The sequence below is a fragment of the Cnephaeus nilssonii genome, assembly GCF_951640355.1.
Source record: "Cnephaeus nilssonii genome assembly, chromosome: 12".
NCBI classification, from domain to species: domain Eukaryota; kingdom Metazoa; phylum Chordata; class Mammalia; order Chiroptera; family Vespertilionidae; genus Cnephaeus; species Cnephaeus nilssonii.
The window spans coordinates 76,029,127-76,317,484 of NC_137083.1; the positions used below are offsets into that span (position 1 = coordinate 76,029,127).

Genomic DNA, 288,358 nt, shown 5'->3' on the forward strand with positions numbered 1-288,358 from the left:
AAATGCACATTCAGGCCTCTTACTGTTTCACCTTAAACATGTTTGGGGTCATATGTTTAGTCCTGAGATTGCCCATTCCCCTCACAGAGCTCACACCAGGGGTAAAGTATGCACATATTCTTATCATAGGCATTTTCTTCATCTCTTCTCCCATACTTACCCAAAAGAGTCCCAAACACAATTTCATTCATTCATTTATTAAATAGGTTTAACTACCTGTAATGTATCAGGCCAAATCCAAAGAACTGGTGACACCACACAGACACAGTAGTGCTTCCAGATTCACCAGAATGTCAGAATAGAGGAAAGAACATTGGAAGGGCCTAGGCTGGATTTGGAATAATACTGTGAGAGGGTCTGGAGACTTTGGTTTTGTCTTTTCAAGGACGTCAAATTCAAAGGGCAGACAGGAGATACTAACAATTATGGTAGTGAGAAAGCTTTAGATATTAAATTTTCCCAGGTAATTCTATGTTAGTGACCAAAGCTGTAGATACTAAGTTTACCCAGGAGATTCAGCAGCCAGGGGAGACTTTGGAAAACCATGAGAACTAGAAAATTTGCTCACTGACAAGGGAAACACTTAGGGTAGTTGGCCTGGGAAACAAACAAGAAGAGAACTGGGGTTTTGATTTTGGAAATTGGAGAAGAACCCTATGTCCCAGGTGATCTGAAGCCTCTGACTGTGCTCTTGGGAAGTCAACTTACTGTCCTGACTCAATGCATCTAAATATGTTCAGTGTCCTGGAGAGACTGGGACACTCTCTTCCAACTCCTGATATCCTGCCCCCAAGCTGAGGCTTCTCCAAGTAAAGTGGCTCCAGCCAGCCACCATTTAACACAATCGAACATTCTATTCTCACCAAGTCCCTGTGCACAGTGCAGTCTGTCCTCAGTCTGCCTCTCCAGCCTCAGGACAAGGAAGCCCCTCACTCACATGATCCCCACAGAGCAGATGTCAGGCCTTTCCCAGCTGCCTTGTGTTCTCAGGCCTGTGACTGTTCCAGCCTCCCCCACACTCTGCCTGAGTCCTGTCTGTGCTTCACCTTCCATTTCTATTTCCACCTCTTCACGTTGTCCACTTGGTTACCACAGGTGACTCTTCTCTCCAGTTGGCACCGCACAAGGAGAAACGAAGAGAGAGGAAGGATGAATACCTTGTCTCTGGCCAAAGGACTTAGATGATGGGCTGGCCTGGTCCTCAATCCAAAGGTGTTCATATTTCTGCAGGAACTCCCCCTACCCCAAAGCACTCATAATGTTCACCCCCATGGAAATCAATACACTCCCATGACTGGCACCAGAGCGGAAATGGAGAAAGAGCCACAGATGCAAAGGCCGGGAATTTTGCTAATGCAATGAATTCTGGCCAAAGGTGGAGATGAGAAGGTTTAGGGAACTACAGTACTGTGGGTAACATGGGATTTAGAATGGGACATGGGACAGGTCCAGAGAGCTGAAATCTGGGGTTACAAATACATACTGTCATAGAGGAATAGAAACCATGTGGAATTTTATATGTTAAACCTCCAAGGAACTGAGTCTATTCACCTAGTCCAGGGCTTCCTGAAACTCCTTTCTCTGGGAATTATCTAGGGAATTCTGTCAAATGTGTATTTCTCAGAGATTTTGCTTCACATACCTGTACTTTCACAATATAAGCACCCCCACACCCTGGCCAACGATTGTGATGCACTCAGTGCCTGTTCTCAGTGTCTGGATCAGATTGCCTAGTCCAACCCCTCATCATGCAGAGGAGGGGAGGGAGTTCAGAGGGCACAGCCACCCACACAGTCCTGGGCAGTGTTGGGGAGCAGGTGTTTAAGGGCAAGTATTTGAAGACCATGGTCATGACCTTTGCAGTCTCCAGCAAGTTGTTTTCTGGACACTTGGAGGAGAGTGGAGTGTTTTAGATAGTTCAGCCCAGATACACAGAGGATTTTCACTTTAACCTGTTCTGAGTTTAGACTCACTTATATGTCCTCAGAAATCTCTTTGCCTTGCTGGATATGCACATGGGGAGTCTTTGCTGCCTTCTAAAGCGTGATTTAATCCCTGCGGGACAGTGAGCAGACCCCTTCCTTCCTTGTTAGGGGAGTAGGTTAGGAGAGGGCTTAGCCCAAGCAAGAGCCTGTGCATCTAGGCTGGAGGAGATGCTTGCCACTGCTCCTGAAGCTGCTGTGTGTGAAACTCAGGCATCCTTACGCACCCGGGAGTGTGGAGTTACTCTTTCTAGATCCTACTCCCCTTCCTCGCACCTATTAGAACAGGAGGTGCTCACTCAGTGAACTTCTTGCAGGCACTGCATTCTTCCAGGTCCGCACAGCTCCTACTTCGTGGCTGGCTTCCCTCCGCTGCTGGTGTTCACCTTTTCTGCAAATTCAGTGACAGGCTCTGAGGCTGGCCCAGAAGGCCCTGACCTATTGCTCTCCTCCGGTTGTGAATGCAGCAGGCTCTTCCTCCCAGCACATGGGGAAGTGTCCTGCCTCTCAGACCACAAAGGCAGGAAGTTCAGGGAAGGGATGCCTAGGGGTGGCATCTTAAAGAGACAGGAACATTCATCACTGAGGCAGTGGGATGGGCAGTTTCCACTGGCAAACACAGCTTTGGACTTCAGTGATGTTCTCAGAAGTTCCCTGTGACACCAGCACTTGTCCCCTCAGGGGCTATAACCTCAGGATAGAAGAGCATATTAGGTTTACAAGGCCTGTTTTCACTTCTAGCCTTGATCACGAATCTTAACTCCTTTTGCCTTTTAGGGCTTTTCCTATAAAATGGCCTCTTGAGAGCCTCCTTCCCTGGGACAGTGCCACCAATGTGGTCCTGGTGCCAGGAATCACCTGCAAATCCTCCTAGTTCTCAAAGGAAAGAAAGGCCTTTCCACTATTAAAAATGGGAGAGTAGGGAGAGGATGAAAACTGTCCTTCAGGGCTTACTCTAGCCATCTCTGTAGGTCTCTCCCGACAGAGGGTCATGAAAAAGGTGAGGAAAATAGCCAGTTACTGAGTGGAGGGAGGGAGAGAGGCTATAATAGGATTATGCTGATAGGAAGCCTGACCTGGTTAGTTCATTAACAAGGATGTGACCATGCCTACTCACTCACACTCTCTGAGTTGACTTTTCCTTAATGTGACGCTGATGGGCTAGGGTCTGATTTTCACCCATTCTTGCCAGCTCCTTATCTCTAGTGAAGAATCCACCTCCCACTAACTCCACCTAGCTTTTCCCCAGCTTTATTGAGATATAATTGTCATGTAACATTTTGTAAGTTTAAAGTATGTGACGTGTTGATTTGACACGTTTATATACTGGAAAAAGAATCACCATCTTAGCATTTGCTAACACCTGCATCAGGTCCCATATTTACTATATCTTTTCTGTAGTGAGAACATTTAAGATCTATTCTCTTAGCAACTTTCAAGTACATAATACAGGATTATTAAGTACTAGAGGTCCCATGCACAAAATTCGTGCAAGAGTAGGCCTTCCTTCCCCCAGCTGCCAGCACTGGGTTCCCTCTGGCACCCGGGACCCAGGCTTCTCTCCAACCACTTGCAAGCTCCCGGACCTGGGCTTCCCTCCAACCCTGGCTTCTTTGGGAAGGACGTCTGGAATGATGTCTAGTCTAATTAGCATATAATGCTTTTATTATTATAGATTATCATAGATAATCACTATGCTGTGTATTTGATCTCCAGAACATATGCATCTCTAACTGGAATTTTGTACTGTTTAACATCTCCCCATTTCCCCCATCGACTAGCCCCTGGTAACCAGGGTGTAATTCCCGGTCAGGGTACATGTCTGAATTGTATGGTTGATCTCCAGTAGTGGGAGTGCAGGAGGCAGCCAATGATGATTCTCTCTCATCCTCACCAACACTTTTTATATCTTGTCTTTTTTATAATAGCCATTCTAACAGATGTGAGGTGATATCTCATTGAAGTTTTGATTTGCATTTTCCTGATGATTTGTGATATTCGGCACCTTTTCTTGTTGCCATTAATATGTCTTCTTAGTAAAAATGTCTATTCAGTTCTTCTGTCCATTTTTTAAAATTGGATTGATTGGGGTTGATACAGATTTATACAGTTTTCCTATATATTTTGGATATGAACCCTTTATCAGATATATGGCTGGCTCCCATTCTATAGAGTGCCGTTTCATTTTGTTGATAGTTTCTCTGCTGTGTAAAATCTTTTTAATTTGATGTAGTTCCACTTATGTACTTTTGCTTTTGGTTCCTTGCTTTTGGTGTTAAATCCACAAAAATCATTGCCATGATCAATGTCAAGGAGCTCACCCCCTTTGTTTTCTTCTAGGAAATTTATGGGTTCAGGTCATATGTTCAAGTCTTAACCATTTAGAGTCGGTTTTTGTGTATGGTGTCAGATTGGAGTCCGATTTCATTCTTTTGCATGTGGCTATCCAGTTTTCAGTACCACTTATTGAAGAGACTACCCTTTTCCTATTGTATATTCTTGACTCATTTGTTGTAAATTAATTGACCATTTATTTCTTGGTTCTCAGTTTTCTTCCACTGATTATTATGTTAGTTTTTATGCCAATACCACACTGTTTTGATTAGTATGGCTTTGTAATATAGTTTGAAATCAGAATATGTGATGCCTCCAGCTTTGTTATTCTGTCTTAAGACTACTTTGGCTATTCAGGAACTTTTTGTGTTTCGGTAAAAATTTTAGAATTGTTTTTTTTCTATTTCGGCGGAAAATGCCATTGGAATTTTGATAGAAAGTACATAGAATCTGTAGATCACTTCAAGCACTATGGACATTTGAAAATTCTTTCAATCCATAAGCACAAAATACACTTCCATGTATTTGTATCTTCTTTAATTTCTTTCATCAGTGTCTTTTAGTTACCAAGGTCTTTCAACTCTTGCATAAAATTTACCCCTAGGTATTTTATTATTTATGATTTTATAGTAAATGGGATTGTTTTCTTAATTTGTCTTTTGATAAATCATTATTAGCATACAAAAATTAAACTGATTTTTTAATATTTTATATAGTGATTTTGTATCCTGCAAATTTACTGAATTTGATTATTATTTCTCATGACTTTGTGCTGTTTTTGTGAAGTCTTTAGGATTTTCTGTATATAAGATCATGTCATTTGCAAATAGAGACAAATTTACTGTTTCATTTCTGATTTGGATGCCTTTTTTTCATGCATAATTCCTCTGGTTACAACTTCTGGTACTATCCTATATAATTAAAAGCTAATATGCAAATTGACCAAATAGTGGAATGACTGGTCGCTATGACACGTAATGACCACTAGGGGGCAGGTGCTTAATGCAGAAGCTGCCCCCTTGTAGTCAGTGTGCTCCCACAGAGGGAGCACAGCTCAGCCAGAAGCCCTGAGCTGGGCTCTCAGCTGGTGAGCGCAGTGGCGGTGGTGGGAGCCTCTCCTGTATCCATGTCAGCACTAAGGATGTCCAACTGCCAGATTGCGAGAGGGCGCAGGCTAGACTGAGGGAACTCCCACCCGAGTGCACAAATTTTGTTCACTGGGCCTCTATTATTGAATAAAAATGTCAAGAGTGGGCATACTTGCATTTTTTCTGATCTTAAAGGAAAAGCTCTCAGCTTTTTACTTTGGGTATGATCTTAGCTGTGAGCTTGTCAAATATGTCCTTTATTGTATTGAGGTACATTTCTTTTGTACCCTAGGTTTTTTATCATGAAAAGATTTTGCATCTTGTTAAATGCTTTTTCTTTATTTATTGAGATAATAAAATAATTTTTATCTTTTATATTGTTAATATGTTGTATCACTTGGATTGACTTATGGATGTTGACCCATTCTTTATTTTAATGATATGGTTTGTTACACTAATTGATTTCTGAAAGTTAAACCAATATTGCATTTCTGGGATGAATTCCACTGGGTCATGGTGTATACTCATTTTTATATATTGCTGGATTGTTTTGCCAATATTTTGTTGAGGATTTTTGCATCCATATTTGTAGGAGATATTGATCTGAAGTCTCCCTTTATTGTGTTATCTTTTTCTATTCTGGTATCAGGACAATACTGGCATTATAGAATAAGTTAGAATGTGCTTTTCCTCATCTATTTTTTGAAGAGTTTGTGAAGAATTCTTATTAATACTTCTAAAATGTTTGATAGAATCTGGGATTGAGGTTTTCTTTGTAGGTAATGTTTTATATCAGTAATTTAATACCTTTATATATTACTAGAGGTCTGGTGCATGACATTCATGCACAGGGGTGGCACTCGGCCTGGCCAGCACCTTCTCCAATCCGGGACTCTTCAGGGGATGTCCAACTGTGGATAAGGCCCGATCCCACAGGCAGTCAGACATTCCTCTCTCAATCCAGGACCACTGGCTCCTAACCACTCACCTGCCTGCCTGTCAGATCGCCCCTAATCACCTCTGCCTGCCTGCCTGATCGCCCCTAACTGCTCTCCCCTGCCAACCTGATTGCCCCTAACTGCTCTCCCCTGACAGCCAGATCACCCCTAACTGTTCTCCCCTGACAGCCAGATCTCCCCTAATTGTTCTCCCCTGCTGACCTGATCACCCCTAACCGCCTCTGCCTCAGCCCCCGCCACCATGGCTTTGTCTGGAAGGACATCCAGAAGGATGTCTGGAAAACATCTGGTCTATCCAGTCTAATTAGCATATTATCCTTATATTAGTATAGATAGGTCTATTTAGATGTCCATTTCTTCCTTGAGTTAGTTTGGTAGTTTATGAATTTTTCCATTTTATCTATGCTATCTAATTTGGAGAGCAAAAAATTGCTTATAATATATACTTATAAATTTTTATTTCCATAAGCTTAGTAATAATGCCCCATTTTCATTCCTGATTTTACTAATTCTCTATATGCTTTTGGTCAAACTAGCTAAATATTTGTCAATTTGTTGATATTTTCAAAGAAACAAGCATTGGTTTGGTTGGTTTTCTGTATTGTTTTTCTATTTTCTAGTTCATTAATTTCCACTTGGACTCTTTATTGTATTCTTCATGTAATTGCTTTAGGTTTTGCTTGCTGCCTTAATCACTGCCTTAATGTGGGATATTAGGATATTGGTTTGAGATCTTTCTTCTTGGTTTAATATTGATAGCTATGTGTATATGTCCAGATATAAAATTTCCTCTAAGTATTGCTTTGGCTATACCCCATGAGTTTTGCTACATTGTTTTTTTCATTTCTATTCATCTCAAAGTATTTATAATTTCCCTTTTTATATCATCTTTCATTCATTGGTAATTTAGAATTGTGTTGTTTAATATTGATTTTTCCCTGGCTGGAGTGTTCAGCAATTAGAGCATAGCCTGAGCACTGGAGGATCATGGGTTTGATTCGCAGTCATTGACATGTCACTGGGTTGCAGGTCCAACACATCGACCACGGTCAGAATGGGTGTAGGATGCAACCAATCAATGTGTCTCTTTTACCTCCTCTCTCTCTCTCTCTCTCTCTCTCTCTCTCTCTCTCTCTCTCTCTCTCTCCCTCTCCCTCTCCTTCCCTCCTTCCTTCCTTCCCCTCCACTCTCTAAAAATCAATGTGAAAAATATCCTCAACTGAGGATTAAAAAAACACACATAGTTCTTTTCCTCACATTTTTTTCTGTTACTGATTGCTAATTTTCCTTCATTATGGCTGGAAATCATACTCTGGAATCATAATCATCCTCTTAAATTTATTAAGGCTTATTTTATGGCCTTACACATGGTCTGTTTAGGAGAATGTTCCTTGTGCATTGCGGAGAATGTGTATTCTGGTGTTTTTGGGATGGAGTCTTCTAGTGTTATACCCATTTGGTCATCACATATAATCTTTGTTGACCTTCTGATTAGTCCTTCTATGCAAAGTGGGATGTTGAAATATGCAACTATTATTGAATTGTCTATTTCCACTTGACTTCTGTTATTTTTACACCAATCATGTTTCTTTCTTTTGCTGGTTCAAATCTACCATTGAGTCTCTCTAGTAAAATTTAAATTTCAGCTATAATTTCAACTCCAGAATTTCTATTTTGTTCTTAAAAAATAATCTCTATCTTTATTGACAGTATCTATTTGATGAGGTATTTTCATCATTGCTTCCTTTCTTTTTTTAGCATTATTTCCATCAGTTCTTTAAACATATTTCAAACTACTGCTTCAAAGCACTGTTTTCAAATCCAGTATGTTGGCCTTCTGACAGAGAGTTTCTGTTGCCTGAATTTTTTTCACTACATAGGTAAAAATTTCCTGTTTCTTAGTATGTCTTGCACTTTTGTTAAAAATTGGGTGTTTTAAGTAATGTAGTTCAGTGCTCTGGATAGTGATTTACATTCTGCATTTCTAGGGCTCAAGTTGCTGTTTTTTGCATGTTTGTTTAGTGACATGCTGAACTCTTCTGGGGAAGTCTATTCCCCTTGCAGTGTGAAAGCTCTGATGATGCTCCTCAGAAGGTGCAGCCTTGGGATGTCACCTGGGATGACGATAGTTTTAACCTTTCTCTCCTAGTCCATCTCTCTCCTTAATCTCTCTGTTATTGGTGTTATACCCAGCTGTTAGGCCTACTAATTGTTAGCTGACTGCACTCTTGTTCTTGAAAATGTCTTTGGGCAAAAACTGCTCCATGATCTGATAAAATTAAATTTGGTTTTCTTTTCAGGGGTGGATTTTGTGGTCAGTCTTTCAGGTTTTCTCTGACTCTAGAAGGACCCTTCATCTCTTTTCCTGGTTCTATTGGGTAAACTTGATGGAGTATGGTATCCTCTAAATTACATACCATTAAAATCTTCACAGTTTTCAAGAGAACCCTTTGAACTTCCAACACTCTGCTTCAAATAAAGTTATTACCTTTGAGGAAAGCTTTGGAGTTCTCTGCAATTATCAACTTCTTTTCCTCCTGCACAAAATCTCTGAGCCACAGCTCTGGACCCTAAGCAGGGGATGGTTTTCTCAACCTACTTCTCCCATCATTGACCCCCCATAATATAAGGGAGCTAGAGTGTGGGCAGCTGGATTCTTAGCCTTTTGTGACTGGGATAGAGTTTCCACACTATAAATAGAGAAGCAGTAGGAAGCTGAGTGCTGTGCTCACCAGTTTAGTCCTTCAACTCAGAGTTACAGGGCATGAGAATCGCTGCCAGCCTGCCCCTCTTGGTAAGGTAGCATGCACTGGATGGGTAATGAGGGGAGAAGAAACTCCATCTTTTTTTTACCATACCTGCCCAGAATAGAGTTCCCTTCAATCTGAGCTGAAGAGTGACAGGAGGAAGGAATTCATACATCAAGGACAATACAGACTCTTACACTTCTTCTTAAGGATTAGTATATTTAAAAACAAATGAACATTTCTTCATTTTCTCTATGACCTTAGAGCAGCTTTTGAGACACTAGTTTAAAAAAAATCACCATATATGGTTGATCCACCAGGAATATATCAGCAGGGCTCCTCATGGTGCTGTCCACAAGTATATAAACACTGTCAGTTTTAGATTAAATGCTGGCTACCATGCTAGCTCCCCTCATCTTCATTCCTACTGGGAGCATGCATTTTGTATAGTTTAGAGTTCCCATTTTGTTGTTCTTTAGTGGAGTTGAATGAAATATTGCTAAATGGGGCCTAGGTGACAGGTGCCATTGCCTTCCAGGTTGCTATGTTTATCTGGAGTTCTTTGCTTTCCACTCAATGCAGAAGTGTTATAATTGCAGAGGATAGGAGAAATGCTGGTATGTCCTTATATTTCCAAACAGAAATGTATAGTCCTCATGGCTCAGGAAAGAATCTGTTAATTCTATTTTTTCAGTGATATTTCTTCATGAAATATTCAGACTCAATGAGGCTGCTCAGCTGTTAACTCACCAGTTAAGCTTTGAGAACTTCATTGTTAGAAATTGAAATGTGGCAACATCCATGAGTACCGGTTCCAATTTAGAGCAGAGTTTTTTGGCTCATGTCAGAGTCAAAGTGCTCTGTGTTGTGCTTACCCTGGAGGAGGAACTGGTGAGGTTTTGGAGACTCACAGGAAAACTCCTGCACTTCATCCTCCGCCAGCACCAGTCTAGGAGGGTTCCAAATTGGAACCTGAGCATGTTTAGAATGAACTCCATGTGAGACTCTTCTTGGCACAGCCTTCTTCTTTTACCACTCTGAAACCTTCAGCAGGTACAAATAAGGGGACATGGGCCCAGTAACCTAGTCTTTCTAGCCTGTGTTGTGACTACAACTTTAAGGGATGAGTGAAACAGAATTAAGAGGAAATGAGGCAGGGACAGGCTATGGCAGAGCGAGGTTCCATGCTTCCTGTGCACAAGTGAATTTACAATAAATCATCCTGTATCTCATTTCTTGGAAATAGAGGAGATTATGAGAAATAATTTTATTGTGCTGTGATATGCTGTGATATACATTAAAATTGCCCCTTTGTCTGCCCAGCTACAGAGCTGCATGATTGAGCATCGATCGACCTATGAACAAGAGGTCACGGTTTGATTCCCAGTCAGGGCAGACTTGATCCCTATTGTAGGGTGTGTAGGAGACAACTGAAGGATGATTCTCTCTCATCATTGATATTTCTATCTCTATCTCCCTCTCCCTTCCTCTATTAAATCAATAAAAATATATTTTAAAAATTTCCCCTTTGTCCCTTGTTAAAGATGTATTTACAGCATTCATCAGTAGCACTAAAGCACTTAAGAACATATCTTTATGGGAGGATTGGAGTGCAACAACAAAAATAAGTCAAACTCAAACGGAAAGGAAAAAATACAGATAAAGAAAGTTAGTGATTGAATGCTACCAGATGGATCCAGTAGCCTTTGAATTCTTCCCCTGGCCCCGTTCTAAGCAGCCTCTTCTTCTGCCACTACGGTCAGGGAAGGACTAAGAATGCAGGGATGTCCAAGAAAACCTGTGGGTGTTGGAGGCAGAGGACCAAAAATCTTGTCATATGGGTAAGGAAGGGAATGGAGGGAATGCTGAGAGTTGCAGGGAACTGTGGGAGAAACACACCTGTTTCCCTGCTTCCTGCCTTCTTGGCTGTTGGTGCCATGTGGTAAGTGGAGCCATCTGTCACTATACATGATTATGATAACCCAAGGCACTCAAATCATGGGAGCAGAGGCCTGCAATGAAATTGCTCCTTCACACAGACCCCTCAAGTCAAGAGTCTCAGGACTGGTCCCTCTAAGTGGTCTTCCATGAGGACCGCTGTTTGCTGCCACAGGTTTATCACCACAGTCAAAGGACATCTGAGACGTGGGCTTTCCTAGCAGACTCCCTGGGAGTGATTGACTACTTTTAAGAAAAAGGCAGTTATAAACTCAGGAGTTCAACATATTTAATATATTTTGATTCATTGGAATTAATATGGATGCTCAAATTGTCCCATTGTTGTCCAGTTGGATTCTCTTAAGGTTTATTCTTAAGTCCTTTTGATAAAATCCTAGAGATTTTTGAGAGCTAACTGGTTGAAAATAGTTGAAAAGAGACCGTTTTTTATGTTGTTATTTTTTCACTTGAAGATATATCTTGGGAATCTCTCTAGACTGGTATAGGGAGACACATCTCATTTCTTTTCACAGTTGGATGAAACTGTGACTATCAGTCCCTCACTCTGTGACTTAGTTTATTCAACCAGAACCGACTAATGGCCATTTGATAGGTTTTTGGTCTTTTGCTGTTACAAAAAAAAAAAAAATTGCAATAAATAGTTATCCACTTGGGATGTTCTGTTTAAGAACAACATGTGCTTTTCATAAGGCAGATTTATTTACTTGCAGCAAGATAATGGGGCAGGGGTTCATAGTCAAAGCTCTGTGTCTTGGGAGTGATGCTTAGCCATTGCTTGCATACATCATTGACTCAATAACACATCGATTTTTTCTTTGCAGTTGCCTACACTTATCCCATTGAGTTCTTGCCAAGCTCAGTCTGTTTACAGCTGGTCTGCACAATACCATGCTACATTTTAATATTTAGCAAGAATAGTATTTAGTAAGAATGGTGCAGACCTTGAGACACTTGCCTATCTAAGAACATCTGTGTGATCTCTAGTTCTCTGACATCTGATTGGCTTTTGCCAATGGGAAGTCCAACCAAAAGTTTACTTTGAGGTAGAAAAGCAAGGTAGGGGTACTTGACTCCCGCCTATCTTCCTGCAAGTCATCTCTGAGTAGCTGCAACCCTAAGCCAAATGTCTCGCTTGTGCTACCCAATTCTCCTTCTTGGTTCCACTTCTCATTCACCCAATTAGGGAGTCGCTACTGTCACTTGAATATTTGTTAATGGTTTTAATAACATTTCACCAAAGATTAGTCAAGTTGAGCATGTATTTATGTGCTTATTAGTCATTTTTATGCCTTCTTTACATTAATATATTTTGCCCATTTTATTTGGTTGTTTGTGTCTTTAATTACTATTATTTTACTAGAGGCCCAGTGCACAAAATTTGTGCAGGGGGGATGGGGCCTCCCCTCAGCCCAGCCCCTGCACCCTCTTACAATCCAGGACCCCTGACTCCTAACCACTCTCCTGCTTGCCTGCCTTATCACCCCTAACCACTCTGCCTGCCTGCCTTATCGCCCCTCACCACTCTGCCTGCCTGAATGATGACTCCTAACCACTCTGCATGCCTGCCTGATGCCCCTAACTGCTCTCCTGCCTGCCTGATCTCCCTTCGCTGCCCTCCCCTGCTGGCCTGATTGCCCCTAGCTTCCCTCCCCTGCCGTCCTGATTGCCCTTAACTGCTCTCTCCTGCAGGCCTGGTCAGGCCTTACTGCCTCTGCCTCAGCCCCCACCACTGTGGCTTTGTCTGGAACAACATCCAGAAGACATCCAGTCTAATTAGCATATTACTGTTTTATTATTACAGATTGTTTTGCATGAATTCTTTCTTGTAGGTACATGTTTATACCAGATATGTTTTGCAAATAATTTTTTCCCAGACTATGGCTTGCTTTTTCTTTTCTTAAGTATCTCTTTGAAGGCAAAGGTTTTAATTTTGATGTCTGTGCTTGCAGCTTTTTCATTTGTGCATTTTTATTTTTTGTCCTAATTAAGGAATTTTTGTTCAACACAATATCACCAAGATTTTTTTTTAATATATACTTTTGTGGAAGTGGAATTGTATTAGTTCTTACATTTAGGTGTAAGGCCATTTTGATTTAGTTTTTTTGTGTGTAATGTGAGTTAAGGATTCAGGTTTATTACTTTTCATACAGATATCTTGCTATTTCTTAAAAGAATTGTCTTTTCTCAGTCACATTACTTTGGTACCTTTATTGAAAATCAATTGATAATTTAAATATGAATGTGTTTCTGGATCCTCTATTCTTTTCCATTGGTCTCAGTGTTATTCTTATACCCATATAACATTATCTAAATTAATATACCTTTATAGTAATTATTTTTTAAATATATTTTTATTGATTTCAGAGAGGAAGAGAGAGGGAGAGAGAGAGAGAAACATAAATGATGAGAGAGAATCATTGATCAGCTGCCCCCTGCATGCCTCCTACTGGGGATCAAGCCTGCAACCAGGGCATGTACCCTTGACCAGAATTCGACCCTTTAGTTTGCAGGCTGATGCTCTATCCACTGACCCAAACTGGATAAGGCTGTAGTAATTCTTGACATCAGGGATAGTAAGTCCTCCATGTATGTGTGTATATATATATATTAATTGTTTATTCTATGACTTCTTTCTTCCATGTAAATTATAAAATCAACTTACTAATTTATTTCAAAAATTCTATTAGAATTTTGATTGGGATTCTTTTGAATTCATAGATCAATTAAGGGAAAATTTCCACCTTAACAAAATTGGATCTTGCATTAACTTAGCTATTGATTTCCTTTCACAATTTTTAGTGTTTCAGTCATGCACATCTTTTATTAAATTTACTTTTAAATATTTAGTTTAAACTATATTATCTTTAAAATGTAATTTTCCACTGTTCATTGCTAGAAAATATACAGTTGAACGTTGACTATTGACCTTGTATCCTTCAATTGTGTAAATTCACTTGTTCATTCAACTAACTTTTTATAGTCCTTAATATTTTCTACATAGATAATTAGGTCATTTGCAAATAAAGAACTTTGTTCTTTCTAATCTTATTTCCTTTCCTTTTCTTTTCTTTTTTTTTTGGTCCTATTGCAATGGCTGTTGTCTCCAGAAGACTGCTGTAGAGAAGTGTGAGAACTGACATCCTTGCCTGATGCCTAATATTAAATCTAAAACACTGAGACTGTCACTGTAAAGTATGATGCTAGAAATAGTGTGTTTCTCCCTAAATGTCCATAATCAGGTTAAGGAAGTTCCTTTTTATTCTTAGTTTACTGAGAGGTTTTAATCCTGAATAATTCTTATATTTTATCAAATGCTTTTTCTGGAATGACTGAAATAGTTTACCTTTTCTGTAATCTATTGATGGTCAGTAATATTTATTAGCAAATGTAAAACCAACTGTGCATAGCTAAGATTAACCTCATTCAGTAATAATGTATTATTTTTATCTATATTGTTGGGTTTCATTTGCTAATATTTTAAAAGAGTTTTTGCATCTATTTTCATTAGAATGTTTGTCTGTAGTGCTATTTCCTTGTGATGTCTGCATCTGGTTATGGTCTCATGGTATGTTTGGCCTCATAAAATAAAACGAGATGTGTTCCCTTCTCTTCTATTTTCAGGGTTTGTGTTAGATTGATACCATATATTTTGTCTGTGAGAGATACACTTTATTTTTAAGTTCCAAGTCACTTTTCAACATGGCTCTTTTATTCAATGCTATATGAGTAGCTTTTAAGTTAAAGATAAATACTTATGTTTTTAATTCATTTTTAAACAATACTCTTTTCAGATTGTTTGAGTCCCAAGAATTAATTCTAAATATTTTTTTAAAATTATTTTATAGTAGTTTCAGGTGTACATCATTGTGTAGATAGACAATTATATAATTTACAAAGTGATAACTCCCCAAAAATCAAGTTAACCCATTCATTGTTTAGCAGCATATTATTTAGGCTCCATGTATTTAAGTGCTTTTCTGTTGTTATTTATTTTTCTTGTAATTGATTTATAGTTTTATTCCATTGTGGTCAGAGTAGATCCTTGATGTGATTTCAATCTTTTTAAATGTATTGAGACTTACTTTCTGTGCTAATATGTTGGCTATTAGAAAATATGACTTTGATTATTACCTGGAATCTCTTCAGGCCTGAGAAGTTTCTATTGAGAAAATGCTGGCAGTCTTATGGGAACTCCCTTTCAGATAACCGCCTCTTGTTACCTTTAAGATTCTTTCTGTGGCATCCCTTTAAGTTACTTATTAGATACTTTCCTTCACTCAAAACTGCCACTCCTCTTTCCAAGGCCCTTAGCACTTCCTGTTTGTCTACTGACATTGAGTGGTAATGTCCTTCCCATCACATGTAATCACTCAGCCTATGTAAACTCTGTGCTTGTCTTAAAGCAGATGTGTCACATGGGGTTTAGTTTGCTAGCTTTCTTATGGCTTCTAGAAATGTAATCTAAGAAACATTTCATGTTTGTTTGTATCTTTCCCTGCTTAAATTTTGTTTTAGATCACTTCAAAGGATTTAGTACTGTGTCTTAATGTGCAATGTAAAATGTTAAGTATTTCAGTGAAACTACTTTCATATAAGTTTTCTATAGCAAAGAAACCTTTTTTTCATGTATTTATAAGTACAGGGATTTATATGCATCTAATGAGTGATATAAAGCATTACATGTAAGTTTAATAAAATATTTTCATTAAAAAAAAGATTCTCTCATTGTTTCTGGCTTTGCCATTTAAATGACAAGGTGTGTTGGTGTGAGCCTATTTAGCTTTATATTGTTTGGAAGTCTCTGTGCTTTCTGGACTGGTTTATCTATTTATTTCACAAGCTTAGGAGAGTTTTCAGTCATTAAATTTTTGTTGTTGTTAATCCTCACCCGAGGATATTTTTTTCATTGATTTTTTTAGAGAAAGGTTTGTTGGAGAGATAGTGATAGAGATAGAAATAGAGATAGATAAAGAGAGAGAGATAAAGAGGGAGAGGGAGAGAGAGAAACATTTATGTAAAACAGACACATCAATAGGTTGCCTCTCAAACATGGCCCCCACAGGGGCTGGATATTGAACCTACAACCCTTCTATGCATGGGCCAACACTCTAACCACTGAGGAAAACCAGCCAGTGGTCCTAACTTTTAAAGATACCTTTTTCTTTTTGCTGCTCTAATTGGGTGTTTTCTGTTTGCTGCTCTGAAAGGTGGGCAGGTCTTACACTAGCATGTTATACAGCTCCTCCCCTTCCTTTCTCTTTCCTCCTTCCCCTCAATCTCCTCGCTCAGCATTGCCTTCAAAGTAAGAGAAGGGAGCAGGACCCAGATTTTCCAGGTAAAGGAATATTGGCGTTTGGTGTGCGTGTTGCGGGGAGAGGCAGGGAAATGTGGGATTTGGTGCAGAGGAGACCTCTCCCCTGGATTTATTTCTGAAACCTCCGGCAAACTGTCTCTCATCATAGATTACTCATTGCTTCCTGTTTCTTGTCTCTGCTGATTTTAGGCTATAATCCGTTTTAAAGGCTGAGCCCCACAAATTAGTACCTTCTTTAGGGATTGCTTCTCAGAAGATGTTTGTAAAATAATTCATTTCACCATTTATAGAATTTATAAATAAACTAGAAACTTTCAGGAATAGAGTTGGGTGAGCAGACAGAATTAGCTCTGAGGGCAGAATTAGCTCTTAGGGCAGGTAGGTGAAGATCACTGGGAAGTATAAGAAGCATAGCTCAGCATGCTAGCCCTCTGAGTACTCATCACCAACATTAACTTTGTGGCCAAAGCTTATTTGTAAACATTCTGTGATGTCTCTTCGCAACTTATAAGAGGCTGTTTTCTATTCCTTATCTTTAAGGGATAAATACATAACTCTTCTTTCAAAAGGAGCGTCTGTCTTTCTAACAGTTTCAAGTTTATACTTGCTGGCTTCCTGTGAGATGAGCCTCTCAGCCTGTTCCAGTCAAAGTCCACGCTGATATGACTTCTATATACAGCTTTCTCTATTGGCAAACATTTATAGGTAACAAGGAGACAAAATATTTAAAATGCAATACGATGTTTCTATTATACTAAGCATTGTTGAATAAGAAAAGAATAATCTTTTTCACAGATGTAGACTGAACAAACATGATCAGAGAGGAAGCAAGAATCAGAGGAATTTTTTTATCAGATAAATTTGTAAAATATTTATGGAAAACTACTCTTCGTTAATTATTGTGCTTGTCCCCAGGTAATAAGGGGAATACAAGACACAGGTGGTCCTACCATCATCACAAAGCTTACACCAAAAGGGGCAACGTAAAAAGAGCAAACAAGATCCTATAGTGATATGTGTTCTGCAGGGAATGTGATTGTAGCAAATAGCAAGTGGACCCCAGCACAGCTATATTGTTGGCAGGTGATGCTGTTGCGGGGAAAGGTATTGGAGGAAAAAAAAAGATATTTTAGTTTAAAAAGGCATCTGGTCATAGAAGGAAAAAGGATTGATGATGAGATAATAGGTTAGGAGCCCATTACATGGCAAACAAATGATGAAGATGAAGGTGGGGAGAAAGAATAATTTTGCATGTTCTGCAGGTAGAATCTATGGGACTTGGTGGTGTACTGATGAGCAACTGAGGAACTGTAACTACCCCAAGATCCCCCTGAAGCCACTCGTTGACTGGTGATGAAATCTACTGAAATGGGGGCAGAATAATTTACATGTTCTAGAGACAGGATAGGTTGGGGATTGGGGAAGTCAAGGGTTACATTTTGGCCAAGTTCTGTGTGAGATGTCTGTCAACTTGGCCAGTGGAGAAGTTAAATGGGATATAAAAGTTCAGAACTCAGAGGAGGGTCTAATCTACAGAGTATGTACAAACAGAATTCAAAGTAATAATTACTGGGTAGCAGGGGAAGAAGGTCCAGAACCAGAGCTGAGGAAGCACTTGAAACATGTTTGTGTAGAGAAAAAGCAACAAGTGAACATGAAACTGACAATGGGGAGTTGAGGAGAAGTGTTGGGAACCAGGAAAGGTGAAATCAAGTAGCAAGCTTATGGAAAAGAAGAAACTATTGGTTGCATGTGGTTTGGGTTTGCAGTTACTCCCCATTTCCCTAAAATGAGTTATGTTTCTTATCTACAGGAATTCTAATTATGATGGCAGCTCAATTGCACAGTATGCTTTTCAACTTCAGTGAACCCAGAACCAGCCATGGTGAGAGGGTGCTCGGGCTCCCCCGGCATGTGGGATGGAGGGAACCTGGCAGTGGGTTCTCCTGTGCTCTCTGCCAGTCCCCATCTGACCAAGAACAATGTATTTCCAACCCCATTTCTTATTTCTTTTTATTTACTCTGCTCTTTCTTTTCTCTAGCCCCTCTGCACTGTCACCTCATGATACAGCATAACCTCTAGAGCAGTGGTTCTCAACCTTCCTAATGCCGTGACCCTTTAATACAGTTCCTCGTGTTGTGGTGACCCCCGACCATAAAATTACTTTCATTTCTACTTCATAACTGTAATTTTGCTACTGTTATTAATAGTAATGTAAATATCTGATATGCAGGATGTCTTAGGTGACCCCTGTGAAAGGGTCATTCGACCCCCAAAGGGGTCGTGATCCACAGGTTGAGAACTGCTGCTCTAGAGGAAGAGAGGTTAAAGTGTCCTGATTGATCCCAAGCTGATAAGGTTTCTTACTTACTATATCCTACAATGTGAACACACCAGAAGGGCCCATTGTAGGCCCCCTGGTTGTTTCTCTTCCCTTCTATTCAGCCTGAGAGAGGACTGGGACGAAGAATATGAGAGGAATTGATTCTTCATTCAGTTCTCTAAATTCCCTGCTCCTAGTGGCCTCAATGTAACTCACAAATTAACCAGACTGGCTCACTTAGTTTCTCACTTAACCCTGCTTTATCTATAGAAATTGACTATATCAGTTGAACTATATCAGTTTTTCAAACCACACCACAATTTAGCAGCCTAAAACATCACCCATTCCTATGGCTTTCAACTTTATAGTTTTATATTTCACTGGCCAGTTCTTGGTTCTGGGTCAACTGGATTTACTTCAGATAGACTTGTTCATGTACCGGTGGTAAGCTGGTGGTTCAGTACACAACTGGATAGCCTCTTTTTCTTTTTTCAATTAAATTTATTGGGGTAACATTGGTTAATATTATATGTTTCAAGTATGTAGTTCTAGGATATGTCATATGATTATCGCATTGTACACTCACTATCCTTCCTGCACCACATATTTGACACCCTTTATCATCTACACAAAGCTTCCCCCACCCCTCTTTCCCTCTGGTAACAACAATACTATTGCCTATGCCTATGCATTTGTTTGTTTTATTAGTTTGCTTTTGGTTTGCTATGTTATGTCCCATATATGAATGAAATCATGTGAATCTTATCTTTTTTTTCATCTGGCTTATTTCACTTAACATGATATTCTCAAGATCCTGAAACTGGATAATTTTGCATTGGATATCCCCATGGTCATTTCTGGTAGTTAGCAGGCTTTGGGGGAGGGCAGGGTGATGAATAACTGGACTGTGTGTCCCACATCATCAAGCAGGCTAGTCTAGGCTCCCTCATAAAGCAGTTGCAGGGTTTTGAAGACCAAAGGAGACAGCAAGCCACAGCGCATCAGCACTTTTTGAGTTTACTTGCATCATGCTTCCCCTGCCTTATTGTCCAGAGCAAGTCACATCCCCATCCCCCATGCAAGGGGTGGTGAAACAGATTCAGCAACTTGTGTTAGGGACTTCAGATCAACATCCCAAAAAGGCATGTGTACAGAGATGGGAATAATTCATGGCCATATCTACAATGCATCACACTGATTGTCATATGCTCTTGGTGCCTTTTGGTTTCACCTCCTATGATTTTCCTACTTCTCTATGATGACCAACTAATGGCCTCAGGATATCCTTAGGTTGGAGTCTTTCACTGTGGTGCTAACTAAATAATAATCTGAACTCCCATCCACATTTTCCATTAATCTTAGCCATCCTGTAACCAGTGTTCTAATGTTCTGGAAATTTACTTCTCTCATTCCAGAATTCTGGTTATCAAATGTGGGAAACTGTCTTAGGGATAGTTTTGATAATTTCTGACTTAGCAACAGCTTCATCATAAAGTGTGTGGGAGATGGGGAATAACTACTGATTTTGTGGAAGCCAGAGTGGGGAGTTCTGCAAACTCTCTCCTCTGTTTGGTTGATATTTAAAAAATCATTCCAATTTATAGACTAGACAGAAGAGGGCACAATGGAAATATAGAGACCAGTTAAGGGTCTGCTGAGTCATGCGTGGTGATGGTAGCTTGGGCTAGTATGATACTCTTCAAAATGGAGAGAAGCAGTCAGATTTGTGGATGGAGCCTTGAGATCTTCCAATTGCTTGGAAATGGAAAATAAGGGGAAGAGAGGAATCAACAGGTATTCCTAGATTTTTGGTTTGAGGTACTTGGTGAATGGTGATGATATCTCTGAAAACTAAAATAGAGTTTATAATCATGTCTGCAATATTGGCAGGAATGGATGTAATACAGGATTCCTTCTGCAGGAATCGGTTTTTTTCCAAGGGCTGTACTGACAGGGATTTCCTTCAGGGAGAAAAAGGATCTCAGATGTGGTTGTCAGTTGTTTTCCATGGTCCCAGTCTGTGCTCAACAAATCCTGAGGACTTCAACTTTACAGACACATTAAAGAGATGAGCAGAGAATATCTGAATAGAAGTAAGGAAAGAGCTATGTAGATGATTTGGTGTTTAAATTAAGACATAGTTATTTTGAAAACAACTTTCATTTGATAAACTATGTATACTGTTCTTTTATCAATTTTAAGTGTCCTAAGAAGTATATATGTGTAACCAAGTGACACTAGAAAATATAATTCTTCTAATGCTACTCTGTATGAGTTATTATTATTTTATTACTTATGTATCAAGGGCTTTATAGTAACTTTAGAGCACTGTCAAAACTTTCTGGCTATAAGTCTTCAACACATTAATTAAAAATAGAAAAACTTTACTAGATTTCTACACTAAGGTGGTAACTTTGCAAGTAAGGTTTTTGTTCTCCTATGGTTCAGAATCCCTGAGGAGATGGCTGCATATGTGAAATATGAAGGAACACATTGCCTTTCTGCCCATGTGCCCTTTTTTCTCTTTCAAGAATGGGATGGCTTGAATCAGCCATCTATCTGGCTTCTTAATGGGAAGACGCAAAGTTCCATTTTAGATATAAATTGGGGGGAGAGGATCCTCCACTGTAATGTTCCAAAATCAGATTTTATGTTACTTCTTAATTAGCTTATGAGGGACAGCTACCAGCAGCAGCTCAGAGTTCTCACTTGAACCACTGTGTGTGCCTTCATCCATGGGCACTTAGCTTCCCAATGTCAGAGTGAGCAGCCCAAGGGACTCCTGAGAAGTGACCAGCATTCCTCTAGTTCTGTAAGAGAGGTGAGGCCCAAGGGTTCTACATACCTTCTGTGAGTTCTCAAAGGACTGGACTGTAGCAGTCAATAGAGAAGAGCACAAATTGGCAAGGTCCTCCAGTGGAAAATGTTGGAGCTAAGTCCTAACACTGTGCCTTTTGTTTCCGGATTTTCCAGGGCTTGGAAACCAAGACCCCAGAGATTCACAACTGAGACTAGTCTTAGTGGGTAAGACTGGAGCAGGCAAAAGTGCCACAGGAAACAGCATCCTTGGAAAGAAAGCATTTCATTCCAGCATTGCAGCAAAATCAATCACCAAGGTCTGTGAGAAAGGGAGCAGCATGTGGAATGGGAGAGAAATTGTTGTCGTGGACACGCCTGGTATTTTCGACACACAGGTACAGGAGGCTGACACACAAAGGGAGATTGCTAATTGCATTCTCCTGACCTCTCCTGGGCCTCACGCTATGCTCCTGGTGGTCCCGCTGGGCAGGTACACAAAGGAGGAACAAAAGGCCATGGAGAAGATGCTGTCAATGTTTGGACCCAAAGCTAGGAGATACATGATTCTCTTATTCACCCGGAAAGATGACTTGGATGGCATGGAGTTCCATGATTACTTAAAGGAAGCTCCACAAGGCATTCAAGATCTGATGGAGCAGTTCAAGGATCGTCACTGTGAGTTCAACAATAAGGCAACAGGCGCTGAGCAGGAGGCTCAGAGGACACAGCTGCTGGACCTGGTCCAGTGCATAGTGAGGGAGAACCAGGGAGGATTCTACACTAATAAGATATACCAAAAGGCTGAAGTGGAGATTCAGAAACAGATTCAAATTATACAAGAACAATGCAGAGCTGAGCTGGAGAGAGAAAAAAGGCAGTTAAGAGAGGAGTATGAAGAGAAAATCAGAAAGCTAGAGGATAAACAGGAGCAGGAAAAGACAAAGGCAGAAATGGAGAGGGAATTGGCAAAAAGGGAGAGCTACTCTGTTTTAAGGCAACAAAATGCCAGAGAAGAAGTTAAGAATCAGAAAGGGATACTTGACTTAATCTTGAGAAGATTGAGAGGAATTTGGAGAGATATCTCATCTCTGTTCGAGGAAGATTAGGCTTATGAAAATGTGTCTATTATTCCCAAGTATTTTGGGATGCCCCTCCACCATATAACTCATTCCCCCAAGTCAGAGCTCTGTTTCTGTCTCCCCAGGCTCTCAGAACTAGTGAGTGTAATACTAGTAAGTTCATTGTTGGCAATTGTTAGACTTTTGCTTGATTTAACAGGGGAGAGACACATTCTCAATTTCTAAAACTCCAAAGCAGAAAGTATGAATACTCCCTGTCTTCTGAACCTTTTCCCAGACACTCAGAGAAAAGGAGTGCAGGAAACCAATAGATGATGACCCCAAGCTTTTTCTATATATTTCTAGTAACAATTTCTCCTCTAGATTATTTCCAGATTAACACATAATCTCTGCCTGGTTTTTACTCCATATTTTCCCTTTAGGATGACAATGGTTATTTTATCCATGTGGTTAGGGAAATCAATTACTTGCATCACATAATATATAGCTAGAGATGCTTAAAGAATTCTTTATATATGAACACACATTTGTTGAATTATGTTTTTATGAAATTGTTCTTTATCATCTGCCCCTGAAGAACAAAGAGTTGTCTGGAAAACAGATCTCTCAGAATGCAACTAATTAAAATACCAGAAAGAGCAAAGGATAGAGATTCAACAGTTTGAGAGAACAATTATTGGACTATTCAGATGTTTCTGTAAAAACTCTTTGACAAACCTCAATGTAAGCTCTTTGGTGAATAACTAATTCGCTACTTTTCTTTGAAACTAACTGTTGTCACCAAACCTTGATTACTTACTGCTAGGTGGGTCATCGGCATACTGCTATCTTTACCCACATGAATCATTTGCTTATTGTTACTACAATAAAACTTTTCAATTCTCTCGTATTTGTGCAAAAGTGGACTCTGTTTTAACTTAGGGAACACCACTAATACATCTTATAAGAGCACATGGATGAATTTCACATTTAATAAAAGTTCATCACTATTTTGGAGCTTGGCTATGTGTTCTTCCTCTAAGATCTCTCTCCTTTCCCCTGTAAGTTTCAACCATGCTCGTAACCCCTATGCCCAGCAAATACCACATTGTTCTGGGATTCATTCATTAAATGCTGATAGAAATTATGTGTAACCAACATTTGTGAGACATTTGTGGTTTCCTGGAAGGGGAACTCCTAAAGGATGTGGATAACAATCATTGAAGTCTATCCTTTTTCTACTGGGCATTCCTACCCTAATAAGTTATAGGATTTCCCAAAAACACATTTCCATGTTCTACCAGGATGTCTTGGTGTTCACATGCCACTCGCCTGCCTCCACCATCTTGAAATTGATATCTCCATGCCCTACACCATTTTGCCTGCAACAGGACATATACCTCTCCCTTACTTCCCCCAAACAAAATGAGTTTAGCCTAAATTTTAATAAAAGTTAGAAAAACCTGAAGAATAAGAGAAGAGGGAAGAAGCTAATGAATCTTTCATAAATAGGTGCTCATATATACAGGTTTGGACACTTTTGGTAATCTGTTTTTCCCTAGGAAATTATCCACTTCCTCCAGATTTCCAAATTTATTTGAAAAAAATTTTTTTTAATTTCATTTATTTCAATGGTTATTTCCTCTTCTCATTTTGAATCTTTTATTTTTGCCTTTTCTCTTTTTGCTTAAATAAGCTAATTAGTAGTTTGTTTAATTTTTTTTTCAAAATAAGCTGCAGAATAAAGTTTTTTTCCAAAAAACTGCAGAATATGGTACACACTGTTTATTGTTTCATCATTGGAGTTTTAGAGAAAATTCTGAAGTTGGAATTTAATATCCTATTGTATCTCAAGCTTCTAGAAGCACATCTTTAACCAAAGAGCCACATATACCTTGCAAGAAAAAGTAAATACAGGTTTAATATGAAAACAGACTTTAACTGCTCTGTGATTACTTTCTGTGTAAATGCACTCAATTATTCTTACCCTTGCATTCAGGTTAATGCTGTAGATGAGGCAAAGTAAAAGGTTCTGCTCTTGAGAAGCTGTGAGGAGATGAGAAGCCCATGCACAAAACCCTGAGAGCAGTGTTGCCCATTTGTCTCCTGGGGCAGAAGGTAGATAGAAGGTCTTGATAAATACCAGGCATTGTGATTAATACAATAGAAGAGTGAGGCACCTTCCCTTCCCTGAGGAGTGTTGGGAGTTTATACTATTCCTCCATTCATTAACAGTCAGTGATTGTTTGAACTTGATGCAAGATTTTATACCAGGCACTAAGAATCTAGAGAAAGTAAAGCAACATCCCTTTTGAGACTGGCTTCCTTCACTTAGCATAATGATTTTGAGAATCATTCAAGTTGCTTATGTGAATAGCTCTTCTCTTTTACCGAGTAGTATTCTACCTTAAGAATATACCACAGTTTCTTTATAACTTCTACTTTATTTATTCTTATGCCCTCAATTTATTGCTTTAATCTAATTGTATTGGCTGAAACCTCTATTATAATGTTTAATAGTAGTAAATGGGCATACTTGCTTTGTCCCTGGTTATACCTTTGGTGTTTTCAGTTAAGTAAGTGAGAGACTGGACAATAGGAGTATATGGTATATATTTGTGTGTATGTGTTGTGTAATCATACTAAGCAAGTATTTCACAATCCAATCACTATTTTCTTGAGAGTTTTTATCATGAACAACAATTAATTTTGTCACAAGCTTTAAAAAATCATCTATGTGAATAATCTTATTATTTCTCCTTAACTCTATTAATAAGTGAATGATATTCATTGATTTCCAAATACTGAAGCAGTTTTCCTTTTTTGTCAAAGTTTCCTTTTTTGATCAAGTTTCACTTGATCATGATGTATGACATTCTTCATGTAGTTTTGAGGTCTACTTGCTAATATTTTATTTAGTACTTTTTTATTGATATTCATGAAAAATATTGGTCTATATATTATTTTTTCCTACTGTCACTGTCCAGGTTAGATTATTAACATTATGATTGCTTTGAAAAGTTCATAAGAAAATTTATCTTCATTTTCCATGCTGTGAAACAATTTAAAGAGCATTAAGCTACCTGGACATTGAAGGTTCCAAAGCATTTCCATGCAAAACAGTATGCCCCTGGTGCTTACTTTACAGTGTGGCTCATTAAGAGCTTTCTCTATTTCCTCCATAATAATTGTTTTATTTAAACATTATCCCTCTAATGGACACTTTTGGTAATCTGTATTTCCCTAGGAAATTATCCACTTCCTCCAGATTTCCAAATTTATTTGAAAAGATTTTTTTTAATTTCTTCTATTTCAATGGTTATTTCCTCTTCTCATTTCGAATCTTTCATTTTTGCCTTTTCTCTTTTTGCTTAAATAAGCTAATTAGTAGTTTGCTTTTTTTTTTTTTAATAAATTAGGACTGATTTAGAATTAGGACTAAAGTTTTTTAATGTCTACTGCATTATTTTTTGTTTTCCATGCTTTTGATTTCTTTGGTTCACTTTTTTGTACTTTTTCTAATTTTTTTTTTAATTTGGAGTTTAATTTCTTTTTATTATTTTATTTTATTAAAAAAAGTGTTTGATGCAAAGCATTTTCCTATGATAACTTATTTAAAGCAATACTATAGCTTCCGATATTAAGTGTTTTCATTATTGTGATCTTTAAGAAAGTCTAAAGTCTTAATTTCTATTTTTCTTGTCAAGAAAAGTTATTTAATAGAAGATTTTATAATTTCCAGATGGGAGAACTTTTTTCTAATGTAGTTTTTGGCATTATTACATTGTGATTAATTTGTAGTATTTTCACATTATGGAACTCACTGGTGTTTGCTAATATTTATTTACTTTTATTTAAATTATTTATTGACAGAGAGAGAGAGAGAGATTTGTTATCCCACACACTGATGCACGCTTTGGTTGCTTTTTGTTTGTGCTCAGGTTGGGAATCAAACCAGCAACCTTGGTGTATTGGGATAATGCTTTAATCAACTGGGCTACCTGGCCAAGGCCTAATATTTATTATGATGATCAATTTTTGTGGATGTTGCATGTGTATCTGCAAAACAGTATGAATTCTGTTTATTATTGGAAGGAGAATGTATTTTGTATATATCCATGAAAGATACTGTCTTCATTTTGTTGCTTAATACTTCTGTGTATTTACACATCTCTTGTCTACACAATTTGTCTTGTCTTAAGAATAGCGTATTAAGGTCTCCTATTATTAGGGTACTTTCATTAGTCTCTACTTGCATTTCCTATATTTTATGCTATTTGAGCACACTTGCCGTGTTATATAGCTCATATACTAGAGGCCCAGTGCACGAAAATTGTGCATGGGGGTGTGTGTCCCTCAGCCCAGCCTGCACCCTCTCAAATCTGGGACCACTTGAGGAACATCCCTCTCACAGTCCAGGACTGCTGGCTCCCAACCACTTGCCTGCCTGCCTGCCTGCCTGATTGCCCCTAACTGCTTCTGCCTGCCAGCCTGATCACCTCCTAACCACTCCCCTGCCAGCTGATTGACACCAAACTGCTACCCTGCTGGCCTGATTGCCCTTAACTGCCCTCCCCTACAGGCCTGGTCACCCCCAACTGCCCTCCCCTGCCAACCTGGTTGCCCCTAACTGTCTTCCCCTGCAGGCCTGGTAGCCACCAAATGCCCTCCCCTTTTGGCCCAGTCATCCCTAACTTCACTCCCTTGTCAGACTGGATGCTCCTAACTGCCCTCCCTTGCCAGCCCAATTGCCCCTAACTGCCCTCCCAGTCTGGCCTGGTCACCCCCAACTGCCCTCCCCTGCCAGCCTGGTTGCCCCTAATTGTCCTCCCCTGCAGGCCTGGTCACCTCCAACTGCCCTTCCCTGCAGGCCTGGTCACCTGTAACTGCCCTCTCCTGCTGGCCTGGTTGCCCCCAACTCCCCTCCCCTGCAAGCCTGCTCGCCTCCTATAGCCCTCCCTTACAGGCCTGGTCCCTCCCAACTGCCCTCCTCTGCTTGCCTGATCGCCCACAACTGCCCACCCCTGCCAGCCCGATTGCCACCAACTGCCTTCCCCTGCCAGACTGGTCGCTCCCAACTGCCCTTCACTGCAGGCCTGTTCCCCCCCAACTACCTTCCCCTGCAGGCCTGGTCCCCTCCCCCTTGAAGGCCCAGTCACCCCTAACTTCCCTACCTTGCCAGGTGGTCTCCCTTAAATGCCCTCCCCTGATGGTCAATTGCCCCTAACTGCCCTCCCCTTCTGACTTGATCACCCCTAACTGCCCTCCCCTGCCAGACTGGTCACCCTTAACTGTCCTCCCCTTCAGGCCTGGTCCCTCCAAATGCCCTCCCCTGTTGGCCCGATCACCCACAACTGCCCTCCCCTGCCAGACTGGTCACCCCTAACAGTCCTCCCCTACAGACCTGGTTGCCCCCAACTTCCCTCCCCTGCAGGCCTGGTTCCCCCAACTACCCTCCCCTGCAGGCCTGGTCCCCCCCAACTGCCCTCCCCTGTAGGCCTGGTCACCCCTAACTTCCCTACCTTGCCAGGTGGTCTCCCCTAAATGCCCTCCCCTGCTGGTCAATTGCCCCTAACTGCCCTCCCCTTCTGACTTGGTCACCCCTAATTGCCCTCCCCTACCAGACTGGTCGCCCTTAACTGTCTGCCCCTGCAGGCCTGGTCGCCCCCAACTGTCTTTCCCTGGAGGCTTGGTCACCCCCAACTGTCCTCCCCTTCAGGCCTGGACCCTCCAAATGCCCTCCCCTGTTGGCCCGATCACCCACAACTGCCCTCCCCTGCCAGACTGGTCACCCCTAACAGTCCTCCCCTACAGACCTGGTTGCCCCAAACTGCCCTCCCCTGCAGACCTGGTTGCCCCCAATTGCCCTCCCCTGCAGGCCTGGTTCTCCCAACTAACCTCCCCTGCAGGCCTGGTCCCCTCCAACTGCCCTCCCCTGTAGGCCTGGTCACCCCTAACTTCCCTACCTTGCCATCCTGGTCTCCCCTAAATGCCCTCCCCTGCTGGTCAATTGTCCCTAACTGCCCTCCCCTTCTGACTTGGTCACCCCTAACTGCCCTCCCCTGCCAGACTGGTTGCCCCTAACTGTCCTCCCCTACAGGCCTGGTTGCCCCAATTGTCCTTCCCTGCAGGCCTGGTAGCCCCTAAATGTCCTCTCCTTCAAGCCTGGTCCCCTCCAAGTGCCCTCCCCTGCAGGCCTGGTCACCCTAACTATCCTCCCCTTCAGGCCTGGTCACCCCAAACTGCCCTCCCCTGCAGGCCTGGTCACCCCTAACTGACATCCCCTGCCAGCCTGGTCACCCCTAACTGCCCCCCCTGCAGGCCTGATTGCCCCCAACAGCCCTCCCTTGCAGGCCAGGTACCTCCCAACTGCCCTCTCCTGCTGTCCTGATCACCCACAACTGCCCTCCCCTGCCAGTCCAATTGCCCCTAACTGCCCTTTCATTCCAGCCTGGTCACTCCTAACTGCCCTCCCCTGTCATACTGGTCACCCCTAACTGTCTTCCCCTGCAGACCTGGTCGCTGCCATCTGCCCTCCCCTGCTGGCCATCTCGTGGCAGCCATCTTGTGTTCACTTGGGAGTGGCCATCTTTGACCACATGGGGATGGCGATCTTGTGTGTTGGAGTGATGGTCAATCTGCATATTACTCTTTTATTAGATAGGAGAGAGCAGTGGTCGGCAAACTGCGGCTCATGAGCCACATGCGGCTCTTTGGCCCCTGGACTTTGAGGCTCGCGAGCTGCGGTTTGCCAACCACTGCTTTAGGACAATGATTTGGGTGATAACTTAGAGCAGTGGTCGGCAAACTGTGGCTTGCAAGCCACAAACTCAAGGGGCCAAAGAGCCACATGTGGTTCGTGAACCGCAGTTTGCCAACCACTGGGATAGAGGCCTGGTGCATGGGTGGGGGCCAGCTGGTTTGCCCTGAAGGGTGTCTCAGATCAGGGTGGGGGTTCCCTTGGAGCATGGGGCAGCCTGGGCGAGGGGCCTGTGGTGGTTCAGGCCAGCCACACCACCCGGTGACCCAAGCAGAGGCCCTGGTATCTGGGATTTATTTATCTTCTATAATTGAAACTTTGTAGCCTGAAGTGAAGGCCTGGGCTGGCCAGCGTGTGCAGAAAGCTTGGCTTCCTCCATCGCTGGGGAAACCCAAGCCTCCCTCTTGCTCACTCTGTGGCTGCAGCCATCTTGGTTGGGTTAATTTGCATACTCGTTCCTCACTGGCTGGTGGGTGTGGCTTTGTGGGTGTAATAGAGTGATGGTTAATTTGCATATTACTCTTTTATTATATAGGATTCTTAACATAAATCTCTGATATAGAATTGTGAGAGAGGATAATGTGATAGGGAAGTTTTAATTCTATTTTTAATTCTCCTTGATGTAAAAGTTAATTTTGTAGGCCAAATCATTTAAACAACTCTTAAGAATGGGTCCCCTAAACCATTAAGTAAATTATTTCTGATGGAAGAATTTGGAACTCACTGGAAACAACAGGTATGGCAAACTTAAATTTAGGCTATATTTAGAATATAAAGAAAATGTAAATTTCTAATTTTTAAAATCTTGTTTAGCCCTTGCTAATGTGATTCATTTGGTTGGAGTGTCATCCCATACAATGAAAATTTGTGGGTTTGATTCCCAGTCAGATTCCCAGGGCATGTACAGAGGCAACCTATCAATGTTTCTCTTTCACACCCATCTCTCTCACACACACATGCTGTCTCTGTGCACTCTCTCTCTCTCTTCTATCTCCCTTCCCTTCTCTCTATAATCAATACATATATTCTCAGGTGAGGATTAAAGGAGAAAGAAAGAAAAAAAAAAAGAAAACCTCTCCTAGCTCCCATCAATTACTTAAAAGGGGGAAAATACAACTAAAGGTTTAATCATATTCAAACCTGTCCAATGTGATCTGTTAAGGAGTTTCTTTGCATAGTGTTCAGTCTCTCTAATTAGGTGATGTAGAGAGCCATCCCCTCAATCATCATGTTTCTCTCCCTTGGGACTTGTTAAAAACATAGTTTATGATTTAGGAGGAGTGGGATAGAGCCTGAGACATAGCATTTCTTGGGAGAGAAACACGACACATATCTTATATGACATTGTAGTTTGGGGAGAAAGATGGAATTCTCAGACCTCAGCCTCTCTCTCTGCTTGTTGGTTGATTCTCCTTGCCTGTCAGGTCTCTGAAGTCCTCCTGATCCCTGATAAGGAAGACCACAAGCTGTGTGACCCAGAGTGAATTTATCAGGCAGGCAGTGCCCTCTGGGATGCTCTTTGGCTGACTTCACCACATATTGGCTCCTGCTGGTCTGAAATGCTCTGTGGCTGGTCTGACGGTGACTTTCCTTCTGTCCTGGAATGTGACCTTGAGAGTCAGGCTGCATGTAAGAGTCTTCACTGAAGCGGCTTAACACAAAAAGATTCAATTTTCATACAACAAGTTTACAGTGGTAAGTTCAGAGCTAAGGTAATTATCCAAAGAACTTGGTTTTCTCTCCCTATCTGCTCCACTATTCTTGGCATGTACTTTTCTCATCTATGTGACAAGATGCCTGCTTCACCTTCAGACTCATGTCTGAATTAATGATAGAAAGAATATGGAAATAATGAGACAGAATGACACTTAGGGTTATATTCTCAGGTGAGGATTAAAGGAGAAAGAAAGAAAAAAGTAGACCTACGTTAGGGTCTACTGATGAGAGGCACGCCCATGAGATTAAGAACATGGATGAAGAGTAGTATTATCGTCGGGCAGTTATTGCAAACAGACAACAGTTGTGCTTCACTATCTGATTTTTAACACCTACATTAACTTCAGTATTTCTAATCAAATATTCTGTGTAAGTAGAGGGAGATGAAATGTTTCTAGAAACAATGAAGACAAAATTGAAATAGCATCCTGAAGTGGAGAAAACATGGTCCAAGGATGAATTCTGGGGCAGAAAGTCAAAGTGAGACTGGAGTCTTAAGCAGAATTTTCCATTATGAGAGATTTGTGCCACATATCTATTAAAATTATTATCTGGTATATTCAAAATATTTTAAAATATCTATACCATCAATATGAACCCCCCCCACACACACACACACGAGTTTATAACATTTCTTCTTAGTTTTGGGAAATTTTGTTTGTTTGTTAATCCTCACTTGAGGATATTTTTTTCCCCATTGCTTTCCAGAGAGAGTGGAAGGAAGGTAGAGGGGAGGGAGGGAAGGAGAGAGAGAGAGTGGAAGGAAGGTAGAGGGGATGGAGGGAGGGAGGGAGAGAGAGAGAGAGAGAGAGAGAGAGAGAGAGAGAGAGAGGAGAGAGAGAGAGATGAGAGAGACACATCAAATGGTTGCCTCCCAAAGATGCCTAAACATTGGGGGAAGAGAACCCTCAACTTGACCAGGAATTAAGCCCGGGAGTTTTCTGTGCAGGGACCAATACTCTAACCACTGAGAAACACCATCCATGGTGATTTGGGAATTAAGACATATAATATTATTTGGGCAGTGTCTTATATGACATTTCTCAATATCTGTAAATAACTATTGCAATTTTTCAAATTTTAAATCAATTACTCTTTGATATTATTTTTTAAATATAATTTTATTGTAGTTAGTATTATAGATATCTCCCATCCCCCACCTCTTTACTTCTTTCCTCCTAGCCCTTGCTCCACACCCCCCAGGTCTTCACTATGCTATTGCCTGTGTCCATGGGCTATGCATATAAGTATATTACTTCTTTGGTTTATCTCTTCTTGTCCTCCCAACCCCACATCGAATGAGATATATCAGTCTGTTCCATGTTTCCCTGATTTCGTTCTTATTTTGTTGGTCAATACATTTTGTTCATTAGATTACATAAATAAGTGAGATCATGTGATATGTGTCTTTCTCAGTTTGGCTTATCTCACTTAGCATAATATTTTTCAGGTCCATCTATGTTGTTCCAAAGGGTATGAGATTCCTCTTTTTTATAGCTGCATAGTATTCCATATTGTAAATTACTACAGGTTTTTAATCCATTCATCTATTGGGCTATTTTGAAATCTTAGCTATTGTAAATAACACTAGTATGAATAGAGGAGTGAATATATTCTTTCTGATTGATTTTTTTTTAGGATATGTACTCCCAGAAGTGGGATCCCTGGTTCAAATGGAAGTTCAATTTTTTAATTTTTTGAGGAAACTATATTGTTTTCCACAGTGTTAGCACCAGTTTGCAGTCCCACCAGCAGTGAACTAGTGTTCCCTTTTTTCCACAACCTCTCCAGCACTTGTTTGTTGATTTTTTCTTTTATGATAGCCAATCTGACAGGTGTGAGGTGATATCTCATTGTGGTTTTTATTTGCATTTCTCTGATGATGAGTGACTTTGAACATTTTTTCATGTGTCTCTTGGCCATTTGTATGTCCTCTTTAAAGAAATGTTTATTCAGGTCTTCTGCCCATTTTTTAAATTAGATTGTTTTCCTTTTGTTGACTTATGTGAGTAATTTATATATGTTACATATTAACCCTTTATCAGATATATCACTGGCAAATATGTTTTACCATTCAGTGAGTTCCCTTTTAAATTTTCTGATAGTTCTTTTGATGTTCAGAAGCTTTTTATTTTTATATAGTCCCATTTGTTTATTTTCTCCTTAGTTTCCTTTGCTCTAAGAGATGTATCCATAAACATATTGCTATATAAGATGTCTGATATTTGACTGCTTATGTTTGCCTCTAAGATTTTTATGGATTCATGCCTTAAATTTAAGTCTTTTATCCGCCTTTAGTTTATTCTTGTGTATGGTGTAAGTTGGTGGTCTAGTTTCATCTTTTTGCATTTGTCTGTCCAGTTTTCTCAGCACCATTTGTTGAAGAGACTGTCTTTACTCCATTGTATGTTCTTGTCTCCTACATGAGGTATTAACTCTTAGTAAAGTGGGAATGGAGGGATTATACCTCAACATAATAAAAGGCCATATATGAAAAATCTACAACCAATGTAATACTCAATGGGCAAAAACTAAAAGCTTTCCCTTAAGAACAGGAACAATACAATGATGTCCACTCTCACCACTCTTATTCAACATAGTACTGGAAGTCCTAGTCACAGCAATCAGACAAGGAGGAAATAAAACTGTCACTATTCACAGATGACATGATATTATACATAATATATCCTAAAAACTCCATGAGGAAACTATTAGACTTAATAAATGAATTTGGCCAGGATGCAGGATACAAAATCAATATCCACCAATCAATGGCATTTTTATACACCAATAATGATCTTTTAGAAAGAGAAACTAAAAAAGCAATTCCATTTGCCATTGCAACAACAACAAAAATAAGATATCTAAGAATAAACTTAACCAAGGAGGTAAAAGGCCTGTACTTGGAAAACTATAGGACATTGAAAGAAGAAGTAGAGGAAGATACAAACAAATAGAAGTGTATACCATGTTCATCGATTGTAAGAATTAAATCCTTAAAATGTCTATACTATCCAAATCAATCTACAGATTCAACTCTGTCTCTATTAAAATACTAATTGCATACTTTACAGAGCTAGAACAAATACTCCAAAAATTTATATGGAACCATAAAAGACCCCAAATAGCTGCATCAATCTTGAGAAAGAAGAACAAAGTTGGAGGGATCACAATACCAGATGTCAAACTATACTACAAAGACACTGTTCTGTACTCACAACATACTAGTACTGGCACAAGAACAGGCATATAGACCAATGGATCAGAACAGAGACCCCAGAAATTGACCCACACCTTTATGGTCAATTAATCTTTGACATTATTAAAAGGTCTTGACTTCTATGAGAAATTGTTTGGTGCCCTCATGGGAGGTTTTTATGGTATTTAAAATTAAAAAAAAAATTTTAGTCTTCCCTAAAAGTTTTCCAACAAAATTTTCCATGGCCAAAGTAACAATTTCTTTTACCATCTGTCCATCTAAACGTGTTTTCCTTTCTTATTTTTGGTGCAATTTTATCAAAGCCGTTTGGCAGATGCTCCAAGTTACAAGCTCAGATCCTGTTAAAAATTGTTTACAATGTTATTGTTGAACATTTATTCTTGCTCTAGTGACTAGTTTTGTTGATTCTATGTTTGATTGTGTCTAGGAGGTGTTTTATCAAATTCCCAAGATCTCTAGCAGTTGTGGTTTTTTTTTTTGTCTTTTCTGTACTGTAGTAAATTATAACCTCTGTTTGTCATGAATTTTATTATCCATCTTCTTCCAGTCTTAATGCCTTTTTTTAAAGTTAGTTTGTTCATACTTATTTTTTAATCTAAAATTAATTTAATTATATTGTAAATAATATAATCATCAGAATTTAAATTGAATCACCAACACCAATGTAGGTAGCTGTCACTGTAACTCATGCTGTCTCCAGAAAGTATTAAAATCTACCTAATAAAAGAATAACATGCTAATGGACCGTAACTTCGCGATGCCCACCAGCCAATCAGGAATGAGTATGCAAATTAACCCAACAAAGATTCTGAGTGGTTGAGAGCGGGGCAGGATGCTTGCATCATTGCCATGGCGACGACACAGGCATTCCACACCACCCCAGCCACTCCAGGCCTCTAGGCAGCATGGGAAGGAGGAAAGGCAGCTCTGGGCTGGAGCAGAAAGGTGGCTCTGGCCAGCGCGAAGGTGATGCCGGCAGCCAGGGGAAGGAAGGCCCATTCTTGCATGAATCTTTGTGCATCGGGCCTCAAGTAAAAGTATAAAAGATGATCAGTCTGTTGCTGTTGCTTGCATCAATGATGTGTTTATGTTAAAATTTAAAACAATGCAATGCAATTCAAAAATAACATCTGAGAAAACACTTAGAGTCAAATGTATTTTTACCAAAACAACAAAGCTTTGTTTCATGGTGAAATACTTTATACTTCTTCAGTTTTAAAATTTAAGTTAAAACTAGTTCTACTTAGATAAAGTTCAAAATTCAGTTTCTCAGGTACAACAGCTTCATTTCAAGTGCTCAATAGCCATATGTAGCTAATGGCTACCATACTGGGGTTACTGCAATTTCCAAAAAATATTTAAATGTTTAAAAATTAAGGACATACTTCTAAGTAATCCATGAGTGAAAAAAAAAAAAACAACACAACACATTACAGAGATTATAGAAAATACTAGAGGCCTGGTACACAAAATTCATGCACGGGGGTGTGTGTCTCTCAGCCCAGCATGCACTCTCTCCAATCTGGGACCACTCGCGCAGCCATTTTTTGTTGGGATTTATTTATCTTCTATAATTGAAACTTTGTAGCCTTGAGTGGAGGCCTGGGCCTGCCAGGGCAGGTGGAAAGTTTGGCTTCCTCCATCACCGGGGGCAACCCTAGCCTTCTGCTCTCTCTGTGGCCTCAACCGTCTTTGTTTGGTTAATTTGCATACTTGCCCATGATTGGCTGGTAGGCGTGACTTGTGGATGTAGCAGAGATGCAGTTAATTTGCATATTACTCTTTTATTAGATAGGATTTTAAACTGAATGGTAGTGAAAGCTAAACATACACAAATTTGTGATCTGTAGATAAGCTTGCATTTGATAGCTTTCTAGCATATGTTAAAACAAAATTAACATTTTACAGGAAATATGTTGGTAGAGACTGAGGAAATTATTATCTTCTCCTAGAGACTATTGAATGTGTTTGTCATTTAAGCAGGCACTAAAATTATGGGGACACCAGCTTGACCTTGCGAAGGCTGGTTTTAGATGTCATTAGCCAGGGATTACTCCAATTTTGCTGTTTCTTTAGGGGAATTCTTTAAACCTGATGTTCTTTTTACTCCTAAAGTATCACTCTTTGGAGATTACAGTGGAACACTTGGTGGACTGGGACCTAAAATTCAGCATTTTCTGCTGGGGGCACCTGCTGACATCTCTGATCTGCCCTTCCTGCCTTCCAGGACAAATTTCCCTGGACCCTTTGGAGGTTAAAATTCCCTGGTCAGCCAAATATTTGAAGGGTGTTTACATGCATAATTTCTAACACCTTGCTCCTACCAGATAAATGTGTTTATTCAGGTTCCCCATCAGTTTCTACCTGCTCTGTCTGCCTCCAGACTCCATTGGCCTTCTCTCCAGTCACTGTGAATTTCTGCTTGAGTGTAATCCCTGTGTCAGCAGGACAGGAAGGGCTCTCAGGGAAACCACAGGAATATGGCAGTAGTGTGATTCCTTAATCTTGATCACAGTGTATTGACTAAGGTTTCAGTGCCCGAGAATGTATGTTTATATTTGGTCACTTCACAGTGCATTCAAACAGATGTTTTATAATTATTATTCTGTGTTTCCTGCATAGTTCATCAATGTTGTTTTTGGAGAAATGGGAGCTGGAATCCTTCCCTAAGACTTTTAGCAGCTGGTTTGATCCACCAAAGAGGAAACAAGTGTGTACTCAGCAGACAATTTAAAGTGAACAAATCCCTGTTTTTCCTGCTTTACTTCAGTGTTGAAATGTGGTTTTTTTTTAATTAACAAATTCTAGAGTTCACTATTTTCACAGCCTGTGCCAAGACAACCCTCTTTTACCATTCTGCCCTGCCCACACCATGTCTTTCTTACTGATACACAAGACTGTGGAGTGTCCAGACATGCCCACACCTCCCTGCTCAACTCTCCAAGCCCCTGGAGTAACAGCAGTAAAGCAGCATCTGTCCCACCTACTGAAATGTTGTGGGCAGCATCTCTGGTTTTTAGTAATAAAGGAAAGAAAACACCATGTTTGTTAGAATTAAAAACAACTGCTTTAGAATTTTTAATGAATGATATGTTTTGAGTGACTTGCCTTTAGAATAATTGATTGTCATTTGGTAAAATGCTTATATTTTCTGTTATGACATGAATTAAGCTAACAATGAAAATATCAACACTTAAATAAATTCATCTTGCTATCCTAATGGAAATGCAATGGTTTTGACTTTTACTCAGTAGCTCTGAAGTTGCCAATCTGCTCACTTAGAAACAAGATGACCTTGGCTCACATATCCTGCAGTATTTACCAATTTTCCCAAACATAATACAGAGATGTTACACAATTTCAACTCAACTGCCATTAAGGTTCTTTATGAAAATTTAACAAGTGGTTTTAAATTTTCACATCTGTATATATAAAAGCTTAATATGCAAATTGTCCCCTCTGGAGTTCGAACAGGAGACCTGGAGTTCGATTGCTCGCTATGATGTATGCTGACCCCCAGCGGGCAGCATGGAACAAAGGAAGGCCCAGGTTGGTGTCCAGCAGCCAGGGAAGGAAGGGTTTAAAGTGGCAGTTGGACATTCCCCGAGGGGCCCCGTATTGTGAGAGGGTACAGGCCTGATTGAGTAGCCCCCCCTACACAAATTTTGTGCACCAGGCCTCTAGTAGACCAATAAATGCCTGAGAATAACAAAGGAAATAGATAAATGAGGAAATGAAAGCCACTGTCATTGAATCAATATTTTATTCATAAAGAGTAGAAAAGTAAAGATGGGAACGAACTGGAAATCCTGCCATGCATCTTGGGGAGTATGAAGACTTAATAGTGGTAATGGCTGTGTTTTGGTCCATAGGAAGTGAATTGCTGATATAATGAATAGTTCTGGCATGAAGGCTGTCTTAAGTATAAACCAAAATAAATCTCTGTTCTGCCTTGATATACTTTCCTGAATCTTTCTGGCAATTTTAGTCATGTCCTGTGTCTTGGGAAGGTTGGTGCCATGACCTCCTTACTCAGAGATTAGGATCCTGATTGGGCTTCTGACAGTAGAGGGTCTCTAACCAGCAGGTGAGCATTCAGACAGATCTGAGTCTGCATCTCTGATTCTGAATGTCCCCCAGCACTGTCACCCCCACCTCCACTTACCACCCCTCCCTGACGAAGGGAGATGGAGACCTTCTGCCATATGGCTTATAGAAAGGAAAATAAAGGTCTCCAGGGAGACATTACCCCATTCACTCCTATCCTGTTTCCAACAGACTCCCCAGAGAAGTTAAGGTGAATCTGAGCTGTGGCAGTACTTTGTGAGGCTAGATGGCACTTCCTTTTCAGAGGCGAGGCCTGGACCAATATCTGCTATCTTCTATGTTTTCTGGTCCTAGTCCACATGGCTTCCCTTGGCCCTATCGCAGGAGTAGCCCTACAAAAGACCCACATGATACAGACTCCTCCCCATTACCAGGCAGTCTGCGTGCTAAAATGTTCATATCACTCATCTGCCACCTTTGCAGATTCTCTTTATTCTCTGCCTTCTCCCATCCCACACACACCTTATGGGGGAGCCCCACTATACACCCAGACACTGACTTCATGAATGGTTTCTTCCTAATGTCAAGGGAGAATGGAAGGGGGAGCAGGTAAGGCTGAAACAGGGTTGAAAATCACCTTTGTTTTCCAACACCAGAAGACAGATATATGAGAGGGGACCCTAATTAGAAGATACATAATCTAAGTCAACTTTAGGGAAGTGCTTCTCTGCCCAAGCCCCCTTGGTACCTCATGGGGCTTCCATGTCCTTAGCCTGGTCTAAGGGCCACATCCTGACCAAGCCTGGCTCCTGGGATAACCCACCCCCACTTTGCTGAACATTAACACCAGGAAGTTCTCACATAGCTCCTTTGTTGTAATTCAATGTCCTCCTAGAGGGGTGAATAAAAGGGATACTTCTCCTGCCCCCTTTCCTCTTCTATTTGTCCACAGCCCCAAAGTTGTCCCTCTCCACATTGCAGAGTCATTGCTATGCCCTGACCATACACACATCAGGCAACTTAGAGTCACAATGCCTGTCCCCTTTACAGGAAAAGACAGAGCAGAAGAGGTGTGAAGTCACCTGGACAAGATCCCACATTGATTTGCTATCATAGTTTAAGGAGTGACTCCAGTGACCAGGACCCTGGGGGGAGGGGATACATAGAAGGATGAGGCTTGACCTGCCCTCAGGAAGTTTTGTTTCTATCAGAGAAAAGCTGAAAACTTCAAGAAATTCAATTCTAATGCAATGTGAGGTTCCATATAAGAAAGCACACTGGGGGTGGGGGTGTAGAGAGAAGGGAGGGTCCAGGTGCACTGAAAGACGTGATTTAGGACCTGAATGGGAGCTGAGAACTCAGGAACCCACACCGTCTTATTACAGAATACATGCACCTGGCGAATGGCATGGCCAGTGACCCATGGGATGGAGAGGACAAGTGGCTGGCTGAAAGCTGAACAGAGGGCTGAGGGGGGAAATAGCTGAACCTCACTGGAGTCCAGCATATGTTCAAATGGGTGCTCACTTCAGGAGACCTTTGTGCATTTCCTCAGATGCCTTCTGGATTCAGCTCAGTCCCTCCAGCCAGGACTCCCCACTGGGCCCTTCCTCAGAGCTTCACCCTTGGATTATCTGTCTTCCATGCACTTCTGTGAGCAGAAGGAGTATTGTTGCTGTAATGATGGCCTTTGTTTTCCCATAGGACCCCCTCAATTTTGTCCATGAGCTCCTTCATCTGGGCCTCCTGTACTGCCCCCTCTGCCCTGTTGTTGTAGCCACAGAAAGGTCTTGGTCACTGGTCTAGAACTGAGCTTAGACTGGCACTCTTCCTGGCCAAGGATGCTGTTTCCTGTTGCACTTCCATTTTTCCTCAACAGGATGAGCCTTAGCCTATTTGGGGTCTGTTCCTTATCCCTCAAATCTAGAAGCATCAAGAGAATTCAGAGGGATTGAGGTTAGAGCCTCACCCCTGGGTCTGCTCCATGACCCAGGGCAGACTGTCCTCTGAGGAAGGACAGATTAACATCTGCACCTGAGACTTTCCCTGGGCTCACATTTTGTTCTTTTTAATTTTTTTTATTGTGGTAAAATATACATAACCTAAAATGACCATTTTTATTATTTTTAGGTGTATAATTCAGTAGCATTGAGTACCTTCACACTGTTGCCCAAACATCACTCTTAAGCATATCAATAATTTTTTATCACCCCAAACAGAAACTCTGTCCCCATGAAACAATAACCTCTCATTCCTCCCTCCCCCAAAATCCTGCTAACCACCATTTTACTTTCTGTCTCAATAAATTTCACTATTCTAGGGACCTAGGATAAGTGTGTTTCTGCAAATTTGATCTTTTGTATCTGGCTTCTTTCACTTGGCATAGTGTTTTAAAGGTTCACTCATACTATAGCATGTGTCAGAATTTCCTTCTTTTTCAAGGCTGAAAAATATCTCATTATATGATGGACAACATTTTGTTTATTCTTCTTATATATGAATATGAGTTGTTTCCACTATCTGCTATTGTGAATAACGCAGCTATGAGTGTTAGTGTACACATGGCTGTTTGAGTCTCTGTTTTGACTTCTTCGGTGGCATATATCCAGAAATGAAAATGCTGGATCATATGGTAGAATACCACATTTTATGTTCATTTTTGAAACTTCTTCTCAGGTCACCTGTTCTCACCCAGATGGAAACCAGTCCTTCATGAATATGAGACCATGAGCTTTCCTAGGTATAACTGGGTGATGAGAATAGAAGTGCGTGGCCTCTGTGTCTACATCTTGTCCCTGAGGGGACTGACCACATCACCTCCTTCTGCTCTTCCAACAAGGAATATTAGGAATATGGGATCTTTCAACCAGATCCCAGGCTTGATAGCACAGAAATACGCTGAGGTCACATTCTTAGTCTATATCCTTGAAAGTTGGGCCAAATATTCCCACCCAGCTGAATATAGGAACTACTGTATGAGAGAAGACTATGGAACTACTGGATGGAGGAGGTGGAAGACTATGGAACTACTGGATGGAAGAGGTGGGTTGAGGGAGCAGTTGGGGGTGATCAGGCCACAGTGGAGTAGTTAGGCGTCAATCAGGCTGGCAGGGGAGCAGTTAGGAGGTGATCAGAGTGGCAGGAAGAAGCGGTTAGGGACAATCAGGCAGAAAGGCAAGCAGTTAGGAGCCAATGGTCCCGGATTGTGAGGGGGATGTCCAACTGTCGATTTAGGCCCGATCCCGGCAGTCAGACATCCCCTGACGGGTCCCAGATTGGAGAGGGTGTAGGCCATGTTGAGGGACACAAACCCCCACTCCCCAGTGCATGGATTTCATGCACCAGGCCTCTAGTACTTTAATAATGATAACTAAATACAGAAGAGATATTTCACACTTAAAGCTTTATGGTCCCAGAACTTTTTATCAATATTCATATATATTTTTGTGGCAGAAATGTAAGCTAGGGTGGTCAAGATTTTCCAGCATAAAAATCCATGATACAATTCTGTGGGGGATGTATATGGGCAATTCAGGGGGGAAAAGGAATAGTGTAAAATTTCTATTAGAAAAGAGCGTGTTTGAGAGAAACCAAGATGGCGGCATAGGTAAACACCTATACTGCTGCCTTGCACAATTTCAAAACTGCAACTAGAAGACAGAGGGGACATCGTTCAGAACCACCAGAAAGCTGGCTGAGGGGACATTCTACAACTAGAATCAAAATTAAAAGGACACTGAGACTCAGAGGAGCTGCAGAGGACAGAGGTACGGAGACTCGCACGCGGAAAGGGCGGGCGGTTGAATACTCAGTTGGCTTACTCAAACGGCAGGGAGACAAAGGCTCCCCTCTGCACTGAACTCCAGTTCCAGGTGAGATTCAGGGAACCCAGACTCATATGGGGTGAAACTGGACTGTCAGGAAAAAGCACACTGATACTCAGGGGAGCTCTGGAAGGCAGAGGTGCGGAGGCACGGCATGCAGAGAGGGCAGGCAGCAAGTGCATGGCTAGCTTTCTCGTTTGGGAGGGAAACAAAACCTCCTGACTACACTTAACTTCAGTTCTGGGTGAGTCTTTGGGTACCCACACTCATTTGGGGAGAAACTGGACTGTCTGGCAATGGGCAAAACTCGAGGGCAGCCTTCTCTCAGAGGGGTATGCAGCCATTTCCGTGGTACACTGAGACACAGGGGCCTCTTAGGGTGGGGCTGATGGGAAACCAAGGCTGTCTGCTCCACCCTGAGACTCTGTCCCATCCAAGGTGAGCACAGAAGCTCTCCTAGCATAGACACAGCTGATCCTCACAGTCAATTAGCCTGGAGGTCAACTCCCCCCAGTGATACTAACAACAATCTGGGCTTAACTACAACAAGGCTGAATGCACAGAACTTAAAGGGACACACCAAGAATGTACACCTCAGGTGACTGGGGAGGCTGAGCTACTGGGCCCTATAGGACACCTAGCACACAAAGCCACTCCATCAACTCAGGGAAGCAGCTAAAATATGGAGACAAAGAGGCAGGTCACAAATGAAGGAAATGGAGGAAAGCAAACAACTGGATATAGAGTTCAAAACCACGGTTATAAGGTTTTTCAAGAATTTCCTAGAAAATGCCAATAAATTAAACAAGAACCTTGAGGACATGAAAAGGGATCAACTAGAAATAAAGCATACACTGACTGAAATAAAAAATATTATACAGAGACATAGCAGACTAGAGGATCGCAAGTATCAAGTCAAAGATTTGGAATACAAAGAAGCAAAAAACACTCCTCCAGAAAAGCAAAAAAAAAAAAAAAAAAAAGAAGATAGTGTAAGAATCCTCTGGGACAACTTCAAGAATACCAACATCAGAATTATGGGGGTGCCAGAAGAAGTGAGAGAGCAAGATACTAAAAACCTATTTGAAGAAATAGTGACAGAAAACTTCCCCCACCTGGTGAAAGAAATAGACTTACAAGTCCAGGAAGCACACAGAACCACAAACAAAAGGAATCCAAAGAGGACCACACCAAGACATATGATAATTAAAATTCAAGAGAAAAATACAAAGAGAGAATATTAAAAGCAGCAAGAGAAAAACAGTTAGTTACCTACAAGAGAGCACCCATACAATTGTCAGCTGATTTCTCAACAGAAACTATGCAGGCCAGACGGGAATGGCAAGAAATATTCAAAGTGATGAATAGCAAGAAACTACAACCAAGAGTACTCTACCCAGCAAAGTTATCATTCAGAATTGAAGGTCAGATAAAGAGCTTCACAGATAAGAAAAAGCTAAAGGAGTTCATCACCACCAAACCAGAATTATATGAAATGCTGAAAGGTATTCTTTAAGAAGAAGAAGAAGCAAAAGATAAAGATAAAAATTATGAACAACAAATAGGTATCTATCAACAAGTGAATCTAAAAACCAAGGGAATAAAAAATCTGATGAATAGTATTAACTGGTGAATATAATAGAATTGGGCATAGAAAGGGAGTGGACTGACAATTCTCAGAGGAAAAGGGGTATGGGGGTGTGGGAAGAGACTGGCCAAAAATCATACTCCTATGGATGAGGACAGTGGGGTGGCAGGGAGGTAAGGGCAGAGGGTGAGGTGGGAACCCGTTGGAGGGGATCTAAGGGGGGGGAAAAGAGGAAAAATTGTAATAATCTGAACAATAAAGACTCATTTAAAAAAAGAAAGAAAAGAGCGTGTTTGTATATTTTTACAATTACTTATGGTGGGTATCCAATTTCTATGTCATTTATATATATTTTTAATTACTTTATTGATTAAGGTATCAGATATTTGTCCTCAACTCCCCCCCCCCTATTTCCATCCCAAACCCCTCCACACGCATGCCCCCACTCCCCTGTTGTCCATGATCACTGGTTAGGCTCATATGCAAGCGCACAAGTCCTTTGGTTGATCTATCTCCCTTATCCCCACCCTCCCCTACCTTCCCTCTGAGGTCTGACAGTCTGATCGATGCTGTTCTTGTTCTTCAGTCTATGTTGTTCATCTTTTCCCCTAGATGAGTGAGCTCATGTGATACTAGGAATACACTTATAGGAACCAAAAATGAGACAAGCAATAACGGTTATGCCGAGAGGCAAATGAATCAGTCTATGGTGAGTTTCTTTCTGGGCCAACAGTTCTTTTGAGTCCCAATTTCTATGTCCAACAGTTCTTTATGTGTACATAACAGCAATGATATCTCAGTTCTGGATGGTGGACAAATGGTGGTAATGCAGGTCCGACCCTCTCTGGTTTGGTCCTGGGAAATCTGCAGTTACGCACATCTGCTGACTGCTAGTATGGCAAGGCATCGTCAGCGTCTTCCATCTCTGGACTGTTTCTCTTCTGTCTTCATGGCTGGAGCACTCCTGTCAATTCCTCTCTGTTGCAGGAATCCACATGGTCTCGGAGTTGTTTTCTGAAAATATACAAACATATTCTCGACAAAAAGTTAATAAAGGAATCTTTTCTATAAATTTGACTTGCGATCCTTTTTCATTTTTTTTCCCCAAACGATTTTCCTTTGGCTTGTTTTGACACCATGTATGTTTTACCTGGGTGTCTTGCTGTTAGCATTACAAATGAAAGTTAATTTTCTAAAGTAAAAATTTTCTAGATGTAATTTATTTACAGGATATTTTTACTTACATGATATTCTTCTACTATCCCCCCTTTTTTGGTTTAAATATTAGGAGGCTTTTGGAAATTTTATGCTGTAATCTTGATAGCTTTTAAATTTTACATTTTTGCACTAAAATGTGACTGCTTTAGGTTCATTATATGTTATGCAATTTTACCATGAGATGAACTACCAATAAAAATTTTAGTTAACACTTTAGAAACAGCTTTTTTTGTAGCAATTATATTTTTAAATGTCAATGTCTATAATGTGAAATTTCATTCTTTGCGAACATTCATGATGAAAAAATATTTAGACGTTAAGTATAAAATTTTCAAGAAAGCACCTAGATTTTAAAAAATATTTTAGTGAATACACAAGCAAAAATATTTGGAAGACCACTGCCTTAGAGAAACTCTTACATGAGAGTACATCAGGATATTTTCATAAGAAAGGTCATATGAGTAAAAAGTTAGAAACATCTCAAATACCCATGAACAGTAGATTAGATAAATTGTAGAATCCTATCTAATAAAAGAGTAATATTCAAATTAACCATCACTCTGCTACACCCACAAGCCATGCCCACCATCCAATTAGGAGCAAGTATGCAAATTAACCCAACCACGATGGCTGCGGCTATGGAGCAGGAGGCTTGGGTTTCCCTGGCAATGGAAGAAGCCAAGCTTTCCGCACACCATTGTCAGCCCAGGCCTCCACTCAAGGCTACAAAGTTTCACTTATAGAAGATAGATAAATCCCAACAAAAATGGCAGCAGCCACGGAGCTGGAGAGAGCAAGAGGCTTGAGTTTCCCCGGCGATGGAGGAAGCCAAGCTTTATGCACACCCTGGCTGGCCCAGGCCTCAGCTCAAGGCTACAAAGTTTCAATTATAGAAGATAAATAAATCCCTACAAAAATGGCTGCAGCTTCTGAGCAAGCAAGAGGCTTGGCACCGCGCAAGGCTACAAAATTTCAATTGTAGAAGATAAATCCCAGATGCCAGGGCCTCCACTTGGGTTGCCGGGGGGGCGTGGCTGGCCTGCAAACCACCACAGGCCCCTCGGCCAGGCCACACCATGCCCCAAGGGAACCCCCACCCTGATCCGGGACACCCTTCAAAGCAAACCAGCTGGCCCTTTCGGATACAGACACTTACCTGTGCCTGAGGTGTGGGAGAAGGTATGGACTTATGGAATCTGGGGAGAGTAGACAGTGGTCCAAGAGAGGTGATAGCAAGTCTGGTGCTGAATCATATCTAAGCCCAGTCACCATTTACTCCTGAGAGATAGCCCCTCCCTACAGTATCCAGGCAACCAATATAGCCACACCCAGATACCACCCTGAATAATTCAAAGGAATTTGAATACTCCCTGAGGTTATAGGAACTGGCCTAAAGAGAAATCTTTAGCCCCAGCAACCAAAAACTGAGAAAGAGTACAGTACAGACTACTGGAATCATAAGCCAGCCAAAGGAACAATACTCCACTTTTTTCACTTTTATTTTTATTTATTTTTATTTTATTTTTTATTATCCCTTTTTCCTTTTTTTCCTTCTTTTCTTCTTTGTTTTCCTGTTTTTGTTTGTTGCTTTATTTTCTATTTCTTTTCTCATTATTTTTCTATCACTATTTTTATTTGCTATTTTTGATTTTTATACCATTTTTGTAATCAATTTTTTTGTAAATTTATTATTTTTTCTTCTCATTCTCTTTCTTCTCATCCACTTATTCCCTTTATACTTCCTCAATACTAAATTGAGGTCCTCCCCATATTCATCCAATTCTCAATCTTATTTTCACTATATAAACTCAGCCTCTACAGATTCTGCCCCAATCCTCTTTGCTGGGTGTGTGGAGTTTGTATTTTTTTTTTGTTTATTTATTGGTTCTGTGGTGTCTCACACACACACATATATATATTCTCCTTTTTATTTCTTTGTCTTTTATCCCTTATCTTTTTCTCTCTCTTCCATAGCATTTGTGCTCTCTTTTCTCTGCCCTATCTCTCTTTTCTCAGGTAGTCACTTATATTGGGGTTATTGGTGTTGTGAGTACATTTGTGCTTAGTTCCCTCTGTGTTGTGTCTTGTTGAGGTGAATTTCATCCTGTCTGGCCAAGGGGCTTGAGAGCAAGCCACATAACCAGACACCTGGAGAGGAAACTCTATCCACGAATGGGTCAATAACACCCAAGACCCAACTATAGAGTCAGGAAGAATGCGGCAGTGAGGGAAAGAGCATGAGTGAGTGAAGGAGTAAAAGAGGAGCGTGTGGTCAGGTGGTGTGTGTGTGTGTGTGTGTGTGTGTGTGTGTGTGTGTGAGGCACAGTTAGATCCCACAGGACCTTCAGGGGCAGGCTAATCAGGCTCGCCTAACTAGGAAACTTCTGCTACCATTACAAACAGTACTGGGAGGCCAGCTTGTCCTTAGAGGCCTAGCCTTTTTAAAGGCGAGAGCTGCTGTAACTGGGTTCCCAGCCTCAACTCCACCCAGAGTGCCCTCAGATAACACCTGGGACTCTACAGCCACCCCTGCCAGGGACATGCTACCTAGGCTATGATGCCACAGTCAACAAGGTTCCAGCCAGCCTGGGTGCAGGCCCCTGTGTGTTCGGAAGCAGGCTCCCCTTTGACAGGCCCAATGTTTAGCCCAGGGCACTGCAACCACATGAACAGCAGACACGTGAGGAGCCAGCTCCTGTCCAAGGAGCAGTAGCCCCGCGAGCAACCCGCCACAGCCCTAAGAGCAGCAGCTTCACAGGCCTGCCCCTGTCCAAGGAGCAGCAGCTGTGTGAGCAGCCAGTTCCACCGTCTGAGGAGCAGGAACCACACGAGCAGCTCGCCCCATCCAAGGAACAGCAGCCGCTTGAGCAGCCCACCTACTACTGAGGAGCAGCAGCTGCACGCAGCCCAGACCCTGCACCTGCAGCCAGCCACCTTCCAAGGAGCAGCAGTTGTGCAAGCAGCCCGCTCCCTTCAGAGAAGCAGCAGCTGTGTGAGTAGACTGTCCCTTTCTGAGGAGCAGCAGCTGCACAAACCACCTGCCCTTATCCAAGGTGCAGCAGTAGTGTGAACCGCATGCCCCATCCGAGGAGTAGCACCTGTGTGAGCAGCTCACCCCCTTCTGAGGAGCAACAGAAGCATGAGTCGCCTGCCCACATCCAAGGAGCAGCAGCTGTGTGAGCAGCCCACCCCCTTCTGAGGAGCAGCAGGCACATGAGCAGCCTCCACCCATCTGAGGAACAGCAGCCACATAAGAAGACCACCCACATCCAAGGAGCAGCAGCCCTGTGAAGTCTGCACTGGTCTGAGGAGCAGCACCCACATGGAGCCTGCACTTGTCCAATGAGAAGGAGCCGGATGAGCGGCCTGTCTCTGTCCGAGGAGCATCAAGAGCACTAGCAGCTCACTCCCATGCGAGGAGCAGCAGCCGCATGAGCAGACTGCCCCCTGTAGAAGAAGAAGCACAAGCAACCCGCACCCGTACAAGGAGCAGCAGTCCTGAAAGCAACCTTCCCCTGTCCAAGGAGCGGCAGCATCACGAGTAGCTCATCCCATATGAGGAACAACAGCAGCACGCAGCCAGCCCTCATCTAAAGAACAGCAGCCATGCAAGCAGTCTGCCTCTGTCCGAGGAACAGCAGACACATGAACAGCTGACCCCCGTCCAAGGAGCAGCTGACACGAGCAACCCATCCCCATCCGAGAAGCAGCAACCTCATAATCAGCCTACCCTGATCCAAGGAACAGCAGCTATATGAGAAGCCTCCCCCACCAGCCAGAGAAGGCACCATTGTTGTGAACAGCACCCACCAGAGGAGCCGCTGCCAACTGAGAAGCAACTCCTACCATAAATGCCTGAGGAGCAACTGCAGCCAGAGAAGCCACTGCCACCCAAAGAGCAGCCCCTGCATAGCTCGACATCTAGATCAGCCAGTGAGGTCAAAAATGGGTAGACAAAGATACCCCCAAAGGAAAGAAAAGGAAGAATCGCCAGAAAAGCAGATAAGTGAAACAGAGGCATGAAATATGTCAGAAAAAGAAATCAGACTAAGTGACATAGAGTTCATAAACTGGATGGAAGAAAAAAATCAAAGCCTTATGTAATACTACCAAAGCAATCTATAGATTCAATGCACTCCCCATTAAAATACCAATGGCATATTTCACAGACCTTGAAAGAACTCTCCAAAAATTCATCTGGAGTAAAAAAAGACCCCGAATAGCCACAGCAATCCTGAGAAAGAAGAATAAAGTAGGGGGGATCTCAATACCAGATTTCAAGCTATATTACAAAGTCACTATTCTCAAAACAGCCTGGTACTGGCACAAGAACAGACATATAGACCAATGGAATAGAATAGAGAACCCAGATATTGACCCAAACCACTATGCTAAATTAATATTTGACGAAGGAGGCATGAACATACAATGGAATAAAGACAGTCACTTCAATAAATGGTGTTGGGAAAATTGGACAGATACATGCAAAAAAATGAAGCTAGATCACCAACTTACGCCATACACAAAAATAAACTCAAAATGGATACAGGACTTAAACATAAGATGGGAAACCATAAAAATACTAGAGGAATCCACAGGCAGCAAAATCTCAGACATATGCCAAAAGAACTTCTTCACCAATACTGCCCCTAGGGCAATGGAAGCTAAAGAGAAAATAAACAAATGGAACTACATCAAAATAAAAAGCTTTTTTACAGCAAAAGAAACTATCAACAAAACAACAAGAAAGCCCACTGCATGGGAGAACATATTTGCAAATGGCATCACTGATAAAGGTTTAATCTCCAACATCTACAGGCAGCTTATACAACTTAATAAAAGGAAGATAAATGATCCAATAAAAAAATGGGCAACGGACCTAAATAGAATCGTTTCAAAAGAAGACAGAAGTAAGGCCAAGAGACACATGAAAACATGCTCAACGTCACTAATTATCCGAGAGATGCAAATCAAAACAACAATGCGGTACCATCTCACACCTGTCAGAATGGCTATCATCAAGAAATCAACAAACGACAAGTGCTGGCGAGGATGCGGAGAAAAAGGAACCCTTGTGCACTGCTGGTGGGAATGCAGACTGGTGCAGCCACTGTGGAGAACAGTATGGAGTTTCTTCAAAAAACTGAAAATGGAACTCCCATTTGACCCAGTAATCCCACTCCTAGGAATATCCTATCTAATAAAACAGTAATATGCAAATTGACCGCACCTTCGCCACACCCATAAGCCACGCCCACCAGCCACGCCCACCAGCCACGCCCACCAGCCAACCAGGAGCAAATATACACGTTAAACCAGCAAAGATGGCGGGGGAAAGGACAGCACCCATGCCAGTGAGATCCAAGCCATGATGGTGGACTGGGGCAGGCGGTTAGCGCCGGCAGCCGGCTGACCAGGTCCGCCATCACCGATCATGGACCAGGGCAGTTGGCATGGGTTAACGCCCGCAGCCGGCTGCCCAGGTCCGCCATCACCGATCTCGGAGCAGGGCAGGCGGTGTGGGTTAACGCCCGCAGCCGGCTGCCCAGGTCCGCCATCACCGATCTCGGAGCAGGGCAGGCGGTTTGGGTTAACGCCCGCAGCCGGCTGCCCAGGTCCACGATCACAGATCACGGACCAGGACAGCTGCCTGCCCAGGTCCATCACTGATCTCAGAGCTGGGCAGGCTGCGTGGGTTAACGCCCGCAGCCGGCTGCCCAGGTCCGCCATCACCGATCGCGGAGCTGGGCAGGCGGCGTGGGTTAAGGCCCGCAGCGGGCTGCCCAGGTCCGCAATCACCGATCGCGGAGCTGGGCAGGCGGCGTGGGTTAACGCCCGCAGCCGGCTGCCCAGGTCCACGATCACAGATCACGGACCAGGACAGCTGCCTGCCCAGGTCCATCACTGATCTCAGAGCTGGGCAGGCGGCGTGGGTTAACGCCCGCAGCGGGCTGCCCAGGTCCGCCATCACCGATCGCGGAGCTGGGCAGGCGGCGTGGATTAAGGCCCGCAGCCCGCTGCCCAGGTCCGCCATCACCGATCGCGGAGCTGGGCAGGCGGCGTGGGTTAAGGCCCGCAGCCGGCTGCCCAGGTCCACGATCACAGATCACGGACCAGGACAGCTGCCTGCCCAAGTCCATCACTGATCTCAGAGCTGGGCAGGCGGCGTGGGTTAAGGCCCGCAGCCAGCTGCCCTGGTCCACCATCACCGATCATGGACCAGGGCAGGCGGTGTGGGTTAAGGCCTGCAGCCGCCTGCCCAGGTCCACGATCAGGGATCACGGACCAGGGAAGGCGGCGTGGGTTAGCGCCCGTAGCTGCCTGCCCAGGTCCGCCATCACCGATCTCGGACGAGGGCAGGCAGCGTGGGTTAGCGCCCACAGCCGCCTGACCAGGTCCTGGATAAGGGCTTCGAGTCAGCCATCGCCAGTGGCAGCTGACTCAAAGCCCCTATCAGGGATCATGGACCAGGTCAGGCAGCGTGGGTTAAAGCCCACAGCCAGCTGCCCAGGTCCGTGATAACCGATCTCAGAGCAGGGCAGGCGGCGTGGGTTAATGCCTGCAGCAGGCTGCCCAGGTCCACGATCATGGATCACGGACCATGGCAGGCGGCATGGGTTAGCACCCGCAGACGCCTGCCCAGGTCCCGGATCACGGATCCAGGTGGCGTGGGTTAGCACCCACAGCCGCCTGACCAAGTCCCCGATAGGGACTTGGAGTCTAGCATAACGAAAAGAATAGTCAGCAAAAGCAGGAGACAAGGTTTCATAAGTTCTCCCCCAGGTCACCACTGTTCTCTTATACATTTTAATTATCCTAGACTTTGCATGATGGGATTTGATTTGAATTATGCCTGATAGAGATTACATGACATGAATTGTAGGCTCATTCTTTCTTTTTGTGGTTGCCTGACTGAGAAAGGCCTTGGAATGAGAGAAGGCACTTTTATTTTCCTTTTTCATTCTTTAGAGGCTGAGGAATTACAGTTATATGAAGAACTTAGTGAGAGAATGAAAGTCTCATGCTGTATTATTCTGTAAGTTTTATCATGTGGACTATCAAAAACTTGGTGGGATCCTTTTAAAGAGGTGTTACAAAAATTATGTTGAAATTAACATTCAAGAGTAAAAGGAGAGAAGTGAGTGGTGGGTAAAGGAAAGAACTTTGTCCTAGAAACCAAATAGAAGCCACATAAACCTTCAGATTCTTACTCATTGTGCTTTGGAGGTATCCTATCTAATAAAAGAGTAATATACAGATTGATCATCACTGCAACACACAATATAGCTGCCCCCATGTGGTCAAAGATCCTGCCCCCATGTGGACACAAGATGGCCACCACAAGATGGCCAGCAGGAGAGGGCAGTTAGGGGTGACCAGGCCGGCAGAGGAGGGAAGTTGGGGGCAAACAGGCTGGCAGCAGAGTGGTTAGGGGCAATCAGGAAGGCAGGCAGGCAAGCAGTTGGGAGCCAGCAGTCCTGGATTGTGAGAGGGATGTTTGACTGTCCGTTTAGGCCTGATCTCATCGGGCCTAAACGGGCAGTCGGACATCCCTTGAGGGGTCCTATATTGGAGAGGGTACAGGCTGGGCTGAGGGACAACCCCCCTCCGTGCATGAATTTCGTGCACCGGGCCTCTAGTATCCTAAGAAACTGGGAACACCAATAAGAAAGGATATATGCACCCCTATGTTCATAGCAGCACAATTTACAATAGCTAAGATTTGGAAACAGCCTAGGTGACTGGATCAGAAAACTATGGTACTTCTACACAATGGAATACTATGCTGCCATAAAAAAGAAGGAATTCATACCATTTGCAGCAACCTGGATGGAATTGGAGAACATTATGTTGAGTGAAATAAGCCAGTCAATGAAAGAAAAATACCACATGATCTCACTCATTTATGGATAATAAAGAACATTATAAACTTGAACAAAAAGATAGATACAGAGGCAGTAAAGCATCAAAGAGTCTGTCAAATTACAGCAGGAAGGTTAGGGAGAGGTGGGGAAGATAAGAGATCAATCAAAGGACTTGTATGCATGCATATAAACATAACCAATGGACGCAAAACTCTGGGGGGTGAGGGCATGTATGGGAGTGGGGTGGGGGGGCAATGGTAAGATATGTACACATATAATAACTTAATAAAAAAATTGAAAAAAAAAACACCTTATGTAAGAATCAAGAAGAAATGGATGAAAAAATCAACAAATTGTGTAAGAATCAAGAAGAAATGAAGAGTGATATAGCTGCAATAAAAAACACCATGGAAAGATTCAACAGTAGACTAGGAGAAGCAGAAGAGCGAATTAGCAAACAGAAGACAGGGAAGGAAAACACAGCCAAACTGAATTGCAACTGGATAAAATATTAAAAGACAGGAGGAGAGCATAAGGGAGCTATGGGACAACATGAAACGAAGCAACATATGAATAATAGGGGTGCCAGAACAACAGGAAGAGGAACAAGGGTTAGAAGAACTATTTGAAGAAATAATGTCAGAAGACTTCCCTGATGTGGCAAAGAAAAATGTCACAGAAGCACAGAGAGACAAACAGAATGAAGCCGAAAAGACCCACCCCAAGACACATCATAATTATGATGGCAACTATTCAGGACAAAGAGAGAATCTTAAAGGCTGCAAGAGAGAGACAGAAAGTTTCATACAAGGGAGCTCCCATTAGATTATCAAATGATTTCTCAACAGAAACACATCAGGCCAGAAAAAAATGGGAGGAAATTTACAAAGTGATGCAAACCAAGGGGCTGAATCCAAGAATACTCTATCCAGCAAGGTTATCATTCAAAATTGAAGGGGAAATAAGGAGATTCACAGACACACACAAAAAAAAAAATGCTAAGGGAGTTTATCACTACCAAGCCAGCAATGCAAGAAATACTAAAGGGACTGGTGTAAAAGAAGAAATAAAAAGGTAAGAAGAAACTCAGACACAGAAAATAAAAATGGCTACACATAAGTACCTTTCAATAACTTTAAATGTAAATGGGCTAAATGGTCCAATCAAAAGACATGAAATGGCTGAATGGATAAAAAAACACGACCCATATATATGCTGTCTACAAGAGACCCACCTCAGAAAAAGGGACTCATACAGACTGAAAGTGAAGGGATGGAAAAACATCTTTCAGGCAAATGGAAATGAAATAAAAGCTGGGGTAGCAGTGCTTATTTCTGACAAAATAGACCTCAAAGTAAAGGCCATAACAAGAGATAAGGAAGGCCACTCCATAATAACAACGGGATCAATACAATAAAAGGATATAACCCTGATAAACATATATGAACCCAATGCAGGAGCATCCAAATACATAAAAAAACTCCTGAAAGGTATCAAGGGAGAGATTGACAACAACAGAATCATAGTAGAGGACTTTAATACACCACTGATATCACTGGATAAATCCTCTAGACAAAAGATCAGCAAAGAAACAGCAATTCTAAATGACTCACTTGATCAGATGGACCAAATTGACATCTTCAGAGCATTTCACCTCAAGGCCACAGAATTTACGTTCTTCTCAAGTGCACATGGGACATTTTCAAAGGTAGACCATATATTGGGTCACAGGGGAAATCTCTCCAAAAACAAGAATATTGAAATCATCTCAAACATATTCTCAGACGACAATGGCATAATATTAGAAATAAACTATAATAAAAACATTCCAAAAAATTCAAACACTTGGAAGTTGAATAGCATGCTATTAAACAATAATTCGGTTATCAATGAGATCAAAGAAGAAATTAAAAACATCTTGGAGACTAATGACAATAAAAACACAACAATGCAAATACTATGGGACACAATAAAAGCAGTCTTGAGAGGGAAGTTTATAGTTCTACAGGCCTACTTCAAAAAACAAGAAAAAATGGTAATAAATCATCTAACTCAACAACTCAAAGAATTAGAAAGAGAGCAACAATAAAATCCCACAGTGAGCAGAGGGAAGGAAATAATAAAGATCAGAGCATAAATGAAAGACATAGAGACCCAAAAAAAAAAAAAAAGAATAAATAAAAGATCAATGAAACCAAGAGCTGGTTCATTGAAAGGATAAACAAGATTGATGAACCTCTAGCCAGGCTCAACAAGAAGCAAAGAGAGAAGACCAAAATAAACAAAATCAGAAATGAAAGAGGAGAAATAACAACAACCCCCCCCCCCCGCCCGGAAAATCAAAGGATTGTTAAAAATTATTATGAACAACTCTATTCTAACAAACTAGACAACCTGGGGGAATGGACACATTCCTAGAAAAATACAACCTTCCAAAACTTAGGAAGATTCTAAAAATCTCAATAGGCTGATAACTATGGAAGAAATTGAAGCAATAATCAAATAGGTTCCAGTAAACAAAAGCCCAGGGCCAGATGGCTTCAAAGGGGAGTTTTACCAAACATTCAAAGAAGAACTAAAACCTATCCTCCTCAGACTACTCGAGAAAATTCAAGAGGAAGGAACACTTCCAAGCCCCTACTATGAAGCCTGCATCACTCTAATACCAAAACCAGATAAAGATAACACAATGAAAAAGACTTACAGACCAATATCCCTCATGAACATAGATGCCAAAATCCTCAGCAACCTTTAGCAAGTCGGATCCAGCATTACATTAGCAAGATCATACACCATGACCAAGTAGGATTTGTCCCAGGAATGCAAGGATGGTACAATATTCGCAAATCGATAAATGTGATACATCACATAAATAAACTGAGAGATAAAAATCACATAGTCATATCAATTGATGCAGAAAAAGCATTTGACAAAATCCAACACCCTTTCTTGATAAAAACTCTCAGCAAGGTGGGAATAGAAGGATCATATCTCAACATAATAAAAGCCACATCTGACAAACCCACAGCCAACATCATACTCAATGGGCAAAAACTAAAACCACTTCCACTAAGCACAGGAACAAGACAGGGATGCCCACTCTCACCACTCCTGTTCAACATAGTGCTAGAACTACTAGCCATTGCAATCAGACAAGAAGAAGAAATAAAAGGTATCCAAATTGGAAAAGAAGAAGTAAAACTGTCCTTACTTGCAGATGACATGATACTGTACATATTAAACCTGAAAGACTCCATCAAAAATTATTAGACTTAATAAATGAATTTGGCAATGTAGCAGGATACAAAATAAATGCTAAGAAACATATGGCATTTCTATACACCAATAGTGAACTTATAGAAAGAGAGACTAAAAAAGCAATCCCATTTACCATCAGACCAAAAAAATTAAGATACCTAGGAATAAACTTAACTAAGTAGGTAAAACACCTATACACGGAAAACTACACAACAGTGAAAAAAGAGATAGAGGAAGACATATACAGATGGAAGAACATACCATGTTCATGGATTGGTAGAATCAACATCATCAAAATGACCATACTATCCAAAGGAATCTATAAATTCAATGCACTTCCTATTAAAATACCAATGACATATTTCACAGACCTAGAATGAACTTTCCCAAAAATTCATCTGGAATAAAAAAAAAAGACCCCTAATATTTACAGCAATCCTGAGAAAGAGGAACAAAGTAGGTGGGATCTCCATACCAGATTTCAAGCTGTATTACAAAGCCACTGTTCTCAAAACTGCCTGGTATTGGCACAAGAACAGACATATAGGTCAATGGAATAGAATATATAACCTAGAAATCCGCCCAAACCACTATGCTCAATTAATATTTGACAAAGGAGGCATGAACATACAATGGAGTCAAGACAGTCTCTTCAATAAATGGTGTTGGGAAAATTGGACAGATACAAGCAAAAAAAATGAAACTAGACCACCAACTTACACCATACACAAAAGTAAACTCAAAATGGATCATGAACTTAAACATATGACGGGAAACCATAAAAATACTAGAGGAATCCATAGCAGAAAAATCTCTGACATATGCCAAAGTAATTTCCTCACCGATACTGCTCCTATGGCAATGGAAAATGATGAGAAGATAAACAAATGAAACTACATCAAAATAAAAAGCTTTGCACAACAAAGGAAACCATGAATAAAACAAGAAAGCCCACTGCAAGGGAGAACATATTTGCCAATGATATCAACGATAAGATTTTAATCTCCAACATTTACAGGGAACTCATGCAGCTTAAAAAAAAAAAAAGATAAACAACCCAATCAAAAAATGGGCAAATCATCTAAATAGACACTTTTCAAAAGAAGACAGAAGGAAGGCCAAGAGACATATGAAAACATGCTCAAAGTCTCACTAATCATCAGAGAGATGCAAATCAAAACAACAATGCGGTACCATCTCACACCTGTCAGAATGGCTATTATCAACAAGTCAACAAATGACAAGTGCTGGCGAGGATGCGGAGAAAAAGGAACCCTCGTGCACTGCTGGTGGGATTGCTGACTGGTGCAGCCATTGTGGAGAACAGAATGGAGTTAACTCAAAAAACTAAAAATGGAACTCCTATTTGACCCAGTGATCCCACTTCTAGGAATATATTCCAAGAAACTTGAAACACGAATCAGAAAGAATATATGCACCCCTATGTTCATAGCAGCACAATTCACCATAGCTAAGATTTGGAAAACAGCCTAAGTGCCCATCAGCAGATGACTGGATTAAAAAACTGTGGTACATCTACACAACGGAATACTATTCTGCAGTAAAAAAGAGGGAGTTCTTACCATTTGCAACAACATGGATGGAGATGGAGAGCATTATGCTAAGTGAAATAAGCCATGCAGAGAAAGATAAATATCACATGATCTCACTCATTTGTGGAATATAATGAACAACATAAACTGATGATCAAAAATAGATCCAGAGAAAGAGAAACATCAATCAGAACATCAAACCTCAGGGAAGGTAGGGGACAGTGGGAGTAAGGGGAAGAGATCAACCAAAGGAATTATATGCATGCATATAAGCCTAATCAATGGACACAGACAACAGGGGTGTGGGGGCATGAATGGGAGGTGTGGGGTAATGGAATAAGAACACAAATGTAATACATTAATCAATAAAGAAATTAAAAAAAAATAAAAACAAGAAGTAAAAACTACAGGCAGACATTATATGCCAAGCTAGAGGAGAAAATGTTACTAAGGAATAATAGAGAAAGCTTAGGGTCATCATCCTTTAGTCCCCTGCATTCCTTTTCTCTGCATGTCTGAAGAAAGAGAGCATCCATACTTTCTGCTTTGGAGTTTTACAAAGTGAGAATGTGTCCCTCCCCTGTTAAATCAGTCAAAAGTCTAATAATTGCCAACAATGAACTTTACTATACCCCCTAGTCCTGAGAGCCTGAGGACAGAAAGCTCTTACTTTGGGGAAAGTTACATGGGGAAGGGGCATCTGAAAATACACAGGAAATGTAGACAGATTTTCAATAATCTTCATCTTCCTGGAACAGAAATGAGAAAACAAAGGAAGCAATATCGAATACTCTGAAGATTAAGATAAGTATCCCTTCCTGACTCTCAACTTCACTTCTAGCATTTTGTTGCCTAAAGGAATAGTAATTCTCCTTTTCTTCAAATTTCGTCTTCATTTCTGCCTGTCTCTTTTCCTGCTCCAGTTTATCCTCGAGCTTTCTGATTTTCTCTTCATAGTCCTTTGTTAACTTCCTTTTTTCTCTCTCCCACTCAGCTCTGCATTGTTCTTGTATCACTTGGATCTGTTTCTCTCCACCTCAGCCCTTTGGTATATCTTATTAGTGTAGAATCCTCCCTGGTTCTCCATCACTATGAGCTGCACCAGGTCCAGCAGCTGTGTCCTCTGAGCCTCCTTCTCAGCACCTGTTGCCTTATTGTTGAACTCACAGTGACAATCCTTGAGCTGCTCAATCAAATCTTGAATACCTTCTGAAGCTTCCTTTAAGTAATCATGGAACTCCATGCCATCCAAGTCATCTTTCTGGGTGAATAAGAGAATCATGTATCTCCTAGCTTTGGGTCCAAACATTGACAGCATCTTCTCCATGGCCTTTTGTTCTTCTTTTGTGTACTGGCCCAGCGGGACCACCAGGAGCACAGAGTGAGGACCAGGGAAGGTTAGGAGGATGCAATTAGCAATCTCCCTTTGCGTGTCAGCATCCCATACCTCAGTGTCGAAAATGCCAGGCATGTCCACGACAACAATTTCTCTCCCATTCCACGTGCTGCTCCCTTTCTGACAGACCTTGATGACAGATTTTGCTCCAATGGTGGAATTAAACACTCTCTTTCCAAGGATGCTGTTCCTTGTGGCACTTTTTCCTACTCCAGTCTTACCCCTAAGACAAGTCTCAATTGTGAATCTCTAGGGTATTCATTTCGAAGCCTGGAACATCAAAAATAAAAAGCCACAGTGGTAGGACTTACCTTCAAAATTTACCCCTCCAAGTCCCCCACCCATAGATGCACTTCACTATTGCCCACTAGTGTCCTGTCCATGAGTGGGATACTACACAATGGAGGTCTATCAAACCCCTGGGTTTGACCTCTCTCCTGCAGGACTTGAGGAATGCTGGACACTTCTCAGGAGTCCCTTGGGTTGCTCACTCTGATCTTTGGAGGCTAAGTGCCATGGAAGGAGGGTGTAAAATGGTTAAATGAGAACTCTGAGCTACTGCTGGTAGCTGTTCTTCATAAGCTAATGGGGGAAGTAACACAACATTTGACTTTGGGATATCACATTAAACATGTAGAAGAAAACATAGCACAAAACTTGTACCCTTGGTCTTAGAGATGATTTTATAAATTTGACCCGCAAAGCAAGGGAAATAAATTATTGAGATTATAGCAAACTCAAAGAGCTTCTGCAATAGCCAAAAAGCCCATCACAAAACAGAAAGACAAACAAATAACTGAGATATCTGCAACAATACCTCTAATAATGAGATAATATCCAAAATATGTAAAGAACATATACAACCAACAACAAAAACAAGCAATCCAATTTCTAAAATGGACCAAGGCCAGAACAGACACTTCTCCCAAGAAGACATTCAAATAGCCAGCAGAGCCCTAACTGGTCTGGCTCAATGGATAGAGCATCGGCCTGCGGACTGAAAGGTCCCAGGTTCGATTCCGGTAAAGGGCATGTACCTTGGTTGTGGGCACATCTCCAGTAGGAGGTGTGCAAGAGGCAGCTGATTGATGTTTCTCTCCCATCAATGTTTCTAACTCTATTCCTCTCCCTTCCTCTCTGTAAAAAATCAATAAAATTGATTTTAAAAAAAACACACAAAAAAAATAGCCAGCAGATATTTGAAAATATTTTCAACTTCACTAGCTATGAGGGAAATGCAAATCAAAACCTCAATAAGATACTACCTCACAACTAATAGAATAACCATTATCAACAAGAAAAGTAATAACAAGTACTGGAGATTGTGGAGAAAAGAAAAGGGAACCCTAATCCACAGTAGGTGGGAATTTAAATTGGCACAGCCACTATGGAAAACAGTATGGAGGTTCCTCAAAAATTAAGAATAAAACTACCAGGAGACCCAGCAATTCCTTTTCTGGGTATCTACCCTCAAAATTTGAAAACATATATGTTCATTGCAGCATTATTCATGGTAGCCAAGATATGTAAGGAACCTAAGTGCTCTCTGATGGGTGATTGATAAAGATGTAGTACATATATACAATGGAATACTACTCAACAATAAAAAAGGTGAAATATTTCCATTGGCTACAAAATGGATGGATCTTGAGAGTTTCATGCTAAGTGAAATAAGTCAGATAGAAAAGGACAACAGCTATATAATTTCACATGTATCTAACCTAATAATAGACAAACATGCAAATTGACTGCACCTCCACTACACCCACAGCCAATCAGAGCGAACAATATGGCGGTTAATTTGCATATGCAGGCGCTGAGCGGCCTGGGTCCCGTAAACATCCTCCAGACCCAGGCCGCTCAGAGCCTGTAGGCCCGCGCTTAGGTCCTGAGCAGCAGGGGCCCCAGAACGCCCCCTGGCTACTGGGAGCCTTGGCAGGGCGGGAACATTCCTGCATTGCCATAGCGACGTGGGAATGTTCTCACCCCCAAACACTTGCAGAGGTCTGGGGTCTGGGACCTGGAAAATATCCTCAGGACCTAAGCCGCTCAGAGCCTGTAGGCCTGCGCTTAGGTCCTGAGCGGCAGGGGCCCAGAACGTGGCCTGGGTCCCATAAACATCCTCCGGACCCAGGCCGCTCAGAGCCTGTAGGCCCGTGCTTAGGTCCTGAGCAGCAGGGTCACAGAATGCCCCCTGGCCACTTGGAGCCTAAGGGTGCAGGCGCCAAGGGGCTGGGTCCTGCAAACGTCCTCAGGACCCAGGCCAGTCCGAGCCTGTAGGCCCCTTGCTTAGGTCCTGAGTGGCAGGGGTCCCAGAACGCCCCCTGGCCACTTTGAGCCTATAGGTGCAGGCGCCAAGGGGCTGGGGGCGGGGCGGGGCGGGGCGGGAACATCCCGTGTCACCATAGTGCCTCCAGCCACTTGGGAATGCTCCAGCACCAAGAGGCAGTTTGGGTCCACGCCCCCAGCCTGGCACACACGATGGGGGGCTGGCTGCTGGCCTCTGGGGTGTGTGGAGACCCCCGGCAGCCACCGCTGCGTGTGGCCCAGGGGTCCCTGCATGCCCCCCAGCCTGGTGCCCATGGTCAGGGCTCATACAGGAGGCAACCAATCAAAGTGTCCCTCTCACATTGTTGTTTCTCTCTGTCTCTCCCTCTCTCTTCCACACTCTCTAAAAATCAATGGGAACATACCCTCAGGTGAGGATTTAAAAAAAAAAGCATATCCTATGAAAGACACATCTTGAAAATGCCTAAAGAAAGTTGTCATTTTTTCTTGGTGAAGGGACTGGAGTGAAGGTGTTGATGAAAACACCTTGATGGCTGTGGTGACTGGCAGTGGCTGCAGCAGCAGGGTGATGGGGCTGGTGCCTTCCCCTGATCAGCCTGGTTGCCTCCCACAAAGGAGCGTGGGGAGTGGGCCTAAGCCATCAATAGGACATCCCCTGAGGGCACCCAGTATGTGAGAGGGGGCAGGTTGGGCTGAGGGACCCCCAACCCCAGTGCACGAATTTCGTGCACTGGGCCCCTAGTTTAGGATATAAAACAGAATGCAACAAAAGAAAAAACAAGAAACACACAAAAAAACCTCATACACACAGACAGCAGTATGGTGGTTAACAGAGAGGAAGTGGACTGGGAAGACATGGTAAAGGGTAAAGGGGTTCAAATATATGGTGATGACAGAAGACTTGACTTTGGCTGGTGAACATACAACATAATATTCAGATCATGTATTATAGAATTGTACAGTTAAAACCTTTGTCCTTTTATTAACCAATTAGAGGCACAGTGCATGAAAAGTCATGCACTGGGGGCTCCCTCTGCCCAGCCTGCCCTCTCTGAGAGCCCTCAGGGGATGTCCTACTGACAGCTGGGAGCAGGCCTAAACAGCAGTCTGGCCTCCCTCTGCTGGAGGCAACCGGGCCTCACAGCCGCTGAGGCTTTGTCTGGAAGGTGTCCAGTCTATCTGGTCTAATTAGCATATTACCCTTTTATTAGTATAGATGTTACCCCAATAAATGTATTAAAATAAAAATAAAGTAAATAAAATTACTATCTTGTAAAAAACTATATATATTAGAAAAATGAAATATAATTTGCAAAATGTATCTTGAGCTATAAGGGAAAAAATAGAAGAAATACTTACAAATCACACATCTGATAAAGAACCTGTAAAAATCCTATACTAGAGGCCTGGTGAACGAAATTTGTTCAAGAGGCTCAGCCCTCGCAGCACTTTGCAGCCTCTGCCGGCCCTCACAGCCCTGGCTTCATCTGGAAGGTAGTTCTGTTGTTTGGTCTAATTAGCATATTAGCTCTTTATTATATAGGATAATAAAAGCCTAATATGCAAATTGACTCACCAGAGGAATGACTGATTGCTATGAAGCATACTGAACACAAGGGGACTGTCACTCAATGCAGGACACTGCTCAACCAGAAGCCGGACTCATGGCTGCAAAGCAGAGTAGAGATGGCAGGAGCCTCTCCTGCCTCCGAGGCAGCACTAAGGAGCAGTGAGGCAAGCTTTAAGGACCAGTGAGCAGGCGGGCAGTAAGGAGCAAGCAGTTTCAGACTGAGAGAGGGCACAGAACAGGCCGAGGAACCCTCCCCCCAGGCAAGAATTTTGTGCACTGGGCCTCTTGTATTTGATAAAAACCTGCCAAAGAACAGAATGTATAAAGAAATCTTGCACTCCATTAATGAAAGACAAATAGCCCAATTTAAAATGGAAAAAAAAGATTTGAATAAGTGTTTTGGACATATCAGTATACTGCATATATTGTACCAGTGAAACCATCACCACAATCAAAGTGATGACTCTGTCCATTTTCAAATGCCCTGTAGCCCTCCCATCCCACTTACCTTGCCACCAAAGCCCCAACAACCACTTGTGTGCTGTGGGCAGATATACACCAAAATCGTTCCTTGATGTGAACATGTATGTGAATGGCTCAGACCTAGACTTCGAGCTGAGACCTCAGACCTCTATGGAGGAGGAGATGATGATGATTTTCTCCAACATGGAAATTTGTTAATCCCTAATCCCAATTTAGGAAAAATTTTAGAAACACAAGATGCTTTTTAATAGGAAGAAAGATCTTGAGAAGCATTGCCTTAGATATTCCATTTTTTAATATTTATCTAAAAACATAGCAACTAAGATTGTTGGTAGAGTATTAAATTTGACAGTAAAATAGGAATCAAGTTTTCAGAATAATTTAAATAGGTTAATTGAAATAAGTGTATATTCAAGAAAATTTAATTGTACTGGACAAAAAGCTGTTCCTAAAGTAGTAACTAAAATTTCTATTGGTAGTTCATCTCATGGTAAAATTCCTGAACATGCAATGAACCTAAAGCAGTCATATTTTTGTGCAAAAAAATAAAATTTAAAGTTATCAAGATTGCATTATAAAATTTACAAAAGCCTCCATTAATCAAAAAAGGGGGAGAGTAGGGTAATATCATGTAAGGAAAAATATCCTAAAAGTAAATTACATCTATAAAATTTTTACTTTACAAAATTAATTTTCATTGGTGATGCTAACAACAAGACACCCATAAAAAACACACATGGTGTCTAAATAAGACAAAGGAAAATCATGTGGGCAAAATAAAAAGGATCCCAAATCAATTATATAGAAAAGATTCCTTTATTAACTTTTCATCGAGAATATGTTTGTATATTTTCAGAAAACAACTCCAAGACCATGTGGATTCCTGCAACAGAGAGGACTTGACAGGCCTGCTCCAACCACGAACACAAGAGGAGAAACAGTCCAGAGATGGAAGATACTGATGACGCCTTGCCATGCTAGCAGTCAGGAGCTGTGTATCGCTGCGAGTTGCCTAGAACCAAACCAGAGAGGGTTGGACCTACATTGCCACCATGTGCCCACCATCCAGATATCATTGCTGACATGTACACATAAGGAACTGTTTGACATTGAAACAGGGACTCAGAACTGTTGGACATTGAAATTGGGACTCAAACATTTTTTGTTATTATATGTTTACTAGAGGCCTGGTGCACGAAATTCGTGCACGGGGGTGTGTGTCCCTCAGTCCAACCTGCACCCTCTCCAAACTGGGACCCCTCAGGGGATGTTTGACTGCAGGGCCTAAACAGGCAGTCAGACATCCCTCTCACAATCCTAGACTGCTGGCTCCCAACTGCTCGCCTGCCTGCCTGATTGCCCCTAACCACTTCTGCCTGCCAGCATGATCACCCCCTAACCACTCCCTTGCCAGCCTGATCAACGCCTAACTGCTCTCCTGCCGGCCTGATCATCCCCAACTGCCCTCCCCTGACAGACCAGTCACCCCCAAATGCCCTCCCCTGCATATTCCGTCTTTATTAGATAGGGTTTTTTCTTTAACATACTGGACAGCCCTAACTGGTTTGGTTCAGTGGATGGAGCAACATCCTGTAGACTCAAGGGACCCAGGTTCGATTCCAGTCAAGGCCATGTACCTTGATTGGGGGCATATACCCAGTGGGGACTGTGCAGAAGGCAGCTGATCGATATTTCTCTCTCATAGATATTTCTAGCTCTCTATCCCTTTCCCTTCCTCTCTGTAAAACATCAATAAAATATATATAAAAAAATAAACATTTAAGATTCCTCCATATTTGCCTGGCTGGTGTGACTCAGTGGCTGAGACCCCAGGCTGGGGCCCAATCACTGTGTGGGTGCCCGCCGTCGCCGCCAGCCGAAGACCCCAGGCTGAGGGCGGGGCCCGATCGCCACCTGGGTGCGCACTCCGCTGCCAGCCCAAGACCCCAGGCTAAGGGCAGGGCCTGATCGCCTGGTGGGTGCACGCTCCGCCGCCAGCCCGAGATGCCAGGCTGGGGGCAGGGCCTGATCGCCTGGTGGGTGCGCGCTCTGCTGCCAGCCTGAGACTCCAGGCTGGGGGCGGGGCCCGATCGCAGCCTGGGTGCGTGCTCCGCTGCCAGCCCGAGACCCCAGGCTGGGGGCAGGGCCTGATTGCCTCGTGGGTGGCATGCCACTGCCAGCCTGAGACCCCAGGCTGGGGGCGTGGACCCAAACCGCTGCTTGTTGCTAGAGCATTCCCAAGTGGCTGCAGGCAGGACGTTCCCGCCCCGCCCCCAACCGCTTGGCGCCTGCACTCATAGGATCCAAGTGGCCCGGGGGCGTTCTGGGACCCCTGCCACTCAGGGCCTATAGGCCTACAGGGTAGGAGCAGCCTGGATCCAGAGGATGTTCCCAGGACCCAGGCCAATCAGCGGTTGTGTATGCAAATTAACCGCCATCTTTGTTGGGTTAATTTGCATACTCGCTGATTGGCTGTGGGCATAGCGAAGGTACGGTCAATTAGCATTTTTCTCCTTTATTAGTGTAGATTTCTAGTCTGCAGAGGCAAGATGTTTTAAAGGAAAGAAATGGGGAAAAAATAGATACAGAGGCAAAGAAGCATTGAACAGACTGTCAAACTACAGCGGGAAGGCACGGGAGTTTAGGGGGAGGGCTGTAAGAGATCAACCGAAGGATTTGTACACATGCATATAAGCATAACCAATGGATACAAGACACTGGTGGGGGGGCAGGTGAGGGCATGTACTGGGGGTAGGGGAGGCCGGGGCGAGGTCAATGGGGGAAAAAAGGGAGACATATGTACTACTATTTGTAATACTTCAAACAATAAAAAAAATAAAGGAAAAGAAGTGTATACATTTTTAGAAACTAAATATATGTATCTGTATTCCTGTTTGTGTAACAGAAAAATACTCATAATAATAAATGCAAGTATGGGCCTAACCAATGGACACAGACAACAGGGGGGTGAGGGCATGAGTGGGAGGGATGGGGGGATAATGGGGGAATAAGGACACATAGGTAACACCTTAATCAATAAAGAAATTTTAAAAATAAATAAATAAAAACATAGATGACTCTGTTCTTTTAAAAGCATATATTTTTGAGAGATAGACTCATAGATGGAGAGCAGGATGACAGCTGTCATGGGCATGGGGAGCTGGGGGAATTGAGTAAAAATGAAAAATAAGTAAAAATAATGGACAAGGGAAACAGTGAGGTGACTAGGTGTGTTGAGGGAGGTGGAAAATGGGGGATATATGATGATGAAAGGAGACCTGACTTGGGGTGGTGAACACATAATAGAGTTACAGAATTGTGTACCTGAAACTTATGTAATTTTGTTAACTAATGTTACCTCAATAAATTCAATAAAAAAGAAAAAAATAAATTTAAGAAAAGAAAATTTAGTTACTGTACTCGTCCCAGAAATAAATAAATAAATAAATAAATAAATAAATAAATAAATAAATAAATCCTCTCTAATAAAATGGTAATATGCAAATTAACCATCACTCCGCTACATAAGCCACGCCCACCAGCCAAGCCACGCCCACCAGCCAATCAGGGCGAGTATGCAAATTAACCCCAATCCAAGATGGCTACAGCCACAGTGAGCAAGGTTTCCCAGGTAACAGAGGAAGCCAAGCTTTCCATAGCCATTGCAGGCCTAAGCCTCCACTCAAGCTACAAAATTTCAATTATAGAATGTAAACAAATTCAAACAAATGGCGGCAGAATGGAGCTTGAGAGAGCAGGCCACGGTTGCCTGCGGCAAAAGGGGAAGCAAAGCTTTCCGCATACCCTGGCCGGGCTCACCCGCTTAAGGCTACAAAGTTTCAATTGTAGAAGGTGAATTAACTGGCACAGAAATGGCTGCCGGAGCCCCAGGCTTGGCTCCGCTCCAGGCTACAAAGTTTCAATTGTAGAAGGAAAATAATTTCCAAATACCAGGGCCTCCCCTTGGGTTGCCAGGGGGCGTGGCTGACCTGCAAACCACCACAGGCCCCTCGCTCAGGCCGCCCCACACCCCAAGGGAACCCCCACCCTTATCTGTGACCCTCTTCAGGGCAAACCAGCTGGCCCCCACCTGTGCACCAGGCCTCTATCCTATCTCATAAAAGAGTAATATACAGATTGATCATCACTGCAACACACAATATAGCTGCCCCCATGTGGACACAAGATGGCCACCACAAGATGGCCAGTAGGAGAGGGCAGTTGGGAGGCACCTGGCCTGCAAGGGAGAGCAGTTGGAGGTGATCAATCCTGCAGGAGAGGGCAGTTAGGGGTGACCAGGTTGGCAGAGGAGGGAAGTTGGGGGCAAACAGGCTGGCAGGGGAGTAGTTAAGCATCAACTAGGCTGGCAGGAGAGTGGTTAGGGGGTGATCAGGCTGTCAGGCAGAAGCGGTTAGGGGCAATCAGGAAGGCAGGCAGGCAAGCAGTTGGGAGCCAGCAGTCCTGGATTGTGAGAGGGATGTCCGACTGCCCGTTTAGGCCAGATCCCACCAGGCCTAAACGGGCAGTCGGACATCCCTCCAGCAGTCCCAGATTGGAGAGGGTACAGGCTGGGCTGAGGGACAACCCCCCATCGTGCACGAATTTCGTGCACCGGGCTTCTAGTAAATAAATAAATAAATAAACAAACAAATAAATAAATCAATCAAAGCATATGTTGGTTCAAAATATCCCAGGAATAATCTGAAAGCAACTCCCATACAGAGGGCAGGGAGAGACCTAAGAAAGAGGCAGACCATTGCAGATGGTTAGGTAGCAGTTTAATAGGCCAGAGAACTTACTTACAAGTCTTGCGTTGAGTGGCCCAAAGACAAATATTCTCAGCAGCTGCCTGCCAGATCTGAAAAGTTGATATAGAGGCCTTAGCTGGGCCTAGTCATGTACAACATCCAACTGGTCTCAGCAACACAGGACTAGCTTCAGGCTGTGTCCTTGAGGCAACTCCTGGGAAGGGAAAAGGCAAGCTGAATGCACATTCCAAAGACCGTTGGGGTGAGCCTCCAATTGTCTTGGTCCATACTTTGGGTCAACAGGAGGTCACATCTTCTCCATGATCTTACACATCATAACAGAACATAATGGGTTCAAAGGAACACCGTCTTGGTGGGGGGAAAAGTTATATTTACACTTGAGACCAGTAAAGGAGACAGGGGAATAATTTTCAAAGCTCTGCCTCTCCTAAGGGAGGCTTATATACTCAGTTTGGTAAATAACATGTTGATTTCTTCTTTGTAACTGGATAAACTCTCAAGTTCATCCCTGTTAGAGTTTCTCTGCAGAATACTGTGCTGCATTTTAGCATTTAGTAAGAACAGCCCAGACTTGAGAGCATTGCCCCATTTCTCACCAACACTCCATTCGTGGTGACCAGCTCCTACAATTTAATATGCCCCCACCCCTTCTGCAGTGTGCCCTGAGAGGTCAGCAGGGGGCTTCACTAGCATGCATATGGCTCATTTGATGGCTGCTCTCTCAGATGCCATAGCAACAATACAATCACATGTGAGAGAAAACACAAGTTAGGACACCAATTTCTAAAATCAGGGGCATCTTTTTCCACCCAGAAACCTATGACCCCATCCATTGACTTAGAAAGTGCCCTGGGCTGGGGGGCAGATCACTCAGGGCATTGACTGGTATTCCCATGTGATTTAGCAAAGATGGTACATTAACAGACTCATCAGGTATGAACACAAAACATTCTGCTTGAGAAATGGCTGAGATTTAAGGGGTCAGGAGAGATATTCTGGTGTCAGAAACACTAGAGGAAATTTTTAAAAGAAACAAGAATAAAGATCAGGGCATTTCTGAAAGACAAAAGAGAGTGATTATCATTAATATTTTTCAATCAGGATTCTAGCAGTAGAGATGGCCCACTCTAATTAGGTAATTGGGGGAGAGTCAAGTGCATGGTTTCCTACAAGCCGAAGACTCAGGGATGCAAGTGACAGGGGAGACTGCTGGCAACAGTGAGGAAATTACACGCTAACCCTAAGGGGGTGAGGCCTGGAACCCACACCTTAGAGAAGGTGTGATCTTCAACTTAGCATTGCAGCTGGTCAAAAATTAACTTGCAGGGAGAGAGGCAAGAGAACAAATACCCAGACCTTACTTTTATATCCATAAGAGATCTCCTGCTTGGACTTCCCATTGGCAGAAGTCAAGCATAAGTCAGAGAGCCAGAGATCCCACTGATGTTGTTAGATAGGATAAGGATCTCAATGTATAGGCCATTCTTACTAAATGCTACCCTTGTTCAACATTAAATTATGAGACCAGCTGGAAACAGGTTGAGCTTGATAAGAACTCAACAGGACAAATGTAGCCAACAGAAAATGAAAGAAAGAGACAGAGAGAGAGAGAGAGAGAGAGAGAGAGAGAGAGAGAGAGAGAAAGAGAGAGAGAGAGAAAGAGAGAAAGAAGGAGAAAGAGAGAGGGAGAGAGAGAAAGAAGAAAAAGAAGAAGGAGGAGGAGGAGGAGGAGGAGGAGGAGGAGGAGGTGAGGGAGGGAGGGAGGGAGGGAGGGAGGAAGGAAGGAATGTGTAATTGACCAAATAGTGTAAACAATGGCTAAGCCTTTCCCTCTGGGGAGACAGAGCTTTTGATATGAATCCCCTGTCTCCTTAACTTGCTACAAGTAAATAAAACTACCCTGTGACAACCATGTCTCCTTCTGGAATAGGACACCCCAAGTGGCAAAGCCCTTGAGTTTGGTAACAATATGATCCACAAAGATCAGCCTCCTGGGACAAAGAGCCAGGTTGAAGGAGGGCAAAGTCTGGATCTACAGATGCAAATAAAAAATATTTAGCACATTAGATATTTTTAAGTTACAGTCAGGGACATTTTAGGATGGTATCTAAAAAAGAAGAGAGAACATCAAGAAGAGAATTTAGCAACTTACAAACATCCATATGTTACCAGACAGGTTCTGGCATATAGTGTGTAAGTTCTTGACTTGGTGCAGGAAAGAGAATGTTCATTAAAGCTGAGGACAGTGAAATAAAAGAAGGGTTTAGGATAGAAGAAGCAACAGCAGAGAGCCTAGGCGGGGCTGCTTTGGCTCTAGAAATGTTATAGGAGAGAAATGAGCCAAGGTGGGACTGCTTCAGCTCAGTGGGAAGTCAGGGAAAAGGGGGCCTTAGAGAGAGGATCAGGGGCTGAGGCTGGGTGCCACTGCCCACTGCGCCCCTGGTTGCAAGTGCCTCATGGGGATCCACAGAGTTTAGGAAGAAATAAAAAGTTCATGCCTGGTATAGGGCATGGGCTTGTGTAAGAGTGAGTTTTTGTCTTGGGGACATTTTATCCTTTTTTTCCCCAATCAGCTTTACAGGTGCATTTTTAATATGCTGATGCATCAAGATAAGTGTATAGAGGAGTTTTGGATTATTCTTTTGTCTGTTTCACTGTTTTATTTTATCTGAATTGTGCCTGGCTTTGATGTGGTTTTTAATATATTTCCCTGACTTCATCTGCCCTTGGGTTTAGCTGGCACAAATGGCATGAATTGGGTCTTTGTGCTCTACTTCCCAGACCAGACTGATTTAAGCTATGTATTCTTTGGTTAGGGAGGAGACATATAAACCATTTGCTCCCAAGTGCCCCTGGTTGGAGAAGATAAGATTTTGTGATTAACTAACTGGCTATAAGCTGCCCATCATCTCATCTCAGTTTTATTATTCCACTCATCCAGGAATTTCCCTAGCTTCTTACTATCCTGCCTCACACGGACCACAGAATCATCTTGCTGGAGAAACCAACTGCTTCACTAAAAATGTGCTCAGAGGCGTGGCCTGAAGAAATGTGCGTGCTAACACTTGACACATGAAGGATTTCTCATTTGAATTTTCCTAAATTGAGTCTGTGAACTCTTCATAATATATTATTGCCTGATTATGCCAATTCTGTAACTTCTTCCATTTGTTATCATTGTGGGTATTGGTGGTAATTGAGCAGGGAAGATGCAGGTGGTTACTATCACAGCATAACAAACCATCCCAAAGCCTAGTAGTTTAAATCAACAAACTTTATTTTTCTCATGAATCTGCAATCTGGGCAGGTTGCAGTGGGATGGCCCATCTTTGCTCTTTGCAGCTTCATCAGAGGTGGCTCAGTGGCAGCTGGAGAATCTGCTTCCATATTCCCTCACTTGCATGGCTGGCAAGTTGGTTCTGCTGGCAGATAAAAGACCAGCCAGGGGAGTGGGCCAGTGACTTCAAGTCCTTTTCACATGGTCTCTCAATAAGCAACTTGCGCTTCCTCACCACATGGAGGCCACGTGCCAAGCCCACAAACCCTAGGGAACAAAGAGGCATTTTTCCTATCTCACTTTTGAAGTCACAACCACACACTGGTTGTCAAAGCAGTCACAGAGCCCAATGAATTTCAAGGTAGGGGACAAACACTATAATTCAACAGAAGGAAAAATAAACTCAGATTACAAGAAGAATGGGTGGGATAGAATACATTGTTGTAGTCATCTTTGGAAAATACAATTAACTACATTAACAAATCATACTAAATTAAGAAATAAAATGTACATTATTTCCAAAACATATGCCATATTTTTGAAAGTGCATTCCCAATCACATTTACAATATCTTTAAATATATTTCTTCCTGCTTCTTCCCTTATATTTTTAATTTTTTCATTATAGTTCTCCAATACTTTTTTTTTCCTCTCCTCCAATGCTTGCTCTGATATTTTTCCCTGAGCACATTGCTCTTCAAGTAGTTTCGTTTCCTTCTGTAATTGATCAGCATAGATTTTCTTCAAGGCCTCTTCCTGACATTGCAGCTTTTCCCCTATGTCCTTGTAGATGGCATCAGAAAAGTGAGCCCCTCCATTCTTCTGTACCATTTCCTCTATCAGCTCCACCAGCTCCTGCAGTTGAGCTTCCTTCTCAGCCTCATCACTTGGCTTGTTATTGAAGGCACAGCAGCGGTTCCCACACTCCTTGATGACGCTTTGCAGGTTTACCTCTGATGCTGCTATAAAATCAGCCAGTGTCTGATCACCCAACTCATCTTTGCGAGTGAACAAGACGATCATGTGCTTCATGGCTGACTGCCCAAAGAGGATCTTGATCAATGCAACTGTTTTCTGCTCCTCTTCCGTGTAGCGGCTCAGCTGTGTAACCAGGATGATAGCGTGGGGCCCCGGGTAGGAGAAGAGGACACACCTACTGATTTCCTCACAGGTGGTCATCAGTGTCTCCTTGGTGTCAAAGAGCCCTGGGGTGTCCACGATACAAAAGTCCCTCCCCTTCCAGTGTCGCATTGCTCTATTACAGCTCTTGGTAACAGCGTGAGGAGCAATTTTAGATTCAAATGCTTCTCTCCCAAGGATGGTGTTTGCTGTTGCACTTTTTCCACTTCCGGTTTTCCCCACCAGAACAATCCTCAGAGTGCTGTCCTGAAGGCCAGCCATCTTCTTTCAAGAGGCTCTGTGGTGCAGGCACCAACAAGACCTCAAGGTAGGGAAGAAGAAGGGAAAAAGATACTTAGGTAAGTGGGGACCATTCTCAAACCTATTTTCTTTGTTCTTGTCCTCCGTGAAAATTTGTAATCATCTATTACTCATCTGGAGGAAATAATAAAGCAGAGTTTTCCCACAAAAGAGTACAATGTCCAGGTGCTTTCACAGGAGAATTCACTTAAACCTCTACAAAGCTGATCATCTCAATATTATGTGAGATATTCCTGATCATATAAAAAAAAAAAGGAAAGTCTTTCAATTCTTTTATGAATCAAGTGTGATGTTGATTCTAAAGGCTAACAGAGATTTGACCAATAAATAAATCTATAGACCTATCTCATTTGGAAATATTCATACCAAAATTTGTTGTTACAACATGTCTTATTAATAGATGAAGTAGAAAATTACCTAGTGCAATCAAGACATTTGCCCAAATTAAAAACTGATCCACGTTTAAAGCATTTTATACATTGGAATTATAGATAATTATCTAACATGATCTTATATAACTATAAATTTAATTTTTTATCATAACTTTTTCCCCTAGCTGAGAAAGAGTGGATTATAAAGTTAAAAATAATGAGCCTGATCACCCCTAACCACTGCCCTGCCAGCCTGATTGATGCCTAATTGCTCCCCGGCTAGCCTGATTGCCCATAACTGCCCTCCCCTATTGGCCTGGTCACCCTTACCTGCCTTCCCCTGCAGGCCTTCACCCCCCTCCCCAAATGCCCTCCCCTGCAGGCCTGGTTTTCCCCCAACTGCTCTCCATTGCAGGCCTGGTCCCCCCACAACTGCCCTCCCCTGCTGGCCTGGTCTCCCACAACTGCCCTCCTCTACTGGCCCAGTCACCCCTAACTGCCCTCCCTGCTGGCCTGATCACCCACAACTGCCCTTCCCTGCAGGCCAGGTCCCCTCCAACTGCCCTCCCTGTAGTCCTGGGTCCCCCTCAATTGCCCTCCCTTGCTGGCCTGGTCCCCCCCAACTGTTCTCCCCTGCAGGCCTGGTCCCCACAACTTCCCTCCCCTGCATACCTGGTCCCCCACAACTGCCCTAACCTGCAGGCTTGATCCCCCCCTACTGCCTGCCCCTGCAGGCCTGGGTCCCCCCCAACTGCCCTCCCCTCCTGCCTTGTCCCCCCCAACTACAATCCCCTGCAGGCCATCTTGTGGAGGTCATCTTGTGTCCACATTGGGGCAACCATCTTTGACCACACGGGGCGGCCATGTTGTTTCTTGGAGTGACGGTCAATTTGCATATTACTCTTTTATTAGATAGGATGATCTTATATAACTATAAATTTAAATTTTTTATCATAACTTTTCCCCTAGCTGAGGAAGAGTGGATTATAAAGTTAAAAATAATGAGTTATAAAGTTTTTTGATGAAGAAAAAGTAGATATTTCTCTAACATTATTTTATAGTAGAGGCCTAGCGCACAAAATTTGTGCACTGAGGGGGGGATCTCTCAGCCCAGCCTGCACCCTCTCACAGTCTGGGGACCCTTGGGGGATGTCCGCCCACCTGCTCACTGCTCCTTATCACTTGTGTGTTGCTCCTTAGCACTGCCATGGAGACAGGAGAGGCTCCTGCCACCGCTGCTCTGCTCACCAGCCAAGAGCCCAGCTTCTGGCTGAGCGGCACTCCCCCTGTGGGAGCACAGTGACCACCAAGTGGCAGCTCCTGCATTGAGTATCTGCCTCCTGGTGGTCAGTGCACATCATAGCAACCAGTCATTCCACTGATAGTTCCACTGTTTGGTCGATTTACATATTAGGCTTTTTTTATATAGGACTAGAGGCCCGATGCATGAAATTTGTGCACGGGAGGAGGGGGGAATGTCCCTCAGCCCAGCCTAAACCCTCTCTAATCTGGGACCCCTCGAGGGATGTCCAACTGCCTGTTTAGGCCCGATCCCAGTTGGACATCCCTCTCACAATCCAGGACTGCTGGCTCCCAAATGCTCACCTGCCTGCCTTCCTGATTGCCCCTAACTTCTTCTGCCTGCCAGCCTGATCACACCCTAACCACTCCCCTGCCAGCCTGATTGATGCCTAACTGCTCCCCTGCCAGTCTGTTTGCCCCTAACTGCCCTCTCCTACAGGCCTGGTCCCCCCAACTGCTCTCCCCTGCAAGCCTGGGTCCCTCCCAACTGCCCTTCCCTGCAGGCCCAGTCACCGCCAACTTCCCTCCTCTGCCAGCTTGGTCACCCCTAACTGGCCTCCCCTGCAGGCTTTATTGCCCCCAACTGCCCTCCCTTGCAGGCCTGGTCCCTCCCAACTGCCCTCCCCTGCTGGCTATCTTGTGGTGGCCATCTTGTGTCCACATGGTGGCAGGATCTTTGACCACATAGGGGAAGCCATCTTGTGTGTTGGAGTGATGGTCAATCTGCATATTACTTTTTTATTAGATAGACTAGAGGCCTGGTGCACAGGTGGGGGCTGGCTGGTTTGCCTGAAGGGTGTCCCGGATCAGGGTGGGGGTTCCTTTGTGGTGTGGGGCGGCCTGGGCGAGGGGCCTGTGTTGGTTTGCAGGCCAGCCACTCCCCCTGGTGACCAAAGCAGAGGCTCTGGTATCTGGGGTTTATTTATCTTCTACAATTGAAACTTTGTAGCCTGGAGCAGAGCCAAGCCTTCTGCTTGCTCCGTGATGGCAGTCATATCTGTTGGGACTTATGTATCTTCTATAATTGAAACTTTGTAGCCTTAAGTGGAGGCATGGGTGGCCAAGGTGTGTGGGAAGCTTGGCTTCCTCCATTGCCGGGGGCAACCCTAGCCTCCTGCTCTTCCCAGCTCCATGGCCGCCATTTCCGTTTGGATTTATGTATCTTCTATCATTGAAACAGACTTGAGTGGAGGCCTAGGCCAGCAAAGGCAGGTGGAAAGCTTGGCTTTCTCCATTGCCAGGGAAACCCAAGCTTCCCTCCTGCTCTCTGTGGCTGTAGCCATCTTGGTTGGGTTTATTTGCATATTTGCTCCCGATTGGCTGGTGGGCGTGGCTGGTGGGCATGGCTTGTGGGTGTATCATAGTGATGGTTAATTTGCATATTACTCTTTTATTAGATAGGATAACTGTAAAGTTAAAATTTTTGTCATCACCATTGTTTTAGGCAGGTAAAAAGTAGTGGATTATAAAGTTAAATAGTGGATTATAAAGTTCATTTGGATGAAGAAAAAAAAGGAAAGTTATTCAGCACAATGAAGAAAAAGCACAGGAAGAAGGGCTAGCTCTGCCAGGAGCCAAGCACTGTAATTTCTATTATTATAAAAGTGTGATATTGTTGTACCAATAGAGAGACCAATGAAACAAACACAGAAAATTCAGAAACAGACCAAATTAATCATTCCTTATTCATTTATATTCAATTCAATTACACTATGTTACAGTTAGATTCAATAAGACAGCATACCACATCAAGGGAGCTAACGATGTTGTAATAAAGTAACTTTGGGGTAACTGTATAACCATACAGAAAAAATATATAAAATTGCATCCATTGCCTCATGCCATTCAAATTGCAAGGAGATTAGAAGTTTAAATGTAAAAAAGGAAAAAAAAAAGCATATAAATAAAAGAAAAAAGCATGGGTAACTTACTGTATTTGTAAACTAGAGGTAAGGAAAATATTTCTGAGACTTAAAATAGAGTAAAGAAAAGGATGAGTAAATGTGATAACATTAAAAAATCACAGATAATGTGGGATAAAAAAACACCTTTGAAAAATTAAAGCAAAAATGTCAAATTAGGGGCAGTAATATTTTTCAGCTTACAACAAAGGAAATAAATGTTCCTGTTATACACAGAAAATTAAAAGGTACAGAAACCAAATACCAGTAACTTGATAGAAAATGGAGCAAGAGATGGGAATAAACATTCAGAGAAAAATGAATATAAATGTACCTTGAATATATCAAAAAACATTAACATACACTCAGAGAAAAATAAATCAAAACAAAAAATAAAATCAATAAAAATATTAATTAAATACACCTCTATTTCTGAAGTGAGATACTATTTAACACCTCCATGTTTGGCAAAAATTCAACATTTGCTAGCATAAACTGTTGGCAAAGGTATGAGGGAAGCAAGTTCTCTCCTGCATGGCTGGTGAGAATGGAAAAACAGTCCAAACCCTACAGAAGGGAAGTCAGCACTATGCTGCCAACGTACATATGCATTTTGTCATTCATTGTCAATTCCCCATTTTAATATTTATTCCTTAACTACACTGAGAAAAATGCAGAAAAATGACACATCAGGCTATTTATTGCATCATTATTTGTATTAGCAAAAGATCAAAAACCTATCAAATGGCCATCAGTAGGGATTAGTTGTATTACCTAAGATATAGTCACACAATGAAGGACTATCCAACTGTGAAAAGGAATGTGTCTCTCTATACAAGCATGGAGAGGTCTCCAGGATACACCATTAAGTGGGGGGAAAAAAACAGTGAATAAAATAATGAGAAAATAATGTAGAGTTTACCTACCATTTCTCTAATAAGAAAGAATGTGCACTACATATATAAAATATAATACATATCCTTTTTATATATATGAAAAGGCAATAGCAGGATACTCTAAAAACTAAACCAACAAAAATTTACTTACATGGGGATGGGAGAAGCAGGGTGGAGGGAACAAGGACGGAAGCTGGAAACTGGTTACACTAAGATTTCATAGATTTGATCTTGTACATAATTATACAAAAATATATATTTTTTAAAATTCTAAAACCAAAATGAAATGGCAAACTCTAATTGTATATTGTGGGGTGGATGAATTGGTCTAAGACACTTAAAAAAAGCAATAATTTCATTGTCCATCTTTAGTGTTATTAACTTAAGTTTAAAAAAATAAAATCATTTTCAAAAATCCTATTCTTGTGTGTGTATGTGTGTGTGCAGTTTTGAAGTCTATTGAAAAGGAATAGAGATAATAATGAGCCCAGTGACAATGACCACCCTTAGTGCCTCTATTGTGGTTTTCAAATGCTATTTCCCACCAAAATTAGGGTTTTATAAATAAACTATTGATTCTAGGAATAGGCAGAAAATGCTTTAATTGAGACTTCACTCTCTCGTCAATAAGAAAGCCAGGATGCTCTCAAAAATCACTGGGATCTTATGGAAAGGACTTAAGAGCTAACCTCAAGAGAATCCACCTGGACATTGATGGGGCAATGTGAGCATTGATAATAACTCAATTGAATCAAATATATCAGGTAAATCAAATAAATGAGTTCATAACATGGCCTTCTACTTAAAATAGTCAATCGCCCCCTTGGAAGTGTGCTAGGAAAGCATCTTCTTGTTATGAACATTGAACAAAAAAAAAAAAAGGGAAAGAATTGAGCATTTATCTTGTCTTTCAAATACAACTGTACTTTGTGGAAATGAGAGAATGGTGGGAGGGAACTTTTTTTTATAAGATATTTTCCATCTAATAAATAAGGTAAGAATGATAGAATTTTATATCATCACTGTTAGTTTTGATTGAGTAATTAAATCAATACTCCTCCCCTGGGAACTGGCTTTTCAAGCTATTTCACTATGGACATTCCCTTTGCTGAGACCACATTTCATTTGTGGTGACCACATTCCATTTTCTCCCCTCCGGGTGTGCATAAAGAAGTCTCTGCCCAAAAAAAGCCTGCCAAAAATCCTTTAAAAGCCTCTGACCCCAGTCACTGGGGGCTGGAACCATCCATGCTCAGCCACCTGGTGTGGGGATGATGGAATAAATTCATAATCCCTCACCACTCTGGCCTCCTGCATTCCTTCTTTGGCAACATAACAATCACTTCTGACACTCAATGAAATGTAGGCCATCGTTAATGTCGATTAATGTCAAAGAAAGAGAGACAACTAAACATTATATGCCTTCTTAGGGAAGTTTACAGCTGAATCTATGGTGTATTTCCACCAAATAGTCAAACCTGAGTCAGATCAAGCCTCTCCTTAAATAATTTCACCCAAAACACTGGAACTAGAAGAGTGGGTGAAATGACACCATGAGAATGTTAATCAACAAAATGTAAACTGCCCGGTTCTTTTGGGAAAAAGACTTCCTCCTTCTTACACAAAGAAATTTTCCAGAAAAAAACAGGGAAGATGAGAAAGCTATATATTAAATTAAATATAAGAGAAACCAAACAATTGCAATTTATGAATCTTAATCAGATCCAACTTCAAACAGTTTTTTTAAATTATGAGACAATCAGGGAAATCTGAAGGCAACTGTTAACTTTGTAAAAAAATTCTATTTGTTTTTTGAAGTATGATTATGATCATATTTTTTAATGGCCTCAACTATTTACTGATAAAATAAAACAATGACATTTGCTTCAAAATAATGTGGTGTGGCTGGGAGTGGTGAGTATATAGAATATATATACTATATTATAGATGAAACAAGATTAGCATCACTTAATAATTGTGGAAGCTTGGTCTAGGTACATGAAACTTCCTTGTAATGTTCATTTATCTTTCAGTAAATTAATATTTTTCAACAATAAAAATTTGATATATGTGTAATATAACCACTGCTGACATTCTAAAACAAGCACTCCGATAATTTTTTGTACATTATCTCACCTACTCCCCTATAATAGCCTGCAAAAAGCTAATTTTATTATTCTAACTTTTTAAATAAAGACATTGATGTGGCTTGAAAATGCTGAAACACTTGCCCAAGGTCACAGTGCTAACAGGTATTGGGCAGATCAGGGATCAAATTCAAAGTCTGTCTGATTACCTCCTTCCCTCCTAACCACTGCACACATCGGCCTCCTCTCGGTGTCTTCTCAGGATTCTAAAATTACATCGAATCAGAGCTAGATCAAGAGAGGGCAGGGAGGAGAGTCCACACTCTTTCCAGAACAGAACACTTTTAGGAAAAACTGTAACGAGGGCCATTAAGTGGAGGGTTTCATATACACTGTTCTCGTAGAATAGCCAAACCTTTATCAATGACACCCCCTCCTCATCTCACATGTCACACTACTCAGGTTAGAGTTTCTCTCTGCTGAATGATGAAAAGGATACAGCAAACTACAGTCCAGATTTCCTCTGCCCTTAGTGATGTGGGCAACCCCTAGAGTCACCACACTCTCCAGGATCCTGCTTCTTTTTCAGTAAAAAGAGGGAGTTGGACAGGTCAGTCTCCAAATTGCCTTCAAGCTCTACAGACCTGCCTTGGGGACACTCATTTCCTATTCAGGGAAAAGGAAGGCTTGTCAGGCAGCCCTCGGTGTTTTTCAGAGCAGCAAATGCATGAAGGTGCACCAGTCAGCACAAATGTGTCCTGTTCAATACGAGACATATAACATCTATAATAATAAAAGGGTAATATACTAATTAGACCGGACATCCTTCCTGCCCAAGCCGGGGCCCAAGGGAAGCCAGCCCAGGTCCCAGATGCCTGCCAGCAGCCAGAGGAGGGAAGCCAGGGTCCCAGGTGCTGGAGGGAAGCTGGTGCTGGCAGCACAGGGAAGGAAGGCCTGCTCTTGCAGGAATTTTCATGCACAAGACCTCTATTTGTACTAATAAAGCTCCTGACCCCCTCCATACCCTCCTTCACTACCCGCGGACAGCACCCCCCTGCTGTGCTTCTGGCACAGAACGTGAGCCTTCCTGCGACCAGAACCCACACCATGTACACTCCATGGACCTACTGCCCAAACAACTCTAGTGCTAAGAAGCAGTAAGTCTGCTTCTCAGCCAGACTCACCTTCTTTTCAAACAGTTGATGAGTTCTCAAATTTTCTCCAAAGGTACTCTGCCAGCTGGTGCTTTACTTTTAACTGTGAAGAAAAATTGTTCACACCCTCTGAAACGACTGAGTCAGAAAGCATAGATTGGGTGGAGCCAATGGAGTAACTGTTTGCTTTTAAAGAGACAGTATTATTTCCCCTAATTTGGTGGGTGGTCTCATTTTGCCAAGTTGAAACCTTTTCCTCCATGTGCTTGCTCTTGTATCAAAATTACCAAAGCTATATTTGTGTTTTGGGTTATAGTAGTGGATCCAAAGATCCTTATTAAATGACATAAATATTGTCCAAAAAAGCCAGGCACAGTGTCTGCCACCTTCCCTGGGAGACTGGGGTCATTCTGGAAGAAGAAAGTTGGACATGGGACTTGGTGTATACTCGGGTCTTGTTAGTGATGGTACAATATGGGTTTTGAGTCTGTTCTCTCAGGAAGGTCTCGAGTTACTCATTCAGAAATTATCAAAACTCAGGTACAAAGCCAAAGGGGCATAAACCATTGGGAGCCAAGTGGAAAAGAAGAAGGAGAGGCCTGGGAAAAGTCTTCCAATGATCATAATCTCTCTGTGTTTGTTTGTTTTTTTAGTATGGTTCTTGTATGGTTGAAAGTCTATATTACATGACATATAAAGATGTACCCAGGGAGTAAATGCAACTTTCCCTCTCACCCTTCCTACCTTCTCCCTCTCCAGGCCCAGACAGAGGCAGCTTATCCTAGATTTACCATGGATGGATCCCAAAGGATCTAGAAATTGTTTTAAAGTGAGAGGCAGGCTGTTGAATCTCTCATGGTTGACAAGATGTTCTAGTTGTCTGTTGCATCACCACAAATGGATTAAATTTTGATTACACATTTTGCTTCACTAGATTGAGAGAGTGTGTTAGTCAATGCTTAAACTTGAGGGTAGGTACTAAAAGGGCCAAATGTGACAGAAGTGACAATAGGGTTGCTACCCATGGAGGGAAGCAGATATATTTGGAAATGATGGTGTAAATGGCCATATTATTGGACCAATTATTGGTATTGATGACTTCGGTAACCTTGAAGGAACCCAGGTAACAGTTTTTCTATTTACAATAAAGACACAGATCAGGGCCAGCTATGTAATTCACAAGGTCTGGCACAAAAGGAAAATACCAAGCCCATTGTTTTAAATCATGATTAAAAATTATACACTCTAAGCACAGGTCCTTGAGCAACCCTACAAGTCACACATAGAGGAAGCTCACCTTCACAGGCTGCTTATATATGAGTCCAGAGCAGAGCCAGAACTGCATCTCCTGCTCAAAATATCTCCACCACTGCCCCGGTTTCACTTCATTCTCCATATTCCCTGACTGAAACGTGTCCTGCAAGAAGCTGCCTTTTATGTTTTCTTGGACAACTAATTGCTTCTCCAGGCACACTCATAGGTTCCCCAAAGGGAAGAGAGACGTGGGTGAAATAGAATCCATAGATGCTATAGGAAATAGGATGCGGTCTTGAATGGTCATAGCCCTGAGGTCCTTGGCCATGGAGGAGCATCTTGAAAACAGCTCCCATCACTGTACCCTCTCTTAGAAGTGACCTCCCTCTAGGAGACTTTTGATAGAAGGAATTTTGCCTCATGTCTCTCCTGTGCTGTTCAGTTGGCCATGCTTCTCATCCTTAGGAGCTTCTTTTCAAATCCAGCTCTGCTGTGAGCCACCTGTCTCTTTGCTGCTGGTCCCCACCTGCAACTTCATGAAGGTGCTCTCCCCCTCCTAGGATGCTGCTCCTTCCACATAGTCAGAAGGAAAGAGATGAATGTAGAGAAAGACGTGGCTTCCTATTTTAAATTTTCCTATTATTCCTTTCCCCCTTTATGCTTTACATCATGGACATACATGTCAATGTGTAAATATATGGATTTTTTTTTAAGATTGGGGTTATAAAATACATTTCTTTAACTTCTATCAGAGTCTGCCTTGTGGAGTTCAAGGCTCTTTCTTCTGCTCAAAAATTATTACAACTTTGCAAAAATAATAACAGTAGGTAAAAGGAATGGTTTCTTTTGAACTGTCCTGACACTTCCATAATGAACAATTAACTTGGTATATCAGTTGCCTATTGTTGCCATAACAAATTACCAAAAAATTAGTTTTCTGAAACAATGCAAATTAATTTTCTTAGTGTTCTAGAGTTCAGGAGCCTGAAATTAGTCTTATGCAGATAAAATGAAGGTATCCTCAGGGCTGAGGGTATCTCCAGGAGAGAATCTATCGCTTGCTTCTTCCAGCTTCTAAAAGCTTCCAGAATCACTTGTTTTGTGATCACATCACTCCAATCTCTGCTGCCATCATCACATTGCCTTTTTCCTCCTTTGATCTTGCCTCCCTCTTCTGAGGGCCTTTGTGATTACATGTAGGACCCACTCAGATAATCCAAGACAATCTCCCATCTCAAAGTCATTAAGTTCATCACTTCTGCAATAAGGTAACATTTATATGTTCTGGATTAGGACATGGTTATCCTGGGTTTAGGGAGGGTGTAATTTTCAGTCTACCACATGTGGATAAGTTAACCTTTCTGTAACTCCCTTTAGTGATCTTTAAAGAGGAGTATTGACTTCATAGGGTCAGTGTGTATACCAGGAAGTGGGGTTCTGCTGTAAAAGAAATGCTTAATAAGGACACATATGTAACATCTTAATCAATAAAGAGATTTAAAAGTGCTTAAAATATGATTGTGTTTGGGGAATTGGGAAATGCACAGATACTGGGAGCATTCTGGGGCACTTGATAGGAAATGCCTAGATATCCTTGATGAGTCTGTTGCTGGGAATTTGAATATTAAAGGTGAGATCTCAGTTCAAATTGAGGACTGTGGTATTGGACACTGGAAGAAAGGTGATACTTGTTACAAAGTGGGGGAGAAGTCGCTGAGTTATGTTCTCCTACTAGGTGCAAAGAAAATCTTGAAAGCAATACACTTGAGTTTCGAAAGACAGTTTGGAGGGTACAGCCTGGGTTCTCCTTATAAAATGCAACAGTCAAGAAATGAGAGCAATGCATCTGTCAGCCAAGGACCTCCAAGGGTTGTCAGCAGCCACAAGGAGCTGGGAACTAGCAAGGATCCTCCCCAGCACCTTCAGAGAGACCATGGCTCTGCCAACCTTTTGGTTCTGGACCCCTAGAACTATGGGACCATAAGTTTCTGTGGCTTTAAGCTACACATGGTAATGGGGCTGGGATCTGTCACTGTCTGTAACTACACATGGGATACTGTGTTACATCAGCCCTAGGAATCTCACACAACACCTTTCTCCTTCCCTGTTCATGTTTCCTAAGCTCAGCATCCCAGAGATTTCCCCTTCTGCATGAGCTTGTGGTTACTACAGTAGTCTTTCCCACCCCCACCTGCACATCTGGCCCAGGTGGACCACAGAGGCTGCTGATGAGTGAAGTGCTGGCTTTCTCAGAAAGGCCTTTAAACTCTGCCTGACCCTGTCTCTCAGCAATGCCTCACTGCCCAGGGCTCCCAGACCCTATAATCAGCACCACCCCATTCTCCTTACTTTTACAGTGTCTGAACTCAGCCCTTTACTGAAGAATTTAGTAAATATATGCAGCACCAAAACAAACCCCCAAATTTTTTCTTTTTGAGAGAGAAAGTGGAAATGAAGGGCTCCAGGACTCTTACTGGAGTGGGCAGACTACCAAGCTGGAGTGAGCACAGCAGGTCCTGAGACAACCTCTGCCTGAGAGCATGCTCCAGGCCCACTGGCAAGAGCCAATCTCACACTCCAACAGAATAACCAAGTCACACAAAAGAATACATAGTTTCACAAAAAGTCAGAGACAAAGACAACAATATGGTGGTTACTAGCAGAAAGGAGGATGGGGATTTGTAAGGGGTAAATGGAGTCAAATATATGGAGATGAAAGAGACCAGAATTTTGGTGGTGGGTACACCATGTAATATATAAATAATGTACCATAGGATTTCACACTAGAAATACGCATATTATTAATAACCAATGTCACCCCAATAAATTTGAATTTTAAAAATTATAGTTTCATCTAAAAACATAGTAGGGCCTCATTCTTTCAAAAGTAAAACAAAAAGAGTGTCCGTGCATTTAAATACACAGGAGCCACCTTGCTCGGCTGGCAGCACACAATGCTAATGTATCTGACAGTGTGTCCCCTTCTGTTAACACTGGTTTTGTTCCATGAGCTACAGAGCAGATTGTCATATTAGCACATCAGCACTATTGTCTGCCATTAACACGTGAAATGCAGTCAGGAAAGATGTATTGTTCTGGTTTTGCCACTAGCAGAATCTATGGTTTTGGACAAAAAGATAACCTCTCTGAGGCCTGGAATCTCTACAGAGAAGAAGATAGATTAAGTGTCATATCATCTAAGTCTGATGCCTTCCAAGGAATTACACCATGCACCTGTATCTGGGTCTTGCCCCATGAGAACAAGTCCTCAGACTCTCCTACTGGTTTGAATCCTGAGCCATGACTGCTTACCGACACTTCCTCTCAGATGTTGGTTGGTTGTAGTGATAAACCCGTGCCAATGAACAGGGGTCTTCATGGGAGAGCACATGGAGGGACCAGTCCTGGGACTCTTGGCTTGAGGGTCTGTGTGAAGGAGCAATATCACTGTGGGCCTCGGCTCCCATGCTTTGAGTGCCTGGGGTCATCAGAGTCATGTGTAGTTACAGACAGTGACAGATCCTAGCCCCGTTACCATGTGGCACCAACAGCCAAGAAGGCTGGAAGCAGGGAAGCAAGTGTGCTTCTCCCACAATTCTCTGCCACTCTCAGCACACCCTCCACTCCCTTCATTACTCATCTGCCAAGACTTTTTAGTCACCTTACTTCATAACCCTTTGTTTGCTTGGACAACCCTGAATTCTTAGCCCTTCCATGACCATAGGGGCAGAAGAATAGGCTCCTTAGAACAGGAACCCAGAAAGAATTCAGAGGCTGCTGGATCCATCTGTTAACATTCAGTCATTTGCCTCCTTTCTGGGATTTTCATTTTGGTTTGCATAATTTCTGCTGTTATCTGCATTTCTTCCTTTTGGGTTTAAATTGACTTTTTTTTTCTTCACTCCAGTTCTCCCATAAACATATGTCCTTAGGTGCTTTATTACTACTGATAAATGCTGTAAGTACATCTTTACCAAGGGACAAAGGTGCAATTTTAATGTGTATCCAAGTGTATCACAGCACAAAATATTTTATTGTTTCTCATAATCCCCTCTATTTCCAAGAAATGAGCTACAGGATGATTTATTGTAAATTCACTTGTGCAGAGGAAAGCATGCATCCTGCCTCCACCGCAGCACTTTCCAGCCCTTACTTCCTCCTTGTTCTGTTTAACTCATCACTTGAAGTTTCGGTCACAGCACAGGCTAGAAAGGCTAGGTTACAGGGCCCATGCCCCCTTATCTGTACCTGCTGAAGTGTTCAGAGGGGTGAGAGGAGAAGGCTGAGCCAAGAAAAAACTTCACCATAAAGATCACCCTGAACTGTGTTCAGGGTCACTTTGGATCCCTCCTAGGCTGGTGCTGTCCTGAGCATGAAATGGAGGAGTTTTCCTGTGAGTCTCCAAACCTTCACCTGTTCCTCCTTCAGAGCAGGCACAACACTTAGCACTTTGACTCTGACATGAGCCAAACAAAATAAATTCTACTCTGAATTGAACCAGTGCTCATGAATGTTGCCATCTTTCAAATTCTAACAATTATATTCTCAAAGCTTAACTGGTGAATAAACAGCTGATGCAGCCTCATCATTTTGGAATATTTCTTGAAGAAATATCACTTGGAAATATCACTTAAAATTAGAATTAGGGAACTTATTTATGAGCTGTGAAAGACCACAAATAAGTATTTGGAAATATAAGGAGGCACCAGCATTTCTCCTATCCTCTGCAAGTATAACGCATCTGCATTGATTGGAAAGCCAAGGACCCCAGATAAACAATGCAATCTAGAAGGCAAGGGAGCTGTCACCTAGGCCCCATTTAGCAATAGTTCATTCTACTCCACTAAAGAACAACAAAAATGGAACACTAAATTATACAAAATCCATGCACTCAACAGGAAGGAAGATGAGGGGAGCTAGCAGAGTAACCAACATTGAATCTAAAACTACTGACTGGGTTTCCATTTTCAGACAGGATTGTGAGGGGCCCTGCAGAGTTATAGCTGGTGGAACAACCATATATGGTGACATTTTTTACAATTAAAGTCTCTAAAACTGCCCTAAGGTAACATAGCAAATGAAGAAATGTTAATTTTTTATAATGTACCAAATTTTAGTAACAAGAGTGAGAATCTTAACTATCTTCTCTGCAGGCCTGGTCCTCCCCAACTGCACTCCCCTGCAGGCCTGGTCCCCCCCCTCAACTGCTCTCCCCTACAGGCCTCGGTGCTCCCACAACTGCCCTTCCCTGCAGGCCCGGTTGCCCCCAACTGCCCTCCCTGGTAGACCTGGTCCCTCCCAACTGCCCTCTCCTGCTGGCGTGATTGCCCACAACTACCCTCCCTTGCAGGCCTGGTCTTTCCCAACTCCCCTCCCTTGCTGGCCATCTTGTGGCAGCCATCTTGTGTCCACATAGGGGCAGCCATCTTTGACCACATGGGGTCCGCCATCTTTTGTGTTGGAGTGATTGTCAATTTGCATATTACTCTTTTATTAGATAGAATAGAGGCCTGGTGCATGGGTGGGGGCCAGCTGGTTTGCCCTGAAGATTGTCCTGGATCAGGGTGGGGGGTTCCCTTGGGGCATGGGGCGGCCTGGGTGAGGGGCCTGTGATGGTTTGCAGGCCATCCACGCCCCCTGGCAGCCCACGCGGAGGCCCTGGGATCTGGAATTTATTTATCTTCTATAATTGAAACTTTGTAGCCTTGAGCGGAGGCCAGGGCCAGCCAGGAAACTTGGCTTCCTCTATCGCCAGGGAAACCCAAGCCTCCTGCTTGGTCCATCTTGGTTGGGTTAATTTGCATACTCACTCCTGATTGATTTGTGGGCGTGGCTTGTGGGTGTAGGGCAAGTACGGTCAATTTGCATGTTTCTCTTTTATTAGTGTAGATCAGTGATGGCGAACCTATGACACGCGTGTCAGCACTGACATGCACAGCCATTTCTGATGACACGTGGCCACATGCCGAGGATGAAACATTTGCTGCTCCTGAGGATGAAACATTGGCGACTAGAATCTTGGAGTTAGTTTTTTCCTCAAAGTGACACACTACCCTAGTTATGCTCAGTTTTTTGGCGAAGTTTGACACACCAAGATCAAAAGGTTGCCCATTACTGGTGTAGATGAATGTGGGGGAAAACTAGGTGGAGTTAGTGGGAGTTGCATTCTTCACTAGAGATAAGGAGCTGGCAAGAATGTGTGAAAATCAGACCCCAACCCATTAGTCACATTAAGTAAAACCCCTCACTATATATAGGAAAAGTCAACTCAGAGAGTGTGAGTTAGACTTGGTCACATCCTGGTTAATGACCTAATCTGGTCAGGCCCCCTATCAGCATAATCCTGTTATAGCTTCCCACTCTCCCACTACTCAGTAACTGGCTATTTTCCTCAACTTTCTCAGGACTCTCTGGGGAGAGAGACCTTCAGAGATGGCTAGAGTAAGCCCTGAATGACAGTTTTCATCCTCTCCCTATTCTCCCATTTTTAATAGGAAAACGCCTTCATTTCCTTTGAGAACCAGGAGACTTTGCAGGTGATTCCTAGCACCAGGACCACTTGGTGGCACTGTCCCAGGGAAGAGGCTCTCAAGAGGACATTTTATAGGAAAATATTAAAGACAAGAGGAGTTAAAATTTGTCATCAAGGTTAGTAGTGAAAACAGGCCTCACAAACCTAAAATGCTCTTCTATCCTGAGGGGACAAGTGCTAGTGTGACAGAGAGCTTCTGAGAACATCACTGCAGTCCAAAGCTGTGTTTCCCAGTGGAAAGTGCCCATCCCACTGCCTCAGTGGTGAATGTTCCTTTCTTTTTAAGATGTCACCCTTGGGCGCCCCTCCCTGGGCTTCCTGCCTGCGAGTTCTGAGAGTCGGGACACTTCCCCATGTGCTGGGAGGAAAAGCATGCTGCACTCAAAACCGGAGAATAGCAGTAGGTCAGGGCCTTCTGGGCCAGCCTCAGAGCCTGTCACTGATTCTGCAGGAAAGGTAAATGCCAGCAGAGGAAGAGAGCAGGCCAGCGAGTAGGATCTTTGAGGACCTGGAAGAATGCAGTGCCTGCAAGAAGCTCACTGAGTGAGCACCTCTATTCTAGTAGATACCAGGAAGAGGCATGTGATCTAGAAAGAGTGACTCCACACTCCCGGGTGCGTAAAGATGCCTGAGTTTCACACACAGCAGCTTCAGGAGCAGTGGCAAGCATCTCCTCCAGCCTAGATGCACAGGCTCTTGCTTGGGCTAAGCCCTCTCCTAACCTACTCCCCTAACAAGGAAGGAAGGGGTCTACTCACTCTCCTACAAGGATCAAAACATGCTTTAGAAGGCAGAAAAGACTCCCCATGTGCATATCAAGTAAGGCAAAGAGATTTATGAGGACATATAACTGAGTCTAAACTCAGAACATGTTAAATTGAAAATCCTGTGTATATCTGGGCTGAACTGCCTAAAACACTCCACTCTTCTCCAAGTGCCCAGAAAGCAACATGCTAGAGACTGCAAAGGTCATGACCATGGTCTTCCAACACTTGCCCTACTTGTGTCCTTAAACACTGCTCCCCAACACAAGCTGCCCAGGACTGTGTGGGTGGCTGTGCCCTCTGAATTCCCTCCCCTCCTCTGCATGATGAGGGGCTGGACTAGGAAATCTGATTCATACACTGAGATCAGCACTGAGTGCATCACAATCACTAGCTGGGGTGTGGGGGTGCTTATATTCTGAAATTACAGGTATGTGAACAAAAATCTTTGAGAAATACACATTTGACAGAATCCCCTAGATAATTCTCAGAGAAAGGTGGTTCAGGAAGACCTGGACTAGGTGAATAGACTCAGTTCCTTGGAGGTTTAACATATAAAATTCCCCATGGTTTCCATTCCTCCATGACAGAATGTGTATGTAACCCCAGATTTCAGCTCTGTGAACCTGTTCAGGAACTTTCTAAATCCCAGCTTACCCACGGTACTGTCAGTTCCCTGAACCTTCTCATCTCCACCTTTGGCCAGGATTCCTTGCATTAGCAAAATTCCTGGCCTTTGCATCTCTGGCTCTTTCTCCATTTCCGCTCTGGTGTCAGTCATGGGAATGTATTGATTTCCATGGGGGTGAACAGCATGAAGGTTTTGGGTGTGGGGGGAGTTCCTGAAGAAATATGAACACCTTTAGATTGAGGACCAGGCCAGCCCATCATCTAAGTCCTTTGGTGAGAGACAAGTTATTCAGCCCGCCTCTCCCTTGGCTTCTCATTGTGTGGTGCCAACTGGAGAGAAGAGTCACCTGTGGTAACCAGGACAACATGAACAGGTGGAAATAGAAATGGAAGCTGAAGCACAGACAGGACTCAGGCAGAGTGTGGGGGAGGCTGGAACAGTCACAGGCCTGAGGGCACAAGGAAGCTGGGAAAGCCCCAACATCTGCTCTCTGGGGATCATGTGAGTGAGGGGCTTCCTTGTCCTGAGGCTGGAGAGGCAGACTGAGGACAGACTTCCCTGTGCACAGGGACTTGGTGAGCACAGAATGTTCAATTGTATTAAATACTGACTGATTGGGTGGAGCCTCTTTACTTGGAGAAGCCTCAGCTTTGGAGCAGGATGTCAGGAGTTAGAGGGGAGTGTCCCAGTCTCTCCAGGACACTGAACATATTTAGAAACATTGAAACAGGACAGTGATTTTACTCCCAGAGCAGAGTCAGAGGCTGCAGATCACCTGGGACATAGGTTTCTTCTTCAATTTCCAAAACCAAAGCTCCATTTCTCTTCTTGTTTGTCTCCAAGGCCAACCACCCTAAGTGTTTCCCTTGGCCCTGCCAAATTTTCTAGTTTTCATGATTTTTCAAAGTCTCCCCTGGCTGCTGATCTCCTGGGAAAACTTAGTATCTACAGCTTTGGTCACTAACATAGAATTACCTTGAAAATTTACTATCTAAATCTTAAATCCATAAGTGGTAGTAAGTGTTACAATCTCCTGTCTGCCCTTCACATTTGTAATCCCTGAAAATACAAAGCAAAGTCAACAAACCCCCTCACAGTACCATTTCAAATCCAGCCCAGACCCTTCCAATGTTCTTTCCTCTATTCTGACATTCTGAGGAACCTGGAAGCATGGCTGTGTCTGTGTGGTGTCAATAGTTTTTTGGATTTGGCCCAATACATTATAGGTAGTTAAACCTATTTAATGAATGAATGAATGAAATTGTGTTTGGGACTCTTTTGTGTAAGAATGGGAGGACAGAAGAGATGAAGAGAATGCCTGTGATAAGAATATGTGCTTACTTGCCCCTTGTGTGAGCTCTGTGAGGGGAATGGGCAAACTCTGGACTAATAAAATGAACCCAAATGTGTCTGGAGTGAAACAGTAAGAGCCCTGTATGTGCATTTAACTAGGTAATGCCCCTGCCCAGCTGGGAGATATGAACTTGATTAGCTTACGCTTCCATTCCCCAAGTATAAAATGAGGATAATAAACCTACTCGGATCTCCTTGGAAGAGGATGAAGAAGGTATCAGATCACAGACTGGATAGAGTGTGACTCACCAACTAGAATGTTAGAGAACCAGAATGGAGGGTTAAAAGGATGTCTTACTAGCAGGCAGCATGTTTAAGAGGGAGGGGAGTGTGGAGGAGAGAGAGAGGGAGAGAAGAAAGAAGGAAGGAGGTGATCTCATTGAGTCCTCTCAACAACCCCAGAATAAACAACTCAGTACCCTTAGTCCCATTTTTGAATAAAATTTCATGTTTAGATTAAGCAACTTCCAAGGTGGCACAGCTAGCCAATGGCAGGAATGTGGGTCAAACACAGAGTGTCTGGTTCTCCAGACAACTCCTCATACCTGGGCTACTGACCCCTCCTGCTCATCTTCCCTGGACTTGAATCTGGGAGAAGTATGACAGATGCCACTGACGCCCAAATAGGGACACTTCTGCAGGGTGTGGACCACCAGGGATAATGGAGGTGAGGTCATGTCTGGAATGATGAAGGGGACTCCCCTAGAGAAATGCCATCCAGATGTTGAGCATCTACAGGTGAACATGGTGTAGCCAGGGTGACATGGATAGACGGTGAAGATTCTCATGAGATTAATAAGGCTTTGGTTGGTAAAGCAGTGTTGAGACACTGTAGTTCTTCTTGTAAGGGCTTCTGGGTCCAGGTAACCGGGATACATTGCTTTAACCTTTTGCACTTGGATGTCGAGTGTGACTTGACATGGTTAGCATAAAGGAATCGAGAAAAAAGCAAGCGAGTGCAAAGGGTTAAGCTTTGGAAGCTCACAAATGACTTGTCCTCCAGGTTCCAAAGACACCAGGCAGGCCATGCTGAGGCTCATCCTGGTGGGGAAGAAAGGGGCTAGGAAGAGCACCACCGGGAACAGCATCCTGGGCAACAGGCACTTTATCTCCAGACTCACAGCCACTTCAGTGACCAGAATCTGTGAGGTGGGGAGTCACAGGTGGGACAGGTGGTACGTGGAAGTCATAGAGTGCAGACACTGGCCTTCTGGAGCCCAAAGAGCAGCTGACATGGGTGGCAGAGAGGCTGGCAGGCTGCACGTGGGATGATGAGGTTGAGGGCTCCTGTGGTGGCTGCGCATATGGATGGTGGCAGGGAAACTGCACACAGCTGCGCTCCTGGGCTTCCTGGTCCTGTGTTGCCAGCTGGAAGCCAGAGACCATAGTTGAGATCCATCCTGAGTGACAGAGTGTATCTAAGTGAGACTTGGACCCATCACCTGACAATCACATCCTTCCCTGGTGTCTGTGCCTCTGGGGCCCACAGGCTTTCCTTGTGTCCCAAACCTGCCCATGGGACCTAGCCCTCCCTGAACTCTTTTTACTGGAGCCCAACAAGTGTAGCTCTTGCCTATTTTCCACAGACCTCAGGCTGCTGTCCCAGATCCTGGAATCATTCCTGGTCACCCCAGGGGACCAAAGGCCAGAATCAACACAAAGCCTCCGTCCATGCCTGTTTGCTTCAATTGAATCTGAATTGCATGAATAAATGCCCTGGACATTCACGTTGTGATAACGGAAATCAGTATTTATAGATGTTTATTCATCTGCCTTAGATCCCCATTAAACAAAGACACTTCTCTGTCATTCCTAACTCCTTTTGCAAAAACCATGCACCCAAGTGCAGACACACAGTTCCCACACCTCTTCCTGCACCACATGTACATATTGAAGTAAGTGCCCATAAGAAGATAAGACACTGGACTGCCCATCTGTCTCAGGAAGGGACGCCTCCCCCATGATCTCCAATCAGACCCCTTTGCAGCTTGAATGCAGGGGCTTCTACAAGTCCAAGAAAACTTTAACCAGAGACTTGAGTCTCTAGGAGCCACTAAGACTTTGGATTATCTGGCCACCCACACTTGCTCTGTCCCTAGTGTCTCCATTTTCATACACAAACTCAAGCCCACCTCCAATACTGCTAGGTAATTTCAGGACACTTCTTCACAGTATCCTCCACCTGGTGCCTTCACAGACAGAGATTCCCAGGTCACTGATACCGTTACATCACTAAAGAAACATGTAAAAATGGAAAATAATCTGCAACATTGAGTGAATAGTGGAGCAAAAGACCCACAAACCCTGGAAACCATTAGGAACAAGAATGGAACCACCAGTGCCAAATGCTGAGACTTGATATTTTCTCTGCTGCCAAAGAGCATTGTGGTTCAAGGGTTGTGCACAGATCCCAGCATAGGCACTGATAGGAATCTTGATTTTAGTCTTGTCCATTTGTCAATATCCTTTTGCAAGAAATCTCTACTACTGTCACTTTGCTGAGGAAGGAGATGGTCACTGATGAAAATAAATGAGAAAAAAAGAATAGAAAATGTGTAGTGTGATGAAATACTTGATTATTGCTCTTTGATTGCTAGGAATGGAGCTCAGAGAGTCCCCAGTGAACATTGATTGAGCTGGTAGAAATCTAGGAAAGGGCACCCAGGATTTCCAGGGGACATGCATACCCTATGATGGCTGTAATCCAGGCCACTAGGGAAGAGAGTATTTTTGCTGTCTACACATCAATTAAAAGACAGAGATTGGCAGAGTAGATTAAAACTCATGATCCAACCATATGGTAGAAACAGGCTGAAAATTAAAGAATGGAAAAGATCAGTGGTGCAAGTATTACTCATGTAAAAGGAAGAAGGAATGGCTGTATTGATAGCAAATAAATTAGACCTCAGAACGAAGAAAATTACCAGAAACAGAGAGGAACATTACATAATGATAAATAGGTGACTCCACCAAGAAGACAGAGCAATCCTAAGTGTGTTTTCCCAAACAACAGAGATGTGAAAAATGTGAAGCAGAATCTGACAACTGAAAGGAAAAACAGACAAATCCACAATTAGAGTTAGAAACTTCACCGCCCCCTCAACAATTGACAGAACAGCTACATAGAACCAGGATTAGAAGAATTCCATAACACCCTCAATGAATGGATTTATTGAGGTTTGTAGAAGTTCATATTTGCTGAGGACATATTTTTTATGGTGTACATGGAATATATATCAAGACAGGCCATATCCTGAGCCATAAAAAAATTTCACAACATTTAAGAGAATTGGAATCATATGAGATAGGTTATGGGACCACAATGGAATTGAGCTGTAACTCCATAATGGAAAGGTAGCAGAAATATCATCTGTACTGCTTTATCAGCAGTGTCATGAATTCCTAAATGGCCATCAGCATCTAGAAAAAGGCCTTGATGATGGTCCTACAAGGTCAAATTCTACCTCTGAATATGGAGTTTTCTGAGCGTGGAAGACACACACCATACTATCACTGAAGGATGGAATGTAAGGGGTAAATGGTCATTTCCCCCTGTTTTTGCTACCCATTGCTGAAGCAAATCTCCTTTGTTCAAAAGAGTGGATAATGTTCCCCACCCCACATCCATCTCCTGGTCCCAACACTCACTCACCCCCTTTACACTAAGAGGACAGATGACCTTGCTCAGAAGGGACAACAGCCTCTGCTCACCCTTGGACAGCCCTTGCCCATAAGTTATGGCATGCTAGCTCTGTGACCTTGATCATCCTGGTGTAATTTAGCCTCTTCATAGAGGATCTGAGAGCAGCAGCTTGGTCAGGAAAGACATGTTCCCAACTGAGTTGACGATCATCCTCACAGAACACTGTCAACAGCACCACTCTGAACAATCTCCTCCTCAGTCCACTCACAGTGGTTTCAGGAGATCTTTAAACAGGAGAGACTGCTGTCTATTTCTGACAAAGGAGGAAACAGTGGCCTAGAAAGAGTAGATGGCATACACCAAGCCACACACTGCCCAGAGATCAGGAAGCAAATCTAAGTCTTAGAGTTTCTCTGACCCTCAGGAACCTCTTTAGATAAGACTGTGGGAAATGTAGCAATGAAATCACAAGTCAGAGTTGGGTGGGTAGATATATGAACTAGAAAACACAGTTTCTCTTCCCTTGTCTGTGCTCAATTTAGGAAAAAAGGAAGGTAATTCCAATATTGAGAGAGGAATGTTGAAATCTCCAACTATAAATGTGCATTTGAATATTTCTCCATTTGTTTTTGTCAGCATTTACTTCTTGAATTTTGAAGCTCTCTTGTGTTTTTTTTTGTTTTGTTTTTTTTTGTTTTTTTTTGTTTTTTTTGTTTTGAAGCTCAGTTATCTATGAGGTACAAGAAAATTCAGTATTATTATCTTACTAGAGGCCCGGTGCACTAAATTCGTGCATGGGGAAGTGTGCCCCAGCCCAGACTGCACCATATCCAATCTGGGACCCCTCAAGGGATGTCCGACTGCCCATTAAGGCCCGATCCCAAGAATGGGGCCTAAACCAGCAGTCAGATATCCCTCTCATAACCTGGGACCTCTGGCTCCTAACCACTTGCCTGCCTACCGGAATGATCGCCACTTAACTGCTCCCCTGCTGGCCTAATGGCACCCAAATGCCTTCCCAGCCAGCCTCATGGCCTCCAACTTCCCTCCACTGCTGGCCTCATGGCCCCCATCTGCCCTCCCCTGCCAGCCTCATGGCCCCCAACTGCCATCCCCTGCTGGCCTCATGGCCCCCAACTGCCCTCCCCACTGGGATTAGGTCTAAACAAGCAGTCGGACATCCCTCTCACAATCCAGGACTGCTGGCTCCCACTGTTCGCCAGCCTGCCTTCCTGACTTCCCCTAACTGCTTCTGCCTGCCAGGCTGATCACCCCCCTAACCACTCTCCTGCCAGCCTGATTGATGCCTAACTGCTCCCCTGCACTCCTGGTCACCCCTAACTGCCCTTCCCTGCAAGCCTGGTACCTCCCAACTGCCCTCCCCTGCAGGCCATCTTGTGGTGGCCATCTTGTGTCAACATGGGGGCAGGATGTTTGACCACATGGGGGCAGCCATCTTGTGTATTGGAGTGATGGTCAATTTGCATATTATTCTTTTATTAGATAGAATTAGATAGGATAGAGGCCTTGCTCACGGGTGTGGGCCAGCTGGTTTGCCCTGAAGGGTGTCCCGGATCAGGGTGGGAGTTCCCTTGGGGCATGGGGCAGCCTGGGAGAGGAGCCTATGGTCATTTGCAGGCTGGCCACGCCTCCCGGTGACCCAAGGGGAGGCCCTGGTATCTGGGATTTATTTATCTTCTACAATTGAAACTTTGTAGCCTTAAGCAGAGGCCAAGGCAGACCAGGGCTGCAGAAGCTTGGCTTCCTCCATCGCTGGGGGCAACCCTAGCCTACTGCTCTCTCCAGGTCCATGGATGCTGCCATTTTTATTGGGATTTATTTATCTTCTATAACAAATTTTATAGCCAGGAGTGGAATTTTATAGCCAGGGCTGGCCAGGGTGTGCGGAAAGCTTGGCTTCCTCCATCGCCAGAGAAACCCAAACCTCCCTCCTGCTCTCTCCATGGCTGCAGCCATCTCAATTGGGTTAATTTGCATATTTGCTCCTGATTGGATGGTGGGGGTGGCTTGTGGTGTAATGAAGTGATGGTTAATTTGCATATTTTATTAGATAGGATTGAAGAAGTAACCTATTTATCATTATGGAATGTCCTTCTTTATCCAGGGTGTAAAAATGGTATCATTCTGAAGCCTGCTTTGTCTGATATTAATACAGCCCCTGCAGATTTCATGTGCCTAATCTGTGCATGGTGTATCCCTTTCATGGTATATCTTTTTTAATTCTTTCCCTTTAACCTGTCTCTGTACTAATATTTAAAGTGAAATTTCCTTTAGACAGCATTCAGCTTGGTCTTGCTTTTTCAAAATCCAATATGACTGTCCAATTAGAGCATTAGGATAATTTACATCTAATAGGATTATTGATAAGGTTGTGTTTAAATTCATCCTCTTGCTATTTGTTTTAGTTTGTCCCATCTATTTTTTTGCCTTTTTCTGCTTTTTTTGTGAATTTTTAAAATTCTGTTTTATTTCAACTCTTGTGTTATTCTATATTTCATTGGATTTTCTTATTGGTTGCTCCACGGTTTGCAATATGCACCTTTAACTTATCATATTCTACTTTTAGCGAATGTTATATCACATCACATATGCTGTAAGGTCTCTTCCCACCTTCTGCATTACTGTTATACATTACCAGAGGCCTGGTGCATGAAATTCATGCACAGTGGGGTGGAGGGGGACCCCTCCATCTAGCCTGCACCCTCGATAATCTGGGACCCCTCAGGAAATGTCTGACTGCCAGTTTGTGCCCACACTTTTAACAGATGACAGTTCCATTGTTGTTTCTTTCTTTTTATGCTTAAACCCATTAGAATTAGTAGGTATTCAAAGTGTGTATACATTTGGGGGGACACCCTGTGTATCTCTCTCTATTCAGCAGTGAAAGGAATCAACAGCAGATTTGGAATCCCCAGATGGGGAACCTCACTCACTCCCCACATGTCTCCCCACTCCACTTTCCACCTTCATGGGCAGAGGGAAAATCAATGTTTTCTCTCATTAACTTGAAAAAGCACCTCCTGTCACCCACTATTTGGCAGAAGTGCGCTAGGGTCCAAGCAAGCAAGGCTCAGTATGGGCAGCCTTTGCTCAGGGGTGCCGGCACCTAAAGTACACATTCCTCCTCTGCAGTTGTCCTGACTATCCCACCATTTCACTGAGAGGACAGAACTCCTGGCATCCTCTGCGTTCCTAATCTTGAATGCTGACCGAAGGCACCTCAGTGAGGGCCGCCCGGGCCCACTAGGTGTGACTGTCCCTACCTGTTCCTGCTTCAGCACCTGCATTAGCCCCACAGAGGTGATCTCATGGCTGCACTGGCCTCTGCAGGAACAGGGCATCACCACTCCACCCTCTCACTGTCATCTCACAGGCACCAATCCTCAGAACCCAGAACACCCAGACACACTCCAAAGGATGTGAGCATGCTAGAAGGGACATGCACACATCCTGTGGGAGACATAGGCATGCTGGGGTTGATGGAAGTGCTGCAGAGGGGCAGGGGGGAGAGGGAGTAGGTGGGAACTTGCTCACACCATGGTCCGGGACTGTTGCAGGTGCACGTGATGACAGCACGCTGGGGGATGTTCACATGCCAGGTGGGAGAGGAGAGGATGCGTGCACTGAAGGACTGCAGCTGTGCAGATACGAAAACCCTGTGGCATAGCCAGGAGGACTTCAATCTGGCCCACCACAGTGGCTGTCCCTGAGATCATGCACCTTCTGGGCCAGGAAATAGGACTTGCGCAGCCACTCCTCTCTGCTGATGACCTGCAGGAGCTACTTCAGCTGGGCCAGCAGGCTCCACATGTGCACTCACAGCTGCTACCACCGCCATGTGGTGAGTACAGGCCGTCCTCCACTGGCCCACCTCCCCCACCCAGTAGCTCTCCGTGCCTGCTGCCCACACGCCTGGAGCAGCCTGGGCAGGGCAGGATGCCTGCATGCTCTGCCCACTGGCCCAAAGTGGGCTGCCAACCTGCTGCTCTACAATTGCCTGTGCTGCCCACCCACCTGGAGTGCACTGCCCAAGGTGATGAAAGCAGACATTTTGCTCTCCCCCGCTCACCAGCCTCTCTGTGCACACTGGCCCTGGTTTCCTTGCCTTGGGCAACACTCTCCAGGCTGGTGGGCAGGTATCCCTCCCATCCCACTGTCTTCTCTGCTTCTTTGCACACTGCCCATTGGCTTCTCCGCACCTGCGCACTTTGCCCACAGGCCCCTGGCTTTGTCGCCTTTGGTAGCCCTCTGGGCAGGTGGTTAGGTGCCCTACCCAACCCCACCCCCCGCCACTCGGTGCCTGTGCACATGCTTGCTGCCCACAGGCTCGCCATCTTTGTCGGGTTAATTTGCATACTAACTCCTGTTTGGCTGTGGGTGTCATGGAGGTACAGAAATTTATATGTTTGTCTATTATTAGTATAAATACATTTACAGAAAATATAAACTCAACCACAAATTATTATTTTGCTTCCAAGTATCAATTGGCTTTTGCAGAGATTTTTAATTGATAAAACTATTTTCTATTTATCCACCTCTTTACTATTTTAGGTCGCTCAATCCTTTGTTGAGGAGCCAGTTGTCACCCATTTTCATTTTCTACACATCTGACCACTGTCTGAATCAGTCCTGAGCAGCCTGTTGTTCAGTGACTGGACATAGTCCTAGCTAATAATAGAAAAATATGCAAATTGACCATACCTCTGACACACCCACAAGCCACACCCACAAGCCACGCCCACTATCCAATCAGAGCGAGTATGCAAATTAACCCACCCAAGATGGCTACAGCCACAGAGAGCAAGGTTTCCTAGGTAAAAGAGGAAGCCAAGCTTTCCGCCTGCCCTTGCCAGGCCTAAGCCTCCACTCAAGCTACAAAGTTTCAATTATAGAAGGTAAACAAATTCAAACAGAAATGGCAGTAGAATGGAGCTTGAGAGAGCAGGCCAGGGTTGTCCCCAGCAACAGGGGAAGCAAAGCTTTTCGCACACCCTGGCTGGGCCTACCCGCTTAAGGCAACAAAGTTTCAATTATAACCCCAACAGAAATGGCTGCCGGCCGCTGAGGAAGCCCCAGGCTTGGCTCCGCTCCAGGCTACAAAGTTTCAATTGTAGAAGGAAAATAAATTCCAGATACTAGGGCCTCCCCTTGGGTTGCCAGGGGGCGTGGCCGGCCTGCAAACCACCACAGGCCCCTCGCTCAGGCCACCCCATGCCCCAAGGGAACCCCACCCTGATCAGGGACACCCTTCAGGGCAAACCAGCTGGCCCCCACCCCTGTACCAGGCCCCTATCCTATCTAATAAAAGAGTAATATGCAGATTGATCATCACTGCAACACACAATATAGCTGTTCCCATGTGGTCAAAGATCCTGCCTCCATGTGGACACAAGATGGCCACCATAAGATGGCCAGCAGGAGAGGGCAGTTGTGAGGCACCCGGCCTGCAAGGGAGGGCAGTTGGAGGTGATCAATCCTGCAGGAGAGGGCAGTTAAGGGTGACCAGGCCGGCAGAGGAGGGAAGTTGGGGGCAAACAGGCTGGCAGCGGAGTGGTTAGGGGGTGATGAGGCTGGCAGGCAGAAGCGGTTAGGGGCAATCAGGAAGGTAGGCAGGCAAGCAGTTGGAAGCCAGCAGTCCTGGATTGTGAGAGGGATGTCCGACTGCCCGTTTAGTCCCGATCCCGGTGGGATTGGGCCTAAACGGGCAGTCGGACATCCCTCAAGGGATCCCAGGTTGGAGAGGGTACAGGCTGGGCTGAGGGACAACCCCCCTCTGTGCACGAATTTCGTGCACCGGGCCTCTAGTATATATATAAACGAGTCTTAGCAAATTTAAAAATATTGAAAAAAACACTAAATATCTTTTCTGACTACAATATTATTCAACTATAGAAGTCACTAACAGAAGAAAAATAAAAAAACTCACAAAAAAACCATGAAAATTAAACAATACACTCCTTAACAACCAATGGATGCAAGAAAGAAGTCATAAAGGAAATAAAAATATTTTGAAATAAATAAAAATGGAAACACACATACAAAAACAAGAAATTCAGCGGAAGCAGTTATAAGAGGAAGGGTGTAATGTTAGATGCAACATTAACAAAGAAGAAAGATCTCAAATAAACAACTTAACTTTACATAGAGAACTCAGAAAAAAAGAGAACAAACCAACCCAAAGTCTGCAGAGGAAGGAAACAGAGATCAGAAAAACAATAAAAAAGATTTTTTAAAAATCAAAGCAAGCAAACAAACAAAAACCTAGGAGATGTATTTTGAAAAGTTAATCAAAATGTACAAACATTTCACTAGACTAAAATTTCCAAATAAATAAGGCTCAAATAAATAAAATAATAAATGAAAAAGGAGACATTACAACTGATATAACAAAAATACAAGGATCATAAGAGATACTGTGAACAGTCATGTGCCAAGAAATGTATAAACTAGATGAAATGGATAAAATTTCTAGAAGCATAAAACCTACCAAGACTGAGACATAAAGAAAAAAAAATGAACTGGCAAGTAATGAGTAAGGAGATTGAAGCAGGAATAAAAAAATCTCCCAACAAAGAAAAGCTAACACCAAACAGTTTCACAACTGAATTGTAGCAAACATTTGAAGGACAATTATTACCCATCTTTCACAAACTCTCCTAAAAAGGGCAAAGGAAGGAAAACTTTCAACCTCATTTTATGAGGCCAGAATAACTCTGATATCAAAACCAGACAAGGGCACCTCAAGAGAAAAAACAAAACAAACAAAAACAAAAAACTACAGGCCAATCTCCCTGATAAACATAAATGCAAAAACCCTCTGCAAAAGATTAGCAACCTGAATTCAATGGCACATTAAAAGGATCATAGGCTACCATCAAGTGGGATTTCAATAAGGGTGAACTTCCTGTTATTAGCGTAAATCTGTACCATACTATGGTGGATATCATTGTTAGTTAGGACAAGAATCTTAAGGTCTGGGCAGCTCTTACTAAATGCATCTTGCTAAGTGTTTAAATGTAGCACAGTATTTGGTAGGCATAGTGGGAAGCAAGATAAGCTTGCCAGGAACCCAACCCAACCTCACAATAGCCAACTGCAAAGAAAAAATCAATGTTTAGATTTGCATCTCTCAGATGATTAGTGAATTTGAGTATGCTTTCATATGTCTCTTGGCCTTCCTTACGTATTCTTTCAAAAAGTATCTATTTAGGTCCATTGCCCATTTTTTTTATTGGATTGTTTATCTTACTTTTGTTAAGTTGTATGAGTTCCTGTACATGTTAGTAATTAAACGCTTATCGTTGATAACATTGGCAAGTATGTTCTCCCATGCAGTGGGCTTTCTTGTTGTTTTGTTAATGGTTTCTTTTGCTGTGCAAAAGCTTTTTATTTGTATATAGTCCCATTTGTGTATTTTCTCTTTAGTTTCCATTGCTCTAGGAGCTGTATCAGTGAAGAAATTGCTTCGGCATATGTCTGATATTTTGCTGCTTGTGGATTCCTCTAGTATTTTTATGGTTTTCCATCTTATGTCTAAGTTTTTTATCCATTTTGAGTTTATTTTTGTGTATGGTATAAGGTTGGTATGGAGTTTCCTCAAAAACTAAAAATGGAACTCCCATTTGACCCAGTGATCCCTATTCTAGGAATATATCCCAAGAAAAAAGAAACACCAATCAGAAAGAATATATGCACCCCTATGTTCAGAGAAGCACAATTTGGCATAGCTAAGATTTGGAAGGAGCCTAAGTGCCCATCAGCAGATTAGTGGATTAAAACCTGTGGTACATCTACACAGTGGAATACTACACTGCTTTAAAAAAGAAGGAATTCTTACAATTTGCAACAGCATAAATGGAACTGGAGATCATCATGCTAAGCGAAATAACCCACTCAGAAAAGATAAATATCACATGATCTCACTCATTTAGGGAATATAATGAACAACATAAACTGATGAACAAAAACAGATCCAGAGACAGAGAAGCTTTGATCAGATCATCAAACCTCAGAGGGCAGATAGGGGAGAGTGGGGGTAAGGGCAGAGATCAACCAAAGGATTTGTATGCTTGCATATAAGCCTAACCAATGGACACAGACACCAGGGGGGTAAGGACATGAATGGGGGGTGGGGGCAATGGGGTGATAAGGACACATATGTAATAGTTTAATCAATAATGAAAAAACAAAACAAAAAAAGAAAGAAAGAAATGTTTAATTAACCAGACAGTGTATAAAAGCACTCCCTTTGGGGAGACAGAGCTTTGTCTATTAATCCTCCATCTCCTTTACTTGCTGCAGGAACTAAAACTACCTTAACAACCACGTCTTGTGCTTAAATAGAGCATCCAAAGCGTGAAAGCCTTGAGTAACATCATGAAACTTTAGCCACAAACTGTTTAAGGCCAAGACAGATTCGGAGATATAGGATCTAAGAGTTGCTTGTGAGTTAACAATAGCTAGTACAGATGTCAACCAAACAATAGTTTCCTGCTGTGGATAACAAATATTCTTCTACTTGCAACAAATGAAGAAAATGCTATATAGTGCAATGACTAAAATGATCCCATTTTTTATGTGTTTGACCTTGTACCCAAACTCTTATAAAAGTAACATTTTTCTTGTTGCTTTTTACTATGTGATCCTAAATTTAAGACAAAGATCGGTGTGAAGTGTTAAAAAACACCAACTTATTTCCAAAACAGTGGCCTCTAGTTTTACATACTTTTCTTGGTGCCCAGAATGGAGGAGCTCAATGTAACTATTACAGGTGGTATCAGAATATGTGTGAATAACAGGTACAAGGTTCTGCATTATGGTGGCTTTGCCTTCAGAAATATTCTAAGTATTTCCAAAGGACTTGGCCACTTTTCCAGCAGTTGTTAGTGAAGTGCCCAAAAAGGAACCCATATTGGAATGACCTTTTGAACTCTAGCTCTGAACAACAAATGTCTGGTCTCAAGCTGCACCAGAAGCCACCCAGAGTGTGAAACCACAAGGGCAGAGTATAAGCCAATCTCAAACCCAGTCACCTAGAAAACAAAGGACTATGAGGCCAAAAGCTGCAAAACAGGAAGCACAGCACAAAACCGCTTTTCTCAGCCAACATGGGAGACTGTGAGATAAAGAAAGAAAATCAAGTGTGAAAAAGAAACAGAAAGCAATAGAACAACTGAAATAACTAGCAGCAGCCAGCAAACAGGTAGGAAAACCAGTTGGAGAAAATTCAAAAGGAGACAGCCCTTTTCCTACAGCTAGGAGATTTGAATGGAGTCTTTTAAAAGTCCAAGAAAAGAAATAGATACTAGAAATAACCACATATATGTCTTCTTTTAAATGGGACGGGCGTAACCTGAGTGTTTTTTGGTCCACACTTGATTTTTGTCTATACTTTATCCAGTATTTCCAATATGTGGAAAAATTTTAAATGTTTGTTAAATTGACTATTCCTGCCTTTCAATATAAAGTGGGAGCAGGGAGAGTAAGGTGTTTTGGTTTGTTGCTTTTTAAACCAAAGCTGGAGTGTCTAAAAGACACGTGATTTTTATCCACTAAGGAACAGAGTCTCATATACACAAATAAAAGCATCTTAAAAATTAGAGGAGAAAAAAGAGGGAAGAGCAAAGAGAAGAGAAATGAGAAAGTCTGTATGCTGATTCTTGTACTCTGTAGCATTTCCAGTAAAGTTTCTAAAACTGAAAAAGAAATAGCTGGATATGAATAGTTCTGCATAAACACCGGTGTTTTTTATCAAACAGTAAAAATGGTGGCTTTGGGGCTTTCAGAGTCACAGGCTGAAGTAGAAACAGTGCACACTGTCACAGGAATGAGGAGGCAGGAGAGGCTGAGGGAAAGGAAGGGGAACCCTTAGAAACAGAGGGGAGGACTGTGGAGTCTTCCATGCTGTGTAATGATAGTTTGGAGCAATTTCACCAAGTCACCAAGGAGTGGGGGACACTCAACTGACATACGACTGACAAATTATACATTGAAGGCCTTGCACATATCAGATATTGGGATGTAATTCAATAAGTAAACTATAGTATAAATCCCAGATAGCTATACTTACATATGGTACATACTTCTCACGTATGTACTTGTATTTATAAGTTGCCACATTCAATTTGCTACTATTTTGGTGAGGATTTTTATGTCTAAATTCATAAAGGATATTGCTCTGTAGTTTTTTTCTTGTAATATCTTTGAAGGATACTGAACTCATGGAATGAATGGTGATGTGCTTCCTCCTCTCCTGGTTTTTTAAAGTGTCTGCAATGCATTGGTGTTAATTCCTTAAATATTTAATTAATTCACCAGTGAAGCCATCTGGTACTGGGCTTTTCTTTGGTTGTAGGTTTTTATTTTAATTTAACCTCTTTAGGTTTTATTTAGGTTTGAGTCACCTTCAGTAGTTTGTGTCCTTCTAGGAATCCAATGTACAGCACACAAAAAAGCAAAAGAAGGAAAGAAAATTTAGTTAGCAGTTAGCTGAAAGATTCCAGTTGCCAGAACCCACCTTAGGTTTACCTATTGAGGGCCAAAAAAAAATCCCACTAAATTAATAGAAAAGTGTGCAAACATTTCTATATAACAGAAGCAACCTGAATAGCAAACAAACTATGAAAACCATTTTTAAATTCAATGATAATCAGTAATATGGATGTGTAAATCGACGAAGACATCACTATGTATGTCCTTAAGGTGATAAAAAATTAACAGTGGAATATCACCAAGTGCAAGTGCAGATTTGGGGACTTCTCACACAGGGCTTGTGTCAATGAGAATTGGCATAGTGGTCTCCAGTCATATTGATAATATCTAGTCAGATGAAAGCCATCTATTAATTGTTGCACAGAGATATGCATAATATGGGGATTATTTTGCAGAAGTATATATTTTGGAACATCTTAAAAGTTTGTTAATAAATAATTGGATACAATTTTATACAAATAATGTCATTTATGAAAAAGCTTAAAATACAAAATCAGTATTAGACATTACCTATAGATACATGCGTATGTAAAAGTGTAAATACACACATGAGATGATACATAAAAAGCTCAGAGTATTGGTTGCCCCTGAAAGGCAGAGGGAGGGAGAAAAGCATAAATGAAATTCATGTGTAATGTGATACCTTTTTAATCAAATAGAATACCTGCAGTAAAAATGTCAAAATACTTACATTTGTTCATTGCAAATTGTGGATTTTTGTTTTATAAGTTCACTTACAAACTTGTTTCATAACTGCATAATATTTAAGACTGAATAAGTAAATATAACCTCATCTTAGGTATGTAACATCTTGTCTTTTCTAACAACAAAATGAGTGACACAATATTATGCCTCATTTGAATGAGACATTTATGCTAATTCATGCCAATGCTTGTGCCAATTTCTGTTTAAATCTACTGAAATACAGAATGGTGATCACTGGTAGACAAGGACCTCAGAGCCAGCCAGGAAAAACATTTGATTAAACACTGAGCAGGAAGTGAGTTTTTATTGAATTTGTCCTCAGTGTTGATTCTTTCTCTTTGGATAAGGCACCCTCTTCTCTCCACCAACTGCTCAGGGGGCTAATCACAAACTTGCTACAACAGAGAGAAAATCACATTGCTGTAAATGGCATTGGTTTGTTTGAAGTACTGAGAATTTCTGGTGCCTGAAACACTTTGTGTCACATGGGTATCCAGTGGCCAAGAGGAAAAGTACAGTACACCTTCCCAGGGGAAGGTTGGATCTGTGACATGACTTCTTCAAGGACTGACATGAGAGGGAAACACTTTTCCCAGAAAGTTGGCCTACTTTGATTCCACAACATAAAATAAAATAATATTCCCCTCCTCATTCCATAAAGAATGCTTTTTTTTTTTCATTTCATGCCTTATCCAGTTGGAGAAACATAACTAATGGATTGGTTTTAAAACACTTCTTGCTTCCCTCTATGCTGCGACAGAAAGAAATAGACCAAGCAATGTGTTCACAGTCCATTGTATTAGCTTCACCAGGTTCTCTTAAAGTTATGTATAGACTTTTGAGTGGGCATAATGTGAGTTAGAAAATTAGCAATGGAAATGGTTCCTCCATGGAGAATTATTCTTAGTAGTCTGAACTGGAGGTGACCTCAGCCCTTACCACTCCATGTGGACACTTACTTTTTATTATTTTCCTGTTTTTATTCCAGAAGAGGATGGAAGGACTTCCAAAGAGTAGATATGGAGCTGAGGCCAAAGGTAAGAAAGGCTCCAAGTCCTCAAGAGGCATCGTTTCCTCACCTCAAACACAGTGACAGAAACCAGTGATTTTAAACTGAAGAATAAAAAGTCAGTGCTCATTTTTTTCTTTAACTTCCCCACCATCTTCATCCTCACCTCCACCTGACCCCTTCAGTGTGATGCTCCCCGTTCACAGGATGTGTGGGAAATGTGGAAATGAAACATCAAGTCAGAAGTTGCGGGATTTTGAACTGAACTGTGAATAAATTTTATCTTTCCGTGTCCACTTTGAGCAGAAAATAGAAATACATCCCAGAAAAATTTACTAATCATGCATGCTACAAAAAAACACAGAACACTGCAGAAAAGGAAGATCCAACAAAGAGTAGAAGAAATAAAATAATAGATTGTAGGACACTGCAATAAACTTGGCATTCATTTGGGCTCATAGAACTCTAGACCTCCCTGGGTTCTCACTGTGGAAGGTTGTAGCTCTTGGCTCAGTGTCGCCCTCTCCAACACCACTTTTGTTAACTTCCTGTAATTCAACTAGCCAAGTAAGAGATCTTTCCATCACACATATTACTAATCGTCTTAAATTCCAATCCTCTTCAGTCACCCATCCTGAGTCATCTCTCAGATTTTCCCTTTGACATTAACTATGACTTTTCTGTTGTCTCAATTTCAAGCAGAGAACTTCCCACCCAAAGAACAGAGACCCAGAGACCCTCAGCTGGTCCTTGGTGGAAGGTCATAGCTGACACTTCCTTTTCTCCCAAGGTTTAGGTGAATATGTTGAGCACTTCTACACAAGTGTTCCTGGGAATTTGTGGGTGAAAAGAGGTGGTAATATTTTCCCATGTGTGACTTATCTTCTGCCTCCTTCTAACTTCACATTTATTTAACATGAAACTGGGCTAGGCACCATCCCTGGGGAAACACAGGGACCACTTTACTTTCAGAAAAACTATCTTCCCTGGTCTTGATGAAGGATGTGGTACAACCTTCTCAGTGTAACTTACTTGTTGGCTATGGGTCCAACCAAAGTGGGCTTTCTATGTAGACTTCCTATGACCCGAGAACCTCCTAAAGTTGAAAACCTTTGTATGTATTTAGATGTGACACTTTCTTCGGATGAAGGTCCACAGCTTTAATGAGATACCCTGTTGGTCCAGGACTGAAAAATCAGAAGCAACACTAGTTTAAAAAGACACACAATTTTTCTCTTTCAGGAAGTGAAGAAGATAACCAGTTTCCATCATCTTCCTCACTGAAGTTCAACCTGGTGGGAAAATCTGGTTGCAGAAAAAGTGCCACTGAGAACAGTATCTTCTGTCAACCTGTGTTGGAGTCCAGGCTGGGGGTTCAGGCCATGGCAAGGATGTGCCAGTTGGCCACAGGCACATGGACTGGAAGGAACATCCTGGTAGTTGACATGCCCTCCATCTTTGAGGCTAAGGCCAGGACCAAGAGTTGTATAAGGACATCATTGACTGCTATTTTCTCTCAGCCCCAGGGCCCCATGTGATTCTGCTGGTGATGCAGCTGGGTAGCTTTACTGCTCAGGACACAGTGGCAGTGAGGAGGGCGAAGGAGGTCTTTGGGGCAGGAGCCCTGAGGCACGTGGTGGCAATCTTCACCCACAAGGAAAACTTAGGGGGAGAGTTCTGGGATGAGTATGTAGCCAAAACAGACAACTACAGCCTGCAGATCCTGGTCCAGGAGTGTGGGAAGAGATACTCTGGCCTCAAGAACCCGGTGACTGGAGAGGAATAGAGGGAGTAGCTGGAGAAGCTGATGGCTGTGGTCGAGAAGTTGGAGAGGGTAACCAGGGTAACTTCTACACAAACAACCACTTCTGCAATACACAGATGCCCTAGGGAGATAGGGACAGCACCCCAGAAGATCACAGGTCCTATCTGGCCAAAGTTCAAGTGCACACTGAAGAACAAAAGTGAGACCTGAAGGATACTGGGAGTCACTGGGCATCCAAGCCAGTGCACAGTCAAAAAGTGTGTTTTGCCTTATATAAGTATGCTATTTTAGCTTTTTTTCTTTTTTCATTTCATGAAATATATTTTCTACCCCTTTATTTTCAGGCTCTATGTGTCTTTCATTCTATGGGGAGTGTCTTGTATAGAGCATATATATCGGTCTTGTTTTCTCATCTATTCAGGTACCCTATGACCTTGGATTGAAGCATTTCATCTATTTATATTTAAATTGACTATTAATAATATGTTCCTTTTTTTAATTGTTACTTCTTCTTAGAGAAGTTCCGTAAAAATATTTTGTAATACTGGTTTGGTGGTAATGAACTCCTTAAACTTTTTCTTGCCTGGGAAGCCTTTTATCTGTCCTTCAATTTTAAATGATAACCTTCCTAGGTAGAGTAATCTTACTTTTTATGATGTTGCATATTTCATACCAATCTCTTCGGGCCTGAAAAGTTTCTATTGAGAAATTAACTGGCAGTGTTATGGCAGCTCCTTTTTGTTGCTATTTTTATGATTCACTATTTGTTTCTAGGCTTTGCCATTTAAATGATTATGCACTTTGGTGTGGACCTTTTAGGGTTCATCTTGTTAGGGACTCTCAGTACTTCCTGGACTTATATGTCTTTTTCCTTCAGCAGATTAGAAAGTTTTCCATCATTATTTTTAAAAATAGGTTATCAATCTCTTCCTCTCTCTTTTCTCCTTCTGGTATCCCTATGATGGGAATGGTTTTATGCTTTATATTGTTCCAGAAGTACCTAAAATTATTGTCACTTTTAAAAATTATTTTTCTTTTTGCTGCTTTAATTGAATGTTTTTCACTACCTTGTCTTCTAAATCATTGATTTGATTATTTGCTAAACCAAATCTCCTGTTGATTCATTCTAGTGTATTCTTTATTATAGATATTGTATTTTTCTTTTCTGACTGATTCAGAGAGGAAGGGAGATGGAAAGAAAGATAGAAACATCACTTATGAGAGAGCACCATTGACTGGCTCCCTCCTGCACAATCCAACTGGGGACTATCCCATAACCCAGATATGGGTCCTGACCAGGAATTGATCTGAGAATTCCTGGTTCATATGTCGACACTGAGCCATACCAATCGGGTTCAGCGTGGATTTCTCATTCTTTCTATTTCATGTCTCTGATGATTTTAGGCTGTAATCCATTTTAAAGACTGAGCCCTACAAAATAGTAATTCTTTCAGAGATTGCTGTTCTGAGGATATTTGTATAAATAAATGACTTCTTTTACCACTCATGTAATTTATAAATAAACTAGAAGCTTTCAGGGATAGAGTTGGGTGAGCAGACAGAACTAGCTCTAAGGAAATCTGGTGGGTGAAGAGCACTGGGAAGTGTAAAAAGTACAGCTCAACATATTATCCCTCTGAACACCCATCACCAACATCAACTTTGTGGACAAAGCTGAATTGTAAACATTTCTCTGCTTAGTTTATAAGAAGCTGTTTTCTACTCCCTATCCTTAAGGTATTAAGACATAACTCTTGATTGCTGTGGCTATTCAGGGTCTTTTTTATTCCAGATGAATTTTTGGAGAGTTCTTTCTAGGTCTGTGAAATATGGCATTGGTATTTTAATGGGGAGTGCATTGAATCTATAGATTGCTTTGGGTAGTAGCATTAGCAATCCTGAGAAAGAAGAATAAAGTAAGTGGGATCTCAATACCAGATTTCAAGCTGTATTACAAAGCCACTGTCCTCAAAACAGCCTGGTACTGGCACAAGAACAGACATGTAGACCAATGGAATAGAATAGAGAATCCAGATATCAACCCAAACCACTATGCTCAATTAATATTTGAACATACAATGGAGTCAAGACAGTCTCTTCAACAAATGGTGTTGGGAAAATTGGACAGATACATGCAAAAAAATGAAACTAGATCTCCAACTTACACCATACACAAAATAAACTCAAAATGGATACACAGGACATAAACATAAGACAGGAAACCATAAAAATACTAGAGGAATTCAGAGGCAGCAAAACCTCAGACATATGCAGAAAGAACTTCTTCACTGATACTGCTCCTAGGGCAATGGAAGCTAAAGAGAAAATGAACAAATGGGAATACATCAAAATAGAAAGCTTTTTCATAGCAAAAGAACCCATCACCAAAACAACAAGAAAGCCCACTGTATGGGAGAACATATTTGCAAATGTTATCACTGTTAAATGTTTAATCTCCAACATATACAGGCAACTTATACAACTTAATTAAAGGAAGATAAATGATCCAATAAAAAAATGGGCAATGGACCTAAATAGAATCTTTTCAAAAGAAGACAGAAGGAAAGCCAAGGGACACATGAAAACATGCTCAAAGTCACTAGTTATCCAATAGATGAAAATCAAAACGACAATGTGGTACCATCTCACACCTGTCAGAATGGCTATCATCAACAAATTAACAAGCAACAAGTGTTGGCGAGGATGCGGAGAAAAAGGAACCCTCGTTCACTGCTGGTGGCAATGCAGACTGGTGCAGCCATTGTGGAGAACAGTATGGAGTTTCCTCAAAAAACTAAAAATGGAACTCCCATTTGACCCAGTAATCCCACTCCTAGGAATATATCTTAAGAAACTAGAAACACCAATCAGAAAGGATAAATGCATCCCTATGTTCATAGCAGCACAATTTACAATAGCTAAGATTTGGAAACAGCCTAGGTGCCCGTCAGCAGATGACTGGATGAAAAACTATGGCACATCTACACAATGGAATACTATGCTACCATAAAAAAGAAGGAATTCTTACCATTTGCAGCAACCTGGATGGAACTTGAGTGCATTATGCTAAATGAAATAAGCCAGTCAATGAAAGAAAAATACCACATGATCTGACTCATTTGTGGATAATAAAGAACATTATAAACTGATGAACAAAAAGATAGATACAGAGGCAGTAAAGCATCAAACAGACTGTCAAATTACAGTGGGAAGGTTAGGGAAAGGTGGAGGAGATAAGAGATCAACTGAAGGACTTGTATTCATGCATATAAGCATAACCAATGGACGCAAAACACTGGGGGGTGAGGGCATGTATGGGAGTGGGGTGGGGCGGGCAATGGTAAGATATGTACACATATAATACCTTAATAAAATAATGGGGAAAGAAAAGACATAACTCTTCTTTCTAAAGGAGTATCTGGGAGAAGGAAGATGGCGAATAGTAGGAAGGTAGGAGGGAGAGAGTGTGAGAGAGTTAGGGAGTGATAGAGGAGTGTGTGGACATGTGTGGTGTGTGTGTATGAGCTTGGGACAGTTAGATTCTGCAGGTCTTCCAAGGGGCTGTCAAACCGGGCAGTCTTAGATGGCGGAGCCCCCTCCCACCGCGTACACTCTGGGGCAGCCAGAGTGGGCACTGTGAACATGCTATCTTGAGAAACAGAGCTGCTTGAGCCTAGGATCCTGGCCTCATTACCACCCATTCTGGTCTCAGATGCAAAACAGAACCCTGCAGCCACTGGAGGCAGAGACCTGTGACCACAGCTGCAGACCCACAGACACCAAGAATCCAGACATCCCAGCTTCAGATTTATGTGAGTCACAGAGCCTATCTCTCTCCCTTCAGGATCTCAGGCAGTGCCATAGTAACTGATAGACCAGCCCCTCACACAGGCTGCAGTGCCTCTATAGGAATTTGAGCCTGGGAGCACATGGACACTGGGACTCTGTTCCCAGCAATGAAATCGGGCGACCAAACCCAAAGACCACGCAGGGCGTCAGTGCCACCTGACTTTGATTCTGGGAAAGCATACATGGAAGTCTGTTTTCCACAGTGCAGAAGTAGACCTCTTGCAGACCCAGTGATACCATGCAACTTGGTCCCCCAAGCTGACCGGGACCCTAATTCTCTGGGCAGGAGGCAGCACTGAGCACTGGTGACTTGACTCTGTTTCTCATCACGTGCACCAGGGATCCCTGACACCCACTGCATTCACACTAATAGCCAGTGACTCCAATTCTTGGTGCATGCACACACAGGGACCCTGATTCTTAGTGTGAGGCCGCATGAAGCAACAGAGACTCTGATACAAGATTCTTGGTGCAAGCACAGGGAACTCTACTCCTGAAACATGCTAGGGGTCTTTGATTTTTGGTACATGCCAGCGAGGTCTCTCTTTCAGTGCGGGGTAGGTGGGGTCCCTGATTCTAGGTGCACACACAAGGTCACCCTGAGCACTGGTAACACTGACCCTGGGCAAGCCTGGTTCCCACCAACCCATGGCAGTCACAAGTCTTGGTGTCAGAGCTCTTCAGAGACACTCGGGTGGTGCGAAACTCCCACTGCACATGGCCCGGGATCACATAACTCAACGTTTGAACCTTCTGGTGCATGTGATAGTCAGAATGGGAAGACAACACAATCCCTGAGGAAAGAAAATGAGGAGTCATCAAGAAAGGAAATTAGTGAAACTGAAGCGTGCAACATGACAGAAAAATAACTCAGAGTAATGGTCTTACAATTCATACACCAGATGGATGAGAAAATCAATAACCTATGCAAGAATCAGGAAGAAATCAAAAGTGACATAGCTACAATAAAAAAACATCATGGAAGGTTTTAACAGTAGACAAGAAGAAGCAGAGGACCGGATTAGTGAGTTGGAATATAAGGTAGAGAAACAAGCAATCTGAAAAGCAATTGGAGAAAAAAATTAAAAAGCAGGAGGAGAGCCTAAGGGAGCTTTGGGACAACATGAAATGAAATAACATACATATAATAGGGCTGCCAGAAGGACAAGAAGAGCAGCAGGATAAGAAAATCTATTTGAAGGAATAATGACAGAAAACTTCCCAGATTTGGGGAAGAAAAAAGTTACACAAGTACAAAAGTCCCAAGCAAGATGAATCCCAAAAGACCCACACCAAGACACATCATAATTATGGTGGCAAATGTTAACGACAAAGAGAGAATCTTAAAGGCTGCGATAGACAGAGAGTTACCTTCAAAGGATCCCACATCAGATTATCAAATGATTTCTCAACAGAAACACATCAAGTTAGAAGGGAATGGAAGGATGCATACAAAGTGTTACAAAGCAAAGGACTGAATCCAAGAATACTCTATCTAGCAAGACAATCAATCAAAATTGAAGGGGAAATCAGGAGCTTTGCAGACAAAAAAAGGCTAAAGGAGTTTATCACTACCAAGCCAGCAATGCAAGAAACGTTAAAGGGACTGGTGTAAAAGAAGAAATAAAAAGGGAAGAAGGAACACAGGCACAAAAAATGAATATGACTACAAACAAGTACCTATCAATAATAACTTTTAACGTAAATGGACTAAATTCTCCAATCAAAAGGCATGGAGTGGTTGAATAGATAAAAACAAACGTGACCCATATATATGCTTTCTACAAGAGACCTCAGAACAAGGGACTCACAAAGACTGAAAGTGAAGGGATGGAAAAATATCTTTCAGGCAAATGGAAATGAAAAAAGAGATGGGGCAGCAATACTTATAACTGGCAAAATAGACCTCAAAGTTAAAGGCCATAACAAGAGATAAGGAAGGTCACTTCATAATACTAAAGGGATCAATACAACAAGAGGATATAATCCTGATAAACATATATGCACCCAAATACATAAAAAACTCCTGAAATATATCAAGGTATAGATATAAAATAATAAAATCATAGCAGGGGACTTTAATACACCACTGACATCATTGGATAAATCCTCTAGACAAAAAATCAGCAAAGAAACAGCAATCCTAAATGACTCACTAGATCAGATGGACTTAATTTACATCTTCAGAGCATTTCACCCCAAAGCCACAGAATATATGTGCTTCTTAAGTACACATGGGACATTTTAAAAAATAGACCACATATTGGGTCACAAGCAAAGTCTCCCAAAATTCAAGAAGATTGAAATCATACCAAGCATCTTCTCAGACCACAATGGCATAATATTAGAAATAAACTACAATAAATACTTAAACACTTGGAATCTGAATAGCATGCTATTAAATAATGATTGGATTACCAATGAGATCAAAGAAAAAATTAAAAACATCCTGGAAACTAATGACACTAAAAACACAACAATCCAAAATCTATGGGACACAATGAAAGCAGTCCTGAGAGGGAAGTTTATATCTCCACAGGCCTACCTCAAAAAACAAGAAATAATGGTAGTAAATCATCTAATTCTACAATTCAAAGAAGTAGAAAGAGAGCAATAAGAAAAGCCCAGAGTGAGCAGATAGAAGGAGATAATAACGATCAGAACAGAAATAAATGACATAGAGTAAAAAAAAAATAAATAATAATAATACAAAAGATCAATGAAACTAAGAACTGGTTCTTTGAAAGGCTAAACAAGATTAATAAACCTCTAGCCAGGGTCACCAAGAATATTGTACCAGCCTTGCATCCCAGGAATAAATGCCACTTGAACATGGTGTATGACCTTTTTAATATACTGCTGGATCAGATTTGCTAATATTTTGTTGAGGATTTTAGCATCTGTGTTCATCAGGGATATTGTCCTGGAATTTTCTTTCTTTGTAGTGTCTTTAGCTGGTTGTGGAAATAGGATAATGCTGGCTTCATAAAAAGAGCTTTCTCTTGACTTTTTTGGAATAGTTTGAGGAGGATAGGTGCTAATTCTTTGAGTGTTTGGTAAAATTATTTTACACAACCATCTGGTCCGGGACTTTTATTTGCTGGAAATTTATTTCTGTGGTGTTCATTGTATATCGCCTCTTTTCATTTCTGATTTCATTTATCTGGGTCCTCTCTCTTTGTTTCTTGATGAATCTGGCTAGGGGTTAATCAATCTTGTTTGTCTTTTCAAAGAAACAGCTCTTGTATTTATTGAACTTTTGTACTGTTTTTTGTTTTGTTTTTTGTCTCTATGTCACTTATTTCCTGATCTTTATTATTTCCTTCCTTCTAATTCCTATGGACTCTTCTTGCTGTTCTATTTCTAATTAATTTAGTTTTAGGGATAGATAGTTTATTAGTGCTTTTTCTTGTTTCTTGAAGAAGGCCTGTAGTGCTATGAACTTCACTCTTAGGACTGCTTTCACTGTGTTCCAATGCTTTTGGGTGGTTGTGGGTTCATTTTCATTTGTTTCCAGGAAGTTTTTAATTTTTTGTTTTATCTCATTGGTAAACCATTCATTGATTAATAATATGCTATTTAGCCTCCATGTATTTTAGTGTTTTGGGTGTGTTTTTGTTGTTGTTGTTGTTGTTGTTGTTTTTTATTGTAGTTGATTTCTAACTTCATGCCATTTGATCTGAGAAGATGCTTTGTATTACAGCAGTCTTCTTGAATTTGTGCAGACTTTTTTTGTGCCCCAACATGTGGTCTATCTTTAAGATTGTTCCAAGTGCACTTGAGGAGAATATATATTCTGTTGCTTTGGGGAGAAATGTTCTATAAATATCCGATATATCCCTCTGATATAGTGTGTCATTTATAGCCTCTGTTTCCTTGTTAATTTTTTTTGTATGTTAGACATATCCAGTGATGTCTGGGGGTGTTAAAGTACCATACTATGGCTGCATTGCTGTCAACATCTCCCTTAAAGTCCATCAAGAGTTTTTTATGTATTTGGGTGCTCCTATATTGAGGAATCAGTGCTGAAAGGGTTTTTCTTCTGGGAGAAACAGACCCTCAGATGTGGTTGTTGGTTGTCTTCCATGGTCCAGGCCTGAGCTTAACAAATTCTGAAGACTTCAACTTTATAGACACATTAAAAATATAAGTAGAGAATTACTAAATAGAAATAGGAAAAGAGCTATATAGATAATTTGGTGTTTAACTTAAGATAGTGATCTTTAAAACATCGTTCAGGTTGTAGCCTCAGTTGTTCTGTTATCAACTTTTCAGTGTCCTAGGAAGTAAATATGCCCACAGAAGTGAAACTAAGAAAGTAAAACTCTACCCATGTTACTCTGTATGGGTTATTATTATTATTTATGTATCAAGAGACTTTAGAGTAACTCCAGAGAATTGTTAATATTTTCTGTCTATACATCTTCAACTTATTAGTTTATAATAGAAAAACTTCATTGATTTCTATGGTAAGGTGGTAACATTAAAATAAGGCATTTTGTTCTCCTGTGGTTCAGAAACCCTGAGAAGATTGCTGCATATGTGAAATCTAAAGGAATACTTTGCCTTCCTGCTCATGTGCCCTTTTCTTTCCCACAAGGGTGGGATGGCTTGAATCACCCATCTACTTGGCTTCTTTTATTTTTATTTTTATTTTTCTTAGTATATATTTTTATTGATTTCAGTGAGGAAGGAAGAGGGAGTTAGAAACATCAATGATGAGAGAGAATCATTGATTGGCTGCCTCCTCCCCATCCCCCTGTGGGGATCAAGACAGCAACCTGGGATCTCAGAAAAACCAATATGGCGGCATAGGTAAACACCTAAACTGCTGCCTCGCACAACCATTTCAAAACTACAACTAAAAGACAAAACGTCTATCACCCAGAACCACAGGAAAGCTGGCTGAGTGGAAGTTCTACAACTAGAAGGAAAGAGGAAAGAGCTTTGAGATGTGCACAAGCACTGAAAAGCTGAGGTATGGAGGCACGCGAATTGGGCTGGCGGCGGGCGACTGGATGTGCTGCTTTTTTCAACCCAAAGGGAGACAAGCTCCCAATTACTCTGAACTCAAGTTCCTGGGGAGACGCTGGGCTCCCAAACTCCTACGGGGAGAAGCTGGACTGTCTTCCATCGGGTCGGAAAATGAGGACAGCTTACTTGCAGATGTGTGCGCAGCAATCATTGTTTACTGCGCTGGGGCTCGGGACACGGGACTTTGGAAACACGGAGATGCAGAGAAGGCTGACTAGCAGCCATCGCTGTTTGCCACGCCCTAGCCTAGTGACTCCCTGAGACCCCGCCCCACACAATCTACAAACCCACCCAAGTTCCACATAGCAGCTTTTGCATATGAATGGCCTCCCATATCACAGATTAACCTAACAAACTGCAGCTCTGGTCAGACAGTTCCAAAACCTCCAAACCACAAGCAAAGAGGAGAAAACTGTAGTTCTTGCTGTAGCTCTTGCCGGGTGGCCTCAGACAGTAGCTGACCTGCACCCCATTGGAGATCCAGAAGCTAGTGTATCTAATGGTCAGTGTGAGACGACATCAGATTTCAACTACTCACATCCATAAGTGACACATTCAAGAAGCAGACTCAGAGAGCACCAAAGACCCACTGAAGCAAGTTCTGCCCCATAAGCGTGTCTCCAGCACAGCAGTTCTTCCATTATAGACATAACGGGTCCTCACAGCCAATTGGCCTGGAGGTCAGTTCCTCCCAGTGATACCAACAACAATCAAGACTTAACTACAACAAGGCTGTACACACAGTGCACAAAGGGGTGCACCAAGAGTGTCCACCTCACGTAACTGGGAGGCTGACCCACTGGGCCATATAGGACACCTAACACATAAAACCACCCTACCAACTCAGGGAAGAAGTGAAAAAGTGGAGACAAAGAAACAGATCACAAACAAAAGAAATGGAGGAAAACAAATGACTGGACATAGAGTTCAAAACCACAGTTATAAGGTTTTTCAAGAATTTCCTAGAAAAGGCCAATAAATTTAATTAGACTCTCAAGGATATGAAAAAGGACCAACTAGAAATTAAACATACACTGACTGAAATAAAAAAATATTATACAGAGACCCAACAGAGACTAGAGAAATGAAGAATCAAGTCAAAGATTTGAAACACAATGAAGCAAAAAACACTCAATTGGGAAAGCAAAAAGAAAAAAGAATCCAAAAATTGAAGATAGTGTAAGAAGCCTCTGGGACAACTTCAAGCGTACCAACAACAGAATTATGGGGGTCCCAGAAGAAGAGAGAGAGCAAGATATTGAAAACCTATTTGAAGAAATGATGACCGATAACTTCTTCCACCTGGTGAAAGAAATAGACTTACAAGTCCAGAAGCGCACAGAAGCCCAAACCAAAGGAATCCCAAGAGGACCACACCAAGATACATCATAATCAAAATGCCAAGAGCAAAGACAGAGAATATTAAAAGTAGCAAGAGAAAAACAGTTAATTACCTACAAGGGAGCACCCATATGATTGTCTGCTAATTTCTTAACAGAAACTATGCAGGCCAGATGGGAGTGGCAAGAAATATTCAAACCAATGAATAGCAAGAACCTACAACCAAGATTACTCTACCCAGCAAAGTTATCATTTAGAACTGAAGGTCAGATAAAGAGCTTCACAGATAAGAAAAAGCTAAAGGAGTTCATCACCACCAAACCAGTATTATATGAAATGCTGAAAGGTATTCTCTAAGAAGAGGAAGAAGAAAAAAGTAAAGATAAAAATTATGAACAACAAATACATATCTATCAAAAAGTGAATCTAAAAATCAAGTGAATTAAAAATCTGATGAACAGAATAAACTGGTTAATATACTAGAATCAGGGGCATAGAAAGGGAGTGGACTGATAATTTTCAGGGGGAAAGGAGTGTGGGGGGTGTGGGAAGAGACTGGACAAAAATCGTACACCTATGGATGAGGACAGTGCAGTTGAGGTAAAGGCAGAGGGTGGGGTGGGAACTGGGTGGAGGGGAGCTACGGGGGGGGGGGAGGAGAAACAATTATAATAATCTGAACAATAAAGATTTATTAAATTTTAAAAAAAAGACAGCAACCTGGGCCTTTGCCCTGAATAGAATTGAACTGTGACCTCCTGGTTCATAGGTCAATGCTCAACCACTCGAGCTACTTAGCTTCTTAATGGGAAGAAGAAAAGTTCCATTTTGAATATTCATAGGGTGAGGGTTGTTCCCACTGTGATGACCCAAAGTCAGATTTTGTGTTACTTCCTACATTAATTTATGGGGAATAGCTGCCAGCAGCAGCTTAGAGTTCTCACTTGAACCATTTAGCTCCCTCATCCCTGAGCACTTAGCTTCCAAAGGTCAGAGTGACTAACCCAAGGGACCCCTGAGAAGTGCCCAGAGTTCCCCAAGTCCTTTAGGAGAGAGGTCAAGCCCAAGGGTTCTATAGACCTCCTGTGAGTGCAGAGTTTGCTCACAGACAGGACACTAGTGGGCAATAGAGAAGGACACAGTTGGGCAGAGTCACTTCAGTGGGAAAGGTTGGAAGTCAATCCTAATGGTATGGTTTTGTTTTGTGATGTCTCAGGGCTTGGAAATCAAGAACCCAGAGATTCACAACTGAGACTTGTCTTAGAGGGTAAGACTGGAGCAGGAAAAAGTGCCACAGGGAACAGCATCCTTGGGCAAAAAAACAAAAACATTTCATTACAGAATTGCAGCAAAATCTGTCACCAAGGTCTGTCAGAAAGGGAACAGCACGTGGAATGGGAGAAAAATTGTCGTTGTGGACACAGCTGGCATTTTTGACACTGTGGAACTGGATGCTGACACACAAAGTGAGGCTGCTAATTGCATCCTCCTGACCTCCACCACGCCTCACACTGTGCTCCTGGTGGTCCTGCTGGGCCGGTACAAAGGAAGAACAAAAGGCCATGAAGAAGATGCTATCAATGTTTGGACCCAAAGCCAGGAGATACATAATTCTCCTATTCACCTGGAAAGATGACTTGAATAGCATGATTGCTTAAAGGAAGCCCCAGAAGGCATTCAAGATCTGATGGAGCAGTTCAAGGATTGTCACAGTGAGTTCAACAATAAAGCAACAGGGGCTGAGCAGGTGGATCAGAGGACACAGCTACTGGACCTTGTCCAGCTCATGGTGTTGCAGAACAAGAGAGGATGTTACACTAATAAGATGTACCAAAGGGCCAAGGTGGAGATTCAGAAACAGATTCAAGTAAAACAAGAACAATACAGAGCTCAAATGAAGAGAGATAAAAGAAAGTTAAGAGAGGAGTATGAAGAGAAAATCAGAAAGCTGGAGGATAAACTGGAGTTGGAAAAGACAAAGGCAGAAATGCAGAGCGAATTTGAAGAAAGGGAGAATTACTACTCCTTTTGGCAGCCAAATGCCAGAGGTGAAGTTGAGAGTCAAGACGGGATGCTTGATTCAATCTTGGGAAGTTTGAGAGTAATCTGGAGAGAAATCTCATCTCTGTTCAAGGAAGATTAGGCTAATGAAAATCTGTCTATATTTCCTGTGTATTTCCAGGTGCATCTGCCCCATATAACTAATTCCCTAAAGACAAAACTCTCTGTTTTTATCTCCCAAGCTCTCAGGACAGGGGAGTGTAGTAAAGTTCTGCCTTGGAAATCAGTAGAATTTTTTTTTTTAAATGTAAGAGTGAAGGGCCACATTCTCAATGTGTAAAATTCCAAAGCAGAAAGTGTGGATGCTTCTTATCTTCTGAACTCTCAGAGACAGAGAGAAAATGAATGCAGGAGATCAAAAGACCATGACCCCAAGCCTTGTATATTTATCCTTAGTAAAGGTTCCTCTTCTAGATTATTTTTAGATTGGCGCATAATCTCCACCTGTGGCTTCTACTCTTTATTTTTATCTTTAGGATCACAATGCTCATTTTACACATGTGGTTAGAGAAATAAATTATTTGCCTTAGATAAATTATAGATAGAGAAGCTTATGGAATTCTTTCTATATATACATAAATTTGTTGAATTTAATTTTTATGGAAGGACTGAAATTGTTTCTTATCATCTTCCCACTAGAGAACAAAGATGTGTCTGGAAAATGTTTCTCAGAACTCAACTAAGTAAAATACCAGAAAGAGCAAAAGACAAGAGATTCAACAGTTAACAAAACAATGTTTGGTATATTCAGATGTCTCTGTAGAAAGTTGTTGACCAACCTCAATGTAGCCACTTTGATGAAGAACTAGTTCTCTTCTTTTCTTGTGAAACTAACTGTTGCCACTGCACATCCATCACCCCACAACTTGATTACTTACTGCTAGGTGGGTCATCCCCACATTCCTCCTTCCACACATTTGAATTGTTTACTCATTGTTACTATAATAAAAATTTTCTATTCTCTCATATTTGTGAAAAACTGGAATCTCTTTTACCTTATAAAATATCACCAATACTTCTAAGAGTATAGGGATTAATTTTACGTTTTGATAACAATTCAAGATTATTTTGGAACTTGCTTTGGTCTACACCCTACTATGTATCTCCTCCATTCTCCATTTGAACCAGATTCTTAATCTCTCTGCCCACCAGAAACCACTTTCTCCTTGGATTCATTCATTATGTGCTGATATAATTTATGTGTAGCAAAGCTTTCTTAGATCTTTGTGAGTTTCCTGGGTTGGGGGGCGGGGGAGAGGGAAGATTCCTCTAATATATGGATAACAGTTTTTGAAGTTTATCCTTTTTAATAGCTACTCTTACCCTAATAATTCATAGGCTTTCACAAAGCACATTGCCATGTTCTACCAGTATGTCCTAGAGGTCATATGCCACTGTCCTTGCTCTGCCATCTTGAAAGTGGCTTTTCCATGTCACATCCCATTTTGTCCCCAATATACCTATCTCTTACTTCCCCCAAACACAAATGGAGTTAGGTTGTACATTTAACAAAACTTAGAAAAGGTTCAAGAATATGACATACATGATTAACTTATTTACCTGGAAAGATGACTTGGACGACATGGAGTTCCACGATTACTTAAAGGAAGCACCAGTGACTGATTCTTTCAGAAATAGTCACTCACAGTGATACACATTTGATTTCACTCTGCAGAATATGGAGTGCACTGTATCTATTAAAATTCATTGGAGTTTTACACAAAATTCTGAGGTTGGAAGTTAACATCCTCTTGTATCAGGAACTTCTAGAAGCACATATTGAACCAAAGAGCCACACATACCTAGCATGAAAAAATTAAATATAGGCTTAATATGAAAAAAAGTCTTTAAGTGCTCTGTGCTACTTTCTGTGTAAATTCATTACCTTATTCTTACCCTTGCATTCAGGTTAATGCTTTAGATGAGGCAAAGTAAAAAGTTCTGCTCTTGATAAGATGTGAGAAGGTGAGTAGCCCATGTACAAAACCCTGAGAGCAGTGTTGCACATTTGTTTCTCAGGGCAGAAGAAAGACATTAGGTCTTGATAAGTACCATGCATTGTGGATAATATGAAGGAAGAATGAGGCATGTTCCCTTCTCTGAAAAGTGTTTTGATAGTTTATAGTATTCATGCATTCACTAACAATCAGTGATTCTTTGAACTTGGTGAAAGATTTCATACCAGACATTGAGAATATGGAGAAAGTAAAATGAAGTCCTTTTTGAGACTGGGTTCCTTCACTTAGCATAATGAATTTGAGTATCATTCAACTTGCTTGTGAATAGATATTCTCTTTTACTGATGAATGGTATACCACCTTATGGATGCACCACAGTTCCTTTATCACTTCTTTATTTATCCTTATGCCCCTAATTGATTTATCTTGTCAAATTGCATTGGCTAAAACCCCCACTATAACATTGAATAGAAGTGTAAGGGCATGCTTGCTTTGTTCCATGATATGCCTTTAGTGTTTCCCTGTAAAGTGAGTGAGATACTGGAAAACAGGAGTATATGGTGTGTGTGTGTGTGCACGCGCACGTGTGTGTGTGTGTGTGTGTGTGTGTGTGTGTGTAATCATATTAAGCAAACATCCTCCAATCACTATTTTCTTGAGAGTTTTTATCGTTCACAGCAATTAATTTTGTCAAAGGCTTTTAAAATTCATCTATATGGTACTTGGGCTGCAGCCTGTGCAACCAAACTCTGGAAAAGGTCTCTTTGATGCAGAAGCTGGGTACTGAGGACTCAATACACTGATTGAGTCCATAGATAAAATATCCAGTGAGTAGGGCAGGAGAGAAACTTATGTCCTCATGCGATAACCAGTATTTTGGGAGCTGACAAAATGAAGTAGAGAGACAAATGGTGACTGAATAGTCGGCAGTGTCACGGACCTCCTCCTAGGGCCAGAAAAGCAACTAAATCCAAGAATATCCACCCTGAGTTAACAAATTAATCACAGTTGAGAAGACAATCTCAATATAATATAAGCAACCTTTATGATGGAACAACTGGAACTACTTGTCGCTATGGTGTGCACTGACCACAAGGGGGGAGACACTCAATGTAGGAGCTGGCCCCTGATGGTCAGTGTGCTCCCACAGGCAGAGCACTGCTCAGCCAGAAGCCAGGTTAATGTCTGGTGAGTGCAACTTCCATGGCATCAAGAGCCTCTCCCAACTCCATGGCAGCACTACCGAGCAGTGGCAGCAGGCACAGTGTGAGCAGCGTGGTGCTCAGCCTTGATTTGGGCTCCTACCTGGCTGCCTGCCACTTGGCACACTGCTACATCTCCCAAGTTGTCCTGGACTGATAGAGAGTGTAGGCTGGGTTGAGGGACCCACCCAAGTGTGCAAATTTTATGCAGTGGACCTCTAGTTTTGAATAAGAAAGGGCAGAGGATGCGTAGAGAATGTTGCTTGCCAGGCATAACCCATGTGGAACCACCACTGTGCTTCAGCAGTGAGTGGCACAGTACCTCCCAGCAGGCTCTCAGATGTCTTCAGGGAGCATGCCAAGCCAGAGTGAGCTCCCACACCAGGCCTTCTCACCAGCCCACTGGAACCCATGTCCTAGATCTGGCTCCAAGACTCCACAGTGTTTGCAAGCCAGGGAGAACCCTGGGCCCCACCCCTGCCACAGACCCCAAAACCATGCTGCTAGCCTGACCTGAAGCTACCCGGCACCTACACTATCCCCAGCACAGGGACCTGCTGTCAGGGTCACCCGGAGCAACCTAGAGCTTGCCACAGGGGAGCTCTGACTGTGCTATCCAGAGAAACCCATGCCCACTCCATGCCATCCCCAGGACAGTCCAACCAGGGACATCTGGAGCAAGCCAATGCACCCCTCACTCTGGGTGAAAGGGGAGCACAGACTGAGTGACCCAGGGGAACCAGCCTCCACTGCACACTGACGAGGGGCAAACTGGAACAACGTAACACATGTCTCACTACAGCTATAAGAAAACAGGACTGTGCGACCCAGAGCAACCCCTACCCTCTCTACCCAGCACTTGCGGCAGTCCTGCATGAAATACCGGGAGCAACACAGCACACACCTCACTCTGGGCCATAGGAAAGCACTGAGGAGGCAACATGGAACAAGCTGATGTGCCCATCCAGGGGCCACAGGACCACCCTGCAAGTGCACTGCCAGAAGGACCTATGTTGCCACCCTGCCATGGGTGCCAGGGCTGCAGAGCAAATTGCATGCCAGAGGGCTCAAGGTCCTCAATGGCATCACACATTAAAGGAACTGTGCACACGCTCCCACCACCCTGAGCTTCTGAAGAAGACAACTGAAGGACCAGATCCATTGGACAAGTGGATACGACTCAGAGCAGAGACAATAAAAGTGTGAGACTCAAGGCAGACCCAGGCTTTGGGCTAACAATTTCTGGACAATTTCTCTGATAGGGTCTACAACCTCTCAAACCCCAAGCAGGGTGCACAGGGACAGAAAAAGACAGCAAAAATGGGGAGACAATAAAACAACCCCCCAAGGAAAGAAAAGGCGGAATCTCCATAAAATGAACTAAATGAAACGGAGGCATGCAATATGTCAGGAAAATAATTCAGAATAGGGTCATACAGTTCATAAACCAGATGGATGAGAAAATCAACAACTTATGTAAGAATGAAGCGGAAATAAAAAGTGATATAGCTACAGTAAAAAACATGATGGAAGGTTTCAACAGTAGACTAAAAGAAGTGGAGGACCAAATTAGTGAGTTAGAAGATAGGGTAGTTAAACACACCCTGAACAGCAACTGGAGAAAACTGGACAGCAACTGGGGAAAGAAATTAGAAATCAGGAGGAGAGCCTAAGAGAGCTTTGGGACAACTGAAACAAAGTAACATACATAAAATAGGGGTGCCAGAAGGACAAGAAGAGTAGTAAGGATCAAAAAAACTAATTGAAAAAGTAATGGCAGAAAACTTCCCTGATTTGGGGAAGAAAAATAATCACACAAGGACAGAGAGTCACAAACAAAATGAACCCCAAAAGACCCACACCAAGACAATGCCAAACATAAATGACAAAGAGAGAATATTAAAAGCTTCAAGAGAGAGACAGAACATTACCTACAAAGAATTTCCCATTAGATTATCAAATGATTTCTCAACTGAAACACATCAGGCCAGAATGAAGTACTAGTATACAAAGTGATGCAAAACAAGGGACTGAATCCAAGAATACTCTATCCAGCAAGGCTATCATTAAAAATTGAAGGGTAAATCAGGAGCTTCAAAGGAAAAATAATTGCAAAGGGAGTTTATCACTTTCAAGCCAGCAATGCAAGAAATGTTAAAGGGACTGTTGTAAAAACAAGAATTAGAAATGGAAGAAGGAACATAGGCATCAAGAATAGAAATAGCTACAAATAAGTACCTGTCAATAATAACTTTAAAGATAAATGGACTAAATGCTCCAATCAAAAGACATAGAGTGTTTAATGGATAAGAAAGTATGATCCATATTTATGCTGTCTACATGAGACCCACCTGAGAATAAAGGACTCATACAGAGTGAAAGTTAAGGGATAAAAAAAAAAGGTTCAGGCAAATGGAAATGAAAGAAAACTTGGGGTAGCAATACTTATATCTGACAAAATAGACCTCAAAGTGAAGGTCATAACAAGAGATAAGAAAGACCAATTCATAATACTAAAGGAATTGATACAGCAGGAGGATATAATTCTGGTAAACATATATTCACTCAATACAGAAGCACCCAAATACATAAAAATACTTCTTGAAAATATCAACAAAGAGATCAACAGCAATACAATCAGAGTAGGGGACTTTAATACCCAATGACATCACTGGATAAATCCTTTGTACAAAAAAAAATCCGTAAATAAACAACAATCCTAAATGACTCACTAGCTCAAATGGACTTAATCAACATCTTCAGATCATTTCACCCCAAAGCTACAGAATATACATTCTTCTTAAGTGCACATGGGACATTTTCTAAGATACACAACAGATTGGGACACAGGCAAAGTCTCTTCAAATTCAAGAAGATAGAAATTATATCAAGCATCTTCTCAGATCACAGTGGCATAATATTCGAAACTAGAGGCCCAGTGCATGAAATTCATGCACGGGGGGAGGGTGATCCTCAGCCCAGCCTGTACCATCTCCAATCTGATTGCGTCCAACTGCCCTCCCCTGAAGGCCTGGTCCCCTCCAACTGCCCTCCCCTGCAGGCCTTGTCACCCCTAACTGCACTCCCCTGCTGGCCTGGTTGCCTTTAACTGCTCTCCATTGCTGGCCTGGCCACCTCCAACTGCCCTCCCCTGCAGGCCTGGTCCCCCCCAACTGCCCTCCACTGCAGGCCTGGGTCACCCCCCCCAACTGCCCTCGCTTGCTGGCCTGGTCCTTCCCCAACTGTCTTCCCCTGCAGGCCTGGTCACCCCCATCTGTCCTCCTCTGCCGGCCTGGTCACCCCTGCAGGCCTGATTGCCCCCAACTGTCCTCCCTTGCAGGCCTGGTCCCTTCCAACTTCTTTCCCCTCCTAGCCTGATCACCCACAACTGCCCTCCCCTGCTGGCCATCTTATGGTGGCCATCTTGTGTCAACATGGGGAAGCCATATTTGATCACATGGTGGCAGCCATCTTGTGTGTTGGAATGATAGTCAATTTGCATATTACCCTTTTATTAGATAGGATAAACTACAACAAAAACAATTACAAAAATTCGAACTCTTGAAGGCTATATAGCATGTTATTAAACAACAATTGGGTTACCAAAGAGAGCAAAGAAGAAATAAAAAACATCCTGGAAACAAATGACAATGAGAACACAATAATCCAAAATCTATGGGACATAGTGAAAGCAATCCTATTATATAGGATAGAGGCCTTGTGCACTGGTAGGAACTGGCTGGTCTGCCCTGATGGGGATCTTGGATCCGGGTCTGGGGTCCCAGCTGGGGGAATAAGCTGGCCTGGGCAAAGGGCCATGGGGGGTTTGCAGGCCAGCCATGCCCCCCATCACGATGGGGAATCCCCATTGAGGGATAGGGCCAGCCTGTGTGAGAGACCATGGGCAGTTTTCAGGCCAACAACACCCCCACCAGGGTTGGGAGCTGGGGCTGGCTTGGGCGAGGGGCTGTGGTGTTCTTGTCTCTGGTCATTTCGGTTGTGATGACATTACTGTCCCTGGCTATATATATATAGAGTGGCCAGATTATTATGATCTCTGAATGTATAATAATCTAGCCACTCAGTGTATATCCTATATAATAAAAGGCTAATATGCAAATTGTCCCCTCGACCAGGAGTTCAACCAGCAGGCAGGCCAGCCAACAGCCCATGTCCCCTCCCCCTGGCCAGGCTGGCCAGAAATTCATGCAGTGGGCCTCAGTGTATATATATATGTTCTTGTCTCTGGTCATTTCGGTTGTGATGACATTACCGTCCCTGGCTATATATATATATACTGAGTGGCCAGATTATTATGTGTTCAGATATATATATATATATATATATATATCGAATAGTGACCTGGTGCACAAAATCCATGCACTTGTGGGGTTCCCTCAGCCCAGACTGTACCCTCTCCAATTGGGGACCCCTTCCTTTGGAGGATATCCAACTGCTGGTTTAGGCAGTCAGACATCTCCCTCACAACCTGGGACCGCTGGTTCCTAACTGCTCACCTACCTGACTGCCTGATCACCCCTAACCACTGCCTGGCTGCTTAACCGCCCTTAACTGCTCACTTGGCCTTCCTTCCTTCCCTCACCCTGGCTGACCCTGCCCCCCACCAGGAGGTAGGCTATGTCTATAAAGAAATGGTGGCTTAAGCAACCAACTTACAAGCCAAAAAAGAAAGAAATAAAAGAATGACCAGAGACCGTTCTAGTCGCTGGGCTTTTATTTAATAGGATTCTAGTAATGACTGAGAAATGTGTATCAAACCTGTCATCATAAAGGAAGATTTGTCTATTTTCTCTTATGATTCAAATAGAGGCCTGGTGCATGAAAATTCATGCAAGAATAGGCCTTCCTTTCCCTGGCTGCAGGCACCAGCTTCCCTCTGGCATCCAGGACTTGGGCCTTCTCTCTGGCTGTGCCTTCCGCCTTCACTCCAGTTGTAGCCTACTTTTGCCTTTGCTCTGGCCCTGCCGCCTTCCTGTAGCTCCCTCCATGCCCCACCCCCCCCATAGCAGGCATCCCACCCCGCCCCAGCTGCTCCGCACCTGTGCACACATGCTGCTCAGAGGCCTGGAGTGGCCAGGGCAGGGCAGAACACCTGCGTCATTGCCATGGTGATGACGCAAGCATCCCAGCCTGGCCATCACCATGTTTGTTGCATCAATTTGCATATTCTCTCCTTATTGGTTGTGGCACTTCCATCTTTGTCGTGGGGTGATAGTCAATTTGCATATTCTGTCTTTATTACATCCATTTGTAAATGTGATGCCTCTTTATGTGCTTCATATAAATATAAGGCTATGTTTGATCTTGGTGAACAGGGCTTTATAGCTATGCTCTCACCACACTATTGAACTTTAACTTGCCTTCTCCACTCCTCATCCTTTTTATGTACTGTATGGTGTTATTTCTTACATAAATGAATATCATATATGTTTTTTAAATATTTTATTGATCTTTAGGAAGGTAGAGGGAGAGAGAGAAATATTGATTGACTGCCTCCTGCATGTCACCATAGGGGATCTAGCCCACAACCCAGGCATGTGCCCTGTGGGGAATCAAACTAGCAAGCTTCCAATGCATGACTCAAAGCCCAACCAACTGAGCCATACTATCCAGGGCAATATATTCTATGTTTTAGAATTTATAATTATACTTTCTTTTTTATGTATTTTCAGGCCCTTCAAGAAATACTGGAAGATCTAAAATAAGCAATATGCTATAATTTGCTGATGTATCCAAGTGCCTAGAACAGTGCCTGGCACATAATTGCTTCCCAATAAATATTGAATGAAAAGTCTATTTCATTTGGTATTTTGTTCTTCTTAGTTTAGAATTTCATTGTTATATTTGCCTAAACTTCTGTTTCCAACTGTTCTCTGGTTCCATGCTTTAGATTTAAAATTATTTGCAATCCACTCGAAAAAATGTGTGTGTACATGTTTTTTAACTGAAACCGTTGGTGTATTTATCATAATTATAATTTCTGATCTATTTGGATGCATATACAAATTTTATTTCTTGCTTTCTACTTATTCAAACTGTTCCATAATTCTTTTTTCCTTCTCCTTTGTGGTTGAATTTGGATTATTTGGGTATGTTTTCACATTCTATATTTCTCTTTACTAGTTTGGAAATTATATACACTTATGATGGAAGCCCATTGTCTTCACTAGCAGAGAGATGTGGACAAAGAACCCGGTCAACCTTGAAGTTTGGAAAGGTCAGAGCCAATCACCCACTGTTTAGTTGAGACAATGGTAGCTAAAGCAACTTCTACCTTTTAGTTTTATGTAAATCCTTGCTGATTGGCTATTACTGGAATTGCCTGGCTAAAGGGTATGGGTATATCTCAAACCTGAATAAAAGGCATCCCAAGGCCAGAGCAAGGCAGAGTTCTTCCCCTTGAGTTGGGCTCCTGCCTAGCCCCCAATATTTCCAAATTAATATTTGCTAGTCTCTTTCATTTGCATGCAGCCTCCTCCAGAGCCCAAACCCTGAACCTGAACCCTGAACCGCGCAGGACGTGAAAGGGGTTCACTACACACTTATCCTAATGTTTTGGTAGCCACCTAATGATTGTAACATATATTCTTAACTTGTCAAATCTAAAGGTTATCTATATTTTTATCTTCCTCTTATATAACAAATTGAACATTTTAATTCCCCTTCCACCCTCCATCCCAACCTATATATTATTGTGCATTTCCATTTATTTTTTCCTTTTTAAATCATATTTAAATCCTATTTTCTTATTTCTACAGTTTAAGTTACTTTAGATTTAATCTTTGAACCTCTTGATTTACTATCTGGGATTACTTTCCACTTGTCTCAAGTACATTCTTTAGAAATTCCGTTAATGAGGTTGTGCTGGTGGCAAGAATTTTCATCTTTATTGTCTGCAATGTGCTTGTTTTGTTCTTATTTCTGACAGCTATTTTCCTTTAGTATAGAGTTTTCAGTTTACTGTTAGTTTCTCTCAACACATTGCAAATCTGTTTGCCCTGTTCTCTGACTTCCTTTGTTACTAGTAAAAAATCAGTACAGTTCCAACATCTCCTCACCAAAGGTCATCTGTCTGTTTTTCTGGCTACTTTTAATATCTTCTTGTTGCTTTGATGCCCTACAGTTTCACTCTTATGTGTTGAAGTGAGAATTCTTTCTTAATTATTTTCTTGGGGTTTGTTAGATTTTTTTGAATTTGTGGATTGGTGTGTTTCAGTTCAGAAAAACACTCCATCATTACTCCTTTAAATATTTTCTCTATGGTCCTTTCTTCTCTGTTTTCTCCACAAGCATCTTTTGCCTGTTAAATTGGATTCTGGCCTTTTCTTTTTCAAACCTGTCCTTCACTCACCAGTAAGAAGTCACTGACATTATTGAGGGGGTAGCCCTTTGGGGTTTATGGTAAAAGTTTCCTTTGAGACCCCTTTTGAATCAGCCCATGTCTTTGACTCTCATGTCAGTGTGGCTTTGAGGAGCAAAGTTTAAGTCCTCCACGTTTGGTAAAGTACCCTCAGAGTGACAGCCAGCTGCTACATTTCACCTATGCCTCTGAGTTTCCACTTTCACTTTGCTCTGCGGTTGAGAAAGCTCATTTTATTGCTGGCTCACGCATGCTTTAAAAAATATATATATTGATATTGATATTTATAAAATATATAAAAATATTATATATATTGTATTATTCAGTATTTTTTGTCAACTTCAGTGAGATGGTTAATAACTTAAATACCTGAAAGAGTTTATTTTTATTTGTTTGCTTAGTTTTTCCCTGTTTTTGTTTCCTGAGTTAATGGCTCCCTTTAAGGTAAACTTTTTTTTTTTGTTATCTTTGTCTCTTCTCTTTCTTTTTCAAATGTCAGTTATCCCTGATTGCCTTTCATATTGAGAGTAAATTGTTAGAGGAGCTACCTGGGGGCAAGGAGTGAGGGTTGTGACTACAGGATTTCCCTGAGGAGACAGGGCAGGAGAGCTGTTATGTCAGAATGCAGACGTTTTCCTTCGGAGATGCTCTACTCCTTAGAGAGGACCCCTCTTCAAGTGTGGGGCTCTGAATTGGAGGGAATGGAGTGGACCATAGAATCAGCTGTCTCATATTTACATCTTCAACTCATTCCTTCTGTCAGCCCAGGTGTCCCATTGCATTGGAGCTGAAATTTCTGGAGCCCAGTCTACTGGGTACTCCAGTCAATACCTGTGGTCACCTCAGCTACAGAGAGATCGTATTGACTATGGACGGTATGCCCCAGGTCATCCTTCATCCCTGTCTGCCTTGCAGAAACAGGTTGAAACCTCTTGGCAATGATGCTCACACTCCCAAGTATGGGAAGATATTCTGAGAAATGGGGTAACATCAATGGTAGACCACAGACTTCCTGGGGACTGTGGTGGTGTGATGTGTGTGAAAATTGTCCTATGGTCTCTTTACCATTTAACTTCCAGTAAAGTGGTATAGATATTTTTATATGCATGAGAAGATAAAACATAGGTTGGGAAAGTTTGTCAAATTGTGAAGAAAACAGGAAATGTTTACAACTCCGGAAATTGTCCAGAACAAAGCTGCAAAGTCTTTGAGGTTTTAAGCTTCAAGAGGTGCAGATATACCTCTGGTGGAGGAGCTCATTTGGTTATAGCAACATTTTTCTACCCAAGGTTGCGGGTTCAATCTCAGGTCAGGGCACATATGGAAGCAACCAATGAATGCATAAATAAGTGGAACAACAAATTAGTTTCTCTCTCACTCTAAAAATAAAATCAATACATTAAAAAAATAGGTGCAGAAATGGATAGGAACTGATACAAATTCATATTGTAAAAGGGCACCAACAGGAGGTAGTGTGACAATTGTTTGCCCATTTTACAATCAACCTACCACAACTGAATATTATAGTGACATCAAATTGTACCATAATGGGCTCTAATTTCACAGCTTTATTAAATTCTTCTTTGGAAAATGTCTATTCAGATTTTCTCCCTATATTTCAGATCAAATTGTTTGGGTGTTTTTGCAATTGATTTGCATGAGTTCTTTACAGAGCTTGGATATTGTAAATATTGTCTGCCATTCAGTATGGTGCCTTTACATTTTGTTGATGGTTTCCTTTGCTGTGCAGAAGCTTTTTAGTTTGTTGTAATCCCACTTGTTTATTTTTGCTTTTGCTTTTGGTGTCAGATTAAAAAAATCAACACCAAGACCTGAGTCAAAGAGTTTACCACATGTATTTTTGTATAGGAGTTTCATTGTCAGGTCTATGTTTTTCAAGTCTTTAATTCATTCTGATTAATTTTGTATCTGGTGTAAAACTGTGGTCAACTTCTATTCTTTTGCATGTGACTGTCCAGTTCTCCCAACATCTGTTATTAAAGAGACTGTTGTTTGCCTATTGTATATTCTTGGCTCCTTTGTCATAAATTAATTGACAATATATGAGTAGGTTTATTTCTGGGCTATTTTGTTTCAATGATCTATGTATCTGTCTCTCTGCCAGTGTCACACTGTTTTAATTATTGTAGTTTTGTCATCAAGTTTAAAATAAGGTGGCATGATGCCTCCATCTTTGTTCTTTCTCAAAATTGCTTTGGTAACTCGAGGTCTTTTGTGTTTCCATACAAGTGTGAGGATTATTTGTTCTATTTCTGTGAAAAATGAACAAATAATCCTCACTATAGTTTTTCCTTTCCTAGAATTTCATATTATTGTGATGTAGAAGAAGCAGTCGTTTGTACTCGATGAGTTTCACTTAGCATTTCTATTCAGATTCATCCATGCTGTGGCATGTATGTCTTTTTGTTCTTTTTCCATTGCTGTCTAGAAGTCCATAGTATGTGTATTTGTATCCTTGGTCTGCTATAACAAACTACCAATAATCGGGTGACTTAAAACAACAGAAACTTATTCTCTCACAGTTCTGGAGGCTGGAAGTCTGAAGTCAAGGTGTCTTCTGGGCCATGCCATCACCGTGGGCTCTGGGAGAGAATCTGTTCTTAGCTTCTTTCGTTTTAGCTTCTGGTGTTGCCAGTAATCCTTGGTGCTCACTGCCTTTGTACTTATCACTCAGGTCTCTGCCTCCATTGTCCTTCTTGTAAAGACACTAGTCATATTAGATTAAGGGACCACCCAGCTCCATTATGACACCATCTGAACAAATTATATCTCTAAAGAACCTATTTTTAAATAAAAACATATTCTGAGATTTCAGGTGTTAAAACTTTAACAACTCTTTTTAGGGGGCACAATTTAACCCACAACAGTATGGATATACCAGAATTTGTTTATTCATTGACCAATTGGAGAACATTTGGGTGCTTCCAGTGTAAGCTATTATGAATATTATACTGGTTATTATGTGGCATTCATATACAAGTCTATGTTTTTATTTCTGTTAAGAAAATCACTAGAAATGGGATAGCTGGTTTGCATTTTAATTTTATGAGATACTGTCTATCCCCCCCATATGTGATAGCTTTATTTTTGTTCTTATATAAAGTCTTTATTTTGAAGGTATTACAGTTGTTTCCCTTTTTGTCCCCATTGCTCCCCTTCCACCTGATTCCCACCCCACCCTATGTCTTCACTACCCAATTGTCTGTGTCCATTGGTAATGCATATAAGATTTTTAGTTAATCTCTTTCTGCTCAACCTCCTCTCTTACCTCTGAGATTGAGTCTGTTCCATGTTTCCATGCATCTGATTCTATTTTATTTATCAGTTTATTCTGTTCATTAGATTTATTGTTCATTTATTTTGATTCATAGCCTCAATTGTTAATACACATGTATTTATTGTCATTTTTAAGGTTCATATTTTTATATTATTATTTTTTTCTTTCTCTTCTTAAAGAATGCGCTTCAAAATTTCATGTAATACTGGTTTAGTGGTGATAAACTCCTTGTCTGTGAAGCTCTTTATCTGACCCTCAATTCTAAATGATAGCTTTTGATGGCTAGAGTAATCTTGGTTGTAAGTCTTGATATTCATCACTTTGAATATTTTTGCCACTCGCTTCTAGCCTGCGAAGTTTCTGTTGAGAAATCATATGACAGCCCTATGAGTGCTTCCTTGTAGGTAACTGATTGCTTTTCTCTTGTTTCTTTTAAGATTCTCTCTTTATCTTTAACCTTTGGCATTTTTTCATATATTTTTTCTTTATTGATTAAGGTATTACATATGTGTCCTTGCACCCCATTGCCCACCCCTCCGCACTCATGCCCTCACCCACCCTGGTGTCTGTGTCCATTGGCTAGGCTTATATGTATGCATACAAGTCCTTTGGTTGATCTCTCCCCCTGACTCCCACTCTCCTCTATGTTCCCTCTGAGGTTTGACAGTCTGATTGATGCTTCTCTGTCTCTGGATCTGTTTTTGTTCATCAGTTATTTACATTTCATAAATCAGTGAGATCATGTGATATGTATCTTTCTCTGACTGGCTTATTTTGCTTAGCATAATGCTCTCCAGTTCCATTCATGCTGTTGCAAATGGTAATAATTTCTTCTTTTTTACCGCAGCATAGTATTCCATTGTGTAGATGTACCCCAGTTGTTGTTTTTTTACAGTTTCTTTTTTTTTAAATATATTTTATTGATTTATTTACAGAGAGGAAGAGAGAGGGATAGAGAGTTAGAAACATCGATGAGAGAGAAACATCGATCAGCTGCCTCCTGCACACCCCCCACTGGGGATGTGCCCGCAACCAAGGTACATGCTCCTGACCGGAATCGAACCTGGGACCTTTCAGTCTGCAGGCCGACACTCTATCCACTGAGCCAAACCAGTTTTGGCTCTTTTTTTATTATTATTATTTGTCTTATGGGTCTTTATTCCTCCATTTCCCCCCATCCTCATTCATTCCCCATCCCCCTGTTGTCTGTGTCCATTGATTAGGCTCATATGCATGCACACAAGTCCCTTGGTTGATCTCTATGCTAAGTGTAATAAGCCAGGCAGAGAAAGATAAATATCACATCATCTCACTCATTTGTGAAATATAATGAACGGCATTGACTGATGAACAAGAACAGATCCAGAGACTGAGAAATGTCGATCAGAACGTCAAACCTCAGGGAAGGTGCAGGTCATTGGTTGTACCCATTTTTTAATCCACTCATTTGCTGATGGGCACTTAGGGTGTTGCTAAATCTTAGCTATGGTACATTGTGCTGCTATGAACATAGGGGTGCATATATCCTTTCTGATTGGTGTTTCTAGTTTCTTTGGATATATTCCTAGAACTGGTATCACTGGGTCAAAAGGGAGTTCCACTTTTAGTTATTTGAGGAAACTCCTTACTGTTCTCCACAGTGACTGCACCAGTCTGCATTCCCACCAGCAGTGCATGAAGGTTCCTTTTTCTCCACATCCTCGCCAGCACTAGTGGTTTGTTGATTTGTTGATGATAGCCATTCTGACAAGTGTGAGATGGTACCGCATTGTCGTTTTGATTTGCATCTCTCGGATAATTAGTGACTTTGAGCATGTTTTCATGTGTCTCTTGGCCTTCCTTCTGTCTTCTTTTGAAAAGATGCTCTTTAGGTCTGTTGCACATTTTTTTATTGGATCATTTATCTTCCTTTTATTAAGTTGTATAAGTTGCATGTAGATGTTGGAGATTAAACCTTTATCAGTGATAATATTTGCAAATATGTTCTCCCATACAGTGGGCTTTCTTGTTGTTTTGGTGATGTTTTCTTTTGCTGTGAAAAAGCTTTTTATTTTGATGTAGTCCCATTTGTTTATTTTCTCTTTAGCTTCCATTGCCCTAGGGGCAGTATCAGTGAAGAAGTTCTTTTGGCATATGTCTGAGATTTTGCTGCCTGTGGATTCCTCTAGTATTTTTATGGTTCCCCATCTTATGTTTTAGTCTTGTATCCAATTTGAGTTTATTTTTGTGTATGGTGTAAGTTGGTGGTCTAGTTTCATTTTTTTGCATGTATCTGTCCAATTTTCCCAACACCATTTATTGAAGAGACTGTCTTGACTCCATTGTATATTCATGCCTCCTTTGTCAAATATTAATTGATCATAGTGGTTGGGTTGATATCTGGACTCTCAATTCTATTCCATTGGTCTATATGTCTGTTCTTGTGCCAACACCAGGCTTTTTTGAGAATAGTAGCTTTATAATACAGCTTGAATCTGGTATTGAGATCCCTCCTACTTTGTTCTTCTTTCTCAGGATTGCTGTGGCTATTCGGGGTCTTTTTTTATTCCAGATGAATTTTTAGAGAGTTCTTTCTAGGTCTGTGAAATATGCCATTGGTATTTTAATGTAGAGTGCATTGAATATATAGATTGCTTTGGGTAGTATGGACATTTTAATGATGTTGATTCTACCAATCCATGAACATGGTATGTTCTTCCATCTGTTTACATCTTCCTCTATCTCTTTGTTCAGTGTCCTGTAGTTTTCCGCATATAGGTCTTTTACGTCCATGTTAAGTTTATTCCTCGGTATCTTAATTTTTTTCGTGCGATGGTTGAATGGGATAGCTTTTTTAGTCTCTCTTTCTGTAAATTCACTATTGGTGTATAGAAATGCCATAGATTTCTTGGCATTAACTTTGTATCCTGCTACATTGCCGAATTCATTTATTAAGTCTGTTAGTTTTTTGATGGAGTCTTTTGGGTTTGTTATGTACACTATGATGTTATGTGCAAATAAGGACAGCTTTACTTCTTCTTTTCCAATTTGGATGCCTTTTATTTCTTTTTCTTGTCTGGTCACAATGACTAATACTTCCAGCAATGGTTAATAATTCCAGTACTATGTCAAACAGGAGTGGTGAGAGTGGGCATCCCTGTCTTGTTCCTGTTCTTAGGGGAAATGGTTTCATATTTTGCCCATTGAGTATGATGTTACCTGTGGGTTTATCATATATAGCTTTTATTATGTTGAGGTATGAACCTTTGATTCCTACCTTGTTGAGAGTTTTTATCAAGAAAAGGTGCTGGATTTTGTCAAATGCTTTTTCTTAATCAATTGATATGACTAGGTGATTTTTATCTCTCAATTTGTTAATGTGATATATCACATTCATTGATTTGCAGATATTGTACCATTCTTGCATTCCTATGATAAATCCTACTTGGTCATGGTGTATGATCTTTCTGATGTACTGCTGGATCCGATTTGCTAGAATTTTATTGAGGATTTTGGCATCTATGTTCATGAGGGACATTGGCCTGTAATTCTCTTTCATTGTGTTGTCTTTATCTGGTTTTGGTATTAGGGTGATGCTAGCTTCATGGAAGCAGCTGAGAAGTGTTCCTTCCACTTGAATTGTTTGGAATAGTCTGAGGAGGATAGGTTTTAGTTCTTACTTGAATGTTTGGTAAAACTCCCCTGTGAAGCCTTCTGGCCCTGGGCTTTTGTTTGCAAGAAGCTTTTTGATGACTGCTTCAATTTCTTCCATAGTTACTGGCCTGTTGAGCTGTTTAGATTCTTCCTGATTGAGTTTTAGAAGGTTGTGTTTTTCTAGGACTATATCCATTTCCTCCAGGTTGTCCAGTTTGTTGGAATAGACTTCTTCGTAGTATTTTTTAACAAAATCCTTTGTATTTCAGTGGGGTCTGTTGCTATTTCACCTCCTTTTCTGATTTTGTTTATTTGTGTCTTCTCTCTTTGCTTCTTGGTGAGCCTTGCAAGGGGTTCATCAATCTTGTTTATCCTTTTAAAGAACCAGCTCTTGGTTTTGTTGATCTTTTGTATTGTTTCTTTGGTCTCTATGTCGTTTATCTCCGCTTTGATCTTTATTATTTCCTTCCTTCTGCTTATACAGGGCTTTTCTTGTTGCTCTCTTTCTAACTCTTTGAGTTGTAGGGTTAGGTAATTTATTACCATTGTTTCTTGTTTTTTGCAGTAGGCTTATAGAGCTATGAACTTCCCTCTGAAGACTGCTTTTGATGTGTCCTAGAGATTTTGGATTGTTGTGTTTTCATTGTCATTTGTTACCATGATGTTTTTTTATTTCTTCCGTGATCTCTCTGGTAACCCAGTCATTGTTTAATAGCATGCTGTTTAGTCTCCATGTGTTTGATTTCTTTGGATTGATTTTATTGCAGTTGATTTCCAATTTTATGGCACTGTGATTTGAGAAGATGCTTGGTATGATTTCTATCTTCTTGAATTTGAAGAGACTTTGCCTATGTCCCAGCATATGATCTATCTTTTAAAATGACCCATGTGTACTTGAGAAGAATGTATATTCTGTGGCGTTGGGATGAAATGTTCTGAAGATGTCAATTAATTCCATCTGGTCTAATGAGTCATTTAGGATTGATGTTTCTTTGATGAGTTTTTGTTTAGAGGATTTGTCCAATGGTGATAGTGGGGTAGTAAAGTCTCCTACTATGAGTGTATTGCTGTCAATCTCTCCCTTGATATCTTCTAGGAGTTTTTTAATGTATTTGGGTGCTCCTGTATTGGGTGCGTATATGTTTACCATAGTTATTTCTTCCTGTTGGATTGCTCCCTTTAGTATTATGAAGTGGCCTTTCTTATCTCTTTTTATGTCCTTCACTTTGAGATCTAATTTGTCAGATATAAGTATTGCTGCCCCAGCTTTTTTTTCATTTCCATTTGTCTGGAAAACCTTTTTCCATCCCTTCATCCTCAGTCTGTGTGCATCTTTTTTTTCTGAGGTGTGTTTCTTGTAGACTGCAGATATATGGGTCTCCCTGTGTCTTTTGATTGGGACATTTAATCCATTTACATTTAAAGTTATTATTGATAGGTACTTATTTGTTGCCATTTTTATTCTTTACCCCTGTGTTCCTTCTTTGCTTCATATATATATATATATATATATATATATATATATATATATATATTTTACAGCATACCCTTTAGCATTTCTTGCATTGCTGGTTTGGTGGTGATAAATTCCCTTAGTATTCCCTTAGTTCATGTTTGTCTGTGAAGCTCCTGATTTCACCTTCAATTTTGATTGATAGCCTTGCTGGGTACAGTTTTCTTGGATTCAGACCCTTCCTTTGCATGACTTTGTATATTTCATTCCATTTCCTTCTGGCCTGATGAGTTTCTTTTGATAAATCAGTCGCTAATCTGAAGGGTAACTTTCTGTCTCTCTCTGCCTGATTTTAAGATTTTTACTTTGTCATTGGTGTTTTTGCCAATTTAATTATAATGTGCCTTGGCATCAGTCTTTGGGGTTCATTTCAATCTTCTTGAATTTGGAGAGACTTTGCCTGTAACCTATCTTTGTATCTATGTGGTCTATCTTTGAAAATGTCCCAGGTGCACTTGAGAAGAACATATATTCCATGGCTTTGGGGTGAAATGTTCTGAACCTGTCTATCTGTTCTAGTGAGTCATTTAGGATTGCTGTTTCTTTGCTAATTTTATGTCCAGAGGATTTATCCAGTGATGTCAGTGGTGTATTAAAGTCCCCTACAATGATTGTATTGTCATTCTTCTCTTCCTTCATATCTTCCAAGAGAATTTTAATGTATTTGGTGCTCCTGCATTGGGTGCATATATATTTATCAGGGTTATATCCTGCTATTGAATTGATCCCTTTAGTATTATGAAGTGGTCTTCCTTATCTCTTTTTATGGCCTTCACTTTGAGGTCTGTTTTGTCAGATATAAGTATTGCTACCCCAGCTTTTATTTTTTTTTTCATTTCCATTTGCCTGAAAAATATTTTTCCATCCCTTCACTCTCAGTCTGTTTGAGTTCCTTGTTCTGATGCGGGTCTTTTATAGAAAGCATATATATGAGTCATGTTTTTTTATCCATTCATCCAGTCGATATCATTTGATTGGAGCATTTAGTTCATTTACGTTTAAAGTTATTTTTGATAGGTACTTATTTGTAGATATATTTATTTTTTGAGCCTGTATTCCTTATTTCCTTTCTATTTCTTCTTTTTAAAACAGTCCCATTAGCATTTCTTGAATTTCAGTCTTGGTAGTGATAAACTCTTTTTGCATTTTTTTTTTATTTTTTTATTTTTTGTCTGCAAAGATCCTAATTTTCCCTTCAATTTTGAATGATAGCCTTGTTGAATAGAGTATTCTTGGATTCAGTCCCTTGCTTTGCATCACTTTGTATACCTCATTCCATTCCATTCTGGCCTGACTTGTTCCTGTTGAGAAATCATTTGATAATCTAATTGGAAATCCTTTGTAGGTAACTCTCTTTTGCAGCCTTTAACATTCTCTCTTTGTCATTAACGTTTGCCATTGTAATTACGACTTGTCTTGGTGTGGGTCTTTTTGGGTTCATCCTGTTTGGGACTCTGTGCTTGTGTGACTTTTGTTTTCCCAAATCAGAGAAATTTTCCCAAATCAGAAATTTTTTCAATTAGGTTTTCTGACCCTTGCTCCTCTTCTTGTCCTCCTGGCATTCCTATTATATGTATGTTACTTCATTTCATGTTGTCCCAAAGCTCTCTTAGGCTCTCTTCCTACTTTCTATTTTTTTTTCTCCAGTTGCTGTTCAGATTGTATGTGTTTAACTACCCTATCTTCTAATTCACTAATTTGGCCCTCTGCTTCCTCTGGTCTACTTTTGAAACCTGCCATTGTATTTTTTATTGTAACTATATCTTTTTTAAATTCCTCTTCATTCTTATAAAAGTATTTGATTTTCTCATCAATCTGGTTTAAGAACTGTATGACCCTTACTCTGAATTAATTTCCTGACATATTTCCTTCCTCCATTTGTGTGAAGTGGCAGCTGATTGACCTGGGTCACTCAGTTCATGCTCCCCTTTCACCAAGAATTAGGGGAGCATTAGCTTACTCCAGATGGCCCTGGTAGGACTATCCCAAGTGCTTGGGTGGAGTGGGTTGCACAGTCAGAGCTTCTCTGTGGTGTGCTCTAGGTTGCTCTGGGTCACCCCGGCAGCAGATCCCAGTGCTGGACATAGTGTGGGTGCTGGGTGGCTTTGGGTAAGGCTATTATCACGGTTCTGAAGTCTGTGGCAGTGGTGGGGCACAGGGTTCTCCATAGATTGCACTCATTGTGGGGTCTTAGAACTGAATCTTAGGACACTGGGTAACAGCAGGCTGGTGAGAAGACCTGGTGCGGGAGCTCAATCTGGCTTCACATGCTCCCTGCAGATGTCTGAGAGCCTGCCGGGAGGTATTGTGCCCCTCACTGCTGGGGCATGTTGGTGGTGGTTCCACATGGATTATGGCTGGCAAGTGCCATTCTCTAGGTATCCTCTGCACTTTCTTATGAAAAAGTGTCTCTTCAACTGTGATTAATTTGTTAATTCAGGGTGGATGCTCTCCGATTTAGTTGCTTTTCTGGCCCTAGGAAGAGGAGCATGATACTACTGCCTATTCCGCTACCATTTTTTCTCCACTTCATTTGGTCAGCTCCCAAAATACTGGTTATCACATGAGGACATATATTTCTCTCCTGTCATACTCACTGGATATTTTACCTATGGACTCAATCAGTGTATGTGGTTTCCTCAGTGCCAAGCTTCTGCATCACAGAGAGCTTCTCCAGAGTTTGGCTGCACAGGCTACTACTAAATACCACATAGATGAATTTTAAAAGCCTTTGACAAAATCAATAGCTGTGAATGACAAAAACTCTCAATAGTGATCAGGGGATATTTGCTTAATATGATTACACACACACACACACACACACACACACACACACACACATCATATACTCCTGTTTTCCAGTATCTCACTCACTTAACAGGGAAACACCAAAGGCATATCATGGAAAAAAGCATGCATGCCTTTCCACTACTATTCAGTGTTATAGAGGAGATTGCAGCCAATGCGATTTGGCAAGATAAATCAATTAGGGGCATAAGAATAAATAAAAAAGTGAAAAAGGGACTGTGGTACATCCGTAAGGTGGAATATTATTTATTAGTAAAAGAGAACATTGATTCACAAGCAACATGAATGATTCTCAAAATCATTATGCTAAGTGAAGGAAGCCAGTCTCAAAAGGGACTTTATTGTATTTTCTCTGGATTCTCAATGCCTGGTATGAAATCTTCCAAGTTCCAACAATCACTGACTGTTAGTTAATGTCTGAATAATATAAACTCCAAATACTTTTCAGAGAAGGGAACATGCCTAATTCTTCCATCATACTAACCACAACGCATGCTTTCTGTCTGCCTTCTGAATTGAAAGACAAATGTGCAACACTGCTCTCAGGGTTTTTCACATGGGCTACTCATTTCCTCACAGCTTATCACAAGCAGAACCTGTTACTTTGCCTCATCTCTACAGCATTAACCTGAATGCAAGGATAAGAATAAGGTAATGCATTTACACAGAAAGTACCTCAGAGCACTTAAAGACTTTTTTCACATTAAGCCTGTATTTAATTTTTTTCATGCTAGATATGTGTGGCTCTTTGGTTCAACATGTGCTTCTAAAAGCTCCTGATATAAGAGGATGTTAACTTCCAACCTCAGAATTTTGTGTAAATCTCCAATGAATTTTAATAGACACAGTGCACCCCATATTCTGCAGAGTGAAATCATACGTGTATCACTGTGAGTGACTATTTCTGAAAGAATCAGTCACTGATACTTCCTTTAAGTAATCATGGAACTCTGTGCCGTCCAAGTCATCTTTCCAGGTGAATCATAGAATCATTTATCTCATACCCTTGAACCTTTGCTAACTTTTGTTAAATATACAACCTAAATTCATTTGTAGTGGGAGAAAGTAAGAGATAGGTATATTGGGAACAAAATGGGGTGAGACATGAAAAAGCCACTTTCAAGATGGAAGAGCAAGGACAGTGGCATGTTACCACCAGGACATACTGGTAGAACATGGAAATTTTCTTTGGGAAAGCCTATGAATTATTAGGGTAAGAGTACCTATTAAAAAAAAAAAGATAAACTTCAACTTCTATTATCCATATATTAAACAAATATACCCTCTCCCCCAGAAAACTCACAAAGATCTCAGAAAGCTTGGATACACATATTTTCTATCAGCACATAATGAATGAATTCAAGGAGAATATGGTCTCTGATGTGCAGAGAGAGTAAGAATGTGGTTCAAATGGAGAATGGAGGAGAAACATATTAAGGTGTAGACCAAGTCAAGCTACAAAATAATTTTGAATTTTTATCAAAATGTTAAATTTATCCCTGTACTCTTAGAAGTATTGGTGATATTTTATAAGGTAAAATAGATTCCAGTTTTGCACAAATATGAGTGAATAGAAAAGTTTTATTATAGCAACAAAGACCAAACAATTAAAATGAGTGGAGGCAGCAGTGTGGGGATGACCCACCTAGCAGTAAGTAATCAGGTGTGGGGTGATGGAGGTATGGTGGCAACAGTTAATTTCACAAGAAAACGAGAGAACTAGTTATTCTGCAAAGTGGTTACATTCAGGTTGGTCGACAACTTTCTGAAGAAACATTTGAACATACCGAACATCGTTCTGTTAGCTATTGACTCTCTTGTCTTTTGCTCTTTCTGGCATTTCACTTAGTTGAGTTCTGATAAACACTTTCCAGATAAATCTTTGTTCTCCAGTGGGCATATGATAAGGAATAATTTCAGTCCTTCCATAAAAATTAAATTGAACAAACTTATGTATATATAGAAAGAATTCCATAAACATCTCTATCTATGGATTATCTAAGGCAAATAATTGATTTCTCTAACCACATGTGTAAAATAAACATTGTGATCCTAAAGATAAAAATAAGGAGTAGGAGCCACATGTGGAGATTATGTGCCAATCTAGAAAGCATCAAGAGGAGGAAACTTTTCTAATAATATATAGAGAAAGCTTGGGGTCATTGGCTTTTGATCTCCTGCATTCATTTTCTCTCTGTCGCTGAGAGTTCAGAAGATAGAGAGCATCCATACTTTCTGCTTTGGAATTTTACACATTGAGAATGTGTCCCTTCACTCTTACATCAACCAAAAGTCTACCAGTTCCCATAACTGAACTTTACTACACTCCCCAGTCTTGAGAGCCTGAGAGACAGAAACAGAGAGCTCTGACTTTGGGGAATGAGTTATATGGGGCAGACTCACCTGAAAACACACAGGAAATATAGACAGATTTTCATTAGCCTTATCTTCATTGAACAGAGATGAGATTTATCTCCAGATAACTTTCAATATTTTCAAGATTGAGTCAAGCATCCCTTCTTGACTCTCAACTTCACCTCTATCATTTAGCTGCCTGAATGAATAGTAATTCTACCTTTCTTCGAATTTCCTCTCCATTTCTGCCTTTCTCTTTTCTTACTCCCATTTATCCTCCAGTTTTCTGATTTTCTCTTCATATTCCTCTCTTAACTGCCTTTTCTCTCTTTCCAGCTCAGCTCTGTATTGTTCTTGTTTTACTTGAATCTGTTTCTGAATCTCCACCTCAGCCCTTTGGTATATCTTATTAGTATAACATCATCCCTTGTTTTGCTTTACCATGTGCTGGACCAGGTCCAGCAGCTATGTCCTCTGAGCCTTCTGCTCAGCCCCTGTTGCATTATTGTTGAATTCACAGTGACGATCCTTGAACTGTTCTATCAAATCTTGAATGCTTTCTGGTGCTGCCTTTAAGTAATCATGGAACTCCATGCCATCCAAGTCATCTTTCCGGGTGAATAAGAGAATTATGTATCTCCTAGCTTTGGATCCAAACATTGATAGAATCTTCTCCATGGCCTTTTGTGCTTCCTTTGTGTACCAGCCCAGCGGGACCACCAGGAGCACAGAGTGAGGCCCGGGAGAGGTCAGGAGGATGCAATTAGCAATCTCCCTTTGCGTGTCATCATCCGGTTCCGCAGTGTCAAAAATGCCAGGTGTGTCCATGATGACAATTTCTCTCCCATTCCAGGTGCTGTGCCCTTTTTCACAGACCTTGGTTACGGATTTTTCTGCAAGGCTGGAATTAAACACTCTCTCTCCAAGGATGCTGTTCCCAGTGGCACTTTTCCCTGCTCCAGTCTTACCCACTAAGACAAGTCGCAGCTGTGAATCTTGATTTCCAAGCCCTGGGACATCAGGAAACAAAACCATATCATTAGGATACACTTCCAATTTTTCTCACTGTAATGCTTCTGTCCAACAGTGTCCTTCTCTGTTGCCCACTAGTGTCCTGTCTGTGAGCAAACTCTGCACTCACAGGAGATCTATAGAACCCTTGGGCCTGACCTCTCTCCTAAAGGACTTGGGGAACACTGGGCACTTCTCAGGAGTCCCTTGGGCTAGTCACTCTGACCTTTGGAAGCTAGGTGCTCAGGGATGAGGGAGCAAAATGGTTCAAGTGAGAACTCTGAGCTGCTGTTGGTAGCTGTTCCCCATAAACTAATGTAGGAAGTAACACAAAATCTGACTTTGGGACATCTCATTGGGAACTTGCCTTGCCCTGTGAATATTCAAAATGGAACGTTTCTTCTTCCCATTAAGAAGCTAAGTAGCATGACTGGCATGGCTCACTGGTTGAACATTGACCTATGAACCAGGAGGTCACAGTTCAATTCCCATTCAGGACACATGCCCAGGTTGCTGTCTGGATCCCCAGTGGGAGATTGGCAGGAGACAGCCAATCAATGATTCTCTCTCATCATTGATGTTTCTACCTCCCTCTCCCTTCCTCTCTGAAATCAATAAAAGTATATATTGTAAAAAAGAAGAAGAAGAAGAAGCCAAGTAGGTAGGTTATTCAAGCCATCCCTTTTGTAGGAGAGAAAAGGGCACATGGGCAGGAAGTCAAAGTGCTCCTTTAGATTTCACATATGCAACCATCTTCTCAGAGTTTCTGAACCACAGAAGAACAAAATGCCTTACTTTTAAAGTTTCCACCTTACCCTGTAAATCTAATGAAGTTTTTCTATTTTAAACTAATATGTTGAAGAGGAATAGACTGAAAGTACTAACAGTTCTCTGGAGTTACTCTAAAGTCTCTTGATACATAAATAATAATAATTCATACAGAGTAACTTCAGTAGAACTATACTTTCTTATTTTCACTTCTGTAGGCATGTCTGTTTCCTAGGACACTGGAAAGTTGATAACCAAACAGCATAGGCTACAACCTGAATGATGTTTTAAAGATCACGGTGTCTAAAGTTAAACACCAAATCATCTATATAGCTCTTTCCCTATTTCTATTCAATAATTATCTGCTTATATTTTAAATGTTCCTATAAAGTTGAAGTCTTCAGAACTTTTTAAGCACAGGCCTGGGCCATGGAAGACAACCAACAACCACATCTGAGAGCCTGTTTTTCTGAGAAGGAGTAATCTTTCAGCACAGCCCTTGAATAAGACTGATTCCTCAATATAGGAGCATTCAAATACATAAAAAAACTCTTGTTGGAATTTAAGGAAGATATTGACAGCAACACAGCCATAGTAGGGGACTTTAACACACCCAGATATCATTGGATAAGTTTTACAGACAAAAATTTAACAAGGAATCAGAGGCTATAAATCACACATTAGATCAGAGAAATCTAACAGATATTTATTGAACATTTCTCCCCAAAGGAACAGAATATACATTCTTCTCAAGTGCACATGGAACATTCTCAAAGATAGACCACATGGTGGGGCACAAAACAAGTCTACACAAATTCAAGAAGATTGCTGTAATACCACGCATCTTCTTGGATCAAATGGCATGAAGTTAGAAACCAACTACAATAAAAATAAAAACAACTCAAAAACACTAAAATGCATGGAGGCTAAATAGTATATTATTAATCAATGGATGGGTTACCAATGAGATGAAGCAAAAAATTAAAGACCTTCTGGAAACAAATGGAAATGAACGCACAACAACCCAAAACCAATGGATCACGGTGAAAGCAGTCCTGAGAGGGAAGTTCATAGCACTACAGGTCCACCTCAAGAAACAAGAAAAAGCACTAATAAACTATCTACCCCTAAAACTAATTTAATTAGAAAGAGAACAGGAAGAAAATCCCAGAGGAATTATAAGGAAGGAAATAATAAAGATCAGAGAGGAAATAAATGACATAGAGACAAAAAAAAAAAGGACAAAAGGACAATAAATCCAAGAGTTGGTTCTTTAAAAAGATAAACAAGATTGATGAACCCCTAGCCAGATTCATCAAGAAACATAGAGAAGACCTAGATAAATAAAACCAGAAATGAAAGAGGCCATGTAATAACGACACCACAGAAATACAAAGGATTGTAAGCAAATACGATGAACAATTATATGACAACAAACTGGACAACCTGGGTGAAATGGACAAACTCTTTAAAACATACAATCTTTCAAAACTCAATAAGGGAGAATCAGAAAACCTGCATAGGCTAATAACACCTAATGAAATTGAAGAAATAATTTAAAAATTTCCAGCAAATAACAGTTCTGGGTTGGGTGGATTTATAGAAGAATTTTACCAAACATTCAAAGAATTAACACCTATCCTCCTCAAACTATTTCAAAAAATTCAAAAGAAAGCTCTTTTTATGAAGTCAGCATTATCCTAATTCAAAAACCAGATAAAGACACTACCAAGAAAAAAAATTACAGGACACAGAGGCTAAAATTCTCAACAAAATATTAGCAAATCAGATCCAGCAATATATTCAAAAGATCATACACCATGCTCAAATGGGATTTATTTTGGGGATGCAAGGCTGGTACAATATTCAAAAATCAATACCTGTGATACATCACATAAACAAATTGAAAGATAAAAATAATCCTAATATATAAAAACCTATGGTTCGGTCCATCCAGAGGCTAGACTGCTTCAGCTGCGGGAGCCAAGACCAACACTGACTGCTAAGGGGGATGCAGATTGGCCCTGCTTCTCTGATCAGGCCCATTGGTAGGCCTGACTGGCATAGAAACCGACCAATCAGAACCAAATCTGGGTGAAGTGTGAGAAGCCAATAGCTGCCTAGGTGGTGGAGCTTTTGATGCTGACTGGCATAGAAACTGACCAATTAAAACCTAATATGGGTGAACTGAAAAGGCAGAACCTAAGGTGGGAGATGAGGAGGGGTTTTAAGGGCAACAGCTGTTTGGTGTAAGGTGTAAGAAAGCAGTTCAATTTTTTAATGACTGGTTTGGCAGTATAGTGCATATGGTTGGCTATCAGTCCAGATATAGGGATTATGTATTTTTGTCTGCCAAGAGCATCTCCTCCTGATGAAAAAGGCACCACCTCGCATTTAAGCAATCCTATTGTATGTAATCTATCTATACTACTAAAAGGGTAACATGCTATTTAAACCAAGTTGACCAGCCATCTTCTGGATGTCCGACTTCCTTCCAGACAAAGCCATGGTGCTGGGGGCTGAGGCAGAGGCCATTAGGGGCGATCAGGCTGGCAGATGAGGGTAGTTGGGGGCAAGATCAGGCCAGCAGGGGCAGGAAGTTGGGGATGAGATCAGGCTGGCAGGGTAGGGCAGTTGGGGACGAGATCAGGCCGGCAGGGGAGGGCAGTTAAGGGCAATCAGGAAGGCAGAGGCATTTAGGTGCAAGCAGGCCAGCAGGGCAGGGAAGTTGGGGGCAAGATCAGGCCAGCAAAGGAGGGCAGTTGGGGGCAAGATCAGATCGGCAGGGGAGGGCAGTTGGGAGTGAGATGAGGCCAGCAAGGGAGGGCAATTAGGGGTGATAAGGCAGGCAGAGACATTTGTGGGTGAGATCAGATGAGCAGGGGAGAGCAGTTGGGAGCAAGATCAGGCCACCAGGGGAGGGCAGTTAGGGCCAATTAGGCAGGCAGGCAAAGGGGTTAGCGGCAATCAGGCAGACAAGCAGAGGCAGTTAGGGGCAATCAGGCAGACAGGTGAGTGGTTAGGAGCCAGCAGTCCCAGATAGTGAGAGGGATATCTGATGGAAGTGGGTGCAGGCAGGGCTGAGGGAAACCCCCTGCCCCATGCATGAATTTCATGCACCGGGCCACTTGTATGATTATATCAATAGATGCAGAAAAAGCATTCGACAAAATCCAGCAACATTTTTTGATAAAAACTCTCAGTAAAGTGGGAATGGAGGGAGCATACCTCAACATAATAAAGGCCATATATGATAAAGCTACAGCCAACATAATACTCAATGGGCAAAAACTAAATGTATTTCTTTTAAGAACAGGAACAGGACAAGGATGTCTGCTTCCACCAATCTTATTCAACACTAGAGGCCTGGTGCACAAAATTCATGGATGGGGGTGTGTGTCCCTCAGCCCAGCCAGCACCCTCTCCAATCTGGGACCCCTCGAGGGATGTCCGACTACCCGTCGGACATCCCTCTCACAACCCAGGACTGCTGGCTCCCAACTGCTCGCCTACCTGCCTTCCTGATTGCCTCTAACTGCTTCTGCCTGCCAGCCTGATCATCCCTTAACCAACGCTCTGACAGCCTGATTGATGCATAACGGCTCCCCTGCCAGCCTGTTTGACTCTAACTGCCCTCCCCTACAGGCCTTCCCTCCCCAACTTCTCTCCCCTGCAGGCCTGGGTCCCCACCTACTGCCCTTCCCTGCAGGTCCAGTCACCCCCAACTCCCTTCCTTTGCCAGCCTGGTAACCCCTAACTGCCCTCCCCTGCAGGCAGGCTTGATTGCCCACAACTGCCCTCCCTTGCAGGCCTGGTCTCTCCCAACTGCCCTCCCTTGCTGGCCATCTTGTGGCAGCCATCTTGTGTCTACATGGGGGCAGCCATCTTTGACCACATGGAGTCAGCCATCTTGTGTGTTGGAGAGATGGTCAATTTGCATATTAATCTTTTATTATATAGGATATAGGCCTGGTGCACAGGTGGGGACCAGCTGGTTTGCCCTGAAGGGTGTCCCGGATCAGGGTGAGGGTTCCCTTGGGGTGTGGATCTGCCTAGGTGAAGGGCCTGTGGTGGTTTGCAGGCAGGCCATGCCCCCGGGTGACCCAAGTGGAGGCCCTGGTATCTGGGATTTATTTATCTTCTATAATTGAAACTTTGTAGCCTTTAGTGGAGCCAAGCCTCCTGCTTGCTCCATGGCCCATTTTTGTTGGGATTTATTTATCTTCTATAATTGAAACTTTGTAGCCTTGAGTGGAAGCCTGGGCCCGCCAGAGTGTTCCGAAAGCTTGGCTTCCTCCATTGCCAGGGAAACACAAGCCTTTTGCTCACTCCATGGCCACACCCATCTTGGTTGGGTTAATTTGCATATTTGCTCCTGATTGGCTGGTTGGCGTGGCTTGTGTGTGTGGCAGAGTGATGGTTAATTGGCATATTACTCTTTTATTAGATAGGATAGTACTGGCAGACGTAGCCACAGAAATCAGACATTAAGTGATAAAAGGTACCCAAATTAGGAAGGAGGAAGTAAAACTGTCATTGTTCACAGATGACATGATATTATACATAAGAAACCCTAAAGACTTCACCAGGAAACTTTGACTTAATAAATGAATTCAGCAAGGTAGCAGAATACAAAATCAACATCCACAAATTGGTAGCATTTTTATACACCAATAATAAACTCTCAAGAAGAGAAACTAAACAAACAAAACATTTACCATTGAAACAACAACAAAATAAGGATACCTAGGAATAAACATAACCAAGAATGTCAACAACCTATACTTGGAAAACTATAGGACAACGAAACAAGAAATAGAGGAAGATACAAAGAAATGGAAGCATATATCATGTTCATGGATTCGAAGAATTAATATCATTAAAATGTCTATACTACCTAAAGCAACATACAGATTCAACACAATCCCTATTAAAATACCAATGGCATACTTCACATAGCTAGAATAAATACTCCCAAAATTTAAAGGGAACCATAAAAAAAAATAGCTGCAGCAATCTTGAGAAAAAAAGAACAAAGTAGGAGTGATTACAATACCAGATATCAAACTGTATTTCAAAGCCATTAAAACCAAAACACCCTGGTAGTGGCACAAAAGCATGCATATAAATCAATGGATCAGAACAGAGACCCAGAAATTGACCCACATCATTAGGATCCATTAATATTTGACAAAGGAGGCAAGAACATACAATGAAGTAAAGATAGTCTCTTCAACAAATGGTGCTGGGAAAACTGGACAGACACATGCAAAAACATGAAACTAGACCACCAACTTACACAATACACCAGAATAAACCCAAGGTGGATAAAAGGCTTAAATGTAAAACATAAAACCATAAAAACCTTAGAGAAGAACATAGGCAGTAGAAATCTCAGACATCTCACATAGCAATATGTTTACAGATACATCTACTAGGGCCATGGTCGGCAAACTGTCACTCGCAAGCAACATGCGGCTCTTTGGTCCCTTGAGTGTGGCTCTTAGGCCAGCTTAGGAGTACCCTAATTAAGTTCATAACAATGTTCTGAACTATATAGTTTAAGTTTTAAAAAATTGTCTTCAAAAGAAATTTCAATCTTTGTATTGTAGATATTTGGCTCTGTTGACTAATGAGTTTGCCAACCACTGTCCTAGGGCAAAGGAAATTAAGGAGAGAAAAAAGGACTACATCAAAATAAAAAGCTTCTGCACAGCAAAAGAAACCACCATCAAAATGAAAAGGGAACTGTATGGGAGGACATATTTGCCAATGATACTTCTGATAAGGGGTTAATATTCAAAATGTATAAAATACTCATACAAGACAACAAAAGAAAGACAAACAATCCAATTAAAAAATGGGCAGGAGATCTGAATAGACTTTTCTACAAAGTAGATAAACAGATGGCCAAGAGTCATATGAAAAAATGCTCAAAGTCACTAATTATCAGAGATGCAAATTAAAACCAGAATGAGATAACACCTCACACCTATCAGAATGGCTTTAATAAAAAAATCAATAAACAAGTGCTGGAGAGAATGTGGAGAAAAGAGAACACTAGTTTACTGCTGGTGGAAATGCAGATAGATACAGCCACTATAGAAAACAGTATGGAGTTTCCTTAAAAATTTTTAAATGGAACTTACATTTGACTCAGTGCCACCACTTCTGGGAATATTTCCTAAAAACCCCAAACACCAATCAGAAAAAGTCTATGCACCCCTATGTTCACAGCAGCATTATTTACAATTTCTAAGACTTGGAAACAGCTCAAGCTCCCATCAGTACATTAATGGATAAAAAGGCTGTGGGACATTTATACTACAGAATACTATGCACCTGTAAAAATGAGGGATCTCTTACCCTTAGGATGGCATGGATGGACATGGAAAATAATATGCTAAGGGAAATAAGCCAAACTGAGAAAGACAAATATCATACGATCACACTTATTTGTGGAAAATAATGAACAAAATAAATAGGCCAACAAAATTAGACCTAAAGCACGGCAGCATAGAACAGACTGACATACACCTCGGTGTGAGGATTGGAGAAAGGATACAAGATAAACCAAAGAACTTATATACTTATATGCATATATCCCTTGAACTCAGGCAATAGGGCAGTGAAATCCTGGGGTGGGGTAGTTAGGGGCTCAGAGGAGAGAAAGAAGGGGGGTAAATGGGAGATATCTGTAATATTATCAAAAATAAAAATATATATATTAATAGAAAAAGACTTATTCTTCCCAGAGGAATCCTGTATACAACCACCTGTCTGTTTTTTAAGTCCATGTATACATCATCACACTGAATATAGCAGACATGATGGCAAAATCCATTTTATTTTTCAAGAAAAATCATCACCGTTCATCCAGTTCCTCAGACAAAAAATCTAGGAATCTCCCTTGATTCTTCTCTTTGCCTTACTTTTCAGAAACAATCCATCTACAAGTTATCCTGGTTCTATCCACAAATCTGACCACTTCTCTCCATTTTGAAGATCATCATAAGTACAAGCTACTACTGCCATCCATGATTCAGCAGTCCACTAACTTGCCATTTTCACCAATTCTGTAAATGGGAATGATTTTGTAAAAATATCAACCAAACAGAAGAGAGATTTTGCAGAACCCCCCATTCCGGCTTCCACAAAATCAGTAGTTATTCCCTATCTCCCACACATTTTATGGTGAAGCTGCTGCTAATCCAAGTATTCAGAAGAAGCATCCCTGATTCAGAGTTTCCCACATTTGATAACCAGAATCCTGAGATGAGAGAAGTAAATTTCCAGAAGCTGAGAGCACTGGTTACAGGATGGCTAAGATTCAGGGAAACTATAGGTACAAGTTCAGATTATTATTTCTTTATCATCTCAATGGAAAACTCCAGCCAATGGATATCCTGAAAGCATTAGTTGGTCATCAAGATGGGGAGTAGGAAAATCATGTGAGGTGAAAAAAAAAAAAGCCATCAAAGCCCAGCTCCAATGCTAACAACATATGGCAATCTGTGTGACAGATGGCAGATGAGGCCATGAATTATTCCCATCTCTGTACACTTGCCTCTTTGGAATGTGGATTTGCAGCTCCTCCCACAAGGTGCTGAGTCTATTTCTCCAGCCCTTGCATCTGGTGGGCCCTGTGACTTGCTCTGGACAATAGGGCAGTAGAAGCATGATGCAAGTAAACTCCAAAAGTGCTGATTCCCTGTGGCTTGCTGTCTCTTTTTTCTGGTCTTCAGAACCTGCAACAGCTTCATAAAGAGGCCAGGACTAGCATGATTGATGGTGAGGGACACAAGGCCCAGTTATCCCTGGCACCCTAGCCTGCCCAAGAGCCTGCTAAAAACCAGACATGTCCATGGGCTATCCAACTCAAAATTACCCAGTTGCTGGATTTTGAGAGTATCATACTCAGCACAAATGTCTGATGAAAAAGCACAAGAACTATATGATTGCACTCATACTTGGGATATAAAATAGAAAACAGTTAGCCATCAAACAAAACAAATAGACTCATAGCCTCGTGCAGCATTGCTGAATGATTAGAGCATCAGCCAAAACACCAAAGGGTCATGGGTTCAATGCCATGTCAAGGGCACATACCTGAATGGGGGGTTCAATCCCCTGCCTTAGTCAGAGCCCCTGAGAGAGGCAATCAATCAATGTGTCTCACATCAATGTTTCTCTTTCTCTCTCTCCCTCTCTCTCCCCCTCTCTTCCCCTCCTTTTCTCTCTTCTACTCTCTCTAAAACATCAATGAAAAAAATCCATGGGTGAGAATTAACCAAAAACTAACTAACTATCTAACTAGAAAACAGACACAGACACAGTATGGTGGTTACCAGGGGGCACGGGGAAAGGTTGAACAGAGTAAAAGGTCAAATATCTGGTGATGGAATGAGACAAGGCTTTGGGTGGTGAGCATACAATGCGATACACAGATGATGTATTTTACATTTATACATCTGAAACTCATATAATATTATTAACCAATGTCACCCAATAAATTTAATCTGTGATGATGGTAGGACCATCTGCATCTTGTATTTCCACTATTACCTGGGAAAAAGCACAATACTGGACAAAGAGTGGTTCTCAATTAATAGTTGTTAAATTAAGAAATTGATCAAAATCTCTCTGATTATTGCTTCCTCTTTGATCTTTATGTCCAGCCTAAATCTTTGGAAAAGATTATCCTTTCCTTATTCATCAATGTTTAGTGTCACAGAAACAAACCCTTACATTTTTGTTGCTGTTAATCTTCACCTGAGGATATTTTTTATTTATTTATTTATTTATTTAGAGTGGAAGGGATGGATGGAGGGACAGAGAGAGAGAGAGAGAGAGAGAGAGAGAGAGAGAGAGAGAGAGAGAGAGAGAGAGAGAGAGAGAGAGAGGTGAGAGAGACACATTTATTGGTTGCCTCCTGCATGAGCCTTAACTGAAGTGGGGGATCTAATCTGCAACCCAGGCATGTGCCCTTGACTGAGAATCAAACCCACAACCATTTGGTGCCTGGGCTGGTATGCTCTAAAGCTCACAACCAGATGTGTTAGCTCTAGGACCTATTGGGAGCCACATGGGTCAAAACCAAACTATTACATTTAAAATATATTTTTCTCCTTGCTATCTAGAAATGTTGGCAATGGAGAAAGCCATTTGAATAACTCATATTGGAGCAGACTTTGACTGGGACAGGATGAACTTGCTAGTTGTTAAAAACTGGCTCATCTGATAGGAACCATCAAATACAAACATGAATCACTATTAAACAGATAGACACTCCTTTTGAAAGAATAGTTATGTCTTTATACCTTAAGGATAGGAACTAGAAAACAGCTACTTGTAAACTAAGAGGAGATATGTTTACAATTCAGCTTTGGCCACAAAGTTGATGTTGGTGATGGGTGTTCAGAGGGATAACATGCTGAGCTGTGCTTCTTACACTCCCCAGTACTCTTCCTCCACCAGCTTCCCACTAGTTCTGTCTGCTCACCCAACTCTATCCCTGAAAGCTTCTAGTTTATTTGTAAATTCTATAAATTGTTAAAGGAGTCATTTATTTATATAAATATCCTCTGAGCAGCAATCCCTGAAAGAATTACTATTTTGTAGGCCTCAGTCTTTAAAATGGATCGCAGCTTAAAATCAGCAGAAACAGGAAACAGAAAGAATGATAAATCTGTACTGATCCAGATCGATATGGCTCAGTGTCAACATATGAATCAGAAGGTCAAGGTTTGATTTCTGATCAAAGCACATGCCTGGGTTGTTGGCTGTATCCCCAGTAGGGGCCTGCTGGAGGCAGCCAATCAATGATTCTCTCTCATCACTGATGTTTCTATCTCTTCCTCTCCATTCCACTCTGATAAAAATATATATATATATATTTTAAAGTCTATGCTGAGAGCAAGTTTTCCAGGAGGTTTAAGATATAGATTTAGGGGAAAGGATCCCTCAACACCAAACCCCACATTTCCCTGCCTCTCCCCACAACATACACACAAACACCTATCTTCCTTTACCTGGAAAATCTGGGTCCTGATCCTTTCACTAAATGTGAAGTCAATGCTAAGCTGAAAATATTGAGGAAGAGGAGGAAAGAGGAAGTTAGGAGAGAAGCTGCACAAACTTGCTCATGTAAGAGACAGGCCCACCTTACTATCTAAAACAACTTTCTCCCTTTTGTTGACCTTCCTCCAGACTTGATGCTGGTGGATTCCATCATTGGTGCACATCTTGGGCCCTTCTAATTATACTCAGGCCAAGTAGAGCCATTAAAAAACAAACAAACAAACAAACAAACAAACAAACAAACAAACAAAACTGGGTTGTTTTGTAGTTTCAAACAGGTAGCCCAGGATGGGTCACAGTCAGTTCCTGACATTGGCCTACACCAGAGTGTCTCCCAGTAGGCCCCAAAGCTAACATACCTGGTTGTGAGTTTTAGAGCATATCAGAGCATGACCCAATGAGCCCACAAGCAATACACCCAGAGGGAGATCTTGGTAGACACCAGATGGGTGAATTCTGCTTTATTGGGTCAGATTCTTCATAGCAGATTGTATACTGTGGTTGATGTTTATCCTCATAGTCAATCAGCATGAGGGTCAATTCTACCCATGGATGGGCCAACAGCAATCAAGACTCAACTACAATAGGAGGACTCATGTATTCCACACAAGGAACATTCCTGGGACACCTAGCTCAAGTGATCAGAGAGACTTTGCCACTGAACCACACAGGACACCTACTATGTAAGGTCAGCATACCAAGACTGGGAGACATAGCAGAACTACCTAATATACAGACACAAATATAGAGAAGCAGCCAAACTGGGGAAACAAAGAAACAAGCTCCAAACAAAATAACAGGAGAAATAATTGGAAAAAGAAGTAAATGAAATGGAGGCAAGCATCTACCTGATATGAAGTTCAAAACAATGGTTATAAGAATGATCACAGAACTTAGTGAGAACTTCAGTGGAGAGATAGCAAGCATAAAAAAGATATTGAAACCATAAAGAAGAACCAGTCAGAAATTAAGAATACAATATCTATAATGAAGAATACACTAGAAAAATCAACAGGAGATTTGATGAAGCAAATAATCAAATCAGTGATTTAGAAGACAAGGTAGCAGAAAACATTGAATCAATGCAGCAAAAAGAAAAAATAATTTTTAAAAGTGAGAATAACTTGAGGTACTTTTGTAACAGTATAAAGCATAAAAACATTCCCATCATAAGGATACCAGAAGGAGAAAAGAGAGAGCAAGCGATTGATAACCTATTTTTAAAAATAATGACTGAAAACTTTCCTAATCTGATGAAGAAAAAAGACACACAAGTCCAGGAAATGTAAAGTCCTTAATAAGATGAACCTAAAAAAGCCCACACCAAGGAGCATTATCATTTAAGTGACAAAGCCTAGAAATGAAGAGTGAATCTTAAAAATAGCAACAGAAAGACAGTTACTTATAAGGAAGCTCCCATAACACTGCCAGTTAATTTCTCAATAGAAACTTTCAAGGCCTGAAGAGATTGGCATGAAATATGTAAAGTCATGAAAAGTAAAGACTTAAAAGCAAAATTACTCCACCTAGGAAGGTTATCATTTAAAATTGAAGGAGAGATCAAAGGCTTCCTAGGCAAGAGAAAGCTTAAGGAGTTCATTACCACCAAACCATTACAATAAATTTTTAAGGAACTTCTCTAAAAAGAAGTAACAATTTAAAAAAACAACAACATAGGTATAACATTTTTAAATGTCAATAAATACATACTTATCAATAATCAATTTAAATGTAAGTGGATTAAATGCTCCAATCAAAGGGCATAGGATGCTGAATAGATGAGAAAACAAGACTGATATATATGCAGTATACAAGACAGTCCCCACAGAATGAAGGACACACAAAGACTGAAAGTAAAGAGATGAAAAATATATTTCATGAAAATTAAAATTAAAACAGAAGCTGAAGTAGCATACTTATATCAGACAACATACAATTTTTGACTCTGTGGACCACCTTGGATGCCCAGTGACTCCCAGTATCTTTCATGTCTCGCTTTTGCTCTTCAATGTGTGCTTGAACTTTGAACAGGTAGCTCCTGTGCTCCTCTGGGATGCTGTCTCTGCCTCCTTGGGACATCTGTGCATTGCAGAAGAGGTCGTTTGTGTAGAAGTTACCCCAGTTATCCCTCTCCAAGTTCTCTACCACAGCCATCAGCTACTCCAGCTGCTCCCTCTGTTCTTCCCTGGTGGCCCAGTTGTTGAAGCCACAGTACCTCCTCCCACACTCATGGATCAGGCTCCTCAGGCTGTGGTTGTCCGTATTGATTATGAACTCATCCAAGGACCCACTCCCTAAGTCCTCCTTGTGGGTGAAGAGGACCACCACATGTCTCATGGCACCTGCCCCAAAGACCTCCTTCACCCTCCTCACTGCCATCGTGTCCTGGGCAGTGAAGCGCCCCAGCTCTGTCACCAGCAGCAGCACATGGGGCCCTGGGGCTGAGAGCAGGTAGCAGTCCCCGATGTCCTTGTACATCTCTTGGTCCTGGGACTTTGCCTCAAAGATGGAGGGCGTGTCATCCACCAGGACATTTCTGCCATTCCACCTGGCATGTCCTAGTCACAGCCTGGGCTCCCAGCCTGGACACAAACAAAGGCTGGCAGAGGATGCTGTTCCCAGTGGCACTTTTTCCGCAGCCGGATTTGCCCACCAGAATGAGCCTCAGTGAGGAAAATGATGCAAGCTGGTTATCTTCTACACTGCCTGAAAGAGAAAAATTGTGTATTTCATTAAGCTAGTGCTGCTTCCAATTTTTCAGTCATGGACCCTCATTGTATCTCATTAAAGCTGTGGACCTTCCTCCCAAGAAACTGTCATATCTAAATACACACAAAAGTTTCCAACAACTTTAGGAGGTTCTCAGGTCATAGGAAGTCTACATAGGAAGCCTACTTTGGACCCATAGCCAACAGTAAGAACTGCTACACTGAAGAGGTTGCGCCAAGTCCTTCATCTAGACCAGGGAAGATAGTTTTTTCTGAAAGTAAAGTGGTCCCTGCGTTTCTCCAGGGATGGTGCCTAGCCCAGTTTCATGTTAAATGTGAAGTTAGAAGGAGGCAGAGGATAAAAAGTCACACATGGGGAAATATTACCACCTCTTTTTCACCCACAAATTCCCAGGAATGCTTGTATAGAAGTGCTCAACATATTCACCTAAACTTTGGGAGAAAAGGAAGTGTCAGCTATGACCTTCCACCAAGGACCAGCTGGGTCTCAGTTCTTTGGGTGGGGAGTTCTCTGCTTGAAATTGAGACAAGGTCATAGTTAATGTCAAAGGCAAAATCTGAGAGATGACTCAGGATGAGTGGCTGAAGAGGATGGAATTTAAGACCATTAGTAGTACATATGATGGAAAGATCTCCTACTTGGCTGGTTGAATTACAGGAAGTTAACAAAAGTAGTCTTGGAGGGGGCGACACTGAGCCAAGAGCTAAAACTTTCATGGGACAAAGAAGGGTGAGAACCCGGGGTGTCCTAGAGTTCTTATGAGCCCAAATGGATTCCAAGTTCATTGCAGTGTCCTAAAATCTATTATTTTATTTTTTTCTATTCTGTGTTGGTTCTTCCTTTTCTGCAGTGTTCTGGTTTTGTTTGTTTGTTTGTTTGTTTTTTGTAGCATACATGATTAGTAAATCTTTCTGGGAGATATTTCCATTTTCTGCTCAAAGTGGACAAGGAAAGATAAAATTTATTCACAATTCAGTTCAAAACCCTGCAACTTCTGACTTGAAGTTTCATTTCCACATTTCCCACACATCCTGTGCACGAAGAGCATCATACTGAAAGAGTCAGGTGGAGGTCAGGATGAAGATGGTGGGGAAGTTAAAGAAAAAATGAGCACTGACTTTTTATTATTCAGTTTAAAGTCACTGGTTACTGTCACTGTGTTTGAGGTGAGGAAACGATGCCTCTTGAGGACTTGGAGGCTTTCTTTCCTTCAGCCTTAGCTCCATATTTGCTCTTTGGAAGTCCTTCCATCCTCTTCTGGAATAAAAATAGGAAAGTGATAAAAAGTAAGTATCCACATGAAGATGGTAAGGCCTGAGGTCACCTCCAGTTCAGACTCCTAAGAATAATTTTCCATCGAGAAACCATTTCCATTGCTAATTTCCTAACTCACATTATGCCCTCTCAAAAGTCTATGCATAACTTTAAGTGAACCTGGTGAAGCTAAACACTGTGAATGCAATACTTAGTCCCTTTCTTTCTGTCTCAACTTACAGGAAAGCAGGAAGTGTTTTAAAACCAATCCATTGCTTATGTCCGTCCAACTAAAAAAGGCATGAAGTGAAAAAAGCATTCTTTATGGAATCAGGAGGGGAACATTATTTTATTTTATGTTTTGGAATCAAAGTAGGCCAACTTTCTGGGAAAAGTACTACCCCTCATGTCAGTCCTTGAAAGAATCATGTCCCATATCCAACCTTCCTTATAAGTTTCTTCTTGGTCACTGGATACCCATGTGACACAAAGAGTGTTGGGCACTGGAAATTCTCATTATTTCAAACAAGCCAATGCCATTTACAGCAATGTAAATTTTTTTCTGTTCTAGCAAGTTTGTGATTAGCCCCCTGAGCAGTTGGTGGAGAGAAGGGGTTTCCATGGGCAAAGAGAAGGAATCAACACTGAGGACAAATTCAAGAAAAACTCACTTCCTGCTCAGTGTTTAATCAAATGTTTTTCCTGGCTGGCTCTGAGGTCCTTGTCTACCAGTGATCACCATTCTGTATTTCAGTAGATTTAAACAGAAATTGGCACAAGCATTGGCATGAATTAGCATAAATGTCTCATTCAAATGAGGCATAATATTGTGTCACTCATTTTGTTGTTAGAAAAGACAAGATGTTACATACCTAAGATGAGGTTATATTTACTTATTCAGTCTTAAATATTATGCAGTTATGAAACAAGTTTGTAAGTGAACTTATAAAACAAAAATCCACAATTTGCAATGAACAAATGTAAGTATTTTGGTTTTTACTGCAGCTATTCTGTTTGATTTAAAAGTTAACACATTACACATAAATTTCATTTATGTTTTTTGACTCCCCAGGCTTCTTTTCCCTACCATTGTCATTCAGAGGCAACCAATATTCTGAGGATTTTATGTATCATCTCATGTGTATTTACACTTCTACATATACATGCATCTATAGGTAATGTCTAATGTTTTTGCATTTTAAACTTTTACATAAATGACATTATTCGTGTAAAATTTTATCCAATTATTTATTAACAAACTTTTAATCCATTCCAATATATATGCTTCCTGCAAAATAATCCCCATATACTGCATATCTCTATGCAAGAATTGATGGATGACTTTCATCCAACTAGATATTGTCAATATGATTCAAACCACTAAGCTAATTCTCACTGACACAAGCCAGGTGTGAGAAGTCCCCAAATCTGCACTTGCAGTTGGTGATATTCCACTATTAATTTTTTTTATCACCTTAAGGACATACATAGTGATGTCTTCGTTCATTTACATGTTCATTTTACTGATTACCATTGAATTTAAAAATGATTTTCATAGTTTGTTTGATATTCAGGTTGCTTTTGTTACATACAAATATTTGCACACTTTTCTATTAATTTAGTGGGACTGTTTTGGCCTTCCTTAGGTAAACCATCTATTTTCATATTTTTCGTTTTTCTTTTTTCCTTTCTTCCTCTTCTGACCCTTTCTCACTTCCTTTGCTTAAGCCCAGAGAAAAGCATTTCCTCATACCCTCTTCCATAGGCTATCCTTGACCCTGAGAATTTATACGCTGGCTCTTGCTAACCCTGCTCAAATTCTATGATATTTTTCTACTCTAGATGACCTTTTGTGAGGAAACTGAGCAACAAATGACCTGCCCAAGGTCACACAATTGCCCTGGACCTAAGACTGGAAAGTAATTCCTTTTGCCAGTGAATTCTCCTTGGTTCCACAGGAGGAAAAATTAATCTAAATAAGTCCACTGCCTCTTGGACCCCACACATACAATGTGGTTGTCCCATGGTCAGGACAAAAACTGAGGCTGGCAAGCTGGAAGCCTGCCCTGAAACCAACACAGACAATTGTACTGCAAAATATTGGGTGTATGCTTTTCCAAAATATGTTATTCAAAGAGAAAACTGCAGGGCAGGAGTTGCTCTAAATTGAAGCATTTCAGGTTAACACCATCTGGTGTTTATCTGTGTGACCCAAATGGACCAGGATGCGTGACACAAAAAGTCAATCAAGCTCAGGTTACATTAGCCAAGATGCAGGGCAGTAGTTCTCCTGGACCGTCTTCTGAACGTGTCAGGCAGCAAGGAAGACATGTACCCACAGTGGAATGGACTTTTAGGCAGAAATTATCAAATAACAAAGTGTCCTGTTCTGAGAGAGTGACAAAGGATATTAATGAAGATGCTAAAATAAGTCACAAAGTATTAACATGACTGTAGCGCTAATCAGTTTTTCTCAGTGGTTAGAGCATTGTCCCAGGGACTGAAGGGTCCTTGATTCAGTTCAGACCAAGGGCACCTACCTCCACTGCAGGCTCAATCCCCTGTACCAGGAGGGGCATGTACAGGAAGCAACCCAATCAATATGTCTCTTTCCCACCAATGTTTCTCTCTCTTTGCCTCTCCCCCTCCCTTCCACTTGCTCTATAAATCAATGGAAAAATACCTGGGGTGGGGATTAAGAAAAACCAACCAAAAACACAAACAAACAAACAAAAAAAAACCACAGGACTGTAAAGCTTAAGAAAAGACTGGGGGAAGCATGGCAGATCTGTAGGAATGTGGTGTGTGTTAATCTTGGATCAGAACAAAGCGGGAGGACAGAGAATGGAGGCATATTCCTCGTCTAAAAGGAAAATTCTACTCATCTTCTCCAAAATGAGAGGGCAGTAGGCAATGTGCAAGCAGAGGTTATAATAGCATTGGCAGGACAATAGGCAGGGATTGAAGGAAATAAACATAATGTAACTTTTGATTTTAAATTTACATGAGCCTGATTTTATCATGACCGTACCGAACCATGAGAAAGCAAGTTCCCTCCTGCTATTTTAGGAAAATCAAACTATTTCTTGTTGGCATTGTTCATAAGTGTCTCCTTCACTCATCTGCCACAGTCCCCATATTTCCTGTTTTTAGAGTCCCTTGTTTTATAGTTTAGTTCTTGGAATTTCTGGATACATCTCTTACAGAAAGTTCAGCAGACAAAAGGATTGTTCAGGTGCCCTGAAGATGAGTCTGTTTGTCATACAGCTGAGTTCTACCTCTTGTCAGAGGAAAGGTATGGGCTATTTGGGGGGAAATTGGGTGGTTTGCAGAAGGACAAAGTCCTAAGATAATGTGTACTTAGGGATCTAGGACTTGGGGAACACATGGCTCAGTGGAGGTGTCACTTAAGAAGTTAAGATGGTAAATTGAGAAGATTGTCCCTATTTAATGGGGAACCTGGGTAGGTTCAATTTTCCCATCTGTATAATGGGATGAGAATATTCATTCAGCTTCACAAAACCCTGTGAATCCCCATGAAGATCCAATGGGCTAAGCAATCGTCAGTTAGCTAAAAAGCCAGGAACACTTTGGAATGTACTGGGGTGTGGGCACAGGGTAAATGTTTCCCATATCTGTTCCCCCACTGTCAACCACTGTTGCTCCTAGCAACACCATCACCATCACTTTTCACTAATGGGTAAGCCCAGAAGTTCAGTAACTAGAAGTTGAAATCACACCAGCAATGAGTGGCTATCACTAGACCATGGCTCTCACACTTCCAAGGTGCTGGGATCCTCCCCAGTACCCCCTTACCTGGCTTGGACCTGTGGGAGCTTGGACCTGTGGGAGCCTCGCTAATGTGCTCCCAGTTCTCAGGAATGTGCATGGGGCAGACTCATAGGAAGCCAGACCTTTACAGTTACACAGGAGCTCCCTGGAGGCCGAATGTTCTGGGGCGAGACTGCTGGGAAGGAAGAAGAAAGGGGATTGCTGAATACCACCTCCTAAGCCCCCACAACAGGGACAGGTCCTTGGAGTGGGAGCCAAACAGCATCTAGAGACCAGAGGGCTGGGGCTGTGTGCTGTGTCCCCTGTGTGCTTCCTGTCAGAGCCTGCCAGCTGCCAGGCCACCTCCCATTTCCTTTTTATGACTTGGTAAAATAAGCAATTTGTAGAAGAAGAGGCTATGCAGGCAGTGATGGGCCCCTAACCCCACAAGATTCAGAAACAGCCCCTGTGACACAGAAAAGTTTCTATGGGACACTAGCCTCCTGAACCCTATCCCCGCCACCCCACCCCAGCAGCCATCACAGGAGCACCTACCCAGCCTTACTTCCCAAGGCCCTTCTCAAGGCTCTGCTTCTAGAATGTTCCTACTTGAGACAGACAGGTACTACTGATCCACAGAGGGCCTGGAAGACCAACTCTAAGAACTTGACAATGATGGGCGTCCCAACCCCAGGTGCTTGCTGTCCCCTCTCTGCCATCAGACAGAGCAGCCCCATGGGACTTAAAGGACTGGAGCATTATGTATGGTTTTATTCTGGTGGCAACTGGGAGCAAGGCTGTCATTCCTCTATACGTCAGCTGACCGCACATTTAAGGCTGGAGCAGTGAACATAGAATAATTACCTTGCAAAGTGAGATGGAGAACACAATATGGGCTTAGGCTCCTATATCCTGTTGGTCAATTCTAATAGTTTTATTTGGTATATTTGCAATAAAGAAAACTCTTCTTATCGGTGTTGTTTTATACTGGTTATTAAACAAGAAATTGATTTATAGTATCACATCATCCAGGTGAAGTCAGAGGGCCTAACCTTGAACTCAGGAGGAAAGTTGTTTAAGGCACAGCCTGAAAGAACACTTTACTAGATGTATGGTGGATTGCAGCTGTTTTATAATAAGAAGATGCCGGTGCTAGAAAGTTCAGAAAATGGTCAGTGGTCAGAAGTCCGTAACTAGGAACCTCATATAGAGGGGTATGGGGAAGTCAGCATCATCTTTCATTTTCCACACACTTGCTGATCCTATTTTACATTCCAGGCACTGTATTATCTAATGGGGAAAAAGATGAAAAAGGTCAGAATCAAAGTTTCTGAAAAAGAAAATCACTGAAGAAATGCTAATGATCATGAGGAGAAACTCTTATACATTCTCTAAGAATATATGCTTCAAATTATTGAGAGCACAATTTGAGAATCAGATTGGGGATGCCATGTGACATTTAGCCCCTCTCTTTGCAGTTTATATTAACAACTGCCGTCATCATTATAACATTTTCACAGTAATAATCATCGAGCACCAAACTTGAGTCTTCTTCCCAAGACAACTGACAAAAAACTGGGAATTTCATGCCACTCTTTGTGCAATTGCCATCCCATTATGGCAGCTCTCTGAGGTCTTTCTATGAGTAAGCAAATGCCAAAATATTTTTTATTTTTAAATATTTTTTGTTGAAAGTATTATATATGTCTCCCTTTTTCCCTCATTGATCCCCTCCAACCTGCCCTTGCCCTTGGCCCGAGGCCTTCACCACCTTATTGTCTGTGGTCATGGGTTATACAAATGCCAAAATATTGAAAAACTCAACAATTTAAACAGACAGGTACTGTGGTCATCTTTGTATTATCAAGTGTACTAAAAAGACATGAGCTCTCCAGAGCTAAAGTTCTAGTAAACTTAGTCCTTATTATTTGGATATTTTTTTATTAGTTGGAGATTTTTAGAATCTCATTTTTCAAAGGAGTTTATTCACAATAGAATGTGATCTCTGAGGCCTAGGCATTTTTTAGAACTAACACAGAATCTTAGTCAAAGTGAGACCTGAAAAGGGGCATTGAGGAAGATTCAGTTCAAAATTGTCTTGGGCCCTGGCCAGTGTTCTGAAGGCCCATGCACTGAAGGGTCTCAGGATTGATTCCAGGTCAGGGGTACGTAACTGGGTTGCAGGTTTGATCACTTGCCAATGCCAGGGCTCCTGTTGGAAGGCAACCAATCAAAGTGTCTCTCTCATATCGATATCTTTCTCTTCTCTCTCACCTCCTTCCCTCCCTTCCACTTTTTCTAAAGAAATCAATGGAAAAAATATCCTCAGGTGAGGATTAACAGTTAACTCAACACGACCATTTTCACAGCACTATACTCTCATTAGCTCCATCAGAAAGTGTCTTAATTTAAAAAATATAAAATATTTTAAACTATGCCATTTTCTTTTGGAACTAATCAAAGTAGTTTATTTTGTCTTAACAGAATGATGTAGTCACAAATAATTAAGTTATGATATTCGAGGACATATATGTAGTAAAACTATGGTACATCTACACAATGGAATACTACGCTGGTTTAAAAAAATAAGGAATTCTTACCATTTGCAGCAGCATGGATGGATCTGGAGAGCATTATGCTAAGTGAAATAAGCCAGTCAGTGAAAGAAAAATACCACATGATCTCACTCATTTATGTATAATAAAGAACATTATAACATGATAAACAAAAATATAGAAACAGAGGCAGAGAAGTATCAAACAGACTGTCAAATTACAGCAGGAAGGCTGGGGAGGGGCAGGGGAGGTAAGAGATTAACTAAAGAACTTGTATGCATGCATATAAGCATAATCAATGGACACAAGACACGTGGAGGGCTGAGGGCATATTTGGGAGTAGGGTGGGGGACAATGGGGAGATATGGACACATATGTAACACATTAATCAATAAAATAAATTTGAAAAAAATGGATAAACAGGTAAAGAAGCACTTTATGTAAACACCTGCTTGACTGGTAAAAATGCCCAGAAGGGCCAGTAAGGAAAATAAGTTCCAATTCTGGTTTTTGTCATGGTTTGTCCTTAGGAAATTTCTTAACTCTTAGTAGATTATTTTCCTCTTTAAATCAAAGGAAGTTAATGATAATTATCCCTCATAGTTCATGAGGTTATTTTCATCATAAAATATTAAGAACCATCTATTCCCCCAATGTCAGCCCCTCCCTGTGCTCCTCAGGTCATCAATGGAATCCCTCCCAGGCTTGAAGCTCCTGAGTGGACCCAGCATAGCTGCTGAGGATGTGGAAAGCAGGAATTAACAGTGAACTTTTTTGCAGCCATGCTTCACAGAGCCCGTCACTGCTGCAGCCAGCATGCCCCTCAGGTTCCCCACCCTTTGCAGCCCACCCAACCGGGTAGCCCACCTTGGGCCTTCCTGGGCCCTTAACCACTTGTGGCATCAAAGTGCAGTGTAAAGGTGGGTCCTATGCATGGCTAAGCTAAGGAAATGCCTTTCCTTAAACTCTTCTCTCACATTCAGAGTAGAAATAAGGAAAGCCTTATTTATTCACTTGTTTGTTTGTTTGTTTGGTTGGTTGGTTGGTTCTTACACAACCTGAGGATGTCATCTGGTTTTCCAATGCTGTGGTCTTGAAGAACTTTCATGGGCTGGCCATCCCCTGTCAAACCCGATGGTACAGCCACCATTCTTACCTCCGTGGTCTGCAGCTTCTGCCAAAGCACTAGCTACTCCCTGGCTTCTCCAAGAGAAAACATGAGCTTTTTGTTTTGTTTTGTTTTGTTTTGTTTTGTTTTGTTTTGTTTTGTTTTGTTTTGTTTTGTTTTGTAAGAGCCATAATGCAAGCCAGAAAATGGAATGCAGGACATAAATGGAAGTTGTCAGTCTGCAACTCCAGGAGAGCCCTCACCAGAACCTAACTATGATGCAACCTGACCCTGGACTTCTAACCTGCAGAGGGTGGAAGATGCATTTCTGTTGTTTAAATGCCACCGAAACCATGGCATTTCCTTACTTTCTTTTCTTTTCAGCTGTCCTAATGGAAGAAGACAGTGTCTAAATTTCTTTAAAAAAAAAAAAAAGCTCAAAATAAAATGGTTGTTTGCTCTTTACCATGAATCCATTTTCTACAAGAAAACAACCAGCAATTTCTCTCTTTGTCAAAAGAGGAAAGATGCATGGAGACTACTAAAACACTTTAGGACATTTTGAAGTTAGATAAATTAATTTTAAAACTGTGCCTCTAGTCCAAAAGGAGACTTGAAACCTTAAAAAGTGAACTTTGGGCCTTTGCAAAGTTTATAGGTTTAGTTTTTTGTGTCATTAAAACTCTGTCTGAAGCCATAGGATTCCTATGGCAGGAAGTGTTAGTTTCTGCTCAGCTCCAGGTTTCTTTCTTGCCAGGAAAGAGAAAAAGTAGCTGGTTGGACAAAGAGATCCCCAGATCTGACAAAGCCTGTGCCTATGCAGTAGAGAGTTCTGGGGCAAAGACTGACCCATAGCCACGTCCTGCTTGGACAGACACTGGGAGCTCTGCTGAGCTGGGCCTGGGAAGGGCATGGCTTTTGCTCAAAAGCTAAGGTTGGTTCTTGCAGCAGGAAGCTGTCAGCTAACTGCTAACTAAATTTTCTTTTCTTCTTTTGCATTTTTATGCTAAAATACATTAGATTCCTAGAAGGATACTAACTACTGAAAGTGACTCAAGACAAAATATATCTAAAGAGGTTAAATTAAAATAAAAACCTACAACCAAAGAAAAGCCCAGTATCAGATGGCTTCACTGGTGAATTCATTAAACATTTAAGGAATTAATACCAATACATTGCAGATACTTTCAAACACCAGGAGAAGAGGAATTACTCCACCATTCAGTGCATGAGGTCAATGTCCTTCAAAGATACTGTAAGAAAAAACAAACATACTATGGACCAATAACCTTTATGAATCCTATATAATAAAAGGGTAATATGGTAATATACAAATAGACTAAACGGCAGAACAACCAAACAACCAATCAAAGTGTAAAAAGCTAGTGATATGCAAAGGCTGCTCAACTGCTCCCTATGATGTGCACTGACCACCAAAGGGCAGACAGTCAACTGGTCGACCAGTCACTATGATGTGCACTGACCACCAGGAGGCAGATGCTCCGACCAGTAAGTTAGCTTGCTTCTGGGGTCTGGCTGATCGGGATTAAGAGAGATGGGCCAGACACACCCTGGAGCTTTTCTGCAGTCCCTCCCCAGCCAGATCATGCACCAGTGGGGTCCCTCAGCCTGGCCTGCACCCTCTCGCAATCCATGACCCCTTGGAGGATGTCAGAGAGCCAGTTTCAGCCCAATCCTACAGGCCACTCCCCTTGGGAGGGCACCAGACACAGGGCTCACGGCTGGCAAGAGCCACTGCAGCAGCATGGGCCTCTTCCAATCAGGACTGATTGGGCACAAGCCTGTGGCAGGCACAGTGGGGCTGGGATGAGCATGAGTGGCATGTAGGAGCTGCAGGCAGTGTGGGAATGCAGGTTCTGGTCCAATCCCTGCAGGCCACGCAGAGGAAACCCACCTGTGCATGAATTCTTGCACAGGGCCTCTAGTATAGACATAAAAATCCTCACCAAAATACTAGCAAATTAAATGTGGCAACTTATAAATACAAGTACATATGTGAGAAGTATGTACCGTATGTAATTATAGATATCTAGGATTTATATTATAGTTTACTTATTGAATTACATCCCAATATCTGATATGTCCAAGGCCCTCAATGTATACTTTGTCAGTCGTATGTCAGTTGAGTGTCCCCCACTCCTTGGTGACTTGGTGAAATTGCTCCAAACTATCATTACACAGCATGGAAGACTTCACAGTCCTCCCCTGTTTCTAAGAGTCCCCCCTCCTTTCCCTCAGCCTCTCCTGCCTCCTCATTCCTGTGACAGTGTGCACTGTTTCTCCTTCAGCCTGTGACTCTGGTGCCCAAAGGCACCATTTTTACTGTTTCTTAAAAAAACAAACACTGGGGAAAAAAACAAAAAACACTGGTATTTATGCAGAACTATTCATGCTCACCCATTTCTTTCTTTTTTAGTTTTAGAAATCTTACTGGAGATGCTGCAGAGGACAAGAACCAGCACACAGACTTCCTCTCTCATTTTGATGACTCTTCTCTTTGCTCTAAAGGTCGTTCCAATATGGGTTCCTCACTGGGCTCTTCACTAACAACTGCTCTTTCCCCCCTCTAATTTTTAAGATGCTATTATTTGTGTATATGAGACCCATTGTTTTTCAAATGATAGAAAAACATCAAGTGTGGACTGTAAAAGGTTCAGGTTAATGCCATTGGGTTTAAAAGAAGACATATTTGTGTTTATTTCTGGTATCCATATGTTTACTTTGACTGTTTAAAAGACTCAATTCAAATCAGCAAATGGACTGTCTCCTTTGAATTTTTTCCAACTGTTTTCCTACCTGTTTGCTGGCTGCTGCTAGTTATTTCAGTTGTTTGATTGCTTTCTGTTTCTTTTTCATTCTTGATTTTCTTTATCTCACAGTCTCATCATGTTGGCTGAGAAAAGCGGTTTTGTGGTGTGTTTCCTGTTTTGCAGCTTTTGGCCTCATAGTCCTTTGTTTTCTAGGTGACTGGGTTTGAGATTGGCTTATACTTTGCCTTTGTGGTTTCACACTCTGGGTGGCTTCTGGTGCAGCTTAAGACCAGACACTTGTTTGTTGCTCAGAGCTAGAGTTCAAAAGGTCATTCCAATATGGGTTCCTCACTGGGCACTCCACTAACAACTGCTGGATAAGTGACCAAGTCCTTTGGAAATACTTTGTCTGAAAATATCTGCAGGGAAAAGCCACCATAATGCAGAACTTTGTGCCCATTATTCACACATATTCTGGCAGCATGTGTGCATGTGTTACATTAAGCTTCTCCCATCTGGGAACCAAGAAAAGTATGTAAAACGAGAGGTCCAGTGGACGAAATTCGTGCATGGGGGCTGGGTGTCCCTCAGTCCGACCTGCACCCTCTCACAATCCGGGCCCCCTCGAGAAATGTCTGACTGCCGGTTTAGGCCCGATCCCACATCGGACATCCCTTTTGCACACCGGGCCCACTGGCTCATAACCGCTGGCCAGCCTGCCTGCCTGATTGCCCCTAACCACTCTGCCTGCCTGCCTGATAACCCCTAACCACCTCTGCCTTGGACCCCACCACCGTGGCTTTATCTAGAAGGATGTCTGTATTAATGTCCGGAAGGTCGTTTGGCTATCTGGTCTAATTAGAGTATTATGTTTTTATTATTATAGACTAGAGGCCATCTAATTAGCATATTATGTTTTTATTATTATAGATTAGAGGTCACTGTTTTGGAAATAAGTTTGTATTTTTTAATACTTCACACCAACCTTTGTCTTAAATTTAGGATCACATAGCAAGAAGCAACAAGCCAATTGTTACCTTGAAAAGCATTTGGCTACAAGGCCAAACTCATCATAAATGGGGTCATTTTAGTCATTGCACTATAGCATTTTCTTCATTTGTTGCAAGTAGAGGAGTGTTTGTTATCCACAGCAGGAAACTATTGTTTGGTTGACATCTGTACTAGCTATTGTTAACTCACCAGCAACTCTTAGATCTTATATCTCTGAATGTGTCTTGGCCTTAGACACTTTGTGGCTAAAGTTTCATGATATTACTCAAGGCTTTCATGCTTTGGATGCTTTATTTAAGCATAAGACGTGGTTGTTGCAAGGTAGTTTTAGTTCCTGCAACAAGTAAAGGAGATAGTGGATTCACAGACAAAGCTCTGTCTCCCCAAAGGGAGTGCTTTTATACACTATTTGGTTAATTAAACATTGATCTCTTCTTCGCAGTTGGCTACAGTTGTGTGGTTGGGTTGGGTTCCTGTCAAGCTCATCTTGCTTACTGCTATGCCTGAAAATACTGTGCTACATTTAAACACTTAGCAAGATGCATTTAGTAAGAGCTGCCCAGACCTTAAGATTCTTGTCCTAACAATGGCATCCACCATAACTTTGTACAGGTTTACTCTAATAACAGAAAGTTCACCTTTATTAAAATCCCACTTGATGGTAGCCTATGATCCTTTTAATGTGCCGTTGAGTTCAGTTTGCTATTTTTTTTGTGGAGGGTTTTTGAATTTATATTTATCAGGGAGATTGGCCTGTAGTTTTATTTCTCTTGTAGTGCCCTGGTCTGGGTTTGATATTAGAGTTATTCTGGCCTCATAAAATTAGTTTGGAAGTTTTCCTTCCTCTGCCCTTTTTGGGAGAGTTTGCCAAGGATGGGTAATACTTGTCCTTCAAATGTTTGCTAGAATTCAGTTGTGAAACTGTTTGGTGTGGGCTTTTCTTTGTTGGGAGATTTTTTATTTCTGCTTCAATCTCCTTACTCATTATTTGCCTGTTCATATTTTTTGTTTATTTATGACTCAGTCTTGGTAAGTTTTATGCTTCTAGGAATTTTATCCATTTCTTGGCATATGGCTGTTCATCGTAGTCTCTTATGATCTTTTGTATTTTTGTGACATCAGTAGTAATGTTTCCTTTTTCAGTTATGATTTTATTTATTTTAGCTTTCTTTATTTGAAAAAATTAGTCTAGTTAAATGTTTGTACATTTTGTTTCTTTTTACAAAATACAGCTCCTGGCATTGTTGTTTTCTTTATATTTTTTATTATTTTTCTGATCTCTGTTTCCTTCCTCTGCTGACTTTTGGTTAGTTTGTCTCACTTTTTCTGGTCCCTCGATGTAAAGTTTAGTTATTTATTTGAGATCTTTTCTCTTTCTTAATGTTGTTTCTATCATTATACCCTTCCTTTATACAATTGTGGTCAGAAAAGATACTTAGTTTTTTTTTCAATATTTTTAAATTTGCTTAGACTTGTTTATATGTGTACCATTTCTGGTACCTGAACAACAGGTTGCTCAGAACTGGGTCAGGTGTCAGGTGTGCAGAAAATGAAAATGAAAATGGGTGACAACTGCCACCTCCACAAAGGATTGGGCCACCTAAAATTGTGAATGGGTGGATGAACAGATAATTTTTTTTTATCAATCAAAGATTTCTGCAAAAGCCAATTGACTTTTGAAAGCAAAATAATAATAGATGGTTGAGTTTATATTTTCTGTAAATGTACAATGTATAACAGTAATGTCAAAGGTGGAAAGACACCTTATAGCATATGTGATGTGATATAATATTCACTTAAAGTAGAATATGATAAGTTAAAGGTGCACATTGTAAACTGTTGAGCAACCAATAAGAAAATCAAATGAGATATAGCTAATAAAGCAACAGTTGAAATAAAAAAGAATTTTAAAAATTCACAATACAAGCATAAAAGGCAAGAAAAAGGTAGATGGGACAAACAGAAACAAATAGAAAGAGGATGAACTTCAACACAACCTTATCAGTAATCATATTATATGTAAATTATCTTCATGCTCTAATTAGGCAGTCGTATTTATTTTTAAAAAGCAAGACCCAAATGAATGCTGTCTAAAGGAAATACCAGTTTAAATATAAGGACACAGACAGGTTAAAGGAAAAGAATTAAAAAATATATACCATGAAAGGTGCTGAGAACCAAGAACAACAGTAATTAATATAAATGTGAGAAGTCTGGTCAGAAGGCTGAATTGGGCTCTTTGATATTCACAGGGTGAATATTTGCATTTTATTACCTACTGCTGACTCAATGGCCTAAAGCAAACTCCCCCAACCTGATAATCTTACTGTTTACTAAACATTACCATTGATATGTCTGTTTGCATTCCTAAAAGGCAATTGTGTATTCTCATAAATAAAAGCAGATGGGAACAGAGACTCAGTAGAACTTGGCTGCTACAGCTAAGGTTTCCCTGGCTTTCCCTATAATTTCCAAATTTATATTTCTTGTCTTGTGTATTAATTTGCATGTCAAACCTTTCTCCAAGCCTTTGAACCCAAGGCCATGCTGGCTGTGGCTTCACATTTGGCGCCTTGAACTGGGACTTGGAGAAAAAGTATTTACCAGAGCAGAAAAAAATAACCCAACCAGTGGTAGATGATTAAACTGCGTGCAAAACTCTTGTCAGCTGCGGAAGGCCATGGATCTGTAAGTGCTTGAGTAACTTATTTTGTTTCTGCAAGATCATAATGGGGCAGAATTTGTCAAAAGGGGAGAGACTTTCTTGTAGACTTTTGGCTTGCTTGCTAAAGGATAAGGGAGTTGCAGTGTCAGAAGATCTTCTTTTACAGTTTCTACAGATTATTATAGAATATAATCCATGGTTTTCTGATGAGTGTACATTGGATATTGAATGTTGGGGAAGAATAGGTCAGAATTTGAAAGAAGCTCAGCAGCAGGGAAAAATGTGTCTCCATATTGTTTCTACTTGTGGGAAAAGGTATTGCATTTGCTAGAGCCTTTCAGAGAAGAAAGGCTCTAGCACCCTCCACTCCTAAAGAGAAGCAGAAAGATAAATTGGAGGAGTGGCCCTCATGTCCTGATTCTGAAACATTTAAATCACCACTAATGGAATCACCTAGTCAAAGAGCCATCCAAAAAGGATTAAAGGACATGATGGTGGAGGACTTGCTTTTCCTGTTATACAGGTAGCTAATCCAAAATTCCCAATCAAATAATAAGATAGCATGAAAGATTTGACTTTAAAATAATAAAGGCCTTGTGTGATAGTGTGATACAGAATGGTGCGAATGCTCCATTTACTGAAGAAATTATAACTAACATTTCTGATGCATTCCTAGCTCCTTATGATTGGTATTATCTGGCCCATGAACTCTGGATGGAGGAGATTATTTGCTATGGAAAGGAGAATTTTTAGAGAAATGTCATGAACGAGCTTCTTCAAATCTCACACAGAATGTTCAAATAACTTTTGAGATGCTTGCAGGACAGGGACAATTTAGTGACGTCCAAAATCAGCTCCTCTAAGTCCAACAGGCATATGAGAAAATTATACTTTATGGAAGAAAAGCCTTTACCAGCAAAAGGGAAACCTGAAGGAGCCATTAGTAAGTGCATGCAGGGGCCCACTGAATCATTCTCTTGTAGCTCACCTCACTCAAGCAGTGAGATGGAAGATTCAACAGGAGACAGCAGGAGACATTTTGACAGCAATTAGCTCATGAAAATGCCAATGCTAATTGTAAGAAATGTCTAACACCTCTAAGGAAAAATAGTACCATTACGAAAATAATTTGAGCATGTCAGAATGTGGGGTCAGGCATTTTTCAGGCAAGCTTATTAGCTGTCATAATTACAACAAGAAACAAATCATGTTTCAACTGTGGACAGCAAGGACATTTTGAAAAGGAATGTAAGCAACCAAAAAGAACACAAGGTGACGCTCAGGGAGAAGGCGTGAGCATTCCGCCTCTCAACTCAGGTAATGCAGGTCTATGTCCCAGATGTCAGAAGGGGAATCATTGGTCCAGCCAATGTAGATCTAAATTTCAATTAAAGACAGAGGAAATGGCCAGCCGCAGGGAAACAGCCAGAAGGGCTCCCCGTAGCCCCGATATTAAATAAGGGGCCAGGACCACAGTAGATTCCCTCCTTCAAGTCACTCCAGAAAGAAATGCTGGCTTTGATCTTAATAGCACAATAACAATAACCCTGATCCCAGATATGGCTAGATAAGTTGTTTCTACAGGAATTTGGGGACCTGTGACACCAGGAATGTCAGGTTTAGTCCTAGGACAGAGTGAAAATATGCTAAAAGGACTGTTTTTCCTGGAGTCATAGATTCAGACTATAGGGGAGAAATCAAAGTAATTTTAGAATGCAAACATATTATGCAAATTATTCCAGGACAAAGAATTGCTCAGATCTTGCTTTTACCTTATATTCAGCAAGGTGAAGTTATAAATAAGAAGAGAGGGACACAAGGATTTGGAAGCTCTGATATATATTGGATACAGGAAATTAGCAAGACCTGTCCTATGATTAATCTAAGAATAGAGGGAAAACTGTTTAATGGTTTAGTAGACACTGGAGCAGATGTTAGTGTTATCAGTCAAGAATTCTGGCCTCCAAGTTGGTCCATGTTAGAAGCTATAGGCTCTATCATGGGTGTTGGAATTCCTGATAACACACAAGGCAGTGCTGCAGTGTTAAAGTGGCAAGATGAGGAAGGACAAACAGGATGGTTTTAGTCCTATATAGTCTCTGGAATTGCAGTCAACTTATGAGGGCGAGATGTTTTAGAAGGTTTACAAGCTTGTATTATTACCAGCAAGGGACAACAGTTCACAGGAAAACAAGGATTAGAATATCAACCTTTTTAGGAGTGGTCACTGCCCATTCTGCTTACCCCCATGCTGAGCCTATACAATAGAAAGATGATAGACCTATATGGGTGGATCAGTGGCCATTACCAAGGAGAAATTAAGTCATATTCATGAATTAATAGAGGAACAAGTAGATGCTGGTCATTATAGAACCTTCCAATAGTCCTTGGAATACTCCTATATTTACAATCCCTAAGAATGCAATAGGAAAATGGCGATTGTTATGTGATCTTAGAGCCACTAATGCTACTATGCAAACCATGGGAGCTTTACAGCCTGGACTCCCAGTGTCTTCACAAATCCCTCTAGATTGGTATCTTGTAGTAGTAGATCTTAAGGATTATTTCTTCATTATTCCCTTGGCTCTGCAAGATAAACAAAGATTTGCCTTTTCAGTGCCATCTTTTAATAATATAGAGCCTATGAAAAGATACCAATGGAAAGTTTTGCCTCAAGGAATGGCCAATAGTCCTACGTTATGTCAAAAATATGTAGCTCAAGCTATTCAGCCTTTAAGGGACAAATATTCCCAGTGTTCAATTGTCCATTACATGGATGGCTTGCTCCTAGTGTGTCCACAGGAAGAACAGACTTTAGCAATGTTTTCTAAATTAGAAAAAGAACTTCCTAAGTGGGGCTTAAAAATTGCTCCAGAAAAAGTACAGAAAGAAATGCCTTTTAAATATCTAGGTACCATAATTGAAAAACAATATGTTAGGCCACAAGAAGTAGAAATACAAAAAGATTGCCTTAAAACCTTAAATGACTTTCAAAAATTATTAGGGGATATTAATTGGTTAAGACCTTATCTAAAAATCTCTACAGGAGAAATGACAAATTTATTTAATATACTTAGAGGTGACTCTAATCTTTCCTCACCCCATGTATTGACAGATGAAGCTAGAAAGGAGTTATAAAGAATTGAGCAGGCATCCTCCTTAGTCCAAGTGGCATGAGTACTGCCTGAATTGCCTTTATTGGGACAAATTAATCCTACTGCAAATAGTCCCACTGGAGTCATCTTCCAAAATAAAAACTCTCTTGCTATTATTGAATGAGTCCACCTAGGACAGTGGTCAGCAAACTCATTAGTCAACAGAGCCAAATATCAACAGTACAATGGTTGAAATTTCTTTTGAGAGTCAAATTTTTTAAACTTAAACTATACATGTAGGTACATTATTATTAACTTAGGGTACTCCTAAGCTGTCCTTTGCTAAAAACTCAAGGGTACAAAGAGACGCATGTGGCTCGAGAGCCGCAGTTTGCCGACCACTGACCTAGGACATCAATCCTCTAAAACTGCAGTTACACACCATATTTTCCGGCTTATAAGACGACTTTTTAACCCAGGAAAATCTTCTCAAAATTCAGGGGTCGTCTTATACTCCCGGTGTCATCTTATAGGGCGGGTGCTGAAACTTCCAAGCCGGATTGGAGAATCTGTGGTAGCCCCATATGGTGGGGCGAGCTCAAAAACGGCCGCGGCCGCATCCCCGCCATATGCAGGGAGCAACCGGCCGCACTCCATTCATTTCAATGGAGCCGGACAGAGACCACAAGTGTCTCCGGTCAGCTCCTTTTTGTGCCGCATAAGGTCTCCATCCAGCTCCATTGAAATGAATGGAGTGCGGCCGGTTGCTCGCTGCATATGGCGGGGATGCGGCTGCGGCCGTTTTTGAGCTCCCCCCACCATAAGCGGAAACTGTATGAAAGCAGCAAGGTCTGCGCTGTACAAGTACGGTAGAAGAAAATCCACTCACCAGGATTTGTGGAAAGAAGTGACTTAACACAGTCCCGATGACAAGGTGAGGGGGCGCCTCACTGGGAAGGTGTAAGTGAAGGGCGGAGCAAGCTGCACTAGTCTGGGAAGCCTGAAGTATGGCAAAAAGATAAAGCTGTGCCCAGAAAAACACGCCTCTTTGACCTGTCTGGCCCGCCCTGGTATCCTATTACCATACCCCCTTATCTGCCTTTCAGATCTTGCTCCTGAGGACTGCAGTAAAGCAGCATTGCAAACTTGCCAGGGACTTGCCAGGCACTTGCTCTCTCTCTATTGTTTGTTGTCTTCCTCCTATCATCATCAGTTCCAGTTTGGTTGACAGCTTAGAAAACAAACAGCATGGCAGCTCCCATGGGTTTATTGTCTTATCCTTCCTTTCAGCTTTAAAGTGACTTAGGAAAAGTTTAATCCACTTACACTGTTTTATGTTTACATGTTTGATGACAAACAGCCTTATGTTTATAAGTGACAGTTTTCCTGCTAAGTACCTGCATGTCATAAGCATTTGAATTAAAATTACCATATTTAAATCAAATCTGATGTTTTTTTTAAATTTTTATTTGGTGTGTGTTGGAAGAGGGGTAGTCTTATATGGCGAGTATATCCCAAACAGAGGCAAAGTCTATGCATTTCTTGCATTGCTGTTTTGGTGGTGATAAATTCCCTTAGCCCTTTTTTGTCTGTGAAGCTTCTGATTTCACCTTCAATTTTGATTGATAGTCTTTCTGGGTACAGTATTCTTGGATTGAGACCCTTCCTTTGCATGACTTTGTATATTTCATTCCATTCCCTTCTGGCCTGACGAGTTTCTGTTGAAAAATCAGTTGCTAGTCTGATGGGGGTTCCTTTGTATGTAACTTTCTGTCTCTCTCTGGCCGCTTTTAAGATTCTTACTTTGTTGTTGGTGTTTGCCAATCTAATTATAATGTGCCTTGGCGTTGGTGTTTTGGGGTTCATTTTGCTTGGGACTCTATGAGCTTCTTGGATTTGTGTAGGTTTTTTCTTCCCTATATCTGGAAAGTTTTCTGTCATTATTTCTTCAAACAGGTTTTCTATTCCTTGCTCAGTTTCCTTTTCTTCTGGAACCCCTATTATGTGGATGTTTTTTTGTTTTGTGTTGTCCCAAAGTTCCCTTAGGCTCTCCTCCTTTTTCATTTTCTTTTGTAGAAGCTTCTCTACTTGGGTATTTTTTTCCATCTTGTCTTCTAGCTCACTGATGTGGTACTCTGCTTCTTCTAGTCTATTCTTGATGCTTTCTATTGAGTTTTTTACAGCAGCGATGTCATTTTTCATTTCTTCTTGGTTCTTCTTCATTTCATCTTGGTTCTTACTCATATTGTCGAATTTTCTTCCATTCTTTTCAGCCACCTTATGACCATTTCTCTGAATTCTTTCTCTGATAGGTTGCTGGCCTCTAATTCGTTTACTTCCTTTTCTGGTGATGCCTGCTTTTCTTTCTTATGCGGGCTGTTTCTTTGTCTCCCCATGGTCTCTCTTCTCCAGAGGTCTGGTTATGTAGTTCTCTCTCTCCTTTCTGTGGTGGAGTGAAGAGTGCCTTTGAGTCCAAGTGTTCGCACCTCCTGGGCTCAGTGCTCTGGGGCAAACAGTTGTTGGATGGTCACCACAGTTGTTGATTTTCAGGCCTCAGACAAAATCCACCTTCCCTGTCAAGATGGCGAGATTTCGCCGTCCGTGCTGTAGCTCCGGGAGGAGTAGTGGTCCTCATTTTTAAAGACACCTTTTTCTTTTTGCTGCTCTGATTGGGTCTTTTCTGTTTGCTGCTCTGATAGGTGGGCAGGTCTTACACTAGCATGTTCATACAGCTCCTCCCCTTACTTTCTCTTTCCTCCTTCCCCTTAATATCCTCGCTCAGCATTGCCTTCAAAGTAAGAAAAGGGAGCAGGACCCAGATTTTCCAGGTAAAGGAATATTGGCGTTTGGTGTGCGTGTTGCCGGGAGAGGCAGGGAAATGTGGGATTTGGTGCAGAGGGGAACTCTCCCCTGGATTTATTTCTGAAACCTCTGGCAAACTGTCTCTCATCATAGATTACTCATTGCTTCCTGTTTCCTGTCTCTGCTGATTTTAGGCTATAATCTGTTTTAAAGGCTGAGCCCCACAAATTAGTACCTTTTTTAGGGATTGCTTCTCAGAGGATGTTTGTATAAATAATTCATTTCACCATTTATAGAATTTATAAATAAACTAGAATCTTTCATGAATAGAGTTGGGTGAGCAGATAGAATTAGCTCTAAGGGCAGAATTAGCTCTTAAGGCGGGTAGTTGAAGAGCACTGGGAAGTATAAGAAGCATAGCTCAGCATGCTAGCCCTCTGAGTACACATCACCAACATTAACTTTGTGGCCAAAGATTATCTGTAAAGATTCTGTGATGTCTCTTCCCAGTTTATAAGAGGCTGTTTTCTATCCCCTACCTTTAAGGGATAAATACATAACTCTTCTTTCAAAAGGAGCGTCTGTCTTTCTAACAGTGTTTCAAGTTTATAGTTGCTGGTTTCCTGTGAGATGAGCCTGTCAGCTTGTTCCAGTCAAAGTCCACGCTAATATGCCTTCTATACACAGCTTTCTCTATTGGCAAACATTTATAGGTAACAAAGAGACAAAATATTTAAAATGCAATACGATGTTTTTATTATACTAAGCATTGTTGAATAAGAAAAGAATAATCTTTTTAACAGATGAAGACTGAACAAACATGATCAAAGAGGAAGCAATAATCAGAGGAATATTTTTATCAAATAAATTTGTAAAATATTTATGGAAAACTACTCTTCGTTAATTATTGTGCTTGTTCCCAGGTAATAAGGGGAATACAAGACACAGGTGGTCCTACCATCATCACAAAGCTTACACCAAAAGGGGCAAGGTAAAAAGAGCAAACAAGATCCTATAGTGATATGTGTTCTGCAGGAACCCCTGGGAATGTGATTGCAGCAAATAGCAAGTGGACCCCAGCACAGCTGTATTGTTGGCAGGTGATGCTATTGGGGGGAAAGGTATTGGAGGGAAAATGTTTTAGTTTAAAAAGGCATCTAATCATAGAAGGAAAAAGGATTGATGATGAGATAATAGGTTAGGAGCCCATTATATGGCAAACAAATGATGAAGATGAAGGTGGGGAGAAAGAATAATTTTGCATGTTCTGCAGGTAGAATCTATGGGACTTGGTGGTGGACTGATGAGCAACTGAGGAACTGTAACTGACCCCAATGTCCCCCTGAAGCCACTGGTTGAATGGTGATGAAATCTATTGAAATGGGGGCAGAATAATTTACATGATCTGGAGAAGGATAGGTTGGGGATTGGGGAGGTCAAGGGTTACATTTTGGCCAAGTTCTGTGTGAGATGTCTGTCAACTTGGCCAGTGGAGAAGTTAAATGGGATATAAAAGTTCAGAACTCTGAGGAGGGTCTAATCTACAGAGTATGTACAAACATAATTCAAAGTAATAATTACTGAGTAGCAGGGGAAGAAGGTCCAGAACCAGAGCTGAGGAAGCACTTGAAACATGTTTGTGTAGAGAAAAAGCAACAAGTGAAAATGAAACTGACAATGGGGAGTTGAGGAGAAGTGTTGGGAACCAGGGAAGGTGAAATCAAGTAGCAAGCTTATGGAAAAGAAGAAACTATTGTTGCATGTGGTTTGGGTTTTCAGTTACTCCCCATTTCCCTAAAATGAGTTATGTTTCTTATCTACAGGAATTCTAACTATGATGGCAGCTCAATTGCACAGTACGCCTTTCAACTTCAGTGAACCCAGGATCAGCCATGGTGAGAGGGTGCTTGAGGTCCCCAGGCATGTGGGATGGAGGGAACCTGGCAGTGGGTTCTCCTGTGCTCTCTGCCAGTCCCCATCTGACCAAGAACAACGTATTTCCAACCCCATTTCATATTTTCTTTTTATTTACTCTGCTCTTTCTTTTCTCTAGCCCCTCTGCACTGTCACCTCATGATACAGCATACTCTCTAGAGGAAGAGAGGTTAAAGTGTCCTGATTTATCCCAGGCTGAAAAGGTTTCTTACTTATTACTTCCTACAATGTGAACACACCAGAAGGGCCCATTGTAGCCTCTCTGGTTGTTTCTCTTCCCCTCTCTTCAGCCTAAGAGAAGACTGGAAAGAAGAGTATGAGAGGAATTGATTCTTCATTCAGTTCTCTAAATTCCCTGCTCCTCGTGGCCTCAATGTAATTCACAAATTAACCGGACTGGCTCACTTAGTTTCTCACTTAACCCTGCTTTATCTATAGAAATTGACTATATCAGTTGAACTATATCAGTTTTTCAAACCACACCACAATTTAGCAGCCTAAAACATCACCCATTCCTATGGCTTTCAACTTTATAATTTTATATTTTACTGGACAGTTCTTGGTTCTGGGCCAACTGGGTTTACGTCAGACAGACTTGTTCATGTACCGGTGGTAAGCTGGTGGTTCAGTGCACAACTGGTTAGCCTCTTTTTCTTTGTTCAATTAAATTTATTGTGGTAACATTGGTTAATATTATATGTTTCAAGTATGTAGTTTTAGGATATGTCATATGTATATCACATTGTGCACTCACCATCCAAAGCCTTCTGTCCTTCCTGCACCACATATTTGACACCCTTTATCATCTACACAAAGCTCCCCCCACCCCTCTTTCCCTCTGGTAACAACAATACTATTGCCTATGCCTATGCATTTGTTTGTTTTATTAGTTTGCTATGTTATGTCCCATATATGAATGAAATCATGTGAATCTTATTTTTTATTCATTGGGCTCATTTCACTTAACATGATATTCTCAAGATCCTGAAACTGGATAATTTTGCATTGGATATCCCCATGGTCATTTCTGGTAGTTAGCAGGCTTATGGGCAGGCCAAGGTGATGAATAACTGGATTGTGTGTTCCACATCATCAAGAAGACTAGTCTAGGCTCCCTCAAAAAGCAGCAGCAGGGTTTTGAAGACCAAAGGAGACAGCAAGCCACAGTGCATCAACACTTTTGGAGTCTACTTGCTTCATGCTTGCCCTGTCTTATTGTCCAGAGCAAGTCAAACCTCTCACCCCCCACCCCCATGCAAGGGTTGAAGAAACAGATTCAGCAACTTGTGGTAGGGGCATCAGATCAACATCCCAAAAAGGCATGTGTACAGAGATGGGAATAATTCATGGCCATATCTATAATGCATCACACTGATTGTCATATGCTCTTGGTGCCTTTTGGTTTCACCTCCTATGATTTGCCCACTTCTCTCTGATGACCAACTAATGGCCTCAGGATATCCTTAGGTTGGAGTCTTTCACTGTGGTGCTAACTAAATAATAATATGAACTCCCATCCACATTTTCCATTAATCTTAGCCATCCTGTAGCCAGTGTTCTCATGTTCTGGAAATTTACTTCTATCATTCCAGAATTCTGGTTATCAAATGTGGGAAATTGTCTTAGGGATAGACAATTTAGCAACAGCTTCATCATAAACTGTGTGGGAGATGGGGAATAACTACTGATTTTGTGGAAGCCAGAGCGGGGGGTTCTGCAAACTCTCTCCTCTGTTTGGTTGATATTTAAAAAATCATTCCAATTTATAGACTAGACAGAAGAGGGCACAATGGAAATATAGAGACCAGTTAGGGGACTGCTGAGTCATGCATGGTGATGGTAGCTTGGGCTAGTATAATACTCTTTAAAATGGAGAGAAGCCGTCAGATTTGTGGATGGAGCCTTGAGATCTTCCAATTGCTTGGATATGGAAAGTAAGGGGAAGAGAGGAATCAACAGATATTCCTAGATTTTTGGTCGGAGGTACTTGGTGAATGGTGATGATATCTCTGAAAAATAAAATGGAGTTTATAATCATGTCTGCAATATTGGCAGGAATGGATGTAATACAGGATTCCTTCTGCAGGAATCGGTTTTTTCCAAGGGCTGTACTGACAGGGATTTCCTTCAGAGAGAAAAAGGCTCTCAGGTGTGGTTGTCAGTTGTTTGCCATGGTCCCAGTCTGTGCTCAACAAATCCTGAGGACTTCAACTTTACAGACACATTAAAGAGATGAGCAGAGAATATCTGAATAGAAGTAGGGAAAGAGCTATGTAGATGATTTGGTGTTTAAGTTAAGACATAGTTATTTTGAAAACAACTTTCACTTGATAAGCTATTTATACTGTTCTGTTATCAATTTTAAGTGTCCTAAGAAGTATATATGCCTAACCAAGTGACACTAGAAAATATAATTCTTCTAATGCTACTCTGTATGAGTTGTTATTATTTTATTACTTATGTATCAAGGGCTTTATAGTAACTTTAGAGCACTGTCAAAACTTTCTGGCTATAAGTCTTCAACACATTAATTAAAAATAGAAAAACTTTACTAGATTTCTACACTAAGGTGGTAACTTTGCAAGTAAGGTTTTCGTTCTCCTGTGGTTCAGAATCCCTGAGGAGATGGCTGCATATGTGAAATATGAAGGAACACATTGCCTTTCTGCCCATGTGCCCTTTTTTCTCTTTCAAGAGTGGAATGGCTTGAATCACCCACCTATCTGGCTTCTTAATGGGAAGACGCAAAGTTCCATTTTAGATATAAATTGGGGGGAGAGGATCCTCCACTGTAATGTTCCAAAATCAGATTTTATATTACTTCCTAATTAGCTTATGAGGGACAGCTACCAGCAGCAGCTCAGAGTTCTCACTTTAACCATTGTGTGCCTTCATCCATGGGCACTTAGCTTCTCAATGTCAGAGTGAGCAGCCCAAGGGACTCCTGAGAAGCGACCAGCATTCCTCTAGTTCTGTAAGAGAGAGGTGAGGCCCAAGGTTCTACAGACCTTCTGTGAGTTCTCAAAGGACTGGACTGTAGCAGTCAATAGAGAAGAGCACAAATTGGCAGAGGTCCTCCAGTGGAAAATGTTAGAGCTAAGTCCTAACACTGCCTTTTGTTTCCGGATTTTCCAGGGCTTGGAAACCAAGACCCCAGAGATTCACAAGTATGACTTGTCTTAGTGGGTAAGACTGTAGCAGGCAAAAGTGCCACAGGGAACAGTATCCTTGGAAAGAAAGTATTTAATTCCAGCCTTGCAGCAAAATCCATCACCAAGGTATGTGAGAAAGGAAGCAGCACATGGAATGAGAGAGAAATTGTCGTGGACACGCCTGGCATTTTCGACACAGAGGTACAGGAGGCTGACACATAAAGGGAGATTGCTAATTGCATCATCCTGACCTCCCCTGGGCCTCATGCTGTGCTCCTGGTGGTCCCGCTGGGCTGGTACACAAAGGAAGAGCAAAAGGCCATGCAGAAGATGCTGTCAATGTTTGGACCCAAAGCTAGGAGATACATGATTCTCTTATTCACCCGGAAAGATGACTTGGACGGCATGAAGTTCCATGATTACTTAAAGGAAGCTTCAGAAGGCATTCAAAATCTGATGGAGCAGTTCAAGGATCGTCACTCTGAGTTCAACAATAAGGCAACAGGAGCTGAGCAGGAGACACTGGACCTGGTCTAGCACATAGTGATGGAGAACCAGGAAGGATTCTACACTAATAAGATGTACCATAGGGCTGAGGTGGAGATTCAGAAACAGACCCAAGTGATCCAAGAACAATGCAGAGCTGAGCTGGAGAGAGAAAAAAGGCAGCTAACAGAGGAGTCTGAAGAGAAAATCAGAAAGCTAGACGATAAATGGGAACAGGAAAAGACAAAGGCAGAAATGGAGTGGGAATTGGCAAAAAGGGAGACCTACTCTGTTTTAAGGCAACAAAATGCCAGAGAAAAAGTTAAGAATCAGAAAGGGATACTTGACTTAATCTTGAGAAGATTGAGAAGAATTTGGAGAGACATCTCATCTCTGTTCAAGGAAGATTTAGGCTAATGAAAATATGTCTATTATCCCCAAGTATTTTGGGATGCCCCTCCACCATATAAGCCATTTCCCCAAGTCAGAGCTCTGTTTCTGTCTCCCAGACTCTCAGAACTAGCGAGTGTAATACTAGTAAGTTCATTGTTAGCAAGTGGTAGACTTTTGCTTGATTTAACAGGGGAGAGACACATTCTCAATTTCTAAAACTCCAAAGCAGAAAGTATGAATGCTCCTGTCTTCTGAGCCCTTTCCCAGACACTCAAGAGAAAAGGAGTGCAGGAAACCAATAGATGATGACCCCAAGCTTTTTCTATATATTTCTAGTAACAATTTCTCCTCTAGATTATTTCCAGATTAACACATAATCTCTGCCTGGTTTTTACTCCATATTTTCCCTTAAGGATGACAATGGTTATTTTACCCATGTGATTAGGGAAATCAATTACTTGCATCACATAATATATAGCTAGAGATGCTTATAGAATTCTTTCTATATGAACACACATTTGTTGAATTATGTTTTTATGAAATTGTTTTTTATCATCTGCCCACTGAAGAACAAAGAGTTGTCTGTGAAACAGATCTCTCAGAATGCAACTAATTAAAATGCCAGAAAGAGCAAAGGATAGAGATTCAACAGCGGAGAGAACAATGATTGGACTATTTGGATGTTTCTGTAAAAACTCTTTGACCAACCTCAATGTAAGCTGTTTGGTAAATAACTAATTCACTACTTTTCTTTGATACTAACTGTTGTCACCAAACCTCCATCACCCCAACCTTGATTACTTACTGCTAGGTGGGTCATCGGCATACTGCTATCTCTACCCACATGAATCATTTGCTTATTGTTACTACAATAAAACTTTTCAATTCTCTCGTATTTGTGCAAAAGTGGACTCTGTTTTACCTTAGGGAACACCACTAATCTATCTAATAATAGAGTACTATGCAAATCATCACTCTGCTACACTCACAAGCCACGCCCACCAGCCACACCCCAGCCACGCCCACCATTCAATCTGAGTGAGTATGCAATTAAACTGAAAACATGGCGGCAGCCCCGCCCCCCAGCCTCTCCGGGTCTCTGGGAGTTGGAGAAGTCAGGCGCCAGTGCCTGAGGCTGGCTGCAGCCACAGAGACCAAGAAGCCGCCTGCCCCATGATCCCAGGCTGCAGCCAGCAGCAGAAACCTCAGGTCCGCCTGCCCCACCTCCTGGGGGAGACTGAGAAACCTGGCCTCAGCGCCTGAGGCTGGCTGCAACCTGGGAGATGAAGAAACCACCTGCCCCGTGATCCCAAGCCGCAGCCAACTGGAGAAGCCGCCCTCCCTACGTCCTGGAGGAGACAAGAAACCGGGTGCCAGTACCTGAGGGTGGATGCGATCTGGGAGATGAAGAAGCCACTTGCCCTATGATGCCAGGCTACAGACAGCTGGAGAAGCTGCCCACCCCATGTCCACCCGCCCCATGTCCTGGGAGAGATGGAGAAACCGGGCACCAGTACCTGAGGCTGGCTGCAGCCCGGGAGATGGAGAAGCCGCCCACCCTGCAGTCCTGGGCACCAGTACCTGCGGCTGGCTGTGGCCTGGGAGACAGAGAAGCCGCCCATCCTGCGGACCTGGGCACCAGTAACTGTGGCTGGCTGTGGCCTGGGAGACAAAGAAGCCGCCCACCCTGCAGTCCTGGGCACCAGCACTTGCAGCTGCAGCACAGGCGAAGCCCCCTGTCCACCATCCCCTAAGGCTGCAGCCAGCCTGGGCGCCTATGGCTGACCAGAGGGAGGGAAGCCCGGATCCTGGGTGCCTGTGGTCAGCTGGAGGAGGGAATCCTGGGTACCAGGTGTGGGCCGAGGCAGAGGTAGTTAGGGGCAATCAAGCCAGCAGGGGAGTAGTTAGGGACAATCAGGCAGGCAGGTGAGCGGTTAGGAGCCAGCAGTTCTGAATTGTTGAGAGGGATGTCCAACTGCTGGTTATCCCATGAGGGGTCCCATATTGGAGAGGGTGCAGGCCATGCTGAGGGACACACTCCCCGCTGCCCCCTCCCCGTGCACGAATTTTGTGCACCGGGCCTCTAGTACATCTTATAAGAGCACATGGATGAATTTCACATTTAATAAAAGTTCATCATTATTTTGGAGCTTGGCTATGTGTTCTTCCTCTAAGACCTCTCTCCTTTACCCTGTAAGTTTCAATCATGTTCATAACCCCTATGCCCAGCAAATACCACATTGTTCTGGGATTCATTCATTAAATGCTGATAGAAATTATGTGTAACAACATTTGTGAGACATTTGTGATTTCCTGGGAGGGGAACTCCTAAAGGATATGGATAACAATCATTCCTACCCTAATAAGTTATAGGATTTCCCAAAACACATTTCCATGTTCTACCAGGATGATGTCTTGGTGTTCACATGCCACTCGCCTCCCTCCACCATCTTGAAATTGATATCTCCATGCCCTACACCATTTTGCCTGCAACAGGACATATACCTCTCCCTTACTTCCCCCAAACAAAATGAGTTTAGCCTAAATTTTAATAAAAGTTAGAAAAACCTGAAGACTAAGAGAAGAGGGAAGAAGCTAATGAATCTTTCAGAAATAGGTGCTCATATATACAGGTTTGGATACTTTTGGTAATCTGTATTTCCCTAGGAAATTATCTACTTCCTCCAGATTTCCAAATTTATTTGAAAATATTTTTTTAAATTTCTTCTATTTCAATGGTTATTTCCTCTTCTCATTTTGAATCTTTTATTTTGCCTTTTCTCTTTTTGCTTAAATAAGCTAATTAGTAGTTTGCTTAATTTTTTTTTTCAAAATAAACTGCAGAATAAAGTGTGTTGTTTTTTTTTCAAAAAACTGCAGAATATGGTGCACACTGTTTCATCATTGGCGTTTTAGAGAAAATTCTGAAGTTGGAATTTAATATCCTATTGTATCTCAAGCTCCCAGAAGTACATCTTTAACCAAAGAGCCACATATACCTTGCAAGAAAAAGTAAATACAGGTTTAACATGAAAACAGACTTTAACAGCTCTGTGATTACTTTCTGTGTAAATTCACTCAGTTATTCTTACATTTGCATTCAAATTAATGCTGTAGATGAGGCAAAGTAAAAGGTTCTGCTCTTGAGAAGCCATGAAGATGTGAGAAGCCCATGCTCAAAACCCTGAGAGCAGTGTTGCCCATTTGTCTCCCGGGGCAGAAGGCAGATAGAAGGTCTTATTAAATACCAACCATTTCGATTAATACAATAAAAGAGTGAGGCATGTTCCCTTCCCTGAGGAGTGTTGGGAGTTTATACTATTCATCCATTCATTAACAGTCAGTGCTGGAACTTGATGCAAGATGTTATACCAGGCACTGAGAATCTAGAGAAAGTAAAGCAACATCCCTTTTGAGACTGGCTTTCTTCACTTAGCATAACGATTTTGAGAATCATTCAAGTTGCTTATGTCAATAGCTCTTCTCTTTTACCGAGTAGTATTCTACCTTAAGAATATACCACAGTTTCTTTATAACTTCTACTTTAATTATTCTTATGCCCTCAATTTATTGCTTTAATCTAATTGTATTGGCTAAAACCTCTATTATAATGTTTAATAGTAGTAAATGGGCATACTTGCTTTGTCCCTGGTTATACCTTCAGTGTTTTCAGTTAAGTTAGTGAGAGACTGAACAATAGGAGTATATGGTATACTAGAGGCCTGGTGCACGAAATTAGTGCATGGAGGGGGGTTGTCCCTCAGCCCAGCCTGTACCCTCTCCAATCTGGGACCCCTCAAGGGATGTCCGACTGCCCGTTTAACGGGCAGTCGGACATCCCTCTCACAATCCAGGACTGCTGGCTCCCAACTGCTTGCCTGCCTGCCTTCCTGATTGCCCCTAACCTGCCAACCTTATCACCCCCTAACCACTCTGCTGCCAGCCTGTTTGCCCCCAACTTCCCTCCTCTGCCCACCTGGTTACCCCTAACTGCCCTCTCCTGCAGGGTTGATCACCTACAACTGCCCTCCCTTGCAGGCCGGGTGCCTCCCAACTGCCCTCTCCTGATGGCCATCTTGTGGTGGCCATCTTGTGTCCACATGGGGGCAGGATCTTTGACCACATGGGGGCAGCTATATTGTATGTTGCAGTGATGATCAATCTGCATATTACTCTTTTATTAGATAGGATAGAGGCCTGGTACAGGGGTGGGGGCCAGTTGGTTTGCCCTGAAGGGTGTCCCTGATCAGGGTGGGGTTCCCTTGGGGCATGGGGCAGCCTGAGCGAGGGGCCTGTGGTGGTTTGCAGGCGGGCCACGCCCCCTGGCAACCCAAGGGGAGGCCCTGGTATCTGGAATTTATTTTCCTTCTACAATTGAAACTTTGTAGCCTGGAGCAGAGCCAAGCCTGGGGCTCCCTCCATGGCCCGCAGCCATTTGTGTTGGGGTTATAATTGAAACTTTGTTGCCTTAAGCGGGTGGGCCTGGCCAGAGTGTGCTTTAAAGCTTTGCTTCCCCTGTTGCCGGCGGCAACCCTGGCCTGCTCTCTCAAGCTCCATTCTGCCGCCATTTGTTTGAATTTGTTCACCTTCTATAATTGAAACTTTGTAGCTTGAGTGGAGGCTTAGGCCTGGCAAGGGCAGGCGGAAAGCTTGGCTTCCTCTGTTACCTAGGAAACCTTGCTCTCTGTGGCTGTAGCCATCTTGGTTTGGGTTAATTTGCATACTCGCTCTGATTGGGTGGTGGGCGTGGCTTGTGGGTGTGTCGGAGGTATGGTCAATTTGCATATTTGTGTATTATTAGATAGGATATTTCTGTGTATGTATTGTGTAATCATACTAAGCAAGTATTTTACAATCCAATCACTATTTTCTTAAGAGTTTTTATCATGAACAACAATTAATTTTGTCACAAGTTTTTTAAAAAAAATCTATGTGAATAATCTTATTATTTCTCATTAACTCTATTAATAAGTGAATGACATTCATTGATTTCCAAATATTGAAGCAGTTTTCCTTTTTTGTTTTGAGTTTCACTTGATCATGATGTACGACATTCTTCATGTAGTTTTGAGGTCTAATTTCCTAATATTTTATTTAGTACTTTTTTATTGATATTCATGAAAAATATTGGTCTATATATTATTTTTTCCTACTGTCACTGTCCAGGTTAGATTATTAACATTATATTTGCTTTGAAAAGTTCATAAGAAAATTTATCTTCATTTTCCATGCTGTAAAAAATTTAAAGAGCATTGAACTATCTGGACATTGAAAGTTCCAAAGCATTTCCATGCCAAACAGTATGCCCCTGGTGCTTACTTTGCAGTGTGGCTCATTAAGAGTTTTCTCTATTTCCTCCATAATAATTGTTTTATTTAAACATTATCTCTCTAATGGACACTTTTGGTAATCTGTATTTCCCTAGGAAATTATCCACTTCCTCCAGATTTCCAAATTTATTTGAAAAGATTTTTTAAAATTTCTTCTATATCAATAGTTATTTCCTCTTCTCATTTTGAACCTTTTATTTTTGCTTTTTCTCTTTTTGCTAAAATAAGCTAATTAGTAGTTTGCTTATTATTTTTCAATAAATTAGGACTTTGATTTAGAATTAGGACTAAAGTTTTTTAATGTCTACTGCATTATTTTTTGTTTTCCATGCTTTTGATTTCTTTGGCTCACTTTTTTGTACTTTTTTGTTTTAATTCGGAGTTTAATTTCTTTTTATTTTATTTTACTAAAAAACGTCTTTGATGCAAAACATTTTCCTATGATAACTTATTTAAATCAATCCTATAGCTTCCAATATTAAGTGTTTTCATTATTGTGATCTTTAAGAAAGTCTAAAGTTTTAATTTCTATTTTTCTTGTCAAGAAGAGTTATTTAATAGAAGATTTTATAATTTCCAGTGGGAGAACTTTTTTCTAATGTAGTTTTTGGCATTATTACATTGTGATCAGTTTGTAGTATTTCCACATTATGGAACTCACTGGTGTTTGCTAATATTTATTTACTTTTATTTAAATTATTTATTGACAGAGAGAAAGAGAGATTTATTATCCAACTCATTGATGCACGCTTTGGTTGCTTTTTGTTTGTGCTCAAATTGGGAATCAAACCAGCAACCTTGGTGTATTTGGACAATGCTTTAACCAACTGGGCTACCTGGCCAAGGCCTAATATTTATTATGATGATCAATTTTTATGGATATTGCATGTGTATCTACAAAAAAATATGAATTCTGTTTATTATTGGAAGGATTTTATATATATCCATGAAAGATACTGTCTTCATTTTGTTGCTTAATACTTCTGTGTAATTACACATCTCTTTTCTACACAATTTGTCTTGTCTTAAGGATAGTGTATTATGGTCTTCTATTATTAGGGTACTTTCATTAGTATCTACTTGCATTTCTAATATTTTATGCTATTTGAGTGCACTTGCTGTGTTATATGGAAGATATAGAGGCTCAGTGCATGAAAATTGTGCATGGGGGGTGTGTCCCTCAGCCCAGCCTGCACCCTCTCAAATCTGGGACCACTTGAGGGACATCCCTCTCACAATCCAGGCTCTCAACCACTTGCCTGCCTGTCTGATTGCCCCTAACTGCTTCTGCCTGCCAGCCTGATCACCCCCTAACCAGTCCCCTGCCAGCCTGATCAACACCAAACTGCTACCCTGCTGGCCCAATTACCCTTAACTGCCCTCCCCTGCAGGCCTGGTAGCTACAAACTGCCCTGCCCTGCTGGCCCATCATCCCTAACTTCCCTCCATTGCCAGACTGGATGCCCCTAACGGTCCTCCCCTGCCAGCCCAATTGCCCCTAACTGCCCTCCTTTTCTGGCCTAGTCACCCCCAACTGCCCTCTCCTGCCAACCTGGTTGCCCCTAATCGTCCTCCCTGTCAGGCCTGGTCGCCCCAACTGCCCTCCCCTGCAGGCCTGGTAACCCCCAACTGCCCTCCCCTACAGGCCTTATTGCTCCCAACTGCCCTCCACTGCAGGCCTGGTCATCCATAACTCCCCTCCCCTGCAAGTCTGATCACCTCCAACAGCCCTCCCTCACAGGCCTGGTCCCTCCCAACTGCCCTCCTTGGCTGGCCTGATCGCCCACAACTGCCCAATCCTGCCAGCCCAATTGCCCCCAACTGCTCTCCCCTTCTGGCCTGGTCACCCCTAACTGCCCTCCCCTGCCAGACTGGTGGCCCCCAACTGTCTTTCCCTGGAGGCCTGGTCATCCCCAACTGTCCTCCCCTTCAGGCCTGGTCACACCTAACTGCCCTCCCCTGCCAGACTGGTCGTCCCTAACTGTCCTCCCATGCAGACATGGTTGCCCCCAACTGCCCTCCCCTGCAGGCTTGGTCCCTCAACTACCCTCCCATGCAGGCCTGGTCCCCCACAACTGCTCTCCCCTGCAGGCCCAGTCACCCCTAACTTCTCTACCTTGCCAGACTCATCTCCCCTAACTGTTCTCCCCTGCTGGCTGATTGCCCCTAACTGCCCTACCCTTCTGACTTGGTCACCCCTAATTGCCCTCCCCTGCCAGACTGGTTTCCCCTAAGTGTTCTCCCCTGTAGGCCTGGTTGTCCCAACTGTCCTCCCCTTCAGGCCTGGTCCCTCCAAATGCCCTCCCTTGCTGGCCTGATCACCCACAACTGCCCTCCCCTTCTGGCCTGGTCACAACTAACTGCCCTCCCCTGCCAGACTGGTCGCCCCTAACTGTCCTCCCCTGAAGACATGGTTGCCCCCAACTGCCCTCCCCTGAAAGCTTGGTCCTCCAACTACCCTCCCCTGCAGGCCTGGTCCCCCCCCAACTGCACTCCCCTGCAGGCCTGGTCACCCCTAACTTCCTTACCTTGCCAGCCTGGTCTCCCCTAAATGCCCTCCCCTGCCGGCCAATTGCACATAATTTCCCTCCCCTTATGACTTGGTCACCCCTAACTGTCCTCCCCTGCAGCCCTGGTCACCCCCAACTGCCCTCCCCTGCTGGCCTGATCACCCCAAACTGCCCTCTCCTGCATACGTGGTCGCTCTCAATTGCCCTCCCCTACAGGCCTGGTTGCTCCCAACTGCCCTCCTATGCCAGCCTGATCACCCCTAACTGCCCTCCCCTACATGCCTGATTGCCCCCAACAGCCCTCCCTTACTGGCCAGGTACCTTCCAACTGCCCTCTCCTGCTGTCCTGTTCATCCACTACTGCCCTCCCCTGCCAGCCCGATTGCCCCTAACTGCCCTTTCCTTCCAGCCTAGTCTCCCCTAACTGCACTCCCCTGTCAGACTGGTCATCCCTAACTGTCCTCCCCTGCAGACTTGGTCGCCCCCAACTGCCCTCCCCTGCTGGCCATCTTGTGGCAGCCATCTTGTGTTCACATGGGGGTTGTCATCTTTGACCACACAGGGGCGGCCATCTTGTGTGTTGGAGTGATGGTCAATTTTCATATTACCTCTTTATTATATAGGACTAGAGGCCCGGTGAACGAAATTCATGCAGCGGGGGTGTCCCTCAGCCCAGCCTGCACCCTCTCCAATCTGGGACTCCTTGATGGATGTCCTATTGCTCGTTTAGGCCCAATCCAGGTTGGATCGGGCCTAAACAGGCAGTCAGACATCCCTCTCACAATCCAGGACTGCTGGTTCCCAACTGCTGGCCTGCCTGCCTTCCTGATTGTCCCTAATCACTTCTGCCTGCCAGGCTGATCACCCCCTAAACACTCCCCTGCCAGCCTGATTGATGCCTCACTGCTCCCCTGCTAGCCTGTTTGCCCCTAACTGCCCTCCCTTGCAGGCCTGGTCACCCCTAACTGCCCTCCCCTACAGGCCTGGTCACCCCTAACTGCCCTCCCCTGCAGGCCTGGTCACCCCTAACTGCCCTCCTATGAAGGCCTGGTCCTCCCCAACTGCTCTCCCCTGCAGGCCTGGGTCTCTCCCAACTGCCCTTCCCTGCAGGCCCAGTCACCCCAACTTCCCTCCTCTGCTGGGCTGGTCACCTGTAACTGTCCTCCCCTGCAGGTTTGATCGCCCCAACTGCCATTTCTTGCAGGCCTAGTCCCTCCCAACTGACCTCCCCTGCTGGCCATCTTGTGGTGGTCATCTTGTGTTCACATAGGGGCAGGATCTTTGGCCACATGGAGTAACCATCTTGTGTGTTGGAGTGATCGTTACGTTAATCTGCATATTATTCTTTGATTAGATAGAATAGATCACTGGTTAGTAAACTGGGGCTCGCGAGCCACATGCGGCTCTTTGGCACTTTGAGTTTGTGGCTCAAGAACTGCGGTTTGCCGACCACTGTTTTAGGACAATGATTTGGGTGATACCTTAGAGCAGTGATTGGCAAACTGCAGCTTGAGAGCCACAAACTCAAGGGTCCAAAGGGTCACATGTGGCTTGGGAGCCACAGTTTTCAGACCGCTGGAATAGAGGCCTGGTGCATGGGTGGGGGCCAGCTGGTTTGCCCTGAAGGATGTCCCAGATCAGGATGGGGGTTTCCTTGGGGCATAGGGTGGCCTGGGCTAGAAGCCTGTGGTGGTTTTCAGGCTGGTCACATCCCCTAGCGACCCAAGCAGAGGCCCTGGTATCTGGGATTTATTTATCTTCTATAATTGAAACTTTGTAGCCTGGGGTGGAGGCAAGCCTCCTGCTCACTCTGTGGCAGCAGCCATTTTTGTTGGGATTTATTTATCTTCTATAATTGAAACTTTGTAGCCTTAAGCGGACTCCAAGGCAGGCCAAGGCAGGAGGAAAGCTTGGCTTCCTTCATCACCAGGGGCAACCCTAGCCTCCTGCTCTCTCCAGCTCTGTGGCTGCCGCCATTTTTGTTGGGATTTATTTATCTTCTATAATTGAAACTTTGTAGCCTGGAGTGGAGGCCTGGGCTGGCCAGGGTGTATGGAAATTTTGGCTGGAGTCTTAAGCAGATTTTTTCCATCATGAGAGATTTGTGCCACATATCTATTAAAATTATTACCTGGTATATTCAAAATATTTTAAAATACCATCAATATGAATTCCCTCCCCCTCCCCCCCCTTAGTTTATAACATTTCTTCTTAGTTTTGGGAAATTTTGTTTGTTTGTTAACCCTCACTTGAGGATATTTTTTTCATTGCTTTCCAGAGAGAGTGGAAGGAAGGGAAAGGGGAGGGAGGAAGAGAGAGAGAGAGAGAGAGAGAGAGAGAGAGAGAGAGAGAGAGAGAGAGATGAGAGAGACACATCAAATGGTTGCCTCCCAAAGATGCCTAAACATTGGGGGGAGAGAACCCTCAACTTGACCAGGAATTAATCCTGGGACTTTTCTGTGCAGGGACCAATACTCTAACCACCGAGAAACACCATCCATGGGGATTTGGGAATTAAGACATATAATATTATTTGGGCAGTGTCTTATATGACATTTCTCAATATCTGTAAATAACTATTGCAATTTTTCAAATTTTAAATCAATTACTCTTTGATATTATTTTAATATGATTTTATTGTAGATAGTATTATAGATATTTCCCATCCCCCCTTTACTTCCTTCCTTCTAGCCCTTGCTCCTCCCCCCACCCAAGGTCTTCACTATGCTATTTATGCTATTGCCTGTGTCCATGGACTATGCATATAAGTATATCACTTGTTTGGTTTATCTCTTCTGGTCCTCCCAACCCCACATCAAATGAGGTATATTAGCCTGTTCCATGCTTCCCTGATTCCATTCTTATTTTGTTGGTCAATACATTTTGTTCATTAGATTACATAAATAAATGAGATCATGTGATATGTGTCTTTCTCAGTTTGGCTTATTTCACTTAGCATAATATTTTTCAGGTCCATCCATGTTGTTCCAAAGGGTATGAAATCCCTCTTTTTTATAGCTGCATAGTATTCCATATTGTAAAAATACCACAAGTTTTTAATCCATTCATCTACCGGGCTGTTTTGAAATCTTTGCTATTGTAAATAACACTAGTATGAATAGAGAAATGCATATATTTTTTCTGATTGATTTTTTAAATATATATATATTCCCAGAAGTGGGAAACCTGGTTCAAATGGAAGTTCATTTTTTAATTTTTTGAGGAAACTCTATATTGTTTTCCACAGTGTTTGCACCAGTTTTCAGCCCCACCAGCAGTGAACTAGTGTTCTCTTTTCTCCACATCCTCTCCAGCACTTGTTGTTCGTTGATTATTTTTTTTTATGATAGCCAATCTGATAGGTGTGAGGTGATATCTCATTGTGGTTTTTATTTGCATTTCTCTGATGATGAGTGACTTTGAACATTTTTTCATGTGTCTCTTGGCCATTTGTATGTCCTCTTTAAAGAAATGTCTATTTAGGTCTTCTGCCCATTTTTAAATTAATTGTTTGTTTTCCTTTTGTTGACTTGTGTGAGTAATTTATATATGTTACATATTAACCCTTTATCAGACATATCACTGGCAAATATGTTTTCCCATTCAGTGGGTTCCCTTTTAAATTTTCTGATAGTTTCTTTTGATGTTCAGAAGCTTTTTATTTTATATAGTCCCATTTGTTTATTTTTTCCTTAGTTTTCTTTCCTCTAGAAGATGTATCCATAAACATATTGCTACGTAAGATGTCTGATATTTGATGCCTATGTTTGCCTCTAAGATTTTTATGGATTCATGCTTTAAATTTAAGTCTTTTATCCGCCTTTAGTTTATTCTTGTGTATGGTGTAAGTTGGTGGTCTAGTTTCATCTTTTTGCATTTGTCTGTCCAGTTTTCTCAGCACCATTTGTTGAAGAGACTGTCTATACTCCGTTGTATGTTCTTGTCTCCACATGAGGTATTAACTCTTATTAAAGTGGGAATAGAGGGATTATACCTCAACATAATAAAAGGCCATATATGAAAAATCTACAACCAACGTAATACTAAATGGGCAAAAATTAAAAGCTTTTCTTAAGAGAACAGGAAGAATACAATGATATCCACTCTCACCACTGTTATTCAACATAGTACTGGAAGACCTAGTCACAGCAATCAGACAAGGAGGAAATAAAGCTGTCATTATTCAAGGATGAAATGATATTATACATAGTATATCCTAAAAACTCCACGAGGAAACTACTAGACTTAATTAATGAATTTGGCCAGGAAGCAGGATACAAAATCAATATCCACCAATCAATGGCATTTTTATACACCAATAATGATCTTTTAGAAAAAGAAGCTAAAAAAGCAATCCCATCTGCTCTTGCAGGAACAACAAAAATAAGATATCTAAGAATAAACTTAACCAAGGAGGTAAAAGGACTGTACTTGGAAAACTATAGGACATTGAAAAAAGAAATAGAGGAAGATACAAACAAATAGAAGTGTATATCATGTTCATGGATTTGAAGAATTAATTCCTTAAAATGTCTATACTATCCAAAGCGATCTACAAATTCAAATCTGTCCCTATTAAAAATACTAATTGCATACTTCACAGAGCTAGAACAAATACTCCAAAAATTTATATGGAACCATAAAAGACCCCGGATAGCTGCAGCAATCTTTTTTTTTAATACTCTTTTTTTAAAAAATATATTTTATTGATTTTTTACAGAGAGGAAGAGAGAGGGATAGAGAGTTAGAAACATCGATGAGAGAGAAACATCGATCAGCTGCCTCTTGCACACCTCCTACTGGGGATGTGCCCGCAACCAAGGTACATGCCCTTGACCAGAATCGAACCTGGGACCCTTGAGTCCACAGGCCGATGCTCTATCCACTGAGCCAAACCGGTTTCAGCAGCTGCAGCAATCTTGAGAAAGAAGAAGAAAGTTGGAGGAATCACAATACTAGATGTCAAACTATACTACAAAGATATTGTACTCAAAACATCCTAGTACTGGCATAAGAATAGGCATATAGAACAATGGATCAGAACAGAGACCCCAGAAATTGACCCACACCTTATGGTCAATTAATTTTTGACATTATAAAAAGGTCTTGACTTATATGAGAAATTGTTTGCTGCCCTCATGGGAGGTTTTCATGGTCTTTAAATTAAAAAAAATTTTTTTAGTCTTCCCTAAAATTTTACCAACAAAATTTTCCATGACCAAAGTAATAATTTCTTTTACCATCTGTCCATCTAAAAGTGTTTGTTTTTTTCTTTATTTTTGGTGCAATTTTATCAAAGCCGTTTGGCAGATGCTCCAGGTTACAATCTCAGATCCTGTTAAAAATTGTTTACAATGTTATTGTTGAATATTTATTCTTGCTCTAGTGACTAGTTTTGTTGATTCTATGTTTGATTGTGTCGAGGAGGTGTTTTATCAAATTCCCAAGATCTCTAGCAGTAGTTTTTTGTTTTGTTTTTGTTTTAGTCTTTTCTGTACTGTAGTAAATTGTAACCTCTGTTTGACATGAATTTTATTATCCATCTTCTTCCAGTCTTAATGCCTTTGTTTTAAAGTTAGCTTGTTCATACTTATTTTTAATCTAAAATTAATTTAATTATATTGTAAATAATATAATCATCAGAATTTAAATTGAATCACCAACACCAATGTAGGTAGCTGTCACTATAACTCATGCTGTCTCCATAAAGTATTAAAATCTACCTAATAAAAGAGTAACATGCTAATTGACTGTAACTTTGTGATGCCCACCAGCCAATCAGGAGTGAGTATGCAAATTAACCCAACAAATATGCTGAGTGGCTGGGGGCGGGGTGGGAAGCTTGCGTCATTGCCATGGCGACAATGTAGGCATTCCACACCACCCCAGCCGCTCCGGGCCTCTAGGCAGCATGGGAAGGAGGAAAGGCAGCTCTGGGCCGGAGCAGAAAGGCAGCTCTGGCCAGCGCGAAGGTGATGCCGGCAGCCAGGGGAAGGAAGGCCAATTCTTGCACGAATCTTTGTGCATTGGGCCTCAAGTAAAAGTATAAAAGATGATCAGATTGTTGGTGTTGCCCGCATCAATGATGTGTTTATGTTAAAACTTGAAACAATGCAATGCAATACAGAAATAACATCTGAGACAACACTTAGAGTCAAATGTGTTTTTACCAAAACAACAAAGCTTTGTTTCATGGTGAAATACTTTATACTTCTTCAGTTTTAAAATTTAAATTAAAACTAGTTCTACTTAGATAAAGTTCAAAATTCATTTTCTCAGGTACAACAGCCTCATTTATAGTGCTCAATAGCCTCATGTGGCTAATGGCTACCATACTGGAGTACTGCAATTTTCAGAAAACATTTAAATGTTTAAAAATTAAGGACATACTTCTAAGTAATCCATGAGTGAAAAAACAAACAAACAAAAAAAAAACATGTTACAAAGATTATAGAAAATACTAGAGGCCTGGTGAACAAAATTCATGCACGGGTGTGTGTGTGTGTCTCTCAGCCCATCATGGAACCTCTCCAATCTGGGACCCCTCAAGGGATGTCTGACTGCCCATTTAGGCCCGATCCTGGTAGGATTGGGCTTAAACGGGCAGTTGGACATCCCTGTCACAATCCAGGACTGCAGGCTCCCAACTGCTCGCCTGCCTGCCTTCCTGATTGCCCCTAACCTCTTCTGCCTGCCAGCCTGATCACCCCTAACCACTCCCCTGCCAGCTTTTTTTCCCCTAAATTCCCTCACCTGCAGGCCTGGTCACCCCTAACTGCCCTCCCCTGCAAACCTGGTCCCCCCCCAACTGCTCTCCCCTGCAGACCTGGGTCCCTCCCAACTACCCTTCCTGCAGACCCAGTCACCCACAACTTCCCTCGTCTGCCAGCCTGGTCACTCCTAACTGCCCTCCCCTGCAGGTTTGATTGCCCCCAACTGCCCTCCCTTGAAGGCCTGGTTCTTCCCAACTGCCCTCCCCTGCTGGCCTGATTGCCCACAACTGCCCTCCCTTGTAAACCTGGTCCCTCCTAACTTCCCTTCCCTGCTGGCCATCTTGTGTCCAAATGGAGGAAGTCATCTTTGACCACATGGAGGCAGCCATCTTGTGTGTTGGAGTGATGGTCAGTTTGCATATTATCCTTTCATTAAATAGGATTAGATTGGATAGAGACCTGGTGCATGGGTGGGGGCTGGCTGGTTTGCCCTGAAGGGTGTCCCAGGTCAGGGTAGGGGTTCCCTTGGATTGAGGGATGGCCTGGGCGAGGGGTCCGTGGTGGTTTACAGGCTGGTCACAGCTCCCCAGCAACCCAACAGAGGCCCTGGTATCTGGGATTTATTTATCTTCTATAATTAAAACTGTAGCCTTGAGCGGAGACCTGGGCACACAAGGGCAGGTGGAAAGCTTGGCTTCCTCCATTGCCAGGGGCAAGCCAAGCCTTCTGCTCTCTCTGTGGTCACAGCCATCTTGGTTGAGTTAATTTGCATATTTGCTCCTGATTGGCTGGTAGGCATGTCTTGTGGGTATAGCAGAGGTGCGGTAAATTTGCATATTACTCTTTTATTAGATAGAATTTTAAACTGAATGGTAGTGAAAGCTAAACATACACAAATTTGTGAGCTGTAGATAAGCATGCATTTTATAGCTTTCTAGCATATGTTAGAACAAAATTAACATTTTACAGGAAATATGTTGGTAGAGACTGGCCATATTATTATCTTCTCCTAGAGAATATTGAATGTGTTTGTCATTTAAGCAGGCACTAAAATTATGGGGACACCAGCTTGACCTTGGGAAGGCTGGTTTTAGATGTCATTAGCCAGGGATTACTCCAATTTTGCTGTTCCTTTAGGGAAATCCTTTAAACCTGATGTTCTTTTTACTCCTAAAGTATCATTCTTTGGGGATTCAGTGGAACACTTGGTGGACTGGAACCTAAAATTCTGCATTTTCTGCTCGGGGCACCTGCTGACATCTCTGATCTGCCCTTCCTGCCTTCCAGGACAAATTTCCCTGGACCCTTTGGAGGTTAAAATTCCCTGGTCAGCCAAATATTTGAAGGGTGTTTACATGCATAATTTCTAACACCTTGCTTCTACCAGATAAATGTGGTTATTCAAGTTCCCCATCAGTTTCTACCTGCTCTGTCTTCCCCTACACTCCATTGGCCTTCTCTCCAGTCACTGTGGATTTCTGCTTGAGTGTTATCCCTTTGTCAGCAGGACAGGAAGGGCTATCAGGGAAACCACAGGAATATGGCAATAATGTGATTCCTTAATCTTGACCACAGTGTATTGATGAAAGTTTCAGTACCCTAGAATGTATGTTTGTATTTGGTCACTTCACAGTGCATTCAAACAGATGTTTTATAATTATTATTCTGTGTTTCCTGCATAGTTCATCAATGTTGTTTTTGGAGAAATGGGAGCTGGAATACTTCCCTGAGACTTTTACAGCTGGTTTGATCCACCAAAGAGGAAATAAGTGTATACTCAGCAGACAATTCAAAGTGCATAGATACCTGTTTTTTAATTAACAAATTCTAGAGTTCACTATTTTCACAGCCTGTGCCAATACAACCCTCTTTTCCCATTCTGACCCACCCACAAAATGTCTTTCTTATTGATACACAGACTGTGGAGTGTCCAGACATGCCCACACTTGCCTACCCAACTCCCAGAGCCCCCAGAGTAACAGCAGTAGAGCAGCATCTGTCCCACCTACTGAAATGTTGTGGGCAGCATCTCTGGTTTTTAGTAATAAAGGAGAGAAAACACCATGTTTGATATAATTAAAAAACAATTGCTTTAGAATTTTTAATGAATGATATGTTTTGAGTGACTTGCCTTTAGAATCATTGATTGTCATTTGGTAAAATACTTATATTTTCTGTTATGAAATGAACTAAGCTAACAGTGAAAATATCAACACTTACATAAATTCATCTTGCTATCCTAATGGAAATGCAATGGTTTTAACTTTTACTCAGTAGCTCTGAAGTTGCCAGTCTGCTCACTTAGAAACAAGATGACCTTGGCTCACATATCTTGCAGTATTTCCCAGTTCTCCCAAACTTAATACAGAGATGTGACACAATTTCAACTCAACTGCCATTAAGGTTCTTATGAAAATTTAACAAGTGGTTTTAAATTTTCACATCTGTATATATAATAGCCTCATATGCAAATTGTCTCCTTGGGAGTTAGACCAGGAGACCCAGAGTTTGATCGCTCACTATGATGTATGGTGAACACCAGAGGGAGGCATGGAACAAACAATGGCCCTGGTTGGTGGCTGGCAGCCAGGGAAGGAAGGGTCTAAAGTGATAGTTGGACATCCCCTGAGGGGCCCCGGATTTTGAGATGGCACAGGCCGGACTGAGGAACTCTCCCTCCCCTGCACGATTTTTGTGCACCAGGCCTCTAGTAGAATAACAAAGAAAATAGATATATGCGGAAATGAAAGCCACTGTCATTTAATCAATATTTTATTCATAAAGAGTAGAAAAGTAAAGATGGGAATGAACCTGAAATCCTGCCATGGATCTTGGGGAGTATGAAGACTTAATAGTGGTAATGGTTGTGTTTTGGTCCATAGGAAGTGAATTGCTGATATAATGAACAGTTCTGGCATGAAGGCTGTCTTAAGTATAAACCAAAATAAATCTCTGTTCTACCTTGATATACTTTCCTGAATCTCTCTGGCATTTTTAGGCATGTCCTGTGTCTTGGGAAGGTGGGTGCCATGGCCTCCTGACTCAGAGAATAGGATCCTGATAGGGCCTCTTACAGTAGAGGGTCTCTAAAAAGCAGGTGAGCATCCAGACAGACCTGAGGTTGCATCTCTGATTTCTGAATGTCCCCAGAACTGTCACCCCCACCACAACTTACCACCCCTCCATGACGAAGAGAGATGGAGACCCTCTGCCACATGGCTTATAGAAAGGAAAATAAGGGTCTCCAGGGAGACATTACCCCATTCACTCCCATCCTGTTTCCATCAGACTCCCCAGAGAAGTTAAGTGGCAGTCCTCTGTGAAGTTAGATGGCAGTCCTCTGTGAAGTTAGATGGCACTTCCTTATCAGAGGCTAGGCCTGGATCAATATCTGCTATCTTCTGTGTTTTCTGGTAATAGTCCACATGGCCTCCTTTGACCCCTTTATGTAGCCTTACATAAAGACCCACATGATGCAGACTCCTCCCCATTACCAGGCAGTCTTCGTGCTAAAATGTTCATATTACTCATCTGCCACCTTTGCAGATTCTCTTTCTTCTCTGCCTTCTCCCATCCCACACACACTTTATGGGGGAGCCCCACTATACACCCAGACACTGACTTCATGAATGGTTTCTTCCCAATGTCAAGGGAGAATGGAAGAGGATGCAGGTAAGGCTGAAACAGGATTGAAAATCACCTTTGTTTTCCAACACCAGAAGACAGATATATGAGAGGGGACTCTAATTAGAACATCCACAATCTAAGTCAACTGTATGGAAATGCTCCTCTGCCCCTTGGTACCTCATGGGGCCTCCATGTACTTAGCCAGGTCTACGTGCCAAATGCTGACTAGGCCTGGCTCCTTGGATAACCCATCCCCACTTTGCTCATCATTCCCTCCAGGAAGTTATCACATAGCTCCTTTGTTATGATTCAATGTCCTCCTAGAGGGGTGAATAAAAGGGATACTTCTCCTGCCCCCTTTCCACTTTTATTTGTCCACAGCCCCAAAGTTAACCCTCTCCACATTGCAGAGTCATTGCTATGCCCTGACCATACACACACAAGGCAACTTAAAGTCACAATGCCTGTCCCCTTTACAGGATAAGACAGAGAAGAAGAGGTGTGAAGTCACCTGGACAACATTCCATATTGATTTGCTATCATAGTTTAAGGAGTGACACCAGTGATCAGAACGCTGAGGGGAGGGGATACATAGAAGGATGAGGCATGACCTGCCCTCAGGAAGTTTTGTTTCTATCAGGGTAAAGCTGAAAACTTCAAGAAATACAATGTTAATGCAATATGAGGTGCCATATAAGAAAGCACAGTGGGGGTGGGGGGTAGAGAGCAGGGAGGGTCCGCATGCACTGAAAGATACGATGAAAACCTGGATGGGAGCTGAGAATTCAGGAACACACCCCTTCTAATTACAGCAGACACCCACCTGGAGACTGGCATGGCCAGTGACCCATGGGATAGAGAGGACAAGGGCTGGCTGAAAGCTGGACAGAGGGAGGAGGGAGGCTAACAGGAAATAGCTGAACCTCACTGGCGTCCAGCAGATGGGTGCCCACTTCAGGAGACATTTGGAGTTTTCTCAGATGCCTTCTGGATTCTGCGCAGTCCCTCCAGCCAGGACTCCCCACTGGGCCCTTCCTCAGAGCTTTACCCCTGGATTATCTGTCTTCCATGCACTTCTGTGAGCAGAAGGTTTTGCTGGAAGTATTGTTGCTGTAATGATGGCCTTCGTTTTCCCACAGGACTCCCTCAATTTTGTGCATGAGCTCCTTCAGCTGGGCCTCCTGCTCTGGCCCCTCTGCCCAGTTGTTGAAGCCACAGGAAGGTCTTGGTCACTGGTCTAGCACTGAGCTTAGACTGGCACCCTTCCTTGCCAAGAATGCTGTTTCCTGTTGCACTTCCATTTTTCCCCACCTCTTTGGGGTCTGTTCCTTCTCCCTCAAATCTAGAAACATCACGAGAACACAGAGGGATTGGAGTTAGAGCCCCACCCCTGTGTCTGCTCCATGACCTCTGGACAGACTGTCTTCTGAGGAAGGACAGATTAACATCTGCACCTGAGATTTGCCCTGGGCTCACATTTTGTTCTTTTTATTGTGGTAAAATATACATAACCTAAAATGACCATTTTTACTATTTTTAGTTGTACAATTCAGTAGCATTGTGTACCTTCACACTGTTGCCCAAATATAACTCTTAAGCATCTCAATAATTTTTATCACCCCAAACAGAAACTCTGTCCCCATGAAACAATAACCTCTCATTCCTCCCTCCCCCGAAAGCCTGATAACCACCATTCTACTTTCTGTCTCAATAAATTTCACTATTCTAGGGACCTAGGATTAGTGGGTTTCTGCAAATTTGATCTTTTGTATCTGGTTTCTTTCACTTGGCATAGTGATTTTAAGGTTCACCCATACTATAGCATGTGTCAGAATTTCCTTCTTTTTCAAGACTGAAAATATCTCATTATATGATGGACAACATTTTGTTTATTCTTATATATGAATATGAGTTGTATCCACTATCTGCTATTGTGAATAATGCTGCTATAAACTTTAATATACACATGACTCTTTGAATCTCTGTTTTGACTTCTTTGGTGGCATATACCCAGAAGTGAAAATGCTGGATCATATGGTAAAATACCACATTTTATGTTCAGTTTCTGAAACTTCTTCTCAGGTCACCTGTTCTCACTCAGATGGAAGCAAGTCCTTCATGAATACGGGACCCTGAGCTTTCCTAGGTATAATTCGGTGACGAGGATAGAAGTGTGTGGCCTCTGTGTCTACATCTTGTCCCTGGGGTGACTGACCACATCACCTCCTTCAGCTGTTCCAACAAGGAATATGAGGAATATGGGATCTTTCAACCAGATCCAATGCTTTACAGCACAGAATTACACTGAGTTCACATTCTTAGTCTATATCTTTGAAATGTGGTCAAATATTCCCACCCTACAGAATATAGGAACTACTATAGAGAAGACTTGGGGATGACAACTAATGTTTAAACTACTAATATTAAAATTTTAGAAATGATTGGGGCTGAAGGACAGGAAGACAATCCCTTATCCTGGCCTTTGAGGTCACAGACACAGAGCACAGAGAAAGTTCAAATGGCACCTCTAGTTTCCATATCTTTTCCACATTGAAGACATTGATGTGTCTCAATGACAGAGCCGTAACCCTCCTAGAGACAGAATTGTGATCCTTGGCTGGTAGATTCACCAACCAATTCTGACTGATGACATTGGTTCCCTCCAGCTTCCCCCACTTGGCTTTGAAAGGGATGTGAGTGACTGAGTGGGAGTTTCAAGAAAGAAAGGAAGGTTGAATGTTCATCCCTGCCTTCCCAGACAATGTGAAGCTGTGTGAAGACAGTACCAACTCCCCTCTGGGAAAGCCTAGAGCCAGTGCTTGCCAAATCCATCCCTTAAATTCTAAAGAGGATTTTAAAAGTAATATTTGAATTTGATTGCCATGAAAAATGGTAAATCACATGTCAGCACTTGTACTGGTAATTTTCCCATAATATTTATTAATACGGCTTTCTCACAATGGCTCAAGCCTATATAGTAAAATAAATCATTTGTGTTCAAATACATGATGAATCACAAATAATTTATTATGACTAGGAAAATTGGATGGGTTACAAGCACTCCTAAACTCTGTCTCCCTCGTTTACATGATGAAGTTGAGTCCATGACTGTTAAGTACCTGACCCTGATGCAAGAGCATTTGGGAGGAGAACCTCTTGAGAAAGGCCAACCCAGTTCTAAGGCAGCCACTCATTCACATAGTGCTTTTGGCCTGCAGGATTGTCTGGGAAAATCAGCTCAAATTCTTCTTCCTCCACCTAGAGGAAATAGCATGTCTGACTGGCACCAGGATTATCCCTGAGGAAGGCCTGGTGGTAAGGATGGCAGAGGGCTGAGAGGTGGATGGCCAGGTGCTCACATTTCAATTTCTCCATGAAATTAGTTAAACTTACAATGAAGACTGCAAAATGAGAGAAGAGAGAGAGAGAGAGAGAGAGAGAGAGAGAGAGAGAGAGAGAGAGAGAAGCAGGGACCCTGAAGGAAATAGAGAGTATCTCAGATCTTCCTTCCCTCTCCTCTCCCCAAAGCAATGTGAAAAAACTACCTCTGACAAGAGAAAGGCAATGTCAGGTGCTTCCTGAACTAGTTGACAAATCAGTCAGACATTCTATTTTCTCTAGGTGGAAGAAGAAGAATTGGAGCTGATTCTCATGTACAATCCGGCGGGAGCTCTGGCTCAGCATCCATAAGAAGATGGTGTCTGGAGGTAAAATGACTCTCGGTACATGCAAACCAGACACAGGTGTAGACGGGGATGTCTGATGTGCAGGGTGCCCTTGGAGAAGCAGCAGAGTGCAGCCCAGTCAGAGCGTCACCAAGCCAGCAGCCATTGGGTGGGGCCTTGCTTATGTCCAGTAAATAAGAAGGAAAGGCCCCAGATAGGCACAGTGGAAGAAGGGAGGTGGGGTGGATGTGACAAGACTACTAGCCTTCGCAGAGGCCTGCATGCCAACAGAGCCTATGTGAGCATTTGGCTGGTTCCAATGTGGAACCACTAAGGGTCAGAAGGGCTGAAAATCACTCTCAGAATGAGGGATGACTCAGAATTAAGCTGGCCTTTCTCAAGGGGTTCTCCTGACAAAAGCTATTGCATCAGGGTCAGGTGCTTAAAAGTTACTGGCTCAACTTCATCATCCAGCCCAGGGAGACAATGTGTAGGAGTGCTCACAATCCATTTTCCTGGCCAGAAGAAATTATTTGTGATTTATTATGTATTTGAACATGAATTGTGTTTTTACTGTGCCACCATCTTTTGTAGTGAGGATTCAGAATCTGGAGAAGGGGCTGATGCACAAATGGATATACAGTAGGTCCTTGGGTTACATCGGAGATCTGTTCCTATGGTGCAAAGTAATGTGATTTTCACCGTAAGTTGGATCCCACCTACATAAACACCTATGTCACTCACATGGAGAACATACACAGCAGTAATGAAGTGAAACAGTAAAAAAAAATTAAAAGGAAGATGACAAATCCTGACCTTTACTTGTGGTAAATACAGTAAATAATAAAAAACATAAACCACATATGTACATACGTTGAAATGATGGAACTTTTTAAGAATAAATAAATGGGAGATGGTGATGTAACCACAAAACAATGTATGTCGAGAACGATGTAACTTGAGGACTGCCTGTACTAGACAAGAAATATAAATTTAGAAGGCATGGGGGAACCAGGTGGAGACCTACTCTCTAGTGAAGTGGCTCCCTGAATCTCCATACCCATAGCTTTTTTTTTTTACTATAATAATATAAATTTGCCCTTTAGCAAAGCAAACAGACATCAATGATAAGATTTGGTAAACAATAAAGAATTATCAGGTTAGGGGATTGCCTTCAACCATTCAGCCAGCAGCAGGGTAATACAATGCTGATTCTCAACCCTTGCTGAATATCAAAGTCCATCAGCCTTCTGATGGACTTCTCACATTTATATGTTAACTACTTTTTGGTCTTAGCCTTCAACATATTCCCCTTTTAGTTTTCTTAATAAATTTAGGAAGGTGTATGCCATTCACAGAGCTCGGGGCCTTTTAAGATTTTTAAATTCAATGAAAAAGATTGAGTTATTTTATGTCCTTTTAAATTGCTGTCAGGCATGTAAGGAACCAGTTTTCAGGCTGGCTCATCAGTTCTTTGAGTCCCCTTCCAAATCACTGTCCCCTGTGACATGAGGGCAATGATATTCCAGTTCTGGATAATGGACAAATGGTGGGAAATGACATTGCAGGTCTGACCTTCTTTGGCTTGGTCCAGGTCAACCTGCACTGATGCACACCTGATGACTGCTAGCATTGCAAGGCATCTTTACCATCCCCCATCTCTGGACTGTTTCTCCTCTGTCTTGTCAATGTGTTGCTTGGAGCCACTGCTATCTGTGGTTGGAATAATCTGGTCAGTTCCTCTCTTGGATCCATTGTTGAAGTTTCCACACAGTCTTGGAGGAGTTTTCTGGAAACACACAAGCATATCCTCAAACAAAGGTTAATAAAGGGACCCTTCCATAAACTAGACTCAGGATCTTTTCATTTAACAAAACCATTTTCCTATGGCTTATTCTGACAACAGTATAATTCCATGGGTGTCTTGCCATCAGCATTACAAGTGAAAAATTTTAAAGTGATTAAGGCTTCATGTAGCTTACTTACAGGAGATTACTCTTCAATCCCCCCTTTTTTGTTTTAACATGTAAGGGGGACATTCCTTGATAATCTGTTTTGCCTGCTGTACAATATTTTGGTGGGCTGATGTAAAAACTGATGAGATCCTGTGGCCTGTTTTAATAAAGTCATTTTCTTTTGTTATGAACCATCAGTAAAAACAGTTAATGCTCCAGGAATAGTTTCCTGCCTAGTACAATTAAATTCCTCTGAATATTCACTTATTTCAATTTGCCAATTTAAATCAGTCTGAAATAAGGCTTATTTTCTAACTTCATTTGTCCTTGGGTGTAGACAGTAAATGACACTAATTGAATTTTTACTATAAGTCTTTGAGTATATACACTAATAAAAGAGAAAGATGCAAATTGACTGTACTTTCGCCAATCAGGAGTGAGTATGCAAATTAACCCCAAAAGATGGTGGGTTAATTTGCATACACAAGCGTTAAGTGGTCAGGGTAATGATGCAGGCATTCTGCACAGCCCCAGCCACTCCAGGCCTCTGGGCAGTGTGGGAAGTCAGAAAGGCGGCTCCAGCTAGAGCAAAGGCGGTGATGTCAGCCAGGGGAAGGAAGGCCAATTCTTGCATGAATCTTTGTGCATCGGGCCTCTAGTATTGACATAAGCTTTGTTAGGGTGGTAAAATGCAAATCACTTACTTTTCTTTTTGAGGCCTAATACATTGACTTTTAATTACAGTTTTCTAGATATTTGAAGGAAATATCTCTTTATTTCCTCCCAGAGTGATCTTTAAGCTACATTTAGGGAGTTTCTTTTAAAAATTTTTTTCTTTTATTTTTTAAACTGAGCAACAAACTTGGTTGCTTTTCAGATGCTGGCCAATACTCTAATGCATACATATCAAGTTAAAAGTAACTCTTTTTACTTATGGTGACATTTACTTTATTTAAAACTAGAGGCCCAGTGCATGATTGAATCATGCACGTGCCTTTCAAAAGCCTCCGGCTTGGCGGAGGCTTCTGAAAGGCCTGGTGCCGGAGCAGACAGGCACCCAGCTCCCCCACTTTTGATGGTCCACAGCCACTGAGGGGGCTACCCTGCTGTTGAGAGGTGCAGGGGGCGGGACTCCCGCCCCCTGCGCCTCTCGACAGCAGGGTAGCCCCCCTCAGTGGCAGCAGATCCGTGCCTCTCAATGGCCGGATAGGCCACCCCGAGTCCCGCCCCCTAGCCTCCCACCGCCCAATCGTGGGCATAGCAGAGTGATGGTAATTTAAATGTTACTCTATTATTAGATAAGACATTTCTTTTAAGAAGGGAGTAAATCCTGGAATCATTCCAGGGCCCTTGAAATGTCCTAAGACCATCTCTCGATTAAAATCTTGAAATTTAACTTGGAAAGACCATCAAACATATATAACCCAAATATTATCATATATAATAAAGAAGGAATAGGCTAATTGACCCTTATGCTGTTGCAAAGATGGAGGCACCGACAGCCAATAAGGTGGGAATATGCTAACTGACTGCCATGCCCTCAAAGATGGCGGCTCCCAAAGCCACAAGATGGTGGCGCCCAGTCCTCTCAACCCCGCTGGTGCCTTTGTCTCTGGAGGCCCCCAGTCTCTTTAGCTCCCCAGCTGCCCAGGGCTAGCCCAAGGCTCAGTTAACCAGGGTCAGCTGAGGCTTGCGCTGCCAGCAGTGGCAGCAGCAGAGGTGTGATAGGGGCATCGCTTTCCCCTGTTCGCTGGGTCACCTTCTGCCCCTGAGGGCTCCTGGACTGTGAGAGGGGGCAGGCCAGGCTGAGGGACCCCCCTCCAGTGCATGAATTTTCATGCACCAGGCCTCTAGTATTATATACTCTTTGTAATTAGAGAGAGAGAGAGGAGACATATCAACTGGTTGCCACTCACATGTGCACTGATCGTGGCCATGAATTGAATATGCAACCTAGATACAAGCCTTTAACTGTGAATAGAACCCCCTGATTATTTTGGTTGGTAGGCCAATGCTCTAATCATTCAACCACACCAGCCAGGGCAAAATCAGCAATATTTTGAACAAAGTCATAAAAATAACAATTTTCCTCAGTTTATTCAGTCCTATAATCTATTCTCATTTACACTGATAATTTGCCAGTATTTCCATGAACCCACTTATTCCTTAGAGTTCTAGAAATATGCATCCAGTTCAAATATATGGCCTGGAAATTTATTCTCAGAAACCCATATTTTAGAATAAGTCAGAGTTCTTTCCATGGATATTTCTGAAGATATAACACATTTGCAAATGCATCATGGTAAAACAATCGTTGTATCTAAATGACAAGAAACAAACAAGTAAAATTAAAAAAAAATAATTCTAAGATGTCATGATTATAGATCTAGTTAAAATGCAATTAATAAAGATATTAGGTTTTTGGTAAAATGTTAATACAACAATTAGAGTTGCAAATAAAAGTATATCACAAATTTGTAGACCCTTGGAGATTGTTATATAGTTTCTAGACCATCCATCCTAATAAAAAAAATGTATGTTTACAAATAGGACATAGTTATTATTTCTTTATTTGACAAAGCTTCCCAAGTACTTCCAGTATAACAAATAGGCCTTATTAATTTAAAATTTCTCCTATAAGGAGAGAGAAAAAACAACAACACTTGAAATATTCCAGGGGTCCATTGAAACAACTCAAAGCCATTTCTAGGTTAAGAAAAAGTCTCTTAAAATTTAAACCCTGGGAAGGTTGGAGAAAGGCCTTTTGTTGCATCTGTTTGGTAACTCCTACTAAGATGGCTGCCTAACTTCTTTTGGCCTTATTTGTATTTAGAGCCAAGTAAGTGGCTCCACTATCAACTAAAAAAGTCAATTCACTCCCCTGCCCCTCCCCCCACTGTCAATTGTATCTGGGGCTCCTGTGGAGAAATAACAATTTGTTTGGAAAAATCATGGGCAATCTAGGACCTCTTTATTTGTCATCAGAGTTGCCACTCTACTCCACTGCCTGCCTACATGTCTCTCCTCTCTCATTTATCTTTTATCCATCTGCATTTCCCTTATTGAGTTTAGGACAATCCTTTTTCCAATGTCCTTCCTCCCTGCAAAGTGCACATTGATTTTCATCTAGAGGTCTCTTTCTTTCATATTCCTTTGCATCCTCTGATTTCCTCTTTACAAACCTTCCACAGCTTTCCAAGTATTTTTTAGTTGGCCTCTTTTTAACTAAGTCAGAAATAACCAATTTTAGAACAACTTACTATTTTCCCATTTCCTTAAAAATATGTCTTCATACTTTATACATTTGTCAACATAATAAACTTTCAAACCTGTAAGGCTTTTTATGAATTTATTTGAGTCAAACTGAGGACAATTGCTGGGAAGCAAAAACTCAACAGAATGAGAAAATGCCTTGGAAATGACAGTAAACAAGTTATTTTATATTTTAGAGCAAAAATGAAAGACATAAAGAGTTACGTGTAACCCACTGGTGATCAATTAGGGAGGCTAGAGAAACCAGAGCTGGGAAATTTCTGGGATTGGATAAAATGTAAAACTGATAGACAAATACTTTTCCATTTGTGGTTATGGGGTAGATATCCATCAATAGTTAAAAAATCAACAACAATAACAAAGAGGGGAGTTTTGATCTCAGCCCTGGTGCCAGGGTTTGGTTTGGAAAGGTCTGGAAAAATGGAAGTTACCTTGACATTCCAAAGGTGTGTTATCATGGACTCAAATAGACTATAGACAGATTCAATTAAGGTAAAAGATTGACCTTTGTCAGGGAAGATCCTAGCCTAGGACATGAATGCAGACCATGACATGCTTTGAGTTAGAAAGTTTTAATTTCAGACATGCTGTGTGATTACTTTTGGTCTCTGAGTTTGTGAGGTTTTCCATGCAGGCTTCCCCTGAGTTTCTCAGGTTTAGTATGTGGGCCCTTTTCATCCACACATATGTAGTTTTTCCCAACCTAATTAGAATTCTCAGTTTTTATAAAACTTACTTTTTAGTGACAACTTAAAATAATTTGCACTTTTTACTTTGATACTTTTATCATAGAACACATTTTATAACTTCTAGATACGGGTTCCTTCATTGGGAAACACACACATTCCCAAGAGACATAACAGAGATAACATGAACATTTTACTCTTTCGTAAACCTACTAGAGGCAGGATATAGAAATAGATTAGTGTTGACTAGCTATTGTTATAAGAAATATTAATCATGCTCTCTTAACTGTGTTTGTTTTGTTTTGATTAAAGAAAGAACATTCTGAATTGGATTGGAGTTGTATCCCCAAGGACCTGGGAGTTAACCTTGAAATGTGGTCCATTCTCCTAATCCCACAAATGACTATCATCATGAAAAGATGATAGCCTTGAGCAGTCCCAGATTGGAGAGGGTATACGCCAGGCTGAGGAAAACCCATCCCCTTGCACAAATTTCATGCACTGGGCCTCTGGTCATTATATATAAAAGCCAAGTGACCAGAATGTTGGAACCACTGGTCGCTATGATGCACACTGCAGCCGGCCAACTGGCCTAGTCTGGTGGGGGTAGAGGGTGGACCCTCCCCCCAGCCATTACCAGCCAAATATGGGTGTGGAGGCTGGCTAACCACCCACAGCCCCTCCCTCTGGCCAGTCTGGCCCCCATGGTGGGAGACAGGCAGACCCCACCTATGCACAAATTCATGTACCAGTCCTCTAATTGGGACATACAAATGCTCATATATTATTCAACCATGTCTCTGCTTAATTGGCTCAAGTAGTAACAGGTCCCCAGGACCCATTTCTTTCCTATTTTCAAATCCAGGCAAGACAAACATATTTTATGTTAATAACTATAAAATATATCAATCAAACTTAACCCAGCTTTAATATTAAACATTTTCCCAGACCACATGATGTTAAAAAAAAAAAATACACACAACTACATCTTTTGGGACTGTTTTTACTTTTTACCATACACATCAACAGTATCTATACTAATAAAAGAATAATATGCTAATTAGTCCAGGAGACCTTCTGGACAAAGCTGGGGGCTTGGCTGGCCTGCAAACTGCCCCCAAACGACCCTCACCCCTGGACCAGCCCGGCCATGCCTCCCAGCAGGAACCTTCCCCCCAATGAGGGCATGGCCAGCTGAAAAATGGCCATCAGCCCCTCACCCAGGCTAGACACGCCCACCAGCGGGGAACCCCACCCTGATGGGAGTGTGACTGGCCTGCAAACTTCCCCAGCCCCTCGCCCAGGCTGGCACCACCCCCACTGGGACCCTCACCCCAATGGGAGCATGGCCAGCCTGCAAACTGCCCCAGACCCCTCGCCCAGGACAGCCCTGCCCCCAAGGGGACCCCCAACCTGATCCGGGATCCCCCTCAGGGCAGACCAGCTGGCCCCCACCCAGGCACCTGGCCTCTATCTATACTAATAAAAGTGTAATATGCTAATTAGATCAGGAAACCTTCCGGATATCCATCTGGAAAAAGCCATGGTGGCAGGGCTGAAGCAGAGGTGGTTAGGGGCGATCAGGACAGGAGGGAAGTGCAGTTGGGAGCAAGAAGGCTGGCAGGAAGAGTGGTTAGGGGCAATCTGGCATGCAGGCAGATGAGCGGTTAGGATCCAGTGGTCCTGGATTGTGAGAGGGATGTTCAACTGCCAATTTAGACCCAATCCCAAATCACAGGGATTGGGCCTAAACAGGCAGTCAGACATCCCCCGAGGGGTCCCAGAGTGGAGAGGCTGCAGGCCGGGCTGAGGGACACACACCCCATGCACGATTGGTGTTTTATTGACTTGATGATTATCAGTGTGACCCAAATGGAGCAAGGTGCCTGACACAGAAAGTCAATCAAAATCAGGTTACAATAGCCAAGTTGCAGGGTAGTAGTACTCCTGGACCATCTACTGAATGAGTCAGGAGGCAGGTGAGATATTGCCACAGGGGAATAGGCTTTTAGGCAGATATTAACAAATAACAAACATCCTTTCAGGAGAGTCAGAAAGGATAGTGATGGAGATGCAAAAATGAGTCTCAGACAAAATATTAACAAGACTGAATAAAGCCTAGAAAAAGATTGGGGAAGCACGGAAGACCTGCAGGAATGTGGTGCAGGCCAATACCAGAGCAGGCAAAGGTGTCAGAGTAGGCAAGAATGGGAGGATCAAGGATGGAGTCAGATTCCTTCTCTGAAAGGAAAAGTTTACTAATCTTGTCCAAAATGGGGCCATCAGGTATCAGGAGAGAGTGGCAGGAAGTGTGCAAGCAGAGGGTATAACAGTATGGATGGGGACAGTAGGAGAGTCTACTTCAGCCAAGGATTAAAGGAAATGAATATAATGTATCTTCTGATTGTTAAATGACATGAGTCACACTGATTTTATCATGACACCTTATTGTATCAAACCTTGAGAAAGCAGGCTCCCTCTTGCTGTTTGAGGAAAATAAAAATACTTCTTGTCTGCTTTGTTCATAAGTGTCTCCTTCACTCATATGACACAGTCCCCTTATTCCCTGGGATTATAGTCCCTTGTTTTGTGTTTAGTTCTTTTGATTTCTGGATACTTTTCTCACACAAAGTTCAGCAGTCCTACGTCATGTCAGAGGAAAAGTGTGGGCTGTTGCGAGGGGAGAAAGGAGTGGTTTCCAGAAGGACAAGGTTATGAGACAATGTGTACTCAGGGGTCTCCTGTGGAACAGGTGCACAATGGGGTGAAGTTAAGAACTTAAGAGAGACAAACTGAGAACCCGCCTCCTCAGCTAGGTACCAGGGCAAGCTCAGTTTTCCATCCATCAAGTGGGATGAGAATATTCCTGCGGCTGCATGAAACCCTGTGAGGCTCCAAGAAGATCCAATGGCCTAAGAAGTAGGCAATTAGCTGGAAAGCCCTGAGCACTTTGGAATGTGCTGAGCTGTGGGCTCAGGATTAGTGCTTCCTATATCTGTTTCCCCCACTATACTCTCAGTGCTGCCCCTAATGCCATCATCATAGTCCCATTTATTCCCTGGGTGATCCCATAAGTAGGGTAACCTGTGTGAGGTCACACCAGCAATGAGTGGTTATGACTAGACCTGTGTCCTCTTACCTGGAGTGGTGCTGTGGGTGTTGTGTGGCCTTGGGAAGGTGGGAGCTGGCCTCTGGAAGTATGAACTTTTTGTACAGCTGGAGCACAGGAAGCCCACTGGAGGCCTAATGTTCCAGGGCATGAGATTCCTGAGAAGGAAAAAGACAGGGGAGTGCCAAGCGGGCCCTATGCCCCACCTTCTGCAGATTGGGTTATACCTGGGGGTGGGCAGCAAAAGTGCTGCAAACCGGACCCAGAGATCAGCAGGGGGTGGTGTGCTATGTCCCATTAAACGGAAGCTCCCTGTAAGAGCCTCCTGGCTGCCATGCCCCCTCCCATTTCCTCTGTATGACTTGTTAAAAGAAGCAATATTTAGGGGAAGAGGCTATGCAGGCAGTGATAGGCCCCCCAGTTTCAGAAACAGCCCCTGTGGCACAAGGAAGTTCATATGGCAACAGCCACCCCTCTCAGCACCCATTCCAGAAGCACCTCCCAGGGCCCTTCTCAGAGCTCTGCTTCTAGAATGTTCCTGCTCACTGGATACAGACAGGCACTGCTGGTCCACAGAGGGCCTGGCAGACAACTCAAAGAACATGACTTTGATGGGCTCCCAGCTGTGAGTGCTGGCTGCCCCTTCTCTACCATCTGACAGACCAGCCCTGTGCAACTTAGAGGGACTGGAGCACTATGTGTCAGTTTATTGTGGTGGCAGTTGGAGTATGTCGATAGTTCCTCCACTTGTCAACTGATTGCACATTTACAGTTGGAGCAGTGAACATAGAACAATTACATTGCAAAGCAAGATGGAGAACACAATATGGGCTTAGGCTCCTACATTGTGTTGGTCAATTCTAATAGTTTTATTTGGTATATCTGCAAATCAAGGAAGCTCTTATAGGTAGTGGTGCTGTTTTATACTCATTAAACATAAAATTGATTTATTTTGTCATAGAATTCAATTTAAATAAGTGAGGTCATAGGGCCTAACCTTGAAGTCAAGGAAGAAAGTACTTTAAGACACAGCCTAAAATAACACTTTACTATATAGAATGGTGGATTGCAGCTATCTTACCTAATAAAAGAGAAACATGCAAATTAACCATCACTCCACTACTTCCATAGCAAATCAGAGTGAGTATGCAAATTAACCCAACAAAGATGGAGGTTAATTTGCATATGCAGGAGCAGAGCGGAGTGAAGCCTGCTATGAGGGGTAGGGGGGTGGTGGAGGGAGCTACTGGAGTGGTGCTCCAGACAGAAGCGAGGACGTGCCGACTCCAGGCGGCCTGGGAGTGGGGACATGCCGGCTGCCAGGCCCCAGGCAGCTGGAGAGCAGGGACTTGCTGGCTCCGGGCGGCTGGGAGTGAAGCCAGGGGCCTTTTCTTGCACGAATATCGTGCAATGGGCCTCTAGTTTTATAATAATAAGTTACCCATGCTAGAATGTTCATAAAATGGTCAGAAATCCATAACTAGGAACCTCGTATATAGAAGGGTATGGGGAAGGTCAACTTCATCATTCATTTTCCAGACTTTTGTTTATCCTATTTTACATGTCAGGCACTGTGTTATATAAAGGGGACAAAGGCAAAAAGGTCAGAAGCAAAGTATCTGTAAAAGAAAACCACTAAAGTAATGTTCTTGACCATGAGAAAAAAATGTTAAACCACTCTAAGAATATATGCTTCAAATTATTGGGAGAACACTGTGAGAATCAGATTGGAGATGTCATACGACATTTAGTCCCTATCTTTGCATTTTCTATAAACACCTGCCATCATCATTGTAATATTTTCACAATAATAATAACCAAAGCCCAATGGAAGCAAGTCCTGCACCATAAGGGGTGTCTCCTGCACAGTATCTCTTCCACTGTAGTTGTAGCTGGTCCTCACAGCCAATTGGCCTGGAAATCAATTCCTCCCAGTAATTCCAATAGCAATCAAGGCTCAACTATAGCAAGACTGTGCACATGGCCCACACAGGAAAGAGACAACCAAGAAAGGCAAAGAACTTCTACTCTAACCAAATACTATTAAAAACAAAGAAACAACACGGTGCCCACACTTGCTTGGCTGTAATGAGGCTTACTCAGATTATCTGCTTGGGTGGAAATAGAGGACTTTTATTCCTGCCTGATGGTCCACCCCACCCACTATGGTATTAGTAGAGGCCACTTGGGGAGCCTACTCTTCCAACCTATCAATCAGGAATAAGCCCTCCCACCCCCAATTTTACCCTTTCCCTGCCTTGGAGTAAAAAGAAATTGAGTGGTGAGCCTAAATCTTCCTGCCACCTGGCAGAAGTGAGGAAGCACACTACATATCTCCCCAGTTTGACCAGCAGCATAATGCCAGAGAAAGTCTGCTAAACCAGAAGATTTAAATAAGATACAGAGTATTAGAGATCCAAGAAGGCAGCTCCTCCCAGGACAAAACTGGAATTATAACTAAAATATCTAGCAATCAATTTGAATAACCAATTGAAGATTAACTGAACAGAAGTCATATAACCAAGGATTTGCAGAAGAAGCCACACTGAGACCGGTGGGAAGGGTGGAGAGATGAACAGGGCTGGCCCCACTCCCACAGGTGGTGGCTGAGATCATAGAGTGATATCTCAGCTTCAGAATCATGGGTCAGTCCTACACAGGGCTCCCCATCCCAGAGCACCATACCCAAGAAGGGACCCACATAACATCTGACAGTGAAAATCAGTGGGGATTCAGTCTGTCAGGGAGAGACAGAAGCCTTTGAGAAGCACTGGATTCCTCTTAAAGTGCCAGTGTACAAAATTTCATTTGCAGCCATCCAGCCTGGTCTCCAACTGAGGGAGGGCTGAGCGGGCTAGAGCCATGTGAGGAGAGACTGAGGTTTTCGACACTAGAAAGAGAGCTGAGGGGACAACCACCGGGATCCCTATGCTGAGTCCCTTTCCCACACTGCAGACACCATTTTTCTTGGGTGGAGCATTCCCCTCCTTAGGCCATCACCCTGGGGGAATGCATTTGCCCATCATCCACACTTTCTGTCCCTGCACCCTGCAAAGCTCAAACTCTATGGAGGAGTCAGCGGCCTAAGCCTGGGGTGTAGAGGTCCAGGCAGACTCAGGGGATACCAGTAACTGACCTTTGCAGCTCTGGAGCATGGGCCATTCCCCCACCTTCCTGTGTGTCTCACAGGCCTCCTCCTCATGGGAGATTCACTAGCTCCATCCTTTGGCTCTCCAGGAGGATTCAGCAAAAGCTGAAATGACTGGCTCAAGAACAAGGGTTATTTTTTCGTGGAACATCCAACCAGAACCTCCCTTCACATGGCCAAATCTTGGTCTGTTAGAAGCTGATAAACTCTGCTGGCCTCGCCCTAAAAACTCCCTAAAATCCAACCCCACCACGAAGGTCTGTGGGCACTCTGGGTGGCAGCTAGACTAGGGATACCGTAGAGTTGCAGAGTTGTCTCATACCTAAAACTGGGATCAAGTTTTAACCTATAATAATCTGGTGAACACTGCTTGCCCCTATCTGGTGACTCACTGAGAACCTACCCCATGCAACTTGAGTACTGCCAGAGGATTTTTCAGTGACTGAGCCTAACATGAAGGCAGGCTGTGGTCCTTGGGCCTTTAGCTCACCTTCCTCTGGTGCCTGTGGAAGCAAAACTTGACACACAACTTGCTCTTTCCCACATAACCCAGGCACAGTAAAGACAGCCAAAAACTGTGGATTGCTTTGTATATTTAAACAAGTTTCCTAAAGCCAATCATAGTGTCTGACATTGACCTGTACCAGAGACCCACCCCAAGTCTCTGAAACCAACACACCCAATTGCCAGTTTCAGAAAACATCAGAGCAGGATCCAATTAGTTTATCAAGCAACATATCCAAAGAGTGATCTCAGCAGGCACAAAATCTTGTGAAAAGCGAAATAAGCTCTGTGTAGTCAGCACTTGCATAGCAGCTCACACACTGCCGTGAAAGTCAGTCCTCACAATCAGCCAGCCTAAGCTAAGGGTCCTCTTCACACATGAACAAGCCAATAGCAACAAAGACTCAGGTACAACAGGAAGGTTCACATAACCCATACAAGCGACATTCGTGGAGCACCCAGCTTAGTGATCAAGGAGAGTGAGCCAAAGGGTCCCACAAGACACTTACTACATAAGGCAACCCTACCAAGACCCGGAGACATGGCAAATCTATCTAATACATAGAAACAAACAGAAAGAAGCAACCCAAATGGGGAGACAAAGAAACATGCCCCAAATGAAATAACAGGAGAAATCTCTGGAAAAAGAGCTAAATGAAAGGAAGGCAAACAATTTACCAAATATAGAGTTCAAAAAAATGTTTATAAGGTTGCTCAAGGAACTTAGTGAGAACTTTAACAACTAAAAAGAGACAGAATCCATAAAAAAATAACCCATCAGTGAATACTACACTAATCATGAGATTTTTATACAACTGTAGTCTTGAATTCTGTGTCATTTACATCACATATTTCCATGTGTTCCAGTTTGCTTTCTGGAAATTTTTCATTTTCTTTTTGAGCTGCTTCGCTGCCATGGTTATTCATGGCATTTGCTGGTCTCCTTTGTGTAGGAATCTATTTATTACTGGCTCTTCTCTAGCAGCTTCCTCTGAAGAGGTTTTGCTACTATTTTCCACTAGATGGCACTGGATCACAAGATTTTTACCTCTGCCACCTCTCACAGTTGGCCTCCTTGGCTGCCATCAGACAGTACAGTCACACTGCTTGGGGTAGGGTTTCTTTTTGCCCTCAAGGTAATGGTGACCCTGGACCTCCACAGGTTCCCCCTCGCCATGTGCCTCAACTGGGGAATAGTCACAGAGGGAAACAGTGACTTTGCTGCATTATCTCTCAGTTTACAGATAATGTGCTCCTCAACCAGACACCTAGAATAGGAGGACAGGAGGTGGGTTTTGGGAGTTCAAGGAGGCAGCAGGGCTCTGTGGCTCCATTTCTTTGAAACACCTACCACCCAACAGTGGACAGCCACAGCAGAACCCTTGCGCTGTGTCCTTGGCCCAGTCTCTCAGCTGGCTCGGCCATGGTTTGCCTTGTTCACCTGCTGAAGTGCCCATTAACATAGCATCCAGTGGAAGGACCCACTTGCTCTCACTGGCTTACTTCACTCTCCAGGCTGAGCTGGCCATAGGCTTCCACTGCAGGGCTGCAGAGTGATTAAGGTTTCCTTTTTTCTTACCTCCCCGTTTCTTCCCTTTCCTCCCCCCATTCATACCCCAATTCCCTGTAGGTGCTTCAATGCCCGGGTCTCTCAGGTGTGCCTCTATATTGAGCAAGAACTCCTTTGTTGAGTTATAGTTGATCAACTTGTTAATGTTTCAAGGGAACAGGCCAAGGGGATCTCTCATGCCACCATTCCTCTGACTGCTAAAGAAGATGAAGTATATTTTAATCAAAGGGTGTATTCCCTTGTGTCTCCCACTTTCCTGGCCTAGGAAATCACTGGAAATTTAAAAAAAAAAAAAAAAAAAGAAGAAGTCTTGGAACATCAGGATGAAAGAAAAATGCAAAGAGCAAAATTGTGGGTAAATATAATAGACTATCCTTCTCCCTTGAGTTTTCTACATTTTTTTGATGGTGGAAAGAAAATGTATAACATTCTCTGACATACTTTACTCAAAGTGATAAAATGTTGACATCAATGCATCTTTGTTGGGATGAAAAAGTTCTGTATCTTGATTGTGGTGGTGATTACTGGAATATACATCTGATAAAATGGCATAGCACTATACCCACACTTATCCTGGCTTTGATATTGCACTAGAGTTATGTAACATGTATTTTTACTGTCTTTCCTACTCACCGTAAATCTATATTTATTTGAACAAAAAAGTTTTTAAAAGTATAGGACAAGAATACTGAATACTAGTGGCCCGGTGCATGAAATTCATGCATGGGGGGGTGGGGGAGGCATGGGGGGTGTGGTGTCCCTCAGCCTGCCTGCACCCTCTCCAATATGGGACTCCTCAGGGGATGTCCAACTGCCAGTTTAGGCCCGATCCCTGCGGGACTGCTGGCTCACCTGCCTGCTAGCCTGATCACCCCCTAACCGCTCGCCTCCTGGCCTGATTGATGCCTAACTGCTCCCTTGCCAGCCTGATGGCCCCCAACTGCCCTCCCCTGCCAGCACCCAGAGAGTTCCTTAAGTGGAGGCACAGCTACTTCAGTTAAGTGTGTAATGTTGAATTAGGCCACCCCGAGTCCAGATGCATAAGTTACTGCAAATAAACATTTTTGGGTGTGTGTGTGAAAATTTAGGTCTCTGATATTGAGAGGAAAAAACTATTGCTTTAAAATAATGACAACACCTATTTTAAATATTGTAATGGAAGTATGAAAAAAAAACCCTCACATAAAAAGGTTTCAAAAATATTATTTTACTTTGAAGACAGTAATAACTGAAAACAACAGGTTTCTTTTAGGCCATATCCTAAAAAGGTAGCTGCTTTTTTATGTCTTAGTCCTATACAAAGGTCTTAAAAGACCCCTGACACTGCCTTTTGAAGATTTTAGGTTGACACGTTTGTCTTAATAACTGTGAGGTGCCTAATTTTTAAAAACAACCAGCCACACCCCTTTCTGCAACCATATTGTCACATTATCCAAGTTATACTTTATAAACAGCCTTGATGTGCTACACACATACAAAAAGTACACAAAGTGGGTAAACTACTTTACCTTATAAGTATATATTTAGTAATCACTTAGTTACATTATTTTTATTTTTGTGAAATGAGAACTGATTGACCAAACCTTTCAAACAGACCCACCAGATGATAAATTTCACCATATATTTGATTCACAGTACATTTGGGCATAAACACTTCAATTACAGTTCTGTGTTTAGTATCAAAAACCTTTTCTTGTGTGCACATTTGCGCTACAGATCCCTTGCTCTGGATTACATTTTGAAAACTGCTTTATTACAAATAAAGCACCTTTCCAAGTACACTTCTGAGAAACAGATGTATTTATGCACACAAAGGTGTGTGCACACATTTTCACACACAAATTTCCATATGATGCCTGCGCTGGGCTCTCAGCACATGTCCACAGCATGAGTGCAGCCGCGCACCCGGGTCCCGGCATAAACAGGCTGCCCCAAACACACCCGAGACCCGCTGGCCTCCCCAGCAAAGTTTTTTTATTTGTTTGTTTGTTTTGGCTTTTTTTTTTTTTTACTTTGAAATAGTTTTATTGGCTCATAAGACCTTTGCATATAAAAAATCCCAGAACACTATGCAGTATTAAATCACAATTGCATTTTTTTTTACCAATTAAAACTACCCAGAATATACATTTTTAAAGGGAAAAAAATCCTACAGAACTGAATTCTGAAATGACATTATGAGTTAAATACTATGACAAAATAAATAATTCCTTATAACATTAATGCACTGCATAAGCTGCTAGACACTTCCAAACACATAATCATTGCAGAGTGCAAATGAACACAATTCAACATTACACACTTAGCTGAAGTAGCTGTGCCTCCACTTAAGAAACTCTCAAATTTCTGGCAAAAAAAGTTGGGCTGTTTTAACTTTTACCAGGAAACCAACTTCACAATCCATTTACTCTCTTTCTGGCCATTCCTATTAAAAAGAAGAAGAAGAAGAAGAAGAAGAAGAAGAAGAAGAAGAAGAAGAAGAAGAAGAAGAAGAAGAAGAAGAAGAAGAAGAAGAAGAAGAAGAAGAAGAAGAAGAAGAAGAAGAAGAAGAAGAAGAAAGAAAGAAAGAAAGAAAGAAAGAAAGAAAGAAAGAAAGAAAGAAAGAAAGAAAGAAAGAAAGAAAGAAAGAAAGAAAGAAAGAAAGAAAGAAAAGAAAGTAACATCCTTCTGCTGTCAGAGCCTCAAAGAGTCAGCATCGCCTCTGCGTGAAGAAATCCACTCCTCTCAATTCTTCAGGCAGGTATTCCTGGTCCACAGGCTCGCTGTGCATGGGGTTGTATTTGCAGCCCTTGCCATAGCCAAAGTCCTTCATGAGACAGGTTGGCGCATTACTCAGGTGCAGTGGGCAGGGGGCCCAGGCCCCTGGTGGTTCCGCAGGCAGGCTTTGATGTTGTTGTAGGCACTGTACACCTCAACAGACTTTGGGGCTCTGGCAAAATAGACTACACACTGGGCAGAAGCACCTCATGAAGTGACAACCCTAGTAGGTGGACACTGCGTGTGGTAATGCGGATGGGTCTGCCAGACCTATGTCTTCACTGGCAAACCTCGCCAGCCTACTTGCTACATACAGCAGGTCCTCTCCTCCTTCGAGCATGCGTGCCAGCCAGCCCCTCACCGACTTATGAAGAGCAGAGATGCAGTTGTAGGCTCTTCTCCTGCTCGGTCATCTAACATGTGAGACTTCTGGAGGCCTTCCTTCACATCATTCGCAGTGGTCAGAACTCTACGGGGAAAATAGGCTTGCCCACTCTTCTTACAAAACATCTTCCTGGAGCTTAACCTGGCCAGCACCGCCAGCTGCAGTCCATTTAGTTCAATTTGGACTTCCCAGCAAAATTAACTGGCGTCACTATACTGGCTGTGGTGCGAACCTCTCCACTGCCACAGGGCCTGGGGCCTGGGGCCACACAGCCCACACCCACCCGAGCTGCTCAGCCTGGGGCTCCGGGTGGGGTGGGGGTGGGGGACCAGCAGGTCTTTCTTTATTTTTATTTATTTAATTTATTTTAGGGAAAAGTCTGATTTTTTATTAAAACTGAAAAACTGTCAGGGTGTTGGAGACCGCGTGTAAGCACCTGAAGGGGCTGGCAAGGCCAAGCCCCCTACCCACACAGTTTTCCCAGACTTGTTTGGATGGCGGTTATCAGTGGAATGAGAGCAACCTTTGTAGAATGAGAGCAACCCTTTCATGGCTTGCCAAGAAGTCTGTAACTATTTACTGAGATTTGCTGTACTGAGAATTTGCCTGGTTTACTGTACCGAGAATTTGTCCTTCTGCTCTGTCTCTCCCTTAGAGATAAAGAGGAACAAAGAGTACATTCCTCTTCACAGACCTCTTATTCAGTGTTTTGTGTATAAAAGGCATTACACAGTTAATAAACGCAATACAGTGTCTCGATGACTCGTAGTCCTCCTGATCCGACTGTCCTGTCTTTCTCTTCTCAATACCCACCTCCCTACCTCAGCCCGGTTCAACCATCAGGCTGGCCCTGACAATTGGCACCCCGAACAGGCACCTGAGGACTTGGGAAGCAGAAGGTGAGGAACTCCTCCAGATAAAGAGTACACTCGATACGGTAAGGGAGGAGCAATTTATTGATAGTCGGGAGTAAAGCATGGGACAAAGTGAAAAATGCCCTTTAGAGGCAAATGTTGAAGTCTATGTGATCACAAAATAATGTTGTTTCTTGTTCATATTAGAATCTTAGTGTGTGTATGGAATTTAAGATCTGTAATAAGTGGAACTCCACTGCTAAAACTGCCTCTGAAATTCAAAGGTGGCAGGAGAGGGCAGGACTATCTGTTCTCCCACAATAAGATTACTTGCAATAAGATTACTTAATGCCTTGTTTAAAAATTATAAGAGAACTCACAGGGAAATGCAAGTCTTGGCCAAATTGGGTGTGAGATATTACTTCAGAAAACGAAAAAGAAAGAAAAAATCTGCGATCTGTCTATCTTTTAAGCATGAAAAGAAATTCGTCCAGATCTGTTACTAATGTTTCCCCTGAAGTAAGCAGGATGTGGGGGAAGGGAGAGACAAGTGGCGATCCAATATAGTAGCCCACTCTCCTAGTATGTTAAATTAAAAGTTTCCTTTCTCGCCATGAAAAAGTTTTAAAAATTTACAAATGTGTCTGGAATTTCTGTGCTGGTGGGGAGAGAACTTAGCTCTAAGGCAGAATGCGCGCATAGTCTGATTTCAGACATTTAGATTGTCTTCAGCTGGAATCTCTCTGAAAAAGCTATAGAAAATTAAAAACCCAGAACTGGTTCTTTTTCCTAAGAAAAAATAGCGAAAAAGTCTTCTGGAAAGAAATTCAAGCTGATTCCAGCATTTCCATAATAAAGAGTTGTTTTTAAAATACTAATAAACGGTGTTAAAAAGTTAACTTTTAAGGCCTTCAAGAAAATAAGTAAATTTGTCTCTGTCATAGAATTTATCCAAAGTAATGCTTTAAAATAATTATAATTGACTCTAGAATCTCAAAGAAATTGTTAAAATATAGATAAATAATGTATTGATTATAAAGATCTAAGTAGCCCAGGTAACTGGCTATGCCCTTTACTAATAGAGGAAGAAGGTTGCTTGCCTTTCCCCCAGCAGACAGGTCAGTTTCCTGCCAGTAGCCATCTTAAGGAATGTGGTAATTTACATTTGCATAAACCAAACCTAGTTTTCCAGAGCCACTGGCAAATAAAAAGTAAAGTTTAAATTTGCCTCATGAAAAATTTAGAGGACAGAATTAAATCTAATTGATTATATCTTGTATTTTTTTAGAAATGTAAAGTGTTATCAATCTAAGAACTACTAAAAATATATTTGACTTACAAGCTCTAAAAGTTTAAAGTACATATTAAATTAAGAAAAATTATATAATTGTGGTAATTAAATACCAAAAATATAAAAATATATTTTTGAGAAAATAAAATGTTATGTTTTCTCTAATAATTAAGAATTCAAAATATATTAGTTATTGGTCTGATTTTAAAAAGAAGATTAATTCTATGATCCAGTTTAAATGTAATTTATATTCTTTAAGATAATTTAAGTATATGATCTTTAGATCATATATATAAATATAAATACATATATATATATATATTTAATCTTTCCAAGTTATTTCAAGACTGAGTACCTTTAGACATTTCATTGGGCCCCAAAATGTTTTTCAAAAGTCTGTTCTCTCTTAAAAGAAATATTTTTTAATTAAACTGAGTAATACTTGAAATCACATAGAAAGCTTTATCAAATGAAAGTTAATATATTTTACTTATACATATATATTAAATTTTATAAAGGTTTTTGCCTGTAAGAAGGGCAAAAATAATATATTTATTAAATATAGCCAAATTTTTCAAAAGCAGTAGAATTTCTAAAAAGACAACAGCCATGCTTTTAGATCAGACCAATAAAGTATCAAAGCTATAAATTTTACTAAATAAGTTTCTTTACTTTTTAATTAATGATACCTGCTTAAGTGACTTTATAAATTAGCCATTTAAAATATAATCAAGGTCTCATATAAATTAAGTTACATAAGAAACCAGTGTTTAAATAATTAAATCTAAATAACATCTAGGAACAGATTAGAAGCCACCATTTACTGTCTAACTTTATGTAGCCACCTGCATTAAGCTAGAGGCAGGGCAACATTTGCGGCTTATAAAATCAGACGTAAATTTACTTTATTTTAAATAAAGATACCTACTTTAATTACTTAAATAAATTATCTTATTAAATTATAATCAAGGTTTTCAGCTTAAAGAAAAGCCAATGTCTTTGTAAGCAATTTAATTAAGTATTCTAAGAAAGTTACTAAGACCTTGTCTATACAAAAAGAAATTAGCCAGTTTGAAATTGAATTGCCATGCCTAGAGCAAAGAATATCCTTACATAATATAATTCTACAATGTCATTGTAATTTTTGATATTTTACAACAGCATATTGTACATTTATCCCAAACAAACTTACAAACTAATTCTTTGAATATTTAGTAGCAATTTAAAAGGACATAAAAGGATTTAATTCTTTCCACTGTGTGGAGGCCCCCTAGGAGGGCACTTGAGCATTCTATATTGGCCCTTCTTGCCCTTTTTGCCAAGAGGGACCCTCTTCTCACAATCCAATTGCCCACAGCTGTTACCTGAGCTCTCTATTCATGCTGAGGTTGAAGCCTCATAGAAGCTGGTACCATAGATCTGTCTCTTGCCCAATGGCGTGAGCTGGGCCCTCCCTGGAGAAGAAACCGGGGTTCCCCAAGATATGTGATCAATGCCGGGGCCCCACCAGCAGGCGAGGGGATCCCAAGGCAGGTGCTGGGCATGGAGGCCATGGAGGCATAGGCTACCAAGGAGACAGAACTGAACCTCACATCACCCTGCTTGGCCCCGGAGGATGGCTGGTTAGCCAGAGATGGGTAAGATTCCTCAGGGGAGGAACAACCTAAGACAGGCACAGTCGCAGAGGGGCCATCAGGAGAGAACTTGGGAATCAACAGAGGTGGGGCACAGACCATCCAACCTTACAGGGGCCTGAACTCTAGCCCCTTCTGAGGGAGGTCTCCTGCCCCCATGGCTGCTTTGCGCTTCCCATGCCCAGCTCAGATTGGGACCCAGGTAACAGACAGAGACTTGGCCCAGCTCAGATTGGGACCCAGATAACAGAGACAGCTAACAGCAGCTGCCCTATATCTAAATCCAGCCTAACACCAGGAATGCTCAGGGCTTTCTCAGGGATACAATTAGTCCTTTCCATTAATATTTACAGGGTAAACTAAGATTGTTATTAAAATATTAAATTTAAAAGTAAATTAGTAGTCAGCCTTACTATAAAAGTACTAGCTAGTGCCTAGAGGCTTAACCTTCAAACTACAGCCCTACAGGTTACCTGTTGTAAAAAGTAAGACAAAAATTCTTAAATAAAACTCTCTACAGCCTGATAGTTATTCTAGAAGGAAATAAAGAGGTTTCCTTCAAATATTATAGGAATTATAATTACAAGTCTATATGTTTAGCCTTTTAAACCTAGGTAAATAATTTATATTTTTCCTCTCTAATAAGTTTTATATAAAATTAAAGATTAATAGCAGAATCTTAATATCATTTATTGTCCATAATCTAGGACAAGTAAAGTTAATAAATAAATTAAGCTTTATTTCAGATTAATTTAAATTAGCTAATTAAAAAAAGTAAGTATTCATAAAAAATTAATTGTACTAGACAAGAAACTCTTCCTAAAGTATTAACAAAACTTTATTAACAGTTCATCTCATAGTAAAATTACTTAACATACAATAAATCCAAAGCAGTCATATTTCTGTACAAAAAATAAAAATAAAAGGTTATCAAGACTACATTAAAAATTTTACAAAAGCCTCATAATAATACAAAAAAGGAGATTAATAGAAGAATATCTTAAAAGAAATATCCTATAAGTAAATTATATCAAGCCTTAATTGCTTTAAAATTTTTACTCAAATATTAATTTTCATTTATAATACTGATAACAAGATACCCATAAAATCTTATAGTATCAAAATAAGCCAAAGGAAAATAATTTAGACAAAAATCAAAAGGATCCAAGCTCTAATTTATAGAAAATATTTCTTTATTAACCTTTGGTAGAGAATATGTTTGCATATTTCCAGAAAAGTCCATGTAGATTTCTACAACAATGGATCCCAGAGAGGACCTGATAGAAGTGTTCCAGCCACAGACTAGGCACTGGCCCACAGGAACGAAGGTAAAATAGTCCAGAAATAAAAATAGTGAAGACACCTTGCCATACTAGCAGTCAGCAGCTGTACATTGCTACAGGTTACCCAAGACCAAGGGCAAGGAAGGTCGGTGTGCATGCTTCCAGATCATGTGTACACACCCTTCTACATAAAAGTCAAATGTTTAATGTTTTATGTTCTACCGGGACCCATGGCTTAAGGGCTTACTTTATTTCTAACACAGGGAATAGTATTAACTGCCACATTAAAAGAAATACGACACCTCAGGCATTAACCATTTTTACAGATAGATCCAGTTCTAGAAAGGCTAGATCTACTACAGCAGGGAAGCAAAGGTCCTTCAAACCCCTTATATTTCAGTAGAAATACAAGCTCTTATTTATGCCTTAACAGATTTTACTATGGAGCCCATCAACCCATAGTAATAGTACTTATATGGTAAGTATAGCAAAAATTATTAAAACAGCTACTATAAGGCACACTAATTCAGAAGAATTTTTCATTTAATGTTCAGACTTTAAAATGTTATTTAAGAATGACAATTTCCATATTTTATTAGAAGCAATGTCCTCAATATATTATCCACCTTCCTGTACCAACTTTAGGGGTAAATCCCTGAGAACTTAAACCTAATCAAATCTGGCAAAATAAATGACACTCAATTATAAAAAGAACCAATCATACTCTTAAAAGCATTTAAAAAACAAAAAAGGGGGAGACAGTTGTTATGTGTCACCTCAAGAGAAGCTCAGTTATGCTTTTTATACTTTAAAATTTTTTTGAATTGTAATGCAGAGGATTGTACAAAAGGTGAAAGGCATCAGGCCTCCTGTACAATAGCCTCCACTGAATCAGCTAGGTGAAAGGAAGCATAAACCAGAAAAGAGTTTTATCAGATTCAGAAATAATGTGGGGCAGAGTTTGTGTTTTATATCTTTCCAGAAGGAGCAATACAGCCAATTCGGGTGCCAGAGCATTACGTGTGTCACCACAATGGACTCAGACAAGCTCCTGCATCCCTTCACTCAAAAGGACTAAGTACTGCCCTAATAACAGAAAAGCGGAGGAAGAAGAAAACTAAAAGCTACGCAAGGGACTGAGGTGCCAACATAGAGTCATCTAAAGAAGTTAATGACTGAAGTGCAACAGATTGTGGAAAAGCAAGAAGTTGAAGCTACTTCTTCAACCATGTTCCTGCTCATGCTAACATCTATTAGCTGCCAATCTTCTGCAAAGTCTTTCACAGCCAAGTCCAAGGACTCTAAGTAAATATACACCAGCAGCACAAGAGACTTTCTTTCATTTAGTAGTTAAAAATGTTAATATGTCCATAGTTTTGATTTCTCTCTTAATTGTTTTATTACTATTTAATAGCCAGAGTTTTGCTCTTGACATTCAAGTTTTGAAAATCATAACAGGTATGTAATTTAATTTTGCATTGGCATTGTTTACAATTGTTTTAATATTAGAGCTTTATTATTAATATTTAAATTTTACTTTTATTATTAGTAGCATAAAAAACAAAAAAGGGGGATCTGTTGGAGACAATGTGTAAGCTGACACGGTCCTTGCACCTGAAGGGGCTGGAAAGGCCAAGTCCCCTACCCACACAGTTTTCCCAGACTTGTTTGGATGGTGGTTATCAGTGGAATGAGAGCAACCTTTGTAGAATGAGAGCAACCCTTTCATGGCTTGCCAAGAAGTCTGTAACTATTTACTGAGAGTTGCTGTACTGAGAATCTGCCTGATTTACTGTACCGAGAATTTGTCCTTCTGCTCTGTCTCTCCCTTAGAGATTAAGAGTAACAAAGAGTACATTCCTCTTCACAGACCTCTTATTCAGTGTTTTGTGTATAAAAGGCACTACACAGTTAATAAACGCGCTACAGTCTCTCGATGACTCGTAGTCCTCCCAATCCTGCTGTCCTGTCTTTCTCTTTTCTATTCCCACCTCCCTACCTCAGCCCAGTTCAACCATCAGGCTGGACCTGACATCAGGGACAAGAATGACAGAGGACTCATCATAGGTGGATGGGATCCTGGGGGTGGGGAGTGGGGAACATTGTTGACACAGTTGTCAGAATTCAAATGGGATCTGTGGATTTAACCTTAACACCATTTGAATGGAAATTTCCTCACGTGGTTTGGTGGAGAACTCTTATGTAGGGTTGTCTGCTTTTGGAAATTACACAGGGGATATCTCGGCATCCTTTCATGTGTAGAGCATGCTCTCAAACATCTCAGAAAAAGACTGGGGGAAATGGGGAGATATATATATATATATATATATATATATATATATATATATATATATATATATCGTGGCCAGATTATTATGATCTCTGAACACATAATAATTTGGCCACTCAGTGTATATCCTATATAATAAAAGGCTAATATGCAAATTGTCCTCTCAACCAGGAGTTCGACTAGCAGGCAGGCTGGCCAACTGCCCATGGCCCCTCCCCCTGGCCAGGCTGGCCGGACTCTACCCATGCATGAATTCATGCATCAGGCCTCTAATAAACACACACACACACACACACACACACACACACACACACATACACACACACACACACACTGAGTGCCCTGGTGCATGAAATTTGTGCACAGGTGGGGTGTGTGTTCCTCAGTCTGGCCTGCACCCTTTCCAATCTGGGACATCCCCCTCACAATCTGGGACTGCTGGCTCCTAACCACTCACCTGCCTGCCTGCCTGATCATCCCTAACCACTCTGCATGCTGGCCTTCTGACCCCCAACTGCCCCCCCTTGCTGGCCTGCTCACCCGCAACTGCCCTCCCCCCCACTGGCCTGATCACCCCCAACTGCCCTCCCCACCTGGCCTGATTGCCCCTAACTGCCTCTGCCTCAGCCCCACCACCATGGCTTTGTCAGGAAGGATCTCCATAAGGTCTCCCAGTCTAATTAGCATATTACCCTTTTATTAGTATAGGTATATATAAACAGCCAGGGTCCATAATGACTGAAAGGACGGCTGGTCCATTCCCCGGCCCTCAGGCTCCATTTATCAGGGGATGGCTAACGGGGGAATTGGGGTCCCTCAGGCTCCAATTAATCTGTGGCAGCAGCGACTGGTGAGTGGGCTTGGTTCTTTTCCCGGACCACAAGCTCCCATTGATCAGAGGATGGTTAACAGGGAACTGGAGTGAGTGGTTCAGGGACTGGCAAGCAGCTGGAAGGCAGGCCTCTTGGTCCCTCCTCCTGGCCCTCAGATTCCAATCAATTGATGGTGGAGGCAGGGCGGAACTGGGCACTGGCTTCCTTAGTAGTCCTGTAGGTTCAATCTCCAGAGGACAGGCCAAGCACCAATGGACCAGTGCCTCTGGCACGATCCTGACAGTGCTGCCAGCTTCCTGGAACTTGGCCTTGGGCACTGTGGCTGCTTCCCCTCCCTAGATGCTCCACAAGGAAGAAAGGATACCACCAGCAGCACCAGGGGCGACCAGCAGTGATGACTGCTCTCCCTGTGCTTCCTCCAGGTCACTTGAGCTGGCTCTTGCCTGCCCCACTCCAGATGAAGTGTGATCACTGCACACAGAAGGAATGTAGTAAAAAAACAAAAACCGATGACAAAGAGAATGCTGCAGTCAACGTCTGGGGTCCGGCTCAGGAGAACGGAGAGAAGGGAGAATTCCATAAGTAGGCCGATGCCAAGATATTTCTGAGTGACTGTCTGGCATGTGACAGTTGTGTGACCACAGAGGAAGGAGTCTAAGTTTCTCAACGGAACAACAAGGACTTCCTCCGTGTTCTGAACCTTAATAAGAAATGTGATACCTCACAGCACAAGGTTTGGCAGTGTCCGTGTGTCCTCAGTCTCTGCCTTATTTTGCTGCTAAATTCAGCCTCAGTGTCACTGATGCATCCAGAAGGCTCTGCAGCTTCTTCAAAAGCCTTGGGGTGCACTGTCTTTGGCATGAAGATAGCCGCAGACGTTAGCAACCTGGAGAGTCAGAAGGAATTTGTACGTTGGTACTGCCAGCACTGTGAGGAAGAACCCTGGCTACTCATGCTGACCACCTCCTGCCCCGGCTGGGACTTATATGCAGAGTTTGTGCTGGGTCACCTCATCACCCCCATCTCTGCACGGCCAAGTCTCCTGAGCAGATCATGGGCTCTCTGGTGCAGGATTACTTCTCCAGATGGCAGAACCTGTCCCCAGACAAGATTTTCCACGTCACTGTGGCCCCATGTTATGACAAGAAACTGAAGGCCCTCTGAGGAGATGTTCCCACAGCTTCGCATAGTTCCCATAGTTCCCTGTGTGTTAACCTCAGGTGAAATTGTCCAGATAATGGAGCAAAGTGACTTTGCCATGAACGCCGCTGCTGTGGACACTCTGTTTGGAGACGTGAAGGAGGAGGAGGTGAGGCTCCACGAGGGTGCCAGCTCTGACGGGTCCCTGGTGCACATCCTCAGGCACACGGCCAAGGAGCTGTTCAATGAGGACGTGGGGTGCTCACCTGCCGCACCCTGAGGAACAAAGACATCCAGGAGGTCACCCTTGAAAGGGATGGAGAGGTTTTGTTACGCTTTGAGGCTGCTTACGGCTTTTGGAACATCCAGAAGTGGTCCTGAAGCTGTAGAGGGGCAAGTTCCCCTGCCACTTTGTGGAGGGCCTGGCCTGCACCGGACATACTTAAGCAGCAGAGGCCAGGACCCAGTGGATGACGAGCATGCAGACAGGGCAATTCTGTGGCAGATGGAAGTCATCTACTCTACCAAGCTGGTGTGGCCCCGGAGACCAGCGCCCATGTACAGGAGCTGTACCAGGAGTGGCTGGGGCTGGGGGGTGACTCCCCTGGGCCCAGGCGGCCCTGCACACTACCTAGCAGGGCCCAGGGCAGCCTGCCAGGACATCAAGTGGTGCAGGGCCCAGGGCAGCCTGCCAGGACATCAAGTGGTAAAGGTCCAGCAGACGCCTGGCCTGCAGGCCGCCTGAGGAGGGGTGTCAGATGCATGAAGGAAAGGCTTAGTGTCTCTGTCATCTCTTTGGTTTTCAGAATTCTTGGCTCCCTCCCTTTGAAGGGTGCTGTCATCATCACATGGGTGCAACTGGAATATTGTATCTAGAGAAGATTGCCCCATCAGAAAACACAGATATTTACATTATGATTCATAACAGTAACAAATTACAGTTATGAAGTAGCAACGAAAATAGTTTTATGTTTGGGGGTCACCACAACATGAAGAACTATATTAAAGGGTCACGGCATAAGAGGTTGAGAACCACTGCTCTAGAGGGAGAGCAGGGAGGGTCCCCAAGATTAAGAGCTCTTGGCAGCTGCTGGGAAGTTCCTGCAATCCCTGCCATGGGTTCAGCCTGCCACAAGCAGCTGGGGCCCCCAGCAAAGTGGGATGTGCCCTCACTTTTAAGCAAATTAAACCAAACAACAAAGAGACACAAAAGAACAATCAACATAGACTCTCTCATAACAATATTTACAAGTGCACACAACAGACAGACAACTGTTTGTGGCTTACTGTGCATAGCAAGACAGAATGCCCAGTGTCATGTAGGGCCATGCCTCAACCCTAAGCTGATCAGGCTCTGGTACAGCAACCAGACAAGGACTGTGGGAGGCTTCATGAAACCAAGGGCTGATATCAGGCTCACACCAGATTGAGGGGCAGCAAACAATAGATGCCCCTCGTTACAGAATTACAGAATGCCTGATTCAACTTAGGTCTAAGGTGAGATGACAGGGATTGCTGAGGCTACTGCGGAAACTCCACAGAAAAATTTCTGACAGCACCGAGAATCCTACCTAATAATAGACAAATATGCAAATTGACCATACCTCCGCTACACCCAAGCCACGCCTACCAGCCTAAACCAGCCCACCAGCCAATCAGGGCAAGTATGCAAATAAACTGAACCAAGATGGCTACAGCTACCGAGAGCAAGGTTTCCCAAGCAACAGAGGGAAACAAGCTTTCCGCCTGCCCTTGACAGGCCTAAGCCTCCACTCAAGCTACAAACTTTCAATTATAGAAGGTAAACAAATTCAAACAGAATGGCGGCAGCCACGGAGCTGGAGAGACCAGGCCAGGGTTGCCCGTGGTAACGGAGAAAGCAAAGCTTTCCGCACACCCTGGCCGGGCTCAGGCCTCTGCTTAAGGCTACAAAGTTTCAATTATAGAAGGTGAATTAACTCAAACAGAAATGGCTGCCAGTGGAGCATGCAGGAGGCTTGGCTCCGCTCCAGGCTACAAAGTTTCAATTGTAGAAGGTAAATAAATTCCAGATACCAGTGTCTCCGCTTGGGTCACCAGGGGGCGTGGCTGGCCTGCAAACCACCACAGGCCCCTTGCTCAGGCTGCCCCATGCCCCAAGGGAACCCCCACCCTTATCTGGGACACCCTTCAGGGCAAACCAGCTGGCCCCCACTCCTGCACCAGGCCTCTATCCTATCTAATAAAAGAGTAATATGCAGATTGACCACCACTCCAACACACAATATGTCTGCCCCCATGTGGTCAAAGATCCTGCCCCCATGTGGACACAAGATGGCCACTACAAGATGGCCAGCAGGGGAGGGCAGTTGGGAGGCACCCGGCCTGCAAGGGAGGGAAGTTGGAGGTGATTAACCCTGCAGGGGAGGGCAGTTGGGGGTGACCAGGCCGGCAGAGGAGGGAAGTTGGGGGCAAACAGGCTGGCAGGGGAGCAATTAGGCATCAATCAGGCTGGCAGCGGAGTGGTTAGTGGGTGATCAGGCTGGCAGGCAGAAGCAGTTAGGGGCAATCAGGAAGGCAGGCAGGCAAGCAATTGGGAGCCAGCAGTCCTGGATTGTGAGAGGGATAACCAACTGTCCATTTAGGCCCGATCCCATTGGATCGGGCCTAAATGGGCAGTCGGACATCCCTCGAGGGGTCACAGATTGGAGAGGGTACAGGCTGGGCTGAGGGACACCCCCCCCCCTCCGTGCACGAATTTCATGCACCGGGCCTCTAATAAAATAATAAAAGAGTCAAGGCCTCAGTCCCAGGAACCCCCAGTCCAGGCCTCAAGTGGGATTCCTGGTACTTAATCCAGAGAAGTCTGTCCCTTATTGTCCCACCAGAGTCACCAGCCAATGGGTCTGGGCTGCCTGTCACTGTTTGAACCAATTAAGCAGAGACAGGGTTGAATCATACATGAGCATTTATTTCAATAATGCCAGTAGTATGGAAGAGCAGCAGGTCATTCACGAAAATCTGCTCTACCCCTCCCCATACACCAAGCTGCTTATGGGTAGAACAAGCATGTCAAACTCAAAGGCTAACACAAGACAAAAAAAACACAAGGTTTAAATTTATGTGGGCTGCAAAAAAACCCCAAAAGCTTCAATTTTCATAGAAACTTAGGTTTATTTTGATAGAGACATGCTGAATACAAAGGGCTGAAATAAATGAGTAATCATTAACATAAAATAATAGAACATTTAAATAAAAATTAATATTTTTCCTAAACTTTAACTTACTAGACACTGAATAACTGCACAAATTAATAAGCGTAAAACAAATAAACCTATTTTTCTTGTTCTCTGAAAGAGAAATATTTCCTGTTGCACCATCAAAAAATTCAATACAAGACTAATGCTGTGGCAATCAGCTATTACAATATTCACTGCTAGTATTAGTGGAGAGAAATGGTGTGCCTGCATATAAGGCTCATAAAGGAAATGAATGCAACATGATTATATCAATCAGTCATTAGCGAACGTTGTAGTTCGTTATTAATAATTATGTATAACAGGATATGTGTAAAAATTAAGTTACAAAATTTTTATTGAAACGTTTCTTACATACCGTTATATTGGCTGGGCTGCAAAAATATTCATTGTGGACTGCATGCGGTCCACGGGCCACGAGTTTGACATGCTTGTTTTAGACTATTTAGTCAATTACACATTGGTTATTTATTTATTTATTTATTTATTTATTTATTTTGCTGTTGTCTACACTTGTCTTTTTTGTTCTTGTCAAGCTCATCTTGTTCCAGCTGGTCTCATAAATTTAACGTTTAACAAGAGTAGCATTTAGTAAGAATGGCCCATACCTTGAGACCCTTGTCCTATCTAACAACATCAGCAGGCTCTCTGGCTTTCTGACTGAAGCTTGACTTCTGCCCATGGGAAATCCAAGCAGATCTCTTCTGGGTAGAAAAGCAAGGTCGGGGTGTTTGTTCTCTTGCCTCTCTCACTGCAAGTTAATATCTGACCAGCTGCAACTCTAAGTTGAAGATGACACCTTCTCTAAGGTGTGGGTTCCAGGCCTCACCCCCTTAGGGTTAGCATGTAATTTCCTCACTGTTGCCAGCAGTCTCCCCTGTAACTTGCATCCCTGAGTCTGCAGCTTGTAGGAAATCATGCACTTGACTCTCAATTACCTAACTAGAGTGGGCCATCTCTGCTGCTAGAATCCTGATTGAGAAATCATAATGATAATCACTCTCTTTTGTCTTTCAGAAATGCCCTGATCTTTATTCTTGTTTCTTTTAAAAACTCTTTCTAGTGTTTCTGACACCAGAATATCTCCTGACAGCTGAAATCTCTGTCATTGCCCAAGCAGAAAGTTTGTGTTCATAACTGATGAGTCTGTTAATGTATCATCTTTCTAAATCACATGGGAATACCAGTCAATGCTCTGAGTTATCTGCCCCCCAGCCCAGGGCATTTTCTATGTCAATGGATGGGGTCATGGGATTCTGGGTGGAAAAAGTTACCCCTAAGTTTAGGAACTGGTGTCTTGAATTGTGTTTTCTCTTGCATGTGATTGCATTGTTGCTATGGCATCTGAGAGAGCAGCCATCAAATGAGCCACATGCATGATAGTGAAGCCCCTTGCTGACTTCCAGGGCACACAGCAGAAGGGGTGGGGGCATATTAAATTGTAGGAGCTGGTCACCATGAGTGGAGTATTGGTGATAGATGGGACAATGCTCTCAAGTCTGGGCCATTCTCACTAAATTCTAAAATGTGACACAGTATTTTGCAGAAGAGCTCTAACAGGGATGAGCTTGGCCTGAAACATTACTGAAAAGTTTACCCAGTTACAAAGAAGAAATCAACATGTAATTTACCAGACCAAGTATATAAGCCTCCCTTAGGAGAGGCAGAGCTTTGGAATATATGCCCCTGTCTCCTTTACTGGTCTCAAGAGAAAATAGAACTTTTTCTCCCAACAAGACTGTGTTCCTTTGAACCCATTGTGTCCTGCTACACTGTGTAAGGTCATGGAGAAGATGTGACCACCAGTTTACCCAAAGTCTGGACCAAGGCAATTGGAGGCTTGTGGGGAAGCACGGGACTTGGTTGGGAAGTCTGTAAGGAGGATTCTCTGAAAGTTCGGGGGCTTCTAAGGGGACCTTGCTAAAGGTGGCAGCACCTGCCTTGACTTTTCCAAACAAGTCCAAACGCCTGGGTGTTTGCCGAAATCTCTGTTTAGTCTTTAGACCCAACCTTGTAGAAGCATGGCTTTCTCAAGGATACCCTGCTGATTGTATCTAGATGTTCATTTTAGTTCAAGCTGTTGTTACAATAAAAGCCCAAGGAGGCAGGCAATTGGGGCTGTTTGGTGCCTCCTGCCAAGTAGCCCCTTAGCCCTCTCTTTCACAGAAATGTGTGTCAGAGTAATCCATTCATCTGTCGCTCAGGGTCTGCTGGTCAGTACCAGCAGAGGCTCACCCCAACCATCTTTGGAATGTGCATTCAGCTTGCCTTTTCCCTTCCTAGAAGCTGCCTCAAGAACACAGCCTTGAGATAGTAATGTGTTGCTGAGACCATTTGGATTTTGTACGTGACTAGGCCCACCTAAAGCCTCTATATCAACTTTTCAGTTCTGGCAGGCAGCTGCTGAGAATATTTCTTTGGGCCACTCAAGACAAGCCTTGTAAGTAAGTCCCTGGGCCTATTAAACTGCTACCTATACATCTGAAGTAGTCTGCCTCATTTGTAGGTCTCTCGCTGCCCTCTGTATGGTGTTGCTTTCAGATTATTCCTGAGAGATTTTGAAACAATATATGCTTTTATTTATTTACTAGAGGCCCGGTGCACGAAATTCGTGTACGGGGACGGGGAGGGGGGTGTCCCTCAGCCCAGCCTACACCCTCTCCAATCTGGGACCCCTCGAGGGATGTCCGACTGCCCCTTTAGACCCAATCTCAGTGGGATCGGACCTAAACGGGCAGTCGGACATCCCTCTCACAATCCAGGACTGCTAGCTCCCAACTGCTTGCCTGCCTGCCTTCCTGATTGCCCCTAACCGCTTCTGCCTGCCAGCCTGATCACCCCCTAACCACTCCCATGCCAGCCTGATTGATGTCTAACTGCTCCCCTGCCAGCTTGTTTGCCCCTAACTGCCCTCCCCTGCAGGCCTGGTCACCCCTAACTGCCCTCCCCTGGAGGGTTGATTGCCTCCAACTGCCCTCCCTTGCAGACCTGGTCCCTCTCAACTGCCCTCCCATGCAGGCCTGGTCCCTCCCAACTGCCCTCTTCTGCTGGCCATCTTGCGGTATCCATCTTGTGTCCACTTGGGGGCAGGATCTTTGACCACATGGGGGCATCCATATTGTGTGTTGGAGTGATAGTCAATCTGCATATTACTATTTTATTAGATAGGACCAGAGGCCCAGTGCATGAAATTTGTGCATTGGAGGGGGGGGTGTCCCTCAGTCCAGCCTGCACCCTCTACAATCTGGGACCCCTTGGGGGATGTCCAACTGCCACAGGGATTGGGCCTAAGCTGGCAGTCGGATATCCCTCTCACAATCAGGGACTGCTGGCTCCCAATTGCTTGCCTGCCTGCCTGTCTGCCTGCCTGATCACCCCCTAACCACTCCCCTGCCAGCCTAATCAACACCTAACTGCTCCCTTGGTGGCCTGATCGCCCCCAACTGCCCTCCCCTGCCAACCTAGTTGCCCCCAACTGCCCTCCCCTGCAGGCCTGGTTGCCCTCAATTGCCCTCCCCTGCAGGCCTGGTCCCCCCCCAACTGCCCTCCCTCCCCTGCAGTCCCAGTCACCCCCAACTTCCCTTCCCTGCCAGCCTGTTCACCCCCAACTGCACTCCCCTGCTGGTCTGGTTGCCCCTAACTGCCCTCCCCTACTGGCCTGATCGTGCACAACTGCCCTCCCCTACCAGCCATCTTGTGACCACATGGGAGTGGCCATCTTGTGTGAGGACATGATGGTCAATTTGCATATTACCTCTTTATTATATAGGATTAGAGGCCCAGTGCATGGATTCATGCACCGGTGGGGTCCCTCGGCCTGGCCTGCACTCTCTCATAATCTGGGAATCCTCGGGGGATGTCAGAGACCCAGTTTCAGCCCTATCCCAGAAGGCCAGGCTGAGGGATCCCACCAAAGCATGAATCCATGCACCAGGACTCTAATATGCATATATGATCTTTGGTTAATCTTTTCCTGCCTTCCCCTCTCCCCACTTCCCTCTGAGATTCATCAGTCTGTTACATGTTTCCATGTCTGTGGCTTCTGCTCCTGTGTTGAACGTCTGCCCGTGGTGATCAGTTCATGTCATAACTACCAGCTGGTCAGCAAGTCACTTAGGAGATATATATATATATATATATATATATATATATATATATATATATATACACACACACACATATATATACATATACATACATACATATATATATATAAAAATGTATATATATTTATATACTTATATATATTTATATATATTTATGTATTTATTTCTGGGATGGGTACAGTAACTACATTTTTTCTTTCCTTAAATTTATGTTTTCCTTTTTTTTTTGATTTATTGGCGTAATACTGCTTAACAAAATTATATAGGTTTCAGGTGCACAATTCTAAAACACATCATCTGTACACTCTATTGTGTGTTCACCACCCCAAGTCAGGTCTCCTTCAATCACCATGTATCCCCCATTTTCCACCTCCCCCCACATACCTAGTCATCTCACTGTTGTCCTTGTCCATTATTTTTTGTTCTTATTTTTTCTTTCTTGCTCAATTTCCCCAGCTCCCCATGCCCATGACAGCTGTCATCCTGCTCTCCATCTATGAGTCTGTCTCTCAACAACATATGCTTTTAAAAGAGCAGTCTTGTCTATGTTTTTAGATATATATATAAAAAATGGAATATCTAAGGCAATGGTTCTCTAGATCTTTCTTCCTATTAAAAAGCCTCTTGTTTTTCTAAAATTTTTCCTAAATTGGGATTTGGGATTAACAAATTTCCATGTTGGAGAAAATCATCTCCTCTTCCACAGAGGTCTGAGATCTCAACTCAAAGTCTAGGTCTCAGCCACTCACATACATGTTCACAGCAAGGAACGACTTTGGTGCATGTCTGCGCACAGCACACAAGTGGTTATTGGGGCTTTATGGTAAGGTAAATGGGGTGGCAGGTCTACAGGGCATTAGAAATGAACAGAGTTATTACCTTGGTTGTGGTGATGATTTCACTGGTGTAGTATATGCCCCAAATACTTATTCAGATCTTTTAGTTTTTCCATTTTAATTGGATTATTTGTATTTCCATTAATGGATTGTAAGTGTTCTTTATACATTATGTTCTTTGTCAGGTTTTTATCAAATACTAGAGGCCCAGTGCATGAAATTCATGCATGAGGGGGCGTGTCTCTCAGCCCGGCCTATACCCTCTCCAATCCGGGAACCCTTGGGGACTGCTGTCTCTTAGCTGCTCACCTGCCTACCTGTATGATCACCCCTAACCACTCTGCCTGCTTGCCCGATCCCCCTAACTGTTTTCCCCTGCCGGCCTGATCCCCCTAACTTCTCTCCCCTGCTGGCCCAATCACCCTTAACTGTTCTCCCTTACCAGCCTGATCCCCCTAATGGCCTGACTGCCCCTAACTGCTCTTTCCTGCTGGCCTGATCACCCCTAACCACCTCTGCTTTAGCCCCATCACTGTGGCTTTGTGCAGAAGGACGTCGAAGGATGTCCGGAAGATGTCCAGTTTAATTAGCATATTACTCTTTTATTAGTATTGATATTTACAGGTTATTTATCAGATGTGTAATTTATAAATATTTCTCCCATTTTTTCCCTTATTGCTTAAGATAAAATTATTTTTCATTTTCCTAATATATACCTTTTTTCCAAGATAGTACTTTTATTTCTTTTATTTGTTTACTAGTGGCCCGGTGCACAAAATTCGTGCACGGGGGGGGGGGTGTTCCTCAGCCTGGCCTGCACCCTCTCCAAACTGGGACCCCTCAAAGGATGGCCTACTGCCGGTTTACAGGGATCAGGCCTAAACTGGCAGTCGGACATCCCTCTCGCAATCTGGGACTGCTGGCTCCTAACCGCTCACCTACCTGCCTGCCTACCTGATTGTGCCTAACCATTCTGCTTGCTGGCCTGCTCACCCCCAACTGCCCCCCGCCGCTGGCCTGCTCACCCCCAAATGCCCCCCCCACCAGCCTGATCACCTCCAACTGCCCCCGTGCCAGTGTGCTCTCCCCCAACTGCCTCCCCTGCCGACCTACTTGCCCCCAACTGCCCCTCCTTGCCAGCCTGCTCACCCCCACCTTCCCTCCCCACTTGCCTGCTCACCCCCAACTTCCCCCCTGATGGCCTGCTCACTCCAAACTGCCCCTCCCCCTGCTGTCCTGATTACCCTCAACTGACACCCACTGACGGCCTACTTGACCCCAACTGGCCCCTCTGCTGGTCTGCTCACCCCCAACTGCCCCCCCCCCCGCCTCCCTGATCACCCCCAATGCCCCCCCACCTGCCTGATCACCCACAACTGCCATCCCATCCTGGCCTGATCACCCACAACTGCCCTCCCCTCTTGGCCTCTAACTGCCTCTTCCTTGGACCCGCCACCATGGCTTTGTCTAGAAGAATGTCCGAAAGGTCTCCTGGAAGATCTCCCAGTCTAATTAGTATATTACCCTTTTATTAGTATAGATAGAGGCCTAGTGCTCGGGTGGGGGCTTGCTGGTTTGCCCTGAAGGGTGTCCCAGATCAGGGTGGGGGTTCCCTTGGGGCCTGAGCGAGGGCCCTGTCGTGGTTTGCAGACTGGCCATGCCCCCATGGGGTGAGGGTCCCCACTGGGGGGGAGCGTGGCCAACCTGGGTGAGGGGCTGAGGGCTGTTTTCAAGCTGGCCACAGACCCTTCAGGGTGGGGGATCCCGCTGGGTGCCTGACCAGCCTAGGTGAGGAGCTGATGGCTGTTTGCAGGCTGGCCACATCCCTTTCAGGGTGGGAGTCCCCACTGGAGTGCCTGGCCAGCCTGGGTGAGGGGCTGATGGCTGTTTGCAGGCTGGCCAAGCCCCCCAGCGGGGACCCTCACCCCATGGGGGTGTGGCCAGCCTGGGTAAGGGGCTTTTTTTCTTTTTCTTTTTTTTCCAGCCCCTTCTTGAGCGGAGTCCAGGGCTGGCTGGAAGCAGGTATCTGGAATTTATTTATCTTCTATAATTGAAACTTTGTAGCCTTAAGTGGAAGCCAGGGTTGGCCAGGGCGGGCAGGAAGGTTGGCTTCCTCCATTGCCGGGGGCAACCCAAGCGTCCTGCTCACTCCAGCTCTGTGGCAGCCGCCATCTTTGTTGGGTTAATTTGCATTCTCGCTCTTGATTGACTGGTGGGTGTAGTGGAGTGATGGTTAATTTGCATGTTTATCTTTTAATAGTGTAGATTTTATTACATTTATTGTGGTGACATTGGTTAATAAAATCACATAGGTTTTAAGTGTAAAATTCTATAATACATGATCTGAATATTATGTTGTATGTTCACCAGCCAAATTCAAGTCTTCTTTCATCACCATGTATTTGAACCCCTTCACCCTTTTCTGTGTCTTCCCACACCACTTCCTCTCTGGTAACCACCATACTGTTGTCTGTGTGTATGAGGATTTTTGGTTATCTTGCTTTTTCTTTTGTTGCATTCTGTTTTATATTCTACATATATGTGAAGTTATATGGTTGTTTTCCTTTTCTACCTGACTTATTTCACTTAGCATGATACTCTCAAGATTCATCCATTTTGTTTCAAATGGCAATATTTCATCTTTTTTATGGTTGAGTAGTAGTCCACTGTGTATATGTACTACATCTTTTTTATCAATCATCCATCAGAGACCACTTAGGTTGTTTCTATATTGGCTACCATGAATAATGCTGCAATGAAAATATATGTTTTCAGGATTTTGGTGTAAATACACAGAAAATGAATCGCTGGGTCCCATGGTAGTTCTATTCTTAATTTTTGAGGAGCCTCCATACTGTTTTCCATAGTGGCTGTATCAGTTGAAATTCCCACCAGCAGTGTATTAGGGTTTCTTTTTTTTTTTTTTTCTCCACAATCTACAATACTTATTATTACTTTCCTTGTTGATAATGGCAATTCTATCAGCTGTGAGGTAGTATCTTATTGTTGTTTTGATTTGCATTTCCCTCATAGCTAGTGAAGTGGAGAATATTTTCAAATATCTTCTGGCCATTTAGATGTGTTCTTAGGAGAAGTGTGTGTTTTGGCCTTGGCCTATTTTAGAAATTGGATTGTTGGATTATTTTTGTTGTTGTTGAGTTGTATATATTCTTTATATATTTTGGATATGTACCATTACCAGAGGTGTTTATCTAATCTCATTTGCTTGTTAGTCTTTCTGTTTTTTGATGGTTTCCTTTGGCTGTTGCAGAAGCTTTTTTAGTTTGACATAGTCTCATTCATTTATTTTTGCTTTAATTTACCTTGTTTTGGGGGTCAAATTTGTAAAATCATCTCTAAGACTTTGGTACTATGTTTTCTTTTATGTGTTTCTTGTTTAAGGTCTCATATTTAGGCCTTTGATTCATTTTGAGTTAATTTTTATATATGGTAACAAATAGCAGTCTAGTCTACTTTCATTCTTTTTCATGTGCCTTTCCAGTTTTCCTAGCACCATTTATTGAAGAAGCTTTCTTTTTTTCCATTTTATGTTTTTGGCTTTGTTGAAAATTATTTGCCCACATATATGTGGGTTTATTTCTGAGCCCTCAATTCTCTTCCTTTGATTAGTATGTCTGCATTTCTGCCAATATACCCTTTTGATTATTGTCACTTTGCAGTATAATTTAAAGTCAGGGAGTGTGATACCTTCGACTTTATTCCTTTTTTCTCAGTATTGTTTTGGCTATTTGGGATCTTTTGTCATTCCACACAAGTTTGATGATTTTTTGTTGCATTTATTTTTAAAATGTCATTGGATTTTAATATGGATTTAATTAAATCTATATATTGCTTTGGGTAATATGGACATTGCAAATGGTAAGACTTTTTTTTTTTATGGCTGACCACTACTCTCTGCTTCTGTCTCTCTCTGTCGCTCTGTCTCTCTCTCTCTGTCTCTCTCTCTCTCTTTCTTTTTGGATATTTTTACAGTAGTTGATTGTGAATTTCATTCCACTGTGTTCTGAGAAGTTGCTTGATAAGATTTCAATGTTCTTGAGCTTGTAGAGGCTTGTTTTGTGTCCTACCATGTCGTCTATCTTTGAGAATTACCCATGTGCACTAGAGAAGAATGCAAAAACTACTAGATATATAAAGGAATTCTGCAATGTAGCAGGATACAAAATTAACACCCATAAATAGATGGATTTTTTTTATACACCAATAATGAATTATCAGAAAGAGAAACTAAACAAACAACCCCATTCACCATTGCAACAAAAAATTAAGATACCTAATAATAAACTTAAGCAAGGTGGTAAAAGACTTGTCTTCAGGAAAACTACAGGGCATTGAAAAAAGAGATAGAGGCAAATATATACAAGTGGAAGAATATACCGTGTTCATGGATGGGTAAAATTAACATCATTAAAATGTTCATAATTCCCAAGACAATCTAAGAATTCGATAAAACTCAATTTAATTACCAATGGAATATTTCACAGAACTTGCGTGCATATATGCATAAACCATGGGCACATAAAATAGGGTGGTGAAGGCCTGCAGCATGGGACAAGGGCAGGTTATAAGGGGTCAATGGACAAAAAAATGAACATATATAATACTTTCAACAATAAAGAATTTTTAAAAAGGAGTAGCAAAGTGTCCGGAGTGAGCAATAAATGAAACGTCTGATTTTTTTCTCTTTGTTTGGGGAGGAATGGAGCCCAGAATTTCCATAAGGGACCGAGATTGAGCTGGTGGAATGTAGGAAGGAGCACCATGGAGTACCAGGGGAGAGGTGCCGCTCGCTAAGCCTGCAATCCAGGACACAATAGGGAAAAGTGTGTGTTTGCTGTTTACACACTAATTAAAAATCAGAAATTGGCATAGTAAATTAAAATACATGACCCAACCATAGACTGTATGCAGAAAAAATCCTTTCAAATATGGTAGAAACAGGCTGAATATTAAAGGATGAAAATGATAAATGGTGGAAATATTACTCATGCAAAAGGAATGGCTGTATTGATAGTAAATAAATTAGACTTCAGAACAAAAAAAAAAATTAGCAGATGCAGAGAAGAACATTGATAGTATTAAATATGTCACTCCACTAGGAAGCCAAAGCAATCCTAAATGTGTTTTCCCAAACAGAGATGCAAAATATTTGAAGTGGAAACTGACAACTGAAAAGAGAAATAGACAAATCTAAAATTATAGTTAGAAACTTCATCACCCCCTCAACAATTGACAGAAAACTACATAGAAAATGAGTCAGAATCTAGAATTTTATTATTATCTCAATCAACTGATCTATTGATATTTGTAAAAGCTGATATTTCAGAAGACACATTTTTAAAAGTGCACTTCAAACATATGCCAAGATAGGCCCTATCCTGGGCCATAGAATAACTCTGAACCCACTAAAGCAAATTGAGATCATATAGGGGAGTCCTACCAGCCCCACTCAAGTTGCAGAATGGAACAGGTCTTTCTCTCAGGTACAGCCTCAACCAGTTATGTTTTTTAAGAAAACTGGAGAGCCTGATCCAGAGCTCCTTCGATGCTGACGTAGGGTGGATCCAGAATTCAGGCATAGATGAACATCAGATCCTGATCTCACACTTCTGTAGTGTCATCATTACAGAAAATTGAACAGTTCAGAAACTGACCATAATCTCAAGAAGAACTGCAAAAACAGAAAAAAAAAATTCATAGACCTTGGAACAGAATTCTAGCAACATTAAACCAAGGTACATGGATTTGCATTTGCTCATGAATACAAGAACCTTTTCTACCACATCCACAAGCAGGTGGGGGCCATACTCTTACCCCTCAACAGCTTTACCAACACCATATCTACCTGCAGGAATTGCTCCTCCTCCTCCAACTCCCTTACCCTTATGAAATGGCATGCCAATCCACAACCATCACCTTATTAAAGGATCTGCTGCTCCAGAATCACAACCTGCTCTTAGACACTGAAGCAGTAATAAAGGTATAAACCTGAATGTATTGATTATTGAACTACATGACTGCTTTGCCATAAAAACAATCAAATGGTCAAAGGCAAATTTTTGACTAGAGGTTTTTGGAATCTTCTAGCCACTGGTTATCATTAATATGCAAATAACTGCATCATTCAATATAAGAATGATTTCACACTAGATAATATGACTACTGAAACTTTTGCCTTCCTTTTTGAGCTCACCATCTCATGTTTGCCTTTCAGTACAGTTACTGAATAATTAGAAACTCCATACAGAATATGAAATTCATGTTCAAGGCAAAGAGGAAACAATAAAGTGGTGTAAGGATAATTGTATTCATTTCCTATGCATGCCATAACAAATTACAACAAACTGGGTGGTTTATAATGAAAAAAAAAAGTTATCGCTCCCATTTCTGGAGACAGGTCCACCATTGAGCTATTGGTAGGGCCAGACTCCCTGAAGGCTCTGGGGGACAAACGCTTCCTTGCATTTTTCATCTTCCAATGCTTTTGGCATTCCTTGGATCATGACTGCATATCTGTGTTCTGTCTTCATATTGCCTTCTCCTCCTAGTGACTGTGTATAATCTCCCTTCTAAACACAAGTGGATATATGTGGTTGCATTTATGGCTCACTCAACTGATTTTTGTGTGTTAATCTTATATTCTGCATCTTTGCTAAATTGATTTATTAGCTCTAGTATTTTTTTTTTTTTTTGCAGATTCTTTGGGATACTCCATGTATGAGAATCATGTCACCTGCAAAAAGACTTTCCATGGGGGGCAATGGTAAGATATGTACACATATAATACCTTAATAAATAAATAAAAAAAAAAGACTTTCCAATTTGGATGTTTTTTATTTCATTCTCTGGCCTAATTGCTATGGCTAGAACTCCTAGTAATATCTTAAGTCACAATAATGGGCATCCTTGTCTTCTTCCTGATTTTAATGGGAAAGATTCCAATCTTTTACCATTCTGTATTACATTAGCTGTGCTTTTTGCACATATGCCCTTTATCATGTTCAGGAAGTTGCTTTCTATTCTTGTTCAATTGAGTGTTATCATAAAAGTGTATTGGATTTTGTCATATGGTTATTCTGCATCAATTGAGATGACCATGTAGTTTTTCACCTTAATTCTATTTATGTGTATAGTAGAGGCCTAGTGCATGAAATTCCTGCATGGGTAGGGTCCCTAGGCCTGGCCAGTGATCTGAGCCAATGGGGGTCTTCTGGCTGCCAACCAGGGCCTTCCTTCATTACACACTTCCCCTGGTGGTCAGTGTACATCATAGTGTGTGATCAAACTCCTGGTCTCCTGATCAAACTCCCAAGGGGACACTTTGCATATTAGCCTTTTATATATATATATAGATTACATTAATTAATTTCCTTATGTTGAACTACCCTCACATTCCTGCGATAAATCTCACTTGTTCCTGGTATATATATATTTTTATTATGCTTGAATTAGGTTTCCTAGTATTTTGTTGAGGGTTTTTATGTATATACTAGAGGCCTGGTGCACGAAATTCTTGCACAGGGGCGGGGTCCCTCTGCCTGGCCTGCACCCTCTTGCAAATGCGGGACCACTGGCTCCTAACTGCTTGCCTGCCTGCCTGCCTGATCATCCCTAACCACTCACTTGCCTGCCTGATTGCCCCTAACCCCTCTGCCTGCCTGCCTGATTGCCCCTAACCACTTGCATTCCTGCCTGATCACCCCTAACTGCCTCTGCCTCGGCCCCTGCACCTTGGACCAAGATTTCCCTCGTCTGGCTGGCCACAGGTACCCAGGACCTGGTCTTCCCTCCCTCTGGCCGGCCACAGGCACCCAGGACCCCGGGCAGCTTCACCTGGGCTCTGGCTTTGTCAGGAAGGACGTCCAGAAAGATGTCCGGAAGACATCCGGTCTACTCTAATCTAATTAGCATATTACCCTTTTATTAGTATAGAGTTGTACAAATTACTGGTCTATAGTTTCCCTGTATTATTTGTCCTGGTTATTTTTGACTGCTTCTGTTTTCAGGGTAATGCTGGTCTCAAAGGATGACATGGAATGTTATGATGATTAGTGTTATGTGTCAACATTGCTAAGCCATGGCACCTAGATACTTCCTTAAACACCAGTCTATATGTTGAAGTCAAGGTGTTTGGTTTTTTTCATAATAAGATTAATATTTCAATAAAGCAGATTACTATCCATAATATGAGTAGATTTTGTCCAATCAGTTGAAGGCTTTAAAAAGGAGAAGGGAAGAAAAAAAAAAAGAAAAGAAAAAGAGAGAGGGGTAAAGAAAGTGCAACAAGGAAGAGGGAATTCTATCTTTACTGTGCCTTAGAACTCCAGCTCCAACATGAGTTATCATCGGTGTCCAGCATGCCAGACTACTGTGCAGATTTTGTATTTCTCAGCCTCCAGTATCACATGAGGTAATTCTCTCCTCTCTATATAGACCCATTGCTCTGAAGAATGACTCCCAACCATAAAGTTATTTTCGTTGCTACTTCATAACTGTAATTTTGCTACTGTTATGAATCATAATGTAAATATCTGTGTTTTCCAATGGTCTTAGGCGACCCTGCTAGTGGTTCTCAACCTGTGGGTCGCGACCTACAAGTTGAGAACAGCTGCTGTAGAGCCTAAGACCATCGGAAAACACAGATATTTACATTACAATTCATTAACAGTAGCAAAATTATAGTTATGAAGTAGCAACAAAAATAATTTTATGGTTGGGGGTCACCACAACATGAGGAACTGTAGTAAAGGGTCGCGGCATTAGGAAGGTTGAGAACCACTGGTTTAGAAGAACAACACTGTCAAGGAAGGAGGGAAAAGTAAAAGGTAAATGGCCATTTCTTGTTTTTATTCTACCTATTGCTGAAGTCAATCTCTTGTGTTGAAGAGAAGAGCAGATAATGTTCCTCATGCCCCATCTGTCCCCTGGTTTCAACTCTCATCACATCTTTTCCACTTACAGGACAGATGGTCTTGCTTAAGAAGGGACAACTTCAGTCTCTGCTCGCCCTTGGCCAGCTCTCAACCGATAGTCAGGGCATGCCAGCCCTGTGGGCATAATCAGTTACATCTGGTATAATGTAGCCTCTCCATGAAAGTTCTGAGAGCAGCTTCCTGGTCAGGGGTGGATGTGTTCCCAGCTGAGCTGAGAATCAGCCTCTGAGAACACTGGCAACACCAGGGGACATATTCCTGCAAGGCTGTGAACAGCCTCATCCTCAGTCCACTCACAGTGATTTTGAGGACTCCAGCTTTCTTTTTAAACAGGAGAGAGACTACTGTCTGTTTCTGACAACTGAGGAAACAGAGATCTAGAAAGGGTAGATGGCACACACACTACTCAGGATCAGGAACCAAAATCTAAGTTGTAGAGTTCTTTCTGTCCCACCAGGAAAAAAAATAATCCTTGACAAAATATTAGCAAACTGAACTCAACAGCACATTAAAAAGATCATAGGCCACAATCAAGTGGGATTGTGGGCGAACTTCCTTTTATCAGAGTAAATCTGTACCTTACTGTGGTGGATATCTTTAGATAGGACAAGGGTCTCGAGGTCTGGGCGTTTCTTACAAAATGCATTCTTGCTAAGTGTTAAAATGAAGCACAGTACTTTGTATGCACATCTGTAAGCAGGATGAGCTTGACAAGAAACCAACCTAATCGCACAAGTATAGGCAACTGCAAAGAAGAAATCAATGTGTAATTGACCAAATACTGTATAAAAGCACTGGCTATGCCTTCTCTTGGGGATACAGAGATTTGGATGTGAACCCCCCAGTCAACTTTATTTGCTGAAGGAAATAAAACTACTTTCTGACAACTATGTCTTCTACTTGAATAGAAGTTGTGAACCCCTTGAGTTCAGTAATATCATGAAACTTTAGCCACAGAGGTGACTAACACCAAGACAGATTCATAGATATAGGATCTGAGTTATGGTGAGTTAACAATAGCTAGTACAGGTGGCAACAACACAATAGTTTCCTGCTAAGGATAATGAACATTCTTCTACCTCCAACAGATGAAGAAAACCCTATCATGCAGTTACCTCAAAATGACCCCATTTATGATGAATTTGTTCACTTGTTACTACATACTAGGTGATCTTAAATTTAAGACACATGGAGGTGTGGAGTGTTACAAAACACAAAGTTATTTCCAAACAGTGCCCTCTAATTTTACATACTTTCCTTGGTGCCCAGGTGAGAAGGAATTCAATGTAACTGCTGCACATGTCAGGCAATGTGTATTAACAAGTAAAAGGTTCTGCATTATGGTGGCTTTTTCCTGCAGAAATTTTCGGACATAGTATTTCCAATGGACTTAGTCACTTATCCAGCAGTCTTTAGTGAAGTGCCCAATGAAGAGTCCATATTGGAAGGACCTTTAAAACTTCAACTCTGAGCAACAAATGAGTCCCTGATCTCAAGCAGTACCAAAATCGACCCAGAATGTGAAACCACAAGGACAAAACTATAGGCCAATCTCAAGTACAGTCACCTAGAAAACAAAGGAAGATGAGGCCAAAAGCTGCAAAATAGGAAGCACACCACAAAACCGCTTTTCTAGGCCAATATCATGAGACTGAGAGAGAGAGAAAAAAAATCAAGGGCAAAAAAGAAACAAAACAATCAAACAGCTGAAGTAATAAGCAGCAGCCAGCAAACAACTAGGAAAGCCAGTTGGAGAAAATTCAAAAGGAGACAGCCCTTTTCCTGCAGCTAGGAGATTTGAATTGAGTCCTTTACATAGTCAAAAACAAAACAAAACAAAACAAAACAAAACAGAACAGAACAGAACAGAACGAAAAAACAAATGGATACCAGAAACAAGCACAAATATGTCTTATTTTTAAACTTGATTAACTGAATGTTCTTTGGTTCACACTTGATGTTTGTCTCAAATGTATCCAATATTCTGAATATGTGGGAAGTTTTTAAATGTTTACTAATTGATTTTTCCTGCCTTTCAATATAAAGTGGAGAGGAGGGAGAGTAAGGTGTTTTGGTTTATTGTTTTTGAAAGCAAAGCTGGAAGATCAAAAGGAGACATGCCATTTTTATCCATTAAGGGACAGGAAATCATATCCTATATAATAAAAAGCTAGGTGGCGTCTCGTGTTATGTCATCACAAGATGTCCACCACAAGATGGCTGCCACAAGATGGCCACCACAAGATGGCTGGAAGGGGAGGGCAGTTGGGTGCAATCAGGGCAGCAGGACAGGGCAGTTAGGGGCAAACAGGTTGGCAGGGGAGCAGTTAGGCATCAACCAGGCTGGCAGGAGAGTGGTTAGGGGGTGATCAGGCTGGCAGGCAGAAGCAGTTAGGGGCGATCAGGCAGGCAGGCAGACGAGTGGTTAGGAGACAGCAGTCCTAGATTGTGAGAGGGATGTCCCAAATTTCAGAGGGTGCAGGCCGGGCTGAGCGACACACCCATGCACGAATTTCATGCACTGGGCCTCTAGTAAACACATAAAAGCATCCTAAAATTTAGAGAGAAAGAAAAGAGGGAAGATCAAAGGGAAGTGAGTGTTTAAAATGAAAGAGGAATTTTCTGTGCTGATTCCTGTACTATGCAGCATCTCCAGTAAAATTTCTAAAAATAAAAAGAAATAAATAGCTGAATATGAACAATTGTGCATAAATAGCAATTTAAAAAAATAGTAAAAAAGTTGCATTTGGGCCTCTCAGAGTCACAGGCTGAAGTAGAAACAGTGCACAATGCCACAGGAGTTAGGAAACAGGAGAGGCTGAGGAAAAGGAAAGGGAACTTTTAGAAACACAGGGGAGGACTGTGAAGTCTTCCATACTGTGTAATGATAGTTTGGACTAATTTCACCAAGTCAAGGAGTGGGGACACTCAACTGACATACAACTGACAAATTATACTCTGAGGGACTTAGACATATCGGATATTCATATTTATAATATAATTTATTTTAAATATAAATCCCAGATATCTATACTTACATATGGTACATACTTCTCACATATGTACTTCTTTTTATAAATTGCCTCAGTCAATTTGCTAGTATTTTGTTGAGGATTTTTCTGTCTATATTCATAAATGATATTGATGCGAAGTTTTCTTTTCCTGTAATATCTTTGAAGGCTACTGACCTCATAGAATGAATGGTGAAGTACTTCCTCCTCTCCTCATTTTGGAAAGTGTTTGCAAAGCATAAGTGTCAATTCCTTAAATGTTTAGTGAATTCACCAATGAAGCCATTTGGTACTGGGCTTTTCTTTGGTGGCAGTTTCTTATCTTAATTATTAATTTAACCTCTTTACTTGTTATATGTATATTCAGATATTATTTCTGTTTGAGTCACTTTCAATAGTTTGTATATTTCTAGGAATCTAATGTACAGTATAAAAAATCAAAAGAAAAAAAGATTTGGTTTTCTGTGCAGGTGGCTCCCAGCCTCCAGCTCCCATACTGTCAGGACCCACCTTAGCTTTTGAACGAAAGCCATGCCCTCCCCAGGCCCAGCTCAGCAGAGCTCCCAGTGTCTGCCCAAGCAGGTCAGTCTTTGCCCCAGAACTCTCTACTGATTTCTCATATCTTTGTCAGATCTGAAGATACCTTTATCCAACCCAGATCCTTCTTTTCTTTCTTTTCAAATGTCAGATCTGCATTGAGATATGAGGCTTCCTATGCCCAGCTCTGCTTCCTCCCTTTTGTCTTTAATAGACATTACTCCACAACCACCTCCCAATAAACATCTTGCACTCTTTCTAGGCAAGTGCTTCTAGAAGGAACTAATGCAGTATTGTCCCCTCCTCAAGAATGGTCCTAAAGGAATGTGGGGATGTATATCAGGTCCTACCTGGAACAGAAACCCACAAGCTCCCAACCTCATCAGCTCCCATGTCACCTGCTGAGCATGGGTGGACCCTGGGATTTATCCCTGCCTTCAAACACAGGAATGTTCTGGGAAGCGGCACAAATGACTTCTATACCAGCGGTTCTCAACCTGTGGGTCGCGACTCCTTTGGGGGTCGAACGACTCTTTCACAGGGGTCGCCTAAGACCATCGGAAAACACATATTTCAGATGGTCTTAGAAACCGAGACATCGCTCCTCTATCCGTCTCCAGGCGGGTCCGCCCACATTCAGATACGCCAACATACGAGTACCTGGTGTGATGACATCACCGTGCCAACCCCATCACATACACCCCGTACAAATACAGATGTATGTGACAGGGTTGGTGCCATAATGTACTTATGCGGGCCAGTCACACTTGTGTAGAGAGCAGCTACTGTGTAGAAAGCAGCTGCTGTGTTGAAAGCAGCTACTCTGTTAAAAGCAGCTACTGTGTTGAAAGCAGCAGTATTGGTGGTAAAATGACACTTCATGAATTATAATTACTGGGTAAATCTAAAATCATGTACTGTAAAATCATCAACTACTGCAAAAAAATATATATGTACCATGGGAACTTAATTTGGATCCTGAGCGGTCTTTTTATATTCAGCTGTGGTTGATGTGAATACTGCCTCCTTGTGATAGTAACAGGTACGTAAAAAACAACAACACAGAGAATGGTAAATCATAGGAAACTTTAATGAACTGTTTTGACTGAACTATGCCATGTATCATCTTTTGCATTATTAAAGCTATTGTTATATATTATTTTCATTAGCAAACCATCCCATGACAATGGATAGTGTAGAGAAGAACGTTAAGAAAAGAAAATACAGTGAGGATTTTTTACAGTATGGTTTTACCTCAATAATTACAGCAGGAATTGAGAAACCGCAATGTGTTATTTGTTGTGAAGTCCTATCAGATGAATTTATGATGCCAAACAAACTAAAACACCATTTTGATAGCAAGCATCCGAGCTTAGCTGGCAAGGATACCAACTATTTTAGAAGCAAAGCTGATGGACTCAAGAAAGCCAGACTTGACACGGGTGGCAAGTACCACAAACAAAACGTAGCAGCCATTGAAGCTTCATACTTGATGGCACTCAGAATCGCCAGATCTATGAAACCTCACACCATTGCTGAGGATTTACTGTTGCCAGCGGTCAAAGACATTGTTCGAGTTATGATCAGAGATGAATTTGTTACGAAATTGAGTGAAATTTCCTTGTCTAACGACACTGTCTGCAGAAGAATAGATGACATGTCTGCTGATATTCTTGATCAGGTAATCCAGGAAATTAAATCTGCTCCACTTCCAATATTTAGTATCCAGCTTGATGAATCTACAGACGTTGCAAACTGTTCACAGTTACTGGTTTATGTGAGGTATATTAATGATGGCAACTTTAAAGACGAGTTTCTTTTTTTGCAAACCTCTTGAAATGACAACTACTGCAAGTGATGTATTTGACACAGTTGGCTCATTTCTGAAAGAGCATAAGATCTCTTGGGAAAAGATTTGTGGTGTTTGCACAGATGGTGCTCCAGCTATGCTAGGATGTCCATCTGGATTTCAACGTTTGGTACTGAATGAGTCACCAAAAGTCATCGGAACTCACTGTATGATTCATTAGCAAATATTAGCAACAAAGATGCTGTTACAAGAGTTACAAGAAATAATGAAAAACATCATAAGTTCTGTCAATTTTGTAAAGGCGAGCACTTTAAACAGTCAACTGTTTTTGCAACTGTGCAATGAGTTGGATGTGCTGAACAATGCTCTGCTATTTCACACTGAAGTGAGATGGTTGTTGAGAGGAAATGTTTTAAAATGTGTTTGTGATGCCAAACAAACTAAAACACCATTTTGATAGCAAGCATCCGAGCTTAGCTGGCAAGGATACCAACTATTTTAGAAGCAAAGCTGATGGACTCAAGAAAGCCAGACTTGACACGGGTGGCTTTTGATGAACTCAAACGTCTTTTAATCAGAAAGCAAGACCGCAGTTCGAAGCACTTTTCAGCGATAAAAGTGAACTGCAGAAAATAGCTTACTTGGTTGCCATCTTGAATGAGTTAAATTTATCACTGCAAGGACCAAATGCAACATGCCTCAATTTGTCTGAAAAGATCCGATCATTGCAAATGAAACTTAAGTTTTGGCAAAAAAAAAAAAATTGGTTGAAAATAAAATTTACATGTTGCCTACCTTATCTGCTTTCTTTGAGGAACATGACATTGAACCAGACAAAAGGATCACGATGATAATTTCTGTGAAAGAACATTTGCACATGCTTGCAGACGAAATTTCATCGTACTTTCCAAATCTACCTGACACCCCATTTGCACTTGCTAGAAGCCCATTCACAGTCAAAGTTGAAGATGTTCCTGAGACACCACAAGAGGAGTTCATTGACCTTATTAACAGCGATGCAGTGAGAACTGATTTCTCTACAATGCCAGTTACAAAATTCTGGATCAAGTGTTTGCAGTCATATCCTGTTATGTCTGAGACTGTGTTGCGCCTTCTTCTTCCATTTCCAACAACATATCTTTGTGAAACAGGGTTTTCTAGCTTGTTGGTTATCAAGTTTAAATACAGAAGTAGACTTGTTGTGGAAGATGATCTTCGTTGTGCTCTTGCAAAGACTGTCCCGAGAATTTCTGATCTGGTGAAAAAGAAGCTATCTCAACCTTCGCACTGACGTTGGCTTTTTACGCATACTGTCACAAAATGTAGCAATGTAGTTTACTGTTGTTATACAAAAACAGACTCAGAGACAGGGAAGCATCTATCAGACTGTCAAACCTCAGAGGGAAGGTAGGGGAGGGTTGGGGGAAGGGGAAGAGATCAACCAAAGGACTTGTATGCATGCATATAATCCTAACCAGTGGTCACAGACAACAGGGGGGTGGTGGCATGCATGGGGAGGGGTTTGGTGTGGGAGCCCCTTTCACGACCCGTGTGTTTCAGGGTTCCCGTTCAGGTCTGTTTTCTGGAGAAGCCCGCAATCAAAATGAAGAGAGACTGGAAAAGAGTTAATTTGGGTAAATGGGGGCCAGGCAGGAGTCCACCTCTAGGGGGAAGACTACCCCTGCCTGGCCTTTGCCATCCCTTTTATTGGGGTTCTGAGATACACCCATATCCTTTAGGCAGGAAATTCCAATAATAGACAATCAGCAAAAATTTACATATGATTAACAGGTGAAAGTTGCTTTAACTACCAATGTCTCAACTAAACAATGAGTGAATAGCTCCGACCATTCAGAGCGATAAGGTTGACCACCCTTCCGGATTCGCTTTTCACATTTAACTACCAATGTCTCAATGTTCGGTTTCTGGCATCTCCCCCCAATTCCTTCCTTTAAAAAATCTTGCATCTGCAGACCAAAAATAAACATATAAGAACAAAAAATGTTTGAGTCCCAATTTCAATGTCCAAAAGTTCTGAGTCCAAAGTTTCAATGTCCAAAAGTTCCTCAAGTGTACATGTCAGCAACGATATCTGGATGGTGGACAAATGGTGGTGATGCAAGTCTGACCGTCTCTGGTTTGGTCCTGGGCAACCTGCAGCGACGCACAGCTGCTGACTGCTAGCATGGTAAGGTGTCATCAGTGTCTTCCATCTCTGGACTGTTTCTCCTCTTGTCTTCATGGCTGGAGCATTCCTGTTAATTCCTCTCTGTTACAGGAATCCACATGGTCTTGGAGTTGTTTTCTGAAAATATGCAAACATATTCTCGACCAGAAGTTAATAAAGGAATCTTTTCTATAAATTTTTCTTGGGATCCTTATTATTTTTTGCCCAAACAATTTTCCTTTGGCTTATTTTGACACCATGTATATTTTTCATGGCTGTCTTGCTGTTAGCACTACAAATGAAAATTAGTTTTCAAAGCAAAAAACTTTCTAGATGTAATTTACTTACAGGATATTTTTTCTTACATGGTATTTTTCCACTATCCCCCTTTTTTATTTAATTTTTAGGAGGCTTTTGGAAAATTTTTATAATGCAGTCTTGATAACTTTAAATTTTTGCACAAAAATATGACTGCTTTAGGTTCATTGCATGTTAAGCAATTTTACCATGAAATGAACTACCAATAGAAATTTTGGTTAATACTTTAGGAACAGCTTTTTGTACAATTAAATTTTCTTGAATATTCACTTATTTCATTTTAGCCAATTTAAATTAATCTGAAAAATTGACTATTTTACTGTCAAAATTTAATACTCTAACAACAACCTTAGTTTACTCTGTAAATATTAATGGAAAGGATTATTTGCATCCTTGAGAAAGCCCTGAGCATTCCTGGGTTTAGGCTGGATTTAGATACAGGGCAGCTGCCGTCAGCCACATCTCTGTTGCCTGGGTCCTGATCTGAGCTGGGCCAAGTCTCTTTCCGTTAACTTGGTCTCTTTTCGATCTGAGCTGGTCCAAGTCTCTGTATGTTGCCTGGGTCCCGATCTGAGCTGGGCATGGGAAGAGCGAAGCAGCCATGGGGGCAGGAGACCTCCCTCAGAAGGGGCTAGAGTTCAGGCCCCTGCAATGTTGGGGGGGTGAGGATCTGTGCCCCACCTCTGTTGATTCCCAAGTTCTCTCCTGATGGCCCCTCTGTGACTGTGCCTGTCTTAGGTTGTTCTTCCCCTGAGGAATCTTACCCGTCTCTGGCTAACCAGCCATCCTCCGGGGCCAAGCAGGGTGATGTGAGGTTCAGTTCTGTCTCCTTGGTAGCCTATGCCCTTATGGCCTCCATGCCCAGCACCTGCCTTGGGATCCCCTCACCTGCTGGCGGGGCCCCGGCATTGATCACATATCTTGGGGAACCCAGGTTTCTTCTCCAGGGAGGGCCCAGCTCATGCCATTGTGCGAGAGACAGATCCATGGTACCAGCCACCATGAGGCTTCAACCTCAGCATGAACTGAAAACTCAGGCAACAGCTGTGGGCAATTGGATTGTGAGAAGAGGGTCCCTCTTGGCAAAAAGGGCAAGAAGGGTCAATATAGATTGCTCAAGTGCCTTCCCAGGGGGCCTTCCACACAGTGGAAGGGATTAAATCCTTTCATGTCCTTATTAAATTGCTGCCAAACATTAAAAAAATTAGATTTTTAAGTTTGTTTGGGATAATTGTACAATATGCTGTTGTAAAATATCAAAAATTATAATGACATTGTAGAATAATATCATGTAAGAATATTCTTTGCTCTAGGGATGGCAATTCAATTTCAAACAGGCTGTCAATTTCTTTTTGTATAGACAAGGTCTTAGTTACATTTTTTGCACCTCTCTTTAATTTTGATATTGTGTCATACAAAAGGGAACCTGGGTGGCAACACCTGTGTAATTATACTTCCTTGCCCCACTCATTTTCCTCCTGGATGACCAAGGTGTTTGGTATTATTGGTGACTACAGTTTGGGATGGGAATGGGGGGATGAGGACAAATATGTGATACCTTAATCAATAAAGAAATTTTTAAAAAAGACTGTTACCCATGCTACACCATGCTTCAAGACAAAATTTCATTTATTTGTAATTAGAAATAAATATTTCACAATATATAATTACATATTGTTTTTGTGATTAATCACTATGCTTTAATTATGTTCAATTTGTAACAATGAAAATACATCCTGCATATCAGATATTTACATTATGATTCATAACAGTAGCAAAATTACAGTTATGAAGTAGCAACAAAAATAATTTTGTGGTTGGGGGTCACCACAACATGAACTGTATTAAAGGGTCGAGGCATTAGGAAGGTAGAGAACCACTGTTCTAGACATTCTCCCTGCCATGTTCAGGTTACACTTACTTATCCTTGTTATAGTGAAATGTCCAGAGTAGGACATTAGTGAGTTGCCTGATACCTAGTAAAGTGATTATCATCCATAACCTAAAGGTCTCAGGCACCAAAGTTGCAAAAGCCTTGGCGAGTCCAGGTATCTCCTGACTATGGGAGGAGCCATGCTCTTCCCCAAGACAGAATAAAACCAATCAGGAGGCTGTAAGTTCATAATACAATTCATCTTTATTATTTGACTCAAGTGAGTATATTTACACATGAATTTTTCAGAATTTGTCATAGCAAGGGCTGTTTAGGGTACAAAAGTATTAATGCTCTTATAAATGGCCTAATTTTGAAGGTAAGCTGATACTTTCAAAAAACAAAGGCAGCTGATCCCATCCCAAAGCATCTATAAAGCAGTTAATATTGAAAACATCTGGTCCTACATCTATTGGGAGAAGATTCTATAGCTCCCATCTCATACAGCACCCCTATCATGGAGCTCTCAAATTTATCTCTTCAACCATGAGTGGAATATCATCACCATCTAGGAACTGAGAAGCAACCCGAAGTGCAGAGGCTGCGTGAGAATGAATCTGGACCATGAGCAGTGCACCCACCTCATAGGACCTTCCCCCTGACATGAGACACCATAAGCTCCTAAAGTGTTTGACCACTATTATGTGAGTTCTCTGAGTTTTATCTTCATTCCTAACCCTCAAGATAAAAAAAGAGAGAGAAAGGTGCAAAGGAGTTTTCAATAAACTCTTTAGAGAAAATCTACATTATTCTTAGAATTTAAAAATTTTGCAAGGTTTTCTAATTTTGAAAATTTTACTGGGATTCTGATTATTGTTCTAGTCTATTGCACTATGATGATTTAACAATACAGTCCTTTGAATACTCACAGAGGTGTGTTCATTTCCTCAGAGTAAAGAAAGAGGGGATGGCAGGGTCATTTGCATTTAGACTTGAAATGGAGAGGACACGAAGAAACAGCCACCATGTTAGGAAGGAATAGCTCAGGGGCCAGTAGGCTTGGCAGGCAGGGGGAAGCCCACAGGAGTACAGCTTCTCCTCTCTGGCATGCCCAGGACCCTCACACATCTGGACACCCTGATTCTTTATAACTCTATGTGTTATGGCCGCTGCTGGCCTTGTCCTTGTTCCTGGGTCTGACCTGACTGCAATCTACCTACACAGGTAAGGTGATTCTTGTGACTTGATTCTGACTTTTTCTCTACCTTATTTCTTCTTGCTCCTTTATAATCCCCTACTACCTGCCCCAACTGGACAATTTATTTACATACAAATAGGTAAAGCATCACATGGCAAAATACATTGACTTCTCAAGTCCTCAAAGTCATGAACCCACTTCCCACCTACCAGTCCTCCCATACCCCCCAACCTGAGCATGTTTCTAACTTAAAGAGACCCCAGGCATTTCAACCACCTATAAAAACTATCTTTTACTTTCTTTAGATTTTTTTTTTTAGATTTTGCTTTTCCTGGGCATATTTAGTTATTTTGTTGACGTGCCGTTTATGGTTACCTATCAGCTCATTGGCCATTTTCAAAAGATTTGTTACCTGGTCTTCCCTGGCTTGGCCAGTTTCTTTGTTATTAAAAGCACAAACTCGCTCCCGACACTTTTTAATTGTCTTCTTAAGAAACTTGTTTTCTGTGTTTTTGCAGTAATCTTTAATGTCCCCGTCCCCCAGGTCTTCCTTCCGAGTAAAAAGCACAATCATGTATTCCCTAACATGCTTTCCGAAGATGGTCTTTAGTGTCGCCATCACCTTTTTGTCTTCGTTGGTGACCCGTCCCAGCTGGAGCACCAGTACCAGAACCGTGTTGCCATCACTTCTAGGCATATACTGTTGGATCATCTTTAGCTGGGATGGGTCACTGGACAGCAGACAGAGCTCAGGAGTGTCCACAACAATAATGTCCTGATCAGCCCTTTTCCTTTTGCTTTTCTGGCACTTGGTGGTGACCGGCTGAGCTTGGAGTTGAGAGGGGAACTCTGAACACCCAAGGATGGTGTTCCCAGTGGCACTCTTCCCAACCCCGCTCTTTCCCACGAGGACAATGTTCAGGGTCTCTGTCAGAGGAAAGCAGGAGAGAGTTGAAACTCTGGGCTGATCTGAGTACGCCTTCCAAAACCACACATTACAGGGAAAAACACTTGGGAAGCATCAGGGCTGCCTTCCCAGAGCAGCTCCAGCCACAAGCATGGGAATGGCTTCCTCCAGAAAACTAGTGCACCCAGAAGCAGGAGTTGGATCACAGTCCCTGCCCAGTGTTCACCCACTGACATGCTGCCATTCTCATCTCTGAATATTCCCCCTTTTCTGGTACCTTCTTTGATATACTAGCACCATGTGAGTGCTTTGTTACTCTTCACCTCCTCACCTGGGTCCAGTCTACTCATCTCATCTCTGTCTTCTGTTACTGCTGTGACTATGTATTCCCACTGAAGACTAATGCTGACTGTAGCAAAGTCTTCTGGATGTATTTGAAAAATGATTCTATACAATTACTTTTCGTGAAAAAGCAACTACACATACCATCTGTGGGTTACCAGACGGAGCATGCTAGAAGTCACTTCTCATTACAACCACATTCAACTTAACTGTGTCTTTCATTGATGTCAAAAGGCACCTCATGGCTTTAACAATGAGTACCCACTAACACTGTTTTCTATGGTGTCAATGTGGAGAATATATTTCCCTACAGATGGAATTACAGGAATAATGTGATGCACATCACATTTCATCTTCCTGGGAGATTAAAATGTTAAACTTGGCTTCACTGAGCTTGGTCCTTAATGTTCCTCTCATTTTGCTACCAAAGGTAAGTACTGCAGCTAAAGTCTGGGCTAAAGCAAGGCCAGGAAAAATCTGAGTTTAAAATGACACTGAGTTGTATATTCATAAAATAGTATACAACTCATCATTTAATAAAAGACAAGAGTGAACTACTGATATGCAACATGGCTGGATCTCCAAAACATGCTAAGTGAAAGAAGCCAGATGCAAAACCACATACAATATGAGTACATTATATGAAGATCAAAAACATACAAGATTAACCCGTGCTAGTAAAAGTCTGAAGAGTGGTTTCCTTTGGTAAGCTCTTGTAAGGAGATGGAAATGAGCCATATCATTATCTAGATGATGGTCACATATGCGTAGATGTGTAAAAGTCATTGAGCTGTATACTTATTATTTGCACATCTTACTGTACTTAAATTAAATCTCAATAAATATCTGTAAAAACCTGCACCACACAACTGTCTCTCCACACATGCCCTGTTCCCACCACTTCTCCTGTGAAGCAAGGTCAACACCAAACCTATATGCTGAGCAAATGGCAGAGTCAGCAACTCTAGGGATATTCACTGAATCTCCGTCATTCAGGGTGCCATCCCTGTGGAATGTCACTCTGTGTCTGCACGGCAAGCTTGGGAGGGGAGTGATCATGGCATTTAAAGAAAGCAGCTGAAATGCAGTAACTCCACACCCTTTTATTTTGCCTTTGGAAAGTTACTGACATGTGCAGAGTTTAGGATACATCACTAATGGCAATCACTACATGGATACTGAGCTCCATCACTGAATTCTCCATAGTAGAAGGAGGTGTTTTCATCTAGGACCAGGAGGAAGAGGCCAAGTAGGCACAGCAAGCAAACCCAGTTTTGTAACATTTTAGAGAATGTCAGGTACACCCGCAAAGGGCCAAAGACCTTTGATGGTGCTACATCTACTCAACAGTGTTAAGAGTTCCCTAGAGACAGGTTGTAGTCATTGACCTGAGCAAGGTCTTCAGGATATATTTTTGTTTTGATTTATCTAGATAGTTTTCCCACTTCCCTTTGATGCACAACACATTTAAAGGAATTCAGATATGAGCTTAACATATTTTAAGGATATGCTTACCATTTTGAGTGTCCCTTTTCTGAGATGTAGTTTCTTTCTCACAGTCCTGGAAAATAAAGAGGGAAAATGATGTACCAGATCTAAAATCTCATCTTTTCACAAAGTAAAGAAATGGAGTCATAGTGTGTAATTCACAGTAATTTGATGAGTAGGCTGTGGTCAAATGAAGACCATGGTCATAGTCTTTGCTGGTCATTATAAACTTGTCCATAATGACAATCTTGAGACCCTACTGTTTCTGCTGCTTTAATACATTTCCAAGTGCATGATGGGTCTTGCTCTCACTCAGAGGAGCCCCACAGATGCCATCTACAAGGCATTGTTCCTGAAGCTCTAACTTCACTTCTCTACAGTTCCTAACAGTAATTCCAGAGGTTCTGCTATTCCTGGAGAAAATCCATAGGCTTCAGGAAACCTTCTGCGCTCCCTGGAAGAAGAAACGTGCCCAGTGATGCCTGTGATGTGCAGTTGAGAGACAAGGGGAAGTGAGGAGATTGGAAAGTAGGCTCCCCACATCTTGCCAATGCCCGATGTAGAGGTGACTCATCTACTAACATAAATACAGTAACACTTGGGACCTTCCCCATCCAGGTGGGCAAATGAAGATGATGACAGGATGGATAGCCACATACCTCACATTCCCTTTACCTGCCTGGTGAGCCTTATATTGACTCCCCAAATTTAAATTTAAAAGGGAATAAAAAATGTGAAAACATGATATACAATCTTGATTAATCTGCTACTTGTAGAAGCTTTCTATACTTTATTTTAACCTTGTCTTTGTTAAGTCTCCATGCCAGCCCAACTTCCCTGCTTTCTAACCTGGCCTTACCCAAAACCATTGAAATCATCAGTCATCTTTCTACTTGGGTTTCTCTCATTTCACTCCGGTTGTCAGACTTTCTTAATTTCCCACATCCCTGCTAAATTATTTCATGTTTTATTTTTAAATCCAAAGGATTGTTACCATGAAAATGTATATGATCTAAAATTAGTAATTTTAACATCTCTAAAACACGAGAAAACAAGTTGTTAACTCATATATCCTTCTGTGTTTTCCTATGTTTATACAAAGACACAGAAGCATATACAGACACATAGGAAGATTTATTAGACTTTCTATCCTGCAATCAGCTTAATAACATGTCTGTAAGTCTACACAAATAGATGTAATTTGTTTCACTTGCAACCATTTATGCTAATACAACCATTCCTTTATTGATACTGGCTATTTCTGGTTTTACTATTTCAAAATATGCAGTGATAAATGTCCTTGTCCATACATCTTTATATATACTTATATTTTTCTGTCTGTATATTAGAGTGGAAATTTTCATTCCATCTTTGGGTTATATTAAATCCTTGATGTCTCATTAACTTATTTAGAACTTATATATTTCTATAATTATAATAACAATAAAAATAATACCATCTAATAATTATGGAACATTAATCCAGTTTCAAGTATTTACAGATTACTTTGTGAGCAAGTCACTTAATCCTTACAACAATCCCTGAGATACATATTATTATCTCCATTTTACGGAAGATGAAACTAAATCCTGTTCTCATGAAGTTTGTGGGTAGGCAACCATCACAAATACATCTGTAGCAATCACTTGATGTGATTGTGGCCATGTTTGGAGCGCCAATAGGGCTGAGGGGCTGAGGGGCTGAGGGGCTGAGGGAGTTCGTTCCAAGGGACAATCAGGAGGATTCCTTAAAGAAGTGAGTTTAAGCTTAAGGTGATGGACCTGGTATTAGGTGGAATGGGAAAGGAGAAGTGTCAGGAAAGAGAACTTTGAAAATTTAAAGCTCTAGAGTGGACATGAGTATAACTCAAGAACTAAAGGAGAGGCTGGTGAGACCAGTATGTAGAAAGAAGGTAGAGGATCAGAACAGGTCATGGATTCTGAACTTGACCTGAAGATCAGCAGGAAGTTACTAGAACATTTTAAATAAGAGAGTACAATGTCCAGGTTACATTGCATAAACTCATCCTGTACCCTTTCCCCTCTCTGCTGATAGCACTGTTCCTTGTAGCCATCAAAGAAGAGGGAGAGAGCTCAGGCCTAGAGATAAGAGAGCAAGTGAATTTAAAATTCTTGAGCATCAGTGTCCTCATCTGTAGAACATCTGTGCATAAAGTTGTTATGAAGACTAAATCAGTTTATATATGTGCCTTGAATTTAGTAGGTTTTCAATAAGTACTGACTTTCCTTTCATGACCATCATGTTGAGTTTAATACACACCAGATCCAAGAAGATTCACTGACACAAAGGCACCTGTGCTGAATTTTTGCTTGTCTTATATTCTATAGCACTTATATTTACAGAGTTCCCTATACCAATATTCACTTAGTTACACTGAATCAATAATTGTTTTGTTTCTTACGCGTAAGTTAAAGTATAAGCTCCTCAGAGGTAAAAGCTTGCATTCCTTAGTTATGAATACATTCTTCATTCATGTTAAAAATTTAAATAAAATGTCACTCTGGCTGTTGTGTGTGAAATAGATAGAAGTGTAAGGCCCAATAATTATTGAGGGGAAAGTTGTTAGTAGATTATTTGTAAAATAGTTCAGGCAAGAGAAGAGGCTGTCTTGGACCAGATGGTGGTCGTTGAGGTGCGAGAAGCAGGTGGTTCCAGGTGCATGATCACACAGACTTGAGGATTTCTTGGATACCAGATGCTAGCTTTGGTATCAAAGTGGACTTCTGGGTTTGAGTTTGAAAAGCGTGGTGAGAAGCACAATCATTTACCAAGTTCAGAGGAAAACAGAAGTCTTACTGATTTAAGAGGGAAAACCAGATGTTTGGACATGTTAAGTCTGGGATCCTATAAGTGAGCCCAGTGAAGATATCAAGTAGCAATTGAAACTCAGAGGAGAGACCTTAACTAGTGCTACTCATTTGGAAACTGTTAGCAATAGACAGAACTCAAAACTGTAAAATGTGAAAACACCTGAGGGAGAGTGTAGAGAGTTGAGGAGAGGCTAGAACCACACCCTGCAGATGCCAACTTCCAGAGCTCTTCACAACAGGTTCAGCAACCACCAGGGTGGCCAGAAAGGTGTTGTGGGTTTGGATGCAAGAAGAGAATAGTTTTATTGAAGCAAATAAGTCTAATAAGTCATTTGTGTACAAAACTATGAAGGGTAAAACCAGACAAGGATGTAAATTTATCCATTAACTTACCAATGAAGTCCAAATGATAATATTCAAAGTAATCTACCCACCTAGTGCCTCATCTTTTCATATTATGGATAAATATACTCTTAAACAAAGCATAAGAACCTTTTCACTTGACTGTGCCCATCTTCATCCCACTCGTCTACACAACACAGAGATCCTTGGAGACCTTAACAGGAATTCTCACCTGGAATCCATTGCCTTTATTTCTGAAATTTACAGGGCAGGGCCTTCTGTTCTCTTCCACCAAATGTTTGACCATGCTGAGGAGCTTCCTCACCTGGATATCCTGCTCAGCCTTACCTGCCTTATTGTTGAAAAGACAGTATCGTCTTCCATAGTTGTTAACCAACTTTTCAAGTGATGTGTCATGTTGAAGGTAATCTTCCATGGAATGATCCCCCAATTCATCCTTCCTAGTGAATATGATAATGGTGTACCTCTTGGCTTCCTCTCCAAATACCTCCTTTATGCCATTTTTGCCTCTCTATCCTTCTCATTAAAGTGGCCAATGGGGATCACCAGAAGCAGGACATGCAGGCTCAGGGCAGAGAGCTCCAAGCAGTGTTCAATGTTGGGTTGCATGTCTTTGGCACAAGGTGTTGAGGAGAAAAGGACTGGGGTGTCAATGACCATGACCTTCTCCCCTACCATGGCCCCACTTTCTCTCTGACACATTTTAGTCACCATATTCTCACTGAATCTGGACAGGAACACATCTTTGCCCAGAATATTATTTCCTGTAGCACTTTTTCCTGCGCCAGGCTTTCCTAAGAGGAGAAGCCTCAGACATACCTGACACTCCAGACCTGGAGAGCAGCCCTGCTTCACAGCATCCTCCTGACATAACTTCCCACTGGTCCTGTTGGGACAAAGAGAAACACATCAAGGCTCAACTCACACACAGAGTGAACAGAGAAACAGCAAGAAAGAGTGTTCCTTTTTAACTCAATCCCCCTCCCCCACTCAAGAATTTAGGCTACTGAAGTACTAGACTTGGACTAGACTAGAAGAAGGAATCGTGTTTGCCAGGATCTTCTCTTCATGGTTTGTGAAATAAGCCCATGCTGACAAAATGCCAACACTGTGGATTGGCTAAAATAACAAGCCCTTTCTTTACCTACATTACCCACTCACATGCTGGGAGATACCTAAATATTCTCTATGACAGACAGAATAATGTTCACCCACCAGGTGCCCATGTATGAATCCCAGAATCTGTGACTGTGATGCCTTGAGTGGTACAAGGGACTTTACTAATGATATTGGGATCTTCAGGTGCAGAGAGAATCTTGGATAATTCAAGATATTTTAAGAGGCCCTTATAAGAGGGAAGCAGATAAGTGAAATAGGTTAAAGGATTTAGAAGTAAAAATTAGTCACAGCCCATGGGCACAGACAATAAACAGGTGAAGGCCTGGGATGTGGAGGGCGATGGATGGAGTGGGGAAAAGGAGGAAAAATTGGGGACATCTGTTATACTCTCTACAATAAAGTAATTTTAAAAAGAGGGAGGCAGGAAAGTCAGAGTGAGAAAAGGAAGATGTGAGAATAGAACTAGGAGGGGCCAGAGAGTGAGAGACTTGAAAATGCTACTATGTTAGCTTTGATGATGAAGGCAGACTCTACAAGCTGGAAAAGGCCAAGAAATGGAATCTCCCATAGAGCCTCCAGAAGAATCACACTCCTTCCCAATGCATTGATTTTAGGACTCCTGACCCTTCAAACTAGAACTTTAAAATAACAAATGTGTGTGGGGTTTAATGACTGAGTTTGTGGCAATGTATTACAGCAGCATCAGAAAAGAAATACACAGTCTCACAGTCAACCTTCCAAAATAGGGGTGTCCGTGTGACCCATATTTAGTTCATGACAGTTGGGGAACATTTGGGAATTCTTAAAATTCTGTGTGTTCTTTTATTATTATTATTGATTGATTGAATCTATAAAGAGAGAGGAACCTGGCTGGTGTGTCTCAGTGCTTAAATGTCGACCTTTGTACTAGGAAGTTATGGTTGAAATACAGGTCAGGGCAATTATCCAGGATGTGGCTCCACCCACAGAAGGAGGCATGCAGAAAGTAGCAAATTAATGATTACCTCTCATCATCGATGTTTCTATCTTTCTCTCCTTTTCCCTTCCTCTCTGAAATCAATATAATTTATTTTCAAAAAAGGAAGAAAAAGAGAAAGAAAGATCAATTTTTTGTTCCACTTACTTAGGTATACTAGTGTATTGGTTGCTTCTGTATGTGTCCTTATGGGAGATCAAACCCACAACCTTGGAGTATGGGAATAGTACTCTAACCAACTGAGCTACCTGGCCAGGGCTGAAAATACTATTGTTTTCTTGATCTCGGGGGCAGAGAGCTCCTATTGTCACCCTTAAACCCTTCTTTTTGCATAAAATTTAAATGTGATGTCTGGAATTGGAGCTGCCTCATGGGATAATAAAGTAATAAATAAGAAGACAAGACAGAGAGACAAAATGACAGCATAATAGGCAGATGTGTCCTGAGCCTCGTCTTGAACCAGATAGAAGGAGCAACTAAATTGAATAACATCCACCCCGAATTGGTGAAATAGACACAGATGATGAGACAATTCACAGCCAGGAGGAGCAGAGGATGCCTGGAGAATGGTAAACTCGGGATCTGGGCTGGAGAGAATTGTGAGACCTCCAAGCCCAGAGGCTCAGAAGGAAGCAGCACAGCACCAAGGCCGCATCCCTTGGGACAGGCATAACATCTGAATGTGGAAAGGAAATCCACAGGGCTGCTGGCAGCAAGGGATTTTAGATCTAAACTCACAGCAATGAGAAGCTGAGCCCAGAGGAGGCAGCCTGAACAACTGACCAAGCCGCATTGTGCTGAAGGGAGAGGAGCTTGCAGTGGCACAGCTCTTTCCCCTCTTTCTGGTATTTGCTTTTATCCCCTAACCCAATTCATAGGACCTTTTGAATACAAACACTTACCTGTGGCTAAGGTGTAGGTAGAAGTGGGGACTTGTGTAGACTGGGGAGAGGTTGGGGAGAGAAGGGGGTCAGGAAAAGGTGGCCAGGGGTCTGGCACTGAGACATACCTGACACACCAGACCTAAGCAGCCATTTTTTACTGAAGAGATAGCCCCTCCCTGCAGTTACCAAACAATCAATACATCCACACCCAGACTACACCCTGAGTGACAAAGGATAAAAAACAAACAAACAAAAAACTGAATTGTCTCTGAGGTCCCCCAGGGAATGGCCTGAAGAGAAGCTTTTCAGTCCTGGAAAGCCATATGGAAACCTCCCCAACTATAGCCCTGTCAGTAAGAGCTGCTTGAGAGATTTAGATTGACAGTGGGTAGACAGGTTAAGTGGGAAGATTGGTCCCATCAGCTGGTAGTCAAAGCTGTGGAGAGAGATACAAACAGAGGAGCGGTGGACCACTTGGAATTTCAACAATCTAACAGGAAACTGAGAAGTCACAGACAGTACAGAACAGTGGGATCTTAAACCAGCCCCCATGTGGCACTAAAACTCGGCAGAAATTAATGACACTTCACTTTTTCATTTTTGTTATTTACTTTATTTTAATTATTTTGTTATTTCTTTTTTCTTTATTTTCCTTTTTTCACATTATTTTTCATCATTCTATTTTTATTTATTTCTGTTTTATTTTATCCTATTTTTAAATTCATTTTTTAATTTAAAATTTTTATTTTTTTCTTTTCTTTCTCTCTCTCTTCTTACACACTCATTCTCTTTCTACTTCCTCTATACTGAACTGAAGTCCTCCCCATATTTATCCAATTCCTTAGCTTTACTTTCTGTATATAAGCTCGACCTCTACAGATTCTGCCCCAACCCTCTTTGCTGGGTGTTTGGTGTTTGCATTTGTTTTGGTTTATCATGATGTTTTCATTTTTCTTCTTTTTCTTTCTTCTCTTACCACTTTTTCTCTCTTTGATATCATTTGTGCTCTCTTTTCTCTCCCCTAATTCTCTTTTCTCAGGTGGTCACTTATAATGGGGTTATGGGTGTCATGAGTACATTCTTGTTATTGTTTCCTTTGTGTTATGCTTTGTCGAGTTCCATTTTGTCCTGTTTGGTCAACGTGGTAGAGAGCGAGCAGCAGCATGAGCTACCCACCCCCATCCAAGGAGCAGCAGTCCTGTGAGCAGCCTACCCCCATCCGAGAAGTAACAGCAGTGCACAGCCTGCCCCCATCCGATGAACAGCAGCCTTGTGAGCAGCCTAAACCCATCCAATGAGCAACAGTCATGAAAGCAATCCGCCTCCACCAGCCAGAGGAGCCACCATTACTGTGAGCAGCCATGTGAGCAGTGCACAAGAGAGAAGCTACCGCCAACTGAGGAGCAGCCACTGCATCAATCGCCCAAGAAGAAGCTGCCACCTGAGGAGCCACTGCTGCCTGAGAAGCAGCCCCTGCACGACTCGACACCTAGGTCCTTTGGTGAGAGCAAAAATGGGGATACAGAGAAACCTTCAAAGAAAAGAAAAGGAAGAATCTCCAGAAAAAGAACTAAGTTAAACAGAGTCATGCAATATGTCAGGAAAAGAATTCAGAATAAGGGTCATACAGTTCATAAACAGGATGGAGGAAAAACAATCAACAACTTATGTAAGAATCAAGAAGAAATTAAAGAGTGATATAGTTGCAATAAAACAACACTATAGAAAATTTTAACAATAGATTAGGAGAAGTGGAGGATGGAATTAGTGAATTATAAGACTGGGAAGCAAAAACACTCCCAAAATGAACTGCGATTGGAGGAAAAAAAATAAAGACAGGAGGGGAGCCTAATGGAGCTTTGGGACAACATGAAATAAAGCAACATACAAATAATAGGGGTGACACAACAACAGGAAGAGGAAAAAGGGTTAGAAAACCTATTTGAAGAAATAATGTGAGAAAAATTCCCTGATGTGGGAAAGAAAAAAGTCACAAAAGCACAGAGTGTCAAACAAGATGAACCCAAAAAGACCCACACCAAGACACATCATAATTACAATGGCAAACATTCAGGACAAAGAGAGAATCTTAAAGGCTATAATAGAGAGACAGAAAATTACATACAAGGGAACTCCCATTAGATTATCAAATGATTTCTCAACAAAACACATCAGGCCAGAAAAGAATGGAAGGAAGTATACAAAGTGATGCAAAGCAAGGGACTGAATCCAAGAATACTCTATTCAGCAAGGCTATCATTGAAAATTAAAGTGCAAATAAGGAGTTTCACAGACAAAAAAAAAAAAAAAAAAAAACAAGCTAAGGGAGTTTATCACCACCAAGCCAGCAATGCAAGAATTGCTAAAGGGACTGGTGTAAAAATAAGAAATAGAAAAGGAAGAAGGAAGACAGGCACAAAAAATAAAAATGGCTACAAACAATTTCCTTTCAATAATAAGTTTAAACATAATGGACTAAATGCTCCAATCAAAAGACATCAAATGGCTGAATGGATAATAAAACATGACCCAATGTATGTTATTTATAAGATACCTATCTCAGACTAGGGACTCACACAAACTGAATGTGAAGGGATGGAAAAATATATTCCAGGCAAATGAAAAAAAAAAATGAGGTAGCAATACTTACCTCTGACAAAATAGAACTCAAAGTCAAGGCCATAACAAGAGATAAGGAAGACCACTTCATAATACCAAAAGGATTGATACAACAAGAGTATATAATCCTGGTAAACATATATGAACCAAATACAGGAGCACCCACACATATAAACAAACCTCCTGGAAGAGAGGACAACAATACAATCATAGTAGGGGACTTTAATATACCACTTACATCACTGGATAGATCCTCTAGACAAGGCGTCCTCAAACTACGGCCCGCGGGCCACATGTGGGTGTTTTTGCCGTTTTTTTTTTACTTCAAAATAAGATATGTGCAGTGTGCATAGGAATTTGTTCATAGTTTTTTTTAAACTATAGTCTGGCCCTCCAACAGTCTGAGGGACAGTGAACTGGCCCCCTGTTTAAAAAGTTTGAGGACCCCTGCTCTAGACAAAAAAACAAAGAAAGATCAGATGGACTTAATTGACATTTTCAGAACATTTCATCCCCCAAACCATGAATATACCATCTTCTCAAGTACACATCAGATAGTTTCAAAGATAGACCACATATTTGGTTACAAGCAAAGTCTCTCCAAATTCAAGAAGATTGAAATCATATCAAGCATATTCTCAGATAACAATGGCATAATATTAGAAATAAACTACAATGAAAACAATAAAAAAAAATCAAACACCTGGAAGCTGAATAGCATGCTATTAAAGAATAATTGGTTTAGCAATGAGATCAAAGAAGAAATTTAAAAGATCCTGGTAGCAAATGACAATGGAAACACAACAATCCAAAATCTATGGGACACAGTGAAGGCAGTCTTGGGACGGAAGTTTATAGCTCTACAGGCCTACTTCAGAAAAACAAGAAAAATGGTAATAAATCATATAACTCTACAACTAAAAGAATTAGAAAGAGAGCAACAAGAAAAGCCAAGAGTGAGCAGAAGGAAGGAGATAATAAATATCAAAGCAGAAATAAATGAGATAGAGACAAAAAAAAAATACAAAAGGTCACAAAAAAATACAAAAGATCAATGAAACCAACAGATGGTTCTTTTTGTTTGTTTGTTTTGGTTTTTTAAGAGATGGTTCTTTGAAAGGATAAACAAGATTGATGAACCTTTAGCCAGGCTCATCACGAAGCAAAGTGAGAGGACCCAAATAAACAAAATCAGAAATGAAAGATGTGAAATAAAAATGACCCCACAGAAATACAAAGGGTTATTAAAAAATACCATGAACAACTCTATTCCAACAAACTAGACAACCTAGATGAAAGAGATATATTCATAGAAAAATACAATCTCCCAAAACTCAATCAGGAAGAATCTAAAAACCTCAATAGCCAGATAACTATGGAGGAAATTGAAGAAGTCATCAAAAAGCTTCCAGCAAACTAAAGCCCAGGGCCAGGCGGCTTCACAGGTGAGTTTTACCAAACATTCAAAGGAGAACTGAAACCTATCCTCCTCAGACTATTCCAGAAAATTCAAGAGGAAGGAACACTCTCAAGCACATTATATGAAGCCAGCATTACCCTAATACCAAAGCCAGATAAAGTCAGCACAGAGAAAGAGAATTACAAGCCAATATCCCTCATGAACATAGATGCCAAAATCCTCAACAAAATTCTAGCAAATCAGATCCAACAGTACATCAGAAAGATCATACACCATGACCAAGTAGGATTTATCCCAGGGATGTAAGGATGGTACAGTATCTGCAAATCAATAAACATGATACATCACATAAACAAAATGAAAGATGGAAATCACATAGTCATATCAATTGATGCAAAAAGGCATTTGACAAAATCCAAGACCCTTTCTAGTTAAAAAACCTCAGCAAAGTGGGAATAGAGTGATCATACCTCTGCATAATAAAAGCCTTATATGTCAAACCTACAGCCAACATCATACTCAATGGGCAAAAACTAAAACCATTTCACCTAAGGACAGGAATAAGACAGGGATGCCCACTTTCACCACTCCTGTTCATCAGTACTGGAAGTGCTAGCCATAGAAATTAGACAAGAAGAAGAAATAAAAGGTATCCAAATTGGAAAAGAAGATGTAAAACTGTCATTATTTGCAGATGACATGATATGGTACATAGAAAACCCTAAAGACTCCATAAAAAATTATTAGACTTAATAAATGAATTCGGCAATGTAGCAGGATACAAAATTAATGCCAAGAAATCTATGGTATTTTTATATACTAATATTGAACTTAGAGAAAGAGAGATTTTAAAAAATAATCCCACTTACAAATGCACCAAAAAAATTGAGATACCTAGGAATAAAATTAACTAAGGAGGTAAAAAACATGTACTTGGAAAACTACAGGATACTGAAAAAAAGAGATAGAGGAAGACATAAACAGATGGAAGAAGATACTGTGTTCATAGGTTGGTCGAATCAACATCATTAAAATGTCCATACTACACAAAGAAATCTATAGATTTAATGCAATTCTCATTAAAATACCAAGGTCATATTTCACAGACCTAGAATGAACTCTTAAAAAATTCATCTGGAATAAAAAAAGAACCCGAATAGCTACAGCAATCCTGAGAAAGAAGAACAAAGTATCATATATCAGATATCACACTGTATTACAAAAAAGCCTGGTACTGGTACAATAACAGACATATAGACCAATGGAATAGAATAGAGAACCCAGAAATTGAATCAAACTACTATGATCAACTAATATTTGACAGAGGAGGCAAGAACATACAATGGAGTGAAGACAGTCTCTTTAATACATGGTGTTGGGAAAACTGGACAGATACATGTAAAAAAAATGAAACTAAACCACCAAATTACACTATACACAAAAATAAACTCAAAATGAATAAAGGACTTAACATAAGATGGGAAACCATAAAAATCTTAGAGAAATCCAGCAAAATATCAGACAAATGGCAAAACAATAGCTTCACTGATTCAGCTCCTAGGGCATTGGAAACTAAAGAGAAAATAAACAAATGGGACTACATCAAAATAAAAAGCTTCTGCACAGCAAAAGAAACCATCAACAACAAGAAAGCCCACTGCATGGAAGAGATAATATTGCAAATATTATCTCTGATAAGGGTTTAATCTCCAACATTTACAGGGAACTCATACAACTTAACAAAAGGAAGACAAACAATCCAATCAAAAAATGGGCAATGGATGTAAATAGATACTTTTTGAAAGAAGACAGAAGGAAGGCCAAAAGACATATGAAAACATGCTCTATGTCACTAATCACCTAAATGACAATGAGGTACCATCTCATACCTGTCAGAATGGCTATCATCAACAAAGCAACAAATGACAAGTGCTGGTGAGGATGCAGAGAAAAAGGAACACTCATGCAATGCTGGTGGGAATGCAGACTGGTGCTGCCACTGTGGAGAACAGTATGAAGTTTCCTCAAAAAACAAATAATGTTTTTTGTTTTTGACCCAGTGATCCCACTGCATTTGACCCAGTGATCCCACTTCATTTGACCCAGTGATCCCACTTCTAGGAATATATTCCAAGAAACTAGAAATACCTCTCATCCTATCTAATAAAGAGGGAATATGCTAATTGACCCTCATGTGGCACCCACAGCCAATAAGGAGCAAATATGCTAATTAACTGCCCTGCCCTCAAAGATGACGGTGCCCACATCCAATAAGGAGGGAATATGCTAACTGCTGCCCCGCCCTCAAAGATGGTGGTGCACACAGCCAATAAGGCAGAAATATGCTAATTGCCTGCCACGCCCTCAAAGATAGGGGTGCCCACAGCCACAAGATTGCAGTGCTCAGTCCCTTCAGTTCCCCCTGACATCTGAGGCACAGGCAAGCCTCAGATGTCAGTTGCCCAGTCTCCCGGGGCAGGCCTAAGGTGTAGGCAAGCCTCAGATGGCAGCTGCCCAGCTGCCTAGGGCTGGCCCGAGGTGCAGGGAAGCCTTGGATGGCAGCTGCCCAGCCGCCCAGGACCGGCCCAAAGCACAGACAAGCCTCAGATGGCGGCTTCTCAGTCAATGTCCCAGGTGCAGGCAAGCCTCAGATGGCAGCTGCCCAGCTGCCCAGGGCCACCCTAGGCTCAGGTAACCAGGGCTGGCTGAGGCTTGCACTGCCAGCAGTGGCAGCAGCAGAGGTGTGATGGGGGTGTTGCCTCCCCCTGATCACTGGGTCGCCTCCCACCCCTGAGGGTTCCCAGACTATGAGAGGGGGCAGGCCAGGCTGAGGGATGCCCCCTCTAGTCCATAAATTTTCATGCACCAGGTCTCTAGTAAAGGATATATGTACCCCTATGTTCATAGCAGCACAATTCACCATAGCTAAGATTTGGAAACAGCCTAAGTGCCCATCAGCAGATGAGTGAATTAAAAAACTGTGGTACATCTACACAATGGAATACTACACTACTGTATAAAGGAAGGGACTCCTACAATTTGCAACAGTATGGATGGACCTGGAGAGCATTATGCTAAGTGAAATAAGCAGGTCAGAGAAATATAAATATCACATGATCTCACTCATTTATGGACTATAATGAACAACATAAACCGATGAACAAAAACATATCCAGAGTCAGAGAGGCATTGATCAGACAGTCAAACCTCAGAGGGAAAGTAGGGGAGGGGAGGGGTAACGTGGAGAGATCAACCAAAGGATTTGTATGCATGCATATAAGCATAACCAATGGACACAGACACTAGGGGGGTGAGGGCATGAGCAGGGGGTAGTGGGGGAAGAAGGGATAAGGACACATATATAATACCTTAATCAATAAAGAAAAAAAAAAGAAGTCAAGTCAACATGCACCATTCAAGTCAAAGGAAGGCAGAATAATAAGCTAAGAGGATTCCACTGAGCTGCCAGATCTCTCTGCAATCACCTTTTTTGTTAAGTAAACACTTAATATTCTTACAATTTAAGCTGTTGCTACACCAAGTGTGATTCACAGATTAGCAGTATTGCCACCAATTGGGACCCCATGAGAAATGCAGTATCTCAGGCCCTGTCCAAGACCAGCTGAATCACAATCTTTAATTTAACAACTTCCAGGTGGTTCCCATGATCATGCAAGTTTAAAAAGCATCTTTAGTTAAAAATTAGCATGCCTGAGTCAGAATCTATATAAAGAGCCACGTTTCCCAGCACAGTCTACTGAACAGTCAGTCCATCAGATATCAGGTGCCCCTATCTCTCTGAGTCTGTTCCCAGACTCCCTGTTGTGTCCATTGTCTCAGTCTATCCCTGAACCACAGTGTCTTCATTACTAAAACCAGTATGACTTACTGAGTATAACTTGAATATAGATCTTAGTTACCTGATCAGGCAGGTCTCAACACCTTTCTATTTTTCAAATGTGTCTTTATTCTTGGCCTTTTGAACTTCTACATGGCTTTTAAAATCAGTTGTTATTTTTTTTATAAAGTCCTGTTGATATTTTAAATGCCAGTAATTGAATTCTTAGCTTAGTTCAAAAGAACTAATATCTTCATAATGTCGTCATTATCTTCATTGTTCTTCTTGAATATGTTTTTAAAATATGTTCTAACTTCAACTGTGGTTTCTTTTTGGTCCATAAATTAAGAAAAGTGACTATTAAGTTTAAAACTGTACATGCTCAACAAATGGTGTTAATAAATGGAGTTAGCATGAGTGGGGGTGAGGAAAGAAAGATAATGAGTTTTTACAAGTGCAGAGGGAGGCTGAAGTTCTGTCACCTTGACTAATAAAAGAGAAGTAACTGTATCCTAAGCTAGTGAAGTGGTACTATTTTCCTGCATCTATAATAATAAAAGTGTAATATGCTAATTAGACTGGACAGCTGAACGACCTTCTGGACTTTATTGCGGATGTCTTTCTAGACAAAGCCACTGGGGCGGGGGCTGAGGAAGAGGTGGATAGGGGTGATCAGGCAGGCAGGCAGAGACAGTTAGGGATGATTAGGCAGGCAAGCAGGCAGGCAGAGTGGTTAGAGGTGATCAGGCAGGCAAGCAGGTAAGTGGTTAGGAGCCAGCAGTCCTGGATTTCGAGAAGGATGTCTGACTGCAGCAGTTGGACATCCCCTGAAGGGTCCCAGATTGCAAGAGGGTGCAGGCTTGGCTGAGGGACCCCCCCCACCCCCATGCATGAATTTCGTGCACTGGGCCTCAAGTTAAATATAAAACAGACACCAGTGGGTAAATAAGCAGAGACTTCCAGCAGGTCTGGAGGAGGAATGAATTTCTTCCCCATGTGAGCACCACTGATTTCCAGTATAGTGGACTAAATGATGCTGCTGAACTCTTTCCAGGCCAGGACACCAGATTGAATCAGGATTTTTCTCTCTCTTTCTCCCTCTAGTCTTTCTCCATATATACAATTTCCCAACCCATACCATTTCCACCCAGGCATGTAGAAAATATTTTTAAAGAGAAGAGGAAACCAAAACTCCCTCCTCCCTCACTCTTTCCTTTAAAACCCACAGTTCCCTCTAATCATCTCCCAGGCCCTCTGGAGACTCCAGCAGAGCAATAGAGAGAAACAGATAGGAAGCTTTCCTTCAGACCTCCAGTGTCACGACACAGCCCGAGGCAGGCATGGCTTCAGGCATCCACACAAAGCTTCCAGGCAGTTAAAACCCACTAAAAAGGGGTCAGGAAGCTTCCAGAGCTTCCCTCATGGGGTAGGGGAGGACTCATTCCAGCCCACAGGCCAGTCATGGGGAAGAAGTGAAAACATTCTTGGGTGAGAGCCCAGGTGGCTTAAATATAGGTGACATCAGAAATATTATGTCTGCAAACATTGACCACCCTCAGTGTTCAGGTCCTGAAATCTTAAGTGTGCAAAGGTTCAGAAATGTTCGAAAAGTGAATGTGGGGAATCAGGTTCCAAACTATCAGCTTCACAGAGGGGCAGGGCATGGAGGCTGCTGGAGATACAATCCCAAAGTCAGGAGATTCCTCAAGAGTGGACCCCATTCTCTTTCTTTTTCCTCCCATTCCCACCAGTCCTTCATCCCAGTCTTAGGGGGAGCATCCCATCCCAAAGCCTCTTCTGGGAACTTGGGAGACTCAACCCCTTTCCCCCCACACCACCTTGTGGCTGGGCAGACCAGTGCTGAATAAGGAGGAACCATCCCAGAGGCCCTGAGATCACACCCTCCCGGTGGCTCCTGTTCCCTCTCTTGCAGGTGTCGGCACATATATGCACAAACATACCTTGGTCCTGTCTCCTGGCCTGTCACAGTCTCAGAAACTCCACCTCGGGGCTGCTCCATTGCTCTGTGGGTGGAAGCAGCTCCTAGTCCCTCTCAGGCAAACAGAATCCAAAGGGGGTTGTGGGAGGAGGGATCCGACTGAGGAAAGCAGGGCAGGACTAGCTCTGCAGGATATGAGTCTTTCAGACAAACAGTGTTTCCCAGGAGGCAGAGGTTTCTAGACACGGGTTTCACAGCCTCAGAAACACAAATGCAGACACAGGGGAAGTTCAGAATTAGTGGCAGGTCACAGGGTGCCACGTCAGAGGCAGGCGGGGTCAGGGAGGGACAGGCACACGCCTCCCAGTGTGCAGCTGCAGAATGGAAGGCTGGTGGACAAAGGAGAGGGTCTGGGGCTCCTGCACCAGGCAGAGCTGCAGAGGGTCCCTAGAGAAGGTTCATGGTGCTCAGGGCCCAACAGGCTGTGTGGGTGGCTTCTTGCTGCTGGGGATAGAAATCACTGAAGCATGAAAGAAGCTTCCCGGCTTCTGTCCACCCTGAAGCAGCCTTTTCAGTGTCCTGTAACAATCCCTCTCCTCCTTTTCCAGGAAGATGTCCCTAGAATCCCCAGCCTGAGTAACCCTGGCCTTCAGAGTAATGCTGCTTCCCAGGCAAATAATTCTTTCCAGGGGCTAGTCGAACACTTCAAATGCTAGAACATCCATGTTTTCAAATAGCTCAAGACTCCTTTGGTGAGAGGTAATAGTTCACATGACAGAAAGGAATTGAATAGGGAACAAGACTTTTTCAAGTTTTGTTTTATTATGGTAAAAAACAAACAAACAAATAAACAAACAACAAAACAAACCCCCAACACATTAAATGGACCATATTAGCAATTTTTAGCTGTAATATTCAGCCTTATGAAATATGCTCAATGGTTGTGCAAAGACCTGAGAACTTTCCCTACTTGTTTTTCTCAGTGGTTAGAGCGTTTGCCCCAGGCCAAAGGGCAGGTTCCATTCCCAATCAAGGACATATACCTGTGGTGCAGGTTTGGTCCCTGGCCCTAGTCAGGGTGTGTGTGGGAGGAAACCAATGTGTCTCTCTCATATCAATGTTTCTCTCTCTTTCTCAATCTCTCTCTCTCTCTCTCTCTCTCTCTCTCTGTGTGTCAACATACGAACAAAAGCCACAGGAGCTCCCAAGAGCTACTATATTCTGCTAATACAAACTCCATTTCTTTTTTTTTTCTTTTTTTCACCCTTTTCTTTCTTTTTTCATCCTTTGTTATTATTTTTCTTTTATTTCTATATTTTTCTCTATTATCTTACTCTTTTTTCTTTATTTTATCTTCTTTCTTCTTATTTCTCTACTATTTTCCTTTTCTTATTTTCTTTTGTCCTTTTCATTATTTTTCTTCCTTTAAAATACCATTTTCTTTTTTCTATTCTTTACTCTTATTTCTTTTACTTTCCCTTTTTTTCTTATTCTACATTTTCTTTTCTGTTATTAGTCTTATTCTCTTTTTCTTAATTCTCTTTTCTTTTGTGGTAATTTTTATTGTTATTATAGGTGTCTTTTGTATGTTTTTATTTAGTTCCTGTTTTGTTTTGTTGTTTTTGTTTTATTATCCCAGCATATGCACAACAGCTCACATGATGTGATTAGAGTTGAGCCTCACAGTCAGCAAAACTGAGGGGAGAAACCACCTATGAAAGAGACAACAATAAAGATCCAATTGCAATGGAAGAACCCAAATTAAACACACAAGAAACATTCCTAAAGCATCCAAATTAGATCAAAGGGACTGTAACACTGGTCCCATATGCTATATAAGGCCACCCCATGAAGACTGGGAGGCATAACAGTTCTATTTAATACATAGGAACAAAGGGACAGAAAAATAGGACAAAATGAAAAAAAAAGGAGGAAGCTCCAGAAAAAGAGCTAAATGAAATGAAGGCAAGCAAATTTATCAGATATAGAGTTGAAAGGAATGGTTAAAAGGATGCTCAAGGAACTTAGTAAAAATTAAAAGGAACTTAAAATAAACTATACCAGCATGAAAAAGGAAAGAAAAACCATGAAAAAGAAACGGACGGGCCTTAGCAGGTTTGGCTTAGTGGATAAAGCATCGGCCTGCAGAATGAAGGGTCCCAGGTTTGATTCTGGTCAAAGGCACATGCCTGGATTGTGGGCTTGATCCCCAGTAGGCAGCATTGCAGAAGGCAGCCAAACAATTATTCTCTCTCATTATTGATATTTTTCTCTCTCTCTCCCTCTCCATTCCTCTCTGAAATCAATAAAAAATATGTTAAAAAAAAGAAAGAAAGAAACAGTTGGGAAAGAAGAATAAGATGTTTGACATCAATACACTGAGAAGAATCAAAACCAGGTTGAGTGAAGCAATGGATGGAATCTGTGATTTGGAATACAAGGTAGGAAAAAACACAACCAATCAGGGCAGCAAAAAGAAAAAAAATCATAGAAAATCAGGAGGGTAGATTAAGGAGACTTTGGGACAACATGAAATGTGACAACATCTGAATAATAGGGGATACATGAGAAGAAAAAAGTGAACAAGGAATAGAGAACTTGTTTAAAGAAACAATGACAGAAAACTTCCCTTACTTAGTGAAAAAAAAAGTACACAAGTTTAAGAAACACAAGATGAACCCAAAGAGACCGACTCCTAGACACATCAAAATCAAATTTCAAATGTTAAAGACAAATAAAGAATCTTACAGGCAGCAAGAGAGAGACAAAGTTATTTATAATGGAGTATACACTAGAATGTCAGATGATTTCTCAACAGAAACACTTTAGGCCAGAAGGGATTGACATGAAGTATTCAAAGAAATGGAAAGCAAGGACCTGATTCCAAGATTACTTTATCCAGCAAAGCTATCATTTAAAATTGAAGGAGAAATAGGAGCATCCAATACAAAATAGAAGGCTAAAGGAATACATTACCACCAAATCAGCATTGCAAAAAATGTTAAAGTGTCTGCTTTAAGAAGAAATCAAGAGAGAGAAGAATCTACACTAATAAAAGAAAAAGATGCAAATTGACTGTACCATCATGACGCCCACCAGCCAATCATGAGTGAGTATGCAAATTAACCCAACAAAGATGGCAGGTTAATTTGCATATGCAACACCGAGTGGCGGGGGTGGGGCAGAATACTTGTGTCCAACCATGCAGGCATTCCGCACTGCCCCAGAAGCTCTGGGCCTCTGGGCAGTGTGGGAAGGTGGAAAGGTGGTTCTAGCCAGAGCCAAGACAGTGCTGGCAGACAGAGGAAGGAAGGCCTATTCTTGTATGAATCTTCATGCATTGGGCCTCTAGTCTACACTAATAAAAGAAAAACATGCAAATTGACTGTACCTCCACTACACCCACTAGTCACGCTGCCAGAGGACAAGAAGAGCAGAAAGGGATAGATAATCTATTTGAAGAAATAATGACAGAAAACTTCCCTGATATGAGGAACAAAAAAGTTACACAAGTACAGAGACTCCCAAGCAAGATGAATCCCAAAAGACCCACACCTAGACACATCATAATTACAATGGCAAATGTTAACAACAAAGAGAATCTTAAAGGCTGCAAGAGAGAGACAAAGAGTGAACTAGAAAGGTTCCCCATCAGAATATCAAATTATTTCTCAACAGAAACACATAAACCCACAAGGAAATGGAATGAAGTATACAAAGTGATGCAAAACAAAGTATTGAATCCAAGAATACTCTATCCAGCCAGAATATCAATCAAAATTGAAGGGGAAATCAGGAGCTTCACAGATAAGAAAAAGATAAGGGAGTTTATCACTACCAAGCCAGTGATGTAAGAAATGCTAAAGGGAATGCTGTAAAAAGAAGAAATAGTGCCCTGACCGGTTTGGCTCAGTGGATAGAGCATCAGCCTGCAGACTGAAGGGTCACAGATTCGATTCCGGTCAAGGGCATGTACCTTGGTTGCAGGAACATCTCCAGTAGGGGGTGTGCAAGAGGCAACTGATCGATGTTTCTCTCTCATCGATGCTTCTAACTCTCTATCTCTTTCCCTTCCTCTCTGTAAAAATCAATAAAATATATTAAAAAGAAAAGAAGAAATAGAAAGGGGGGAAGGAATACGAGCATAAATTACAGAAATGGCTACAAACAAGTACCTGTCAATAATAACATTAAATGTAAATGGATTAAATGCTCAAATCAAAAGAAATCAAGTGACAGAATGGATAAGAAAACATGACCCATATATATGCTTTCTACAGGAGACCCACCTCAGAACAAGGGATTCACACAGAATGAAAGTAAAGTGGTCGAAAAATATCTATCAGTCAAATGGAAATGAAGAAAAATCTGAAGTAGCAGTACCTATATCTGACAAAATAGACCTCAAATTGAATACCATAACAAGAGACAAGAAAGGCCACCTCATAATTCTAAAGGATCAATACAACAAGAGGTTATAACTCTGGCAAACATTTATGCACCCAATGTAGGAGCACCCGAATACATAAAAATATTTCTAGAAGATACCAGGGGAGAGATTGACAGCAACTCAATCATACTAGGACAGTGGTTGGCAAACTCATTAGTCAATAGAGCCAAATATCAACAATACAACAATTGAAATTTCTTTTGACAGCCAAATTTTTTAAAGTTAAACTATATAGGTAGGTACATTGTTATTAACTTAATTGGGGTACTCCTAAGCTGGCCTTTGCTAGAATGCAAGGGGCCAAAGAGCCGCATGTGGCTCTTGAGCGGCAGTTTGCCAATCAGTGTACTAGGAGACTTTAGTACCCCATTAACATAACTGTATAAATACTCTAGACAAAAAATTAGCAAAGGAACATCAATCCTAAATGACTCACTAGATCAGATGGACTTAATCAATATCTTTAGAACATTTCACCCCAAAACTACAAAATATACCTTCTTCTCAAGTGCACATGGGACATTTTCAAAGATAGATCACATATTGGGACACAGGCAAAGTTTCTCCAAATTCAAGAGGATTGAAATCATATCAAAGATCTTCTCAGATCACAATGGCATAAAATCCTACTTAATAATAGAGTAATATGCAAATTGACTGCACCTTTGCTATGCCTAAGCCATGCCCACCATCCAAGCCACGCCTACCAGACAATCAGGAGCAAATATGCAAATAAACCCAACCAAGATGGCTACAGCCACTGAGAGCGGGAGGGAGGCTTGGGTTTCTGTGGTAACAAAAGAAGCCATCCTGTTGCCAGCCTAAGCCTCCACTCAAGGCTACAAAGTTTCAATTATAGAAGGTGAATTAACGCCAACAGAAATCGCTGCTGGCCTCGGAGCGAGCAGCAGGCTTGGCTTTGCTCCAGGCTACAAAGTTTCAATTGTAGAAGGTAAATAAATTCCAGATGCCAGGGCCTCCTCTTGGGTCACCAGGGGGCGTGGCCGGCCTGCAAACCACCACAGGCCCCTTGCTCAGGCTGCCCCACGCCCCAAGGGAACCCCCACCCTTCAGGGCAAACCAGTCAGCCCCCACCCATGCACCAGGCCTCTATCCTAATAAAAGAGTGATATGCAGATTGACCATCACTGCAACACACAATATAGCTGCCCCCATGTGGTCAAAGATCCTGCCCCTATGTGGACACAAGATGGCCACCACAAGATGGCCAGCAGGGGAGGGCAGTTGGGAGGCACCAGGCCTGCAAGGGAGGGCAGTTGGAGGCGATCAATCCTGCAGGGGAGGGCAGTTAGGGGTGACCAGGCCGGCAGAGGGGGGAAGTTGGGGGCAAACAGGCTGGCTGGGGAGCAGTTAGACATCAATCAGGCTGGCAGCAGAGTGGTTAGGGGGTGATCAGGCTGGCAGGCAGAAGCGTTTAGGGGCAATCAGGAAGGCAGGCAGGTGATCAGTTGGGAGCCAGCAGTCCTGGATTGTGAGAGGGATGTCCGACTGCCCGTTTAGGCCCGATCCGGGATCGGGCCTAAAGGGGCAGTCGGACATCCCTCGAGGGGTCCCAGATTGGAGAGGGTGCAGGCTGGGCTGAGGGACACGCCCCCCTCCGTGCACGAATTTCATGCACCAGGCCTCTAGTTTGAAATAAACTACAATAAAAACAATCATAAAAATTCAAACACTTGGAGGGTGAATAGCATACTATTAAACAATGAGTGGGTTACCAAAGAGATGAAAGAAGAAATAAAAAACATTCTGGAAACAAAGGACAATGAAAACACAACAATTCCAAATCTTTGGGACATGGTGAAAGCAGTCCTGAGACGGAACTT

At 41.9% G+C, this 288,358-nt stretch overlaps 4 protein-coding genes and 4 pseudogenes across 10 annotated transcripts; 3 read left to right on the forward strand and 5 right to left on the reverse strand.

Annotated features, from left to right (window-relative positions):
* The first annotated feature begins 16,368 nt into the window (after window positions 1–16,368).
* On the forward strand, window positions 16,369–23,529 carry LOC307108340 (GTPase IMAP family member 4-like). Of its 3 annotated transcripts, XM_079786237.1 has the most exons (4): window positions 16,374–16,404; window positions 16,974–17,088; window positions 18,197–18,268; window positions 21,681–23,529. In XM_079786237.1, exons 2-4 carry the CDS (start codon window positions 17,046–17,048, stop codon window positions 22,610–22,612), a joined length of 1,047 nt encoding a protein of 348 aa, XP_079642363.1. In that variant the 5' UTR covers window positions 16,374–16,404; window positions 16,974–17,045; the 3' UTR covers window positions 22,613–23,529. The 3 variants fall into 3 exon arrangements, with proteins under 3 accessions (XP_079642365.1, XP_079642363.1, XP_079642364.1); XM_079786239.1 differs by lacking the exon at window positions 16,974–17,088 and having other exon boundaries at window positions 16,369–16,404; XM_079786238.1 differs by lacking the exon at window positions 16,374–16,404 and having other exon boundaries at window positions 16,939–17,088.
* Window positions 23,530–58,344: 34,815 nt separating this feature from the next.
* On the reverse strand, window positions 58,345–146,183 carry LOC307108109 (GTPase IMAP family member 4-like; annotated as a pseudogene). The gene is made up of 2 exons: window positions 146,064–146,183; window positions 58,345–59,180 (listed from the first exon to the last, which is right to left on the reverse strand). The product of its transcript is annotated as a GTPase IMAP family member 4-like (transcript).
* Window positions 71,545–80,636, reverse strand: LOC307108348 (GTPase IMAP family member 7-like). The gene is made up of 2 exons (XM_079786252.1): window positions 80,578–80,636; window positions 71,545–72,837 (listed from the first exon to the last, which is right to left on the reverse strand). The coding sequence occupies exon 2, from the start codon at window positions 72,795–72,797 to the stop codon at window positions 71,910–71,912; it is 888 nt and encodes a 295-aa protein (XP_079642378.1). The 5' UTR covers window positions 72,798–72,837; window positions 80,578–80,636; the 3' UTR covers window positions 71,545–71,909.
* On the forward strand, window positions 120,131–121,082 carry LOC307108624 (GTPase IMAP family member 4-like; annotated as a pseudogene). Its single transcript has one exon. The product of its transcript is annotated as a GTPase IMAP family member 4-like (transcript).
* A 12,714-nt stretch (window positions 146,184–158,897) lies between the features above and the next one.
* LOC307108110 (GTPase IMAP family member 5-like) lies at window positions 158,898–164,880 on the reverse strand (annotated as a pseudogene). Its single transcript has 2 exons — window positions 164,808–164,880; window positions 158,898–159,713 (listed from the first exon to the last, which is right to left on the reverse strand). The product of its transcript is annotated as a GTPase IMAP family member 5-like (transcript).
* A 21,003-nt stretch (window positions 164,881–185,883) lies between these two features.
* On the forward strand, window positions 185,884–186,774 carry LOC307108354 (GTPase IMAP family member 4-like; annotated as a pseudogene). The gene has a single exon. The product of its transcript is annotated as a GTPase IMAP family member 4-like (transcript).
* Window positions 186,775–262,198: 75,424 nt separating this feature from the next.
* Window positions 262,199–282,297, reverse strand: LOC307108351 (GTPase IMAP family member 8-like). Its single transcript, XM_079786256.1, has 4 exons — window positions 282,087–282,297; window positions 270,089–270,155; window positions 266,103–266,148; window positions 262,199–264,265 (listed from the first exon to the last, which is right to left on the reverse strand). The coding sequence occupies exons 1-4, from the start codon at window positions 282,143–282,145 to the stop codon at window positions 263,640–263,642; spliced, it is 798 nt and encodes a 265-aa protein (XP_079642382.1). The 5' UTR covers window positions 282,146–282,297; the 3' UTR covers window positions 262,199–263,639.
* LOC307108625 (GTPase IMAP family member 8-like) lies at window positions 269,436–270,079 on the reverse strand (the record flags this gene model as incomplete). Its single annotated transcript, XM_079786759.1, is given in 2 exon segments — window positions 269,436–269,773; window positions 269,776–270,079. Coding segments are annotated over 2 exon segments (642 nt in total), but the record flags the coding sequence as incomplete, so codon positions are not given.
* Window positions 282,298–288,358: the final 6,061 nt, after the last annotated feature.

Coding starts and splice junctions, on each gene's coding strand:
- LOC307108340 (XM_079786237.1), top strand. CDS start 17,046: ATGACTTCTATATACAGCTTTCTCTATTGGCAAACATTTATAG. Junction 17,089..18,196: donor CTATTGGCAAACATTTATAG/GTAACAAGGAGA, acceptor TCTTATCTACAG/GAATTCTAATTATGATGGCA. Junction 18,269..21,680: donor TGAACCCAGAACCAGCCATG/GTGAGAGGGTGC, acceptor CGGATTTTCCAG/GGCTTGGAAACCAAGACCCC.
- LOC307108351 (XM_079786256.1), bottom strand. CDS start 282,145: ATGGAGCAGCCCCGAGGTGGAGTTTCTGAGACTGTGACAGGCCAGGAG. Junction 270,156..282,086: donor GGCCAGGAGACAGGACCAAG/GTATGTTTGTGC, acceptor TTGTCCCAACAG/GACCAGTGGGAAGTTATGTC. Junction 264,266..266,102: donor GAAAAGGGACACTCAAAATG/GTAAGCATATCC, acceptor TTCCTCTGACAG/AGACCCTGAACATTGTCCTC.
- LOC307108348 (XM_079786252.1), bottom strand. CDS start 72,797: ATGGCTGGCCTTCAGGACAGCACTCTGAGGATTGTTCTGGTGGGGAAA.